Below are 286,703 nucleotides of genomic sequence, written 5' to 3' on the forward strand. Positions count from 1 at the left end.
CATGTATTTAGTACACAAGTTTGTGAGGTTCAGTTTATCTGGGGCTGGGCTGAGCTGAGCTGAGCTGATCTCAGCTGGACTCACTCAAGTGTCTGGGGTCAACTGTTGGCTGGCCAGGCAATTCTGTTGATTTTGGCTCAGCTGATTCCTATGTCTGAGGCTCAACTGGCTGTTGGCTGAACTAGGATGGCCTCAGCTGGGATAACTTAGGGAGACTTGGCCTAGTTCCACATGTTTTTCATCATCCAGCAGGCTAGCCTAGACATGTTCTCATGGCAATGGCAGAGAGAAACAGTGAGAGCAAGCCAGTCACACAAGTGCTTTGCAAGCCTTGGCTTGGGTAGTGTTTACTAACATCCCATTGACCATAGTAAGTCAAAAGGGTAAGCCCAGTGAGAATGAGGAAGTCCAACAAGATGAGATCCTCCAGGGAAGAATTAAGATCGTTAATGTAACAAATCTACCACACTATGTTCAGAGGTTTTTCCTTACAGGGTGGTAGATAGCCCCAACATCACACCACAGAGCTGGGTCACTGAAGACACTGCCACTGCTGCTAATGAGCATTTGACTCCATAGTTACACTGAGAGGCCCAGCACCAGATCCTGAATGTTGCTGCTGCCCCAGCTATTCTCCCAAACTGGGGGTTGCTGCCATGCTGGCATTGCCCATCAGTGGAATGGATTCTGTGCTACTTCTGCTTCTTTGCATCACAAACTCCTCCTGATTCAAAGTCTAGAGTGGGTGCATTTTATTAGCAGAGCCTACAACATGTGCCATGACTTAGAGCACAGGAAGGTTGGGAAAATAAGTAGCTGGCGTTTTCAGCTATAATACTAGGAGGTGGGCTCTGCTTCCCACAGAGTTTCATAGAGTGGGAAATTCTCCATATGTGGGAAAGGGATTTATATCATGGGCAGCAAAAATACCAAAACAGAACAATAATGACAATAAGGAAGAGAAGGAGCATAAGGAGGAGGAGGAGGATATCGACTAGCCTCTCATTTTCTTTTCTTTACTTTTTTTTCTTTTTTTTCTTTTTTTTTTTATGAGACAGAGTTTTGCTCTTGTTGCCCCGGCTGGAGTGCAGTGGCATGATCTTGGCTCACCGCAACCTCCGCCTCCCGGGTTCAAGCGACTCTCCTGCCTCAGCCTCCCGAGTGGCTGTAATCACAGGCATGCACCACCAAGCCCGGCTAATTTTGTTATTTTTTTTAAGTAGAGAAGGGGTTTCTCCATGTTGGTCAGGCTGGTCTCGAACTCCTGACCTCAGGTGATCCACCCGCCTCGGCCTCCCAAAGTGCTGGGATTACAGGTGTGAGCCACTGCGCCCGGCCAACAGGCTCTCATTTTCTTGACAGCTAAGCTTCTTGAAAGCGTATTATTAGCTCACTTTTCTCTTCTACTTCTCCTCTAATTCTCTCCTGTAGTAATTAGCTCTTGCCACAATAATGATGCAAAATTCAGTGGCTTAAAACCACAAGCATCTCTTTTTCTTATTCAAGCTTCAGGCTGAAGGTTGCCTGGAGTGGGTTCCAGGCTTCGGTCTGGATTTTTGACTGCTCCCACATGTCTGTTATCTTCCTTGGGCCAGTAGCTCCCCAGGGCATGCTTGTCTCATACTGCAGGCATGGGAGTGGAAACACGTAATACTTCTTGAGGCAAACTGTTACTTTTGCTCACATTCCTTCGGCCAGAAGTCTTGCAGGGAAATATACTCCATCTACTCTTATGCACTGCAAGAGGGAGTGAAACTGAGAACAATAATCTAGTCTACTTCTACTTTTCATCTGGCTTCTGACACTGCTGTGCCATTAGGGTCAACCCACAAGTGCCAAATGAATAGACATTTCTCAGGCTGGGCGTGGTGGTTCACGTCTGTAACCCCGGCACTTTGGGAGGCTGAGGTGGGAGGATCACTTGAGATCAGGAGTTTGAGACTAGCCTGGGCAACATAGTGAGACCCTATCTCCACAAAATAATTTTAAAAATTAGCCAATGTGGTGGCACATGCTGTGATCCCAGCTATTCAGGAGGTTCAGGTGGAAGGATCGCTTGATCATGGGAGGTCGAGGCTGCAGTGAGCCATGATTGTGCCACTGCGCTCTAGCCTGGGCAACAGAGCAAGACTCTGTCTCAAAAAAAAAAAATTATCAGAAGATGGGGAGACAGCCAGGTGCCGGGTCATGCAGTACCTATCAGGCATGGTTAGGAGTTTGGATTTCATTCTAAGTGTAGCAGAAGCCATTTAATAGTTAACTATGTGACTAGAGTGGTCCTTCTACAATGCAGATCTCTTCATGTCATGTCCCTGCTTAAACTGGCAACGAATGTCCCATTGCCTAGAGGAAAAGGTAACATAAGACTTACATGGCCTTAGAAGTCTACTATGATAGACCCCTGCTGCAGTGTCTTTTGTCCCTGCACACCATTCCTTGTACTCTTTGGTCTTACCATGTAGAGTTACTTATGGTTAATTTTAGTTTGGATTCTCCAAGAAGCTGACCCTGAGACAAGGATTTGAGTGCAAGTAGTTTATTTGGAGGTGACAGAAACATGAGTGGGGAAAGAGGTAGAAGTGATATAGGGGAAGGAAGGCAGTCAATAAAGGGCGAAGTTTGTTTGTGTTTTTTTTCTTTTTGAGATGGAGTCTCGCTCTGTCGCCAGGCTGGAGTGCAGTGGCGCGATCTCGGCTCACTGCAACCTCCGCCTCTCGGGTTCAAGCAATTCTACTGCCTCAGCCTCCCAAGCAGCTGGGACTACAGGCACGTGACACCACAACCAGCTGATTTTTGTATTTTTAGAAGAGGCAGGGTTTCACCATGTTGGCCAGGATGGTCTCAATCTCCTGACCTCAGGTGATCCACCCACTTTGGCCTCCCAAAGTGCTGGGATTACAGGTGTGAACCCGGCAAGAGCAAACTATTAAGCCAACTACCACAATGGACAACAGGAGCTTAATTCTGTAAAGAAACTCTGAGAAACACACACCTCAGAATTATCCCCTCTAAGTGTTGAAGGAACTTGGGTGTTTATCTACAAACTCCTGAGAGTCAGTCACTAGTTGAGGGCTGCTCCCAGGAGTTAACTCTTAGACATTTTCAGTATGTCATGAGCGTGAACAGCATGGTTTTCTATAGTTCTTGGGAGCTGGGGGAAGAGCCTTCAGGCAAAGAGATGCACTTAGCACACGAAGAGGATGAGGGATGTGGGTGAGGTACTGACAGCATCTCCTACAGTTTCTCATACGTAATTTCTCCTTGTAGACATCCATAGTTCCATGTATGTTTCATCCTTCTGCCTAGGATGCTTTTCCCTCCCTCTCTACCTAGTAAAATCACACTCATCTTTCAAGGCCTTCCTTAGCTTTCCAATCAGAGAGGATCATGCTCCACTCTGTGTTTTCTTAGGACATATTATAGTATACACCTCCATTTTTATCACTTGTCATGCTGCTTTACTTACTAACCAGACTCCTCTACTAGATTATACACTTGTTGAGGACAGGAGCTGTATGTTTATAGTTCTTAATATAGTTTAGTGCCAGGAATATAGTAGATGCTCAATAAAAGTTAGTTAGAAGAACTGATTTCTATCTACAGTGTGTGGCAATGATTTGGTGCAGTGCTGCATTGAATTGAGGTCAACCTAAGGTAAAATCATAATTTTTCCCCCATTCTCACCTTCACAGCATTCCCCTCCCTTCACTCACCCAATGCTTTGCTCGTCTTTCTCTCTGGCCTAATATCAAAATCTGCTTCTAGATACTTCTCTTACATTAAAGGAGCACAAGAAATAGGAAACTTGGGTTGCTATTCATCTGCCGCTGGCTAGCCCTAGGGTCCTTGGGCAAGCCTCTTCCTCTCTTTGAGCTTCATCCGTAAAATGATTTTCAATGTTCCTGCCAATTACTAGGCTCAAGCCTGTAATCCCAGCACTTTGGGAGGCCGAGGCGGGCGGATCACAAGGTCAGGAGATCGAGACCACAGTGAAACCCCGTCTCTACTAAAAATACAAAAAATTAGCCGGGCGAGGTGGCGGGCGCCTGTAGTCCCAGCTACTCAGGAGGCTGAGGCAGGAGAATGGCGGGAACCCGGGAGGCGGAGCTTGCAGTGAGCCGAGATCGCGCCACTGCACTCCAGCCTGGGCAACAGCGTGAGACTCCGTCTCAAAAAAAAAAAAAAAAAAAAAAAGAATATCTCTATAAGGATGGTGTACAAGGAACTGGTAACAGTGGTTGCCTCTGGGGAGCAGAAATAGGTGGCAATGGGCAAAAAGTTGTGAGGGAGATCAAGTTTTTCTTTATATCCGGCGTGAGCTTCCTAGGACTTCTCTGCAACAAACACAACAAACATAGTGGCATAAAACAATAGAAATTTGTTATCTTAAGGTTCTGGAGGCTGGAAGTCCCAAATCAAGTAAACTTATGCTTCAAAGGCTCTAGCAGAGAATCCTTTCCTGCCCCTTCTGGATTCTGGTGGCTTCATGTATTCCTTGGCTTGTGGCTGCATCATGCCAATCTGCTTCTGCCGTCACACTGCCTCCTTCTCTTCTGTCTGTATCTTCTCTCATAAAAGAACACTTGTCATTGGATTTGAGACCTAGCCAAGCAGTCCAAGATGATCTCATCTCAAAATCTTTAACTTAATATCTGTTAAAGACCCTTTTTCTGAATAACATAACATCCACAGTTTCCAGGGATTTTAATGTAGACATACCTTTTTTGTGGCCACAATTAAGCATATCCATTTTTAGATTTTGAATTTGTGCCATGTAGAAATTTATGATAGGCCGGGCGCGGTGGCTCAAGCCTGTAATCCCAGCACTTTGGGAGGCCGAGACGGGCGGATCACGAGGTCAGGAGATCGAGACCATCCTGGCTAACACCGTGAAACCCTGTCTCTACTAAAAATACAAAAAACTAGCCGGGCGAGGTGGCAGGCGCCTGTAGTCCCAGCTACTCCGGAGGCTGAGGCAGGAGAATGGCGTAAACCCGGGAGGCGGAGCTTGCAGTGAGCTGAGATCCGGCCACTGCACTCCAGCCCAGGCTACAGAGCAAGACTCCGTCTCAAAAAAAGAAATTTATGATAATAGAAAGGAAGAAAGGAATTTCTTCTTCTTCTTCTTCTTCTTCTTCTTCTTCTTCTTCTTCTTCTTCTTCTTCTTCTTCTTCTTCTTTCTTCTTCTTCTTCTTCTTCCTATTCTTCTTCTTCTCCTGTTTTTTTTTTTTTTTTTTCTTTTTTGGAGACAGAGTCTCACTCTGTCCCCTAGGTTGGAGTGCAGTGGTGCTATCTTGGCTCACTACAACCTCCACTTCCCAGGTTCAAGCAATTCTCCTGCCTTAGCCTCCCAAGTAGCTGGGACTACAGATACGTGCCACCATGCCCAGCTAATTTTTTTGTATTTCAGTGAGGACAGGGTTTCACCATGTTGGCCAGGATGGTCTCGAACTCCTGACCTCAAGTGATCCACCCGCCTCAGCCTCCCAAAGTGTTGGGATTACAGGCATGAGCCACCACACCCAGTGGAAGGAAGATTTCTATGTGACGGTACAGAGACTAAGATTTCTACTTTTCTGCTTCCTGTTCAACTACATTTTGTCCTTCCCTCAGGATCTGACTTTGAACTACCTTTTCCCTCCAAATTTTATTTACTGTTGAAACCATGTTACAGGAAATAAAAATGGAACTCTCATCCCATGTGGTTGGAAGTGTAAAGTAGAATGACCACTTTGAAAAACAGTTGGGTTGTATTTTGCAAAGGTGAACTTATGCATACACTCCAGACCACCAATTCCACTTCCATGTCAACATCCTAGAGAAATCTTTCTAGTTGTTCACTTATCCAGAAGACACATATAAGAAAGTTTGTAGCAGCAGAGTTCATAGTGGCACAGAATGTGAAACAACCAAATGTCCATCAGTAGCAGCATAGATAAAATGATATTATAAAATGGTCTACTACAACAGTGAAAATGAGTGGACTATAGCTGCACTCATCAACATAGGTAAATATCAAAATCATACTATTGTCTAAAAGAAGCAGGCAACAGAAGAATAGATATATACAATATTAATAGTATGTTACTTAAGGTTACAAACATAGGTAGAAAATATGAAAACAAGGGAATTATTAATATAAAATTCTGCAGAGTGGTTACATCTGAAAGAGAGAGAAAAGAGGAATGCCCATAGGAAGGGACCCCTAAGAGGCTTCTAAGGTATCGGTGATATCCTGTTGTATAGCATGGGGAGTGGGTACATGAATGCAAATGTTATTAATCAAACTGTGCACATCAGTTTTATAAATTCTTTTGTGTGTATGATATATTTAACATCCCATGAAAAAATTCTACTACCGGTGAGGACGTGGAGCAATGGAAACTCACACTCATTGCTGTGAGGATAAGCTGGAAAAGCCATTTTGGAGAACATTTGGCACCATCTAGTAAAGTGGAAGTAGTACATGTTCTGTGATCCAGCAATGCCTTTCCTAGATATTCCTAGTACTGTACCTTAAAGCACTGCTTTTCAAACATGCTGATCACAACCTCTTATTGAGAAGTACATTTTACATCAAACCAAGTATCTCTCGCTCTCAGGCGTGCGTGCACACACACACACGTATGTATGTGTAAGCGTAAAAAAGCTGGGAAAAAATTTTGCAAAACAATGCCCATATTACATGCAACACATTCTGATCTTTTCTATTTCTGTCTATTCTATTTCATTTTATTTATTTATTTTTTTTGAGACGGAGTCTTGCTCTGTCGCCCAAGCTGGAGTGCAGTGGCGCAACCTCGGCTCACTGCAAGCTCCGCCTCCTGGGTCCACGCCATTCTCCTGCCTCAGCCTCCCGAGTAGCTGGGACTACAGGCGCCCGCCACTGCGCCCAGCTAATTTTTTCTATTTTTAGTAGAAACGGGGTTTCACCATGGTCTCGATCTCCTGACCTTGCGATCCGCCCGCCTCGGCCTCCCAAAGTGCTGGGACTACAGGCGTGAGCCACCGCGCCCGGCCTATTCTATTTCATTAAAGGTCCTAACCTTTAAGTTCACTTTAACTCACTAGTAGTTGATGCCATGGAATGTTTGTGTCCCCTCAAAATTGGATTTAGATGCATATGTTGAAACTAATCACCAATATGATGGCATTAGGTGGTGGGGTATTTGGGAGGTGATGAAGGTAGATTACTGCCCTTTTAAGAGGGGCTCCAAAGAGCTGCCTGGCCCTTTCTACCATGTGGGGACACAGCCAGCAGGTGTTACCTATGAACCAGGAAATGGGCCCTCACCAGACACCAAATCTGCTGGCATCTTGATCTTGTATTTCCTAGCCTCCAGAACTGTGAGAAATAAATTTCTGCTGTTTACAAGCTACCCAATCTATGATATTTTGTTTTTTATTTTTTCATGTCAGACAGCTAATGTGCTGACATCTTAACAAGGTTTGAGGGAGGCACATCTCACACACGGGCATGAACACCCACTCATCTTGCTTATGAACTGCAAAAAGACTGATCTGTGATATTTTGTTATAGCAGCCTGAATGGACTAAGACAGTTGAGAAACCATAATTTGAAAAAAACTGCACTAGAGAAAAATTTCCATGAGATAATGTATAAAAGTGTTGAATGAGCAATGCTCAAAATAAAAATAACTGGAAATGAGAATTGAGGAATATTCACATAATGGAATGATATATTGCAGTTAAGATGAGTAAACTAGAGCTCAACGTATTAACAGAATGTTGAGTGAAAAAGCCAGTTGCTGAAGCATATGTACAGTATGATGTTATTTATAAAGTTTCAAAACATGAAAAACATGTTGTTTATGGATACACACATATGTAATAAAACTCTAAAACACGCATGGGAATGCTGAACTTGTAACTCAGGATCGTGGTTTCCACTGGAGAGAAGGAGGGGAATGAGATCAGAGAGGAACAAAATGGAACTTTAATTATATTTTGAGATTTTTTTGTTTATTAATCTTTTTCTTATTTGTTCTTTATTATTTATTGCAGGAGATGGCAAATTACCAATGATGGGCCAAATCTGGTAAGCTATTTTTATATGATCTAGGAGATAAAAACGGATTTTACATTTTTTAATTGTTGAAAAACTTGAAAGAAGAAGAATATTTCATGACATGTAACAAAGTGCAAATTTCTATGTGGATAAAATAAGTTTTATTAGAACACAGCTCCGAGAGCTGATTTATTGTCTATGGTTGCTTTCACACGACAATGGCAGAGATGAATAGCTGCACCAGAGACCATATAGCTGGCAAAGTCTAAAAATATCTACAATTCAGCCCTTGCTATAAGAAGTTTCTCAACCCCTGGTTGACATATATACATACATGTATACATACATAACATACAGATACCTGTATGCACATATATATGCATACACACAGATATGTCAACATGTATATGTAGTGAGGGGCGTGAGGGGTGTGTGTGTGTGTGTGTGTGTATATATATATGTGTATTTTTTGATACGGTCTCACTCATGCTGAAGTGCAATGGCACGATCTCGGCTCACTGCAACCCCCGCCTCCTGGGCTCAAGTGATCCTCCCCCTCAGCCTCTGAGTAGCTGGGACCACAGGTGTGTGCCACTACATTTCTCTAATTTTTTGTATTTTTGATAGAGACGGGGTTTGTCATGTTGCCCAGGCTGGTCTCGAACTCCTGAGCTCAAGTGATCCACCTGCCTCAGCCTCCCAAAGTGCTGGGACTGCAGGTGTGAGCCACTGTACCCAGGCGATGTATATTTTATAATATTAAAATATGGTGGCCGGCCGCGGTGACTCACGCCTGTAATCCCAGCACTTTGAGAGGCCGAGGCGGGCGGATCACTAGGTCAGGAGGCCGAGACCATCCTGGCTAACACGGTGAAACCCCGTCTCTACCAAAAATACAAAAAAAATTAACCAGGCGCGGTGGCGGGCGCCTGTAGTCCCAGCTACAGGGAGGCTGAGGCAGGAGAATGGCGCGAACCCGGGAGGCGGAGCTTGCAGTGAGCCAAGATCGCACCACTGCACTCCAGCCTGGGCAACAGAGCTCCATCTCAAAAACATCTCATCTCTAAATAAATAAATAAATAAATGAATGAAATGGTAACATTAAAGAAAAGTTCCAGAAGTACCAAGATGTATAATTCTACCCTCTACCAAAATTTGCTTATTTTTTCCACGTTTTCTTCTAATCTTTGACAAAACCCATATATTCTTACTGAAAGCATGCAAAGATATTTTATATTCTACCTTTTCCCTGCCGTACATCATTTCATACACCTTTTTGATGTGCTATGTAGCATTCAAATTCGCCCTCTTTAATGGTACGACATGGTTCAAGTTTATAAACTGCACACCATAATTTACGTAACTGCCTTTTCATGTTTAAATCTTCATATTCTTTTCATTTTTCCCTGTTTATTACTGATTGCAAGGCAAAGAATATCTCTGTACACAGAGATTTTCTCCTTTCTTCTTGCCAGGTACGGTAACTTCTTTTCTTTCTTTTTTTTTTTTTTTTAAGACGGAGTTTCTCTCTGTCGCCCAGGCTGGAGTGCAGTGGCGCAATCTCGGCTCACTGCAAGCTCCGCCTCCCGGGTTTACGCCATTCTCCTGCCTCAGCCTCCCGAGTAGCTAGGACTACAGGCGCCCGCCACCACGCCTGGCTAATTTGTTTGTATTTTTAGTAGAGAAGGGGTTTCACTGTGTTAGCCAGGATGGTCTCGATCTCCTGACCTCGTGATTCGCCTGTCTCGGCCTTCCAAAGTGCTGGCATTACAGGCGTGAGCCACCGCGCCCGGCCAACTTCTTTTCTTAGAATAAATTCTTAGGAATGAAATACCTAGTTTTCCCTTCACCCCCAAATTCTGAAAACTCTCTCTTCCTCTCTTTATTCCTATAACCTCTTGCTTTTTCAGTCTTTTTGCTTATCCCCTTGCCTTCTCTAATATAACTGATCTCTGCATTGGCTCTTACAGTGGTCGTTAAGATACTGTACAGCTCTCTTCCTGTTAAATCCCAGCTTGACCTCACTATCTCTTAGGTGGCCCAACATTGCACAGTGCATTGTGAGGGCTGCTTCTTGCTCTCATTTCTTAACCCTTCCCCTCATCACAGTGTCTACTTCCTTCATTCCACTTCACTCCTTTGCTAAGGTTAAAGTCTGCCAGTGATCTCTCTGTAAGTCCAAAGGTTTTTTTCTCTATTTTTATCTTCCCATTGGAGCTCCTGTCCTGAAGTGACTTTCCTCCTATAGTCACTTTCTTCAGGCCTTTCTCCTTCCTTTTCTGTCCCTACTCAAGGATTATCTCTCATAAAACTTTCTCTAAGGGTTGGGATATGCCTACCTCTTTTGAGTCCACAGTCAACCCAAGCATATCTCATCCCTTAACTATAGTTTGCCCCATTTTAAGTTGTTTAACCCTCTTTTGAATGAAGATGAATTTGAAGGGGGAAAAGTAAAAAGTTGCAGGTAAACAATATTGAGAAGCCTCTACTTATAGTTTCAGAATAAACTCTTGAGATAAATTCAACAATCACAGGCCATACTATATTAGTAACAGAAGAGCTACAAAGTGAGGTCCATAGATCAGCAGCATCAGTGTCACCTGGGAGCTTGTTAGAAATTCTGAGTTGTGGCCGGGCGCGGTGGCTCAAGCCTGTAATCCCAGCACTTTGGGAGGCCGAGACAGGCGGATCACTAGGTCAGGAGATCGAGACCATCCTGGCTAACATGGTGAAACCCCGTCTCTACTAAAAAATACAAAAAACTAGCCGGGAGTGGTGGCGGGTGCGTGCAGTCCCAGCTACTCGGGAGGCTGAGGCAGGAGAATGGTGTAAACCTGGGAGGCGGAGCTTGCAGTGAGCTGAGATCAGGCCACTGCACTCCAGCCTGGGTGACAGAGCCAGACTCCGTCTCAAAAAAAAAAAAAAAAAAAAAAAAAAGAAATTCTGAGTTGTAGGTTTCACCTCAGACCTGCTGAATCAGAATCTAGGTTTTTAATATAATCCTCAGTGATTCACATGTGCAATATAGTATAGGAAGCACTGGTCTAGTGGACCAGTGAATGTCTGCCAAGAAGGATCTCCATCAGAAGGCCTCTAAGGACCTCTCGGGAACTTCAAACCAATGGTTTACACCTCTTGCTGGACAAGAGTGGCTGTCATAGCTATCAGCCCTTTGATGACAGCTACCAACTGATCTCCTGACTAGGTGGGTGGCTCCCTCCCTCATCATTCCAGGTACAGGCACATTCCTTTAAAGCTGCAAAAGAGTTTGAAGAATACAATCTTTCTCAGAGAAGACTGTTCCTCAACCAAGAGTGTAGGCAAGGATGTAGAATCATTGGTGAAGTGGACATATCCTACTAGGGGTTAGGAAACACTGTTTCTATCATCTTTCCTAACAAAAAAATATGTGAACAACATAGAATTCAAAGACAAGAAATATTTATATTCTTCCTTCTTTCACTCAGTAAACGTTTACTAAGCACTCGCTATGTGCCAAACACTATTCTAGGTGCTGGGGATACAGCAGGAAACAAAACAAAGTCCCAGTCTTAGTGGGGTTCACATTCTAGGGCAGCAGTCCCCAAGCTTTTTGGCATCCGGGACCAGTTTCATGGAAGCCAACTTTTCCACGAAAATTTTGCGGGAGGGGGGTTTCAGGATGAAACGTTTCCACTTCAAATCACAAGGCATTAGATTCTCATAAGGAATGTGCAACCTAGATCCCTTGTATGAACAGTTCACAATAGGGTTCACACTCCTATGAGAACCTGATGCTGCTGCTGATCTGACAGGAGGCGGAGCTCTGGCGGTAATGATTGCATGCCACCCGCCGCTCACCTCCTGCTATGTGGCCTGGTTCCTAACAGGACACAGACAGGGGGCCTCTATTCTAGCGCATAGAGATGGACACCAAACAAGTACATAATATGGCCTGTAGTGATAGCGCTTCAAAGAAAAACAGAGCCAGGCACAGTGGCCCATGCCTGTAATCCCAGCATTTTGGGAGACTGAAGAGGAAGGATCATTTGAACCCAGGAGTTTGGGACCAGCCTGGGCAATATAGGGAGACTGTCTCTACAAATAATAAAAAGATTAGCTGGGTGTGGTAGCATGCACTGTGGTCCCAGCTACTTGGGAGGCTGACATAGGAGGACTGCTTGAGCTCAGGAGGTCAAGGCTTCAGTGAGCTGTGGTCATGCCACTGCACTCCTGGGCAACAGAGTGAGACCTTGTGTCAAAAAACTAAAGAAAGAAAGAAAAAGAAAAATAGAGCAGTGTAGCCAGTATTTAAGATGGGTGGTTAGGGAGGGTCTCTACAAGGTAAAGACAGTTGGGTATATACCTGCATGAAATGAGGAAGCAAGGCATTTAGGGGAAGAGAAGTCCAAGCAGAGGAAATGGCTAATGCAAAGGCCTTGAAGTAGGAACATGTTTAGAGTGTTCAAGGAACAGCAATAAGACCAATGGGCATGGTTGGAGCAGATTAAGCAAGACAGAAAGTGTAATGAGATGAGGCTGGAGAGGTGAGTGGAGCCAAGTCATGTAGGGTCTTTAAGGAGCTTGGATTTTATGCCAAGTACAGTGGGGGCCATTGCAAGGTTTTGAGCAGAGGAGTGACATGATATGGTCTACATTTTAACAGAGTGTCTCTGGGCTGGGTGTGATGACTCCCACCTGTAATACTAGCACTCTGGGAGGCCAAAGCTGATGGATTGCTTGAGTTCAGGGGTACGAGACCAGCCTGGGCAACATGGTGAAACCTCAATCTTTACAAAAATACAAAAAATTTGCTGGCCATGGTGGTATGTGCCTGTAGTCCCAGTTACTCAGGAGGCTGATGTGGGAGGATTGGTTGAGCCTGGGAGGTGGAGGTTGTAGTGTGCTGAGATCATGTCACTGGACTCCAGCTTGCGTGACAGGGCAAGACCTGGTCTCAAAAAAAAAAAGGTCTCTCTGGCTGCTATATGGGTAATGTACTGTAACGGGGTAAGAGTGGAAGCAGGGAGCTGAATAGCAGGCTGCTGTAAGCGGGTGTGTGGTTGGTGAAGATTAGGGTGACCAACTGGTAGTGGTGAAAAAGGTTCCAACGATCTCAATTTCCCTACCAAATACTATTTAAAAAGTCATCACCAGGTAACTGGTGTGAATTTTTAAAAACTCTTGGAGGGGAAACTGATATAGAAAACAAAGTGTAGTGATAATAGGGCTTCTCTGGGTTGAGCACTGTTAACAACATCCCCTGGGAATCAGTGTTATTTAACATTTCATAAAATATTAAGAAAAAGGAGTGTTTTGAGATATTTCTAGGTACACAAATTATACTTTGCTTTCTACATAGTAAAATGTCAAATCAATAGGGAACAGTTTCTGGAACATCTCTAAAACCATGTGTGTAAGCTGGAAAGTGGCAGGTATCTTGTCACATGGATGAGTGTATGGCAGCTCACATAGGGGAAGACAATCCAGAGGATACCTTTAAGACAGTGAACTCTGAACTGCTGGTTGCCACCCAAGTAAGGAATCTAGAAGTTGTTTTAGATTACTCCTTCAAGACATCAACTCTTCTAAAGCTCAAACAGCCAGCAAAAGTTCTGGCTGTTCAGAATAAAGACAAAACATCAACCTTAACAAAGCCTCGGTACATCCCTCTTTGGGCTTAGTGTGCAGTGCTGGTCACTGCATCCTAAGAAAAAGAAGTGCCAGAGAATGGCAGGTAAAATGATTAAAAGAATACAGGGACTTTTTCTTTCTTTTTTTCCTGGGTTAAATGCCCATGAAGAAAATAAGATGAAAGTGTATAAAAGCATGAAAGATTCAGAAGAAGTAAAAATAGCCCTCGTCATCCAATCCTATAATTCTAAAATTAGGGGACAAAAGAAGCTTGAAAATGGGAGTAATGTAGAAACCGTCGTTGGAGGACATACCCGTCGGGGGTCGGGTCTTTATGTATTCTCCAATATGTGGAAGTACATGTGGTAGCTGTAAATGGAGGGTGGGGGGGGAGTGGGGGACACGCAGCCCACCTCAACAGTCCTTCGATGGGACAAAAACCACTCTGGACTGGTGCCCGCTTTCCCTCTCTCCCCAAATCACCACGGAATACAACCACAGAAACTCAAAAACAGCAAAAAACACCGACAAGACATTCAAAGGATTCAAAATGCTAATATTAAATCTCATTGTCTGGGAAAATTAGATTGAAAATAAATTCAAGGGTGCAAGATTTATAACAGATTAACAAGGGAAATTAAGGATGTTGGTGGGGCCGGGAGGAGATACATCCTTAACTTTGTGATTCACACGATGGAGCTATACTGTGTCCTTCAAAGAAATCGTATTTGGTAATCTGAGTTGGACAGCTATGATAAACCATTTCCTATACACCGTTAGCATAGTCAGAAAGTGAGAGTTATGGATTGACATAGGGATTAGATCATTTGAATTTTTCACCCACAGCACAAGTCCTTCAATCGTTTTCAATAAACAGAGGGAGAGGGAGACTCTGATGAACCGTTGCTCACGTGTTGAGCAGTTAGCAATCCCGGGCTATCGGGTCCCTGCTGACCTTCAGAAAAACGAATGGACATCTAAACGGAACGAGGAAGGGAGGGTAATAACCAGAGTGTCATTGAGTTGAGAGATGTTAAAAATGGGCCACAACAAACACATGGGCCTTTACTTTTAGGTCAAATATTCCTATATATAAATACATAGTATGCTCTCTCTTGCCAAAAAATATTAGACTCAGGAACTTCATTCCTCACGAAGAAGATAATCCCCTCTCTTCCTTCCCATAGATCCCTTACTTTACCTGCTTCTTCCCTCTTGCGGGTTAGGAACTTTGAGCCCCGCCTCTCTGCTCGTCCAAGCTCCGCCTTCCCCGTCCACCTGTGTGCCCAGACCCTGACGTTACCCGTTGGCTTCAGCGGCCTGCAGGATTCCGGCTCCCGATTGGTCGGCCCATCCAAGGCTTGCGCAGCCCACCAATGGCAGCGGTGCTGGGTGGAGGGGTGCCCACATCCAAGATGGCGTCCCCAGGAGCTGGGAGCGGGTGACCGGCGGCGGGGAAGCGGCCTGGGTTGGCCCTCAGATTGCGGGGTCTGGGGGCATCTCGCCAGGCAACCCCTTGGCCCGCCTACAAGGCCTTCCCCCTGCCAGAGCAATGGCCGCTGACAACAGCAAGCAGTTTTGGAAGAGGAGCGCTAAGCTGCCGGGGAGGTGAGCCCAGGACGCTGACAGGGAGAGGGGATTGGACCAAACCCTTCCAGATCCTAGATCCCTAAATCCCGCGGCCCTGGGGCGCCACCGAGGCCGGAAGACTGGTTTGGGGCAGCTGTCAGGCAGAGGAGCGAACAGCGAGCTTTGGGGACGGCTGGATGTGGGTGTAGACCGGGGTCTGGGGGCGGAGGTTTCTGGAGGGGTGACCTCAGCGAGAAGGTGGCCGAAGATTGGGCGTAAAGGGGAGTGGAGTTGGGTGAGTAGTCAGTGTCGGCCCTGGTCTCGGGGGTTCCTCCCCAGAGCTGCTTCCCACTCTAATTAGGACTCCCTCTCAGGGGTCTCCACCACGCACAGGTGGTTGGTCGCTCGAGGATGGCTTGCTCCCCCAGCTCGGCACTTACCCGAAGGGTTCTTGTGGGAGTTTGGGGTCGCCTGCCGAGAGGGTTAGGCAGGAAAAGTGAGGACAATTCTCAACTCCGACCTTACTTTATCTTGAGTTGGCCTTTCCCACTGGGAATTATTACAAGGCGACCACAGAATCAGGTTATTCCTTTGGCATTTTCTAAGGATTTGTCCAACCCCAAGTGACTTCTTCCTCCCCTGTATTGTAATGCACTTCTTGTGCAAATGCACTAAATTCTTTCATTCTTCAGTTGTTTAGCTGGAGAGCAGACCTCCTAAGACTACTCCCACCCTCTTTGTGGTGTATGTTGAGACTTTTGGCAAATTATCCATTCATCAGTCTACTGTTGGTTTACTGTTTCAGTTTATTTTGGGCAAAGTCCTGAGAAGTATAAGGAAGAGTGTGTATTTCAGTCGTGAATCTAAGATTTCTGCCAGCCACAGTCTACTTGGTGATGAAATTCATGTTTGGTTGTGCCCCACGTGCTACCTTTTCTAATGGATTCAGGTTTTTTCTTTCTGGGATGATCTTTTGAACTCGTGACTTTTTTTTTTTTTTTTTAAGCAAGAGGGAGATGAGGGTCAATAGTGGCTGAGTTAGAGCCTTACTTCCCCCCCCCCCCCCCCCCCCCCAATGAAATAGAAATAAGGTCTGACTATGTTTGGGCTGGTCTGTAACTCCTCGCCTCAAGTGATCCTCTTGCCTTGGCCTCCCAAAGTGTTGGGATTGTGGGCGTTAGCCACCATGCCCCACCAAGAGTCTTGTTTTATTAAGGATCCTAGTAGACATATGGAAAATAGGTGGAAATCAGCTTTTAGTAATACTTATTAAATAATAGAAAGATAACTTCAGATTAAAGTGCTGCGGACTTGCGGTGTTGATATAACTGTTAAAGATGTTCTGTGTTTTTAGGTAAGCACCACTTCCTGCCAACTGATTCCTTTTCCTTCCTGGTTTAGTGAGCTCTCTAGTTGTGCTAACTGCTATTCTCCGGGGTTTTCCATAGTGAGATCATTAAATTTTGACATCCTAAGATTATAATCAGAATCAATAGGAAGACAGTTGTATCAGGAAGCAGTGCAAGAGATGTGGGACATGGCATGGGCTTCTGTGCCTTCTGACTGGTGGTTGCTATTAACAATCTTTTTTTCCTGTATTTCCTGTATTTGACTCTAAGAACAGTCAACTTTTTTAAAGCACTACTTTTCTGAGATAGGAAGAGAAGTCTTTTCAGTTTCTTCAAGCTTCTGGATTCCCTTTTCATTTCAAAGAATATAGAGAAATAGAGAACTTTTGAGTTCAGAAAGACTTGGGTTACTATTTGGGCTCTCCTGTGTGTGTGACCAAGACAAATAATCTATCTAGGCCTCAGTTTCCTTATCTATGAAATGAGAAATAAAAATACCTTCCTCAGAGTTACTGTGGGGACTAAGTGAAATACCCTATTTGTAAAGAACCTAGGACAGTGTTTATTTAGCACATTATAGTTGCTCAGAAGACAGTAGTTATTAATATTACTGTCATTATTAGAGCAAGTAAACATTTAAAAGAATGTTACTCAGATCCTTACCCCAGCTCATTGTCTTCCTTGTTTGTTTTAAGGTATTCAAATATTGTCACAATTCATAATAATTTTTAGTACCTTACTTGGTAAAGAGAAATATTTTTCAGCTGTGTGCTTTTAGCAGTAAAGCCCACAAGCCTCTGGTCGTGGGAGAAAACTAAGGTTCTTTTAGATAGAAAGGTACTTTGATTTAAAGAAAATATTAGAGCATTTTCTCAAGAATAGAACTTTTGCATCTGTACTCTTTCGGTCTTAGGGAAGAAAAACTTTCTCCTGGGTGGGGAAATGACACAAATGACTGTACTAGACGCATGGCAACTTGGAAATGAAACTGCTTTACTCTTCATTGCAAATTGAAAGGTGAAAAATCAAAGCGATGACAAGATTCTTTCTGTCTGATCATGATCCAACAACCTTAGTGACAACAAATAAAAATTTTATTACATAAAATAACAAGTTACAAATGAATGAAACATTCTTTTTAAAAATAACAGCTTTATTGAGATATTAATATACCATGAAATTCATTCTTTTAAAGTGTACATTTCAGTGGTATTTAGTATATTCATTTATAGTACAGATGGTTTTGTGCAACTATCGCCACTAATTTCAAAACATTTTCATCATCCCGAAAAGAAACTACATACCTGTTTACAGTCACTCCCCATCCACCCCACTCCAGACCCTGGTAACTACTAATGTACTTTCTGTTTCTGTGGATTTACCTCTTTTGGACATTTTATATATATGGAGTAATATGATATGAGGCCTTTTGTGAGTGGCTTCTTTTATTAAGCACAGTGATTTCAGGCTTGTCCACGCTGTAGTATGTATCAGTACTTCATTTTATTTTATAGCTGAATAGTGTTCTATGGTGTAGATATATCACATTTTGTTCATTCATCGGTTGATGGACATTTGAATTGTTTTCACTTTTGGGCTATTGTGAATAATGCTTTTATGAACATTTATGCACAGGTTTTTGTTTGGATATATATTTTCTATTCTTCTGCTGATAAGTAGGAGTGGAATTGCTGGGTCATGTGGTAACTTGGTGGAACTAAACATCTTTTTAAGTTCTCTGAGTTATTCACATGAGCCCTGTGTACTTAGCACATCAAATGGTCATTGTGTTGATGCCTAGAAGATAAGAGGCAATCTGTACCATTGTTGTTAAGAATGCAGGCTTTGGCGGGTGTGGTGGTCTGTAATCCCAGAATTTTGGAAGGCTGAGGAGGGTAGATCACTTGAGGCCAGTTCAAGACCAGCCTGGCCAACGTGGTGAAACTCCCATCTCTACTGAAAATACAAGTTAGCTGGGCATGGTGGTGTGCCCCTGTAGTCCCAGCTACTCAGGAGACTGATGCCCAAGAATCTCTTGAACCTGGGAGGCGGAGGTTGCAGTGAACTGAGATTGCCTCACTACGCTCCAGCCCTGGGCAACAGAGCGAGGGTCCGTCTCAAAAAAAAAAAAAAAAAAAAAAAAATGCAGGCTCTGAAATCCGACTGCCTAGGTTCAAATCCCAGCTCTACTTTCTAGCTATGTGATCTTATGGGATTTAATTAACTTCTCAGTGCATCGGTCTCCTCATCTCTAAAATAGGGACAGAGTATCTGCCCCATGGGGCTGTTATGAGGATTAAATGAGATAATACATAATAATTGGTTAGGAGGTACACAATAATATTAGCTATTACAATAATGATAGTTACAATGATAGTAGCTATCATTTTTGTTTTCTCTCCTTGCTTTAGTTTTTGAAACTGAAATTGAAAAGCTTTGATCTGGCTGAGTGTGGTGGCTCATACCTATAATCCCAGCACTTTGGGAGGCTGAGACGGGCAAATCATTTGAGGTCAGGAGTTCGAGACCAGCCTGGCCAACATGGTGAAACTCTGTGTCTACTAAAAACACGCAAAAAAATTAGCTGAGCGTGGTGGCGCAAACCTGTGGGGGGAAAAAAAGCTTTGATCGGGGTGTGTGTGTGTGTGTGTGTGTGTGTGTGTGTGTGTCTAGAACCTGGGCACAGGAGAAAAAAAAAATCACTTTATTTATTTTTTTTTGAGACAGGGTCTCCATCTGTTGCCCTGGCTGGAGTGCAGTGGCATGGTCTTGGCTCACTGCAGCCTCTGCCTCCCAGGTTTAGACAATTCTCCTGCCTCAGCCTTCTAAGTAGCTGGGATGACAGGCACATGCCACCATGCCCAGCTAATTTTTGTATTTTTACTAGAGAAGGGGGTTTTGCCATGTTGGCCACGCTGGTCTTAAACTCTTGACCTGAAGTGATCCGCCCCCTACTCAGCCTCCCAAAGTTCTGAGATTACAGGTGTGAGCCACCGTGCCCAGCTCTGGCTAATTTTTGTATTTTTCGTAGAGCCAGGTTTTGCCATGTTGCCCAGGCTGGTCATGAACTCCTGGGCTCAAGCAATCTGCCCACGTCATCCTCCCAAAGTGTTGGGATTACAGGCGTGAGCCTCTGCGTCTGGCCAAAATCCAAATTACCCGAGTCTTCTAGGCCCTTCATTGTTGGAAGGAGAGGCCAAGTTAAGGACTTGAACCCAATCCTAAAGTAATAATGAATCTGACAGGAGACTTAGTGTAAAAGTCATAGCCTGTCTGGGCAGGTACATTACAACCTGTTCTTGGCTTAGAGATGTTTTACTGGTAGAGTGAGTGACTAGAAGATACCAAATTATCATTGAAACAGCATAGATCGGCCGGGCGCGGTGGCTCAAGCCTGTAATCCCAGCACTTTGGGAGGCCGAGGCGGGCGGATCACAAGGTCAGGAGATCGAGACCACAGTGAAACCCCGTCTCTACTAAAAATACAAAAAATTAGCCGGGCGTGGTGGCGGGCGCCTGTAGTCCTAGCTACTCAGGAGGCTGAGGCAGGAGAATGGCGTGAACCCAGGAGGCGGAGCTTGCAGTGAGCCGAGATCGCGCCCCTGCACTCCAGCCTGGGCAACAGCGTGAGACTCCGTCTCAAAAAAAAAAAAAAAAAAAAAAAAAAAAAAGAAACAGCATAGATCACCTGTTCTGGAAGACTAATGTGGATTGAGTATGTGAACCTAGATCAGTTGCCAACACATTTGGCATTTAAATTTGATAGGTCTTTTTCCCATATTTGTGCTAGCTGTTTTATCAGTGCTAAACAGACACCTGTTGATTTTTCCTACCAAGATGTTTGCACTGTTCCAACTAGTCAAAACAGCTATGTCAGTACATTGTATGGTGTTGGTTTTATTAAAGAGAGTGACGGAGGTTAATCAGAACTTTTGTTCCATTTTGTCTGTGTGGCAGCATATTCCATGGCATTCTTTTCTCTGTGTATGTGGTGTGTTTTCTTCAAGATGCAGTGTGTTAACCTCTGGTTTTTAGGTCTAGCATAAGCAGAGGCCTAGGTTTTGTAGAGATCTAATCTTCACTTACTAAATATTGTTAAGTGCCTGCTGATATGTGTCATGCTCTGCCAGGTGGCAAGGGGGCTACAGAAAAAGATATGGCACCACTAAAAAATCTGCTTGGCATCATGGCTGGAGAAGAGGCTGTGTATGATTGACTTTCTGGTTTTTCCACTAAACATATGTTACATTTGTAATCAGACAAACTTAAATGTGGAATTGGGTGAAAACACATTGTTGAATGCAAAGAGCAAGATGTCGAATGATATGTACAATGTGCTGTGTTTTATGTGAAGTTTAAAAACATAAAAAATACTGTGTATTGTTTATGGATGTATGAATATCTGTAGAGGTATAAAAACAGATGGGAGGAGTTCCCTCCAATTTCAGAGTAATTGTTATCTCTTGGGAAGTGAAGGAACAGGACTAGGGACTGCATCTGGGGCTTCAGTAGTCTAACACTTTGTTTTTTCTTTTCTTTTCTTTTCTTTTTTTTTTTGAGACAGAGTCTCACTCTGTTGCCAGGCTGGAGTGCAGTGGCCTGATCTCCGCTCACTGCAACTTCCGCCTCCCAGGTTCAAGCGATTCTCGTGCCTTGGCCTCCCAAGTAGCTGGAACTACAGGTGCACGCCACCATGCCCAGCTAATTTTTTTTGTATTTTTAGTAGAGATGGGGTTTCACCATTTTGGCCAGGATGGTCTGGATCTCCTGACCTTGTGATCCACCTGCCTCGGCCTCCCAAAGTGCTGGGATTACAGGCGTGAGCTACTATGACCGGCCTAACACTTTTTTTCTTAAATGAAATGTGACAAATGTTAACATTTATAAATCAGAGTGATGGGTTCATGGATGTTTATTATGTCATTTTCTGTACTTTTCTTTGTGTTTGAAAATGTCAATTAAATGCTTTTTCACTTAGTTAATGTTTTGTATTTTTTTAACTTGTGTTGGAGAAATCAGCCAGTTAGCCATGGAATTAAGTAAAATTTAAAGTAACATGATTTAGAGCCAAAATAAGTCATATTTACAGTGTGATATTATTTATATAAAGTTTAAAAAACATGCAAAATCATACATTATTTAGGGATACATACACAGAAAATGAAAATATAAAAATGAGTGTGAAAAATGCCAGATCCAATAGAGCAACTTCCTAGGAAGGGAGGAAGGGGTATGCAAGGGTGTTTTTTGTTGTTGTTGTTTGTTTGTTTGAGACGGGGTTTCACTCTTGTTGCCCCGGCTGGAATGCAATGGCACTATCTCGGCTCACCGCAACCTCTGCCTCTCACGTTCAAGCGATTCTCTTGCCTCAGCCTCCCGTGTAACTGGGATTACAGGCATGTACCACCACGCCCAGCTAATTTTGTGTTTTTAGTAGAGACAGGGTTTGTCCATGTTGGTCAGGCTGGTCTCAAATTACCGACCTCAGGTGATTCCCCCACCTCGGCTTCCCAAAGTGCTAGGATTACAGGTGTGAACCACCGTGCCCGGCTGGGATTTTGACTGTATAATGTCTTATTGCTTAGGCTGAATGTTGAGTGCTTATCTGATTGTGTCTTTTTTGTTTTTTTCTTTTTTTTCTTTTTTTTTTTTGAGACAGTCTCACTGTGTCGCCCAGGCTGGAGTGCAGTGGCATGATCTCGGCTCATTGCAACCTCTGCCTCCCAGAGTCAGGCAATTCTTGTGCCTCAGTGTCCTGAGTAGCTGGGATTACAGGTGTGTGCCACCAAGCCCAGCTAATTTTTCTATTTTTAGTAGAGACGGGGTTTCGCTATGTTAGCCAGGCCAGTCTCGAACTGCTGAACTCAAGTGATCTGCCTGCCTCGGCCTCCCAAAGTATAGGGATTACAGGTGTGAGCCACCACGCCCAGCCCTGATTGTGTCTTATATTATGACCTAAATCTAGTTTGTTTTAAAAAAGTAATATCAGCCCTGATTTATGTATGTTAGGGAACTAGAGAAGACATGAGTTAGTAGATGCTGGGGGTAGGGATATGGAAAGTTTCATGAGGGGTGTAGAATTTGAAGAGAATGTTGCAGGATGGATACAGTTTTGAAAAGAGATGTAGAAAATAGAAAAGCATTCCAAGTAGGGAAAAGAGCCTTATTTAATAATGGGTTTAATAAGTTTGGAAGGTGGAGTGGAGATCAGCCTTTCTTAGAGCTGAGTTTGGGTTTGGAAGGAGTAGGGATGATACAGACAGTGATAGGTGAATTATAAATGTCAGGAAATTGAGCACCTTGATCATTGGGCTCTTCTGGTCTATCTCCATTTAGTCTCTGTGATCATCTTGGTTTCTCTTTTCTAACTTCTTGCCTGTCTTTTTTAAGCTGCAGTAAACTGATTTATTACACAAAGTGTTCCAGGTTTAGATACATAATGGTTTAGTTCAAGAATATGTTAACAAATTCAATTTGGGCTCTGATGCCTTTGCTGATAAAGTCCATCATTTATCTTAGCCTTTCTGGCTATGCCAGCACCTTGGGCTGACAGCTTTAAAAAAATAGTCTACTGTGATTGTAAGATTCCTTTCCTAGATGGTAACTGATGGCTTCTGGCCCTTCAGCCTACACAAATTAGGTTTGCTTTTTTTCTACCTGGGTTACTCGCAGATGGTAAAACTCCTTTAAGGAGAGGATCTAAGGACCCTCTCTTATTTTTCTACCCAGTCACCTTACCTAACCAGCCTGTTGAGATCTTCATGCAGTTTATCCTCTGATTTTATATTTTACTGTGAGGAGGGCTTGTGGACTTGAATAATTCAGGTATACTCTTAGGTTATTTGCAGCTGTTAATGTGCATATCAGTAGCCCTTTGGGATTTTTTTTTGCAGTAGGTGGGGGTGTCCGTGTCTAATACCCCCTTCCTCTCTCAGCAGAACTTTCCCTTTACTCTTTGATTCCTCTTTTTTTCTCTCTGCCTAGGAAACCCTTTAAACACATCAATTAGTATTGTTTTCAGAGTTTGTATTTCTGTAGTAATATAGGTAATAGTTCGCTTACACGTATTAATCTTCCAGAGAGGTTTAGGGAGTAAAGATTCTTATAGCTAAACAGGTAGGGACTGTATTCATAAATTAAAGATTATATATAAGATTTCCTCTGAAATCTTAATAGAAATTAATGTGAAAGTGATTGAATTGGCTATATTTTTATTTAAAAGCATCCTTTAGGATCACCTCTGTTATGTGAAACAAGTATTTGGTAAGTTTGTTTCAATTTCTAAATGTTGGGTATGGATTAAATTATAAAAATGGGAGGCAGGAAGAAAATCAACGTTTCTTGGGCACTGAGTGTGTGCTGGGTAGTGTTCTAACGTTCGCAAATCTACGTCACTTCTTGCTTAACATTAAATGAGCATTACCACCCACCAGGAATTATGCTGAAGGGCTTTTGACATATCATCCCACTTGAACCTTCTAACCTTCTCAAGATTGCTTATTTCTTATAAAGGTGATACTTGTACATGATACTACATCAGAAAGGGTTTGCAGTGAAAACTGAGTCTCTTTGGTGTCCCATCATCTTCCAGTCATCTGGTTCCTATTCCAAACTGCTGCTACCAGTGTCTTTTGTATTTTTTCAGATACTCTGTGAATACATAGACCTAATCATACATAAAATGCGTATACCTATTTTAAAGATTTTTACAAAAATGGTGTCATACATATAGTTCTGCATCTTTTTTCAGTTAATGTCTGAGTTTATTTCATGTCAGTGAATATAGAACTGCCTCATTCTTTTTTTTTTTTTTTGGGGACGGAGTCTTGCTCTGTCACCCACGCTGGAGTGCAGTGGCACGATCTCTGCTCACCGCAACCTCCGCCACCCGGGCTCAAGCGATTCTCCTGCCTCAGCCTCCTGAGTAGTTGGGATTACAGGCGCCTGCCACCATGCCCGGCTAATTTTTATATTTTTTAGTAGAGATGGGGTTTCGCCATGTTGGCCAGGCTGGTCTTGAACTCCTGACCTTAGGTGATCTGCCCTCCTTGGCCTCCCAAAGTGCTGGGATTACAGGCGCAAGCCACTGCACCTGGCCAGAACTGCCCCATTCTTTTTAAAAGATGTACTGTAATTTATTTAACTACTTTCCTGTTGGTAATTATCCTTTCTCTTTTAATAGGTAAGTTAGCTCCTTTATATTTATTGGAATAACTGATATATTTATTTAGTTTTAGTTCAATTTTTAATATTTTCTTCATCTTTTTTGTTTGTTTGTTTGTTTGTTTGTTTTTGAGACAGAGTCTCGCTCTGTCGCCCAGGCTGGAGTGCAGTGGAGCGATCTTGGCTCACTGCAAGCTCCACCTCCCGGGTTCATGCCATTCTCCTGCCTCAGCCTCCGGAGTAACTGGGACTGCAGGCACCTGCCACCATGCCCGGCTAATTTTTATTTTTTTTTTTGTATTTTTAGTAGAGACAGGGTTTCACCGTGTTAGCCAGGATGGTCTCGATCTCCTGACCTCGTGATCCACCTGCCTCGGCCACCCAAAGTGCTGGGATTACAGGTGTGAGCCACCGTGCCTTGCCTTTTTTTTTTTTTTGAGATAAGGACTTACTCTGTTGCCCAGGCTATAGTACAGTGACATGATAGGTCACTGTAGTCTCAAACTCCTGGGCTCAAGTAATCCTCCCACCTCAGCTTCCCAAGTAGCTAGAACTACAAGCATGCACCACCACAGTTGGCTAATTTTTAAATTTTTTGTAGGTACAAGGTCTTGCTGTGTTGCTCAGGCTCGTCAAACTTCTAGCCTCAAGCGGTTCTCCCACCTCAGCGTCCCAAAGTGCTGGGATTACAGATGTGAGCTACCATGCTTGACCTTTTAAAAATATTTTCTTCTTAAAAAAATCTTTCACTATGTGGACTATGCTTGCTTTTGAGGGGAGGGCATATATATATATATGCCCTCCCCTCATATATATATATATATATATATATATATTTCTGATAATTTGGAAGATTTATCTTTTTATTCTAGTGATTATGTTTGTAAGTGTAACTTTATACGATATTTCTTCAGACAGTACCCGTTGACTCCCTACCATGAGCAATGATGAAATTAGTAAGTATATTCCTCACCCCTCTCTTTCCACCTCCTTCTAGTTGATTATATTATTTTTCTTGGTTTTATTTTCTGTCGTAAAACATACATATTCGTCTATTCACATTTGCAAATCTACATTAGGATTTAATGTTAAGCAGGTAGTGACATAGATTTGCACATTGAGCTATCTGCTTTAAATATCTTCTGAGCCCTGTCGGTAAAAGATGAAGAAGTCAATGGACTTCATTTGTCCATTTTTTCCTCCTTTTAACATTTGTCAATTATATTACTTTTACATTCTCTTTGCCTCAAATGTAAGACCTAGTTGTAAGGTTGGATTCATTCAGGGCTCTCCACCAATCCTTTTGCCATGGTTTCCCTATATCATGATTAAAGTTTGTTCTCTCACAGCTTCTTCAGGCAGGAGTTAAGGAACACATTTTCCCTGAGTTCTTATATGTTGAAAGTAGTTTTTTTTGTTGTTTTGTTTTGTTTTTGTTTTACATTTATACTTAAACAATAGTTTGGCTTGATATATAGTTATTCTCAAGTCATTTATTCTCATTTTCTTTCTTCTCTTCCTTCCCTTTCCCTTTCCTTTCCAACAGGGTCCAGGCTGGAGTGCAGTGGTGTGCTCACTGCAGTCTGGACACTCCTGGGGTCAAGCGATCCCCCTGTCTCAGCCTCCCGAGTAGCTGAGACTACAGACATGCACCACCATGCCCAGCTAATTTTTTATTTTCTTGTAGAAACAGGGTCTCACTTTGTTGCCCAGGCTGGTTTTGAACTCCTGGGCTCAAGCAGTCTTTTTGCCCCAGCCTCCCAAAGTGCTGGGATTATAGGTGTGGGCCACCCCATCCAGCTCATTTTCTTTTAATTGTGATATGTTACAGAAAAGTACATGAAGCACAAATGTGTGGTATGATGGCTTAATGAATAATCACAAAGTGAACACCCCCAGAAACTTCTGTGTCTATTTGCTCTCTCCTCCTTTCTTTCCCCCAGAGGGAACTATGTCATTTACTGCTTTCTTTTTTTTTTTTTTTTTTTTTTTTTTTTTTTTTTTTTTCAGTAGAGACCGGGTTTCACTGTGTTAGCCAGGATGGTCTCGATCTCCTGACCTCGTGATCCACCTGCCTCAGTCTCCCAAGGTGCTGGGATTACAGGCGTGAGCTACCGCGCCCGGCCCCTTTCTTTCTTTATAATATTACTCTGCATGCATCCCTAAACAGTAGAAACTACTTTTGTCAGTTTTTGAAGTCTATATAAGTAGAATCATACAGTATTTATTCTCTTATACTTCATTTGTTCAACATGACATTTGTAAGATCCATCCACATTGTTACTCGAAGCCCTACTTCACATACATTATCATTGCTGTATAATGTTGTACTGTATAAATGTGTTTCAATTGATTTCTCTTGTTATTACTGATGGACATTTGGGTTATTTCTAGTTTGGGGCTAAGAGGAGCCATGGTGGTTTGAATAGTCTTATATATGTCTCCTAATACATATAGGTGTGTATTTAGCTTAAGGTACCTATTTGGGAGTGAAAATACTGGGTCTTAGGGTATGCATATTTCATTCTTCCTAGATATGGCCAAACTGTTTTTTGAAGTGGTTATGTCACTTTATACCCCTCCTGCAGTGTGTGAGTTCCTTAGGTCACCCTTCACTGTCTTTTAGCCCGATGAGCCTTTCAAGTAGGCAGTATTCCCATTTTAGATGGCAAAGCAGGTTCAAAGGAGTCAAAAAGCTTACTGAAGTTCATAGTGGTACTGAGTGCCAGCACTGGCATTTGAATTCTGCTCTCTCCAGCTCTAAAGCCCGTTACCTTTCCATCTTGCCTTCTTTACACATAGGTGTGTAAGGCACTGAAACTTTACCAGGGAAAATGAACATTATCAAATATATTTTTTAAAGGGAAGATTGCTCTCTTTGGGGGATGACTTGAGTACAGTTATTAGAGATAACCTATTTCTCAAAGTCCCATCCAATTTTGTGATGCAGATGGTACTCAGCCAACGTATTTAGTTTCCCAGCTAAACTAACAGTTTATTTCTTCTTTTTCTTTTTTCTGCTTTTAGCATCCAGCCTGTATATGGAGCACAGCATCCTCCTCTTGACCCTCGGCTCACCAAAAAGTAAGTCAAGACATTTTCCTTTTATCTATCTACTTCTGTCACCCCTATGCGCTCCCCTATTTTGTTGAAATGACAGTTTCCACTTTGACCTTTTTTAGCTTCTCTTCTGCCCTATTTTGTACCGGGAGATGAGCAATCTTCTTACTTCCAAATGGTCCGTTGCTAAATGGGAAATTAACATCCATTAGAGATTTTGTGTTTTCCTATATTGGGAACTGGTATATTTAGGGTTTGGTATCCGATTCTTTGGTCAAAAGAGAATGGTCAAAACGTCTTTATTGATTAAATGCTGTCCCTGAAACCAGAAGATTGATGACCTCCAGATCTTTTAGCAGGAGATCTGGTTTCCGAGGCTCACTGCTTCTGAATATAGGTAGGTCTGCCACCTTTTCCTCACTTTTACTATGAGAACTAGGGCAACAGAGTATAACTTTAGGCTGACATTCTTTAGTTCCTCTTTCCCTTTGACACACTCAAAGAGACCTAGGCATATGTACAGAAGAGTTAAAAGCTATTTAGGGCTGGGCATGGTGGCTCATGTCTGTAATCCCAGCACTTTGGGAGGCCGAGGCAAGTGGATCACTTGAGGTCAGAAGTTCAAGACTAGCCTGGCCAACACGGTGAAACCCTGTCTCTGCTAAAAATACAAAAATTAGCTGGGTGTGGTGGCAGGCACCTGTAATCCCAGCTACTTGGGAGGCTGAAGCATGAGAATCACTTGAACCCCGGAGGCAGAGGTTGCAGTGAGCTGAGATCATGCCATTGCACTCTAGCCTGGGCGACAAAGTGAGATGCCATCTCAAAAAAATAAAAATAAATAAATAAAAGCTATTTAGGAGGCTATATCTCTAGAACTCTAATAAATTATTTTCAAATGCAACAGAGACTTTAGTTAAATCCAAGATGTGTGGCTATGTATCCATACCCCCAGTTATCCCTTTATCCCATCTGTCTCTCATGGACCATCACTGAGCCACAGTGAACTTAAATGAGGGGGTAGGTCTCCTTGTGAGATTTTCTAAGAACTTTGGCCTCTATTTGGGGGCATGCTTAATTTTAGAGACTAGTTTCTGGGAAAGTTGTTGTTTGTAATGAAAGCTGAATGGTTTGGGAGATACAGACGTAGGTTCCCACTTTCCTGGGGCCCATGTCTTAATAGGGAAGTCAAGATAATGTACAATTATGGTTCCAACTATATGACATTCTGGAAAAGGCAAAACAGGGAGACAGTGAGAAGATCAGTTGCCAAGGGGTGGGGTTGAGGGGAGATATGAATAAGTGGAGCACTGAGGATTTTTAGGGCAGTGCAGCTACTCTGTATGATAGTATAAAAACGGCGGATACTGCCAGGCGCAGTGGCTCATCCCTGTAATCCCAGCATTTTGGGAGGCTGAGGTGGGCGGATCACCTGAGGTCAGGAGTTTGAAACCAGCCTGGCCAACATGGTGAAACCCCATCTCTAATAAAAATACAAAAATTAGCCGGGCTTTGTGGCGGGCGCCTGTAATTTCAGCTACCCCAGAGGCTGAGGCAGGAGAATTGCTTGACCCTGGGAGCCGAGGGTTGCAGTGGGCTGAAATCAAGCCACTGCATTCCACCCTGGGCGACAGAGCAAGACTCTGTCTCAAAAAACAAAGCAAAACAAAACAAAAAACAGTGGATACATGTCATTATGCATTTGTTCAAACCCACAGAATGTACAACACCAAGAGTGAACCCTAATTCAAACTACTGACTTCTAGTGATTACAACGTATCTGTGTAGGTTCATCAGTTGTAACAAATGTACCACTGTGGTGGCGGATGTTCATAATAGAGAGGCTGTGCCTATGTGGGAGAAGGGAGTATATAGGAAATCTCTGTACCTGCCTCTGGATTTTGCTGTGAACCTAAAACTGTTCTAAATATATAAATAAAGTGGTTTTTAAAATAAGAAAAGAAAAAAAGGATTATATACATTAAAGTATTTTGAATACCTAGAAGAATGCTATATCAAATATGCATTATCAGTATTTAAAAATTTTAAAAATAACCTAGCTGAGTATGTGGTGCACTTTCTATAATTCTTCCAACTTGTTTTTTTTTGCGATTTGGTGTATGTATAAGGCACAGTCTTCTGAATTACTGAGGAAGCATGACTGCTGTTCTTGTCTGCAAGGTGCACGCTTTTTTTTTTCAAATCAGAAACCACTATTGTATAGATTTCTTGAGAGCAGGGACTTTGTTTTGTTCATTACTGTACTCATAGCCTCTAGACCAGCATGTGGCACAGAGTAGGCACTGAGTACATATTTATTGAATGAAGGAATGAAACTATCTCATTTACTTAAACAGCAGGCTTTTCTTTAATGTTCCTTGGTTTGCACCTTTCGTTATGTCTTCTTTTTTTTTCTTTTGAGATAGGGTCACTCTATTGGCTGGAATGCAGTGGTGTCATCTTGGCTCACTGCAGTCTCCGCCTCCTGGGCTCAAGCAGTCCTCCCATCTCAGCCTCCCTAGTAGCTGGGACTACAGGTGTGCACCACCACAACTGGCTAATTTTTGTATTTTTTGTAGAGACACAGTTTCGCTATGTTGCCCAGGCTGATCTCGAACCCCTGAACTGAAGTAATCCACCTGCCTCGGCCTCCCAAAGTGCTGGGATTACAGGCATGAGCCACTGTGCCCGGCCTTTTTTTTTTTTTTCCCACAGAGTCTTGCTCTGTTGCCCAGGCTAGAGTGCACTGGCACGATCAGGGCTCACTGCAGCCTTGACCTCCGGGGCTCAAGCCATCCTCCTGCCTCAGCTCCCACATGCCTCACCCCCAACCCCACCCACAGTAACTGGGACTACAGGCGTGGGCCACCATGCCTGGCTAATTTTTGTATTTTTAGTGTAGATGGGGTTTCACCATGTTGCCCATGATGGTCTCAAACTCCTGGACTCAAGTGATCAGCCTGCTTTGGCCTCCCAGCGTGCTGGGATTACAGGGGTGAGCCACCGTATCTGGCTGTTAGCTCTTAAGGGGAGCATGTTTTCTGTGATATCTGTGTGATCGTCACATTAAATAGAATGAATTCTACTATTCTTTGGTTTTATCAAGAATTGACTTTCTGGTCTGTTGGCCAGTGAGGCAGGCACTACTGGTTACCTACCTGATAGTCTTCCCTGTGCCTGCTTCTTTCATGCTCAAGAACCATAATTTTGTTCAGATATTGAGTAAGCAACAATGCACTTAGGGGAGGTATTAAGATTGGTTTAAGCCTTCCATGATAATTCTTTAGTAATCCCAGTGACTGGCATAGAGTGGTCTCATCTCATTGGTTCTGGCCAAAGAAAGTCTCCTGGGGGAGGGTTCTTGGAAAGATTTTCTTTTTTGGTCAGAATGGGAGACAGTTCTGTGAAGAAACCCTCTTTTGGCTGCCACTCACATTTCATGCTTTTGAACGTGGTAGTGTGAGTGTGATTCTGAAAGCTATAGCAGCCAACTTGTAACACTGAGGCAAAAAAAAAAAAAAAAAAACAACGAAAATAGCAAAGACAACAGCCTAGACCTACATTGTGGTCTTACGATTTAAGGATCATAGTTGAGTATTATGTTACATGTAACCACAACCATTCTGGTCACAGTCAGGAGTTATTGATTGTTAATAGATCTGTTCTAGCACAACCTTTGACAAACACGTGGCTAACCTATAAATCCGTTCATCCATTCATATATAAGGCATTGAGTGTACTGTCCATTTTATGTTTTGATCAAGATCACCATACCTTGTCTGCACCTGTTATCAACTGAGCTTTTCCTAATTTTGTATTTAGGACAGATCTTCAGGAATATTTCCATATCTCAAACTGCCAAGGCAAACTTTATATACTATTATTTTCTCACCTATTAATGATATAAAATCGTGAATATTTTCACTGATCCCTCAGCAGAGTTTCAGTCATGTTTTCAATAGGAGTAATTACTTAGCTTTACAGTTTGGGAGGAATTTAATTGTCACTGGATTAATTGGTTCCCTTTTTCATGTATGTGGTGGTTTGATACTGATATTTTACAACATGGGACCACGTCTACCTCTGCACCAGACCATTTTACAATTTCAGATTGTTGCCATAAAACATTTATCGCCTCTACTTTAGTACCTTTGTTAGGACATTTTTATGACTTTCTCTGCTACATGATTATCGTTCCACTTCAGCCCATCATTAATTACTTTGTGGTTAATACACATCACAGCAGAAGCCTTTACATTGGGTCTTCAATCATCGAAACTGCACAAGCACAGGAAGTCATTCCCTGTCCATGTATATTGACTTTAATTTGCCAAATGATTACTATTAGTGATACTATTGCCTGCAATAATTTTTATAGCTCAGATAAAACTAGTCTCATTGCTGAGCAGCTCCATTGGCCACTTGATGGTATAACAAGCTTCTGAGTTTATTGTTTTCTGAATTGATGCTTAAGTATGCTAGGTCCTAATTCCGAGTTATAAAACTAGTTCATATGAAGCCACACTAGTTACTAAGATACCTGAATTTATTTGATTGTTACTAAATTTCTCCACTTACTTCATATCACTTGCCAGTGTCAAACATTTTTCTAGAAAATTCTGTTAAGTAGAACATCTGTGTCAGTAAGACAGTGTAGTATGATCAAATGACAGAATGCTTGATCTTTTATACTCCTAACCAGTGTAACCTGTGGCCACTCTTTTTCAACATACCCTTAGGTGTTTGTGTTACTAAGGTACTCATCACCAAGTACTTTACCAAGTCAAATGTGCCATTTATTAGGTTTTTGAAATTTTTAGTATTCCCTACACTTCTTGAATCCCTTTTTCTTTGCCACTTACCATCTCCATGACCTTGGGCAAATTACTGAAACTTTCTGAGCCTTAGTTTCTTCATTCATAAAGTAGATAGTAAGACTTACCTCACAGATTTGTGAGGATTGCGTGAAGTATCTGCAAAGGTGCTTTCTAAACTGTGATTTGCCGTACAGTTGTAAGGAGGTATGGTGAAGGTGTTCATCAGAGGCCAGTTTGATTGTGACTTTGATAGAGTTGTGTTTCAATAATCTTGGTTAAGGTGGGGCATGGTGGCTCATGCCTGTAATCCCAACGCTTTGGGAGGCCAAGGTGGGCAGATCACCTGAGGACAGGAGTTCGAGACCAGCCTGGTCAACATGGTGAAACCCCGTCTCTACTAAAAATACAAAAATTAGCCGGGCTTAGTGTCATGCGCCTGTAGTCCCTAGTCAGCTACTGGGGATTCTGAGGCAAGAGAATTACTTGAACCCGGGAGGCGGAGGTTGCAGTGAGCCAAGATTGCGCCACTGCACTCCAACCTGGGCAACAGAGCGAGAATCCATCTCAATCATAATAATTATAATAAATAATCTTGGTTAGACTTCAAGCCACACTGTGGCATTCTTTTACCTTGAGTTAAGTATAAACTACTTTGAACTGTGTTTAAATGGAATGTATAAACCAAAGGCATCCCTAGCTGGAGTTACCTGGATTAACTTTTTGCTGCAACTACTGGGGTCAACAGAAAGGGGCAACATTTCTCGTACAAGGAGCCCATGCCTAGATGTGGCTTCTTTCCTGTCTACTCAGAATAGGCTGTGTGTGTCAGACCTAAGTCTTTTCCTACAAGGTGAGATTTTTTTTTTTTCCTACGGGGTGTGAGAGTCGGGCTTATTGGCTGTGTATAGTTGGGGAGAATTACAGCTGTGGTGGTGTGTGGCTCAGTTTACTTGGCGACTTCTCTTCCTAGGCTACAGATCCTTCTAGGCCCTGGCCTTCTTCTTTTTAGCTGCTTTTTTCTAGGTAGAGTAAGTAGTTAGCAGCACACGCTGGCTCAGGAGTCAGGTAGACCTGGATTTGAGCCCAGACCTCACTGCCTGCTCAATACCCACCTCATAGGATTGTTAATGGGCATTAGATGAGACAATGGGTATATATAAAATTTAGCATAGGGTCTGGTAGCCAGTGAGTAGCCAATATTTATGTGTGAATTTATGTATCTCCTCTGGAGAGAGTATAACTAGTAAACATGGAAAAGCTTCAGAGCCTTAAATTTACCCATTATTGTTTATTGTTCCTGGTCTGTGGATTCTCTGCCTTCTGTCAGTGGTAAACCAAAGTACCTTTCACTTCTTGCTTTGCTGTTTCGTTCTTTTTTTTTTTCTTTTTTTTGGAGATGGAGTCTTGCTCTGTCACCCAGACTGGAGTGCAGTGGCGCAATTATGACTCACTGTAACCTCTGCCTCCTGGGTTCAAGCGATTCTCCTGCCTCAGCCTCCTGAGTAGCTGGGATTACAGGTGTGCACCACTGCACCTGGCTGATTTTTGTATTTTTAGTGGAGACGAGGTTTCACCATGTTGATCAGGTTGGTCTCGAACTCCTGACCTCAGGTGATCTGCCTGCCTCGGCCCCCCAAAGTTCTGGGATTACAGGTATGAGCCACTGTGCCCGGCCTTCTCTTTCATTCTTGTGGGTGGTTCTCACCAACCTTGTTTTGTCCTCAGACTCTTCCCCTTTTCTAGGTGAAACCAACCCCTTCCTCCAGGAAAGCTTCTTTCCTCAGGGTAGAGCTGCCTTTTAAATTAGTTGGTTGAATTTTGGGTTTTGTGGGCTGGTGTCCTTAAAATCATTTCTGGCAACCTCAGAATGGTCTGCCTTGAGTCTCATGTCTTTATGTCACGGGGAATGACAGTCTTTTCTCCCTTCTTTCTTCTTCATTGTGTTGGAAAGTGTCCTCCCAGTTTCTATTGGCAAGTCTTCATTTGAATAAATTCCAATTCTTAATCTACTTCAAATATATTGAATCATCATCTGCTTCAAAAATGTAATGAAAACCGGCCGGGCGCGGTGGCTCATACTTGTGATCCCAGCAATTTGGGAGGCTAAGGTGAGAGGATCACTTGAGGCCAGGAGTTTGAGATTAGCGAGAGCAACATAATGAGACCCTTATTTCTTCAAAAAAAAAAAAAAAATCTAAGCATGGTGGTGTGCGCCTGTAGTCCAGCTACTCAGGAGGCTGAGGTGGAAGGATTGCTTGAGCACAGGAGTTCAAGACTGCAGTGAGCCAAGATTTCTCTACTGCACTCCATCACTCCACCCTGGGTGACAGAGCAAGGCCCTGACTCTTAAAAGAAAAGAACCGTATAAATACCCAGTGAAAAACCAAACAGTCTTATTAAAGCCAGATCTTGTTGCTAGAAAATATATTGATTCTGAGGCTGCTCTCACTTTGGCACCTACTTAGAAAATGGTCTAAAGACAGAGTAGCACCAAACTTCAACTTTCTTCTCAAGGCTAGTGGAAGACCAAAAAGTGGAACAACTTTTTTATTTTGGGACTTAAGGTTTAATGCTACATATGTGGACTACCTAAAATTATCTCGTTTTCTGCCAGTAGTTTATGTGCTACTCTAAGTGATAGCAGATCAACTCTCAAATCTCAGTGGATTAGCATAGTAAAGGTCTATTTCCTGCTCATGCTACATGTCTAAAATGGGGGTGGGTAAGGGCAGAGGGCAGGCTCCTTGACATAGTTACTGCTGCTTCACATAGTCACTCAGTTACCTAGGCTGAGGGAGTCTCTACCATCTTGCCAGTCATCATGATAGAAGAGAAGCTATAGGTCAGGCATGGTTGCTCACACCTGTAATCTCAACAATTTGGGAGGCCGAGGTGGGAGGATCACTTGAGCCCAGGAGTTCAAGACCAGCCTGGGCAACATAGTGAAACCTTGTGTCTACAGAAAATAATAATAAAATTAGCCAGGCATGGTGGTGCACACCTGTAGTCCCAGCTACTCAAGAGGCTGTGGTGGGAGGATCACTTGAGCCCAGGAGGTCAAGACTGCAGTGAGCCATGATCATACCACTGCACTCCAGCCTGGGTGACAGAAACTCTGTCTCAAAAAAAAAAAAAAAAAGAGGTTATACAGAACTGACACCTATTCTCTACTTTGCCTGGAAGTAATCACCTTATTTCTCTTCTTAGTCCATTAGCCAGAACTGGTCATATGGCCTCACCTAAGTGCATGGGGGCCAGGAAGTATACAAGAGCACATGGGATGTTTGGTGACCATTGCTGTCTCTGCTACATCTGTCTCTGCGATCTCAGGCTGGTCTGGATGTATCTAGATGAAGAATGGATATGGGCAGTTTTTGTTTGAAGAAGCTAATGATTATGTATGGAGTAGTTTGTAATTTATTAACATTATAATAATAAGCAAATGCAGGTGGTCAGATGTGTCAGGCCATTCCTTGGTAATTGTGTCTCCTTTCTTGAAGTTTCATTAAAGAACGATCAAAAGTCAGCACAGTTCCTCTGAAGAATAAGAAGGCCTCCAGTTTTCATGAGTTTGCACGGAATACCAGTGATGCTTGGGACATTGGCGATGATGAGGAAGAGGACTTTTCCTCACCTTCTTTCCAAACTCTGAACTCAAAAGTTGCTTTGGCAACTGCAGCCCAAGTTCTAGAAAACCACAGCAAGCTGAGGGTAAAACCAGAACGGTCCCAGTCAACGACATCGGATGTTCCTGCCAACTACAAGGTCATAAAGTCCAGCAGTGATGCCCAGCTGTCCAGAAACTCTAGTAAGTCCTTCCTGCTCCCTTCATAGCCTCAGGCTTTTCAGCAGCGTGCATTTTAAATAAAAGCGATTTGTGGTGGCTGCCCAGTCTGGTGACCTGGGGCTTCACTTTCTAACACCTAGGTGTTGTTTGCCATTCTCCTCTTCTCTTCTTCCTTTCCCTGTGGTGGAGTCCAAAACTTCTGGTTTGATTGCTTCACATTGCTTTAGGCCTGGTCAGGTTTAGAAATATTAACTAATTTAAAGCTGTTAGTGGCTGAATTTCACAATTGTTTGGCCACTGTGGTTTGACTTTCTCAGCCCTGGGGAACAGCTACTAGCATAAAATTGTCTCTTCCTGTTCCTGAGGGAGGGAGCAAATGTGCCTAAAGGCCCCAGGTCTCGGCTTCCTGACCATCAGGCAGGTCCCATCAGGTTGGGTGGGATGGAAGTAGAGGCCTCTCTGTTTCTTTTCGGGAAACTGGCCAGAGTAACGGTTGATGCGATGGTGGTTTTATTAGACCTTTGGGGACTCTCAGTGTATTCCTTTAAATATTCATGGTTGTGTTTAATGTTGCCCTAATGGGTTTTATGAAAGTGTGTTGGGAACTGGAGAGGGAAGCTTTGTCATTGCAGTGAGAGTTAAAGCGGTGAGCGGGTAAAGGATGAAAAGGAAGTAGAAGAACATCAGAGCCCTGGCTCATGTTCTGAGGGAACTTTTTTCATGGCTGTAAGGTCTTTGCAATCATTCCACAGTTATTTTCCATCACTGATTTGGGCTCTAGCGTGAACCTTCAGTGCCATGCACAGATAGGCATTCAGTGTTACTGACCAGGTGGCCACAGCTGCAGGCTGTGGAAGGTGTGTACACACGGTGATGGAGGGTCTCCAGAGATTCCCAGTGTGAGGAAGGCCCCTACTGTGATCCATAATGAGCTGCCCTGTGCAGCCAGGACCTCCCCAGCCCAGCCCAGAGCATTCTCCCTGAGGAGGTTTTCTCCTGCGGGCATCTGTCTGTAAATAGGTAATAGCGGAGATTTACAGCTGTCTCAGCTCTGCAGTGTGTCTGCATTTTCTAGTCCTCTCGTTACACTAGGCGTCCCAGCCAACTGCCTCGTGGAAGTTGTTTTTGTAAGCCTTCTAGTAGTACTGGTTGGTTGATATTCACTGTTTAATTTTTTTTTTTTTTTTTTTTTTTTTTTTTTTTTTTTTTTTGAGACGGAGTCTCGCTCTGTAGCCCAGGCTGGAGTGCAGTGGCCGGATCTCAGCTCACTGCAAGCTCCGCCTCCCGGGTTCACGCCATTCTCCGGCCTCAGCCTCCCGAGTAGCTGGGACTACAGGCGCCCGCCACCTCGCCCGGCTAGTTTTTTGTATTTCTTAGTAGAGACGGGGTTTCACCGTGTTATCCAGGATGGTCTCGATCTCCTGACCTCGTGATCCGCCCGTCTCGGCCTCCCAAAGTGCTGGGATTACAGGCTTGAGCCACCGCGCCCAGCCTCACTGTTTAATTTTTGTTATGACTACTACTTTTTAAGGCCCAGCCGTGTAAAGAGTATGAGGCAGTCATGTAAGCACAACTAGAATTAAAAACTGAGTTTTGCTTGTGATAATACAAGAGTTTCAGAGTCAGGCTTACCTAAGGTGGTTTTTCACCTCTCACTTGCAAATAATTTAACCTCCCTGAGCTGCAGTTTCTTGTCTGTAAAATAGTTATACATTCCTACCATGTGTTCTAAGGATCAAATGAGAGGTCATATGTAAAAGTGACCTATATGCCTTATACATAGGAAACACTCAATATATGTGAGTCCTGTAGTGCTTATTCACCCTACCCACCATCCAGTCTAGAAATGTCGAGAACAAGACAGAGTTCAGTTTGAGTCTTTGTTTGTTATTTCAGTCATATCCTGGCAGAATTAAGAACTGGTTCATTTTGGTGGGAAATGTAGGCGCACAAAGGAACCGCAGCCACCAAAGGCAGGATTGCCTTAGGCCAGAGCTTCTCACCAGGGCACACTGATGGGCCAAGAACCAGGTACAGGATGTGTGGAGATATTGATCCTCTTAGTCCATGGAGCAGCCGGGGGTTCCGGGGCTTGTGGAGAGCAACCACCTCCATTTATTGCAGCCTTGTGCTTTGTGGTGTCATCTGCCTTGTCATCATTCCGTATGTGCTCTGGGATGTGGAATGGGAAGGAAAACTCTGCCTTAGACTAAACTAAACTCACTGTTTGGCATCAAGAAAAGTTCCAAGTTGGGGTAGAAAGAAAACATTTGATTTTCCTTTAGAGTCACCAAAAAAGTTCTCAAAAGTTGCTGCAGCTTCTGGAGTCTCTGTTAGCACCTAAGGTGCCTTGGTGTGTTTGATATAAATGCAGCCCTTTCTCTGGGCAGTGAATGGAGCGTGGCTGGGTTCTGGTCCCTCGCTGCCCCTCAGCTGGGCACCTCAGGCAGTGCACACAGGCAGCCACGGCCTTGGGGAGGAGACACGATGCTGAACGATTAGGTTTAAGGCTTCTCAGAATCCATGCTCCTCACACAGCCCATTCTGTTTCTTTTTCAAATGATCTCAGGTGATACATGCCTGAGGAACCCACTCCACAAACAGCAGTCACTCCCTCTCCGGCCCATCATCCCCCTCGTTGCCCGGATCTCGGATCAGAACGCCTCTGGGGCCCCCCCAATGACTGTCCGGGAGAAAACCCGCCTAGAAAAATTCCGTCAGCTTCTCTCCAGCCACAACACTGACTTAGGTGAGTCCCTGTGAGCCCAGGCAAGGTAGGAGCTTTTGGTGACTGGAATTCTCAGAGACCTGGAAGCTACTGCTCTTTATTCTTCCTTCTTTTACTTTTCTAGCTTCTCCTGACCTGGTGCCCATTGCAGTGACATGCAGGTATTAAGTCAGACATATGTTACTAGAGATTATGGACCAAATTAGGTGGGACTGGTTTCTGTGACCTGTAGACCCTAGTGCAACTATTCTGACTTTGATCTCCTCTATCTCATGGTGACTCTTGCTGAAATCTACACCCACTGGTCTTTCTCTTCCCCTCTAACTTTCATCTCTGAGCTGACAGGACTGCTACTGCAAGGCCATGTCCTTGGCACTTGGCTGCTCAGGGCTGTTTTGGGCTTTTCCCTGTGCTTATGGGTAGCAAGTGGTGGTGGTGGTCTTACATGAATGGAAGGAGACATCAGGCAGTGCTGGTTGCGGTTTGCTTTAGAGCATTTGTGGAGAGTTCACCTAACAAGGCTGTTTTCTGTTTACAGATGAACTGAGGAAGTGTAGCTGGCCAGGGGTTCCCAGGGAGGTTCGACCTGTAACCTGGAGACTCCTGTCGGTGAGTTCTACCTACTGTGTAGAGAAGTGTGAGCCTCACACAGCCCTTCTTGCCTGATGAGGTTAGTCTGGACACATTGGTCTTAACTCCATAGACTTCTCTAGTCCTACTGGATATGACAGAACTATGGGACTGTAGTCCTATTTCTGTGCATAAAGAAACACATTCTTGAGAGTTTATTCACACACATGTAGAGGTACACAGACTTGTACCAATAGTCATGGTCTCACGTTATTAACAGCGAGGAAGAAGAATAGAGTGAGTGAGATAGGGTGACCCCAGCACTTGCTTTGAGCAAGCTCAAACATTCCCTGTGCTTTACTCCTGTTTCAGTTGGAGTAACCAAAAGTTGAAACCCACTTTGATCTGTAAAGAGTTGATAAATGGGCCTCCCTTGGAAGCCTTACTAGTCCTGCTTTCACCAAGTACAGAGCACTGTGCCAGCCGCTACGATAGGAACACTTGCGTTTCCTGAGCCTGTAAAATTCATTCATTCATCTAGTGAGGATTGATTGAGGGTCTGCTGTTTGCCAGGCATAGTGCCAGATGCTCTGAGCAGATACAAAAATGAATAAACCACAGTCCCTGCTCTCCAGGCACTCACTGTGGAATGCATTACATAAATGTTTTCAAGAAGAAGGGTCTGTCTCCTGACTGCTCGCCCCACCTCTACTCTTGCAACCATGTAATCATTGCCTCTGCCACTTCTAATCAGTTTGAATGCTATTCAGAGTAGATTTGGTGAGAACGGAAGGGGAACAGAAAATATGAGAATGAAAGTGGGATCTAGACCAAGGATAAGAATGAAAGTTGGCCTGGAGCTTTGGCTAGGCTGGGGGCTGCTGCCAGAAGTTCTGTCTGAGTGTTGTAGCTGTTATGTCACGGATTCCATTCAGCTGCTTCCTAAGCTGGTAATTCTGAAAGTTACACTGGAAAAGAATGTAACTGGCACCAACTTACTTGGCACACTGCTGAGATGTGCTGTAGAGGTTGCTATATCCCTGCATTTCTCAGAAGTATGGCCCTGGACACACGCAGCCCTCCAAGGCCATGACTTGGGTCCAGCTCCCTCCCACTGACCTACATTCACTCCTGTACTGTGCCAGCTCTGGGAGCTGAGGAGTGCTCACCAGTGGCTCAAGCTTCAGCACAGTACAGGGCCAAGGGAGTAAATAATCCTGGGAAAGCTGGCCTTGCTTCATCTGCTCACATGTGGATCTCATTCAATGAGAAGAGGGCAAAAAATGGGTGGCCAGAACCAAGAAGGGATTTACCCTTGGCAGTTTTCCTTCTTGATAGTTTCCAAACCACTGCATAGATTAAAATAAAAATTAAGGATTTATCCAACCATTGTCTTTCCCTATCTGACCAGCAGTCTTGTCTATAGGGCTATCTCCCAGCAAACACTGAGAGGAGAAAGTTGACCCTGCAGCGGAAGCGGGAGGAATATTTTGGCTTCATTGAACAGTATTATGACTCTCGAAATGAGGAACATCACCAGGATACCTACAGACAGGTATAGTCATCACCTGCTGCCTCTTTGCTTACCAGTCATACACTTTAGGTGTGTCTCATGGTAGTGCTCTCAGGGTACAGGCTTTCCAAGTCCTCAGGCTGTGGTATGTTGGTTAGGAGTTAAATTTATCCTCAAAACTGTTTCCCCTCTTTTCGTTCAGCAGCTCTGATTTTAGCCATTTTAAATAGACAGACTTTTTTGGCACTAGTCAGTGCGGTGCTTCTCAAACTTTAATGTACATACAAATCACCTAGGATTTGGTACGATCTCACCTAGAGATTATGAGAAAATGCAGATTCTGATTTAGCGGGTCTCGGGTAAAACCTGAAGTTCTAATGTGCTTCCTTGCAATGCTGCTGCTGCTGGTCCACCAACCACGCTATGAGTAGTAAGAGTTATCGAGTATGGAGAGGAAAGACAAGCTCACTTAGCAGTGGTCCAGTCCCTCTGGACTATGACATCAGTATGTCTTCCTGGCAGCTGCAGTGCTGTTTCGACCTCTGTGACTGTCTGTAGGAGCTGTAGCTATCAGTAGTCTTGTCAGGGAGTCTTCCGTCTGCCCATAATGGTCCTCATGGTCTGCAGAAAGGTCTGCTCCCAACATCACACATGGAGGGAGAAGAGTAGGCCAGGGGTTGCAGAAAGTGAAAGGTGGGCAGCTATCTACAACAAGCCTCAAGAACTGAAGTAGCCTCTGCTGCTGCTGCTGACACATTCTTTTGCATAGCTAGACTGGGCATTGGGAAATCCCCGAATTGAAATGGACATAGTGACGTCTTAGGTAACAGAAGTAAGAACTTTCAGCTTCAGTTACTGAAGGCCAACTGCTTTTGGTCCTTCCCCACTTTTTTTTTCTTGAGATGGAGTCTTGCTCTGTGGTCCGGGCTGGAGTGCAGTGGCGTGATCTTGGCTTACTGCAGCCTCCGCCTCCTGGGTTCAAGTGATTCTCCTGCCTCTCAGCTTCCCGAGTAGCTAGGATTATAGGCATGCGCCACCAGGCCCGGCTAATATTTTGTTTATTTTTTTTGAGACGGAGTCTTGTTTTGTCACCTAGGCTGGAGTGCAGTGGTGCAATCTCGGCTCACACCAGTCTCTGTCACCCAGGTTCCACCAATTTTCCTGCCTCAGCCTCCTGGGTAGCTGGGATTACAGGCGCACACCACCATACCCAGCTAATTTTTGTAATTTTAGTAGAGACAGGGTTTTGCCATGTTGGCCAGGCTGGTCTCGAACTGCTGACCTCAGGTGATCCACCCACCTCAGCCTCCCAAAGTGCTGGGATTACAGGTGTGAGCCACCGCACCCAGCCCTAATTTGTGTATTTTTAGTGCAGATGGGGTTTCATCATGTTGGCCAGGCTGGTCTCAAACTCCTGACCTCAAGTGATCCACCCGCCTCGGCCTCCCAAAGTGCTGGGATTACAGACGTGAGCCATTGCCCCTGGCCCTCCCCCACTTCTTACACGTCATGACTTCATAAACAAGTTCGTCTCTGGTTCCCTATTTTAGGACATTTATGCAGCTTTCTGAGCTCTTCTAGTTCTTAGGAACTGTCGATGAGTAAGATTCTGAAAGAGGGGTACCTACTTGGATCATACCTGCTACATACATGCCAGCCCAGAGTGAAACAGACTTCAGAGCAATAAGAAAAAACCCTCAGGCTGTGAAGCCTATTGCCATTTGACTTAAGTGGTTTCTTTTGGGCGGTTTCCTAATAAACTACTGTTATCATGGAAACATGTTCCATATGGGCAGGTAGGTATAACTAGATTTTTTTTCTGTGTCAGTCACTTCTTTCTGAAGATAAACTGTGTTTTCTTACTACTTTGATTCCCATTTCTTTAAAAAAAAAAAAAAAAAACTTGTCAAAAGAACAAACTGGACCGAGCACGGTGGCTCACACGTGTAATCCCAGCACTTTGGGAGGCCGAGGCGAGTGGGTCATCTGAGGTCAGGAGTTCGAGACCAGCTACGCCAACATGGTGAAACCCCGTCTCTACTAAAAATACAAAAATTAGCCAGGCATAGGGACAGATACCTGTAATCCCAGCTACTTGGGAGGCTGAGACAGGAGAATCGCTTGAACCCTGGAAGCGGAGGTTGCGGTGAGCCGAGATAGTGCCAATTACACTCTAGCCTGGGGGACAAGAGTGAGACTTCGTCTCAACAACAAAAAAAAGAACAAACTGGCATTTGTGTTTTTGGACATGCCTTCTCTTTTTCAGATTCACATTGACATTCCAAGGACGAATCCTCTCATTCCGTTGTTCCAGCAACCACTTGTACAGGAGGTGAGGGAACTACTTAATGTTCTTTGGCGCTTCTCCCTGCATAGTTCTGTGGCACCTGTTTGCAGGTTTGCGGCTAATCATAATAGTACCTTATGTTCATATATGCAGCTTTGGTTCCTTTAGAGCACGGTTTCATGCATTCTCATTTCATCTTCATAACAAATCTGTGAGCGGAATAACACTTTGAAAGGCTAAGGAACTTGCTCAGAATTTCGAGTCTACCTGGTGGCAGAATGAAGAACCCACATCTTAGAATTCCTATTCCTGTATTTGCTCTACTTTATCAAGCTGGAAGTAGTGATTTTTTAAATTGTGGTAAAATATACATAATATAAAATTTGCTATGTTAACCATTTTTTAGTGTACAGCTCGGTGGCATTAAGTACAATCACATTGTTGTATGACCATCACCATCCACTTCCAGAACATTTTTCATCTTCCCAAACTGAAACTCTGTACCCTTTAAATATTAACTCCCTTCCCCAGCAGCCTCCATTCTATTTGTATCTAAGAATTTGACTACTTCAGGTAGCTCAAATAAGTGGAATCATAAAACATTTGTCCTTTTGTGACTGGCTTATTTCACTTAGCATAATATCTTCAAGATTCATGCCTGTTGTTGCATGTGTGAATTTCCTTCCTTTTTTAAGGCTGAATAATATTCCGTTGTGCATATGTAACACATACTGTTGAGCTCTTCATCTGTCAGTGGACACATGGGTTGCTTTCACATTTTGGCTATTGTGAGTAATGCTACTGCTAGTATGGGTATGTGACTATCTGTTTGAGTCTCTGTTTTAAATTCTTTTGGGTATATATTTAGAAGTGGGATTAGTAGTTATGTTTTGAGACCTAACAAGTTAATGAAGTACATGGAAGGTGTCAGTGGGACTATTATGTTTTGACTCAAGCAGTAATTGTAAACTTCTTAAGATTAGGGATTTCCTTTGCAACTTTACAGTAGCCAGGACACTAAGTGTTAGTGCTCTTTTAACAGAACTTGCCATTCTCATAATAGAGAGGGATGGTGGTTAAAATGCTGAAAATAATTTCTATTTGACTTTGGGTTGTATTTATAATTTTGTTTAAATATAGATGTCTCCACTGGTGGGGTCCCTCATGTCTTACCCATAGCATAAATAAGATTTTGAAGGTAACACCATTATTTTAACTATAAGATTCAGCTCATAGGAAGCTAAAAACCCATTCACGATCCCTTTATCCTCCCATACAGTTTTCCATGGTCAGCACTGCTTATTCCTCATTTTAACTTGGAGATGTTCAGAGACTTTTCTTTTACCTGTGCATGCTTACTCTAAATTTGGAGATGGGGAAAGTAGTCAGTTTAAAAGGCTTCTCAGCCAGGCATGGTGACTCACTCCTATAATCCCAGCACTTTGGGAGGCCAAGGCCAGAGGGATTGCTTGAGCCCACGAGTTTGAGACCAGCCTGAGCCCAGGAGTTTGAGACCAGTCTGGGTAACATAGCGAGACTCTGTCTCAAAAAAGTTACAGAATTAGCCAGGCATGGTGGTATGTGCCTGTGCTACTGTGCCTGTGCTATTTGGGAGGTTGAGGAGGGAGGATCTCTTGAGCCCAGGTGGTCAAAGCTGCAATAAGCCATGATCGTGCCATTGCACTCTAGCCTGAGTGACAGAGCAAGATCCTATCTCAAAAAAAAAAAAAAAAAAAAGGTTGGGGGCTGGTGGCTTCTCTTAGTAGTGCATCCTGAATACAATATGGGAACTCAAACTTTATTCTTTCCAATTTTTCCTGAATTACCATTTCATCTAGCAGGCTACAGTCATCTTTTTAATTTTTTTTTATTTTAACTTTTTAAGAGACAGGGTCTCACTCTATCACCCAGGTTAGAGTGCAATGGTGTGATCATAGCTCACTGCAGCCTCTACCTCCTGGGCTCAAGCAGTCCTCCTGCCTCAGCCTCCTAAGTAGCTGGGGCTACAATCATGCACCACCACACCTGGCTAATTTTTTTCTCATAATTTTTTGTAAAGATGGGGTCTTGCTTTGTTGCCCAGGATTGGTCTTGAACCCCTGGCCTCAAGCACTCTTACTGCTTTTCCTCTCAAAATGCTGGAATTACAAGGCGTGAGCCACCATCCAGTCTAGTAAAAATGCCAACCAAGAAGTAAAGAACTAAGTAACACTGAATACGGAAAGGCTTGCTTTGAAAACCTGAAAGATACCTGAGAATTGACTATAGTATGTAAAAATTACCCACACTAGTAGAAGAGACATAGGAAAACCTCCAGGGGTTCTCCTATCCACTCCTCTCTATAAGGCAGGATTATCCCAGACTTTTTCTACAGTGAGCATCCCATGGTCTCCCCTGATTACCAGGCTTGGTGCTCTTCAGTTTCCATCTCTTTGACCACTTCACTTTGACCGTGTGAGTGTGTTTGTGTTGTCCCACCCTTACTAGAGAGGATGATTGCAGGTCTCCTGATTCTGAACAGCTAGCTTCCATGTACTTGGCCATTGTTACAGCCAGGCACCAAGGATATGAGTATTTACAAGGAGCTGATCCTATGGAGTAGAAGCCCTTCTAAGTCCTTTGGAAAGACCAACCTGGAGGAGCTTTTTAACAGAGGCATCTAGACAGACCCAGGTCACAAGAAATACAAAGAAAGAGAGTGAGCCAGGGAATTCTTGAGACTTTCCTGAAAATGATGGTTCTAGCTTTGGCTGTGTTTTCAAGATAGAGGGGTCATTTAGCAACAGAGAGGAAATAGAGTATAAGAATGCTCCCATTAGAGTGTTGGGCTGAATGCAATTGAGGTTGCTGTGCCTTTTCCTCAACCGCACAAAGCAAATGGGTAGGTCTAGTGAAGGCAGAGAGGCCAGCTCCCTTCGAGGGAGGGCTTTCTTCTCACTGCCTGTGAAGGCAGCAGTGTTGACAGTGAAGGAAACCGTTTCTCAGCTCTGTTTGCCAGCTGTAGACACAACTATCTATGACAGAGGGGCTGGGGAGCATCCTTTATATGTCTCTAGATTCTCTATGTCCCTCCTACACTAGATAACCATCTCCAAAAACCATATAACGATTTCCTGTTTATTGGTCTCCCTGGGAGGTTTTTCTCCCTTGCACCTGCTTGAGAGGGCCTCTTCATTCTGATGCTGAGGTGATTGGCTGAGATTCTCCTGAGTCCACGTGCTTTCTAATCTCCTACCCTATCATCTGCATGTATTCACCATCACCTCTGTCATCTCTCTGGTGTGGTTCACAGAGACATGAGGCAGCCCAGTCAAAACCAGTCTCAAGAATGTGTCAGACTCAGGAGTTGTGGTCAACAGAATGAAACCAGGCAATGGGTATCATCAGGTTGAGAGAAGGTGGGGAGAAACTCAGAGGGCCTAATGAAAGCAAGGAGAGTATAGTTGAGTGGTACAGGGCATGATTCTGTAAAGGGACCATAGAGATCTTTCCTTTGTCCCCAGCCTAGGCCTCTGGCTTCTTGTGGCTAATACGCTAAACCCCAGGGTCTTTCCCATGGGGGCCCTGGCTGGTTTCTCTGTTCTCAAATACCCAGCTGTAGGAGTCCATAGGATTTTGTTTAACTTCCTATCCTTAGCAGATGTCTGAGTTGTATCCTGATATGTGAAGTGACTTCCTGCAATGTGCAGTCTGTCGCTTGGTCCTAGTCAGGCTGGGTTAGAATTAAATCTAGACCTCCTTTCTTCTCAGCAGGGAGAGTGGAGGGTAGTAGAGAAGGTATTTCCTCTCTAAATCCTATAATGACAAAAAAAAATTTAGAAAAAAGCATCAGAACTAGGATGTTCTGATATCTTGCTCTTGGAAATAGAAAACAGTATCTACAGATGAGAATGTGGTGGCCTGAATTAACAGCATTCATCCCAAATGTTTTCTAAGTCATTTGGGTTGCAATTCTTTCCTTTTCCCAATTTCGTATTATGGTGACCAGATAATGAAAAAATGAATAAAGAGCAAGAAGTATCTACCCCTACTTGAAAACAATTAGTGTATTAGAAACTTTTTGCATTTATATACTTCTTTATCCCACAGTATTTTAAAATTTTCCTAAACATTCTACACCAACCCAGAGGTAAATAGTGAAGTAGGTAAACGGAGGGAGGGAGTGTGTCCCCATGATTTAACACTCGTGTCTTTCTTTCTCATTTTCCTAGATCTTTGAAAGAATTCTATTTATTTGGGCCATCCGCCACCCTGCCAGTGGGTATGTCCAGGGAATTAATGACCTGGTCACTCCATTCTTTGTCGTCTTCCTCTCAGAATATGTGGGTAAGAAGCATTAGTACCAAGTTGAACAAGCTATTGCTCTTTCTTATCTGCCGTCTGTCTGTTTGTTTTTCCCAAGAGTCCAGCCAGTGGGTATGTCTTGCTAGAAAATAGATAGTGCCTTTGGAATACACAGCTAAAACTACTTTTAACAGCGATTGCTGCCTGGAATTTATCTCTTAAGATGGTCACAGATCTCACCTAAAAAGATCTGCTTTGTCACAAGAATGACCACATTGATATGTTTTGTAGTTTTATGGTTTATTTGAGATTATTTTAGGATTATTTTGAACTTGTTTCCGACTCAGGCTCTCATCCATGTAAACTGGAATTTTAGATTGGACATCAGGCCTGCACACTCCAGTTCACTTGCTATATCTTAGGAGCAGGATGTGGACATGCAGAGGACAAAAGGTTGTGGCACCAGAACCCAGCACATACAGGAAGTGATGGAATGGGCCAAGGAGAACTCCAAGACCTTGATTTCTCCCCACTCCTTCTTCACCTCTCACCCCACTGGGTTCTTGTCACTTTAGAAAGATATTTGATTTCATGGCAGCAGTTAGGTTTTCTTGTAGTCCCAGCCTCTGCCGGCCAGCCTAAGTTAAGCAGAGTCTTAAAGGAGTTGAGGATCCTATGTCTCTGTTTTGGTTTCCTTAATCACTTCTGCTGAGAGAGTCACAGGAAAACCCATCTGCCACGGCCTGATGCTTTGTTTCCTTAGGTAAGGAGAACCTCATGTAGGAATAAGAACATCGAAAGGGATCTTAGAAAGCCATTCACGTAATCCCTCATTTCACTGAGAAGTTTTGAGATTCTCTGTCTCCTTATTAGAGGCAGAGCTAGGACTAAAATCATTTTCTTTAGACTCTGAGGGTGGTGGATGATTGTGGTTTTTGGAGGAAGCCATTTGGAGGGGTTATGGGGTTGGGTGATGAGAAATGGGTGAGAGTGGAGCCCTTTGGAGAGGACAGCATAAGAAATGTCTCACTTGGTCTATCTTATCCAGGTTTTCCAATGGGGCTCAAAGGGATGATGAGGTCTTTCATGAGGCAATCTTGGAAAACTAAGGCAACTGACTAAGAAGGCTTTTTCTAGAGGACTTTTTACATCTTCCCCCCACCCCCCCGCCTTAATAGACCAACTTTTGGAAGCAGCATAATTCTACTGTGTTGTATAATTTTATCAAGAGAGCAGTTTAGCTGATCTGTTGGGATTTTTTAGTTGCTTCTTGCAGTAATAATTTTCTAAAATAGTATTGAAGAATGAGCCTAGGATGGTATTAACCCATTCATTAATTTACATTTGAAGTCTAAATGCTGTCATGAAATCTTGCTAACAGTGTTGTGCCAGTTAAAAATAATCCTCAGCAGCTGTAGTTCTGATTAGATATTTAATTATCTTGTTAGCTTTGTTTTTTGTATTTATATTTTGTTCCAAGCCTGTCTTCACTTTCTTTAGGTGCCCATCCCATTACTACCTCAACCCCATCAAGCAGTGTGCCTTTCTGTGATAGATATGACTGCTTTCTAATCTTGGTACAGGCATATCTTGTTTTATTGAGCTTTGTAGATATTGCATTTTTATAAATTGAAGATTTGTGGCAACCCTGCATTGAGCAAGTCTATCAGTGCCACTTTTCAAAAGCATGTGTTCACTTTGTGTCTCTGTGTCACATTCTGGTAATTCTCACAGTATTTTTAACTTTTCATTATTATTATATCTGTCATGGTCATCTGTGATCAGCGAACTTTGATGTTATTGTTGTAATTATTTCAGGGTGCCATGAACTGCCTCCATATAAGACAGTGAACTTAATTTATAAATGTTGTGTGTGTTCTGATTGCTCCACCAGCTGATCCTTCCTCATCTCCCTCTCCTTGGGCCTACCTATTCCCTGAGACACAACAATATTCAAATTAGGTCAATTAATAACTCTGCAATGGCTTGTAAATGTTCAAGGGAAAGGAAGTTACATGTCTCTCGCTTTAAATCAAAAGCTATAAGTGATTAAGCTTAATGAAGAAGGCAGGTCAAAAGCTGAGCCAGGCTGAAAGCTATGCCTCTTGTGCCAGTATGCCAAACTGTGAGCAAAGGAAAAGTTCTTGAAGGAATTAAAAGTGCTACTCCAGTGAACACACAAATAATATGAGAGCAAAATAGCCTTATTGCTGATATGGAGAAAGTTTTAGTGTTCTGGATAGAAGATCAAACCAGCCACAACATTCCCTAAATCCTGAGCTTAACCCAGAGCAAGGCCTTAACTTTTTTCACTTCCATAGAGGCTAAGAGAGGTGAGGAAGCTGCAGAAGAAAAGTTTGAAGCTAGCAAAGTTGGTTTTCATGAAGTTTAAGGAAAGAAGCCATCTCCATAACAAAAAGTGCAGGGTGAAGCAACAAGTGCTGATGGAGAAGCTGCAGCAAATTATCTGGAAGATCTAGCTAAGATCATTGATGAAGGCGGTACACTAAACAGCAGATTTTCAGTATAGACAAAACAGCCTTCTATTGGAAAAAGATGCCATCCAGGACTTTCTTTTTTAAATTTAATTATTTTTTTAAGAGACAGTAGCATGATCATAGCACACTGTAACGTTATACTCTGACTAAAGCCATCCTCCTGCCCCCTGAGTAGCTAGAACTGCAGATGCACACCCACCACACCTGGCTAACTTTATAAAAACAATTTTTGTAGAGAGGGGGTCTTAGTATGTTGCCCAGGCTGGTCTTGAATTCCTGGTTCAAGTGATCCTCCCGTCTTGGCCTCCTGAGTAGTTGGGATTACAAGTATATAGTAACCACTATGACCAGCCTGCTATCTAGGACTTTCATAGCTAGAGAGGAGTAGTCAGAGTCTGGCTTCGAAGGACAGACTGGCTCTCTTGTTAGGGACTAAGGCAGCTGGTGACTTTAAGTTGAAGCCCGTGCTCACTTACCATTCCAAAAACCCTAGAGCCCTTAAGAATTATGCAAAATATACTCTGCCTGTGCTTTATAAGTGGAACAATAAAGCTTGGATGACAGCACATCTGTTTATAGCATGGTTTATTGAATATTTTAAGGCCACTGTTGAGACCTCTTGCTCACAAAAAAAGATTTCTTTCAAAATAGCACTGTCCATTGACAATGAACCTAGACACCTGAGAGCTCTGATGGAGATATACAAGGAGATTAATGTTTTCATACCTGCTAACACAATGTCTGTTCTGCAGCCTGTGGATCAAGGAGTCATTTCAACTTCTGAGTCTTATTATTTAAGAGATATATTTAGTAATTTAGTAAAGCTATAGCTGACATACTTTCTTGAGATGGAATCTACTCCTGGTGAAGATGCTATGAACATTTGAAATGACAACAAAGGATTTAGAATATTATGTAAACTCAATTAGTAAAGCAGTGGCAGGATTTGAGAAGGTTGACTCCAATTTTTTAAAAAATGTTATTTATTTATTTATTTGGAGACAGGGTCCCACTCTTTTGCCCAGGCTGGAGTGCAGTGGTGTAATCATAGCTCAAACTAATCTCAAACTCCTGGGCTCAAGTGATCCTCCTGCCTCAGCCTCCTGAGTAGCTGGGACTACAGCTGTGCACCACCACACCCAGCTAATTTTTAAATTTTTTGTAGAGATGAGGTTCTCATTGTGTTGCCCAGGCTGGTCTTGAATTCCTGACCTCAAGCAGTCCTGCCTTGACCTCCCAAAGTCCTGAGAGTATAGGAGTGAGCTACCACACCTGGCCAGATTGACTTCATTTTTTAATTTTTTTTGTTTTTTTCAGATAAATAGAAAGTCTGGTTTTATTTTCACCGTTACATTCTTGTCAAGTGCAAGGTCAGCCAGCTAAGATTTCCAGTAATGACTGAGGTAATAACTTCTGCTGGCATGTCTTCTGAGTCGCCATTTCCTCCACTGATACTCATCCAAATAATAAGAGAAACACAATTGCAGTTGAGTTTACTATTATCAATGGCACTCTCATCAAAATTCTTACAGACTGAATAAGGTTCATTAGCTGAGATTTAATTCTTGGCTCCTCTCCAAAGCCATTGATTCCCTGGTCTGTTCCCCAGCCAAAGTTCCACATGGCTGGGGAGGCCTCACAATCATAGCAGAAGACAAATGAGGAGCAGAGTCATGTCTTACATGGTGGCAGGCAAGAGACTGATTTAATTTTGAAAGAAGTTCTACTGTGGGTAAAATGCTGTCAAACAGAATCACATGCTACAGAGAAATCTTTTGTGAAAGGAAAAGTCAATCAATGTGGCCAACTTCATTACTGTCTTAAGAAATTGTCACAACCAGCCCAGCCTTTAGCAACCACCACCCTGACAGTCAGCAGCCATCAGCATTGAGGCAAGATCCTCCAGTAGCAAAAAGATTATGACTTGCTGAAGGCTCAGATGATTCAGTAAATAGCATTTTTTAATAATAAAGTATTATTTACTAATTAGCAGGGTGTGGTGGCATGTACCTGTAATCCTAGCTACTGGAGAGGCTGATGCAGGAGAATTGCTTGAACCCAGGAGGCAGAGGTTGCAGTGAGCTGAGATCGCGCCGTTGTACTCCTGCCTGAGCAACAGAGGGAGACTCCATCTCAAAAAATAATAATAAATAATAAAGTATTATTTATTTGTTGATTAATTGATTGAGACAGGGTCTTACTCTGTCACCCAGGCTGGAGTGCAGTGGCATGATCATGGCTCACTGTAGCCTCAACCTGCTGGTTCAAGTGATCCTCTCACCTCAGCATCCCGAATAATTGGGACTACAGGGGAGTGCCATCACATTTGGCCAATTTTTTGTATTTTTTGTAGAGATAAGTTTTTGCCACGTTGCCCAGGCTTGTCTTGAACCCCTGAGCTCAAGCGTCCTCCTGCCTCAGGCTCCCAAAGTGTTGGGATTACAGGCGTGAGCCACCATGCCTGATCCCAGTCTTGTTTTATCTAAACCTGTATCCATTCTCTACTCCCTCACCATTGTGAATTATTTTGAGGCAAATCTCAATATCAAACATCATATCATTTTATGCATAAATGTTTTTATATGTATCTCTGAAAGGTATATATGTATGTACACACACATACATAATTTTTGGTTTGTTTTTTGAGACAGTCTCACTCTGTCGCCCAGACTGGAGTGCAGTGGCACGATCTCAGCTCACTGCAACCTCCGTCTCCTGGGCTCAAACAATCCTCCCACTTCAGCCTCCAGAGTAGCTGAGACTACAGGCTCGCACCACCATGCCTGACTAATTTTTGTATTTTTTGTAGAGACAGGGTTTCGCCATGTTGCCCAGGCTGGTCCTGAACTCCTGGACTCAAGCCATTTGTCCGCCTCAGCCTCCCAAAGTGCTGGGATTACAGGTGTGAGCTGCTGCACCTGGCCAAAGACATTTTTTAAAACACAAAGCCACAATGAAGTTATCACATCTAAAAAGTAGTAATAGCTCCTTTATGTAATCTACTATACAGTCGTATTCATAAATCTATTTAACAGTTTGAATCAGGGTCCAAATCAGAGCTGCATATTATACTTGGCTGTCTCTCCTAATCCTTCAGCTCCCATCCATCTCTCTTTCCCTAGGAGTTTGTAGTTGTAGCCCTTGTTTTTCTGGCCAAGAAGCAACATTACCCTGGTTTTTAAAGTACTTCACTATTTGCAAAGATCTTGGACATACCTGATTTCCTTTACTAGGGCCCAATGTCTGTTTAAGGTAGACGTATCAAGCCATTTTATAAGGTGAAAAATCCAAGACTCAGGGGTCTAATGAGCTTCTCAAACTCAAACCTAGGTATTTTGGTCTTAATACCTGTGCTCTTTATATGACTTGGTGGAATCTCAACTTCAGTCCTTGTCCTTGGACTTCTAATGGCTTCACCAATTATATTCAATGCTCTAAAGCAGGCAGCACCTTTCTTATTGCTCATCTTTAAAAAAAAAAAAAATTGTAGTAGAAGTATGCTTATTTAAAAAATCAAAACAACATTCTACTATAAAGATACATGCCCGTGTATGTTTATTGCAACACTGTTCACAATAGCAAAGACTTGGAACCAACCCAAATGCCCATCAATGATAGACTGGATAAAGAAAATGTGACACATTTAGACCATGGAATACTATGCAGCCATAAAAAGAATGAGTTCATGTCCTTTGCAGGGACATGGATGAAGCTGGAAACCATCATTCTCAACAAACTAACACAGGAACAGAAAACTAAACACCGCATGTTCTCACTCATAGGTGGGAGTTGAACAATGAGAACACATGGACACAGGGAGGGGAACATAACATATCGGGGCCTGTTGGGGGTTGGGGGCCTAGGGGAGAGATAGCATTAGGGGAAATACATAATGTAGATGACAGGTTTATGGGTGCAGCAGACCACCATGGCATGTGTGTACCTGTGTAACAAACCTGCATGTCCTACACATGTATTCCAGAACTTAAAGTATAATAAAAAATATATATATATAGAAGTGTTACAACACACACGCACACACCCCCAAGATAACTACAGTTGTTAACCTATTGTTATGTGTTCTTCCAGACCGTTTCCTATGTATGGATGGAGCTGCATGCATTGTTTTTCTTTACTGGGTTCAGAAAAATGAAATCAAGCTATTCATACTTTTCTATATTTTGCTTGTGTTCATTTAAAAAATGTCATACAGCAAGCTTTCCAAGCCTGAACATACAGATCCACTTCATTATTTTCATCAATTCCATTATTTCTGTAATAAGGCTTAACCAGTTTATTTAAGTTTTCTTCTCTAGAAGGACATTTAAGTTGCCTACAGTTTTTTGTTTTTTGTTTTTTTTTTTTGAGATGGAGTCTTGCTCTCTTGCCCAGGCTGGAGTGCAGTGGCGTGATCTCGGCTCACTGCAAGCTCCGCCTCCCAGGTTCACACCATTCTCCTGCCTCAGCCTCCCGAGTAGCTGGGACTACAGGTGCCCACCACCACGCACGGCTAATTTTTTGTATTTTTTAGTAGAGACTGGATTTCACCATGTTAGCCAGGATGGTCTCGATCTCCTGACCTTGTGATCTGCCCGTCTCAGCCTCACAAAGTGCTGGGATTACAGGCGTGAGCCACTGTGCCCGGCCTAAGTTGCCTACACTTTTTAGCTGTTGTAAGTAACATTGCAGTGAATATCCTTGTACATATTTTCTTGTGCACTTGTTAAAATACGTATTTCTCTGAAAGAGTCCTAGAAGTGAAATGACTAATCCTAAAAGCATGCCAAATAGGTACTACTAAATTATAATCCAAAAATGTTTATACCAGTTTGTACTCCAGCCACGAATGTGTGGATGCACTTTTCCTCACCTCCTTAGCAAAACCTGTGTATGGATGAAGTCTAGTGTATTTTACCTGTCTAGCAGATAGATCATGGTTTGTTTCAGTTTTTGTTCCTACTTTCTGGTCAGTGATACTATGTATCTTTTCTCATCTGTATTATCATTTTCTTTTGTGGTCTGCTGCTTTAATCATTAACCTGTTTTTTCTAATGGATTATTGACATGTCTTGTTTTGTAAGAGCTTTTTGTATATTAGATAAATTCATCCTTCATCTGCTATGTGTTAAAAATATTAGGTTGAATCATATAAATTGTTAATACTCAACCATTTTTTACCCCCCAACATGGGGATTTTATATAGTCCAACCTAATATTTTCCCCAGACCATTATTTATCTCTTAACTTTGCTAATTGTGTCTCTTTATGTAGAACTTACTAATTTTTATGCAGTCAGATCTGTCCAACAAGTATTTATTGAGCTGTCACTATGTGTAGGAGATAGACAAGGAGATAGACATGGCCTGCCCTTGTGGCAACTCCTGTCTGGTAGGGAGGCTCACAAACAAGTCACCAGATAATTGCAAACTGTGATGAAGCCTCTGAAGGAAGCAGCTTCTCCTTTAGGATTTTTGGATTTGGTATCTTGCTTAGGAACTCTTTCCTTCCCCACCTCAAGATTACAAAAATACTGGCTGGGCGCGGTGGCTCACGCCTGTAATCCCAGCACTTTGGGAGGCTGAGGCAGGTGGATTACCTGAGACCAGGAGTTCGAGACCAATCTGGTCAACATGGCAAAACCCCGTCTCTACCAAAAATACACGAATTAGCTGGGCATGGTGGTGGCTGCCTGTTTTCCCAGCTACTCGGGAGGCTGAGGCAGGAAAATCGCTTGAATCCAGGAGGCAGAGGTTGCAGTGAGCCGAGATCACGCCACTGCACTCTAACCTGGGTGACAGAGTGAGACTCTGTCAAAAAAAAAAAAAAAAAAAAAAAAGATTACAAAAATACTCTCCCATGTTTTCTTCTAATATTCTGGTGGTTTTAACATTTAACTTTCTAAATTCCATTACTGATTTATTTTCTTATATGATGAGAACTGAGATTTATAGTTACTATTCCAGTTGCATAGCTAATATTTCGACACCATTTATAAATGATACACCATCTTTTCACTGATGTGAAATCTCTCTATCTCTCTTCATAATATTACATACATTTAATTACATGGTTCTGCTGCTTTGTTGGTTTAATTTCTTTTTTTTTTTTTTTTTTTTTTTTTTTTTGAGACAGAATCTCGCTTAGTCGCCCAGGCTGGAGTGCAGTGGCGCGATCTCGGCTCACTGCAAGCTCCGCCTCCCGGGTTCACGCCATTCTCCTGCCTCACCTCCCGAGTAGCTGGGACTACAGGCGCCCGCCGCCTCGCCCGGCTAATTTTTTGCATTTTTAGTAGAGACGGGGTTTCACAGTGTTAGCCAGGATGGTCTCGATCTCCTGACCTTGTGATCCGCCCGCCTCGGCCTCCCAAAGTGCTGGGATTACAGGCGTGAGCCACCGCACCCGGCCTGTTGGTTTAATTTCATTTGTCTCCATTTCTATCCAGTACCACACAGCTTAGATTTTTTGAGTTTATAAAGTTGTTAAATTATTATTATTATATATTTTATTTATTTATTTATTTTGAGATGGAGTCTTACTCTGTTGCCCAGACTAAAGTGCAATGGCGCAATCCCGGCTCACTGCAACTTTCATCTCCTGGATTCAGGCCATCCTCGCACCTCAGCCTCCCTAGTAGCTGGGACTATAGGCATGCGCCACTATGCCTGGGTAATTTTTGTGTTTTTGAGTAGAGACGGGGTTTTACCCTGTTGGCCAGGCTGGTCTGGAACTCCCGGCCTCAAGTGATCCACCCATCTCGACCTCCCAAAGCGCTGGGATTACAGGTATGAGCCACTGCACCTGGCCAATTATTTTTTATTAGTGGCTTTTTTCTTTTAATTCCGCCCCCCTGCCCACCCCAGTGCCAGTCTCTTTCATTATCCTTTCAAAAAATACTGTCTTGGTTGTTCTTCCAGATGAACTTCTTTATTTTTCAGTTTTGTTTATTTTTTATCTTTTTCTTACAGTGATAAGAGCACTTAACACGAGGTCTACCCTCTTAACAAATTTTGTTTTTTGGTTTTTTTGGGTTTTTTTTATTTTTATTTTTTATTTTTATTTTTTAAAATTTATTATTATTATACTTTAAGTTGTAGGGTACATGTGCATAACGTGCAGGTTTGTTACATATGCATACTTGTGCCATGTTGGTGTGCTGCACCCATCAACTCGTCATTTACATCAGGTATAACTCCCAATGCAATCCCTCCCCCCTCCCCATGATAGGCCCCGGTGTGTGATGTTCCCCTTCCTGAGTCCAAGTGATCTCATTGTTCAGTTCCCACCTATGAGTGAGAACATGCGGTGTTTGGTTTTCTGTTCTTGTGATAGTTTGCTAAGAATGATGGTTTCCAGCTGCATCCATGTCCCTACAAAGGACACAAACTCATCCTTTTTGATGGCTGCATAGTATTCCATGGTGTATATGTGCCACATTTTCTTAATCCAATCTGTCACTGATGGATATTTGGGTTGATTCCAAGTCTTTGCTATTGTGAATAGTGCTGCAATAAACATACGTGTGCATGTGTCTTTATAGCAGCATAATTTATAATCCTTTGGGTATATACCCAGTAATGGGATGGCTGGGTCATATGGTACATCAAGTTCTAGATCCTTGAGGAATCGCCATACTGTTTTCCATAATGGTTGAACTAGTTTACAATCCCACCAACAGTGTAAAAGTGTTCCTATTTCTCCACATCCTCTCCAGCACCTGTTGTTTCCTGACTTTTTAATGATCGCCATTCTAACTGGTGTGAGATGGTATCTCATTGTGGTTTTGATTTGCATTTCTCTGATGGCCAGTGATGATGAGCATTTTTTCATGTGTCTGTTGGCTGTATGAATGTCTTCTTTTGAGAAATGTCTGTTCATATCCTTTGCCCACTTTTTGATGGGGTTGTTTGTTTTTTTCTTGTAAATTTGTTTGAGTTCTTTGTAGGTTCTGGATATTAGCCCTTTGTCAGATGAGTAGATTGCAAAAATTTTCTCCCATTCTGTAGGTTGCCTGTTCACTCTGATGGTAGTTTCTTTTACTGTGCAGAAGCTCAAAAATCACAAGCATTCTTATACACCAGTAACAGACAAACAGAGAGCCAAATCAGGAATGAACTTCCATTCACAATTGCTTCAAAGAGAATAAAATACCTAGGAATCCAACTTACAAGGGATGTAAAGGACCTCTTCAAGGAGAACTACAAACCACTGCTCAGTGAAATAAAAGAGGACACAGACAAATGGAAGAACATACCATGCTCATGGATAGGAAGAATCAATATCGTGAAAATGGCCATACTGCCCAAGGTAATTTATAGATTCAATGCCATCCCCATCAAGCTACCAATGAGTTTCTTCACAGAATTGGAAAAAACTGCTTTAAAGTTCATATGGAACCAAAAAAGAGCCCGCATCTCCAAGGCAATCCTAAGTCAAAAGAACAAAGCTGGAGGCATCACGCTACCTGACTTCAAACTATACTACAAGGCTACAGTAACCAAAACAGCATGGTACTGGTACCAAAACAGAGATATAGACCAATGGAACAGAACAGAGTCCTCAGAAATAATACCACACATCTACAGCCATCTGATCTTTGACAAACCTGAGAGAAACAAGAAATGGGGAAAGGATTCCCTATTTAATAAATGGTGCTGGGAAAATTGGCTAGCCATAAGTAGAAAGCTGAAACTGGATCCTTTCCTTACTCCTTATACGAAAATTAATTCAAGATGGATTAGAGACTTAAATGTTAGACCTAATACCATAAAAATCCTAGAGGAAAACCTAGGTAGTACCATTCTCTTAACAAATTTTGAAGTGCACAATACAGTATCATTAGCTGTGGGCACATTATTGTACAGCAGATCTCTAGAACATACTCATCTTGCACACAGTTATCAAATTTGTACCCTCTGAACATCAACCCTCTGTTTCCCCTTCCCCCAGCCCCTGGCAGCCACCACTCTGTCTGTTTCTATGTTTGTGACTATTTTAGATACCTCATGTAAGTGGATTCGTACAGCATGTGTCCTTTTGTAAACCAACTTTTACTTTGCATAATGTCTTCCAGGTTCATCCAGTTGAGCTTGAGAATCAACTTTTATCAAATTTAGGAGTGGGGAACCTTTTATTAATACAGTTTTTATTGGAGTTGCAATAAATTTATAAGTTACCATTTTTGTGGGGTTTTTGGTAACAGCTTTATTGGGATGGACTTCATATGCCAAACAGTTTAGTCATTTAAAGGGTACAGTGAATAATTTTTAGTACATTTACAGAGTTGTATATCACCACAATCAATTTTAAAACATTTTTTATCACCCCAAAAAGAACACTCGTACTCTTTAGCCATCACCCCTAAGCCTCCCAGCCCCTGTATCCCTGGGCAACCACTAATCTTCTGTATCTAGGGATTTCCCTATTCTGGACATTTTATATAAATGGAACCACACAATATGGAGTCTTTTGTGTCTGGCTTTTATTTAGCATAATATCTTCAAAATTCATTCATGTTGTAGCGCGTGTCAGTACTTCATTCTTTTCTATGGCCGAATATTCTATTATATGGATGTACTTCATCTTATTTACCTGTCACTTGCTGGATATAAATTAAATTTCAAAGAAATACAGACTTCTCACCCTCACGCGTTTCTTGAACAGACATAGATACAACATTGTGGCCATCAAGCATCATTTTTTTGTCTGGGCAATAATGCTTCTCTTCTGTATTTCTCTCATGGTGGCATATCTGGATGAGGCAGCTGCTGTCAAAGGTTTTTTCTATGGCCCTCCTGGTGTGACTCTCCCTACTGTAGGAAGCCTCAAGTGTCTTTCTCATGGAACAGGCCAGCAGTTGCCCTCATTATCCTGGGCAGGTCTCTCCAGGCAGCCTTACCCCACTGCCCCATCTCACTGAATCATAGCATGGGGGATCTGCCCTAGTAGAGTCATGGGGTCCACACGCCACTGGGACGTTATTTGGCTTCTGTCATATCTCTTCCCCTACCTATTCTCTACCACCTCTATCACTTTTAAAAATTAGTACCTGAGCCTGCTTCATGCTTTATGCCATGTTTGTTGTAAAGTAGTTGGAAACAGTGAGTTCCAGTGATTCCCCTGTGAGTTGATAGAGAAGTTGTCTATAGCTCTAGCCTTGCCGCCAAGCAGCTTCTTTATCTGCTGAAGCCAGCTGCTCCTGTAAAAGTGGGTCCTCTGCAGATAAGCCAGCTGTGTCTGGGTCTAGTGGTGACAGTGCTGCAGGTGTGGGGGGTCACCCCTGGGGAGATAAAGTCTCTGGAATCTTATCTCTGAGACTGGTATAATTCTAAACTCTTTCCTCCAAGAGCTTTTAGGCTTAGGCAATATTAGCCTAGCTCTGAACTACTAAGGTCCAATTGACCATGTTGCTGTCATCAAAATAAACTGCTTAACAGGAACAACAGAAGTGATTCATATAAGGAAGTCATGTAGAAGAGCAGGACTCATGATGTTTCCTATTTCAAAAGAAGAGTGGTATCTGATGATATTTTTGGGTACAAAATGCAACACCAATTATCAAGTAACCTTTTCTCTTTTCCTCTGCATGAAACAGCACAATAAGATTTTCACCGTAGATTTTACCTGGAAGCATGATGGCAGTGGAACTCTCAGAAAGGAAGTCCTCCGCAGACCTCTGACTTGTGTCCAGTTCCCTGCATGACATTCCACGTGATTATGTCATAGATGATCACTTAGGATTAGCTAGGCTACACATAACAGGGAACCCAAGTAACAGTTCCTTAAGTAAGATGGAAAAGCTTATTTCTCTCACATTAAAAGTCCAGAGGTAAGTAATCTGGGGCTTATCTGCTGCTCCAAAATATCAGAGATCCAGGTTCCTCTCTCTCATTCTGCAATCTTCAGCATGTGGTTTCTTTCTCATGATCCAAGAGCTGTTTGTGCTCCAGCCATCACATCTATATTCCAACCAGTATAGAGAAGGAAAGGAAGCAAGGCATACTTGTTCTGTTTAAGAACATTTCTGAAAGCGGTGCATGACTCTGGGGCTTGATTCTCTTTTGTCTGCACTTAATCTTGTGGACACACCTAGCAGCAAGTGTGGCTGAGAAACAGTCTGTCTTAGGTGGCCAATACCCTTAGGGGTCCTGTTACCGAGGAGGAAGAAGGGAACAGTTATTTTTAGGCAATCTTTGCTATTCCTAGGCTCCTCAGACTCTGTGTTTGGCTCTTCTCCTTCCCTTACCCAGGCACCCTTTTCTCTTAGTTGGCAGCATTTCCTGTCACCTAAGTCAGAAATGCTAAGAATTCTTCATGATTCTGTTTCCTTGCTCTTTGATATCCAATCATTTACAAAGGTCTGATGATTTTACGTCCTAAATGTTTCTTGATATGCTTCTTCTTCATTCCCACTATGCATGCCCCAGGTCAGGCCTGGATTGCTGAACCAGCCAAGCATGTTTTCTCACCCCCGGTTTTATCTCCTTCACACCAATCTTCCACACCATTCAAACACAGACTCGCCCATACAACTCCTCTGACAAAAATCCTTCCATCACCTATAGGTTAAATGTCCAGGTTTTCTAACTTGGCATGCAAAGGCCCTGTGACCTGCTCTCTGCTTCACCCCTCAAACTCAGCAATCCAGAATGGACATTGTAAATGTAAAGCCTTATCCTGCACCACCTCTTTATCTCCTGAGCTAATCTTTGTGTACCCTTTAAGACTCCCCTTCCTCTTAGAAGCCTTCCCTGGGGTCCCCCGACCCCCGGCATCCAGTATTGCTATTTCTGTCACTCTGTAGATTTCTCCCATGGCACTTTTGAGACCAAAGAGTATTTTAAACATCTTCATATCCCCAGTACCTTCATTTTGGCATCCAAAATAGGCATTCCACACATGTCCAGATGAATGAGAGAATGAAAATTCCATGATAACTGCAGAATACTCAGAAATGAGTACAGCTTCACCAGGCTTGGCCACTGGAGGGCAGTGAGTTACACTTTTCTGATTCTGTGCCGAATTAGCCGAAGTTCTCTCTCCCCTAAGAGATGGAGGTGGAGCACCACCACTTAGTCAACAAGTCTTTGATGAGCACCCACACGTGCAGGGCACTGCTGTAGTCCTGGGAGGCGGCATCCTCCATCTTACATCTGACTCTTTGCACATGACATCAGCTCATGCAGTCTGTTCTTCCCTGTCTGGCTAGGCCAAAGATGAAACTGGACAAACTTTATTATTGTCTCAAGAGGATATTCCTTTTCTGCTTTTTAAAATGTGAACTTTATATTAAATTGTACATTTAGAAAAGTGCATCTATCATACATGCCCAGTTCGATGAATTTCCCCAAAATAACCAGCACCCATAGCAAGACATGGAACGTTTCTAGGACTTCAGAAGTCCCCTTGTGTTCCCTCCTAGTCCCTACCCCGTCCTCTCCTCCCCTGCCCCTGCAAGGGTAACTACTTTACTGATTTCTAACACCTAGATTAGTTTTGCCTATTTCTAAGCTTTATCTGAATTGAATCATACAGTAAGAACTTTCCACTTTAATGTTGTTGGTTTGGAGGGAATTGGTGGGGAGTGGGCTTGATGCTGAATTTTTAGCAGCCACCCTATTTGGGACTCAAGCTGCCTCCTGGCCCCATCTTCATAGATGAAGTAGTCTCCTGTGTGATAGGCAGCTGAGAAACATTGAGGGTCTTCCCAGCAGTGTGTGGAGATAGCCCAGCCAGGATGCTGAGCTGCTTTCAGTGACATTTGAGGACGGTGTGTGCGTTTGGTGGGGTGTCCAGTGCTGGATTTCCTATCATTGGAGGAGGTAAGCTCTCCAAGGGCAAGTTGTGGCTTATCATTTCTGAGACTATAAGACTTAGCCTGGTCCTCTACCCTGGCAGTGAGCTGAGCAGGGTGTGGTACGCATTTGCTCTCTGTCCCTTATCTGACCCCAGGGATAAGTGAGAAATCGTAACAGGAGAAGTTGAGGTATGAGCAGCTGACATTGGCACTGGGGGTCCTGAGCCTCCCAGAGCCTGTTCACATCCACGGCGTCTTAGTAACAGGCTGCCCATCTCTGGGAATGGTCTTTGGGCAGGTCCTGGAAGGTTAAGTATGTGCTGGACCTTGCCTTTCCTTTGCTTCCTCTTCCTTTACCCCATAGCCCGAATACTCAGAGTTTGGGCTCATATAATCTGGGATCCTATAGCCAATGTCAGGAGGCTGACTTAACCAGCAGCAACTAATGTTTGCAAATGAAAGTAAAAGTAATACAGCAACTTAAGGAAAACAGTGAAAACTTGGTGGTACGTTGGTTTTTAAAATTAATTTTAACCAGAGCATCATGATACATGTATACCTGTGCTATCTCATACTGAGCAGCCAGAGTTCATGTATTATTCCAAGTTAATAGTCACCACCCTGATTGACAGGCACAGTGTCAGAATGCTGTATGGTCAGCTAAGCAGCATCTTCAAAATAGCACATCTCCTCTGACAGTCAGAAACATGGGCCTCACGAAACAGAACTACCTCCCAGTGGGTCTCTTCTCCGTGGGAATCTCGGAATAAGTCTTTCCTCCAACCATCTCATTGGAGTGGCCATGTCTCTCAGAGACCAGCTTCCCCTGTCTTTGTCAGGTGGTTTGGCTTTCCCAGGTTTAGTGAGGGGCCTCTCCACCCTCTCTACACTTACAGGTTTGCAGTGCTGTTATTGTCTCAGCTGCTCCCATGAGGTACTTGCCTGAAAATGCCAGATGCATAACACCCAACAATATGTTTATATATAGCACTTGAACCAGTTTAAAATTATTACATAGAATAAGATGAATTCTTGATGGTTTTCTTAAAACTATTTTTTTCTGGATGAAATATTTGTTCCTGTTTTAAGGGGTTCTTTAGATGTATGGTTGAAAAGGATTTTCTATTTTTCTCAGTTTACTTTTGTTATCAGACATTTTTTTTTCTTTTTTTTTTTTTTTGAGACGGAGTCTTCTCTCTCTGTCGCCCAGGCTGGAGTGCAGTGGCGCAGTCTCGGCTCACTGCAACCTCTGCCTTCCGGGTTCAAGCAATTCTCCTGCCTCAGCCTCCTGAGAAACTGGGACTACAGGTGCCTGCCACCATGCCCAGCTAATTTTTATATTTTTGTTAGAGACGGGGTTTCACCATATTGGCCAGGCTAGTCTCGAACTCCTGATCTTGTGATCCACCCGCCTGGACCTCCCAAAGTGCTGGGATTACAGGCGTGAGTCATAGCACCCGGCCTATTATCAGAAAATGTTACACAAGGTATTCTTATGAGTCCAGTTCAACAACAACAACAACAAGGACCCGGATCAGGTAAACCAGAGGCTTTGGAAAATAGAAAGGCTATCTGCAGCTGAGACGCTGGAGCGTCTTGGTCCGGCTGGTCAGGTTGAATCATGCTGGCCCACCAGATCACATCTAGAAAATTGCCCTGAGATCACAGATGGTTCCTGGGAAATGCCTAGACCAGTGAATAGACAAGTTACTCTTGTCAGTATAGGCAAAACCAGTTCTTCCCAAAGCTGTCAGGGAATTTTTCAGGCATATATTAAGCTGATTTTTTAGGACTGGGGCTCAGAGTTCTTAGAAAACTAAACAGTTGACTGGAGCCATCACTCAAGTATATTTCATCAGCTAATAAATGGGCATGTTCTTTGTCAGGCCCAGAGTGGCCAATTTCATTTTTATGAAGAGCTTTTGGGTTTCCTCCTTTTGGATGCCTTGCCTCTTAAAATAGCCGTAAAATATCCCTTCAAATCTCGTTTCCTCCCATCTGAGTCCTGCTGCTGTATGCTCTGTCATGACAACCAAAGACGCTGCCCTCACTCGAGACTACACTGCTGGCATGGTTTCCCATTTCAGCTTCAATTATATGTTGAATTTCCTCAAGTGGACGCTTAATGATCCTTCTGAACAGATTGTTTATGCTGAATGAAGCCCTTCAGAGAGCATTTGCTCCTCCCTTTCTCCGCTGCTTTTTGCTGGTGTACTCAGCTCACAGTTTTTGACTAAATGTTTGAATTTTATCCTCCCAGCAGGCAGAAAAATAGAACTAAACCCTCCCTCCCACTCTCTGAAGTGCTAGGGAGCTATCTCACTGGCTGTGAAAACAAAGGGCTAATGGGCAAACAACAGCCCCCAATTCAGGGCCCCAAAATAGGGTTCAGTGCCTTGTCTGTTATTCCCTTTGCTCCCTAGATGGCTAAAGGTTTGGAGTGGGTACAGTTACCGAGCATGGCACCTTACCAACTTATGACCTCATGTTGTTAGTCAGGTTTTCCTCCTTAAGATGAAACGCAGAAGTAGAGAACTTTTAAAATTGACTTATTTTTAAAGTATGTTTTGGGATGGCAGGTATATCAGGATTAAGTTTGGCTATGAATAATATAGATCCAGAATATCAGTGCTGGCTGGGCATGATGGCTCACACCTGTAATGTCAGCACTTTGGGAGGCTGAGGTGGGAGGATCACTTAAGCCCAGGAGTTCAAGACCAGCCTGGGCAATAATGTAAGATCCTGTCTCTTAATTAAAAAAAAAAAAAAAAAGTGCCAGGCGCGGTGGCTCACGCCTGTAATCCTAGCACTTGGGAGGCCGAGGCAGGCAGATCACGAGGTCAGGAGATCAAGACCATCCCGGCTAACATGGTGAAACCCCATCTCTACTAAAAATACAAAAAATTAGCCGGGCATGGTGGCGGGCGCCTGTAGTCCCAGTTACTCAGGAGGCTGAGGCAGGAGAATGGCGTGAACCTGGGAGGCGGAGCTTCCAGTGAGTCGAGATCGCGCCACTGCACTATAGCCTGGGCGACAGTGCAAGACTCCATCTCAAAAAAAAAAAAAAAGTGGCTTAACTAAGATAGAAGTGTATTTGTTCCTTTGGTAACAATAATAATTATGCCAGCTAACATTTATGTAATGCTTATTTTATGCCAGGCACTGTTGTTAGCACTTTTCATATGTTAACTAACTTATTTAATCCATAAGATATCCTATGACATTGGTACCGATATTACCACTTTAACACATGAGGATTGAGACACAGAAAGTAAAGTCATTTGTGCAAAGTCACATAGCTACTGAGTGACAGAGCCAGGACTTGAGGTCTGCAGTCTGGCTCCAGAGTCTTCTCTTAGCCACGTGCTTGCTATTCTGTCTGACAAAAAAGCCACAGGTCACTAGGGCTGATGTGACAGCGATGATCCTGTTGCCCCCAGGAACTGGGGCTCTTGCTCTTTTTTTACCCTGCTATGTGCGGTTTCCAATTCTGCTTGTATTTACATTGCAATGTTCTGGAATCCTAAAATGCCCAAGTTGGAAAAGACCCTTCAATTTATTATGGAGCTCTGGATCTTCCTTTGGGAAATGTGTATGAGGAGTGGGGGTGGTTTTTGTCTCGATCCTTCCTTGTGGGTTTCACTTTTTTCCAACAACCCTATTCTCGTAAAGAGGGGGCTGCTGCCTAGGATGGATTAGAAGTCATGCTCATGAATAGGGAAAGGGCTCTCCTCCTTTGTGCATTGTTGTGAGGTTAGTCCTGGAGAAGAGTCTGCCTAAGCCTGTGACCCAGAGCAGTTCTCAAAGGAGACAGTTCCTTGGAGCATTGTTTATGGTCATAAGAGTTGGAGGCAACCTGGGTATATCCATCCCTGAGGGAATGGATAAAGTGTGATGGAAGCACACTATGCAGCAATGAACTAGAGGCATGTACAGGAACACAGACCTTAGAAATGTAACATGAAGCAGAAAGTCAAAGGAAGATCCTGAGCTGGGTTTTACAGCCCAATATAATTTAACTAAATTAATTAATTATATAATATTAAAATATAATATAAAACATAATGTAAAATATTAGATAAAACAACTTAAATGTAATATGTAAATATATATTATAAAATATATAAAATATATAATTATTTTAATATAATTTTTAATTATATTTCATATATATGAAATAGAAATATATTATATATTTATATTATTATTATATAATGTATAATATATTATATAAATAAATATAAAATATATAATATATTGTATAAATATAAAATATAATTATATTTTAATATAGCTTTGTCTATATAGATATAAGTATATCTCTATAGATATCTACAGAGATCTATAGATTGCTATAGATATATAATCTATATCTGTATATAGATATCTAGATCCATAGATCTATATATAAAAATTTACTTACATATATTTTCAAATGTGTATATATACTTCCATATATAAGAAAACAAATATGTATATATACTTACATACATTAAAAAAAAACCACTACATAGTAAATGTTTAAGTTAAGATACAATAAAAGAATAAAAGGAATAATAGGAATGCAAGAAAAATAATAAAAGGAATAATAGGAATAAAAGAAAAATGATATTTCCTGGAAGAGTTTTTTTTAATATGATTTCTCAGTTGGGCATGGTGGCTCACACCTGTAATCCTACCACTTTGGGAGGCAGAGGCAGGCAGATCACCTGAGGTCAGGAGTTTGAGACCAGCCTGGCCAACATGGTGAAACCCCATCTCTACTGAAAATACAAAATGAGCCAGGCGTAGTGGCTCATGCCTGTGATCCCAGCTACTTGGGAGGCTGAGGCAGGAGAATTGCTTGAACCTGGAAGGTAGAGGCTGCAGTGAGCTGAGATCGTGCCATTGCACTCCAGCCTGGGTGACAAGAGCAAAACTCTGTCTCAAAAATAAAAATAAAATGTGATTTCTCAAATTGATCTTTATATGCTATCCAGATTTTTAGTTTCTGCAAGTTTAGTGTTGTTTTACAAAATCTTCTTTATTCTTTTTTGGTGATAAACGGCAGATGTAGTCAATTGTGGCTCTTTTTTTTTCTAAGATACTGTGCATGTAAAATGACTATAAAAATTATGCTTATTATAGAAATTTTGAAAAGTCCAATAAAGCTTTAAGGAAATAAAATCCTTCATTCGTACCACCTGGGGAATAAATACTGTAAACCTTGCGATGTTTTGTCTTTCCTCTGTGCTTATATAAACACATAAATATTGTATGCACAGTACGAAAGTATGCCATAAATACTTTTTCCCCTCTTTTCTCCTTAATACTGTGACATGGTTTTTTATGTCATTACAAGTTCCTAATAAATTTCATTTAAGATAGCTATATTGTGCCTACTGTGTGCCAGGCACTGTATTTAGCACTTTATGTATATTAACTGCAGCTGGCCTTCAAGTTGGATTTTTTTTTTTTTTTTTTTTTTTTTTTCCAGATCATTCGTAGAGTCATGGCTTTTCTGATAAAGCACCCCACCCTTCTAAAGAGGGGTTTTTTTTTTTTTTTCCCCAGCCTCGATGTTCAGATGTTCATGTTAAAAATGGCTCTTCAAACAGGATGAGAATCCAAGAGTTGTTACATGTTATCTTGAGGAGGTTCAGTTATAGGTCTTAGTAACAATTCTTAGAAATGAAAAGGCTGGGGTCAGGCACAGTGGCTCACTCCTGTAATCCTAGCACTGTGTGAGGCTCAGGTGTGAGGATCACTTGAGTCCAGGAGTTTGAGACCAGCCTGGGAAACATGGCAAAAACTCATCTCTACAAAAAATACAAAAAATTAGCTGGGCGTGGTTGTGTGCACCTGTAGTCCCAGCTACTTGGGAGGCTGAAGTGGGAGGATCATCTGAGCCTGGGAAGTCAAGGCTGCAGTGAGCCGAGATCATGCCACTGCACTCCAGCCTGGGCGTCAGAGTGAGATCCTGTCTCAAAAAAAAGAAAGAAAAAAAAAAAGCTAGATTCTGAATACATTTTGTCTGATGCCTGCGTCTCTGTAGCGCAAGGGATTGCAGTGAACATCTGTTTCCAGAAAAGGGGTTGTAGGTCTGAGGAGAAAAGCTGTCTGGTGGAGAACTCAAGGGCTTGACTGTTTCTGTGTGCGGCCTCTGGCAGACATACGCAGAGGCCTTTCTTGTTGGGTAAACACAGCACTTCTTACTACTTCACCTCTCTGTGACAGGAAGGGGGAGTTAAACACTGGCTAGGAAGGACACATCACATAGCCTTTTCCTTCTTCGGGTTTCTGGAAGGCTGCTTATGTTTTCCTCACTTGCATCTCAGACGAGACAGATTCTCATTCCTGTTACTCAGTGGGAGGTTTCCATGAGAAGCTAACAGATAGTCCTCTCCAAAGAGGTCTCGTGGCTAGATAAACTTGGGAAATGCTGGATAAACAAAGTTAAGCAGATTTACTTAATGCAGAATTTCTGTTAACTTCTCAAACCCTTTTGTGTTCTGTGATCTTCGCTAATCTCCAAGATGGGGCTATCTAATGCATCATTTCCCAACCATATTTGTCTGTGGAACCCAACCCCCCACCCTTTTTTTGAGTGTCCTGTAGGATTGATGTTTTGCAGAACCCATCTTGAGAAATACCGTCTTGTTGGAATTAAGTCCTAGAAGCACTCACAGGCTTGACTCATCTTCCTTCACATGCATACCTTCTCCTCTGAGTGGCAAGACTGTGGGTCTGCCTTGCCAGAACTTGGGAATTCCATCTTTAAACTGTGGGGGCTTTCTGATCCTAGCTGTTCTCCCTACATATGAGTGTGAGTGTGCTAGACAGCTCACTGAGCTGAAATCAAAGACATTTTCCAGGCCATCTTCAGGGAGCTGAGTATAATTCATTGAACATGAGACCTGAAGTATCATTTTCGAAAAGTGAGTGAACAAATACCAAGGAAGAGAAAGATATGTTGAACCTGATGGGACTAGTGTGAGAAATGGCCTGTCCAGTGTTGTAATGAGATCTTCAAGAACTTCCCTGGGACACATTTGTCCACCTGACACAGAGAGTCAAGGGGCAGGCCGTCGTTTCTTAACATCAGGTTAGCCTGGTCCTCACTTGGTGCTAAAGACCCCGTTGAAGACACTCGAATCTATCTTTCTCTCTCTATTTTTAGATAAGACCTCTGGACTTTCTTCACCTTTTGTTTTACAGAAGAGGATGTGGAGAACTTTGATGTGACCAACTTGTCCCAAGACATGCTGCGAAGCATTGAGGCTGACAGCTTTTGGTGCATGAGCAAGCTGTTGGATGGAATCCAGGTGAGCTGCTTCTGCCCTTGTGGGAGCATCTAGGTCCAGGGGCTCCCAGCAGGCCTTTGGTTTCATTCTTGCTCTTCTGTATCAGGCAGGACCACCCACTATGGCTCCTCCTCCTTTTGGTCTCTCTCTGTCCTTCTTCATTAGCTTTACAGCTTTCAAACAGCAATGGTGGGTTGGGCACGGTGGCTCACGCCTATAATCCCACCACTTTGGGAGGCCAAGACTGGAGGATCGCTTGAGCTCAGGAGTTCAAGACCAGCCTAGGCAACATAGAGAGACCCCATCTCTACAAAAAATTTTAAAATTAGCCAGGCGTGGTGGCATGTGCCTGTAGTACCAGGTCCTCAGTGGGCTAAGGTGGGAGGATCGCTTGAGCCTAGGAGGTCAAAGCTGTAGTAAGCCATGATCACACCACTGCACTCCAGCCTGGGCGATAGAGTGAGACCCTATCTCAAAACAAAAACAAAAACAAAACAGTGATGGTGTCATGTCCCTTGGAGTCTGCAGAAATCTCCATGTTGCCTTGGCTTTGTCATTGAAGTAGACTGCTCCTTTCTGCCCTGCACCCCAAGCATGTTGGTTTCTTCCACACTGCAGGGCTCCATTGGGCTTTCCCCCTACACTGTTGTTCTGTAGATTTCTTTGTTTCCCAGAACACTGTCACTGGCCATTGGTACTAGCTTTGGAAAACAGCCTGAACTTTTAAACGTGTTTCAGTGAATGTCAGGTGATAGCACAAGTTAGAGTCCATGTTCATCCTGGGCTCTATGTCATTTGCAGGATAACTACACCTTTGCACAACCAGGGATCCAGAAGAAGGTGAAGGCACTGGAAGAGCTTGTCAGCCGGATTGATGGTAGGTTCAGAGGGAGAAGAGTTCTCTAGCAGTAGCACAGTTGATTCTGATATGAGCCGGTTGTACTTGTGGGTCCTCTCCTCAGCTGTCTTCCTAGCCATGACCCTTTCCAGTGCACTCAGTGCTGCTGGCAGCACCAGTATCCTTCCATATCTCAGCAGGAAGGCAAAGTGAGAACTGTGCTGTTATCTCAAGTTCTTCTTTCCCCTTGGTTTCCTATCACCAGTCTCTATCGGTTCCCCTTCAGCAGCTCTCCTCAGTACACCCCTTCCCCATTTCCCCAGCCACAGCTCTGGTCCAGCTTCCTTCTCAGAGGACTTGCCTCCTCCATACTCTTCTCTTCCAAACTATCTGTCACACAACTGCATCTTTCTGCAGCTCCGTTCTGGCCACATCCCTCTTCTGCTCTGAAGCCTCCCATGACTCTCCATTGCCTTCAGCATCCAGCCTGTCGTCCGGCCTTGTCCTTCATGTTGTGATGTAACTCAGAACTCCTGGGCTTGACATGGAGTCTTCGGGCCTGGCTGATACCCGAGCAGGACTTTACACAGCTTCCCAGGACTTGTGTGGAGTGGGGAAATTGAGATGTGGCTCTTCCTAAGGCACATGTCTTTGAGGAACAGCCTTACAGGAATTCCTCAGCTTTAGCCTAGAGTTGTAGAATGTTAGAACGAAAGGACAACTCAGGAAGCTCTGCTGTTGACTGATGAAGAAACTGAGGCCCCGGGAGAGAAGTCGGTGGGATCTCTAACACTAGTTAAGTTGTAGTAGCTCCCGCAGGACTCTGCCTGTCCTGACTGACACAAATGTTATTTGTTTATAACATTTATAAATAACAAATGTTATTCCCAGGCTTTCCTACTCATTGGATTTTCTGCTTCACCCAAGCAAAGCCTTTCTTCCCTAACCTGCTGCCCACCCCCACCCCCAGCATTGTATATATTTCTGTCTTCTTTCCCAGGTTCTCTTTTCATGAAAACCTTCCTTGAGTTGTTCCACTCACTCTGTTTTATGACTCAGCATTTCAGTCTTCTGAACCCATTTGTTTATTCACAGTTACTTCCCATATGCCGCATGTGGAATGTTTTTTTCCGCTGTGTCTTATCACTCTGGCCCAGCTGTTAGCCCTCACGGTGGGGCCCCGCGGGCAGGTCTCTGACATCCCTCAACTGGAGCCTATCCTAGCACAGGGTGTATGCTGCCCTCTTCTGGGGGATAAGCTGGCTGCCAGAGGCTGGTCATCAATCAGGTTCCAACAAGCAGATGCTGTGGTTTCTGCCACTGTCTGCCCTATCCTTATTTTTTCCGCCCTTACAAATACATGATACATAAAGGCATAGTACTTTGGAATAGTGGATTTTTAAGTGTATATATATCTTGGATGTTTCTTTGCATTGTAGAAGTAATACCTCCTCATTTAAAAAAATTTGAACAGGCTGGGGACAGTGACTCACACCTGTAATCCCAGCACTTTGGGAGGCCGAGGCAGGAGGATCACTTGAGCCCAGGAGTTCAAGACCAGCCTGGGCAACATGGTGAGACCACATCTCTACAAAAAATTTAAAAAGTAGCTGGGCATGGTGGCACACGACTATAGTCCCAGCTACTCAGGAGGCTGAGATGGAAGGATCTCTCGAGCCCAGGAGGTCGAGGCTACAGTGAGCCAAGGTCACACCACTGTACTCCAGCCAGGGTGATAAGGTAGGAATCCTTCCTCTCCTTAAATTCTTCTCCCCAGAAATAACTGTTGTTTTTTGAGATGGAGTCTTGCTCTGTCGCCCAGGCTGGAGTGCAGCGGTGCAATCTTGGCTCGTTACAGCCTGGACCTCCTGGCTCAAAGGATCTTCCCACCTCAGCCTCCTGAGTTGCTGGAACTATAGGTGTGCACCATGATGCCTGGCTAATTTTTGTATTTTTAGTAGAGACAGGCTTTTGCCACGTTGCCCAACCTGGTCTTGAGCTCCTGGGCTCAGCAATCCGCCCACCTCGGCCTCCCAAAGTGCTGGGATTACAGGCGTGAGCCATGGCACCTGGCCATTGTTAATAGTTCTTCTTTCAAGAATTGTTTGAAATATTTACCATGTGCCAGGTGCCACTGTAAGCACTTTACTTGTGTTTTCTCGTTTATCTTCCCTGAAACCCTCTGAGGTGTGAGTGATTATTCCCATTTTATAGGTTAGGAGACTGAGGACAGTAATTTAGAAAACAATCCCACTAAGCATTATTTGGAGAGCTGTCATGTAGAACCAGCAGTCAGGTTTATTTGGGCTTACCTGAGAACACCACACGAACACCAAGGGCTGGGAGTCAGGAGGCAGCTGGTTTTGTTGAATATGGTGAAGCGCTTTCTGGTGAATCACTTCATATGTCAGTGGAAGAGGCTGCCCTTGAGTGGAGTTTGTGAGCCCCTTTCGCTGGCAGTGTTCACATCCCTGCTGGCTAGCCATCTGGCGGGGATGCTGAAGAGGAGTTCCTTGCCAGTAGGAGGGTGGCCAAGGTGACCTCCATGGTTCTTTTCCATTCTGGCTCCTTCTCTGATGAGTACTAAGGTGGAGCAGCCAAGTGAACTTCACATCCTCTGCTTTGTGGCCAGAGCGGCCCCGCGAAGGAAGTGGGGCTCCTAGAACATCGCTGTGGGATGTTAAAATAGTTGTGTCTGCTGGCCTGAGTTAACCATGCAGTGTTGCCGTGAGATGATGGAATCAAACATAAAGGACAGTCAGACGCCTGTTTGCCCCTCTGTGTCTGCTTACCCATGGGAGGGGCAGTAAGAAGTGGGGGCCGCTGTTTTGGCTCCTGTGGCCCTTTCAGGGTCCAGTCCCCTAGGATGATGATCCCCAATGATGCTTCGTGTTTCAGAGCAGGTACATAATCACTTCAGGAGGTACGAGGTAGAATACCTGCAGTTTGCCTTCCGCTGGATGAACAACCTGCTTATGCGGGAGCTTCCTCTTCGCTGCACCATCCGCCTGTGGGACACATATCAGGTAGGAGGGATTCCCTGGCCTCTCTGTGCCAGGCTGTCCCTGAGGTGTCCAGCTCCCTGCCAAGTTGTGGAGTGTAGCTGCTTAGAAGTTTCCCCTTCTCCCCGTTTCTACTTCCATGTCTGCTTTAGCCTCAGGGCAGGGCCTTTGCTAAGTCTCTTCACAACTCCATCTCCCCAACCGTGAAAGAGTTTCCCTCCTCCCAGTAGGAATGGAACTGAGAGGACCAGAGCTGAATCCTTGTCAGGGCTGGGAGACCTAACTCTATTTTTTTGCTTCCCAGTCTGAACCAGAAGGGTTCTCCCACTTTCATCTCTATGTGTGTGCAGCCTTCTTGATCAAGTGGAGGAAAGAGATCTTGGATGAGGAGGACTTTCAGGTGAGTGGCCAAGAGCTTAGCGTGGGCAGGGAGTGAACATTAGAATGGGAGTTAGCCCCTCAGTGGGCGGCGCAGACAGAAGGTGCCACAGCAGGTACCTGGCTGGGAGTAGGAAGGGAGAAGGGGTGCTCTGAAGGGATCATCCCTCTTAGTTGGCAGGAAGTCACTGGAGCCCAGGGTTCTTCAGTGTGAGAAGGGTCTTTGTGCCAGAATGGCTGCAGAGTGACTGGGCAGGCCTGAGAGATCTTTCAGTCATTCATTGACAAGCATTTATTGAATGCTTGCCACATGCCAGCACTGTCAAAGACAAAGGCTATATTAGGAAGTAAAACAGAGAGGTCTCTGTTCTCATAAAGCTTACATATTCTGATAGTGGTGGGGAGACATACAGTAAACATCATAGTAAATGGTAAATTAAAAAGAATGTAAAGGTGCTAAGAAATAATATTTTTTTAAAAAGTAGAGCAGGGTAAAGGTTTTATTAGGTGATAGAGAAGAGACAGGTTGCAATTTCGAATAAAGTCTCGATAGGTTCACTGAGAAGGTGACGTCTGAGGAAAGACCTGGGGAAGGTGAAGGAGCAAGCCACCTGGACATCTGCAGGAAGAGTGTCTAGGCAGAGGAAACAGCCAGTGCAAGGGCCTCAGGCAGCAGCATGCCTGAGCCATGGAAGGAATCATGGCGGTCACTGGTGTGGCCTGGAGCAGAGTGATCCAAGCGAAGAGTCGGAAGAGGTGAGGTCAGAAGAGTCACAGGGACCCAGATCACAGAGGACTTTGTAGCCACTGTAAGAACTTTGACTTTTACTCTGAGTGGAAGAGGAGCTCTAAGAGAGCCATGAGCAGAAGAGAGTGGCACAATCTGACTTACGTTTCAATAGGGCCACGCTGGCTTCTATGTAGACTGTAGGTGTGGGCAAGAGTGGAAATAGAGACCACCCAGGATGCTACTGTAGTCCTCCAGATGAGACATGAAGGTGGTGGGACTTGGATGGTGACAGTGGAGGTGTGAGAAGTGGCCAGATTTTGGATCTATTTAGTAAATAGAGCCAACAACATTTCCTGATGAATTGGGTGTAGAGTACAACAGAAAGGGGTGAGTCTGGATGGCTTTATAGTTTATGGAGAAGGCTACAGTGGGGACAGCAAGAGTCCAGATTCGGGCATATTGGATTTGAAGTACCATTAGACGTCTAAATAGAGATGCAGACTAGGCAAATATATCTTGAGTTTGGAGTTTGAAAGAGAGATCTGGACTGGACCTATAAATTTAGGAGCCTTTGCCTAGACGCTACTTAAAGCCAACACACTGGATGAGATCCCTAAGGAAGGAAGGATGGACAGAGAAGGGGACCAGGGCCCCAGCCCTGACACACTCTTATGTGACTACATGAAGAGGTCAGGGAGCAGAGGAGGCTGAGAGGGGATGACCAGCGAGAGTACAGCCTCCAGGAATCCCTGGGGTGGGGGTGCTTCAGAGTCCCTATGTAGAAAACTCAAGAAGGGCCTGTGTTAGGTGGTGGGTGGGCTAGGAGCTGTTCCAGGGTCAGGGAAATAAGGATTTAGGAGAGAGATTGTCAGGCTCTCCAAAGAGAATCATTGGGGTTAGGGGTGGGGAGTGTATTACTTTTATGCTTTGCACGTTTCTGAACTGAGAGTTTTTTTGGTTGGTTTGTTTTTAATAGGTATATACTTATTTTAAAAGCATGGGGGAAAGCCAGAGAAAGTTGAATGCTTTTATAAGTTCTAACTATAACGTAGATGTTCTGAAGATCAGCAGTGTCTCATGTGATCCCTGAGCATTACCACTCTGTGATTGGTGTTAGGCGGCAAAAGAACAGAAGACTGTTTAGTAGATAGATGGAAAGACAGGACCCAGCTTGCCCAAGTAAGGGCTGTGGAAGAAAAAGGAGAGCGGATGCGTTGATTTCTGTGAGTAGATGCTAGCCATGGTGCCAAGGCTTCAGGCTACTGATTAAGAACCATGGCTTCTGCCAGTGAGCAGCATGTGTGGCATTCTAGGATAAATGAGGACAAGGGGCTGGAATGGCTGTATGCCGGGATGAGCTATCCATTTTGATAATGTGGTTGAGGTGGAGCCGGATAATAAGAGCATGAAGTTTAATTTAGTTATCATGAGCGAGGCTCAGAGCTTTGCCATATGTGATAAAAGTGCTTCCCAGATCAGCTCAGGGAGGTGCAGATGATTCCTGGAACGGCTTTTAGCAGTTCACAATATCGGCAGAACAGAGGACAATACTCTGTGACTTTACAGCTATGTTAATCCTGGAGATGTTCTTTACTGGGTAGCATTTTCAATTATCTGGTAGGTCTGCGGTCTTTTGGCAATACCCAGCAGAACAGCATTGGGACTATTGTCTGCTGCGCTATTAACACCTCGATTAATCCTGTTCGTGGAGTAGTCTCAAGTCTTTCTTTCAGACAAAATAGAATGGGCGATTAAACTGGATAAGGTGAAAAGTTCCTCCCACCTCCATAGTTCTAAAATTCTATGAATGATAAAAGAAGAAAATGTGCCTGGGTGTTAGGCTAGACAGGCAGTGCCCTTTAGGAGACAGAATCATGGCAGAGGTGTGAGGAACAAGGGCACAGAGCATTGTGTAAGGTTGAACTGTTGGGTGTGACTTTCGCAGAGAAATTAGGCATGTGTATCCTAACTGCTGAAGGGCTGCTTGTGGTGAAATCACTGTGAAGGAAGCTCTGTAGATGAATACAGGTATTGTAAAAAACCAAACATGCCCAGCCTGGAAGAGAAGTTTTAGGGCTAAAAGCCACCTTAAGTGACTCAAAGAAAAACCAGGTGAAGTGGTTACAGAAATAAAAGTGGTAGTTGCAGCAGTTTTAGCAAACCAGCAAACTGGTTACACTTAAAGAACAGGGAAAAAGAGCCAGATATAAGGGAAGCCAGTAAGGGGTCCAGAGAGGAACAGATAGCTTCCTGTCAAGGTTGGGGACTGTACACAATAGTACAGTGGTTAAACCATGGTCTTTGGAGCCAGACTGCCTGGGGTCAGATCCCAGCTCTCCCACTTTCCTAAACATGCAGCTGTAAGTAAGTAACTTGTTTCTCTGTGCCTCCATTTTCTTATCTATAAATGGGGCAATAGGACCTACCTCCTTGGGCTATGATGAGATTAAAGTAACAAATACATGTGAGGCAGTTAGAATAGTGTACTTGATACATAGTCCTCAAAACAGTGCGCTTATTATCATTGATATTAATACTACCTTTAGTGTATTCATGAGTCCTGGAAGCAATGAGGCAAGCTTTAAAAACCCACTTTTCTAATTAAGTGGTTTTTAACATAATGAGTAAACCACACAAGGTTCATACTGGGGGAAACTGCTGACCTGGATGAGGAAACTGGGATGAGGCATCAGAAAACACAGGGGCAAAGGGCTGGGTCCCAGCTGCGGCAGAACCCCCCAGCAGCAAGGGTGCGTGCTTCTCCCTGGCCCAGCAGTTGTCTGGGGCCACTGCCTGGCAGAGGGACCAAAAACTGACAAAGGAGATCACACTGAGAAGTTTCCTTCCTGAGACCGCTGGACAAAGAAGCCTGAGGCACATTTGCACACAGGACTCTGGGAGCAGAATGGCTGGATCCTCCGGGGCCCATGGGTGGCTTGAAATGAGAGCTGTCAGCAGAGCTGGGTCAAAGCCTCTCGTGGTAGGAGGGGACTCTCGACAATTCCTGCCCTCAGCCTGGGCTAGTGTAATAGAATCGTAGTAATAATGTTAGGTTGAATCATATGCAATTGTTTTTGTAGATCAGAATGATTGAATATTGGCAGTTTTGTGAGGCTCAATCTAATAGCAGCTAAATCTTAGCGCTTTATTATTATTATTATTTTTTTCTTTTTTTGAGATGGAGTCTCGCTCTGTCGCCCAGGCTGGAGTGCAGTGGTGTGATCTCGGCTCACTGCAAGCTCCGCCTCCCAGGTTTACGCCATATTCTCCTGCCTCAGCCTCCCGAGGAGCTGGGACTACAGGCGCCCGCCACCTCACCCGGCTATTTTTTTGTATTTTTTAGTAGAGACGGGGTTTCACCGGGTTAGCCAGAATGGTCTTGATCTCCTGACCTCATGATCCCTTTGGGTTCCCAGCACTTTGGGGAGACCTCGGCCTCCCAAAGTGCTGGGATTACAGGCCTGAGCCACCACGCCCAGCCTTTTTTTTTTTTTTAAAGTAACTAGGCTGAGGTCACCCGAGTGAGTGGTAGAGGCCTGGAATCCACTCTCTGAACCACTATGCTTTGCTGCCTGTCAGTCCCAGGCCTGCCAGGTGCTTCCTGGAGCTCTTGAGCTAAACTCACATGGTGGCTGTTCCCAGGCAAGGATCTGCTTATGTTTCCACCTCAAGATTTCTTCTTCCCCATGTATCCCCCTACATTGGAGATTGCTAGCAGGCTTTCTCCTCACAAAGAAACATTTAGCAACAACAACAAAAACCTATTGTTTTAAAACTGAAAAAGAATTCCTCCCAGGGTCTTCCTTGTGACCTCCTCCTATTCTGGCTCCTGGGTTTTTCTCCTTCCACTGCCAGAAAGATCCGTGATCTCCTGCTGCCGTTTCATGCTCTCCCTCCAAGTGGCCTGAAATCACCTCGCACGCATCCCTGGGGGAAGCAGAGGCTCTAATGCTCCAGGGCGGACTGCAGCAGGGAGTCCACAGGGCTGGTGCAGGTTATGGGTGAAGAGCAGCTCTGGGCCTATCTGTGGAGCCGTAGAGCCCTGCCTGGGCCCTGGTGGAGCTCTCAGGCTTCAGTTAGATCAGTGGCTGGGGAGGCCGTGTTGACTGGGGAGGAGCAAGAGTCTCTGAGACACAGGAAGTGTTCTCTGTTTTCATCTGGGTGGTGGTTAATTGGGTGTGTACTTAGGTAAAAAGTCATCAACCTGCACGCTTAAGATTTATGTCATGAGTCCACCCTCAAAAGGTTGGAAGGAAAGTAAATGGTGGAGACAATGTAAGAGTGCTCAAATCTACCTACCAAATAGACAAATAGATGTTTTCTACCCATTTTGATGCGGGTCGTTTTTACATAATCACAATTCATTACCACAGTGTACAGTTACGTAAGTTATGTACTACTACGGAAGTGAATGGAGCTTCTGTTACCCAGCGGGGAGCCTGACTGTATCTGCCCAGAGGACAGGGCCATCTGGGCCAGCAATAGGAGGCCTGTCAGGGCCTCCTGTTTCCACTCTGATCCTAGAAAAAGGAAGTAAGAGGCCAGGCATGGTGGCTTATGCCTGTAATCCCAGCACTTTGGGAGGCCACGGCAGACAGATCACCTGAGGTCAGGAGTTCAAGACCAGCCTGGCCAACATGGTGAAACTCCATCTCTACTAAAAATACGAAATTAGCCAGGCATGATGGCACACACCTGTAATCCCAGCTACTTGGGAGGCTGAGGCAGGAGAATCGCTTTAACCTGGGAGGCGGAGATTGCAGTGAGCCAAGATCGCGCCAGTGCACTCCAGCCAGGGCAGCAAAGTGAGACTCTGTCTCAAAAAAAGAAAAAGAAAAAGGAAGTAAGCAAAGGGAACTTTTGAGGGAATACGGCTGGAGCCTGTGAGTGCTGAGAGGCCTGCTATCCCCACAGGTGTTTGTAATAAAAACATGTTTTTATTCCCAACAGCCATTGGCAGAATATGCCATCAAGGCAGGTTGCAGATGTCAGACTTGGGGAAGACTTCCCAAAGCAGATGAATGTCAGACCTCAGGACAGGAACTGGTTGAGTGAGTTCGTGATGAGGAAAGGCATGACAAGCCCCCTGTGGTCACTGCAGCACACATAATTACAACCCAAAACCAAGGGGTTACAACAGGGAGCAGGGGAACACCTCCAAAAGTCAAAAATTCACTGCACGTGTAGACGAGCATAAGCTGTGCCCAGTTGTGGGCACTTAGATGAGCAGCAGGCAGAAAATCTGTACAGTATTAAGCAACCCATAGGAGGCCTGAAAACCGACTCTAGGATAATAGTTCTATGAAGAGTGTCTGCCTGAGTCAGAGGGGACAGGTGCCTGAGCAAATACCTGGTCACTCTATTCTAAAAAGTCATCTCGGGAAAGCAGCAGCAGCAAAGCCCAGAACATGGAAGCCCAGGAATATGTCGGCCAGCGCCAGCAAGGCCTCAGAGGGCTCAGGACGGAATCTGAGGAGCACCATGCAGGGCACTCTAAGGACTAATAATCAACATTTCTTTAAATACATAAAAAGAGGCCAGGTGCAGTGGCTCATGCCTGTAATCCCAGCACTTTGGGAGACTGAGGCAGGAGGATCACTTGAGCCTAGGAGTTCAAGACCACCCTGGGCAACATAGGGAGACCCAGTCTCCAAAAAAATATTTAAAAATTAGTCAGGCATGGTGGCACACACCTGTAGTCCCAGCTACTTAGGAAGGTTGGGTGGGAGGATCATCTGAGCCAGGGAGGTCAAGGGTGCAATGAGCCATCAGTGGACAACAGAGTGAATCTCAAGTGAGTGAGTGACTGAGTGAGTGAGTGAGTGAAATGACAAGGGAGTCAGCTGGAAGAAACCATTGGAGAGATTCCCACTCTGAAGGTTTCTTTTGTAGGAGACAGGTCAGGGTTATTAAATAGTGCTAAGCCGGTAGGATGTTCCAGACCTCAATAATAAACTAAATGTAAATAAATCCCTTGAACCAGATGGCATCCACCCACCACTTCTGCAAGAACTCAAGGGTGCGATTGTGGAACATTGCCCAAATGGGGGCCCTGTCTTTACAGACATTTGGTGAATTGCCAGTTTGAATCCTGCACACAAGGGTTCGGAGGGAACCCTGGGAACTGAAGATCTTCTGCCCAAAACAAGCTGGTGTGAGAAAGGGCACAATTCCTAGACATATGAACAAAAACAAGCCATTGAGGGAAACTACACAGCTTTCTTTGAGAGGAAACTTTGTCAAATGCCTAGATTCAGGAAGATCCAATGAATAAAAGTTTGACTCTCAACAAGCTTGTATGGCAGGGACGTGTTTTTGAAAAGTTGTCTTGGGACCAGAGGAAATGTTTTGCCTCCTCACTGATTCTCAAAATAGAAGAGGTTTGTTTTAAAGTATTTGACTAGAAAGGTATTTTTACATGCTTGAATACACTTTACATTTGCAAAGAATGTTCCAGTACTGCAAAGTGATTCTATATACAGTATCTTATTTAGTAGCACATATTTAATGTTCTTTTGTTACTCATCATTATACATCCTGTCTTTGGTTGTGCCAGCCCTTATTGCAGAGTAAAATTAGTCAACTCTTAGTCACCAGCTGGGTCACACTGGTGGCTGGGAAAGACCAAGAAGAGGCAGAGGAAGAAGTGGCACTGATAATAAAAATCCATTCAAGAATTTAGCTGTAACACATCTGCAGCCGGTTCACACCTCTCAGCTGTAAGACAAACTGGATACTTTGTAAGGACTGTGGCCTATTATGCACCAAAATCCCTTACTAAGATTGTCTGGGTGAGCTGCCTGCTGGGTCCAGTGATACATTAGTAAACAAAGAAGTTGAAATAGAAGGCTAACATATGCTTTGGATTGCTTGGCAGTGTGACACCAATATGGCATCAAGCCTTACTATGAGTCCAAGGACTTAATGACTAAATAAAAGTAAAAATGAACAACAACAAAAAAAGTGAATGCTTCTAGATTTCCTTCAAACAGCCTCTTTTATGACTTCTCTTCTTTTTGTTCCTTCTACTTTATGCCTTACTTCTCATGCCAGGGCAGGCAGTATATAGTCTAGTGATAGTGAGCACATGCCCAGATTGTCTGGACTCAAATGCCTGGCCAGCACTACCCTGTGACCCCAGGCAAGTTCCTTAACCCTGTGCCTCAATTTCCTCATCTGTAAAATGGAGGTAATAATATGTATCTCATAGAGAGATACATATGAGATTAATCCTATGAGATTAATCTCATAGGATTAAACAAACTAGTACAAAGTACATGTGAAACATTTAGAGCCCATCTGTTATTAGTAATAAGTGCTCAATAAATGCCATTATACTGATTATCTTTGGTGTTCTTCCTCTTCCTCCTCAATTATTCTCCCACCTTTATTGGACAGTCTTTAGTGGAATTTTCCTATACTTTTCCTATACCTTTCCCTTTTCAGAGTCTCTGCTTATTACCCACTATCCCTTTACCTTTGGCCTCTTATCTAATTGTTTTTTTTCCACCGGTCACATATGACTCAAAGTCCTTCTCTGCCATATTGCCTTTTCCTGTGTAGATTTTCAGCAGATAACTATGCTTGGCCCTTTTCTGCCATTTCCAGCTGTTTTCTACAAAAGGTGTTTGCTCCCTTTCTATTAATTGGGAATCTCTTTCTGATGCTTGCCCTACAAGCTTTCTTCTCCTGCTGACTGTAGTATCTCATCTGAGTGCATGTCATACTTAAGTGCTTCCATTAACTGGCGTTGTAACAAATCTTCAGTTGTTCCCTGCCCTGGTAGTGTCTCTTCTCTGCCCCTAGATAAAAGCTCCTGATTTGTGATTAGCACTTTCATCCCCCAGCCATAATTATTGTTTATACTTTTTTTTTTTTGAGACGGAGCCTCGCTGTGTCGCCTAGGCTGGAGTGCAGTGGCGCAATCTTGGCTTATTGCCACCTCCGCCTCCCAGGTTCAAGCAGTTCTCCCGGGTTCAAGCAATTCTTCTGCCTCAGCTTCCCATGTAGCTGGGACTACAGGTGCACGCCATGACACCCGGCTGATTTTTTGTATTTTAGTAGAGATGGGGTTTCACCATGTTGCCCGGGCTGGTCGTGAACTCCTAAGCTCAGGCAATCGGCCTCCCAAAGTGAGTTTCTACTTTTTAATCCATTGGGCAGGATTTCCCATTGTTGCAGCATGAGGACAGCAGGTGGTAGACTAGGGTAGGGGCTAGAGGTGGGGATGTTGCAGTTTTAGGTATAGCCACCAGGTGGTAGAGTGGTTCCTTACGGCTAAGCGTCACTTCCCTTGGGGGAAGTGGGGACGTTCACTTGTCCAGGGGTGGAATTATTTGGAAGCTTTTGAGAGGTTTCTGTTAAGACTGGAAGAATTGGAAATTATAGGTAGATCTCATCTCAACAAAGAGTATTCTCGGCCGGGCACGGTGGCTCATGCCTGTAATCCCAGCACTTTGGGAGGCTGAGGCGGGCAGATCACGAGGTCAGGAGATCGAGACCATCCTGACCAACACGGTGAAACTCCGTCTTCACTAAAAATGCAAAAATTAGTGAGATGCGGTGGTGCGTACCTGTAATCTCAGCTACTCGGGAGGCTGAGGCAGGAGAATCGCTTGAACCTGGGAGTTGGAGGTTGCAGTGAGCCAAGATTGCCTCTGCACTCCAGCATGGCAACAGAGCGAGACTCCGCCTCAGAGAAAAAAAAAAAGTATTCTCTTCTAGAGAGCTATGTCCTTTGTTGGCTGTTCTTGTTTGTTATCAGTTATGCAAGTGTATGTAACCATCATAGAAAAATTTAGAAAATTCCTGTAAGAAATCTTAGGCTGGTCACAGTGGCTCACGCCTGTAATCCTAGCACTTTAGGAGGCCGAGGCGGGCAGATCAAGAGGTCAGGAGATTGAGACCATTCTGGCTAACACGGTGAAACCCCGTCTCTACTAAAAATTAAAAAAAAATTAGCCGGGCGTGGTGGCTTGTGCCTGTAGTCCCAGCTACTCAGGAGGCTGAGGCAGTAGAATTGCTTGAATCTGGGAGGCGGAGGTGGTGGTGAGCCAAGATCATGCCACTGCACTCCAGCCTGGGCCACAGAGCGAGACTACATCTCAAAAAATAAGAAAAAGAAATCTTACCACACAGAGGTGAATATCACAAATCTTTTAAAAATTTTTGATTAATATGCATTTTATTTTATGTATTAATATTTAAAACCATTATTCTGAGGAGATGGATGGGGTTCACCAGACAGCCCAAGAGTCTAAGGTACAGAAAAGATTGAGACCATTACAAAGAGAGTCTGCCTAACTTAGGCTAGAAGTTGCCTGCCTGAGGAGAATGTTAGCAAAAAGAGGCAATGCCTTTTCCAGTTGTTGTGGGATAGGGGCACGTTGCAGGAAGGAGGTAGGAAGCAGGAGAGATGAGTCAAAGGGACCACAGGCCAGGGAATTCATGGTGGCATGGGGGTGGGGGTATGTATTATAGTCCAAGGTCAACATTTTAAAAAATAAGTTGAGATAGAAATGATGGTTCTCTTTCAAAGAAAACAAACAAAAAAAGCTTTGAGGCAGACAGGACTGAGGCCAGGATAGAACCAAGAGAGAATGACTCCTGTGAGAGGGAGTATTCCAAAGATGTTCTGATCAGCTGAAGGCAGAGTTTTTAAAAGCAGAGCATCTGCTGGGTTGAGTGAATATCAGTAACTGGTTGAATAACTGGTCTGGTTGAGTGAATTTCTGTAACCATGTGACTGGAGGGGTTTGCCTGGAGGGTTGGAGAAAGCAGATGCCAGCAACCATGGAGGGGAGAGTGGGGACCTTGGGATGTGCAGTCTTCTGGTGGTTCACTACCATCGTGACTTATGGCTTTGAGTACTGTTCTCTGGCTTGGAGACCAAAGGGAAGACATTAGCATTAGCAAAGTTTGCTGTTTTTAATGAGAGTATTTAGTGCTGGTAGAGATCTAGGGAAATGGGCATTTTTCTGGAATGTATTTTCTGGTTGAATGTTAAAGACCTTTAAAATGTTTGTGGCAGGCCAGGCGCAGTGGCTCATGCCTGTAATCCCAGCACTTTGGGAGGCCAAGGTGGGTGGATCACCTGAGGTCAGGAGTTTGAGACCAGCCTGGCCAACATGGTGAAACCCCATCTCTACTAAAAATAGAAAAATTAACCAGGTGTGGTAGCACACACCTGTAATCCCAGTTACTCGGGAGGCTGAGGCAGGAGAATCGCTTGAACCTGTGAGGGAGAGGTTACAGTGAACTGAGATCGTGCCACTGCGTTCCAGCCTGGGCAACAGAGCAACACTCTGACTATAAATAAATAAATAAATAAATAAATAAAGTTTATGCCCTTTGAAATAGTAATTTCATTTCTAGGAATTTGGCTTAGGGAAATAATCCAAGATAAGACTTTGTGCATAAAGATGTTCATTATAATTTTTTATAGTGAAAAACCAGAAATAATTAAATGCTCAAAACAGGAGGATGTAAATTATGGTACATCTTACCTCATGGAAAATTCTTTGGTTATAGAAAATATCTACGAGGAATTTTTAATATTAGAGGAAATGCTTATGGTAAATGCTGAATAAATTCAAAATTATATAGAGAAACTATTTCAAGCATGTAAAATGTGTAGGAAAAGGACTGGAAGGAAATATGCCAAAATGTCTTAAAATGACTTCCTCTTGATTGTGAAGTTATCGGTAATTTATTTTCTGTTTTTTTTACTTTTCAGTAAACAAAATTTCCACAGAGTAGCTTTGCCCAGGCTGGAGTGCAATGGTGCGATCTCGGCTCACTGCAACCTCTGCCTCCCAGATTGAAGCAATTCTCCTGCCTCAGCCTCCCAAGTAGCTGGGATTACAGGTGGCCACCACAATGCCTGGCTAATTTTTGTATTTTTAGTAGAGATGGGGTTTCACCATGTTGGCCAGCCTGGTCTCAAACTCCTGACCTCAAGTGATGGGCCCACTTTGGCCTCCCAAAGTGCTGGAATTGCAGGCATGAGCCACTGCGCCCAGCCCAGAGTAGTTATTACTCAAAAGAAAGTTATTTTATAACACAATAATATACAAAGATTTTATTCTATAAGATGCATAAGTATAATGAGAGAAAAGTGAAAGGCTTCCATCCCAAAGGGTAACACTGTGAACAGTTTCCCACTTCTCTAAAATGTTTATATGTACATGTACCTATACAAATATATTGTTATGTTTTTTTCTTTTACCTAAGTGGGATCATACTGTAAATATTTTTCTGCAACTGCCTTTTTTATCCTTTCCAAAATGTCTTCTATATCTTCCCATATTGATACATGTAGACCGGCTTCACTTGTTTCAAGTGCTGCCTTGCATCTCATGATGTGGATAATCCATGGTTTATCTCACCATTCCTACACTGGCAGACGCTTTTCTAGTATCCTTTTTCACTATTTGAAGCAATGATGCAGTGAATACCTTTGTACACACAATAGTGTGACTATTTCCCTAGGATAGAGAGTTAGAAGGAGAGTTGCTGGATAAAAGACCGAGTGCATTTCTTATTTTGATAGATATGGTATGTATTTAAGATGATATAAACTTGTCTACTGTAACCACGACCTCAAAATAACAGTGACTTAAAACAAGATGGTTGTTTATTTCCCTTCAACTAACAGTCTAAGTGTAAGCAGTCCAGGGCTAACATTATGGTTTTGGAGTGTTAGGGACTCTGATTTATTTTGTCTTATTACTCTGCCATCTTCAACATGTGCTTTAATTTTATGGTCTAAGATGATCACTTCTACTCCTCCATTCATATCCATTTTTTAGGAAGGAGAGAAGTTTAGAGCAAAACCTGGAAGTTACACCTATCATTTTTGTTCATATCCAGAATTGGCCAGAACCTAATTGTGTTGGCCACACATAGCAGTGATGTGCCTTGGGCAGCTTTATGCCCAGCTACACTTCTAGAACTAAAGGAGAAAATCTCGTAAAGGATGCACAAGACCTTTCCACTGAGCACTGCAGGACGCTGCTGGAGTATTCAGTCAGCTAGGAGCAGGGTTTGTAAGTCATCACAGTGTGAGTGGCCACTGGCATTAGTGCGTTAGCTATTCACATGGATAGTCTGTTTTCCCATTTGGCTGTTCGCCTTCTTTCTTACTGATTTGTAGGCATTCCTTATAGATTTCATATATTAACCTTTTATTTTCTATAAATGTTATAAATATTTTGTCCGTTTCTTTTTTGTTTGTTTGTTTGAGATGGAGTCTCGCTCTGTCCCCAGGCTGGAGTGCAGTGGTGCTATCTGGGCTCACTGCAACCTCCGCCTCCCGGGTTCAAGCGATTTTCCTGCCTTGGCTTCCCGAATGGCTGAGACTAAAGGCATGTGCCACCTTGCCCGGCTAATTTTTTGTATGTTTAGTAGAGACGGGGTCTCACTGTGTTAGCCAGGCTGGTCTCGATCTCCTGACCTTGCGATCCGCCCGCCTCGGCTTCCCAAAGTGTGGGATTCCAGGTGTGAGCCACCGCGCCCGGGCTATATTTTAACTTTGTCAAAGGATCACTTGAACCCAGGAGTTCGAGGCTGCAGTGAGCTATGATTGCACCACTGCACTCCAGCTTGGGTGACAGAGCAAGAACCTGTCTCAAAAAAAAAAGTCATAATTATTGTTACAACTATTTAAAGAAATATGCATGTGAAAAAAAGACCGAAAATGAATACTTTAAGATTAAGAGAGGTATATTTGGATGTGATTATTTTTCTCTCTTAAAAATCTTTATTGTTGTCATTCCCTATTTATGTTTTTATGTTTTTAAAGAGGCAGATGTTAGCGGACTAGAGAATCAGCAGAGGCTTGCAAGGCTTCCTGAGGTGAACTAGGACTGAAAGCTGTGTGCTGTTGGGAGGAAGGAGGCTGGACTTTTTGGGATGTGTGAGCCAGGAGGAAGGGGCCCCATTCTAGGCCTTGGTCTCTAAGAATGGGGTTGCTGGTCCGCTGGTCTATAGTCTGGTATGATAAAAAAGCCCTTTCTTGCATTCCAGGGTCTCCTCATGCTGCTGCAGAACCTACCTACAATACACTGGGGCAACGAAGAGATTGGGCTGCTTCTCGCCGAGGCATACAGACTCAAGTACATGTTTGCCGATGCCCCAAATCACTACCGCCGATAGGTGCTGTCTCCTCCGGGGACCCAGACTGCCCTCATCTCTGATGGCAGTCTGATCACTGTGGCCACTGTGCGAGCCGTGGACCCCGGCCAGGAACCACTCCTGTTGTACAAAGCTCACACCCGCCGCCCAGGTCTTAACTTTCTGGCGTCCACCACTCCATGTCTCTGGATGTGTCACTTGGACCACTGTCAGTATTCCATGCCACGTGGATGGGCCCAGTTCTGGGAGAGGACAGAAAAGGTGGTACAGGGTTGTCTGCCCCTTTAAAAGAAACTGGACAAAGAAGGGGAAGGCTCAGGGTCTCAACTCACATTGTCCCTACAGGGACAGGCCCCAACTGAAAACTGTTGCTTTTTTTTGTGAACATAGTTTGATTTGATCACAGGTCAAAAACGCCTTATATTTTCAGAAGACTCCCGGCTCCTCTTCCCTCTCCCTGGTTTCCTAGCCCTTCCCCGTCTGCCCTAGTCTGAGCCAGTGAGGGGTAGCTTTTTAAAACCATTATTCTAGATGGAGGAGACACTGATGCTTGTAACTCTGGGAAGAGGCCTACACCCAAGAGCTAGGAATTTTATTTTTCCTTTTCTCACCAGGTGTCTGCATGTGTGTGTGGGTGTGAATGTGTATACACACCCATCAGCATTTAGTCACATGTCTGAATTTCTGTGTCCAGATGAGCCCCATCAGACTAGTTGGGAAGGGCCCCAGTGACCAAGTGTATAAGCATCCCTTGAAGAGGGATCAGGGCAGGGGAGGCAGAAGGGGCTGTTTACCTCTCCAAACTCCTTTTCCATGATGACCCACTCCAAGATATTATGTGTAAATTGTGTTATTATGTATATGGGTAAAGATGTACAAATATATGTCCTCTTTGTAGCAGATATGATTTTATATTTATAATGTGCATCAACATGTGGAAGCAATCTAGGTCACTAGCACAGAGGAAGTTGCCAGGAAGGTGGCTTCAGCGCCTCCAGGTTGGTCCTGGGTGTCCTGCTGTGAGGGGTAGAACGGGAGGCTGCTGGAGTGAGTGGCTGAGCGGGTGGAGCCATCCCAAGCATCAGTGTCTCAGAGTCCTCCTTGCCCCTTTCTTCACCCTGCCCTCCAACCCCCAGACTTTCCTGGAGCATCTTCGCTTTGCTCCTAGCAGCCTCCCCAAGAAGGGACTGCAGAGGCGGGCAAGCCCTCTCTATGTGTTTTTATTCCCACCTTCCCCGGAATCTGGGGAGGGCTTTTGTTTTCACATTTTCAAGTTCAGCGTTGTATTCAGGACAGAAGCTGTGACTGAAGACTGTGCCAAGGAAAGGGGCTTCCTGTGTGTCCCTCGGGTTTGGGGCTCTTCTCAGAGAGCAGCACTCCTTGTCCCTTACTGTCACCTTCACTCCCCACACAGCTCATGAGATGTGTGACCCCTTGTTTGAGTTTTGGTATTTGGTAGTGGAGGGTGGGGGGATGGGGGCCAGCAGCTGTCATCCTCCTGGGAAGCCGAGCAGCATCCCTGGTGGGTAACACCCTTGAGTCTCTTTGCCAGTGAGGCCCACCACACCAGTGTGAGTTAGGTTTCTCATCTGGAGCTGTTTCTCAGGCATTCTTCCCGACCCTCTTCCTTTTCCCCTTCGGTGTGCCTCAGTGGTCCCCTCAACCGGACTAATTAAAGAAAGACACTTGTGTTCCCAAGTGGTGGTTTTATTTTTTTAGTTTTTATGTTTGTATGGGAAATTGTGGATAAAGTGAAAAGAATTGTAAATAAATGGTGTATTTCCTCCTCCATCTGCTGGTTTTTCTCCTGTGTGTTCATGGAACCTAAAGAGTCTCCTCTTCCTGAGTTTTTCTTGCTGATACTAGTAGGTGTGCGGTCAGGCCTTCTGTGAGGTGAGCAGGGGATCAGCAGAGGATCAAAAAGCATTCTTAGAGGACAGCCAGCAAACACTTACCCAGCATCCATCTGTGAAAGGTACTGTGGAAACTACACAAATGAGTAACTTGGTAAATGAAACTACTAAAAGGAGTTAACTTACCAACCACTTTGATAAGCACTTTACATGGATTATTTGATTCATCCAAAAGGAGTATGTTATCTGATGGAGGGTAGAAAACAGACTAGAATTTCTGTGCTGGATGAAAAGCTGGAGATATCTAGTTTAACCCCCTCATTCACAGAGGAAAATCCAAGCCAAGGCCAAGGAAGACAGCATCAGAGTCATCAGAGTAAGAACCAGAGGACCGGTGTCCTGGCTTGCCTGTTCAGTGCGTTTCCACCAAAGCAGAAAGAACTAAGACGGCCGCCATGTAAGGTTGTCTTTAAGTCTCATTTTGGTCGTCAGCTGTTGATTTTTTTCTTGGTAACCTTACTGTGAAATATCTCAAGAAAGGTAGCTGATTACGTTTCATCTACAAAGGACAGGTTGGAATGGTTTCCCCACCCAGAATTCCTTCCTAGGATTTATTTGAGAGTATTTCTTGGTTTCAGTCATTAGGAACCATATAAAAATTAAATTCAGCTATGTGTAACAAAAAACAAAAATAGGGTGGGCACGGTGGCTCATGCCTGTAATCCCAGCACTTTGGGAGGCCGAGGCAGGTAGATCACAAGGTCAGGAGTTTGAGACCAGCCTAGCCAAGATAGTGAAACCCCGTCTCTACTAAAAATACAAAAAAAATTAGCCAGGCGTGGTGGTGGGCATCTGTAATCCCAGCTACTCAGGAGGATGAGGCAGGAGAATTGCTTGAACCCGGGAAGGTGGAGGTTGCAGTGAGCCGAGATCACACCACTGCACTCCAGCCTGACTGGGCAACAAGAGCGAGACACCGTCTATAGATAAATAAATAAATAAATAAACAGTGACTTGTACAGGATGAGAATTTACTTCTCCCTCACATAAATGTCCAAAAGTAGGCAATCCAGGGCTAGTAAGATGACTGTTTCACAAAGTGCTTAGGAACCTGGACTCCCTCCCTGTGTCTTCATGGTCAGGATGGTAGCCAGCACTCCAACTATTTTTACACCAACTTTCCAAGCCACAGGATGAATTAAAGAGGCGACAAAGAAGAAAAAGGAAATGTGCCAGCAGTGTTGTAAGGAAGGTTCCAGGAAGGTGCCCCATCATACCTCCTCCTACAACTCACAGCAGAACTTAGTCCGTGGTAGGTTGCACCTAGTTGCAGGAGAGGTTGGGAGGATGAGTCCATTGCAGGCAACCATATGCCTGGCTAAAAGGATTCTGGTACTATGGAGGAAGGGGAACACAGACGTTAGGATTCAGGAACAGTCTCTACAATAAGAACTTATAAAAATAAGTTGACAATAGAGACAGACTTTCCCATAAGCATACAGAAAGGGAATGTGTGTTCAAAATCTAAGTCACTCTTCACAATTAACTTTGGAATTGAACCTTTGTCATAAAACACAAATACTTTCTACTTGATATTATTTGAACTGAAGCTATTAATTGTTCCTGAGGCTAAAAATAACCTGAACTAGTCTTCATTCAAACATCTGCTTTTCATTTATGCAGGAAGTCAAGCATTTTCTGAGACAGGTTTGTTTGATCATGACTAGAAAATTGATGAAATCTTCCGAACCAATCCTGGCATACTCTAACCTACAGTTTATCCAATAGTTCTACAATTCAAATCTCTACAAGATTCTACTTAAAACAGGCCCTGCCTCTGTTTGTATTGATCTGCAAAGGGATAGTGGCACAGATACCTCAAACAGTGACTTTATTTGCTTCTAGAGGCAAGAGCCTCTTGTTGACAGCATTTGGCTTGCCTTGAACTGGACTTTGCATTTCAAAACAGTTATGTAAAGCTTTGAGGATTGGAGGCAAAAACTAAGCGCCTGTAACCGAGCCTTTCATACCTCTCTCAGGACGTCCAACACTCATTTCCTCGTTGGAGACAGTTTTGGAAGCTGCCATAGATGCCAAGGTGATGATTTTAGATTCTTGATGAAAAGGATGAGCTTCCCACAGAATCAGCCTAAAGTGCAGTACCACAAGACCAGGGTCTTCTGAGCCTGTGCCAGCTTGCCAGGATAGGTGCCACATGCCCACAACTATGGCCAACCAAGGCATCTCCCAAGGAAAGGCATCCACTTGCTTTGGCAAAGGCTGAATTAGAATTCTTGGAAGCAAGGAGAATCCCTGTTCAGTTTGGTTCTGCAGGTGGTGTGGCTTCTGCAGGGTGAGTGTGACAGTCCCTGCCTGAAGTGAGAGCCATTGTGGGGAATCTGGGAGCCAGACCCTGGGCTACTTTTGCTTGTATGGATACTAAGCTTGTCTCAATAGTGACCCCACTAAACCTGCCCCACCCAACCCAGCTATCTGAAAGGAAAGCCCAAACCTCTTCAAACCACTGGTCTCCAAACTTAATTTCCTTCCTTTACTTTTAACCTATCTGTGTGTTTATGTCCAATGTGGATTTCTTATTTTATTTTTTATTTTTTTGAGATGGAGTCTTGCTTTGCTGCCCAGGCTGGAGTGCAGTGGGTCAATCTCAGCTCACTGCAACCTCTGCCCCCTGAGTTCAAGCGATTCTCCTCCCTCAGCGTCCTGAGTAGTTAGGACTACAGGTGCCCGCCACCACACTCTGCTAATTTTTGTATTTTTAATAGAGATGGGGTTTCACCATGTTAACCAGGCTGGTCTCCAACTCCTGACCTCAGGTGATCCACCCGCCTCAGCCTCTTAAAGTGCTAGGATTACAGGCATGAGCCACTGTGCCCAGCCTCAATGTGGATTTCTTAAAGACAATGTAGTTGGGTCTTGTTCTCCAGTCCAGTCTGACAAGCTCTTGTTTTTAATTGGTGTATTTAAACCATTTGCAATTAATATTATTAATATGGTTGGATTTAGTCTACCATTTTATTTCTTTTTCTGTTTGTTCCCTTTCTTCCCCCCACCCTTTCCTGTCACCTTTTGAATTATTTGAATAACATATTTGTTGGCTTTTGACTATATATGTATTTTTAAGAGATTGCTCTGAAGATTACAGTATACATACCTAAAGTTGTTCACAGTCTGTTTACAGTTTATATTTTATCTCTTCAATTAAAATTCAGAAGTATTACAACAATTTAGGTCCTTAATCTCTCCTTCCTTTAGAATTGTTACATGAATTACATATACATCCATTGAAAACCTTACCAGATACTATTATCATTTTGTTCTCAACAGTCATACATATTTGAAGGAACTGAAGAGGACACTTTACCTGTCATGTTTTTCCTTCAGTCCTTAAGTTCCAGGTTTCTTTCTGGTATAGTTGTTTGCCTTCAGCCTAAATAACTTTCTTTAGCACTTAGAACAGATCTGCCAACAGTTCTCTTAGTTGTCTTTCATCTGAGAATGCCTTTATTTTGCCTTCATCCTGAATCTATTTTCTCTTGATATGGAATTTTTTTTTTTTTTTTAAACTTTCTGGCACTTTACCCACGTTGTTCCATCATCATTTTTTCCATGGCTTCTGATAAGAAATCTGCAGTCATGCCTGTAATCGCAGCACTTTCGGAGGCCGAGGTGGGGGGATCACAAGGTCAGGAGTTCAAGACCAGCCTGGCCAATATGGTGAAACCTGTCTCTACCAAAAATTAGCCGGGCATGGTGGTCCACGCCTGTAATCCCAGCTACTCAGGAGACTGAGGCAGCAGAATCACTTGAACCCAAGAAGTGGAGGTTGCAGTGAGCTGAGATTGCACCACTGCACTCCAGCCTGGGTGACAGAGTGAGACTCCGTCTCAAAAAAAAAAAAAAGAAATCCACAGTCATTGAATAATTTTCTGTGTTTAATTCATTATTTTCCTCTGACTTCTTTTTAAAACAAATAACTGGTAAAATGTACATATCAGAAAACTTGCCATCTTAATCATTTATAAGTGTACAGTAGTGTTAGGCACATTCACATTGTGTGCAGTCAATCTCCAAAATTCTCACCTTGCAAAATTGACACTCTATACTCATTAAACAACAGCTCCCATTCTCTTCTGCCCCCAGCCCCTGGCAACCACCATTCTACTTTCTGTCTTTTTGAATTTGAATTTTCTAGGTACCTCATAGAAGTGGAAGCATATAGTATTTGTCTTTTTGTGACTGGCTTCTTTCACTAAGCACAATGTCCTCAAGGTTCATCCACGTTTTAGCATGCGTCAGAATTTCCCTCCTTTTCTAAGGTTAAATTTTGATTGTGTGTATATACCACATTTTGTTTATCCATTCATCTGTTGACGGGCACTTGTGTTGCTTCCATCTTTTGACTTGTGAATAATGCTGCTATGAACATGGGTGTGCAAACATCTTTTCAAGACCCAGCTTTCAATTATTTGGGTATATACTCAGAAGTGGGATTGCTGATAATTCTATTTTTTAATTTTCTCAGGAACTTCTGTATTGTTTCTCAGACTGCTTTTGAGATTTTTTTTTTTTTAAGTTTCTGGAGTTTGATTATGTGTCTGAGTATAAGTTGTTTGTGTTTGTTTTCTGGTGTTTGTTCATTTTTTGCATTCATCCTGTTTGGGGTTCACTAATTTTCTTGAATCTGTAATTTTATATCTTTCATCAAATTTGAGCATATTTCTTCAAGTAGTTCCTTTTCTGCACCAATCTTTTATTCCTCCCCTGGGACTCCAGTGATATGAACATTAGACCCTGAGACTGTTCATTATTTTTGCAATCTTTTTTTCTTTCTGTTCTTCAGAATAGATAATTCCTCTTCATTTATCTTCAAGTTCATTAACTTCCTCTTCTGTGGTCTTCATTCTGCTATTAAGCCCACCTAGTTAATTTTTATTTCAGATACTGTGTTTTTTGGTTCTAAAATTCCCATTTGGTTCTTTTTATAGTTTCTATTTTTCTGCTGAAAGCTTCTGTCTTTCCCTTTATTACAAGTGTGTTTACCATTATTTCATCCAGCATACTTATAATAGATGTTTTAAGTCTTTATCTGATAATTCTAACCTCTTGGTCATATTGGTGCTGGCATCTTTTTTTTTTTTTTTTTTTTTTTTGCTTTTTTTATTATTATACTTTAAGTTCTAGGGTACATGTGCACAACGTGCAGGTTTGTTACATAGGTATACATGTGTCATGTTGGTTTGCTGCACCCATTAACTCATCATTTACATTAGGTATTTATCCTAATGCTATCCCTCTCCCACTCCCCACCCAACGACAGGCCCTGGGGTATGATGTTCCCCACCCTGTGTCCAAGTGTTCTCATTCTCATTGTTCAGTTCCCACCTATGAGTGAGAACATGTGGTGGTTGGTTTTCTGTCCTTGTGATAGTTTGCTCAGAATGATGGTTTCTAGCTGCATCCATGTCCCTGCAAAGGACATGAACTCATCCTTTTTTATGGCTGCATAGTATTCCATGGTATATTAATCCAGTCTATCATTGATGGACATTTGGGTTGGTTCCAAGTCTTTGCTATTGTGAATAGTGCCGCAGTAAACATATGTGTGCATGTGTTTTTATAGTAGCATGATTTATAATCCTTTGGATATATACCCAGTAATGGGATGGCCGGGTCAAATGGTATTTCTAGTTCTAGATCCTTGAGGAATCGCCACACTATCTTCCACAATGGTTGAACTAGTTTACAGTCCCACCAACAGTATAAAAGCATTCCTATTTCTCCACATCCTCTCTGGTGCTGGCATCTTTTGATCATCTTTTCCCATAAAAATTGGTAACATTTTCTAGAGCTTTGTGGAGCAATTTTGGATTGCATCCTGGATATTTTGAATAGTATTAATATGTTGTGAGACTCTGAATCTTGTTAAAATTCTTCTACAGCAAGAGTCAGCAAACTATGACCTGCAGGCCAAATCCAGCCTTCCCCCTGTTTTTATACGTAAAGTTGTACTGGAACACAGCCTGGCTGCTTCATTTACATACTGTGCTGCTTTGGCACTACAATAGCAGGGTTGAGTGGTTGTGATGGAAGACTATATGGCACAAAGCTTAAAATATTTATTATCTGGCCTTTTGTGGAAAAAGTTTGCTCACCTCAGCTTTAGGAAGTGTAGGGCCGGGCGCGGTGGCTCACGCCTGTAATCCCAGCACTTTGGGAGGCCAAGGCAGGCGGATCATGAGGTCAGGAGATCAAGATCATCCTGGCCAACACAGTGAAACCCCGTCTCTACTAAAAATACAAAAAATTAACTGGGTGTGGTGGTGGGCACCTGTAGTCCCAGCTACTCGGGAGGCTGAGGCAGGAGAATGGCGTGGACCCGGGAGGCAGAGGTTTCAGTGAGCTGAGATTGTGCCACTGCACTCCAGCCTGGGGGACAGAGTGAAGACTCCATCTAAAAAAAAAAAAAAGTGTTGACTTTGTTTTTGTTTTGTTTGTTTTCATAGGCAATCAATCTAATGAGGTTCAAACTGCAAATTCTGTCTCATCATCTTGGGGACAGATCTAGGAGAGAGAAAATGAAATAGTTTTAATGGGGATTTCACTCTATACTCTCTGGCTCACAGGAACCCTTCTCCTAAGTCTTCTGGTCAGAGAGATGGGGTTTCTCTCAGAGTTTCTGCTGTCTCTGCTACCGTGCAGCTCCCCAACTGGACCTATTCTCATCTCAAAGCTGTGATAGAAAAGAAGAAAATTGGGGGAAACTCACCCCATACAGACAGTTTCCTCAAGCTTTGATTCCTTTCTGTAATTTGGCTGCTTGTTTACTTTTCAGAGTCCTTAGTTGCATTTTGTCCAGAATTTTTAGTTGTGATCAGTGGCAGAGACTGCAGTGCCTTACTCCATTTTGTCTGGTACTGGAAACCTCCCAACTTCTTTGTGACCACGACCTATAGTGAAAAAACACATTTTACATTGAGACTCAGTACACACACACACACACACACACACACACACACACACACACACAGAGACATCAGTGTTTCACAAACAATGCTGTGTGTGATGGCCTCTTACTTATTCTATTGTATTCCTTTTCAGTTTTGTTATTGTTTCTTAATGGTGCTAAGAGACCAGTGTGATGGCTCATGTGGGAGGATCGCTTGAGGCCAGGAGTTTGAGACCAGCCTGGGCAACATAGTGAGACCTCATCTATACAAAAGCCAAAATTAGCCCAGCACGGTGGCACGCATCTGTAGTCCTAGCTACCTGAGATGCTGCTGAGGCAAGAGGATCATTGCTTGAGCCCAGAGGTTTGAGGTTACAGTGAGCTATGATCCTGCCATTGCACTCCAGCCTTGGTGAGAGAGTGAGACCTTGTCAATAAATAAATAGTGCTAAGACTCATTACTCGGCGTTAATCTAAGTTTGAAAAACAGAGCTCTAAACACTGTCACTGAAACAGGAGAGGCAAGGCTTCTACTAGCTGAAATACGCACATTTAAACAAGTCCTGAATAATATATACCACAACTGATGATACAATAAACTTGCGAGTCAAAAAATGTGATGAGAATTGCATAATAACCTTTAATTGTAGAACTCCAGGTTCTCCATGTGAGAAACACCTGACTCTCTGCTCCCCTTCCTCAACCCTTGACAAAGGTGAACGGAGTTAGGGATCTTTGTAATCTTTTGTAGTCCAAAAATAGCCAACTCAAAGTGATATGACGCAACTGTAAGTCATCCAAAATCTAAATTTTATATTAGGTGCCTGATACACATGTTACTTGCAAAATAAACAGCCTGAAGCCAACTCAGAGGAAAACAAAGTGATCATTATTGATGCCTGATTCTCGCTGCCTTCTGCTGCTGCTGCCCCCTTTAGCTCCCCTCCCTTCTTTCCTTCCTCCCCTCTTCCTGAATAAAATCAGCTGGGTAATGAATTTTTTTTTTCTTTCCGAGATGGAGTTTCTCTCTGTCACCCAGGCTGGAGTGCAGTGGCGCGATCTCGGCTCACTGCAACCTCTGCCTCCCGAATTCAAGCAATTCTCCTGTCTCAGCCTCCAGAGTAGCTGGGATTACAGGCGACCACCACTGCGCCCGGCTAATTTTGTATTTTTAGTAGAGACGGGATTTCGCCATGTTGGCCAGGCTGGTTTTGAACTCCTGACCTCAGGTGATCTGCTCACCTCTGCCTCTCAAAGTGCTGGGATTACAGGCATGAGCCACCAGCCTGGCTGGTAATAAATATTCTATCTGGATACTGATCCTTGGCAAGTTAAAGGACGTAGATGCTTAAACAGTCAGGGCCCCCACCGAAAAGGTGGTTACTAATTGTAAGTACCTCCAAAATATCTACCTTAATTACTGATTAAAGACACCTCCAGGCTGGGCGCAGTGGCTCACGCCTGTAATCCCAGCACTTGGGGAGGTCGAAGCGGGTGGATTATGAGGTCAGGAGATCAAGACCATCCTGGCTAACATGGTGAAACACTGTCTCTACTAAAAATACAAAAATTAGCCGGGTGTGGTGGTGGGTGCCTGTAATCCCAGCTACTCGGGAGGCTGAGGCAGGAGAACTGCTTGAACCTGGGAGGCAGAGCTTGCTGTGAGCCGAGATCACGCCACTGCACTCCAGCCTGGGCGACAGAGCGAGACTCCATCTCAAAAAAAAAAAAAAGACACCTCCAGAATATCGTAAATTTGATTACCTGTTACAAGTGCTTCTGAAATATAATAAACTTGATCGAAGGTATCAGAAATATCTTACAGCTCTATACTTGAAACCCTATGTTTACATAAAATAGCACTGAACACACAAGCCGACCAAAGCAAGTGGTTACTTTTCCCCTTCTCGTCGTCTTCTGGTTTTCTAAAACATTTCTTTTTCCAAGATGAAAGACATCTTTTCCTGATTCCTTCAGTGTGGAGTCTTACATTTTGGGGATGGGTGGAGACGAGAAGGTGGTAGAATAAACGAGTGAGAGAAAAGGTAGAATGAATAAGAATGTGGTGCCCTAAGTCCCACCTCCCTACTTCTCCCTACCACACACTCAGGCTGCATCATCCCATCTGGGATTTCATCTCCCCCAGTCACCCTGAATTCCTCCAAGTCTATGGTACCAATCTGAGCACTCACTGCCCACCCCACCCCCAAGATGGCTACATGCAGCAATATATTGAAAAGTTGGCCTGTGGTCTCAAGATAGAAAGTATTCGGAGAAACACAGGACTTTCCTTGAGATGCTACATCAAGACCCTTTTCTTCTCCACTCAATCTTTTGAAAACATAATGAAAAATTCCATCTCGCCTTTATTGAAACACACAGGGAAACCACACCTCAGCTGGCAGAGCTATGCCCCCAAAGTGGACCGACCCTTGCTCACAGCAGGAACTATGTGTTTTAGACATTTTAAAAACCCATCTTGCTGGCCGGGCGTGGTGGCTCAAGCCTGTAATCCCAGCACTTTGGGAGGCCGAGACGGGTGGATCACGAGGTCAGGAGATCGAGACCATCCTGGCTAACACCGTGAAACCCCGTCTCTACTAAAAATACAAAAAACTAGCTGGGCGAGGTGGCGGGCGCCTGTAGTCCCAGCTACTCCGGAGGCTGAGGCAGGATAATGGCCTAAACCCGGGAGGCGGAGCTTGCAGTGAGCTGAGATCCGGCCACTGCACTCTAGCCCGGGCTACAGAGCAAGACTCCGTCTCAAAAAAAAAAAAAAAAAAAAAAAAAAAAAAAAAACCATCTTGCTTGGACATGGGTTGTTTTTAAAAAGTATAATATTGATTGAAGAGATTTCTACTTTATAACATCAACAATTTAAAGAGGAGGAAGCTTTTATTTTTATGTGTCTTGGATGAGAGAGTGTAGGAAAGGCATGGGGAGATAGTGTTTGTATCTGCAGAAGCCAACGCTCCCTTCTTCCACAATGGTAGCTGACCATTATTGGTACTTACTCTGTATCTTACAAGAATTGACCCACAAAACAATCCTATAAGTTAGGTGCTATACTTAGCATCACCTTCATCTTACAAATGGGGAAACTGAGGCTTGGAATGGTCAAGAAGCTTGCCCAAGGTCTCATGTAGCAACTAGCTGAGCTAGGATTTGAACAGTGGGGCTCCAGAGTCCATGGGCATAACTACTATGCTACAGTAACCTCTAGTTTACCACTGAATTAAAAGCTGGTCTTACACAAAAGCCATGGAGTGAGCAAAAATTCCATCCTTTTACTTCTATTCCAGAGAGATAAAAACAAAGGAAATGGGAGAGATAATGTTATTATCATCATTTTAATTTGTTAACTTGAGTTCTAAAGTCTGGCAGAATTCATGCTCCTCTTCCCACAATTTAGAGTTGTTTCTGGGAAGGACTAATCAACCAGGGCCTGAATTTCCCAGCCTCCCTCAGATCTAGGTGGGGTCATGGACCAGTTCTCTCCAGTAAAATGTGAGCCAAAGGAGTGTATGTCACTTTGGGGACAAGACAATGAAGAAGCAAGTGTACCTTCTCCATTCTCTCTTCCCCTGTTTTGCCTTCTCGATGCAGAGGACTCCAAGCCCTAGGGAACAGAGAAGCTACAGAAAGAAAGTAGTCTGAGTACTTGAATGACTTAATGGAAGGCTGTCCACTGTCTAGGGACACTGAACAAATACGTGAGTAAGAAATAACCTTCTGTTGTGTTAAACCACTGAAACTTGGGGTTTATATGTTACCGCAGCTAGCATTACCTTAATATATAAAGCACACAACCAATGACTGTCAAAGAGCCCCCAGCATGTCCCTGCGCCCTTTCTGTTCTAGTTCCTTACTGCTGCATAACCACATCAAAACTAAGTGTCTTAACCCAACCATCGTATTATGCTCACCGACTCTGTGGGTCAGGAATTCAGGTGGGGTACAACAGAGCTTGGATCTCCTCCACAATGTCTGGAGCCTCAGCTGGAAGACACAGAGGACTGGGGATGATTCAGGGTCAGGCTGATGTTATCCAGGGGAACCTCCATTCCCATGACTGGCCATTGATGCTGGATGTCAATTGGGACCTCAGTTGGGGTTGTCAGGCAGGACATCTACATATGGCCTCTTCATGTGATCTCTCCACTTCCTTATGTAGACTAGTTTCCAGCAGTGAACATCCCAAAAAGACCAGGTGGAAGCTATATCACCTTTTATGACATAGCATTACTTCTGCTGGAGTCCCATGCCCATCTAGATTCAAGGGGAGGAAATATAAACTCCACCTTGCAATGTGAGGAATGTCAGTGTCACATAGTAAGAGCAAGAGGGATGGGAGATCTTGTAATCATCTTTTTTTTCTTTTTTTTTTTTTGAGACGGAGTCTCGCTCTGCCGCCCAGGCTGGAGTGCAGTGGCCCGATCTCAGCTCACTGCAAGCTCCGCCTCCCGGGTTTATGCCATTCTCCTGCCTCAGCCTCCTGTGTAGCTGGGACTACAGGCGCCCGCCACCTCGCCCGGCTAGTTTTTTTGTATTTTTTTTAGTAGAGACAGGGTTTCACCGTGTTAGCCAGGATGGTCTCGATCTCCTGACCTCGTGATCCGCCCGTCTCGGCCTCCCAAAGTGCTGGGATTACAGGCTTGAGCCACCGCGCCCGGCTGTAATCATCTTTTAAAAGAGTGACCTGCCACACTTCCTTTTCATAATTCTTTTATTTTTTCCTTCCTTCCTTCCTTCTTTCCTTCTTTCCTTCCTTCCTTTTCTTCTTCTTCCTCTTCCTCTTCCTTCTCCTCTTCTTCTTCTTCCTCCTCTTCTCTTCTCTTCTTTCTCTTCTCTTTTTCTTTTTTTGAGACAGGGTTTTGGGGTTTCACTGTGTTACCAAGGCTGGAGTGCAGTGGCACAATCATGCAGTCTTGACCTTCCAGGCTCAGGCGATCCTCCCACCTCAGTCTCCCAAGTAGCTGGGACCACAGGTGCACAGTATTTTTTTTTTTTTTTTTTTTTTTTTTTTTTTTTTTTTGTAGAGCTAGAATCTTCCTATGTTGCCCAGGCTGTTCTTGAGCTCCTAGGCTCAAGTGATCTTCTCACCATGGCCTCCCAAAGTGCTGGGATTATAGGTGTGAGCCACTGTGCCCAGCTTTTCCATACTTTTCTCATCCCTTTCCCTTTCTTCTTCTTGCCCTGTACTTTCTCTCCTTCTTGTCATGTTCCTTCCCCACTCCCCAAGCCTGTCCACAGTCAGCTCTAACATTCCTCAGTTCTGTTTAATTGACATTAACTGAGCATATATAATGTGACAGTTCTCAGTTTCACGTAGATAACCCCCTACTTACTTTTCCACATCCTGCTGTCTTTTCCCACTTCAGTTTTCCCTCTTGAGGTGGGTATGAGACAGGGTTTCTCAGCCTCAGCATTGTTGACATTTTGTATGGGATAACTCTTGTTGTGGGGACTATCTTGTGATTTGTAGGATGTTCAGCAGCATCCCTGGCCTCTAGTCATTAAATGCCAGTGGCACCTCTCCTCACATCATGACAACCAAAAATGTCCCCAGACATTGCAAAATCACCCCCAGTTAAGAGCCACTGTTAAAAGGGAATATATAGGGGAGGTAGAGTTGATAAAATCCCCAAATCTTAGAAGTCAGTGGTCTCGACGAGATCGGGCACGTTCAGGGTGGTATGGCCATAGACAGAAGTCAGTGGTCTTCAAACTGTTTTGGTCATGCACCCTTAGTAACAAAACAGTGTCTGAGACTACAACCCAATATGTGCATGTTTCTTTGTTCATATAAAGTCTATACATATCTTCTATGTTCTTTTTTGTAATTATAAAATAATCACAAAAGTAGGCATTTTTAAAAGGATTAGATAAAAACCTAATTAGAGGCCAGGTGTGGTAACTTACCCCTGTAATCCCAGCACTTTGGGAGGCCAAGGTAGGATTACTTTAACCTGGGAGTTCAGTACCAGCTTGGGCAACACAGTGAGACTCCACCAAAAAAAAAAAAAAAAAAAAAAACAAGGAAGAAAGGAAGAAGAAGAAAAAAAACAAAACAAACAAACAAACAAACAAAACTGTCCAGCACTGTGGCTCATGCCTGTAATCCTAGCACTTTGGGAGGCCAAGGCAGGCAGATCACTTGAGGTTAGGAGTTCAAGACCAGCCTGACCAACATAGTGAAACCCCGTCTCTACTAAAAATACAAAAATTAGCCAGAAATTGCTTGAACCTGGGAGGCGGAGGTTGCAGTGAGCTGAGATCATGCCACTGCACTCAGGCCTAGGCAACAGAGGGAGACTCTGTCTCAAAAAAAAAAAAAAAAAGACAAAAAAAAAAAACTAATTAGATATCCTGATATAATCATCTTGGTCACTCCCTGTGGATGGCCATTTCTAGTGCTAGACCATAATGAATGCAACCGCTAGGGCTAGACAGATCTAGCCTTACAGCACTGGTTTCTGTTTCCTGCACTGCCATTTACTAGTTGAGTTACATTTATTCATTCAATAAAATGTCAGGAATGCAATGGAAAACAAGAACCTTCAAGAAACTCTTAGTTTTCTCATAGGCAAAATGAGGATAACTTGCAGGATGGTAGTGAGGATTAATAAGACGATATACGATAAGCATATAATAGGCACTCAAAAGTGGTACCTGTGAATTCATGGCAGGGCTATTTGTGACAGCAAAAGACCGGAAAGAGCCCTACTGCATATCAACAAAGGACTGGTTGAATAAACAATGTTATATCTATGAAGCAGGATGGGTACTCAAGGAAGTAACCATGTCCTCAGGATGCAACAACCATGGTGACCGTGGTGACTGTACAGTCAACACCATAACCCCAGCATTCACATTGTAGTCAAGCTCATTCAAGCAAAGTTGTCTCTAGTAGAGAATTTCCCCCATAGAGAGCATGCATATTTTGATTTTACCTGTCCTCAGACTGACCCTTTGCTCATCATAATAGTAAAAACCACACCCTTGGGTAGAGATGTAAGGTGCTAATGACACATGTGGGGAATGAATAGGCAGGCACAGCTACTGCGCATGTGCACCCAGAGGACCGCCCAGAGCGTGCTTCCTAGTAACACCTCTTCCCAATCCTTTAAGAAGGATGTAAGTCTCCCGTAAAGGGAGTCTCCCTAGTGCCAGTCTTGGCTGCCCCACCCTGAATCCTCTCTCAGGGTGGACTGCCTCTTCTGCACTTAACTTTCAAAATATTCTTTTTCCTTTGCAATAAATTGTTCTATGTTGCGTCTCCTGCTGTGTGTGTCTTGTTTAAATTCTTTTAAACTAAGAAGACAAGAACTAAGGTCTCACAACAGCCATCAACATCTACACAATAGAGCAATATACAGCTGTCAAGAGGAAGGAGGGACTGGGCATGGTGGTTCACACCAACACTTTGGGAGGCTAAGGGATTTTTTTTTTTTTAATTATTATTAAATTTAAAAAAGAGAGGCTGGGCGTGGTGGCTGACGCTTGAAATCCTAGCACTTTGGGAGCCCGAGGCAGGTGGATCATGAAGTCAGGAGTTTGAGACCAGCCTGGCCAACATAGTGAAACCCCGTCTCTACTAAAAACACTAAATTTAGCCAGACATGGTGGCGCGTGCCTGTAATCCCAGCTACTCAGGAGGCTGAGGCAGGAGAATTGCTTGAACCTGGGAGGCGGAGGTTGCAGTGAGCTGAGATCATGCCACTGCACTCCAGCCTGGTGACACAGCGAGACTCCATCTCAAAAAAAAAAAAAGGAGAGAGAGAGAAAAGAGGAATATATGTATATATTGTTATGGAGTAATCTCCAGGATACTTAGTTAAAACAAGTGAGGTGAGGTACAGTGGGTGGGAGTGGGACTGAATGGGTGAAGCCCGAAGGATTATTTTTTGGGCGATAAACTATTTTCTCTGATGCTGTAATGGTGGACACATGACATATGCATCTATAAAAACCCATAGAACTTTGCAGTAAGAGTGAACCTTAACGTATATATTAATTTTAATGTGTACATTAGTCAATCATTATTAATGTAAAATGTATACAAATTCTAAGCAATCATTTAGCAGATCAGAGGATCCCACATAGAACAGACTATGACAAAAAAACCTGGCCGGGCATGGTGGCTCACGCCTGTAATCCCAGCATTTTGGGAGGCTGAGGCAGGCGGATCACGGGGTCAGGAGATCGAGACCATCCTGGCTAACATGGTGAAACCCCATCTCTACTAAAAATAAAAAAAATTAGCCGGGCATGGTGGTGGGCACCTGTAGTCCCAGCTACTCGGGAGGCTGAAGCAGGAGAATGGTGTGAACCCGGGAGGCAGAGCTTGCAATGAGCTGAGATTGGGCCACTGCACTTCAGCCTGGGCAACAGAGCAAGACTCCATCTCGGGAAAAAAAAAAATCTAATCTAACTGTGTTACAAATGTATGAAACAACCTCTCTGAAGGGGTTTGAGGGAAAAGGGTGCTGACCTCAGCCACTTTGGAAATGAGTGGAGTCTGTAAGACCGAAGTCAAAAGACCTGCATACACGTACTGTACTATAGGTGATAAAGTAGTCTCCACAAGTGTATGGCTTAACAATTCTGAAATCACTATACATGTATACTGGAAATGGAAGATTAAGTCACGGGATGGCAGATGGTGGGATTCTGGGTTCTCACTTTTGAAGTAGAAGGTTACAGATGAACAAGGGGAGATAACTAGGATGATTCTGGGAATGGATGAGAGTGGTAAGATATCAGAATGAACTCATGCCTAGCTTACAGATACACACACACATACAACACAAATGTGTATATATGCATAAACATTTATAAATATGTGTATATAGAAGGTTAGTATTCACCCATATGTTTATTTGCTCTGTCAGCTAAGAAGGCCTAGAAATGATGACATCCCACTAGCAATGACTGCACCTAGTGCCGAGAGTTTCTTGGTTTCTAATACCATTTTCCAAAAAAGGAACCAGAGATCCTTGGAGAAATAGCTGATTTTAGGTCTAGGGCATCTTGTGACAGAAAGTAAGGAAGTACTTAGCAAAACACAGCAATGGGAGTATGTCAAAAGGACACTATAGCCACCCAAAAGAGCTCTCAATGGCCGAAGTAGGAACAATCTGAGAAACAAAGCAGTATGAGATTATAACCCAAAGTATAAAATAAATATCCATGGGTTCACACTGACATATTTTTCATTTTATTTATTTGTTTTTGAGACAGGTCTCGCTCTGTCACCCAGGCTGGGGTGCAGTGGCTCACTGCAGCCTTGACTTCTTGGGCTCAAGCAATCCTCCTGCCTCAGCCTCCCAAGTACCTGGGACCACAGGTGCATGCCACCATCACCCAGCTAAATTTTTAATTTATTATTTGTAGATAGAGGGTCCGGCTGTGTTGCCCAGGCCCATCTTGAACTCCTGGGCTCAAGTGATCCATTCATCTTGGCCTCCCAAAGTGCTGTGCTGGAACTATAGACATAAGCCACCGTACCCGGCCTGACACAAATAAGTGATTGAATAAATAACAGGGGAGGAGAGGCAAAGTCCCATGCAAAATTCCAGACAGTTTCTGTAGAGACCCTGCAGTCAAGGAAGTGCAGCAGAATTCCTCACTCCTTAAATTTAGCCTAGGAATAGTGACTTCATCCCAAAGAGTACAGTGTGGAAAGAGAGAGAAAAAAAAGAGTAAGTTTAGGCTGGGTGTGGTGGCTCACGCCTGTAATCCCAGCACTTTGGGAGGCTGAGGAGGGTGGATCATCTGAGGTCAAGAGTTCAAGACCAACCTGGCCAACATGGTGAAACCCCATATCTACTAAAAATACAAAATTAGCCGGGCATGGTAGTGTGTGCCTGTAATCCCAGCTACTTGGGAGGTTGAGGCAGAAGAATCACTTGAACCCAGGAGGCAGAGATTGCAGTGAGTCGAGATCGCGCCATTGCACTCCACCTGGACAACAAGAGTGAAATTCCGTCTCAAAAAAAAAAAAAAAAAAAAAGCCGGGTGCTGTGGCTCACGCCTGTAATCCCACCACTTTGGGAGGCCGAGACAGGCGGATCACGAGGTCAGGAGATCGAGACCATCCTGGCTAACATGGTGAAACCCCGTCTCTACTAAAAATACAAAAAAAAAAATTAGCCAGGCGTAGTGGCAGGCGCCTGTAGTCCCAGCTACTCGGGAGGCTGAGGCAGGAAAATAGTGTGAACCCAGGAGGCAGAGCTTGCAGTGAGCCGAGATCACGCCACTGCACTCTAGCCTGGGCCGCTGAGTGAGACTCTGTCTCAAAAAAAAAAAAAAAAGTAAGTTTACAATGGAGAAACCTGACAAAAACTACCTAGATTTCCAAAGCCTGATTTCCTAACCATGGTTGCAATCCCAACGTGGAAAGTTTTACCTGTGTGGCACTGTCAGATCAAGAAATAAGAAACGCCAGGTGAACAAGATGAACACCAACAGGGATAGTTCATTCAAGTTGATAACATGTACCCTTGATATGATTCCATGAGAATGACACTTTACCTCTGTGGTCTTCCTTCCCCAAATCCATAACCTGAGTCTAATGAGAAAAACATCAGACAAATCCCAATTGAGGGACATTCTACAAAATATCTGTCTGGTACTCCTCAAATTGTTGAGGTCGTCAAAAACAAGGAAAGTCTGAGAATCTATCACAGCCAAGAGAAGCCTAAGGAGACACACAGACTAAATGTCAGGGCGGCTTCTAGGTGTGCTTGCTGTTCCTGGGATAGAATGCTAAGGTGGGGTGGGGGCACCAACAGATACCTATGCACAGCTTAGGGAAGCATCTCCATGAGTGCAGCTATGACTCTCACCAATGTTCCTGGCCCTCTGTGATGTCAGGGCCTGCATTTCTTGATCTGACTGCGCAACACAGATAAAACGTTCCAGGTTGGGATTGCACCCATGGTTAGGAAACTAGACTTTTGAAACAGACTTGAATTGACATCCTACTCTGCCATTTCATTTGTTACTTTGGGAGGATTACCAAAACCTCTCTGTGCCTCTTTTCTCATCATCTCTAACGTAGGGATTATAATTGTAACCACTAATAACTGGCTAATTTTTCTTTTTTCTTTTTGTTTGTAAAGCACAAATAAAGTATGTAGGGTGCTTGGCCTAGTACCTGGCACTTAGCACTCAGTAAATGTTAGCCATTTACTATTGTACACTGTGTAATTCATTTAGTGTATATAAATTTTCTTTTCTTGTTGTTTTCTTTTGTTTGTGTATTTGTTTTTGAGACAGAGTCTTGCTCAGTCGCCCAGGCTAGAGTGCAGTGGTGTGATCTCAGATCACTGCAACTTCTGCCTCCCAGGCTCAAGGGATCCTCCCACCTCAGCCTCCCCAGTAGCTGGGATAACAGGTGCTCACCACCATGCCCGGATCATTTTTGTATTTTTACTAGAGACGGGGTTTTACCACGTTGGCCAGGCTGGTCTGGAACTCCTGACCTCAGGTGATCCACCTGCCTCGGCCTCTCGAAGTGCTAGGATTACAGGCGTGAGCCACCATGCCTGGCTGTGTTGTTGTTGTTGTCGTTGTTGTTGTTGTTGTTTTTGATGGAGTTTCACTCTTGTTGCCCAGGCTGGAGTGCAATGGCAAGATCTCAGCTCACCGCAACCTCCGCCTCCTGGATTCAAGCGAGTCTCCTGGCTCAGCCTCCCAAGTAGCTGGGATTACAGGCATGTGCCACCATGCTGGGCTAACTTTGTATTTTTAGTAGAGACGGGGTTTCTCCATGTTGGTCAGGCTGGTCTTGAACTTCCAACCTCAGGTGATCTGCCCACCTCGGCCTCTCAAAGTGCTGGGATTACAGGCATGAGCCACCATGCCCAGACCTGGCTGTTTTTTTGACAGAATTTTATTTAGGAAAATTGTTTTCCTTCATTCCCCTGGTGCAAAAGAAAAACAAAAAGAAAGAGGAAGAAAGAAGGAAGGAAGGAAGGAAAAGAGAAAGAAAAGAAAGAGAAAGAAAGAAAAAGAGAAAGAAAGAAAGAGAAAGCAAGAAAGAAAAAGAGAAAGAAAGAAGAAAGAAAGAATGAATGAAAGAAAAGAAAGAGAAAGAAAGAAAGAAAAAAAAAAAGAAAAAAGAGAAAAAGAAATTGTTAACTAGGTGTTGGAAAACTGAAAAGACAAAAGGGGCTCAACCATAGGAGGTACTCACTACAGGCAGCAGCTATCACACTGTATGGAAAATCCAAATGAGAGGCTGAATTTAAAAACAGTTTTTTAGTTGGCCGGGCTTGGTGGCTCATGCTTGTAATCTCAGCACTTTGGAAGGCAGAGGCGGTTGGATCGCTTGAATCCAGAAGACATGGCAAAACCCGATATCTACCAAAAAATACCAAAATTAGCTGGGCTTGGTGGCGCATGCCTGTAATCCCAGCTACTCTGGAGGCTGAGGCAGGAGAATCGCTTGAACACGGAGGCAGAGGTTGCAGTGAGCCGAGATCGCGCCACTGCACTCCAGCCTGGGTGACAAGGCGAGACCCAGTCTCTAATCAATAATAATAATAATAAAATTAACAGTTTTATTGAGTATAATTTACATGCCATAAAATTCACCCACTGAAAGTGTACACTTCCTTCACTTCACCTTACAGGGTCTCACTCTGTTGCTCAGGCTGCGATGCAGTGGCGCCATATTAGCTCACTGCAACCTCTGCCTCCCGGGGTCAGGAGATCCTCCCACCTCAGCCTCCCGAGTAGCGGGACTACAGGTGTGCACCACCACACCCAGCTAATTTTTCTTTTTTTTCTTTTTTCCTTTCTTTCTCTCCCTCCCTTCCTCCTTTTTTTTTTTTTTTTTTTTTTTTTTTTTTTTTGTAGAGACGGTGTCTCCCCTTGTGGCCAGGTTGGTCACAACTCCTGAACTCAAGCTATCTGCCCGCCTCGACCTCCCAAAATGCTAGGATTACAGGCGTGAGCCACTGCGTCCAGCCACACTTCCATGACTTTTTAATAAACTTACACAGTTGTGCAATTGTCACCACAATCCACTTTTAGAACATTTCTACTTTCCTCCAATTTTTTCAAGCCCACCTGCATTCAATCCCCGCTCCCACACCTCGCCCCAGGTAACTGTGCTCTGTGTCTTTGTAGATTTGCCTAGTGTAATCTATTTTTTACTTCGGTAATATAAGGAGGTTGTGCAAAATAGAGACTATTTAGGAACAGACTAGGCAGACTTAAATCTGATGGAAAGGCCGGGCGCGGTGGCTCAAGCCTGTAATCCCAGCACTTTGGGAGGCCGAGACGGGCGGATCACGAGGTCAGGAGATCGAGACCATCCTGGCTAACACAGTGAAACCCCGTCTCTACTAAAAATACAAAAACTTAGCCGGGCGAGGTGGCAGGCGCCTGTAGTCCCAGCTACTCGGGAGGCTGAGGCAGGAGACTGGCGTAAACCCAGGAGGCGGAGCTTGCAGTGAGCTGAGATCCGGCCACTGCACTCCAGCCTGGGTGACAGAGCGAGACTCTGTCTCAAAAAAAAAAAAAAAAAAAAAATCTGATGGAAAGTTTAAAGTTGTTTAAAAGTGGGCTATAGTTTTACATGATTTTTTTAAAAAGAGGAAAGGTGAGGAGAGGTTCCACTTTGGGGCGACTAGGACTGAGGTGATGGTTCTGGAGGGGGCGAGCGAAGTTGTGAGGGGAGGAGAGCCCTCGCGTCACGCCCGCCCCGCCCAGGGCCGGATTGGCTCCTGACTCACCCTCTTTGCCCCAGGGCGGCCGCCGTCTCTTGCGCAGGCGCAGTGCTCCTGCTTCCTGGCCGAGGGCGGGCGAGCGGAGCCTGCATTCGCAGCGATCGCGAGCGTGTGGTGATTGCTTCTGTCTGTTGTTTAGATATGGAAGCTGAGAGGATGCACAGAGGTAGCCTGAGCCTGGGTCGGGGTCTCGCTCGGTGCTGACCGCCCCCGGGGTCGAGTAGGCGATGGGGGAGCCCGGCTTCTTCGTCACAGGAGACCGCGCCCGTGGCCGGAGCTGGTGCCTGCGGCGGGTGGGGATGAGCGCCGGGTGGCTGCTGCTGGAAGATGGGCGCGAGGTACGGGGGAAGGGGTCCTGTGGGGCGGAGGGCAGGGGCTGGAGGGAGCGGGGCTCGGGGAGGGAGGAAGGTGTCTTGCTGCGCTGAATGAATGGCAGAGAGGAGGCGGGCACCAGGAAGAGGAGCGAAGTGTCTGTGGGGGGTGGATTCCTGGGGAGAGAAGGGAGAAAGCGGTTCTGGCGCGAGCGACTGAAGGGTCTGCGGTGGGAGGTGTTTGGGGGAGAAATAGGGGCCGAATGAGAGAAAGAAAAGAGAGTTCGGCTCTGGGGAGCCATGGGGGGGCCACAAGGGTTGGGGTGAGGACGGAGGCCCTGGCCCGCGGCCTGTGGGGCGAGAAGCTGGCCCCGTCCAGAGAGGCCTGGGCCAGCGGGTAGCGGGGCCGGGAAGGAGAGGGACGCGCAGAGAATGTGAGGAGACGCGGGGGTGTCGAGGAGGGGAGGGCGGGGGCTGGCCAGATCCCGTTTAGGGCGCACGGAGCCCCGCGGTGCCCAGGTCGGGGAACGGTGGCGGGGGCCGCGAGCCGCAGGGAAGCCGAGGCGGGGCCCGGCGCGTGAACTTTCTCGAGTTTGTTTTGAAAACGATTCAAGTTTTGGGCTTTGTCCCTTAAAACAAACTTTCACGTAGAAATGTCTTCCTCCTTCCCAACTCTGAGGAACATGGGCGACTTGGGCTGGGCCACATTTCTCCCGTGAGGCTCGGTACGGCCGAGTGGCACTCCCTGAGGTGGGTCGGGCAGGGATTCAGAGTTCTCTCCAGAGGCTGCCTCTCGTCTTTACTAATGCAGTTGCAAATGAAAACATTTTTAAGGGGAAAGATGCACCAGCGTGGTGCATCTTGAAAGGGCGAGGGAGGGGAGGAGGGAGTTAGATTGCAATCAGGTTGAGAAGGAGAACTGGGTCAGGGACAAGCTTGTCATGACTGGGAACCACCTGGGTTTTGGAAATAATCTGTATGAAAAGTTCTCTTTGCAGTAAAAGTGGATGGTTGGTCATGATGTTGTAAATTCAGTAAGTCTTTTAAGTCTTAATGTATGTTCGGGTAGATTTTTCCTATAAGCCGTACCGCCTCAATTCAGTCTGCCAGGTATTTACTGAGTATTTTACATTGTTTGGTGTACAGTGAGGACAAATAAAATGTCTGCGCTCGAAGAGTTTAAGGCTTGAGTGGGGAGAGGGGATTTATACAATGAAGCAGTCTAAGAACATCCATATGGGCTGTATGATCAAGTGTCAAGATGTGGATTATTTAATTCCATCCCAGAGCAGTAGTTCTTCAAGTCAGAGGAGGAATTCATGTCCAGGCTCAAATTTTGCTCGATTAGGAGGTGTTATAAAGGGTTACTTGTGTGCTGTGATTTGAGGAACACCAGGAAAACATCTCTGTATTCTATCCAAAATTCTATCCATTTTCTGGATAGAATACCTCTTCTATCCAGGTATTAGTGCCTAAAAGTCCACATGAAGCATTCAGGCTTTTAGCTTGAGCACAGATCTTTCCCTGCCTGGCCCTTTCCAACAGCAGATGTTTGTGAGAAGTTTAGCAAATTAAAACACGAACACCTGAATGATAACCTGAATACTACACACAAAAATAAATTATTTTCATGCATAACTATTAGTTAATTTCACATACATTACTTAGTGTGATCCCTGCATACACACAACTTTCTAAGGTAACTTAGTGGGCAAGTGTTATTCCTTTAGATTCAATTGTTGTGGATTAATTTATGACTCTTCTGAATAGCTTGGTACTGCAGTCTTGGGCAGGTGGGATGGGGAGGAAGAATTAAAGCACCTGTAGGAAGGGCAAGAAGACTCCAAAGCACTCTTAGACATATTCTGAACCATTTGATAGTTCTTTGTGGGGCCACTTCTATGGGGACGGACTCGTGCAAACCGAGTGAATGGCAAAGACACAGTGGTAAGACTGTGGCTGGCTTCAGGGACCTGTGTGTAGGAGAAGCCTGCCAGGCTTGGCTGCCTGCAAGGTCAAGTCGTAGCATAGCCTGAAAAGAAGTCTGAATCAGAGGCAAGAGAAGAAGTTGTACTTATTGTAATGTCCCCACATCATAGCACAAGCTGTTTTGCACAAGATTTTAAGAGGTATGCTAATAACATTATAACAGCAAAGGTAGATCAGCGCCCTGCCTTTCCAGTTCTTAGTCTCAGATGTTGTGGATAAAATAATAAAACAGAGTTCCTTTCATTTCATTAATGGGAATACTGTAGTAAATTGTCTAAATAAGTGGCTTTAAGCTTGTTAAAGCAATGCATAGAGTTTGGTGGAAAAACAAGTAGAGATTTATTGCAAATTAGCTAGTTCTCAGGTACTATAAAGTATCTAGGCCTTTGGGGAAAACAACAGAACCTTCTCTTCCCTTTTCTTCTCTTGTATTTAGTTTTCATTAAATTTTCTGCCCCAAGGGAAAAAAGGGAAAGGATGGTTATATTTACTGGTTTGGGGGCTTTTGTTGTGGGGTGTTTTGTTTTGTTTTGAGACAGAGTACTCCCTCTGTCACCCAGGCTGGAGTGCAGTGGTGTGATCACACCTCCACCTCCCCGCTTCAAGCCGTTCTTCTGCCTCAGCCTCCGAAGTAGCTGGGATTACGGATGTGCACCACTATGCCCATTTAATTTTTGTATTTTCAGTAGAGACGGGGTTTCGCCATGTTGGCCAGGCTGGTCTCGAACTCCTGGCCTCATGTGATCCGCCCGCCTGGGCTTCCCAAAGTGCTGGGATTACAGGTGTGAGCCACTGTACCTGGCCATATTTACTTGTTATTTGAGAAACAGTAGGAATTGTGCCCAGGAGGGAAGAGATAGTCTTGTGAAGGTGGGCAAGGACAAGATGATCTTTTAGATCAATAATATGTGTAAGCTGAAATGCTTGCAAAACTATTGTAAATGAAAACAACCCCTCACATATGGGTCGGCAGTCAGTTCCCATGGGAAATTTAGTGTTCCATTGAGTGGTCCTGGGATTTCCAGTTAACCTCACTGCACTCTTTAACTATAGTATAGGAGAAATATCAGTAGTACCAAGGTAAATTCTAAGACCAGGAAGTGCAGGGAAGGATATAAAAGAATGATTCCTTTTTCTGGATTCAGAGTCTGTTGGAGGCAGTTTCAGAAAAAGGCACTCTTCCACTTTTTTGGTACTGTTTTCCCCAGGCTACTCACAATGGCAGTCTGGCTGTCTCCCCTCCAGTATTAGCATGTAATATGAGATGCTTCCTCTCTTAGAGATAAAGCTACCTAAATAGAAATTTTACTGAATATGGATGACAGATAAATCCCTAACCATTCCAATTTTAACAGATATGTGTATTCAGAGGAACTTCTTTTTTTTTTTTTTTTTTGAGACGGAGTCTTGCTCTGTAGCCCAGGCTGGAGTGCAGTGGCCGGATCTCAGCTCACTGCAAGCTCCGCCTCCCGGGTTCACGCCATTCTCCGGCCTCAGCCTCCCGAGTAGCTGGGACTACAGGCGCCCGCCACCTCGCCCGGCTAGTTTTTTGTATTTCTTAGTAGAGACGGGGTTTCACCGTGTTATCCAGGATGGTCTCGATCTCCTGACCTCGTGATCCGCCCGTCTCGGCCTCCCAAAGTGCTGGGATTACAGGCTTGAGCCACCGCGCCCAGCCTCAGAGGAACTTCTATAATTAATATAATTCTGGCAGAGTGTGAAAGAACTGAAAAACTTTGTGCTCAGTATTGGTGGAGTGGTCACCACAACGTTTTAAAGAGGAACAAGGGAGACCGTATGAGTTCCAACTGCTGCTCCACATTTTCCAATGGTAATACAGTCTCTAACTTCTGACATAAAAACACCCACCCTTAAATCTTGAGGACTCATATGCAAGACCTCGTTATTTTTTCATTCATTCTCAAATACTTAACTGAACACTATGCCGGCTATAGAGACACAGTGATAAACAAGACAGATAAAGTCCCTGCTTATCTAATTTGTATTCTGTTAAGGGCACGGAGGGGAAAAGTAAAATAAGCAAGATAATTTCGGTTTGTGATAAGAGCATCCTAATAACTGAAGAAATACGATGGGAAGCAGACAACCAACTTTAGACAGTGGTGATCAGAGTAGGTTTATGAGTAGCTGATACATGAAAGATAAGGAGCCCTTGCAAGATCTGAGAGAATAGTGTTCTTAGCAGAGGGGCTAAGTGAAAAGACCCTCAGGTAGGCTGGCACTTCAGGCAGAGGGGCTTAAGGAACAACAACAAAAATGTTTGAGGGACTGGAGCAGCTAGTGTTGACACCGTGATATGAGTTAAGACTAAAGAGTAGAGGGGCTCAGGACTTTCAGGGTCTTATAGGCCATGGAAGGAAGTTTGAATGATTGGACAGTTTCAAGGAAAGAAGGAAAATGATCTGATTTAAAATGTTTACATTTCTATTCCAGTTACTATATAAAGTTTATGGGGGCTAGAGTGGGAACAGAAACAGTAGGATGCCAGGTGTTTTGGACTAAGGTTGTGGCTGTAGAGATAGAAATGAACAGACTTAGGACATATTTGAATTATAGCCCATAAAATTTACCAGTGATTTCAGTGTGGGGATGAGGGACAGAGATGAATCAAAGATGACTTCTGGGTTATGGGTTGAATAGTTGGTTGGATGGTATTGTCAATACTGAGATGAGAGTTTGTGGGGAGGAATAGATTAGGTCAGTGAGTCGTGGTGGTCTTTGAGGGACTGAGGAGGACACGCATGATTCTGAAAGATTTTCAGACGAAGAGAAGAGGGCAGTTTTTAGCTAACGTTGGTTTAAAGTTCCCAGTTAAGGTTGTGGTATGGGTCATTAAAGAGGTCATTTGTGCACTAAAAAGAATAAACAGGGCCGGGCGCGGTGGCTCACGCCTGTAATCCCAGCACTTTGGGAGGCCGAGGTGGGCGGATCACAAAGTCAGGAGATCGAGACCATGGTGAAACCCCGTCTCTACTAAAAATAGAAAAAATTAGCCGGGCGCAGGGGCGGGCGCCTGTGTAGTCCCAGCTACTCGGGAGGCTGAGGCAGGAGAATGGCGTGAACCCGGGAGGCGGAGCTTGCAGTGAGCCGAGATTGCGCCACTGCACTCCAGCCTGGGCGACAGAGCGAGACTCCGTCTCAAAAAAAAAAAAAAAAAAAAAAGAATAAACAGGGAGCCGGGTGCGGTGGCTCACACCTGTAATCCCAGCACTTTGGGAGGCTGAGGCAGGCGGATCACTTGAGGTCAGGAGTTGGAGACATGCCTGACCAACATGGTGAAATCCCATCTCTACTAAAAATACAAAAATTAGCCAGGCGTGGTGGTACATGCCTGTAATGTCAGCTACGTGGGAGTCTGAGGCAGGAGAATCGCTTGAATCCGGGAGGCGGAGGTTACAGTGAGCCAAGATCGCACCACTGCACTCCAGCCTGGGTGACAGAGCAAGACTCCGTCTCAAAAAAAAAAAAAAAAAAAAAAGAAGAATAAGCAGGGAATTCTGTGATCTGGATCTCAGAAGAATTTCATTTCCTTCCTTCACAGGGTTGTTATGAACTAGACTGGTCCAACAGGAAAGTATGATAGATGTGAATTGGTGCTTCTTTTCAACCTTTTCCAGAAGCTCTCAAGCTGTTCTTGTGGATAAGACAGAGAATATGTACTCCAATGCAAAGACTTTTGGTTAAATTACAACTGGCCAAAGGTATATCCAGGCTGTGTGGATTAGTGTTTACTAGGCTTTCCTGAAAACTTTGTCTTTGACTGCATCCCATTCTGTGTCTTGAAAGAAGGTATAGAAGGCATCATATCATATAAATTTGGTGGAAGGGATATTAAGTATGTCTCATCTGATGGCAGATTAAAAATTCAGAAAGGTCTTGACAAGTTGGTTTGATAGGCTGAACTAGCAAGATGAAATTTAGTAGGAATCAATCTAAGGTCCTGCGCTTGAATCCAAGGTTTTCCATCCAATCAAGTATAGAACGGAAGAGACATGACTTAGCATAGCAGTTCTTGGAGGAGGGGGAGACCAAGAAATTTAATCATTCCTAAGTTTGAGGATACACTAGCAGTGTACTAGATCTGCTGTGAAAGCTAATGCAATTTATATGCTCCAGTGATAATTTCTAGAACTGGGAAAGTAACACTTGTGTTTGACTGTGTAATAGAAATTAAGTTTATTTTTCTTAATATGCCTTCCAAGAATAAAGATAAACCAGCAGTCCTTTCACAGACTCATTAGAATGGCAAAGAGACTCAAGCCCATCCCCTGGGAGTTAAGTTGCAGTAACTGGGAATACAGAGCCAGGAAAAGAAAACTCAGGGTTCACTTTATAGCTGTGACATTGAAAGGGGATTGGAGATTTCCTGATGGTGCCAGGGCAAAGCCAGTGCCAATGGATGGAATTTACAGGGAGAAAGATGCCAAGTCAGAGACATTTTAAAAATTGGGGCCGGGCGCGGTGGCTCAAGCCTGTAATCCCAGCACTTTGGGAGGCCGAGGCGGGCGGATCACAAGGTCAGGAGATCGAGACCACAGTGAAACCCCGTCTCTACTAAAAATACAAAAAAATTAGCCAGGCACGGTGGCGGGCGCCTGTAGTCCCAGCTACTCAGGAGGCTGAGGCAGGAGAATGGCGGGAACCCGGGAGGCGGAGCTTGCAGTGAGCCGAGATCACGCCACTGCACTCCAGCCTGGGCAACAGCGTGAGACTCCGTCTCAAAAAAAAAAAAAAAAAAAATTGGAGGGCCTGCCTTACATAAAGTTACTGGCAGTATTTATGAGTTGATGGGATGTGTAGAAAGAATTCCTCCATCTCATGGTCACTGAACCAGATGACCTTTCAAGATCTTGCCAACCCTGAGATACATGGATAACTCTTTTTCAGCTTTCTCTTCTTGTCACAACTGTTTGCCTTTTTCTATTTGGTGGTTCTCATGGCAGCTGAAGGGGAGATAGCTGATGCACTGCTTTGGTTCCACAGGTGTCTGGTTTCATAAGTCAGGACCTGCATATGCTGCTGGTTGACGAGATTTGTAAAGGACCTCCCTTTTCAGCACAATGACTGATTGTATTTCTTACATTGTTGTTGTCTTCCCAGGTGACTGTAGGACGAGGATTTGGTGTCACATACCAATTGGTATCAAAAATCTGCCCCCTGATGATTTCTCGAAACCACTGTGTTTTGAAGCAGAATCCTGAGGGCCAGTGGACAATTATGGACAACAAGGTACAGGAATTCACAGAATCCTAATGACTTTTATTTGTTTTTAAATTACTTTTTTTTTTTTTGCATAGGTAATTCATGGTATAAAATTCAAAAGTATAACTTCTTCTTTCCTAGCCATCCAGTTGCCTTTTCCAGAGGCGCAGCCACTTCCATATGCTGCCAGAGATTAGATTATGCTAAAACAATTTCTCTTGATTTGGGTTGAAGTTTGTTACCTTGAAGAGAATACCTGAATTGGGGTAGTAGGTCCTATTCCAGAAACTAGACTAAGTTACTGGGCAAATCAGCCTGTTTGAGGTGAAGCTCCCAGAGACCCTGGGAATCTGCAGAATCCGCTGACGCTTCTGGAGTACACTTATGGCTCAGTGAACAGGGGGAGGAGGGAGAAACTGATCTGACTGCACTTAGCTCCTTGCCTTCCTCATTCCTTTCAATCTGAGCAACCTCCCCTGGCTTTTAAAACATGTTTTAAATGTTGGTGTTCTGAAGATTTCCTTTGAATAATGGGTTTTCCTCCTTTAGACACATTTGAAAACCACTAGTTTAGTGGTAAATGTGTTGAGGGAGGTGCAATAGTATATAAAGCCCAGCAATTAGAAAGTACCTCATGTGCTGGGCGTGGTGGTGCATGCCTGTAGTCCCGGTTACTGGGGAAGCCGAGGCAAGAGGATTGTTTGAGCCCATGAGTTCTGGGTTATAGTGTGCTACGCCGTTCTGGTGTCTGCATTAAGTTCGGCATCAATGTGGTGTCCTCCTGGGAGCAGGGGACCACCTGTTTGTCTAAGGAAGGTGAACTGACCCAGGTTGGAAGGAGGGCAGGTCAAAACTGCTGTGCTGATCAACAATGGGATTGCACCTGGGAGTAGCCACTGCACTCCAGTGTGTTTGACATGGTGAAGCCCTGTCTCTATCAAAAAGAAAAGAAAGGCCAGGTGCGGTGGCTCAAGCCTGTAATCCCAGCACTTTGGGAGGCCGAGACGGGCGGATCACGAGGTCAGAAGATCGAGACTATCCTGGCTAACACGGTGAAACCCCATCTCTACTAAAAAAAAATGCAAAAAACTAGCCGGGCGAGGTGGCGGGCGCCTGTAGTCCCAGCTACTTGGGAGGCTGAGGCAGGAGAATGGCGTAAACCCGGGAGGCGGAGCTTGCAGTGAGCTGAGATCCGGCCACTGCACTCCAGCCTGGGCGACAGAGCGAGACTCTATCTAAAAAAAAAAAAAAGAAAAGAAAATACCTAAAGTGCAGATATACAAGCACCCAGGATATATGATGAAAATACAGACTATGAGGTGAGAGAAATTCTAACATAAACAGTTCATGTTTAGGAAGTATAACATGTCTTTAAGTACCATTTCATATTGCTTCACTGCCCCAGTTAGGATTTTAACAGTACCATTAGAAGGGAGGATATCCCACAGGTCTGCCCAGCAGCCTCATTTTGCATGCATAAAACTGCTAGATTTAAGCTGTTGTAAAGTATCTTCCTGCTCTAGAATTAAGTTGAGTTGGCACTGTATTGAAGGAGACAATACACAAATGCTAAGTAAATAGGTTCAGCACTTTCAGCAGTGCACTATGAGCAGGGTAAAAATTGGCACTGGCATTATCTACTTTAACCCCTTATGTAGACAGATGAATCTGAGGCCCAGAGAGATAAACTGCCTTGCCCAAGGCCTTCTCTATAATGAGCCAGGACTTAAGTTTCTCTGCTATGCCCTGTGCAAATACCAGTAAAGTACGTAAGCAATTTGCTATACTGGCTTTATGAAATCAAACAATTAATTATGCATATTTAAAATATAGCTGCAAGGTTTTAAAGCCTCTGTCATAGTGTATATCAAAACAGCTTAGGAAAAGATGTTTTCCTCATCAGCGTAGGCTGTATGAGAGTTGGGATTACAGTATTATAGAGGTGAGTTTTCTGCTGCTGCTTTTCTTAATTATGTGCAGTGTAGATGTGATCCACTTATGGGATTCGCAGATTTTCATAGGTTGGGAAGCCAACAGCTGATCAACTTTAGTGTTATTTAAATGTCAACCACAGGGATACAGAGGCAGCCTGTGCAAGATCAGATCATGACTGTGCTCCGGGCTCGCTCTCCAATGTTTGCTTTGTACCCTTCCTTCTAGGGTTGCTGTTATCATGTGATTCTTCTGAGGTCTCAGTCAGGCAATAGAAAGGAAAGATAGGTTTCTTAACAACCTGTTTAAACTTTTTAGCTGTGATTGTGAGATAACTGATTTTTAAGAGAAGCTAGGACTGGGGTGTTTTGATGGAACAATTCTTACAAGTAAATCCCCCCTCCCCTCTGCACTTTTCTTTTGATTACAGTTGCCCCCTTTCTGGCTTCCTCCTGGCATGATGCCATGGCAGCCCTCTTCTGCTGATAAGGGACCTGAATTTCAGCTGTAGGATATTATTGCTGTGGTTGTGTTTGAAGTCATTTGCCAAGTCTCTTTCAAGAGATAGGTGTTTCTAATAAGTTAAAACTCAGAGCTGCATTCTCTTATCTGCTGGAATGGCCAGAAAGTGAGAGCTTAAGTATGGATACAAAAATTGCAAGAAATGTTATTTTGGTTTAAAATTGGCTTAAAATATAGGAAAAAAACCCTTGGAGGACAGCTAACTCTGCACACAGTATGAGGATGGTTCTAGTTGTGTAGGTTTTGGTCAGTTCATAAGCTCTTCAGATGGCCATCTTTGTATTGGTATCCAGCTCTTTCAGAAAATTGGTTGTTTTAAAGTCACAGTATGGCCGGGCGCGGTGGCTCAAGCCTGTAATCCCAGCACTTTGGGAGGCCGAGGTGGGCGGATCACAAGGTCAGGAGATCGAGACCACAGTGAAACCCCGTCTCTACTAAAAATACAAAAAATTAGCCGGGCGCGGTGGCGGGCGCCTGTAGTCCCAGCTACTCAGGAGGCTGAGGTAGGAGAATGGCGTGAACCCAGGAGGCGGAGCTTGCAGTGAGCCGAGATCGCGCCACTGCACTCCAGCCTGGGCAACAGCGTGAGACTCCGTCTCAAAAAAATAAAAAAATAAAAAAATAAAGTCACAGTATGAAATGCCTTAGAGGTTCGGTCACGTCTTACTTGAGCCTTTCCCATTCTTACCCTCCTCTCCTGTTGCTTTTCACCTGCTGCCTGGTGGTTCCTACTATTGTTCTTCTGCAGAATCTGGCCTTTGAAGTCTCTGGTGAGTGTACTCTTACGTGAACAATCTTTGCTGCTTGGGACAGTCCAGCTTCTGGTCCTCAGCAACTAGAGCAGTGGTTATCAACTCCATTTCCAGTTTTTGCTCTCACCTGGGGTACTTTTTAAAAATACTGATGATCGTTCAATAAAAACGTTCATTCGTCAGAAGACACCATTAAGAGAGTAAAAGGCACACTCAGAGGAAGATGTTTGCTACATATTATAGTCAATGAAGGGCTTATCCTGAGTTATATGCAGAACTCCAATAAGAAAAAGACAGATATGCCCTATTTAAAAATGAGCAAGAGACAAGCGCTTCACAAAAGGTTGTATCCAATGAAAAGTTGTTCAACCTCATTAATAATTTGGGGAATTTAAATTAAAACCATAATGGAATACCTCTACACATTCACCAGAGTGGCTAAAATTGAAGACCAGTGATGCCAGGTATTGGTAAGGATATGGAATGATAGAATGCTCTTACCCTTCTGTTGGGAGTGTAAATTGGTACAGCTACTTTGGGAAATTATTTGGCATTATTCATTAAAGTTGAGCATACATATAGCTTTTGACACAGTATTTTCACTCCCAGGGAAACAGCCCAAATGTCCATCAACAGTAGAATGGATAAATTGTGGAATAATCTTATATTGAAACACTATACTATAGTGTATATGAATGAACTACTATATCTAATAACATGGATAAATCTCACATAATATTGAGTGAAAGAAGACAGACACAAAAGAACACATATTATATGATGCCATTTATACAATGTATAAAACCAGGCAAAATTAACATGTGCTATTAAATCTAGATAGTAGTCACCTTATTGCCAGGGTGGCTACTGACTAGGAGGCACACAGGGTTTCTGGGATGCTGATAATGTGGGGTTTGTTTTGTTTTTGACCTCGTGGTAGTTACGCTATGATGTTCATTTTGTGACTGTTCATCTAGTTGGTACATTTACGGTTCGTGCACTTTTATGTTTGCATGTTCTACTTTAGTAAAGAGTTTAAAAAATATATTGAGGATACATAATACAATTGCTGAAATAAGACTTGATATCAAGTGCTGGCAAGCATGCAGAATAACTGGAACTCCTCAACGTTCAAGTGTGAATATAAAATGGTACCTCCACTTTGAAAAACTGGTGGTTTCTAAGAGTCAAATATATACTTGTCCAATGATCCTATTTCTAGGTATTTACCCAAGATTAATGAAAGCTTATGTTCTCACAGAAACTTGTATGTGAATGTTTCTAGTGGCTTTCTTTTTTTAACTTATTTTTTTGAGATGGAGTTTCGCTCTTTTCGCTCAGGCTGGAGTGCAATGGCGCGATCTCGGCTCCCCAAAACCTCCACCTCCTGGGTTCAAGCGATTCTCCTGCCTCAGCCTCCCGAGTAGCTGGATTACAGGTGTGCAGCACCACGCCCAGCTAATTTTTGTATTTTTAGTAGAGTTGGGGTTTCGCCATGTTGACCAGGCTGGTCTTGAACTCCTGACCTTAGGTGATCCACCCGCCTCAGCTTCCCAAAGTGCTAGGATTACAGGCGTGAGCCACCACGCCCTGCCTGTAGTGGCTTTATTAATATTCATCAAAAACTGGAAAAAAACAACTAGGGAATGGATAAACTGTGCTCCACCCATACTACCTTCAATATTACTCAGCAATAAAATATAACTGCTGATAATGCTGCAGGGTAGATGAATCTCAGAGGCATTACACTAAGTGAAAGAAGCAAGACTCGAAAGTGTAGATAATAAGATTCCATTTGTATTACATTCTGGGAAAGGGAAGAGAACAGATAAGTAGTTGCCTGGGAATGTGGGAAAGGTTGACTACCAAGGGGCACTGTATCTTGATATAGTTACACAACTGTATGTGTTGGTATATAAATGTAACTTTTAAAATACTGATACTTAGTTCCTATCTCAGACCAGTTAACTCACTCTGAGGGTGAAACCCAGGCACTGCTCTTTGTTTTAAACCTTCCCGGGTGGTTTTACTGTATAGCCAGGGTTGAGAACCACTGAGCTACATAAATTATCTAAAGCACTCCAAGAAAACATTGCCTTTTGGTTTTGAGTTTCCACTTTCCTCAATAAACTGTTTAAAAGCAGCTGGGCAGAGATTGAGCATCTAGTGAAGTAATTCCTGTCTAAGCGGATGTGCATTATTCCACCTTTTTCCCACTGGTGGCTAAGAGACATCAGGCAGACCCGGGTATCGTTTTCTGCTGCTAGCATTGTTCAAGTGGGTAGTTATGAAAACCAACATCAAGAAAGCCTTGAACAGAGCATGATTATTTAAACCATTGTATTTGAGATCATCTCTAGCAGTACTTGATTGTTCTTGTACAGCCATGGGATGTTTGTCCTTTTCTAGTCTCCTTACATGAACAGAGCTGACTCAGGGCTTTGGTTTAAATTATACCACTAGATGTCACCAAGAAGTGATGAATGGGTAAATATACAAGGATTCAAGGACAAAACGTGATGGAAGAATTTTGAGTTTACTTTCCAGCTTTTAAAAGGGCTCTGAAGGCAATGGGTTAATGTAGAAGATCTAATGGAGGGCTGCAACATATTGTGAAAATTTGCCCCAGCTTCTGAGGGATTCTTATTCTCTTTAGCTGTGGGCTGCCTCTGTAATCTTATTTATTTATTTTACCTTATCTTAGCTTTGGAGACTTTCCTTAAATTTCTGTACTTTGGCATTAGGTGGCCTTCTGTGTCTTATTACTTTTTCTGATACCTTTTTCCTGCATATAATCTAAAATTGACTGTCCTGCTCTAAAATTGTTCTCAGTAGATTGTTCTGGCTCCATCCCTCTCATTTGTTATTTCTCATATGTTGTTTCAAAATTCAGTAAAACTTATCACTCCCCAGTTTCTCAGGCTGTATAGAAAGGGTGTGAGGAGGTTTCCTAGATGAACCAGGTTAGACCCGATGCCCAGTGGGTTAAGACTAATCTTTCTGTATGTATCTATGCCAGTCTTTTCTTTCTGTGTAAACCAAGTAATAGAAGATAAAACTGGAAACAAGAGCCTAATGCCAAACCAGAGCTGAGCTCTGATCTCTACTTGCCCTTTACCCTCTGTGCCTTGTGGTCAAGCCCCCTGTCCCTCATATTTGTGTTGACTGGGGATTTTTTCTAGCTGAAAGTAGGTAGCTATAGTTGCCAGTGTAAACATAAATCTTGGTCCCAATTCAGAAGTGAGCATCATCTCTGGCCTATCCCCTGAACTTAAGTCCTTGATATGGGTTAAAATGCTCGCCAGTATATTTCAACTCTGAATCTTGCCTTTGTTTCAAGTCTATTTTAGGACCTGTCATCTCCATTTAGCATCCCTTAGCTCTCCCAGCTGCACATGATATTCCTTTGCATTTATAGGCTATGCCATTTAATCCCACATTTACTTATTTGTGCCCTTGTGTTGTCTTTTCCACAGTCAGCTGCTGAAAGTTTTCATGTCTTTTCACTCAATATATTTACCTTGCATGACATTGAGCATAGAATTGAAATGATTGTTGATGAATCAGTTGAACCAAGGCATAGTAATAGTAGTGAACACTTATGTAACACGATGCCCAGGCACTGTCTAAATAATTGCCATATGTTTTCTCATTAAATCCGCACAGACACCATAAGGGGAGACTTATTTTCCTCCATTTTATTGATGCAGTAACTGGACCATAAAGAGGTCAAGAAACCCGGCCAAAATCACCCAGCTGCTAAGTGATAGAGCCACATTACAAACCCAGGCAGTCTCACTCCAGGATCTGTGCTCTTAACCTCGATACTATGACTTCTTTAAAACCATAAAAGTTTATTTTATTTTATTTATTTTGGAGACAGAGTCTCGCTCTGTCACCCAGACTGGAGTGCAGTGACACAATCTCGGCTCACAGCAACCTCCGCCTCCTGGGTTCTAGCAATTCTAATGCCTTGGCCTCCCAAGTAGCTAGGATTACAGGCACCCACCACCACACCTGGCTAATTTTTGTATTTTTAGTAGAGAGGGGGTTTCACTGTGTTGGCCAGGGTGGTCTTGAACTCCTGGCCTCAAGTAATCCACACACCTCGGCCTCTCAAAGTGCTGAGATTACAGATGTAAGCCACCACTCCCAGACAGTAAATATTTATTAAGCATTTATTCTATGTGAGTCATTGTGCTAAGTGATTCACATGCATTATCTTATTCATTCCTCACGGAAACAGTATGAGGTAGGTACTGTACTATCCCTATTCTGCAGACAAAACAGGCATGGAGAGGTTAAGTGAATTGTTAAATGCCATGCGGACTATGAACCCGCATCTGAGTCCAGAGCTCCAGCTCTTAACCATTATCCTGTATTGCCCATATATCCCTGTTGGTATTAATTGGCTCAGATCCTATCTGCCATTTGACCCCAGTACCGGATTTAGTACTCTCTTTTTTTTTTTATTTATGTGTGCGTGCTTGTTTACCAGTGTGTTAAGCAACCACATCCAGAGATAGCATTTGAACCTACTTCATGGACCTCATCCTTAACTACTGCTTTCTTCACTAATAATATTTTTTCTAGTTTTGGGACGTTGCTCCAGTTTAGGTCAATAGGAGCTAGCCAATTTCAGTTTCCTTTAATGCTATTCCATGTGTTTGAGTAAATTATCCACCAATAATAAGGTGATTCCTGCCTGTTAATATGGCAGTTCTCTGTGGACGCATGAATGTGAAATATAGGTAAAAAGCCAAAGCACTGCTTAACGAATGCTGTTTCTAGGGATGGTAGTTTATGAACCTTTCTTTTCTATTTGTTATCAAGAGTTTTCCTTCTGAAAAGGCAGAAGGTTTTTTTTTTTTTTTTTTTTTTTTGAGACGGAGTCTCGCTCTGTCACCCAGGCTGGAGTGCAGTGGCGCGATCTCGGCTCACTGCAAGCTCCGCCTCCCGGGTTCACGCCATTCTCCTGCCTCAGCCTCCCGAGTAGCTGGGACTACAGGCGCCCACAACGGCGCCCGGCTAATTTTTTGTATTTTTAGTAGAGACGGGGTTTCACCGTGGTCTCGATCTCCTGACCTTGTGATCCGCCCGCCTCGGCCTCCCAAAGTGCTGGGATTACAGGCGTGAGCCACCGCGCCCGGCCAAGGCAGAAGGTTTTACAGCAGCAGGAGAGAGATTCCATTAAGAAGACGAAAATCACGAAGCTTATTTCTTCTGTCTTTCACTTTCCCCAGAGTCTAAATGGTGTTTGGCTGAACAGAGCACGTCTGGAACCTTTAAGGGTCTATTCCATTCATCAGGGAGACTACATCCAACTTGGAGTGCCTCTGGAAAATAAGGAGAATGCAGAGTATGAATATGAAGTTACTGAAGAAGACTGGGAGACAATATATCCTTGTCTTTCCCCAAAGAATGACCAGATGATAGAAAAAAATAAGGAATTGAGAACTAAAAGGAAATTCAGTTTGGATCAATTAGGAGGTCCTGGAGCTGAAGGCCCCTCAAATTTGAAATCCAAAATAAATAAAGTGTCTTGTGAATCTAGTCAGTCAGTGAAATCACAGGGGAAAGGTGAAGTGGCCAGTACACCCTCTGAAAATTTGGATCCTAAGTTGACTGCCCTTGAGCCAAGTAAGAAGACCACAGGGGCTCCCATTTACCCTGGCTTCCCCATAGTCACAGAGGTTCATCATGAGCAGAAAGCCTCAAACTCTTCAGCATCTCAGAGAAGCTTACAGATGTTTAAGGTGACCATGTCCAGGATTCTGAGGCTGAAAATACAGATGCAAGAAAAACATGAAGCCGTTATGAATGTGAAAAAGCAGACCCAAAAGGGGAACTCAAAGAAAATTGTGCGAATGGAGCAGGAACTGCAGGACTTACAGTCCCAGCTGTGTGCAGAGCAGGCGCAGCAGCAGGCAAGAGTGGAGCAACTAGAGAAGACTTTCCAGGAAGAGGAACAGCATCTTCAGGTACCACACAGAAGGGAAGGGCAAGAGTGGTCTTCAGGAGTGGGGCGGGCACTTCATGAGCCTCTGGCCAGAGTTCTCAGTTTCTGGGCCAGGTACCAAATTCTGAGCACCAAAGACAAGAAATGGAATGGGAACAGTAAACTTTTGAGATCAGGGAAGGGAACTGAGTAGAGGGTTAAGGCTTCAGCATGCTGATGAGATCAAGAGCCAGAGATGGGGTGCCAAGATAGGGTAAAGTGACCAGCAGAGCCAGCCAGGACATAACTCATCTCAGGATGCAAAGCTGAGGCAACTCAGAACCAACATGAATTCAGGGGGAAGTTAGGTGAAGGTCAAGATGCCGCAAAACCACAGTATAGTCCAATTAAATCATTAGTTGTCTTCAAGACTTACGTATCTTTGCTCTGTGGCCAAGGCCAAATCACTTAGTCCCAGGGCAGGTACAGGTCAGCTGGTTCCTCTGCCCTTGTACCTGACAGTTTGTTAGCTATAAAGGTTAGTTAACTCTGTAGCTAACCCAGGAGGTGAGAGGCTAAAAAGGCAGAAAATGTTTTTGTTTCTGTTTTGAGCAGCCAGCATGTGATGGGACAGATGCACCATGACTGCATTGTTGGGTTGAATGATAAACCACCTTCCACAGTGCTTATAGTAGGAAGGTAAAATAATGACTATCTTAGTTTTGTAAAGGTAAGACCAAACGTGTTTCCATCCCTGAGTCATTTGCTTCAATGACAAACTCTTGCACAAAGCTTTAGGCTAGAGCAAATCCTGTCCTTGCTCAAAATGTCATTTCCTATCTGGCAGGAACCACACATTTTACTCCCAACCAGTTGCTCAGATAATATTGAATGTCAAGAATTCCCTATTGTTGACTTAGAACTCACACAGACCAGTCACAACTAAAGTGAATAAACTTTTTTGTTTGGGTTGGTCAGGGTAAGGAACAACCAGAGGTAGTGTTGGCTTATTTCTGAGCAATTTATAAATTTCATTCTAATCTCTGCCATCCCCTTGAACTGGTAGTATTAGCAAAAGCCATGGATTAAATAGGTCTTTTGAGAGTATATACTGCTTCCTTACATGTACCTTTTTGCTTCCCTTATCCAGCCTAGACTAGTTCTTGAAATTAGTAGAGGGTGGTTTATGTCTACGTGTTTAGTATATCACACCTTCACTAGGACAGAACTCTCTGTAAAGGCTAATATGTTCACGAACAAGTTACTGGTGATTAATATTTGTGGCTGCTCTGGACATGCCTCAAGGTATAGCTGCAAAATCTTTTTTTTGAACCAAAATGTTAAAGGCAAAAGGATCAGTTTGGATAATTTCTCTGGGTATGAGTAGGTCGTGTACATATTGCTCATAGTAAAGTGTATCTAGTCCCTTGTTTATCAGCTGCATCTCCCTCTGCCCACCAAGCCCTAGGGATTTATCCTACCCCTCCCCCCCCACTATTTGTTTAGAGGCTCATTAAACCCTTGCTGCTTCACACCTTTTTTTTTTTTTTTTTTTTAAAGTACTCAAATTCCCTGGTACTAGGGAATTCTGGCAGTTATAAAGATGCTTAACAAATGGTTTTTACCATTAAGGAATTTATCTTGTTGAAGAGGCAAGATGTATCATACACATGATATAATCAGAGAATAGTTTTCAATCAATATAGTAAATTAGAGAACAATTTTCAGTTGGCATATTAGATGGGTAGGTAATTCTTAAGGACAGAAGGGCCCAGAAGTTCTTTTGGAAGGTGCTGGATAAAATAGGTTAATGATAACCTGGAAAGCTTCCACATTGGAGGGGGCCGATGAGGAAATACAAGCTCAGGCAAGGAGAGAGGAAGAGCAGTATATAAACTGAAGTGGTCAAGACTCAGAATGAGAGACAAGGTGGCCAGAGTAGAGGGAAAAGAAGCATGCTAGATATCGTGAGTGCCAGCATTGGGTATTACATCTGAGTTTATAGTTATTTGGGGGCTCAGAAGTTCTCAGTTTACATCCTTTTGGGTATCATGGCGTTAGTCCGTGAAGGAGGCTTGGACTGTTAGGCCATAGTATTTCCAGAACAATCCAATTGGTGTCTTAAAGCTTACAGTCCTGAAGTGTGCAGTATTTGAGCAGATAACTCTGCTCAAATTCTTTACTGCCAACAGCTTGAAGTAAAACAGGAGATTTTCCACCTGCTCCCTCACCCCTGTTGTTTCCAGATGCTCACACTAGCTGGTCTGCTCTGCTTGTTGCTGGATTGTGTTCCTTTTTTCTTTTCCCTGCAGAGAAACCTTCCATTTTGTTTTGGCTTTGCAGGGTTTGGAGATAGCACAAGGAGAAGAGGACCTAAAGCAACAGCTGGCCCAGGCTCTGCAGGAGGTAACTTTGCCATAGTACTAAGATTATAGTGGGCTGTGGAGTGGGGAGCAACCAGGCATCACATGACCATTGACTGCCTCTGCTGCTTAGTGCATACCTCTGGTATCTCCAGTCTGTAAACAGAGCAGGTTGCAGCTGCTCACACCATCAGATCAGAGATTTGGAGCCTTACAAACATGCCAGACCTCAGCATGAAAACTTAGATTTTCATCTGATCTGAAGTTGCTCTGGTGAAGATGGAATGGAGCATTAGCAGTTAAGAGGCTCTCTGGGGAAGTGGCTCCACTTCCAGAAAGGTGAGGGCAGCAGAGGGAAAATGTGAGATATGACTTGGCCACCAGGCCCGTGAAGGCCTCTGTTACCACAATGTCCCTGAGCTGTAGCCAACCAGAAACAATTCAAGAATGTTCCAGTTAAGCATTTTAGGCCAGGTTGAGAATGTGCAGTTTAACAATCAACAAAACATATCAATTTATTGAAAAAGTAAAGCTCAACAGGACTAAAATTCTCCTAAAAGATTACCTGTAATTTATTTAATTTAACCTAACTACTCTTATTTGATTATTTTTTGTGTGTGCTCCTTTGCATCTTTAAAACCTACTTTGTCTTCTACCTTTTATGTATTATGATTAGTAATTCCATTTAGTCAGGATGGTTCAGATCTCATTGGAGAGAGTGAGCAAATCGCATAGGAATTTGTTCAGGGGAATTTATCCTTTTATCGTAAACCTACTTCCCAACCTTACAGTGCTAACAGTCATATTGTATTGTAAGCACGACAGGGTGCCTACCTTGATCTCCTTGAGGGTTTCACAAACAGCGTTGGAAAGAATTAGATGAAAATTAATTCAATCTTTTTAGAATTTTATTTTTTGAGCTTGTTTATTTTCTAGGGTGGGAGAGTAGGCATGTTTCCCATTTGGAGCATTATTAAGTTAATATTCAGACATTGTTTTGAAATGGAAAAAGAATGTGGTTATGCTAGTTGGAAATCCCTGAGGGATCACTGAGTACCCTGTACCCTCTCCTGAGACAGGAAAGCACACTATCATTTTGCGTGGGATACTTGGCCATACATTTATTAGCTTAAAATGTGATACTTTTCGACCAGGCGCGGTGGCTCAAGCCTGTAATCCTAGCACTTTGGGAGGCCAAGGCGGGTGGATCACCAGAGGTAGGGAGTTCAAGACCAGCCTGACCAACATGGAGAAACCCTGTCTCTACTAAAAATACAAAATTGGCTGGGCGCGGTGGCTCAAGCCTGTAATCCCAGCACTTTGGGAGGCCGAGACGGGCGGATCACGAGGTCAGGAGATCGAGACCATCCTGGCTAACACAGTGAAACCCCGTCTCTACTAAAAAATACAAAAAACTAGCTGGGCGAGGTGGCGGGCGCCTGTAGTCCCAGGTACTCGGGAGGCTGAGGCAGGAGAATGGCGTGAACCCAGGAGGCGGAGCTTGCAGTGAGCTGAGATCCGGCCACTGCACTCCAGCCTAGGCAAGAGAGCCAGACTCCGCCTCAAAAAAAAAAAAAAAAAACAAAAAAAACAAAATTAGCCGGGCGTGGTGATGCATGTCTGTAATCCCAGCTACTCAGGAGGCTAAGGCAGGAGAATCGCTTGAACCCAGGAGGTGGAGGTTGTAGTGAGCCGAGATGGTGCCATTGCACTCCAGCCTGGGCAACAAGACTCCATCTCAAAAAAAAAAAAAAAAGTGATATTTTTAGGTCATGGTTCTATACCATCATACCTGGGGGACATGCCACTCATGCAGTGGCGGTTTTTTGTTCCACCATGCTGATCCTTTTGAAAGCTGTTCTTTATAGTTTATTAAAAAACTGCTTTTATAATGGTGTTTTATAACTGATTTTCTATTTAAATCACATAATACCTTCCTCTCCAGTCTCCAAAAAACGACCACATCTTTTTAAACCCAGTGATTCATAAGTTCTCAGGGAATTTGACTATAGTTAGAAATGGGTCCAGACCTTCTTCACTGCCCTAAGCAGTCTGCCAGTCTTTGCTTTGAGTGGAAAAGAAAATAAAAAGATGCATTTATATACAGCTCAAAAAACTTCTCTGACTGCTTTTCATACCTATTATTTTATTTTCTTAACACTGAGGTAGGAGGGAGCACCTATTTTCCCATTTCCTTTTATTTTTATTTTTATTTTGAGACAGTGTCTTGTTCTGTCACCCAGGCTGGAGTGCAGCAGTGCAATCTCAGCTCACTACAGTCTCCACCTCCTGGGCTCAAGTGATCCTCCCACTGCAGCCTCCTGAGTAACTGGAACCATAGGCACGTGCCAGCATTCCCGACAAATTTTTTGTGTTTTTGGTAGAGATGGGGTTTCACAATGTTGCCCAGGCTGGTCTCAAACTCCTGAGCTCAAGTGATCCACTCAGCATAGCCTCCCAAAGTGCTGGGATTACAGGTATTATGAGCCACCACGCCCGGCCGTATTTTCCCATTTTATAGATGAGAAGGTTAAAATGCACATCTCGAATTAGTGAGTCAAGTTGAAGACCCAGGCCTTCTGATATAACTGCTTTTTTTTTTTTTGTCATGAGATCACACATTTTAAAATTTGGTTCTTGAATAATATCTTTTCAAAAATACTTACCTTTACTCCAGCTTCTTTTTTAAAAGAATTTGAGGTGAGATTCTAAAGTATAAGCTATACTTAAGCATGGGAGTGCTCATAAATTATGTTTCATGTATGTGGAACCTCTTGACATTCAGCATAGGCATTTAGCCACAGTGAATGAGCTGTTAGTTCCTGGGTGTGCCTTCTTCCAGAAGACACTGGCAGGGTTCAGGCAGCATTATCTTATGAGCATGTAGTGTGTGATTTGTAGAATAAATAGGTTAAAGATCTTTTTTATTTCAATAAAAATGACTATTTAATTCTGCTGATTCCCATTTCCTCCTGATTATTTCATAAAAGCAGCTTCCAGTTCTGAATAGCTTGTAATTACTTACTAGTTCTTAAATACTGTTCCCAGAATCACTTGGGTGGCTTAAAAAAAAAAAAAAAGCACATTTCTGGGCTCCAAGCCAAACCTATAGAAGCAGACTCTGGGACGCATGAAAGCTCTTCAGTTGACATGGATGTCCACCAATGATGGGTTAGTTTTAGAGGCCCCAGTACATTCGGTGGCCTCCTTCCCTAACTGCCCTCTCCCCTGAAAAAAGCAGCAGGTGGGTAACATAGCCCAATGGAATAAAGGTATTATTTTGAAATTGCCATTTTATCGATCCCTGAACCAAAGTCACTAACTAGAGGAAGAGAACAGGCATGTTTGTGGCTAAAAGGAAGGATGCATTGTAGTTCATCCTGAGTATGTATCTGCTATGTTTTTGCAGCATTGGGCTCTAATGGAAGAGCTAAATCGCAGCAAGAAGGACTTTGAAGCAATCATTCAAGCCAAGAACAAAGAATTAGAGCAGACCAAGGTACTGGAAAGAAGATGGAAGTTTAGAATTTGGTTAGTGCATGCAACTCAGCATTTTCAACAGTGTAAGGGTTGCTATGGAGAATGAAGAGAGAAATCATGGCTGCTCCTTGCCTCTGGGGAAATAATCTATAAGATTATAGAGGTCTATAGAAGATTCTGCCTGTCAGACAACATCTATTTCCTTCCCTTGTTCAGAAGCAAAATGCTAGGAATAAGGCACTTGCATCCTGCATTCTAGTCCTTTGTCTATGGTGGGTACTCCTTCAGGGTGTGTCACTGATACAGACTGAGGAATATTGTAGTCAAGAAATAGTTCCTCCTGAACTATGTAATTTGAATTACATAAAGTGAAGTGAATTACTTAATGCAATTCCTTCCTATGTCAAATCAGGAGAACTCTTGAATTAGGGGTTATAAACTTAAATGCCCACCAGGGCCAGACTGGTAATCTAAGTGAGTGAAGTGGCCTGAATGTGAGAACACAGTAGGGAGCTGTGTGGGCTATGGTTCATTGGATGGGGTATTTGCCCACACCCCCATCCCAGGAGGCAACTCTTCTCTGCTCAGCCAATTGTTGCCGTCCAGAAGTGCAGGCCCAGTGTTGTCAGATCTTCTGATTTTTCCACAGCAGATGAAAGTCCAAATGTTTAAGTGAAATATCCCAAATTTTAAATATTGGCAACAACTTCAGCTTTTTGTGTGTGTTTTCTTTAATGTGAAGGCCAAATTAAACAAGTCTGCAGGGTGGATCCAGTCCACAGGCCACCAATTTGCAACCTCTGACCTGACATTAATACCTGAGTCTGACTGCATCTCTCATCCCACCCCCTCCATGTACAGACCTAGAGCTGAAGGAGGGACTTTAGTTGGTTTGATTTCCTGTTTAAATCACATAATACCTTCCTCTTCAACCTCCAAGAAACTACCACATCTTTTTAAACCCAGTGATTCATAAGTTCTCAGGGAATTTGACTATAGTTAAGGGGGTCCAGACTTTCTTCACTGCCCTGAGCAGTCTGCCAGTCTGCTTTGAGTGGAAAAGAAAACAAAAAGATGAAAAATGAGCCGGCCACTCAAATATACCTCAAATGGCCTATCCTGTCCCCCTCAGGGGCTCTTAATGCTTTCTGTTTTGGGGGTGAAGTGCTAAAATAAATGTCTGCTTCAAGAGAGCATACCTAGGATCCTCCTTAAAAAGCGTGTTCACCCGCAGTCTGACCTCTTGGGGAAAGCCGGGGAGATGGTACTGCAGGCCTCTGCAGGCGTGGGAAGTGGCAGGTATCATAGAGCATGGAGCCTGAAGGTAATTCAAGAGGCCTTTCTCCAGCCTTCTGCCTCCAGAGGTGTGCCTTACTTTATAGAAAAGGCAGCTGCAAAGAACACTTTAACTTTATAACTAATTCAAGTTTCCTGCCTCTCTGGACTATTCATGCCTCTTTTCTTGTCCAGTGAGTTTTTCATTATTTGGGATGATCTTATGTAACGTCTGAACTACGGCTTGCTATAAACTACTTAATGTCCCATCTGGTCTTGGGTGGTTGGTGTGGTTAGTATACCACCTGCATTTTTCTCATTTGACTAATTTTGGGGAAGGAGACAGAAACTGCAATGCAAATACTGAAAAAGTGGTGTTTTAGTCCATTCAGGCTACTACAAAAAAGACCCATAAACTGCATAGCTTACAAACAACAGAAATTTATTTCTCACAGTACTGGAGGTTGGGAAATCCAAGATCAAGATACTGGCATATTTGGTGTCTGGTGAGGGCTATCTTCTGTTTCATAGATAGAGTCTTGCTGTGTCCCTACATGGTAGAAGGGGCACACGAGCTCTCCTTGGGCCCCTTTTATAAAGGCCACTAACCCGATTTATGAGCATGGAGCCCTCATGACCTAGTCACCTCCCAAAGGCCCCACCTCTTAATACCATCACATTTGAAAATAAGTGTCAACATGGGAATTTGGGAGGAAGCACAAACATTCACACCATAGCAAGTAGGGAGAGGAAAGAAAGAAGGTTAGTGCTCTGCATTAGAAAACAATTATTAACAATAACCCTTAGGGAAAGTGTTCTTAATGTTGCTATACCAGAATGAATCATTCATTAAGACTGAATCCTCTTCTAAATAATTAACCCTGCTCCCTGTCCCCTTTTGCGTTTTTGTTGGTTATCTGAATGACAGGTAGGATTGTGTGTCTTGCAGGAAGAGAAGGAGAAGGTACAAGCACAGAAGGAAGAAGTTCTCAGCCACATGAATGATGTGCTAGAGAATGAGCTCCAATGTATTATTTGTTCAGAATACTTCATTGAGGTAATGAAGTTGCTCACCCCTTCTTTTTTTTTTTTTTTTTTTTTTTTTTTTTGAGAGAGTCTTACTCTGTCACCCAGGCTGGAGTGCAGTGCTGCGATCTTGGCTCACTGCAACCCCCACTTCCCGGGCTCAAGCAGTTCTTGTGCCTCAGCCTCCTGAGTAGCTGGGATTACAGGCACATGCCACCACGCCTGGCTAAATTTTAGTATTTTTAGTAGACATGGGGTTTTGCCATGTTGGCCAGGCTGGTCTCGAATTCCTGACCTCAGGTGATCTGCCCACCTCGGCCTCCCAAAGTGCTGGGATTACAGGTGTGAGTCACCACACCTGGCTGACCCCTTCTTATTCTCCCAACCCTGAATGGAGCCTGGGCTGTACAGGCTGCTTCTACTATAGGGGAACATTCTGAAGAGATTTTCTTCCAGGAACTTATAACTATTTGATTTCAAAGTGACCCCTAGAGATGACCATTTCTCATTTGTTTTTATAATCTTCTTTCCCTTCACTGTCCTTTTTTGGCATTTCATCTGTTCTTAAATGTTTATTTGGTATGATTAACATTTTTAGCTGCAGTGAAGCCTTTATCTCTTTGTTGTTGAGGGGAAAACAGGGCCAAATTAGATTTTTGAAGTATCAGAATAAAGCTGCTCAGTAAAAGCTATTCTTTCTTTACTCTGAATGGGCCCAATGCTGAGAATATGCTTATAGTGCAGCCTTTTAAACGAGGGGGTAAACGCCATTAAAATGTGGTCACTTTGGGAATTCAGGGCCCAAGTTGAGTATATTTCAGGGACTCTGAGGCTCCTTATGGAAACTTGAAACCTCTAACATTTGTTAGCCTATCATATTTTTGCACTGGCTTATTTATTTATTTAACAAATTCTGCCATTTATGACCAGTTCACCTTAGACCACAAGTGTTAAACTCAAGTTACTAAATGACAGTGCTTTTCAGACTCCTTTAAAAAGAAGGCCAGGCGCAGTGGCTCACACCTGTAATCCCAGCATTTTGGGAGGCCGAGTGCAGGAGGATCACTTGAGGTAAGGAGTTCGAGACCAGACTGGCCAACATGGTGAAACCCCATCTCTACTAAAAATACAAAAATCCCAGGGGTGGTGGTGTGTGCATGTAGTCCCAGCTAGTTGGGAGGCTGAGGCAGGAGAATCACTTCAATTTGGGAGGCGGAGCCTACAGTGAGCCGAGATCACACCATTGTACTCCAGTCTGGGCAACAGAGCAAGGCAGAAGAAAAAGAAGGCTGAGGCAGGAGAATGGCATGAACCTGGGAGGTGGAGCTTGCAGTGAGCCGAGATCGCGCCTCTGCACTCCAGCCTGGGCGACAGAGCGAGACTCCGTCTCAAAAAAGAAAAAAAAAAAGAAAAAAAAAATGTAGGCCAGTTGCAATGGCTCATGCCTATAATCCGAGCACTTTGGGAGGCCAAGGTGGGCGGATCACCTGAGGTCAAGAGTTCAAGATCAGCCTGGTCAACATGGCAAAACCCCATCTCTATTAATAATAGAAAAATTAGCTGGGCATGGTGATGTGTACCTGTAATCCCAGCTACTCAGGAGGCTGAGGCAGGAGAATTGCTTGAACCCAGGGGGCGGAGGTTGCAGTGAAGTGATATCATACCACTGCACTCCAGCCTGGGTGACAGAGTGAGACTCCGTCTCAAAAAAAAAAAAAAAAGGGAAAGCACATATATGCACAGCTTTCTTTACTCAGGTGATCTTTAGGGAGGTTGGGTCTGTTAGCCTCTTGAAAAATCTCTCCTAGGCAGACCTTTTTCTTTTGCTGTGGGTCCACTTAGACTTCAGATCGTAACTTCCCCCATAATTTCTAGTCATCTGATTCTCTACTTTGGAGAAGCTCTGTGTTGTTTTGACAAGGCTTATGGACTCTAGAAGAGGAAGACAAGAAACGGGTTGAAATAAATGATGAGTTAGCCAACCTGGAGCATCCGCAGAGACATATAAGATGTAAACAACTTGACCTGTGTTTTGTTTACAGAATACCTTCTTATCTACTTTACTGGTTACCTCTTAAAATCAGTCTCAGAAATATGTTTTATTTAATTTATTTGTTTATTTTTGAGACAGAGTCTCGCTGTGTCACCCAGGCTGGGTTGCAGTGGTGTGATCTTGGCTCACTGCAACCTCCACCTCCTGGATTCAAGTGATCCTGCCTCAGCCTCCCGAGCAGCTGGGACTACAGGCACCCACCACCATGCCCGGCTAATTTTTTTATATTTTTTGTAGAGATGGGATTTCATCATGTTGGCCAGGCTGGTCTCGAACTCTGACCTCAGGTGATCTGCCCACCTCAGCCTCCCAAAGTGCTGGGATACAGTAAGCCTCAGATGTTTCATTTTTATCACATAGGTTTTCAGTACTGTTTATGAAAGCTTGTCTTATGTAATAAACACAATGTTTCCTAGCTTCTGTGCTCAACTTGGCATTTAAAAAATACGTAATATCAGTGTTATTTTGCACTGTTATCCTAAGAGCAGGAATGAGCACTTTTGAGCATAAGATACAAGAGCCTTGTATCTTAGGAGATGTACATAAACAAAAGTAACAAAGAGAAAGGTTTGTATTCTCCAGAGTGAAAAGGGCTCTGGCAGAAATTGACCAGAGGGATTACTCAGAGGAGCCCCACAAATACAGGCTTCCTTTTGCTTTCTCTCTTCATTGGCACATTTACTTAGATATTCAGGCATTGTCAATAAACCCATTATATTTTTACTTTTTAGTTTCTTTTTTTTTGCCCAGCATTTTTAGTTGCCTTCTCTATTATTTTACTTTTTCAGTTTTAGAGATGATATCATATAATTCTCTATACTTAAAATTTAGTATGTGTTCTCTTTCATATGTTAATTAGCAAGACATAAATTTGTTTTTCTTTTTGAAAAATTTGTTTTACAAAAGCGTCAGATTGGCAGAAACTAATAATATTTATTGTTTGTTTTTGTTTGTTTGTTAGTTTTTTCCAGGCAGTGTCTCACTCTGTCGCCCACGCTAGAGTGCAATGACGCCGTCATGGCTCACTGCAGTTTCTAGCTCCCGGGCTGAAGTGATCCTCCCACCCCAGCCTCCTGAGTAGCTGGGGCTACAGACTGTGCCACCATGCCCGGCTATTTTTTTTTTTTTTTGGTAGAGATGGGATTTCACCATGTCTCAGGCTGGTCTTGAATTCCTGGCTCAAGCAGTCCACCTTCTTCAGCTCCCCAAGTGCTAGGATTACAGGTGTAAGCATTCACACACTTATTAGTCCTACTCATATCCAGTAACATTTTGTTTGCAAGGTAGCCAACCCACACTGGGAGCGTGGTCTGAGTTGGTGGACTGAAACAGACAAATCCCTTAACTTTGAGAAAATAAAAGAATTGTCTAACATAAAGCTTAAAATTTCCCAACCCTAAGAACGATTTTTTTTTTTTTTTTAAAAAGACAGAGTCTCCCTCTGTCACTCAGGCCAGACTGCAGTGGCGTGATTTTTGTCTCACTGCAACCTCCACCTCCTGGGTTCAAGAAATTCTCGTGCCTCAGCCACCCGAGTAGCTGGGATTAGAGGTGTGTACCACCATGACTGGCTAATTTTCATATTTTTAGTAGAGACGAGGTTTTACCATGTTGTCCAGGCTGGTCTCGAACTCCTGACCTCAGGTGACCCACCCACCTCGGCCTTGCAGAGTGCCAGGATTATAGGCATGAGCCATCACGCCTGGCCCAACCCCAAGAATGATTCTGATACTCTTTGTAAGCCCTCAAGATGGGATTGTGGTTGATTTTCCATTTGGCCTTTGAAATTCACTCCTGACCTAACTTTGAGATCAGAAGCATCCTGAGAAAGTAAGCATGAAAGTTCTGATATGTGTGTTCACATTCCTGTTGTAGGCTGTCACCTTGAACTGTGCCCACAGTTTCTGCTCCTACTGTATCAATGAATGGATGAAGCGGAAGATAGAATGCCCCATTTGTCGGAAGGACATTGAGTCCAAAACGTACTCTTTGGTTCTGGACAATTGCATTAATAAGATGGTAAATAATCTGAGCTCAGAAGTGAAAGAACGACGAATTGTTCTCATTAGGGAACGAAAAGGTGAGTGGGTGTGAGAATCCCTACCCCTCAAGAAAGGACTTATTTACTTCCAAACTTCAACAAATTTTTTTGGAAAGAGTTAGATAAACAATTCTTGAACTAGGGAAGAGGTGGAATAAATGGGGAGGAGTAAAAGGAGTTAAAGAGAGTCTGTGAGAGGAAGAGTTGAGATAGAATTAACCTCAACTGTTATTTGAGCAGCAGGGAAGTGGGAGGCTAAGCATGTGTGCCTTGGTTGTGGGGGTAAAATAAAGATGTGATTTTAAAAAACACACACAGTCAGACGTTTTGCTGTACCAATCACTAGATGGTGCTGTTGTCAAGACACTTCCGTTGCTGTCCAGGTGTTGAAAAAACCTTGAGTATACAGTGAGTTATAAATAGGATAGTAGGGCCAGGAATCTGATGCTGACTTGCAAGCAGCTGTGGTTTGAAACTGGCCCTCGGTTGGTCAGCCAGAATGGAGGCCGCAGGCTTGTCACAGAGGCGGAGCAGGACATGTGTCTGTGCCTGTTATGCCCAAGGAATACATTCTGACCTGTGGGAGGGCAGAGCGGCCTTTGAAAGTTGGCTCTTTGGAACTGAAGTTTTACCACTTTACTAACAGCTGTATGCTACTGGGTTTTGTGCCTAAATGTAAGCCCCCACAGAATTTCACCTCCAAGAGCTACTTGATTCTGGCAGAATCCCATTGTTCTTCCTTTTCACCTCCCATCACTCCATAAGCATTTATAGGAATACTACACTAGGCCTCAAGAGAAAAAGATAAATAAGACATTATCTCATCCCTTACAGCATGAACAGTCTGGCTGAGGAGATAGAAAGGCAAATAGATAGTGTGATGAGTTCCTTATCGGGGTGCTATGAAACTTCAAAGGAGGGGACACATCTGATTTGGCCTGGGGAGGTGCAGGTATGGGAGAAAGCTTCATCAAGGAAATGACATTTGAATGAGCCTTAAAGGTTCCCTAGGCAGTTAGCTTTCTAAGCGGAGACAGTAGCACAAGCAAAACACAGAGGCATGAGAAGCAGTGACCTGCCCTGCCCCAGTTCCCAGTGTGGCCCATACGAGACATAATATTCACATGATGCCAAGGCTTAGAAAGTATCTATGGAGGCTTTGCGAATGTTTTTTCTTCCCTCTTTCCCTTTTTGAGAGGAGCAGTGATCTGGGAACCCGGATCTGGCCAAGATCAGGTTGTGGCCTTTGAACTGAAGTCTGCTGAATCGGGGGATGGGGTTGGAGGCAGACCTAGGGACATCCATGGGCTTTCTTCGCCCAGTCTACCACCTGAGTTCCTTCTCTGCAATCTAAGCATGGTAAATGGCTTCACAAAACATCAGGGAAAGAAAAGGCTGGGCACGGTGGCTCACACCTCTAATCCCAGCACTTTGGGCGGCCAAGGTGGGTGAATCATGAGGTCAGGAGTTCGAGACCAGCCTGGTCAACATGGTGGAAGCCCATCTCCACTAAAAATACAAAAAGTAGCTGGGTGTGGTGGCACACACCAGTAGTCGAAGCTATGTGGGAGGCTGAGGCAAGAGAATCGTTTGAACCTGGGAGGCAGAGGTTGCAGTGAGCCGAGGTTGCACCACTGCACTCCAGCCTGGATGACAGAGCAAGATTCTATCTCAAAAAAAAAAAAAAAAGGAAAGAAGGGCCTTGGGCCCTGTGTCCTAAGTTTACGTCTGACTCCTATTACACAGAGTTAATTCTGCAGAGTAATAACAGATACCGTTTTTCTCTCCAAAGGCTAAAGAGGGTGTCTCTCACTTTTTTGGTAACACTAGGGGGCTACACAGTAAAATGAGTCAGCTTCCCTGTTAAATGCATTGGCTGGGAGCAGTTCTGGCACCCATCTTGGTTTCTGTAGTTATCACACCGAATGCAGCTTTGAAGTTTTCTCTAGAGACAGACAGGTTTTCTGAGACTTGATTTGGGGAAAGACATGCCAGAGCTATCAACAGCTTCACTGGGTTTAGAGAAAATTCTCGGTTTAAATACCAACCTTCCTTCCATATTCCAGGGCCAATTGAAAGCTGGTTTAATCCCTGTTGCATGGGAATTTTTAAAAAGGACCAAATTTAGGATCTGGGAACTAGGATTGGCAAGCTTATAATTGTCAGAGTCCTAACACTGCAGGCCCTGGAGCAGGAATTGCTCTTCTCAATTCAGAGGAGACCTGCCTGCCTGTGGCAGCAGGGGGTTGCCCATGCAGACATGCCTGTATTCTGATTTCACCAAGAGCAGCCTCACTTCTAGGCCTCCTGGGCTGGTTATTGAAGTTTCATATGTCAGTGGGAGGAGTAGAGTCTCATGACTGATTAGCCATTGATCTCTTGTGTGAGACCAGAGGAGAGGAAGAGGATGGGAATGTTAGGATGCTGGATCCTGAGTTGGAGGTGGATGCTCTGGAGCTAGGACAGATAACAGACTGTCCTGTATCATGAGTCACTGTGGCTCTCTGGGATATTGACATGAGACTTTTTCTGAATGGAAAAGTTTTTTTGAAATCCCCTATAGATGATCTCCCTCTGGAGCTGGTGAGGTGAGAGAGCAGTCTTATGTCAGCTGCTCCCCTCCCGTTTCTTTCGTTCTCATTCAATGTTAGTTGGTTGACGAGAGTGTTAAAACTCTTATGTTTTGCTTTTCCTAGCAGTTTCTTTGGGTTGTACTCAGAAAATAACAAGCGATGTAGAAATAAAATCTCCTTGGTCCTTTAGAACAGTGATTTTCAACCAAGGGGCTTTTTCAAACTACATTCCTTAGCTGCCTTGCTACTTTTTTTTTTTTTTTTTTTGAGATGGAGTCTTGCCTTGTTGCCCAGGCTGAAAGGCTGAAGTTTAATGGCACGATTTTGGCTTACTGCAACCTTCCCCTTCCGGGTTTAAGTGATTCTCCTCCCTCAGCCTCCTGGGTAGCTGGGATTACAGGTGCACACCACCATAGTCAGCTAATTTTTGCATTTTTGGTAGAGACGGGGTTTTACTATGTTGGTCAGGCTGGTCTCCAACTCCTGACCTCAGGTGATGTGCCTTGCTCATCCTCTCAAAGTGCTAGGATTACAGGCGTGAGCCACTGCGCCTGGCCCCTGGCTACTATAATAGTGAATTGCGGCTACTAGTGAGAGTGTGCCATGGCCTTCACATGTGCTGAGGTGGGGAGAGTCGTTTGTGAACTATTGTGTAAATCTGTGACACAAAGTCCCCTCCAGAGGTTGGGGGTGTCTGTATCTCTTGAAAGCTTCCTGTAGGCTAAGTAGGGGGTGGTCCCAACATAGGACAGGAGAAACTGGCAAAACCCAGGCTCTGAAGAGTATCTGTCAGCCCACCTGTAAGGCTTTCCCTGATATTGCCCATCCTCCTTTGCTGAAAGACAGCCTTTTAAAGGGATTTTTGAGGGAGTGGCAGCAGTAATCCTCTCTCTTCCAGAGAGAGTACTTGTTAGCAGGTAGTTGTAACCTACTCAGTTCTGTCCCTGGAGAATCAGGGTCATTTGCATGAAGTCAGCATTTCTGCCTGCCTTGTATAAGACAGTGTTTGTCTAAGAGAAAATGGATCGTGGCAAGGTCAGGATGAGGCAGAAGTGTCCACATGCTTGTACTCAAATAGTATATAACACTGTATTCTTAAGATTTTTTTTTTTTTTTTTAAGATGGAGTTTCGCTCTTATTGCCCAGGCTGGAGTGCAATGGCGCGATCTCAGCTCACCACAACCTCCGGCTTCCGGGTTCAAACGGTTCTTCTGCCTTAGCCTCTCAAGTAGCTGGGATTACAAACATGCGCCACCACGCCTGGCTAATTTTGTATTTTTAGTAGAGATAGGGCTTCTCCATGTTAGTCAGGCTGGTCTCGAACTCCTGACCTCAGGTGATCCGCCCACCTCTGCCTCTCAAAGTGCTGGGATTACAGGCGTGAGCCACCACGTCTGGCTCTTAAGATTTTTTTACTTTAAACAATGTATGCAGGCTGGGCACTGTGGCTCACGGCTGTAATCCCAGCACTTTGGGAGGCTGAGGGGAGCCAGATCACAAGGTCAGGAGTTTGAGACCAGCCTGACTAATATGGTGAACCCCATCTCTACTAAAAATACAAAAATTAGCTGGGCGTGGTGGTCCACACCTGTAATCCCAGCTACTCAGGAGGCTGAGTCAGGAGAATTGCTTGAACCTGGGAGGCGGAGGTTGCAGTGAGCCAAAATCACGCTACTGCACTCCAGCCTGGGCAACAGAGCGAGACTTCGTCTCAAAAAAAAAAAAAAAAAAAAAAAAAAAAAGAAAAAGTATGCTTTGCAAAATTGTAATGGGATGGAACATTATCAGACTTGTTACTAGAAGCTTTTTAATTTCTCTCTCACCACTTCCCTATTCATCCCCCCTTTTTTTTCCTTCTCTTCTTCTTTTGTGTCCTGGTATCCTTCCTTGTCATCAAGGTGTGGTTTTTCCTCTGTTGAATTTCTTTCCTTTGTCATCCTTTTTTTTTTTTTTTTTTTTTGAGGCGGAGTTTCGCTCTGTCTCCCAGGCTGGAGTACAGTGGCCGGATCTCAGCTCACTGCAAGCTCCGCCTCCCGGGTTTACGCCATTCTCCTGCCTCAGCCTCCCGAGTTGCTGGGACTACAGGCGCCCGCCACCTCACCCGGCTAGTTTTTTTTGTATTTTTTAGTAGAGACGGGGTTTCACCATGTTAGCCAGGATGGTCTCGATCTCCTGACCTCGTGATCCGCCCGTCTCGGCCTCCCAAAGTGCTGGGATTACAGGCTTGAGCCACCGCGCCCGGCCTGTCATCCTTTTGTTTTGTTTTGTTTTTCTTGAAAAAGGCTGGCGTGCAGTGGCGTGATCACAGCTCACTGTAGCCTTGGCCTTCGGGCTCAGGTAATCCTCTTACCTCAGCCTCCCAAGTAGCTGGGACCACAGGTGTGTGCCACCACACCCAGCTAATTTTTTGTATTTTTTGTAGAGATAGGGTTTCACCATGTTGCCCAGGCTGATCTCGAACTCCTGAGCTTGAGCAATCCACCTGCCTCAGCCTCCCAAAGTGCCAGGATTACAGGTGTGAGCCACTGCGCCTGGTCTAATTTTTTTTTCCCCCTATCACTCTTATTGACACCTCAGAATACACAGTTTGAAATGACAAGGGCATCATAGGAACTATTCACCTAATGAAACTTAGTAGAGGTCTGCTGTGGGATTAATTGGACCTTATGGAGTAGCAACCTAGGAAGTCCTAGAACCTTGACTTCCTTATTGTCTCTGTAATGCTTGTGATTTCCAAATGGTCCTTCCATCTGGAGGTCAGAAGGCTGTTCTCTGACTTCGTGCTCTGTGGTAGAGTGTCTTCTCCCTTTCACCAAAAGCTACTACCGTCTTGCAGGCACCCAGAAAAGTTTTCACAGTTTAGGAGAGTGGCCTTCCTAGATGCTATTAATCATCTTTCAGTGCACCCTAAATGTATGGAAGATTGAGTTTGACGGAACCATGCATGCCCTGGTTGAGAGATCCAGGGCTGACTTTGACTGCTGGGCTATGACAGCTTTAAATACACCCTGAAGAGTCCAGTGCAGGAGAGTCAGTGACTCCAGTGAGCCCTGCACCATGTTGTACTGAAAGTGAAAATCAGTGCTTGCTGGCCATGGTGGGATCCCATTGCTGCTGGAGGCTGCAGCCCAGCTGTCAGCCCACCAGCCTAGGGCTGGGAAAAGGGCCTGGAGATGGAACATGAGCAGTTCTGGCCATCTCTGGTGTTTAGCAGGAGACACTTCAGATTGTTCATTGCTATTTCCCACAGTAAAATTTTCTCCTGCCCTTTTTTGATTTTTAGTGATAATACAGTTATTTTTGGCCCTCTAAAAAATGGATCCTCCTTCCCTCCTAACATGTAATTTTATGATTTTTCATACCTACTTCCAGGAATGTCTATTGTAGGAGACTACCTGTGCAAATATAGAGTAGCATCATTAACCAAAGCAACTTTTCTTTGAGTTTCTTGGTTAACCCTAGATGAACACTGAGTATTTTTAGAGCAAGCTCAAATAAGTTGATATTCTATGAACTAATCATAGAGAGTGTCTGATTATACCTCATCAGCTGGATATATATTCTGTCCAACTGCCTACTGCTATGGTTCTTGATATAACCAGACATGCTCCTTTTCCTGGCTAGGGCTTCTACTTCAATTACTTTCTGTACCCTGGAGAGTTTGGACTGCTTTTACCCTTGTCTTGTTAAACTTGAACCAGAACCAACCCCAAAGAAAATCTCTTCCTTGCTTCCTTTCTTCTGGGTCTTTCCTTTTTTTTCCTGTCGCCCAGGCTGAGTGCAGTGGCATGATCTCAGCTTACTTACTGCAAACCTCCACCTCCTGGGCTCAAGCATCCTCCTACCTCAGCCTCCCTAGTAGCTGGGACTACAGGTGTGCACCACCATGCCTGGCTAATTTTTTGTATTTTCTGTAGAGATGGGGTTTCACTATGTCGCCTGGGCTGGTCTCGAACTCCTGTGCTCATTGAATCAGCCCTCAGCTTCCCACAGTGCTGGGGTTATAGGCATGAGCCACCATGCCCAGTCATGGGTCTTTCCTTTTTCTTAGCTCCTACTAAATGCTAAGTGCTTGGGGATAAAAGCAAAGAGGGCATGTGCAACCTCTCCCCTCATGGAACTTTTGCTCTAAGTGCAGGCCCTAGGCTCCTTATAGTAAAATCCTACAATATGAGAAATAAAGGGTGCTGAGTCAAGGAAAGTCTTCCCTGAGTCAGTGAAGGACATGGAGTGTATCTTTTAGGTGGAAGGACAAGAAGCAAAAGCAAGGGGTTTTTAGGGGCTGAGAGAAGTACAGAGTGCTGGAGAGAATATTGAGCATTCAGCCTGGAAAAGTAGGCAGGACTGGGTCATGAAGGGTGTTACAGACATGTTGCAGAGTTAGTCTAGGGGCAGGGGGAAACTATCAGAAGTGGAGATCTGACTGTTGATGTTTGTGTTTTTCTGGATAGGTTAGTCTGGCTGTAGTGAAGAGACAGAAACAAGAATAAAGGCAGTAATCATGGCCAGCGATGATGGTGGCTAGGCTAGAGAAGTAGCAGCAGGGATGGCCAGAGTGGATAGATTCAAGAGGTAGTTAAGGAGGTAGAATCCATAGGTCTCGGCCGGGCGCGGTGGCTCAAGCCTGTAATCCCAGCACTTTGGGAGGCCAAGATGGGCAGATCACGAGGTCAGGAGATCGAGACCATCCTGGCTAACACAGTGAAACCCTTTCTCTACTAAAAAATACAAAAAACTAGCCGGGCGAGGTGACGGGCGCCTGTAGTCCCAGCTACTTGGGAGGCTAAGGCAGGAGAATGGCGTGAACCCGGGAGGCGGAGCTTGCAGTGAGCTGAGATCCGGCCACTGCACTCCAGCCTACGCGACAGAGCGAGACTCCGTCTCAAAAAAAAAAAAAAAAAAAAAAAAGAATTCACAGGTCTGTGGGACTGATGTGCTGTGGGGAGTACAGGGGAGCTCAGATCATGTCCAGGTTTCTTTCTATTAGGGGCACCTGAGTTGATGATGATGCATTTACTAAAATAGGAACAGTTGGGGCAGACAAATTTAGTTCTCAACTGAAAAGTTTAAGGCACCTGAGGACATCAGTGGAGCTGTTCAGTGGGTATATGAATGTGTGGATCTGGAGCCTGAAGGACAGGCCAAGTTGAGTTCCTAGGTTTGGGGTTCATGAGCCATGGAAGTGGATGAACCACTGTTACCCTCTCTGTGGTATTAAGAGCCAAAAGGCAAGTTCTTAGCCATGAGAAACACCAACATTAGGGGATGAGTAGTAGAAGAGGGGCCTACAGGACAGTCTGATGAATGGTCAAAAAGAGAGAGATGGAAAAATAGGTATGTGGGGCAGGCAACAAATGACACTAGAGCTGGTACACGGCTGTCCTCACAGCTACTTGGGAGACGGAGGTGAGAGGATCACTTGATGCCAGGAGTTCAAGACCAGCCTGGGCAACACAGTGAGACCCCCCATCTCAAAAAAAAAAAAAATTAGGCATGGTGGCACATGCCTGTGGTCCTGCCTACTCAGGAGGCTGAGGCTGGAGCATCCCTTGAACCCAGGAGTTTAAGTCTCCAGTAAGCTGCGACTGTGCCATTGTACTCCAGCCTGGGCAAAAGAGCCAGACCCCATCTCTTTAAAAAAAAAAAAAAAAGACATTACATGGTGTCCTTTGAGCCTTCCTGGCCACACTGTTGTCTATGGTAGACCCCCGTCATTACATTCTAGACATTGCCCTATTATTTCTTTGAAAGCATTTACCAGATTGAAATAATATTTGTTAATGTACTCTTGCCTCTAGATTTCTAAACTCCTTGAGGGCAGGAATTTTATCTTACTCCTTGTAGTATTCTCAGGGCATTGAAGAGTGTTTGGCACATGGTAGCTCTTCAGTAAATACGTGTTTATGAAGAGTTATAAAGTGAGAAGTCCATATATGAAATGCTGCCGAGACATTAAACAAGATAAGGATGAAAAATTGCCCATTGAGTGTGCAGGCATGTGGGATATCAGTGACTTTATCTAGTATAAGTCGTGGGGGATGGTGGAGTCAGAAGTCAGTTTACAGTGATTGGGGAGTGAGTATGAGATGAGGGAGTACAGAAAGAATAGACAACTTCTTCACAACATTTGGCTGTGACTAAGATGGTGAGGACCACCACCAAAAGAAGGCTGTATTTGGAGGACGAAGTAGGGTGAAATGGAGTTTTTGTTGTTTTTTAAAGACGTGATTCAAGCATGTTCAATTGCTGATTGAAAGGAGCCTGTAGAGAAGGGCATGCCGGAAAACCAAGATAGCGGATAGGGTATGATTCTTTGGAAGGCAGGGGAAGACAGGGAGTGCAGAGCTCAGAAAGGAATTAGTCTTTAAGAGTAGAAGGGTACATTCTTTGTTTTACAGAAGGAAGAGTTTCATGTGGGAGCTGGGGCAAGGAAGTTTGCTTGGGGGCGTCGAGATAATTTCTTTCTTGTGGCTTCTGTATTCTTCTGTGAGCTAATAGTTGAGACCATTAGCTAAGAGGGAGGGAACCCCTCTTGGTTCTCTCTCTCCAAGGCTGAAGGCATGCCCAGCCCCAAGGCCCACCACCTCAAAGGCTACCCAGAAGTGGGAGACAAATAACTTCTGTAGTCCTTTCAATCCCCTACCAAAGCATTCCAGAATTCAGTCCCAGAGAAAGGGGAAAATTTGCTCGGTGACTTTATTGTGCCTTTGGCATAGGCCAGGATCCCCACCTTTCTGGGATCAAGGAAGCAGAAGCTATTGGAAAAGCCTGGAGGCTAGTAAGTAAATAGCCTTTCTTGTCCCCTTCCTCTTTGGACACAGGAAGAACTCCCGCCTCTCCCTGTCTATTCCTGTATATAATTCATTCCCTCCTTTAACATCCTTTAGCAGATTTATTGAGGGCCAGGTTTGTGCTAGGTACTGTTCTAGATGCTGAGGATGTAAAAAGTGAAAATCTAAGTTAGATGTGATTCATGCTATGGAGAAAAATCAAGCAAGAAGGGGAGAAGAGGTGATGGTGAAAGCCTTGGCAATGCTTAATAGGGTAATCAAGGAAGGCACTTCTGAGCAGGAACTATTGAGGGAAGCTCTGAAGGAGGCGGCCATGCTGCCATGTAGGGAAAGAGGGAATGGTAAGGGGGAGCAAAGAGGCCAGTGCTGGGGAGTGGAGTGAGTGCTGGGGAGTGGGTAGGAGATGAGGAGAGGAAGCTTGGGCAAGATGCAGATTGTGTAGGGCCTTGTAGGCCTTTGAAAGGACTTAGACTTTAACTGTTACTATGAGAGGAATGAGGAACAGGCTTTGAGCGAGAGTAACATGATCTGACTTCTGTTTTCTCAGTTTGCTATGGCTGCTGTGTGAGGAAGAGACAGAGTGGCAAGGCTGGAAGCAGGGAGTCCAGGGAAGGGAAATGCCAGCTCCTCATTTATTTATTTCTCTTCTTTTTCTCCAAAGCAAAGAGATTGTTCTGAAGACCATGCTCTAAGGGCCTTTGAAAGACTGCCAGGCAATGGGAGCCTGAGATGGTCTGGAGCATTCTCTCTAGCCGTGACTCCGCTGCTCTGAAGGTCAACTGAGAAGTCTTGTGGGACAGAGACTGAGTTAGGAAGCCCTCAGTCACTTGCCTTCCACGGTGGCCAGCCCTGCTGCCATCATTGGCTGAAGCACCACCAGGATTCCCGGCACTCAACTGCTTTAGGGTACTTCATAGACTCTGCCTCACTACATGTCGAATGAGTTATTTGAGTTCTCTTTTGTTTTTTTAGTTTGTTGTTGTTGTTACTGTTTTGATACCTCAGAAACACCTCCGTTGACAATTGTTTTGGATAGGTTGGGTGTACCCCGTGGCTGCCTCTGAAGGCGGTGTCTATTTTGAGAGGATGGCTTACCTCTTCTTTGTGAAAATACTATCTCATTTCCTGGAAATAAAATGTAAAACCTGTCAGTTGCTCAGCTGGGCTTTGGTGTATTTACCTTCCTTCCCTTCCTGCTCCCAGACAGTCTCACAAGTAAACACTGGCAGCTCGTAGATTACAACCAAGAAAGTGACTATATCAGATGATAGACTTCAAGTGAATGTCAGCCTAAGAGGCCAAGCCGCAGATCATGGCCACACCAGACGAGCTCTGTTAACCCCCTGATTGTCGTGTTTCCTTTTTATTACAGAGGTGGGTCACTGTTTACCTTGTTTCAGGGGTGGGAAGAACTCCTTTCCTTCAGCTGGCATTTGAATGTTTCCAAATCTATTTTATCCTGCGTCATAAACACACAGGCAATGATTTTATGACAACTTGATGTGCTTTTTTCTTTATTTTTCTTTTAAACTAAAAGTCTCTCTTTGCTCTACCTCTCCTTTATTTTTTATTTTTATTTTTATTTTTGAGACAAGATCTGACTCTGTTGCCCAAGCTGGAATACAGTGGTGTAATCTCAGCTCACTGCAACCTCCACCTCCCAGACTCAAACCATCCTCCCACCTCAACCTTCCGTGTAACTGGGACTACAGGCATATGCCATCACACCCAGCTAATTTTTGTATTTTTTGTAGAGAAGGGGTTTCACCATGTTGGCCAGGCTGGTCTCAAACTCCTGACATCAAATGATCTGTCTGCCTCAGCCTCTCAAAGTGCTGGGATTACAGGCGTGAGCCACTATGCCTGGCCAACCTCCCCTTTTTAAACAGAAAGGAAACTAGTTTTGATGTTTAGGAGATAGAAGGTTAGGGATAACCTATGGCTTCCTTGGTTTCCTGTGATGAGAATGAGAAAAAAATAATGAGAAATTAAAGAATGGTTATTTGAAACTAGGAGCCCTCTACTCGGGTTGTGAAACTCTGCATTACATAATTTAATGATTTGTTTCCCTCTGCCTTCTTACTGCCTATCTAGAGAACCATTCCTTTTTCCACTTTTTTTTTTTTTTTTTTTTTTTTTGTAGAGATGGAATCTTGCTATGTTGACCATGCTGGTCTCAAACTCCTGACCTCAAGCAACCCTCCTGCCTCAGCCTCCCAAGATGCTGGGATTATGTGCAGGAGCTACCATGCTCAGCCAAGAACTGTTCTTTTGTAGTTCTTTATACTCCATGTATTTTCTTTTTTGTTTTTTTGAGATGAAGTCTCGCTTTGTTTCCCAGGCTGGAGTGCAGTGGTGTGATCTTGGCTCACTGCAACCTCTGCCTCCCAGGATCAAGTGATTACATTGAAATACTCAGCCTCCTGAGTAGCTGGGATTACAGGCAAGTGCCACCAAACACAGCTAATTTTTGTATTTTTAGTAGAGATGGGGTTTCACCATGTTGGCCAGACTGGTCTCAAACTCCTGACCTCAAGTGATCCACCTGCCTCGGCCTCTAAAATGCTGGGATTACAGCTGTGAGCCACCACTCCCAGCCTATACCCCATGTATTTTCATAAAAGGTTGGAAACTATTGACTTGCCAACTTTTTAAGGATGGCAGGGATTTTTTCTTTGTTGAATATACTGTGAATTTGAGGATTCTGGAGTCCTTAGTCTTCATTTCCATTCTTCTGCCCATGATTACTGATCGAAATACTGGTAGAATCATGGAGGAAATCAAGTTAAACATGGAAAAATTGCTTTAAAAGTACTTACTATAACCACATCATAACAATTCTGGAAAAATAGAGAACAAAAGGAAAAGATTGTTACCACCTTGATTTAATAACTTCTTGTTTCCCATACATGTGTTTTGTTTATAGATTGCATGGGTATATGTCAATTTTTGTATGTTCTGTCTTTAGTTTACATGTTGTAATTCGTTTTTAGGAGAGTACAGACGTACACTTTTTGAGTAGACAATATGTTCACATAGTTTGAAATAAAAGGTACAAAATGGCATAGAATGAAATGCCTCTCACCCTTTCCCCACAGCGACTACTTCCCACTCAGAGGCAACAGGTATTACAGTTCCTTGTGTATTCTTCCAGAGATCTTCCCTGTCCACACAAGCAAATACACATGTGGTCTTTTTCCTTGTTTTGCACAAATGGTAAACTGTACACTATTCTGTACCTTGCTATTTTCAGATATATGTTGTCAACAGTTCCATGTCAGTAGTTTCCTTTCTTTGTTACAGCTGCCTGTTATTTCATTGTGTATTTGCACTATCATTTACTTTTCCGGCTTATTTTTGATAGAAATCTAGGTTGGTTCAAACCTTTTTACTCTTAAAACAATGCTGCAGTTAACACCCTTGTACATACATCTTTAGAGAAAAGATATTTTAAAAAGAAAATATCTTTTTAAAAATTATTTTATTATGTTTTAATAGAGACTATGTTGCCTAGGCTGGTCTTGAAATTCTGGGCTAAAGCAATCCTACCACCTTGGCCTCCTAAAGTGCTGAGATTACAGGCATGAGCCATTGCACAAAGAATCATCTTGACTTGAGCCTGAAGACTATGTACAGACTGACCTCACAGACTGGCCACCGTTCCATCCCACAGCTGCTGGACATAGAGTGATTTGCAGCCCCTCCTTTCAGAATACCACATCCCTCAAATGTTCCACAATATCTAGGAAAGTGAGCTCTTAAAGATAGACTAAAAGAATAATAAATCAATACAACAACATTAAAAGCCAGACTAGCAGAATTTGAATCTTGGCCCTGCTGTTAGTAACTGTGTGGGCCTCGGGCAAGTTACACAACCTCCTTGTATCTTCGTTTTGGTTTCTTCATCTCTAAATAATTTTATCTGTCATTATTGCACTGATCACAAACAAAGACCTGAATGTACTATGTTTAAAAGACAAACCAAAAATTAACACAAACTTGAATTATTTGTCTCAGCTACAGAATGTTCTTTCCTTGGAGAGATACCTGATACTAAACATCATCTGCATTTTGCTTGCCTAGAAAATACATGGTAACTTTTCTGCCTTGCAGCATCAAACTATAGTATAGCTGAGCCCCAGTGCTGTGCAGTCTGGCTCTAATTAAAGGCACATTCTTTACAGCAGTACTCTGGGGAACTGGAAAAGGGGGTTTGTTTCATTATCTGGTTTTATTAAGCAGATGAATGCGGCCAGCTATGTGAAGCACTTTGCAGTGAATGGCAGGTGTCCCATATCTGGTTGTGTTAACCTAGAAAGGGCTCACTCTACCTCTAGGCATGCTTCATCCCAACAATCAGACTGTGCCAAAGCAGGGGACTTTGTGCTTTGTGGATTGGATAGCTGGATACCCATCATCTTTTTCTCTGATTGGAAGCTGCTGTTGTATAGAAAGACCTGGATTTCCCCCTTATCTCCAGTTCTCTCACTACTTTTTCCTCCTCTGTGAGTGACCATCCAGGCAGTCACCATAACTGCTGGAGGGTCTGGGATTGGTAGCTCTCTCCAACTGCCTGCTTGCTCTTTACAGCCTTTCTCCGTGGCTGCAATCTCTCCACCTCATCGTATCTAAGGATAACCCAGAAACGTGGGCTGCTCTAGGTATGTTTATCTCGACATTCAACCCCCTAGGCTTCTGATGAATCCAATGATTAGCTAAATTTGACATAGAAATTAAGAGAAAGAATGTCTACTTTGTATTGTGGTCCTAATCTAAGATGAGGAGAATCCTGGAATCTGTCTCTTGCTCTAAGACGCAGACTTGTTCATAAATGTGGGGTCTGATTGGAACAGGATCTGCCATTGGTCACAATAGGCCAAGGGCTTGTTCTGAACCCTACTTAGCCTCATTCAGAGAAAAAAACTTCCTGCCTGGTCAGCTTTTTCAGCTTCTCCCACAAATGGGAGTTGAGGCGTGGCAGTGTGGGGTTCCTGGGAAGACGATGGGGCCTTGTATTAAGGAGAAATAATGAACTATTTTCTTGATTCTTCCATTTAGAGAAGTATATGAATCCTGGGAAAGGGCTGAGCCTGCGATAGGTATTCAATAAATACTCCAATGCCATCATTCCTTTGTCTACAGCATCCCCAAACAATGTACCAGTGATGGGCTGCCTGAGCTCATTTAGTCGCCAAGCAGTATCTCCTGCCTGCTGCTGCTGTACTGCGTTCCAGATGCCCACCTCATTCAGTTTCCAGAGCCACTATCTCTGCCGTCCACTTTCCTTCAGGCTCTGTGAATACTTCAACCTGCTGTGATTTGGGGCTATTTATACTCTGCATGTATCCAATAAATTCAATTCATTAATAGTTATCAAATGCCCATTTTCTTACTCTAGGTACTGCTGTAGGTGTTTGGTATGGCAATGAACAAAACAACCATTGTGAGCTGATGTTCTAGTAAGGTGTCAAAAGCGTTTCAAAGGTTTATCAGATGCTGTGAGGGGTTTACGCACTGCTACCTACTGAGCTAGCAATAGTGGGTGTTTCCTCACATTCCTCAACCTCCACGCAGGAAAGCCAGCAGGCTACGCTGGCCCACCCTGAGATCCAGAGCTGGCATTTCACATCTCTAGGACCTGGGTAGCCCCAAACGTTTGCAGTCTGCTGCTTTTACCACCACCCACCGGCCCTCAGGATGTAGGGACCAGCTCCTTAGAGATCAAGCTCTCCTGGGCCTCTACCCAGCTCTACCCAGGGGCCTTCAAGGGTATATCCGTGGCAGGTTTCAGGGCAAGTTTGGCCTCTTAGCATGGAGAATAGGCCCTGAAGCACCACACACCACTGTCCTGTATAGGCAGGCACCCAGAAGAGCTCTGTGGAAGCCTCAGATACTTCAGCCAAGGTAAGCACAGCTGAATGTTTCTGATGCGAATATTGACACCAAACTTAACCTAGTGGTGGATAGGGCTGGACAAGTTTTCAGGACCATGAGCCTTTGTGAGTTTCAGCCTGGCTGTGAGAGTGCTCTCCTAATCTCAATTCCTCCCCGTCTTCCCTGGGCCTCTCCCAGTGCCGCCCTGGCTCTGCAGCTAATGGTGTGCATCTGTTCCCAACTCTACATTCAGTGACGTCATGTTGGTAGTTTGAAATCAGCCATGGTGGGAGGAGTCACACCATGGAAATTGGCAAATGCTGTAAGTTGGAGCTTTCCCCACCCCTGGATAGGCGGTTAAACATTCACCAGAGCATTGCTGGCGTCTCCCCACATGGTTGACTCCTGAAGCCTGCTCACCCCAGGTCTTCGTGTTCTTGTGAGAAAGCCACCATTCAGTCTAAGAATGCTTCTCCTTCCTGGTGCTCTGGAATTGCCCAGCATGGTAGCAGTGTCACTACAGAGGCAGGAGAACAGCTCTTCCCAAAACTTGAGGCCACATTTTGGCACCTTTGGTATCACCAACACCTTTAGAATTCTCCGTTTCTCAAGCAAGTTGCCGCTGACCATCAGTACCATAACCACTGGAACCCAGAACTTACCCCAGAGGCCAGGGAGAAAGTAGATGTCATGGCGCCCCCTGTAAATAGCCCCCATTTCCTTCCTCATAGCTGTCAATGTAGATAAGATAGACACTTGGTGGAAGGAGTGGAGGCAAGGGATGTCATTGCCACCAGCGTAGCCTCAGTCCTCAGCACAGCCAGTCAATCAGTGTGCTCCATTGTACTTCCTCAAGCCTGCCTTCTACAAGCTTTTTCATTTTATTTATTTATTTTTTTGAGACAGAGTCTCGCTCTGTCACCCAGGCTGGAGTGCAGTGGCGCCATCTCAGCTCACTGCAACCTTTGCCTCCTGGGTTCAAGCAATTCTTCTGCCTCAGCCTCCTGAGTAGCTGGGACTACAGGCACATGCCACCACACCTGGCTGATTTTTGTATTTTTAGTAGAGATGAGGTCTCACAATATTGGCCAGGCTGGTCTTGAACTCCTGACCTCATGATCCGCCTGCCTCAGCCTCCCAAAGTGATGAGATTACAGGCGTGAGCCACCGTGCCCGGCCTCAAGCTTTTTTACTTTAAGAGACAAGAGTCTCACTCTGACCCAGGCTGGAGTATAGTGGCACTATCATGGCTTATTGCAGCCTCGAACTCCTGGGCTCACGCAATCCTCCTGTCTCAGCTTCCTGAACAGCTAGGACAAAAGGCATGTGCCACCACACCCAGCTAATTTTTAAAATTTTTTGTAGAGACAAGATCTCACTATGTTGCCCAAGCTGGTCTTGAACTCCGGGCCTCAAGTGAGCCTCCCACCTCAGCGTCCCAAGTAGCTAGGACTACATGCACATGCCAACATGTCCAGCTAATTTTTAAAATATTTTGTGGAGACAGAATCTTGCTATGCTGCCCAGGCTGGTCTTGAACTCCTGACCTCAAGCAGTCCTCCCACTTTGAGCTCCCATAGTGCTGGGATTACAGGCATGAACTACCACCTCCAACCTCCTACAAGAATTCTTTTAACAAAGAAAAAAGGCATTGTGGCTGGGGCACTGGGCATTTCTCCAGGGCTGGAGACAGTGCTGAATGATGTGAACTACATTTCACCCTGAGCCATGTGAGTCTGGATATTAGCCCTTCCTCCCCTGGGATACATGGTTTCTACCCAGGAGGTTCCCGCCACGCAAGGCAGCTCTGACTTCTTCCAGCAAAGGCACAGGGTGTCATGGGTAGCGTCTTTCCTGATTTTTGGGAAAATCCCTCCCAAGCATGCTATGACCTGGGAGCTGGCAGCTGCCCTTGACTCAAAGATCATAGTATGGGGCTTGAGGGTTAACCTGGAGAGCAGGCCAGTTTCCCAGTGAATGCCTCTGGTCATGTAATTTGTTTCTAAGTGTGCAGTCCTCACAGAGCAGCTGTGGCTACCCTCCTCCCATTTGGAAAATCTCCTTACCCTTCTGCCACAGGTCAGGTCCTGAAATTCAAGGGACGAAAGGAGTCTCCCCTACCTTCTCTTCCCATACCTGAATATGAAGGGTAGGACTACTCACTCTCTTTTCTTCTTTTCTTTTTTTTTGAGATGGAGTCTCACTCTGTTGCCCAGGCTGGAGTGCAGTGGCACGATCTCAGCTCACTACAAGCTCCGCCTCCTGGGTTCATGTCATTCTCCTGCCTCAGCCTCTCGAGTAGCTGGGACTGCAGGCGCCCGCCACCACGCCCGGCTAATTTTTTGTATTTTTAGTAGGGACGGGGTTTCACCGTGTTAGCCAGGATGGTCTCGTTCTCCTGACCTCGTGATCCGCCCGTCTAGACCCCCCAAAGTGCTGGGATTACAGGCGTGAGCCACCGCGCCCGGCCAGACTACTCACTTTTCCCTGCTCTTCTGGAGTTGCCCAGTCCCTTCGAAGGAGAACTTAGCTCCTGAACCCCTGGGGAAGAAGTGTTCACATTCATTCGTTGCACAAATAGTTACCAAATACCTAACGTGCCAGACACTGTGTTAGCTACTAGGGTTACAACCCTGAAAAAAGACAGGCACAATATGTGACCTTCTGGAGCTTGTCCTGTGGAGAACACACAGAGTAACAAGTGTTTGTAGGCATAGTCTTGGAGCCAAGAAAGCACTGAGAGGGGACAACTAACCCAGACTGAGGCACATGGAAGGCTTCCGGGAGCATGTGGCATCTTAGTGAAGACTTGAAGGATGACTAGGAGTCAGCAGAGTAAGGGTGGGGAGAGGATAGGGCTGGGGAGCAGGCAAGGAAGTGGGAGGGTGTGGAGGTGAGAGACAGCCTGGCCCCTTGAAGTGAAAGGCATTCTGTGTGACTGGATTGCAGACTTTGAGGAGATAAATAATCATGTTAGCTAGTAGCAGCACAATAACTTTGGTTGAGCATTGTTACCAGCACTTTAGATGAGGAACTCTTTTTTTTTTTTTTTTTTTAAGTAGAGACAGGGTCTCACATCTTATAGGTGAGAAATGAAGGCAATGAGAGATCAAGATTTATGATTGATTGAATGTGGGGGTGCGGGAGAGCCTGGAAGGAAAGATGACCATGGGTTTCTGCCTTGGACAACAATCTCAGTAATAGTGTTCACTGAAGTAACTCAGGGAGAGGAACATGTCTGGGGAAGACACTGGAGATGGTGAGCAAGCATGAGTTCTGTTTTGGGATGTCAAAAAGAAAATTTCACCCAGCACAGTGGCCCATGCCTATAATCCCAGCACTTTGGGAGGTTGAGGCAGGCAGATCACTTACAGTCAGGAGTTCGAGACCAGCCTGGCCAACATGGTGAAGCCCCATCTCTACTAAAAATACAAAAAATTAGCCAGGCATGGTGGCACATGCCCGTAGTGCCAGCTACTTGGGAGGCTGAGGCAGGAGAATCGCTTGAACCCAGGAGGTGGAGGTTGCAGTGAGCCGAGATTGTGCTACTGCACTCCAGCCTGGGTGACAGAACGAGACTCCATCTCAAAAAAAAAGAAAATTTCGTGGAATGTCTACAGAGTCCCTATGTATGCTGACTTGTATGCTCCCCTCTGCTATTCGCACAAATTTAGATTTTTCCTCATAGTCTTCTGGACATCAACTTTCATAGCCATGGCTGGAAATGATTAAAACTGTCCTAGATTGTGTAGATTTGAGAATTTACTCTTTCACAACGCCCAAAAGAAAATCGTCACATGTTGTTAAGTGTGCCATATGCTATTACACCCACACCCATTCCAGCATCCACGTAATTGGTTGTCAAGATAAGTATCCACTAACTGGGAGAGCATAAGTGCTGGGGCAGGAGAGCTGTTACTTCAAGACCTTCCTCTCACAGTTGTGGGAAAATTCACATGTGAAATGTACTCAAGTAACCCTTGTGGTTGACACTGACAAAAAGAAATGCCCCAATAAGTGAACGTATGAAATCACTGCCCATATCAGGACATAAAGCAGCTGCTGCCCTTGGGCAGAGGAGAAGGTGTCAATCATAAGGATTCTGTGGCTTCTCAAAAGAGTTGAGAGTGCAGAGGTGAGAGCTGGCCTGGTCATACAAATGTATAGATGGTCATTGCGGTCCTGAGAGAGGGTGAAATCCCTAGGGAGAGTGGGCAAGGGAAAAACTACCCAAGACAGAACATTGAGGATAACAGATATTCAAGGGAGCAGCTTGCAGAAACCGATAAAGGGTAGGAGGCAAGAGGTAGGAGATAAAAATGGTGATATAGCTAAGAGGGCAAATGTGATAATTAACTTTCTATGTAGACATGATTGGGCCATGGAGTGTCCAGGCATTTGGTCAAACATTATTCTAGGTATGTGAGGGTATTTCTGGATAGGACTAATATTTGAATCTATACCGAATAAAGCAGATTGCCCTCCCTAATGTGGATGGGCCCCATCCACAGCTGAAAGCCTGAGCAGAACAAATGGCTGGCCCTCTGGAAAGTGAGACAGAATTGCTTCCTGCCGGACTGCCTTGAGCTGGGACATCGGTTTTTTTTCCTGCCTTTTGACTTGAACTGAAACATCAGTTCTGTCTGGGTCTCAAGCCTCAGGTCTTTGGACTAGATCTACATACACCGTCAGTTCTCCTGGTCTCTAGTTTGCTGACTGAAGATCTTCGGATTTGTCAGCCTCCATAATTGTGTGAGCTCATTCCATATAATGGATCTTCCTTCCTCCCTCCCTCCCTCCTTCCCTCATTATCCCTTCCTTCCTTCCTTCCTTCCTTCCTTCTTTCCTTCCTCCCCTTCTTTCCTTCCTCCCTTTCCTTCCTTCCTTCCTTCTTTCCTTCCTCCCCTTCTTTCCTTCCTCCCTTTCCTTCCTTCCTCCCCTTCCTTCCTTCCTCCCCTTCCTTCCTCCTGTTCCTTCCTTCCTCCCTTTCCTTCCTCCCTTCCTCCCCTTCCTTCCTTCCTCCCCTTCCTTCTTTCCTCCCTTTCCTTCCTTCCCTCCTCCCCTTCCTTCCTTCCTCCCTTTCCTTCCTTCCTTCCTCCCTTTCCTTCCTTCCTTCCTCCCTTTCCTTCCTTCCTTCCTTCCTCCCTTTCCTTCCTTCCTCCCCTTCCTTCCTTCCTCCCTTTCCTTCCTTCCTTCCTCCCTTTCCTTCCTTCCTTCCTTCCTCTCCTTCATTCCTTCCTCCCTCTCTTTCCTTCCTTCCTTCCTTCCTCCCTTTCCTTCCTTCCTCCCCTTCCTTCCTTCCTCCCTTTCCTTCCTTCCTTCCTTCCTCCCCTTCCTTCCTTCCTCCCCTTCCTCCCCTTCCTTCCTTCCTTCCTTCTTTCCTTCCTTCCTTCCTTCCTTCCTTCCTTCCTTCCTTCCTTCCTTCCTTCTTTCCTTCCTTCCTTCCTTCCTTCCTTCCTTCCTTCCTGCCTGCCTGCCTGCCTGCCTGCCTGCCTTCCTTCCTTGTTTCTCCTGTTGGTTCTGTTTTTCTGGAGAACCCTGACCAGTATAGCAAAGCAGTGTTTCCAGAAGTAGAGAATGGTCGAATGGGTCAAAGGTTGCTGTTTGGTCAAGTAAGATAAGATCTTAAAAACATAGCAACAGGTTTAGAAACCAGGGGGCTGTTGGAAGAGCAGTTTTAGTGGCGTAGTAGAGGCAAAACAACCATTTTCCCTGCATTAGGGAATGAGTGAAAAATAAGCACTTACTATATTTCAGGAGGAGAAGAGAAAAAATAGAATAGAGATGGAGAGAAAAGTCTGAAAATATGGAAGAGGGAAGTTGAGGAATTTTCTTACTGATGGTTTCTATTTATGCTGTGCTGTTGAAAAGGGATCTTCTGACAAGTGTGAAGGGAGAGAGGTGTTTGGATGGAAGGTTGGAAGAAGGAGGAGACGGTCTAAAATAGCTACTGCTGAGAACAGGGGAGTGCTCACTAGGGAAACAGAAGGCTTGCTGGGCTGTGTGGGGGCGTGGTGATGAGGGGGCCATGGGTGTCTATGACACCAGTAGGCACTTTTGTGTGGTTTTTCCCCGGCAGACCCTACATCTGGAGAAAAGGCAGCTGGATGGACCCAGGGTTGGGATTTTGGTAATGGGGTACTATGGAGATGAATAGAGGTTAATGAAGTGATGGAACTTGGATTCAGGGCTGGTTAAGGTGGAAAATGAAAACAGGAGGGAGTTGATAAGTAGAAAGTACTTATCCAGGTCGAGGTCCAGGGTCTGGGGAAGCTTCCTGCAGGGTCAAAGAACAGTGTAAACACACACACACACACACACACACACACACACACAGAGTCGTATTTTGGTATCTGTGGGGGATTGCTGGTTTCAGGACTCCCCATGGGTTCCAGAATCCACAGATGCTCAAGTCCGTGATATAAAGTGACATACTGTTTGTATATGACCTATGCACATCCTCCTATACACTTTAAATAATCTCTAGAGTACTTATAATACCTAAACAAGGCCTACACATCACTTCGTTTGTGTGGATTCAACATCGTACTTGGCACATGGCATATTCAAGTTTTACTTTTTGGAACTTTGTAGAATTTTTTTCCTGAATATTTTTGTTCCTCACTCAGTTGCATCTGTGGATGCAGAACCCATGGATATGGAGGACCAACTGTGTGTGTGTGTGTGTGTGTGTGTGTGTGTGTGTGTGTGTGTGTGTGGACACATACATATATATGTATATACATCAATATACTGCTCTTGTGGCTATCTTTGTCTTATAGATATTAAAAATAAGAATAAGTATTAAACAAAATGTCCATAGGAACTCTTCATTTTCAATAATGTATTCTTCTTGTATCTCTTAATTTCCCACTCTCTTTTCTCTTTAATTTTCAGCTGCAACAGCAGGAACAAATTATGCATTTGTTGTGGAATTAGGAGGACCAGAGAGAGACCTTGGAGTGTATACAGGAGGATATCTTTATTATTGAGTGAGATCAGACCCAGCAGACTTAACGTCCAAAGACTGGGCGCAGAACAAAGACAGCACTTGACTTTTATACACACTTCACAAAAGGGAGTGGGCAAGCTTACAGTGGCGTAAAAGAAGGATACAGGGGCAGGACAAAGACAGTTAATTAAATTGTAACAGGTTCATAACTGAGGATTGCACGTGACCATTGCTATGCAACCCAGATGTCTGTTATCTAGGTTTTGCGCTAAAGAGCCTCGCACTGATTTATCTCATAACCTTCACTATGGTGCCCAGGCAGCTGTAGTTCAGGCCTGCTCCGGCTTCTCATGACCTTCATTGTACTTATTAGATAAAACAGGATACTTGAAGTTACTAGTTACAGAGAACAAGAATCTATAAACTCATACCACAAAACAAAAGAAAATTTGTTTTTCTTCTCCCTATGTTGAGGGAGTGCTGGGAGAGTTCCAGAGCACATCAGATAATATTATTAAGACTTTTCCTCGGTCTGGCCTGTGCTTGTTGCTGCCTCTGGGTCAGGTCAGCCTAATACAGGAAAGCTTATTTCTCTTTCTTTTTAATTTTATTTTTCTTTAACTTCCCGCCTCACATTGTCACGAAATGTTGCGAAAATCTTCTTTGATTTCTGCCCTTTTCCTGCAACTATCTCACCTATATTTGTCCTTTTTGGCCCCCAGCACAGCACCTAAACTAATTTCTCTTGTATAAATTTAAGGGGCACAAGTGCAATTTTGTTATACAATGCATTGCCTAGTGGTGAAGTCTTGACTTTTAGTATCCATCACCCAAATAATGTACCTTGTACTCATTAGGTAATTTCTCATCACCATCCCCCTTCTGCTCCCTACCCTTCCAAGTCTTAAATGCCTGTCCCTTCACACTCTATGTCCACGTACACATACTATTCAGCTTCCACTTATAAGTGAGAACATGCAATATTTGACTTTCTGCTTCTGAGTTGTTTCACTTAAGATAAGGGCCTCCAGTTCCATCCATGTTGCTACAAAAGACATGATTTGATATTTTTTATGACTAAGTAGTATTCCATTGTGTGTATATACCACATTTTCCTGATCCAATCATCCACTGTTGGACACTCAGATTGATTCCATAACTTTGCTGTTGTAAATAGTGCTGTGATAAACATATGAGTGCAGGATTGTTGTTGTTGTTGTTGTTGTTGTTGTTGTTGTTGTTTTTGAGATGGAGTCTCGCTCTGTCGCCCAGGCTGGAGTGCAGTGGCCGGATCTCAGCTCACTGCAAGCTCCGCCTCCCGGGTTCACGCCATTCTCCTGCCTCAGCCTCCCTAGTAGCTGGGACTACAGGTGCCCGCCAACTCACCTGGCTAGTTTTTTTTTTTTTTTTGTATTGTTTAGTAGAGACGGGGTTTCACCGTGTTAGCCAGGATGGTCTCGATCTCCTGACCTCGTGATCCACCCGTCTCGGCCTCCCAAAGTGCTGGGATTACAGGCTTGAGCCACTGCGCCCGGCCTGTTGTTGTTGTTGTTGTTGTTGTTGTTTTTTTGAGACAGAGTCTTGCTCTGTCGCCCAGGCTGGGGTGCAGTGGCCGGATCTCAGCTCACTGCAAGCTCCGCCTCCCGGGTTTAGACCATTCTCCTGCCTCAGCCTCCCGAGTAGCTGGGACTACAGGCGCCCGCCACCTCGCCCGGCTAGTTTTTTGTATTTTTTAGTAGAGACGGGGTTTCACCGTGTTAGCCAGGATGGTCTCGATCTCCTGACCTCGTGATCCGCCCGTCTCGGCCTCCCAAAGTGCTGGGATTACAGGCTTGAGCCACCGCGCCCGGCCTGTTGTTGTTTTTTAAGATGGAGTCTTGTTCTGTCACCCAGGCTGGAGTGCAGTGGTGCGATCTCGGCTCACTGCATCCTCCGCCTCCCAGGTTCAAGTGATTCTCATGCCTCAACCTCCCAAGCAGCTGGGATTACAGGTGCAAGCCACCATGCCTGGCTAATTTTTTTGTATTTTCAGTAGAGACGAGGTTTCACCGTGTCGGCCAAGCTGGTCTCGCACACCTGATCTCAGATGATCTGCCCACCTAGGCTTCCCAAAGTGCTGGGATTACAGGCGTGAGCCACTGCGCCTAGCCAAGGTGATCAAAGTTAACTTCACTAGTAATGGTGCAAACTGACATCATGTCCTTCCTGATGGAAGGGACACTATCATTTCAATGTATTATTGCCAAAAGTGCATGACTCCAACTTAATCATGAGGAAACTCAGACAAATACAATTGAGAGACTTTCCTTTTATTGTTGTTGTTGTTGTTGTGACAGGGTCTTGCTCTGTCACCCAGGGTGGAGTGTAGTGGCGCCATCAAGGCTCACTGCAGCCTCTGCCTCCCAGGCTCAAGCGATCCTTCTGCCTCATCCCAAGTACCTGGGATTACAGGCACATGCCACCATGCCTGGGTAATTTTTTATTTTCTTTTGTGGAGATGGAGTCTTGCCATGTTGCCTAGGCTGGTCTCAGACTCCTGGGCTCAAGCAATCTTCCCACCTCAGCCTCTCAGTGTTGGGATTACAGGCATGAACCACTGCACCTGGTGGAGACTTTTGACTAGATAACTTTTTTAAAATGTCAAAATTATGAAAGACAAAGATAAATTTAGGGACTGTTCCAGATTAAAGGGGACTAAAGAGGCATTACATATAATTTGATATATAATCCTGAAACGGTCCTTGGGAAAAAAAAAATCTTATTTACGGCTGGGCACAGTGGCTCACACCTGTAATCCCAGCTCTTTGGGAGGCTGAGGCGGGTGGATCACTTGAGGTCGGGAGTTCCAGACCAGCCTGGCCAACATGGTGAAACCCCATCTATACTAAAAATACAAACTTAGCCAGGCGTGGTGGCTTGCTCCTGTAATCCTAGCTACTCGGGAGGCTGAAGCAGGAGAATCATTTGAACCTGGGAGGCAGAGGTTGCAGTGAGCTGAGTCATGCCACTGCACTCCAGCCTGGGCAACAAGAGCCAAACTCTGTCTCAAAAAAAAAAAATTTCTTGTTTACTACAAAGGACACTATGGGACGACTGGTGAAATATGAATATAGACTCAAGTGTCATATCAGTGTTAACCTCCTGATTTTTATAATTATACTGTAGTTAAGTAACAGACTATCCTTGTTTCTATGACATGAACGCTGAAGCATTTAGGGATAATGAGGCATTATGCCTGTAATTTACTTTCAATGGTTCACAAAAACAATATTTACTTATATAAAGAGATAAGTATGTGTGTATATAAAATAATAATACAGAAAACCATGTATACATAAAGAGATGTATATGAGAGAACACGAGAGTAAATGTGGTAAAATGTTAGCAACTGGAGAATCTAAGTCAAGGGTATATGGAAATTCCTTGTATTATTCTTGCAAATTTTCTGTAAGTCTGGAATTATTTCAAAATAAAAAAGTTAAAACAAGTAAATTGGATCAAAATTTTTATTTTAGTTTGCCTGCCTGCCCACCCTCTCTTTTTCTCTTCTCTTCTCTTCTCGTCTTCTCTTCTGGTCTTTTCTCTTTCTCTCTTTCTCTTTTCTTTCTGTTTCTCTTTCTCTTTCTGTTCTCTTTCTCTTTCTGTTTCTCTTTCTCTTTCTCTTTCTCTTTCTCTTTTCTTTTCTTTCACAGAGTCTAACTCTGTTGCCCAGGCTGGAGTGCAGTGGTGTGATCTTGGCTCACTGCAACCTCTGTCTCCTAGGTTCAAGTGATCCTTTGGCCTCAGCCTCCCTAGTAGTTGGGACCACAAGCACATGCCACCAAGCCTGGCTAATTTTTTTTTATTTTTTTGAGACAGAGTCTCACTCTGTTGTCCAGTCTGGAGTGCAGTGGCACAATCTTGGCTTACTGCAACCACCACTTTCCGCGTTCAAGCGATTATCCTCCCCGAGCCTCTCAAGTAGCTGAGATGACAGGCATACGCCACCATGCCCGGCTAATTTTTGTATTTTTAGTAGAGATGGGGTTTCACTATGTTGACGAGGCTGGTCTTGAACTCCTGACCTCAGGTGATCCACCCGCCTTGGCCTCCCAAAGTGCTAGGATTACAGGCATGAGCCACTGCGCCTGGCCCCCGGCTAATTTTTTGAAATTTTGATAGAGACGGGGCTTCACCATGTTGCCCAGGCTGGTCTCAAACTCCTGAGTTCAAGCAATCCGCCCTCCTTGGCCTCCCAAAATGCCAGGATTACAGGCGTGAGCCAGCACGCCTGGCCTACTTTGCATATTTTTTACAAACCCAATTTAAAATGAAATGTCGCAGAAAATGACAAATGATGAAAATCATATGTTATATTTTTTAACTTCTATTATTGAACGTTATGGGACACAAAGGGCAGAGTGGTGTGTGTGTCTATAACAATTAATGTGAATTGAAGTATGACATCAGAAAAATGGAAAGAGTGTATCGCATCTGCCCAGCTGGAAAGGGCATCTAAGTAAGACATGTGTCCTGGCAGACATCTGTCAATGTAGCCAGCTCCCTCTTTTTGTTTCTGTATGCAGTATGCATGCTGATCCCATCAAAGAGAATTCTTGTTTTGTGAGTCCTTTTGGAAACTACAAAACCTGTTCATTTTGGAAATGGTGAAAGGATCTTTTGCCAAATAAAACTTTGGAACGAAGACTTTCATGCTCTGCACAGATGGAGCTCCTGCAATGCCTGATATTGCATCTAGTTTTCCTACTTTAATGAGAAAGCAAACTCTTCACATAGACATCATCTTTTTTTGTTGTTGTTACAGAGACATGTACTGACAAGAAAGATTCCTTCAACAATCCTGAAAAATAAGGTGTGTCAACAGCCATAAACGTCATTGACTTTATCAGAGGCAGGTCTCTGAGTCAAACACGTTAAAAATTTTCCATTAAGAGGTGAGAGCAAAATATGAATTGCTTCTCTCCACACAGAAGTTTGTTGCCCGTATGAGAATATGCCTTGAAGCACTTTTTCAAACTAAGGACTGAAGTTTTACTTTAACTGAAATAAAACAGGAGCAAAAGAAAAGAAAACCCACTCTTGGGACATTATGAGAAAAGGAATTTTATCAATGTGTTGGCTTACTTGGCAGATACTTTAAACCATATGAATGAGCTGAACCTTCAGTTCAATGTTATGAAATCAACGTTATAGATGCTACTGAAAAAATTAAAAATATTATTGGCTAAGTGGCCAATAAGAAAGAAGCTGGAGGATATGCTGTTCTAAGATGGAGTTGTAACACACAATTCTCTGTTGTCTTCTTTGAAAAGAGAAATCTGTAAATTTCTTGAGCACTTCAGAAATCTTCCAAAGGCTATTTCTATCTTGATGGCTTCTAAGTTGACCCAGAGACATGCAATCTATTTATTTCTTACACAAACTGAATCAAAGATGTTAAGATGTTGACCTAACTGAAGATGAATTAATTTAATACCTTAGGATAAAAAATACAGTTGAAGTTTAACTCAAAAATCCTTGAAAAATTATTGAATTCCTTAATAAAGGATTATTTTTGCCTTGATTTTTAACAAGGTCCAGAAACTTTCATCCTGTTTGCAACAATAGTTTTTGAATCCACAAATGGGGATTTTGCAACACTTATGACCATTGAAGATTGATTTAATGTGTAACAAAACATTCATTGTCAAACATCATCTTACAATTTAAATTTTCTTATTTAAGCTAAGTAACAGCCTTCTCACATACATACTGATATGGTTTGGCTCTGTGTCCCTATTCAAATTTCACTTTGAATCATATAATGATCCCCATAATCCCCTTATGTCAAGGGCCAGACCAGGTGGAAGTGATTGAATCACGGGAGCAGTTTCCTCCATGCTGTTCTCGTGATAAATGAACGAGTCTCGTGAGATCTGATGGTTTTCTAAGCATCTGGTGTTTCCCTTGCTTGTACTCACTCTGTTTTGTCACCCTGTGAAGAAGGTGCCTGCTTCTCCTTTGCCTTCTGCCATGATTGTAAGTTCCCTGAGGCCTCCACAGCAACGTGGAACTGAGTTGATTAAAGCTCTTTCCTTTATAAATTTTACCATACATACATACATACACACATACATATGTTAAGTGTTTTTATTGAGTTAAATTTTACATACTGTGAAGTCACAGTTTTTGTTTGTTTGTTTGTTTTGTTTGTTTGTTTTGAGATGGAGTTTCACTTTGTCACCCTGGCTGGAGTACAGTGGCATGATCTTGGCTCACTGCAACCTCCGCCTCCCGGGTTCAAGCGATTCTTCTGCTTCAGCCTCCTGAGTAACTGGGACTACAGGCATGTGCCACCACACTGGGCTAATTTTTGTATTTTTAGTAGAGAGGAGGTTTCACCATATTGACCAGGCTGGTCTCGAACTTCTGACCTCGTGATCCACCTGCCTCAGCTTCCCAAAGTGCTGGGGTTACAGGTGTGAGCCACTGCGCCCAAATTCACAGATCTTAAGTGAACAGTTCCATAAGTGTTGGCAATGTATGTACCTGTGTAACCACCACATCAATCAAAAGTATAAAATATTTCCAGCAGCCCACCAAGTTCCCTCATACTTCTTTTCAGTTAATTCCTCTGTCCCAGAGCCAACTACTGCTCAAATATCACCACAGATTTGTTCTGACTCTTCTTGAACTTCATATAAATAAAATCATAGCATATATACTCTTCTGTGCATGGTGTTTTTGCATAGTGTTTTATTTTTGAGGTGATTATGAATAAAACTGCTGTGAATATTCATGTGCAAGCCTTTTTGTGTGTTTTCATTCTATTGTAAATACCTAGAGGTGAAATTGCTGGGTCATAGAGTAGGTGTATATTTAACTTCAGGAGAAACTGCCACACTGATTTCCAAAATAGTTGTGCCATTTTACACTCCCACAGTAATGTGTGAGAATTATGGTTGCTCCATACCCTGTCAGCATTTGGTTTTGTCTGTATGTTTAATTTTAGCTATTCAAGTGAGTGGGAAGTGGTATTTCATTGTGGTGGTTTTAATTTGCATTTTCTTGATAACTAATAGAATACAATTAAATTGGCTTTTTTGTAAACAGTTCTATAAGTTTTAATACATATGTAGAACTGTGTAACCACCACCACAATCAAGATATAAAACAGTTTCATCACCCTAAAAAATCCCTCATAGATTCCCCTTTGTTTTGTGGTCAAACTCCCCCCCTCCACATCTCTAACCCCTAGCAACCACTGACGTATTCTTTGTCCTGTAGTTTTGCTTTCTCCAGAGGGTCATGTAGATGGGATCATACGGTATATAACAATTGGAGCCTGGCTTCTTCCAGTCAGCATTTTCAACTCTTTCACGTCATTGCTTATGTCAACAGTTTGTTCGTTTTTATTGCTTGCATAGTATTCAATTGTATAGTTATATACAGTTTATTTATTATCCTGTTGAACAACATTTGGTTTCCAGATTTTGACAATTATGAAAAGAGCTGCTAAAAACTTGTTTGTGGTTGTTCTGTGAGCATAAGCTTCATTTATCTATGAGCATAAGATTCTAGCTATTAAACAATTCAGTGGAACTGCTGGGTCATTTCGTAAGCCTGTGTTTAAGTTTTATTATAAAAAACTGCCAAACTGTTAGCCAGACTGCCAGCACCATTCTGTATTCCTATGTAATGTATAAGACTTCTATTTGTGACAGGGAGCAGTGGCTCACGCCTGTAATCCCAGAACTTTGGGAGGCCGAGGTTGCAGTGAGCTGAGATCGTGCCACTGCCCTCCAGACTCCAGCCTGGGCAACAGAGCGAGACTGCATCTCAAAAAAAAAAAAAGAGTAACCTGGAACAGTGGCCTCCAGTTTCATCCATGTTACTGCAAATGAGAGGCTTTCATTCTTTTTACAGCTGAATAATATTCTATTCCTTTGCTCTTTTGTCAAAAAGCAATTAGTTTGATTAGAAATGTACTCATTTTTGGTAAAAAGTTTTTAAAAAAGCAATTGGTTTGTATTTTTGTGTCTCAGGGTGGGAAAAGCAACTGGCAGTATTTTTGTGGCCAATTTCTGAACTCTGTTCTCTGTCCTACTGATTGTGTTTCTATTACTCTATAGCACTACACTGCCTTGATTACTGTAGCTTTATAGCAAGTCTTAAAATTGGGTAGTATGAATCCTCCAACTTTATTCTTCTTTTTCAAAACTGTTGCTGGCTATCCACGTTCCTTTGCCCTTCCACATAAATTTTAAAATCCGTGTATCTATTTCTACAAAAATTCCAGCTGGAATTTTTACTAGAGTTGTACTAAATCAATAGATCACTTAGAGATAATTAACATCTTAACTATATTGAGTCTTTTAATCCATGAATGTTTTATATCTCTCTCTATAGGTCTTCCTTGATTTAGTTCATTGGTATTTTATATTGTTTAGCAGACATATCCTGCACAAGTTCTGTTAGAATATTTCATTTTCTTTAAGCTATAATAAATCATTTAAAATTTTGTTTAATTTCCAATTGTTAATTGCAAGCATATAGAAACATATATATTATATAAGTATATTTAAAATATATAAATATATAAATATATATAACATATAATATACATATACATTATTTTATTTTTTGAGATGTAGTCTTGCTATGTCACCCAGGCTGGAGTGCAGTGGGGCCATCTTGGCTCACTGTAATCTCTGACTCCTGGGTTCAAGCGATTCTCCTTTCTCACCCGTCTGAGTAGCTGGGGTTACAGGTGTGCGTCACCATGCCCGGCAAATTTTTGTATTTTTAGTAGAGATAGGCTTTCACCATGTTGGCCAGGCTGGTCTCAAGCTCCTGACCTCAGGTGAGCCGCCAGCCTCGGTCTCCCAAAGTGCTGGGATTACAGGCGTGAGCCACCGCGCCCAGCCGCGTATAGAAATATTTATCTTTATCTATTGACTTTGGATTCTGCAAACTTTGAAAACTCACTCATTAATTCTAGGAGATTTTTTGGTAGATTCTTTGTCATTTTTCTGTGAATTCATCATGTAATGTGTTGAACAGGGCACTTCTCTTTTTTCCTTGCCAATTGTATATCCTTTTCCCCTGCCTTTGTTTCACTGTCTAGGACATCCATGAGGATTTGAATAGGATGTTAGCTCTATATACATATATGCACTCCAATATGAATATATACATACACCTTTCAGTATCAGGTTATAAAAGTTCCCTTTTATTACTAATTTTTAATAATTAGTGGATGTTGAATTTTGTCAAGTGCTTTTTCTGCAGCAATTAATATGAAGTTTTGATACTTAAGTATGTTAATATGATAGATTATATGGATTGATCTTTGAATATTTAACCAGTCTTGCAAGTGGGCCATGGTGTATAATTATTTTTATGTATTGCTGGGTTTGATTTGTTAGCATTTTGTTTAGGATATTTGTTTTTTATTCATGAAGGATATTGGTCTGTGATTTTCTTTCACTCTACTGTCTTTATCTGCTTTTTGTATCAAGGTGATGCTGAGCCTCATAAGAGATGTTGGAAAATGTTTCTTTCTTTCTTTCTTTTTATTTTTGAGGCGAAGTCTCACTCTGTTGCCCAGGCTAGAGTGCAGTGGTGCGCTCTCTTGGCTCAGTGCAACCTCCACCTCCCGGGTTCAAGGTTCAAGCAATTCTCCTGCCTCAGCCTCCCCAAATAGCTGGGACTACAGGCACGTGCCACCATGCCTGGCTAATTTTTGTATTTTTAGCAGAGACGGGGTTACACTATGTTGGCCAGGCTGTCCTCGAACTCGTGACCTCGTGATTTGCCTACCTCAGCCTCCCAAAGTGCTGTAATTATAGGCGTGAGCCTATAATTGTGAGCCATGCCTGGCCACAGTGTTCCTTCTTAATTTATTTTCTGGAAGAGATTGTGTAGAATTGGTATTATTTCTTCTTTATGTGTTTGGTGGACTCTACCAGCAAAGCTATCTGGACCTCAGTTTTTGAAGATAGTATTAAAAATTATGAATTCGGCCGGGCGCGGTGGCTCAAGCCTGTAATCCCAGCACTTTGGGAGGCCGAGACGGGCGGATCACGAGGTCAGGAGATCGAGACCATCCTGGCTAACACGGTGAAACCCCGTCTCTACTAAAAAATACAAAAAACTAGCCGGGCGAGGTGGCGGGCGCCTGTAGTCCCAGCTACTCGGGAGGCTGAGGCAAGAGAATGGTCTAAACCCGGGAGGCGGAGCTTGCAGTGAGCTGAGATCCGGCCACTGCACCCCAGCCTGGGCGACAGAGCAAGACTCTGTCTCAAAAAAAAAAAAAAAAAAAAAAAAAATTATGAATTCAATTTCTTTAATAGATATAGGATTGTTCAAGTTATCTATTTCTTCTCGGATGAGTTTTAGTAGTTTGCAGTTTTTAAGAAGTTGGCCCTTATCAATGGGTCCACTTATGTGTGTAAAAACGTTCACAGTATTCCTCATTAATTTTCTTTTTTTTACTTTGAGTTTTGCTTTTGTTGCCCAGGCTGGAGTGCAGTGGCACGATCTCAGCTCACCGCAACCTCCGCCTCCTGGGTTCAAGCGATTTTCCTGCCTCAGCCTCCCGAGTAGCTGGGATTACTGGCATGCACCACCACACCCAGCTAATTCTGTATTTTTAGTACAATGGGGTTTCTCCATGTTAGTCAGGCTGGTCTTGAACTCCCGACCTCAGGTGATCTGCCCGCCTTGGCCTCCCAAAGTTCTGGGATTACAGGCATGAGCCACCACACCCGGCCAAACTTGCTAATGACTGTAATGTCTGTAGAGATATTCCCCTCTTTCACTCCTGATACGGGCAATATGTATCCTCTTTTATTCTCCTCTGTCAGTCTGACAAGAAGTTTATTAATCTTATTAATCTTTTCAAATAACCAAATTTTTGGTTTATTTTTCCCTCATTTTACCGTTTTGAATTTTATTAATTTATCTTTATCTTTTTGTTATTTCCTTCCTCTCCTTGCTTTGGGTTTGTTAGCTCTTATTTTTCTAATTTCTAAAGGTAGACACTTTGATTGTTGAATTGGGACCTTTCTTCTTTTCTTAATTAATTTTTTTCTTTTTTTGAGATGGAATCTTGCTCTGTCGCCCAGGCTGGAGGGCAGTGGCACGATCTCGGCTCACTGCAACCTCCACCTCCCAGATTCAATCAGTTCTCCTGCCTCAGTCTCCCCATTAGCTGGGGAGCTGATGGGGAGATTACCCACCCAGCTAATTTTTGTATTTTTAATAGAGATGGAATTTCACCATGCTGGCCAGGCTGGTCTCAAACTCCTGATCTCAGGTGATCCACCTGCCTCAGCTTCCCAAAGTGCTGGAATTACAGGCATGAGCCACCATGCCTGGCTCTTCTTTTCTTTAATACAATTAAATACTATAAAATTTCCCTCTAAGCATTATTTAGCTGCATCCTGCAAATTTTGATATGTTGTTTTTTTATTTTCATTTTTTTCTTTTTCTTTTTTTTTTTTTTTTTGAGACGGAGTCTCGCTCTGTTGCCCAGGCTGGAGTGCAGTGGCCGGATCTCAGCTCACTGCAAGCTCCGCCTCCTGGGTCTACGCCATTCTCCTGCCTCAGCCTCCCGAGTAGCTGGGACTACAGGCGCCTGCCACCTCGCCTGGCTATTTTTTTGTATTTTTTTAGTAGAGACGGGGTTTCACCATGTTAGCCGGGCTGGTCTCGATCTCCTGACCTCGTGATCCGCCCGTCTTGGCCTCCCAAAGTGCTGGGATTACAGGCTTGAGCCACCACGCCCGGCCTTCATTTTTTTCAAAACACTTTCTTCTTTTTTTAAGAAGGAGTCTCACTTTGTTGCCCAGGTGGGAATAATGACATGATCGCAGCTCACTGCAACCTCCGCCTCCCAGGTTCAAGTGATTCTCATGCCTCAGCCTCCCAAGTAGCTGGGACTACAGGCATGTGTCACCATGCCCAGCTAATTTTTGTATTTTTATTAGAGACAGGGTTTCTTCATGTTGGCCAGGCTGGTCTCAAACTCCTGACCTCAGGTGATCCGCCCACCTCAGCCTCCCAAAGTGCTGGAATTACAGGTGTGAGCCACCGCACCCAGACCAAAACATTTTCTAATTTTCTGATTTTTCTTGAGATATCTTTATGACCTATGAAGTATTTTGAATAACTATTTAAGTTAACTATGAAATTAAATCACTTAATTTCCAAGTATTTGAAGATTTTTTCATTATCTTTGTGTCATTAATTTCTCCTTTAATGCCATTATAGTCAGATAACTTACTTTGTATGATTTCAGTTCTTGTAAATCTATTCACATTTGTTTTATGAATCAGGATATGGTCTATCTCGGTACACACACATACTTGAAAAGAATGTGTATTCTGTGGCTGTTATTGGATGGATTGTTCTATAAATCTCAATTAGATCCAGCTGGTTGATGATTTTGTTCAGTTTTTATAAATCCTTGCTGATTTATCTCTAATATTCCACTGAGTACTGAGAGATGAATATTGAACTCTCCAACAATATTTGTGGAGTTGTTTGTTTGGGTGAGGGAGAAGGGACCAAAATGGAGGAAGGTGAACAAGATGGCACAGTCCCGATTGCTTCCGGGTTCTTCATCACCAACTTTCCCGCACCTGGGAAAGTGCAGGACAACTGAGCATGCGCCAGGTGACCTCAATCCAAAGAGATCAAAACTTACCCGGCCACGCCTATGGAGACGCCCCTATCCCGCCCACTGCCCTCCCCCTTCCAGTACCAATGCATAAAAGTCCGTCGCTGGCAGGACCCGGCCTGACTTCTTCGGCCCCTCCTACTTGTGGACCAGAGAACCTCACCTAGAGCGCCAGCGTGACTTCCCTGGCCCCATACCTGAGGACCGGACAACCTGGCCCGAGAGTGTGTGCATATTTGCAATAAAAGGCTGCCGCTTTCTTATGTACTTTGGCCTCATGTTTAACTATTTAGCTCTCCCAAATTAAATTAAATTAAATTAAGACATTGTTAATTTTTCCTTTCATTTCTATCGGTCTTTGCTTCATTAATTTTATTTATTTATTTATTTATTTATTTAGAGACAATGTCCTGCTCTGTTGCCCAGACTGGAGTGCAGTGGCACAATCTTGGCTCACTGCATCCTTGACTTCCCAGGCTCAAGTGATCTTCCCATCTCAGCCTCCCAAGTAGCTGGGAATACGGACACATGCCACCACATCCAGCTTTTGTAGAGACGGGTATGGGGAAAAGAAAGAAAGATCAGCCTGTTACTGTGTCTATATAGAAAGAAGTAGACATAAGAGACTCCATTTTGTTCTGTATTTGAGATGCTGTTAATCTGTGACCCTACCCCCAACCTTGTCCTTGCAAGAGACATGTGCTATGGTGACTCAAGGTTTAAAAGATTTTGAGCTGTGCAGGGTGTGCTTTTTAAACAAGTGCCTGAAGGCAGCTTGCTGGTTAAAGTCATCACCATTCTCTTAATCTCAAGTACCTAGGGATACGCACATTGCCAAAGGTCACAGGGACCTCTGCCTAGGAAAGCTAGATATTGTATTGTCCAAGGTTTCTCCCCCATGTGATGGTCTGAAATATGGCCTCGTGGGAAGGGAAAGACCTGATCGTCCCCTAGCCTGTCACCCGTGAAGGGTCTGTGCTGAGGAGGACTAGTACAAGAGAAAAGAAGGCCTCTTGGCGGTTGTTGGCAGTTGAGATAGAGAAAAGCATCTGTGTCCTGTCCATCCCTGGGCAATGGAACATCTCGGTATAAAACCCCATTGTATGTTCTGTTTACTGAGAAAGGAGAAAAACGCCTTAGGGTGAAAGGCGGGACTTGCTAGCGCAATGCTGCTCTTTATGCACTGAAAAGGTTTATGGAAATGTTTACATATGCATATCAAGGCACAGCACTTTTCCTTAAACTTATTCATGTCACAGAGATCTTTTTTTTTTTTTTTTTGAGACGGAGTCTCGTTCTGTCGCCCAGGCTAGAGTGCAGTGGCCAGATCTCAGCTCACTGCAAGCTCCACCTCCTGGGTTCACGCCATTCTCCTGCCTCAGCCTCCCGAGTAGCTGGGACTACAGGCACCTGCCACCTCAACGGGGTTTCACCGTGTTAGCCAGGATGGTCTCGATTTCCTGACCTCATGATCCGCCCATCTCAGCCTCCCAAAGTGCTGGGATTACAGGCTTGAGCCACCCCACCCGGCCGTCACAGAGATCTTTATTCATATGTCTTACTGCTGACTTTCTCCCTACAATGATCCTATTATCCTGCCACTTCCTTTTCTTTAAGATGGTAAAGATAATTATCAATAAATACTGAGGGAACTCAGAGACTGGTGCCGGTGTGTGTCCTTGGTATGCTGAGCGCCGGTCCCCTGGGCCCACTTTTTCTTTCTCTATATTTTGTCTCTGTGTCTCATTTCTTTTCTCAAGTCTCTCGTTCCACCTAACGAGAAACACCTACAGGTGTGGAGGGGCAGGCCACCCCTTCAGACAGGGTTTCACCATATTGCTCAGGCTGGTCTTGAACTCCTGAGCTCAAGCGATCCGCCTGCCTCGGCCTCACAAAGTTCTGGGATTATAGGTGTGAGCCACCACACCCAGACTGCTTCATTTATTTTGAAGCTCTATTGTTATGTGCATACATATTTAGGATTGTTATGCCTTCTTGATTTTACTTTTATCATTATACAATGCCTCTCTTTAATGTCTGGTAATTTTTCTCACTCTGAAGTCTACTTTGATTAATATTATTATAACCATGTCAGCTTTCTTTTTTTTTTCTTTTTTGAAGCCGAGTCTTGCTCTGTCACCCAGACTAGGGTGCAGTGGCACGGTCTTGGCTCACTGCAACCTCTGCCTCCCAGGTTCAAGTGATTTTCCTGCCTCAGCCTCTCGAGTAGCTGGGATAACAGGCAGCTGCCACCACGCCTGGCTAATTTTTGTATTTTTAGTAGAGATGGGGGTTTCACCATGTTAGCCAGGCTGGTCTTGAACTCCTGACCTTAGGTGATCCGCCTGCCTCAACCTCCCAAAGTGCTGGGATTATAGGTTTGAGTCACCAAGACCAGCCTAGCTTTCTTTTGGTCAGTGTTTGCATGTTGTATTATTTGATATCCTTCTAACTTTTATCTACCTATACCCATATATATAATATATAATATAAATAAATATTATATATGTATGTGTATATGTGTGTGTGTGTGCACGCGTGTGTGTGTGTGTGTATATATATATATATAGTTTGTTTGTTTGTTTTTTGAGATAGAGTCTCTCTCTGTCTCCTAGGCTGGAGTGCAGTGGCATGATCATGGCTCGCTGCAATCTCTGTCTTCAGGGTTCAAGTGATTCTCATGCCTCAGCCTCCCAGATAGCTGGGACTACAGGCACATATCACCATGCTTGGCTAATTTTTTGTATTTTTAGTAGAGATGGGTTTTCGCCATTTTGCCCAGGCTGTTCTCAAACTCAGCTCAATCTGCCTGCCTTGGCCTCCCAAAGTGGTAGGATTACAGGGGTGAGCCACCAGACCCAGCTTATACCCTTATATTTAAAGTGAGTTTCTTGTACACAGCATGAAATTGGCTCTTGATTTTTAAAAAGTCCTTCTATAATATATCTTTTAATTGTTTTTTTTTAAAGATTATTGACGTGTAATGCAGCTATTGATATGTTTGGACTTAGGTCTACCATTTTACTATTTGTTTTCTGTTTTTTTTGTACGTCTGTTTTCCCTTTCTTGCCTTCTTTTGGATTATTTGAAAATTTTAAATACTCAATTTTAATTGCTGTAGTGAATTTTGACTATTTTTGTTATTCATTTTATTTATTTTTAAAAGAAGAAAAAAATCCAACTTCTCAAGTTGCTTCTCACTTGATTTTCTGCTTAGGAGGAAAGGGTGAAAATGGAAGAGAATATGAAACAGAGAACTCTGAGTATAATTTCTTTCCAGTTCCTATTCCCAAAATAGATTTGAGGCAGCCAGTTGACAACATACAATGGTTTGATGGACAATTTTTTGACTTTGCAATGGGTTTATTGGGGTATTAAATGCATTTTTGACTTATGATAATTAAACTTATGATGGGTTTATTGGGGTCTAACCCCATATTGAGTTGAGGAACATCTGTTTGTTTGTGTGTGTGTGTGTGTATGTATTCAGTATACTGTCTGGTATTCTTTCATTTTAGCATGAAGGACTCTTTTCTATATTTTTTGTAAGGCAGGTCTGCTAACAGCAAATTCTCTTTTTTGTTTTTGTTTATCTGGAAATGTCTTCATTTATCTGTCACTTTTTTCTGGTTTTTGTTTTTGAGATGGAGTTTCACTCTTGTTGTCCAGGCTGGAGTGCAATGGCATGATCTCAGCTCATTGCAACCTCTGCCTTCCAGGTTCAAGCGATTCTCCTGCCTTAGCCTCCTAAGTAGCTGGGACTACAGGCATGAGCCACCACACCTGGCTAATTTTTGTATTTTTAGTAGAGATGGAGTTTCACCATGTTATCCAGGCTGGTCTTGAGCTCCTGATCTCATGATCCGCCCACCTTGGCCTCCCAAAATGCTGGGATTACAGGCATGAGCCACGGCGCCTGGCCTCTCTGTCACATTTGCAAGATAATTTTGCTGGGTATAGAATTCTTGGCTGAACCTGGGCATAGTGGCATATGTCTGTAATCCCAGCTACTTGGGAGGCTCAGGTGGGAGGATCACTTGAACCCAGGAGATGAAGGCCAGCCTGAGTAACACAGTGAGACACCATCTCTTTAAAAATAGGTAGCTGTGGCCGGGCGCAGTGGCTCACACCTGTAATCCCAGCACTTTGGGATGCTGAGGCAGGAGGATCATGAGGTCAAGAGATCTAGACCATCCTTGCCAACATGGTGAAACCCCATCTCTACTAAAAATACAAACATTAGCTGGGCATGGTGGCAGGCGCCTGTAGTCCCAGCTACTTGGGAGGCTGCGGAAGGAGAATCACTTGAACCCAAGAGGTGGAGGTTGCAGTGAGCCGAGATCACACTACTGCACTTCAGCCTGACAACAGTGAGACGTCATCTCAAAAAAAAAAAAAAAAAAAAAAAAAACTAATTCTTTGAAAATATTAATAAGCTAGACAAATTTAGTGAGAGTGATTTAAAAAATTCTTGGTTGAGTGTCTTTTTCTTTCAACATTTTGAATATGCCTTCTGGCATCCATGGTTTCTAATGAGAAATCAGCTGTTAATCTTATTGAGGATCCCTTATATGTAATGAGTTGCTTCTTTTGCTGCTTTCAAGATTCTCTCATTGTTTTTTGCCACTTTGACAATGTAGTGTGTATCTCTGAGTTTATCCTACTTGGAGGTCATTGAACTTCTTGGTTGTGCAGATTAATGCTTCTCAGTAAATTTGGGAAGTTTTTGGCCATTATTTCTTCAAATATTATTTCTGCTCCTCTATCCTCTATGTCTGAAGCTCCCATTATGTGTTTGTTGGTACACTTGCTGGTATCCCATAGGTGTCTGAGACTTTGTTCATTTTTCTTCATTACTATTGTTTTTTTCTGTGCCTTAGCCTGGATAATCTCATTTGACTTCAAGTTTTATGATCCTTTCTTTTGACAATTCACCTCTGCTGTTGAGTGCTGTCTTAGTTAGTCAGGGCTGTCCTAACAAAATACCATAGACAGGGTGGCTTAAACAAAATAAATGTATTTTCTCACAGTTCTGCAGCCAGCATGATCAGGTTCTGGTGGGAGTTTTCTTCCTGGCTTACAGACGGTTACCTTCTCTCTGTGTGCTATGGTCTTTCTTCATTATGTACACATGGAGGAAGAAGGGGATGGAGGAATGGGAAGGGGAGAGAGAGATAGTGAGTGATCTTCCTCTTCTCATAAGTAGATCAATTCTATCAAATTAGGAGCCCATCCTTAGGACCTCATTTAACTTTAAATACTTCCTAAAACCCCATATCCAAATACGGTCATGATATAGGTTAGGGCTTCAACATAAAAATTTTTGGAGAAGACAATTTAGTCTTATTTGGTTCTTTCTTAAAAAGTAATTTTTGGCCAGGCATGGTGGCTCACACCTATAATCCCAGCACTTTGGGAGGCCGAGGAGGGTGGATCACAAGGTCAGGAGATCGAGACCATCCTGGCTAACACGGTGAAACCCCGTCTCTACTAAAAAATACAAAAAATTAGCCAGGTGTGGTCGCGGGCACCTGTAGTCCCAGCTACTTGGGAGGCTGAGGCAGGAGAATGGCGTGAACCCAGGAGGTGGAGCTTGCAGTGAGCCAAGATTGTGCCACTGCACTCTATCCTGGGCAACAGAGCGACACTCCATCTCAAAAAAAAAAGTAATTTTTATCTCTTTATTTTCTCTATTTAGTGGGACATTGTCCTCATTCTTTCTTTTAATTCTTTAGACATAGTTTCCTTTAATTCTTTTAACATATTATAATAGCTGACTTAAAGTCTTTGTCTAATATGTTCAATGTCTGTGCTTCTTCAGGTACACTTTCTATTAACTGCTCTTCCCCGTCTATGGGTCATACTTTACCACTTCTTTGTGTGTCTCTTAAGTTTTTGTTGAAAGCCCAACATTTAAAATAACGTGGTACCTGTGGAAATCAGATCACCCAGGTTTGTTTTGTTGCTGTTTTTCGTTTGTTTGTTTTTTTTAAATCACTTTCCTGGACTAATTCTGTAGTCTATGTACTTTTTCATGCTTGTCTACTGAATCTCTACTTGGTAAGCTTAGTGGTTGCCTAACGACTGGACAGATTTCCATAAATTCCATGAACCAATAAATCTCCCAGCCTTTTTGAAGGTCTCTCTGTGTGTGTTGGTATATGGCTTCAATGCTCTGGCAGGTGGTATACAACTGTGTCTTAACCTTCACTTTATGCTTTTATTGTATAGAGCCTCAAAGTCAAAGGTGAGAGATTAGGGCCTTCTCAGATCTCTCCTGGGCATTTGTGTAGCCCTGCACATGCATGCAGCCTTCTAGCTCTCTTGGAATATTCAGAGCTTTTCTGAGCCTTCTATGGGCATCTCATTCCCCAGGTTTTTCTTTTGAATATTTTTGTTAGCACCAATTGGTAATGCTGCCTCAGGCAACTGCACTGTTAAACAATTGCTGCTAATTATTTTTGACAATGCTCTGCAGACAGGACTGTTTGCACAGAGTGAGCCCTGAGTTAGGTAAAATAAGACAAGCTCTAAGAATAGAGCTTCTCAGAGAGTTTCCAGACAGGTGCAATACTGAGAATTTCTCTGGGAGTGGGGCTTTTGGGAAGTTAAAACCCATTTTTGTCCTCTCTAGTGGTGGCTTCATTGCTGGTTTTTACAGTTATCATAGTTGCAAGGCTGTTGTTTTTGAAGGTGAGCATGGAAAAAGGGTTGGAACTCTAACAAATTGAAATACCACAAAGCTCTGTATTACTGAGATTAAGCCATTATTGTTGAATAAACACTCTTCGAATTTTGCAAGCCTTTGATATTTTCCAGAGTTCTGAAAAAGTTGATTTTGGTCTGGGTGCAGTGGCTCGTGCCTGTAATCCCAGCACTATGGGAGGCCGAGGTGGGCGGATCACCTGAGGTCGGGAGTTCGAGACCAGCCTGACCAACATGGAGAAACCCCATCTCTACTAAAAATACAAAATTAACTGGGGTGTAGTGGTGCATGCCTGTAATCCTGGCTACTCAGGAGGCTGAGGCAGGAGAATCGCTTGAACCCAGGAGGCGGAGGTTGCGGTGAGCCGAGATTTTGCCATTGCACTCTAGCCTGGGCAACAAGAGCAAAACTCCATCTCAAAAAAAAAAAAAATGTTGATTTTGACAGTTTTTTTTTTTCCCACAGATATTATTGCTTGAGGCTAGATTTTTTTTCCATTTTTTTTTATTGCTGTAAAATACACATAACATGGCCAGATATGGTGGCTCATGCCTGTGATCCCAGCACTTTGAGAGGCCAAGGCAGGACTATTTCTTGAGCCTATTAAGTTAAGGCTGCAGTGAGCCATGATTGTGTCACTGCACTCCAGCCTGGGCAACAGAGTGAGTTGCCAGTTTTCTTTTTGTGATTGGTCTATTTCACTTGGCATAATGTCCTCAAGGTTCCTCCATGTTATAGCATATTGCAGAATTTCCTTCCTTTTTATGGCTGAATGAATTCTATTGTATGTATTTTTATATTACATTTTGCTTATCCATTTATCTGCCAATAGATAAATGTGTCTTAAAAAAACAAAATAAAACAAAGCAAAACAAAAATCACATAACATGAAACTGTCCTCTTAACCATTTTTAAGTGTACAGTTCAATGTTATGAAATACATTCATAATGTTGGGTGGACATCACCACCATCCATCTCTGCAACTCTTTTCTTTTTTCTTTCTTTATTTTATTTTTTTATTATTATTTTTTGAGACAGAGTCGCCCAGCCTGGAGTGCAATGGTGGGATCTCGGCTCACTGCAACCTTGACCTCTCGAGTTCAAGCGATTCTCCTCCCTTAGCCTCCGGAGTAGCTGGGACTACAGGCACACACAACCACGCCCAGCTAATTTTTGTATTTTCAGTAGAGATGAGATTTCACCATGTTGGCCAGGCTGGTCTGGAACTCCTGACCTAAGGCAATCTGCCCGCCGCCTCAGCCTCCCAACGTGCTGGGATTACAGGCATGAGCCACTGTGCCCGGCCTTTTTTTTTTTTTTTTTTTTGAGACAGGTTCTCACTCTGTTGCCAAGCTGGAGGGTAGTGATGTGATCATAGCTCACTGCAGTCTTGGCCTCCTAGGTTCAAGTGATTCTCCCACTTTAGCCTCCTGCGTGACTAGGAATACAGGTGTGCATTACCAAATCACTGATTTTTTATTTTTTGTAGAGATGAGGTCTCCTACGCTGTGTTTAACTCCTGGCCTCAAGCAATCCTCCCACCTTGACCTCCCAAAGTGCTGGGATTACAGGTGTGAGCCATCACGCCCAGCCATTCACAACTCTTTTCATCTTGTAAAACTGAAACTCTACACCCATTGAACACTAACTCCCCATTTCTCCTCCCTGCAGCCTCTGGCAATCACCATTATGCTTTCTGTCTCTATGATTTTGACTATTCCAAGTATCTTATGTAAGTGGAATCATATAGTACTTATCTTTTTGTGATTGGTCTATTTCACTTGGCATAATGTCCTCAAGGTTCCTCCATGTTATAGCATATTGCAGAATTTCCTTCCTTTTTATGGCTGAATGAATTCTATTGTATGTATTTTTATATCACATTTTGCTTATCCATTTATCTGCCAATAGATAATTTAGTTGCTTCCACATTTTAGCTATTGTGAATAATGCTGCTTTGAACATGGATGTACAAATATCTCTTCAAGACCCTACTTTCAATTCTTTTGGGTATATACCCTGAAGTGAAATTGCTGGATCATACGGCAATTCTATTTTTTTTTTTTTTTTTTTTTTTTGAGACGGAGTCTCGCTCTGTCGCCCAGGCTGGAGTGCAGTGGCGCGATCTCGGCTCACTGCAAGCTCCGCCTCCCGGGTTCACGCCATTCTCCTGCCTCAGCCTCCCGAGTAGCTGGGACTACAGGCGCCCACAACCGCGCCGGGCTAATTTTTTTGTATTTTTAGTAGAGACGGGGTTTCACCGTGGTCTCGATCTCCTGACCTTGTGATCCGCCCGCCTCGGCCTCCCAAAGTGCTGGGATTACAGGCGTGAGCCACCGCGCCCGGCCCGGCAATTCTATGTTTAAGTATTTGAGAAATTGCCATACTGTTTTCCACAGCAGCTGTACCATTTTACATTACCACCAGCCATAAATGAGGGTTCCAATTTCTCCACATCTTTGCTAACACTTTTTCTTTTTTTCTAATAGTAGTCATCCTTTTGGGTGTGAGGTGGTATCTCATTGTAGTTTTGATTTGAATTTCTTTAACCATGCTGAACATCTTTTCATGTGCTTATTGGCTATCTGTATATCCACTTTGGAGAAATGTCTATTCAGGTCTTTTGCCCATTTGTTAATCAGGTCTTCTGTCTTTCTGTTGTTGAGTTTTAAGAGTATCTATATGTTCTGGCTATTAAACCCATGTCAGATTTATAATTTGAAATTTTTTCCTATTCTATGGGTTTTCTTTTCTTTTCTTTCTTTCTTTTCTTTTTTTTGAGACTGAGTCTCTCTCTGTCGCCCAGGCTGGAGTGCAGTGGCCTGGCAGGATCTCAGCTCACTGCAACCTCTGCCTCCTGGGTTCACGCCCTTCTCCTGCCTCAGCCTCCCAAGTAGCTGGGACTACAATCGCCCGCCACCAAGCTCGGCTAATTTTTGTATTTTTAGTAGAGACGGGGTTTCACCATGTTAGCCAGGATGGTCTCGATCTCCTGACCTCGTGATTCGCCCGCCTCGGCCTTCCAAAGTGCTGGGATTACAGGCGTGAGCCATCGCGCCCCGGCGTAAATTTATTCATTTCATCTGGGTTATGCAATTCCTTGGCATACAATTGTTCATAATATTCTCTTATAATCCTTATTTTTCTTTTTTCTTTCTTTCTTTTTTTTTTTTTTGAGACGGAGTCTCGCTCTGTCGCCCAGGCTGGAGTGCAGTGGTCGGATCTCAGCTCACTGCAAGCTCTGCCTCCCGGGTTTACGCCATTCTCTTGCCTCAGCCTCCCGAGTAGCTGGGACTATAGGCGCCCGCCACCTCGCCCAGCTAGGTTTTTATGTATTTTTAGTAGAGACGGGGTTTCACCGTGTTCGCCAGGATGGTCTCGATCTCCTGACCTTGTGATCCGCCCGTCTCGGCCTCCCAAAGTGCTGGGATTACAGGCTTGAGCCACCGCGCCCGGCCTAATCCTTATTTTTCTAGACTTGGTAGTAATGTCTGCATTTTCATTTCTGATTTTAATAATTTTAGTTTTTTTCTTCATTCATCTAGCTTAAGGTTTATAAATTTTGTCAATTTTTTTTTTTTTTTGGAGACGGATTCTTGCTCTGTCGTCCAGGCTAGAGTGCAGTGGTGCGATGTCGGCTCATTGCAACCTCCGCCTCCCAGATTCAAGTGATTCTTCTGCCTCAGCCTCCCAGATAGCTGAAACTACAGGCACATGCCACCAAGCCTGGCTAATTTTTTGTATTTTAGTAGAGATGGGGTTTCACCGTGTTGCCCAGGCTGTTCTCAAACTCCTGAGCTCAGGCAATCCACCCACCTCAGCCTCCCAAAGTGCTAGGATTTGTCAATCTTTTCAAAGAACTAACTTTTGACTTCATTGATTTTCTCTATAGTTTTTCTTTTTCTTTTCTCCTTCTTTCTTTCTTTTTTTTTTTCTTTTGAGACAGAGTTTTGCTCTGTTACCCAGGTGAGAGTGCAGTGGCACGATTCTGGCTCACTGCAACCTTTGTCTCCTGGGTTCAAGTGTTTCTCTTGCTTCAGCCTCCCAAGTAGCTGGGATTACAGGCTCGCACCAACTCGCTCGGCAATTTTTCTCTATTGTTTTTCTGGTCTGTATTTTCCTTATCTCCCTTATCTCGGCTCTAATCTCATTGTTTACTCCCTTAGGCCAGCTTTGGGTTTAGTTTGTTCTTTTTCCCTTAGCTTCTTTCTCTCTCTCTCTTTTTTTTCTTTTTCTTTTTCTTTTCTTTCTTTTTTTTTTTTTTTTAAGAGACCGAATTTCACGTTCCCCCAAGCTGGAGTGCAATGGCGGGACCTCGGCTCACTGTAACCTCCGCCTCCCAGTTTCAAGCAATTCTCCTGCCTCAGCCTCCTGAGTAGCTGGAATTACAGGCACATGCCACCACACCCAGCTGATTTTTGTATTTTATTAAAGATGGGGTTTCACCATGTTGGCCAGGCTGGTCGCAAACTCCTGACCTCAGGTCGCAATCCGCCTGCCTTGGCTTCCCAAAGTTCTAGGATTACAGGTGTGAGCCACCGTGCTCGGCCTGTAGTTTCTTGAGCTGTAAAGTTAGGTTGCTGGTTTTAGATCTTTTTCATTGTTTTAATATAAGCCTTTATAGCTATAAATTTCTCCCTTAGCGCTGCTTTTGCTGCATCTCATAAGTTTTGGTGTATTGTGTTTTTTATTTTCATTTATTTCTAAGTATTTTCTAATTTCATTTATGTTTTATTCTTCGTCCATTAGTTGTTTAAGAGTCTGTTGTTTCCGCGAAACCCCGTCTCTACTAAAAAATACAAAAAACTAGCCGGGCGAGGTGGCGGGCGCCTGTAGTCCCAGCTACTCGGGAGGCTGAGGCAGGAGAATGGCGTAAACCTGGGAGGCGGAGCTTGCAGTGAGCTGAGATCCGGCCACTGCACTCCAGCCCGGGCTACAGAGCGAGACTCTGTCTCAAAAAAAAAAAAAAAAAAAAAAAAAAAAAAAAAAAGTCTGTTGTTTAATATTCTCAAATTTGTGAAATTTCCAGTTTTACTTCTGTTACTGATTTCTGACTCCATCCCACTGTGACTGGAAAAGATACTTTGTGTGATCCCTATCTTTTAAAATCTATTGGTACTTAATTTGTGGCCTAACACATGGTCTATCCTGGAGAATGTTTCATGTGCATTTGAGAAGAATGTGCATTATGTCATTGTTGAGTACAGTGTTCTGAACATGTCTATTTGACCTGATTGGTTTATTATACTGTTTAATTCCTGCATTTTCTTACCTTTCATCTGGTTGTTACATCCATCATTGCAAGTGGGGGTATTGAGACCTCCAACTATAGTTGTAGAACTGCCTATTTCTCCCTTCAATTCTGTCCGTTTTTGCATCATATATATGTATATATATGTATATATATTTTTTTGAGATGGAGTCTTGCTCTGTCACCCAGGCTGGAGTGCAGTGGTGCAATCTTGGTTCATTTGCAACCTCTGCCTTCTGGGTTCAATGCGTTCAAGTGATTCTCCTGCCTCAGCCTCCTGAGTAGCTGGGACTACAGGCGCATGCCACCACACCCAGCTATTGTATTTTTAGTGGAGATGGGGTTTCACCATGTTGGCCAGTCTGGTCTTGAACTCCTGACCTCAGGTGATCCGCCCACCTCGGCCTCCCAAAGTGCTGGGATTATAGGCGTGAGCCACTGTGCTTGGCCTGCATCATGTATTTTGATGACCTGTCATTAGGCATGTAAATGTTTACTATTCTTTTATCTTCTTGCTGTATTGAACCTTCAATATGTAATATCATTCTTTGTCTCTTATAACCCTTTTTGATTTAAAATCTATTTTGTCTGATATTAGTCTAGCCACTCTACTCTTTTTTGGTTATTATTTGCATGGAATATCTTTTTCCATCTTTTCACTTTCAAGCTATTTGTGTTTTTGGATCTAAAATGGGTGGCTTGTAGACAGCATATAAAGGATCATGTTGTTTTTTTTTTTTTCATTCTGCCAATCTTCACCTTTTTATTGAGAAATTTAATTTCTTTACACTTAAAGTAATTATTGATAAGGAGGGACTTACTTCTGTCGTTTTGTTATATGTTTTCATTTTTATTCAATTGAATTCAATTAATTTTTTTTTTGAGACAGAGTCTTGCTCTGTCACGCAGGCTGGAATGCAGTGGCATGCTCTGGGCTCACTGCAACTTCCACCTCCTGGGTTCAAGCAATCCTCCCACCTCAGCCTCCTGAGTAGCTGGGACCACAGACACATGCCACCATGCCTGGCTAATTTTTATATTTTTAGTAGAGACAGAGTTTCACCATGTTGGCCAAGCTGGTCTCAAAGTCCTGATCTTAAGTGACCCACTCACTTCAGCCTCCCAAAATGTCGGGATTACAGGCATGAGCCACCATGCCCAGCCCATTATATGTTTTTATATGCCTTATAGCTTTTTTGTCCCTCATTCTTGCATTACTGTCCTTTTTTATGCTTTATGGATTTTGGGGTAGTAAAATGTTTAAATTCCTTTCTCATTTCTTTCTGTGTATATTCTCTAGCTATTTTCTTTATGGTTACCATTAGGATTACATTTAACATGATAATCATGTGTTAGTACTGTAATTTGAATTTACACCAGCGTAACTTCAATAACATACAAAAACTGCTTCATTACATACAACACTGAATTCACCTCTTTTCATTGTAGATGTCACAAAATTACGTATCTTTATACGTTGTGTGTCCCTAAACATAGACTAACGAAACGGCCTCGTAGTCTGGGGTAAATACCTGGGTAGGGTTCGTCGTCTCACGCTGAGAAGATTAACAACACTGTCACACACTCATGGAGTGGGTTAAGGAGTGGAAAGTTTAATAGGCAGAAGAAAGGAGAAAGGAGAGCAGGTCTGTCTTTTGTGAGAGAGGTGTCCAAAAGGTAAAAGGTGGCCTGCGGCAGACTACAGCAGATTTTATAGGCACGCTTGAGGAGGCGGTGTCTGATTTACATAGGGCTCACAGATTGGTTCAACTAGTGTGACATTTACATAGCACATGGGGAAGGCTGGTTGCCCCACCCTAATCTTATTATGTAAATGGACTTTCCACTGGGACAGTGCCATCTTGTCTGTTCCTTACTGTACACTGTTCTTACATTGCTGGCAAAGAGAAAAGAAGATGGACCCACCATTTTGATCATGCCTAGTCACAGGTAGCCTTTTTTTAATTGGCACAACTGCCAGCATTCACCCGTGCAAGCTTCTAGCCTGGTTGTCTATGTCTGCAGCTCAATTTTACAGGCTACTCTTTGTTAGAAAAGAAAATGATTTGGGGGCTGCTTTTAATTAAAAGGAAAACCTTACTGAGGACTCCCTTACCCTCAGTATCTGCCTAAGTACCTTTTTCTTCCTGTATCACTAACATTTTAAAAATGCCTTAGTCTCCTAAATTATACAGAAAACAAAATATAGAGTTGCAAACCAAAGTTAAAATAATACTCGGTTTTAGGCTAATAACTGTTTTTTAATGTATTCATCTCTCACATCATATAAAAAATAAAAAGTGGATTACAAACCTTTGTTGCAATAATGCTAGCTTTTATAATCATCCATGTATTTACCTGTATTGTTATCTTTATTTTTTTCATATGGCTTCAAGTTATTGTCTGGTGTCCTTTCATTTCACCCTGTAGGACTTCCTTGAGCATTTCTTGAAGGACAGATTCAGTGGTAACAAAAACTCTCTCAGCTTTTGTTTATCTAGGAATGTCTTAATTTTTCCCTCACTTTTTTTTTTTTTTTTTTTTTGAGATGGAGTTTTGCTCTTGTCGCCCAGGCTGGAGTGCAGTGGTGCAATCTCAGCTCACTGCAACCTCTGCCTCCCAGGTTCAAGCAATTCTCCTGCCTCAGCTTCCAGAGTAGCTGGGATTACAGGCAACAACTACCCAGCTAAGTTTTGTATTTTTAGTAGAGATGGGGTTTCACCATGTTGGCCAGGCTGGTCTCGAACTCCTGACTTCATGATCTGCCCGCCTTGGCCTCCCAAAGTGCTGGGAAATTTTTCCCTCACTTTTGAGGGACAGTTTTTCTGGATATAGAATTCTTGATTTTTTTTTTTTTTTTTTTTAGCAAGTTTTGCTCTGTCACCCAGGCTGGAGTGCAGTGGTACGATCTCAGCCCACTGTAACCTCCACCTCCCGAGTTCAAGCAATTCTTGTGCCTCAGCCTCCTGAGTAGCTGGGATTATAGGCGTGTGCCACGACACCTGGCTAATTTTTTTGTATTTTTAGTAGAGATGGGGTTGTACCATGTTGGCCAGGCTGTTCTTGAACTCCTGACTTCATGATCTGCCTTGGGTTCCCAAAGTGCTGGGATTACAGGTGTGAGCCACCACGTTTTAGCAATATATTCTTGAATATATTGGCCCACTGCTTTCTGGCCTCCAGAGTTTTTGATGAAAACTCTGCTGTTAATTTATTGGTGATCATTTGTATGTGAAGAGTTGCTTCTTTCTTGCTGCTTTCAAGATTCTCTCTTTGTCTTTCTAAACTTGATTGTAATGTGTCTCAATATGCGTATCTTTGAGTTTATTTTATTTGGAGTTTGTTAAGCTTCTTGAATATATTCATCAAATTTGAATCTTTATATTCATCAATTTTGGGAAGTCTTCAGTCATTATTTCTTCAAATATTCTCTCTGCCCCTCTGACACTCCACAATGCATATATGTTGGTCTGCTCCATGGTGTCCCAGAGGCCCCTTAGACTCTGTTTGTTTTGTTGTCTTTTTTATTTTTGTTCCTTAGACTCAATAATTAACATTGTCCTATCTTCAGGTTCACTACTTCTTTCTTTTTTTTTTCTTTTTTCTTTTTTTCGAGACGGAGTCTCGCTCCTTCGCCCAGGCTGGAGTGCAGTGTGGCACGATCTCAGCTCACCGCAACCTCCGCCTCCTGGGTTCAAGCAATTTTCCTGTCTCAGACTCCCAACTAGCTGGGAATACAGGCACCTGCCACCATACCCAGATAATTTTTTGTATTTTTAGTAGAACGGGAGTTTCACCTTGTTGGTCAGGTTGGTCTCGAACTCCTGACCTCAGGTGATCCACCTGCCTCGGCCTCCTAAAGTGCTGGGATTACAGGCATGAGCCACCACGCCCGGCCCACTACTTCTTTCTTCTACCTGCTCAAATCTGACTTTGAATCCTTCTAGTGAGTATATTTTATTTTGATTATTGTACTTTTCAGCTCCAGAAATTTTTCTTGTTTCTTTTTAGGGTTTTCATTTCTTTGTTGATATTTCCAATTTGCTTATACATTGTTTTCTTGACTTTCTCCACATCTTCCTTTAGTTCTTTGAACATCTTAAGACTTTTTTTTTAAAGTCTTTGTCTAGTAGATCTGCCATCAGGTCTTTCACAGGGACATTTTCTGTTGATTTATTTTTTCTTTTGAATGTGACACACTTTTTTGTTTTCTTTGTATGCCTTGTGAATTTTTGTTGAAAATTGGACATATGCATCTAATAAGATGGTAACTCCAGAAAGCCAGTTCCTCACCTTCCCCAGGACTTGCTGTTTTTTTGTATTTGTTTTTATTTTTCAATTTTTATTTTTTGATTAGTGCAGGTTGTCTCTGTGCCAAGGATGAGCCTGAGGTATAGAGTTAAGGTCTTCTCAGGTTTTTTTTTTTTTTCCTGAGATGCAGTCTCATTCTGTTACCCAGGCTGGAGTGCAGTAGCACAGTCTTGGCTCACTGCAACCTCTGTCTCCCAGGTTCAAGCAATCCTCCCACCTCAGCCTTCCAAGTAGCTGGGATTACAAGTGCACACCACCACACCTGGCCAATTTTCCTCAGATCTTTTTGGAAACTTTCCCTGGGCAGGCTCAGTCACTTTCTAATTTGCTCCATATATGTAGTCATTTTTTAATGTCCTAGTCTTTAATGTCTGGCTCCCAAAAGGAGAAAAAGCAAAAATGAAAGGGGGAAATAGAAGTCACCAGCCCTTTACATCTCCAGAAGTCACTTCAGCCAGAGGGCAAGAGGCTTGCAACAAATAGGGGAAGTTGCAACAACAATGGCTTTCCCTGCTTTGTTTATACCTCTGTGATAGGAAGCAGCAATGAGAGATCAGGGCATGGATCCCCCATAATCAGAGGACAAAGTCCTCTTTGCCTACCCTGGCTCCCACAAGCTGTTTGTAAGCTGTGCCAGGAACATGTGCACAGCTGTCTGCCATATGACTGAGTGGTGGTGGATGAGCGGCTGCTGCTGTGCTAAGAGCTGAAATGAACCAAAATTAACCACAATTTACCATCCTTGCCTTCCTCTGGATGTTGCAAGCCCTTATTAGACTCCGGAGTCCCATAATAGTTACATCAGACAGATTCCGCCAGCACAATTTTTGTCTAGGTGAGAAACCGTATTCCCGGTGCTTCCTACTCTGCCATCTTCCCAGAATCCTCTCCTCCCAATTTTGACAATTTTGCTGGTATTCTCTTTGTTTTTATGGAAGATTATATTTCAGAGGTCCTTACTTCGCCTTTCCAAAAAGGGCAACTCCAGAATAACTTTCACAGTGTATTTAGAATTAGTATTTTACCACTTTCAGTGGAATGTAGAAACCTTACTGCTTTATAGATCCCTTCATCCTCCCCCGTTTATGTGGTAGTTATCATACCTGTTACATTTACACACATTGGCAACTTTATCAGACAATGTTATATGTTTTGCTTTTTTTTTTTTTTGAGACGGAGTCTTGCTCTGTCGCCCAGGCTGGATGGAATGCAGGGGCATGATCTCGGCTTACTGTAAGCTCCACCTTCTGGGTTCACCCCATTCTCTTGCCTCAGCCTCCCAAGTAGTTGGGACTACAGGCGCTCGCCACCACGCCCAGCTAATTTTTTGTATTTTTAGTAGAGACAGGGTTTCACCGTGTTAACCAGGATGGTCTTGATCTCCTGACCTTGTGATCCGCCCACCTTGGCCCCCCACCCACCTAATCCCCCAAGTGCTGGGATTACAGGTGTGAGCCACCGTGCCCAGCCATGTTTTGCTTTTAATCATCAGGTATATTTGTGAGAACTTAAAAGGAGAAAAATAGCCTATTATAGATCTACCTAGCTATTTATCATTTTTATTGCTTTTCCTTCATTCCTGACATTTCTAGTTTTACTCTGTTATCATTTGTTTTCAGCCTGAATAACTTCCTTTAGGCTTTATTTTACAAAGTGTGGCTGGTGATGAATTCTCTTAGTTTTTCTTCCTCTGAGAATCACTTTAGTTTGCTTTCATTCTTGAAGGATATTTTTACTGGATATAGAATTCCAGGTTGACTGTTCTTTTCTTTCTGGACTTGAAATTTTTTGTGTCACTACTTTTTTGGCCTCCGTGCTTTCTGACGTAAGATCTATAGTCATTCTAATTGTTTTTCCCCTAAGTGGGATACATAGTTTTGTCAACTTAAATAACAGAGAGAGAGAGAGAGAGAGAGAGAGAGAGAGAGAGAGAGAAACTCTCTAAAAAAGAAGCTGATGTTTATTCAGCAATAAGCATTGCAACGGGAATGCAGATGCCACAGTAAATAATGTGTGTATTCAGACAGGTAAGGAAAGACCAAAAATTTTTGAGGAGAAATGAGGAGGATCACATAAATGTTTCGAGACAATGATCCTTCACTACAAGGATCCTTAATAGCAAGGGTGGTGTCACTGCAAGTTTGGACAGGCAGTTGCTAGGAGATGTCCTTGCAGAAGTATGTTGTTGTTGTTGTTGTTGTTAGGTTGTGATGACTTTTGTGGAAGATTGTGATTTTTGCAGAGTCTTTTGTGATAGTTCTTGTTTTCAGACATTTATGCATGAGAACCCTCCCTTCGTGGGCTTCCCTGGCTCTGTTTGTCAGAGTTTTGTTTTTCTGTTTTGTTTTGTTTTTTTGAGATGGAGTCCCACTCCGTCACCCAGACTGGAGTGCAGTGGTGTGATCTCAGCTTACTCCAACCTCCACCTCTCAGATTCAAGTGATTCTCCTGCCTCAGCCTCCTGAGTAGCTGGGATTACAGATGTGTGCCACTGCACCTGGCTAATTTTTTGTATTTTTAGTAGAGATGGGGTTTCACCATGTTGGCCAGGCATGTCTTGAGCTCCTAACCTCAGGTAATCCACCTGCCTCAGCCTCCCAAAGTGCTGGGATTACAGGCATGAGCCACCGCGCCTGGCCTGTCAGAGTTTTAAACATTAGTGACTCCATTTTGATTCTGACAACTTTCTCTGACTGTTTTTAAGATATTTTATTTGGCTTTAGTTTCCAGCAGTTTGGTTATGATGCATTTGGGAGTGGATTTCTTTGGGCATTTACTGTTTGGGAAATTCTGAGCTTTTTGAGTCTGAAAATTTATGCCTTTTGCCATTGTTTGGAAGTGTTTAACCATTATTTCCTTTTTTTTTTTTTTTTTTGAGACAGAGTTTCACTCTTGTTGCCCAATCTGGAGTGCAATGGTGCGATCTCGGCTCACTGCAACCTCCGCCTCCTGGGTTCAAGTGATTCTCCTGCTTCAGCTTCCCGAGTAGCTGGGATTACAGGTGCACGCCCCCCATGCCTGGCTAATTTTTCATATTTTTAGTAGAGACAGGGTTTCACCATGTTGGTCAGGCTGGTCTTGAACTCAGGTGATCCGCCCACCTTGGCCTCCCAAAGTGCTGGGATTACAGGCGTGAGTCACTGCGCCCAGCCCCATTATTTCTTCAAATATTTTTTAGTGCCAAATTTTTTTCCACCTCCTTTTCTTTGTAGCACTCTGATGACATAAGTATTGGATCATTTGGTATTGTTCCCTGGGTCCCTGAGGGTGTATTCACTTTTTTGTTTTCAATTTGTTTTTCACATTTGATACTTTTCATTGATCTGTCTTCAAGTTAGTGACTCCCCCCACCCCCAGCATCATCATTCTGCTATTGAACCCATCTAGTGAAATTTTTGTTTTTGTTACTGTACTTTTTTTTTTTTTTTTTTTTTTTTTTTTTTTTTTTTTTTGAGACGGAGTCTCGCTGTGTCACCCAGGCTGGAGTGCAGTGGCCCGATCTCGGCTCACTGCAAGCTCCGCCTCCCGGGTTTACGCCATTCTCCTGCCTCAGCCTCCGAGTAGCTGGGACTACAGGCGCCCGCCACCACGCCCGGCTAGTTTTTTGTATTTTTAGTAGAGACGGGGTTTCACCATGTTAGCCAGGATGGTCTCGATCTCCTGACTTCGTGATCCACCCGCCTCGGCCTCCCAAAGTACTGGGATTACAGGCTTGAGCCACCGCGCCCGGCCTTGTACTTTTTTTTTTTTTTTTTTTTTTTGAGACGGAGTCTCACGCTGTTGCCCAGGCTGGAGTGCAGTGGCGCGATCTCGGCTCACTGCAAGCTCCGCCTCCCGGGTTCCTGCCATTCTCCTGCCTCAGCCTCCTGAGTAGCTGGGACTACAGGCGCCCGCCACCGCGCCCGGCTAATTTTTTATATTTTTAGTAGAGACGGGGTTTCACTGTGGTCTCGATCTCCTGACCTTGTGATCCGCCCGCCTCGGCCTCCCAAAGTGCTGGGATTACAGGCTTGAGCCACCGCGCCCGGCCCAAGCCTTGTACTTTTTAATTCTAAAATTTCCATTTGGTTCTTTCTGCAGAGACTCACTATCTTCTATTCATTTTTTAAGAGACTTCACTCCTGTGTTTTAGGTTATGGTTATAATAGCTATTCTTTAAATTATGGTGAAAAACACAACATAAAATTTACCATCTTAACCATTTTTAAGTGTTGTTGAAAGAAAAACTTTACATAAAGTTTAGCAGAGCTTATTTGAGAAAAGAAACAATTCATTAGTTGAGAAGCATCCCAAACCAGTAAAAGTTCCGACAGCTTTACCTACCAATGGAGGCACACAGTATTCATAGACAGAAAAAGGAGTGACATACAAAAATAACCTGATCGTTACAGTTTGGCATTTGCCTTATTTGGATATATTTTGGCAGTTTGCATCCCCATGACTGACTGAAAGTTTACCTGCTATGATTAGCCCAGACTCAGCTACTTGTTACAAGAATATACTCTCAGGAGGCCAAGGCAGGCGGATCACGAGGTCAGGAGTTCGAGACCAGCCTGGTCAATATGGTGAAACCCCCGTCTCTACTAAAAATACATAAATTAGCTGGGCATGGTGGCATGTGCCTGTAGTCCCAGCTACTCAGGAGGCTGAGGCAGGAGAATCACTTGAACCTGGGAGGTGGAGGTTGCAGTGAGCTGAGATTGTGCCACTGCACTCTGTCCTGGACCACAGATCAAGACTCTGCCTCAAAAAAAAAAAAAAAAAAAAAAAATATACTCTCAAGTTAGGTTACAGTTTGTTTACATATTGTTAGATTACATTATGTACGGAGGCACATGTAAGCCAAATGTAATTTAAGAGTGTAGTTCAGCAGTGTTAACTATATTCACATTGTTGTGCAAAATATGTGCATTTTAGGTTGCCTTTTAGTACAAGCTGGGAGAAAACGAAGGGAAGAAAAATTGAGAAACTCGCTCTTGATTTGACAGTTCTTTGACTTCTGGTTTCCTTTCTCCATATTCTGGCCATTTACTTTATGCTTTACCATTTACTTTTCAGAATCCTCAGATGGTTGTTCCATGCATTCTAAGGTTTTAAATTACATTCAGTGGGAGAAACAGAATGAAATGTGCTGTTTCCATTTTGACAGGAATTGGAAATTTCTGTTTTTCTTTTTATTCTTGGGTATTTTATATATATACATATGCACATATATATGTACATATATATATATTAGAGATAAGTCGTTTGTCAGATTTATGTATTGTGAATGTTTTCCTCTCATTCCATGGTTTGATTATTTAATGTCTTAATGGTGTCTTTTGTTGAGTAGAAGCCTTTTATTTTGATGAACTCTATTTTATCATTATTCTTCTTTCTGATTAATGTTCCCTGGGTCCCATATAAAAAAAATCTTTGTCTATCCGAAGTCTGCAAAAATATTTTCCTACGTTTTCTGTTATAAGCTTTATCATTTTAGATTTTATGTTTAGGGCTATGATCTATCTTAACTTAATTTGCATTTAGCATAAAGTAAGAATCAAAGTGGGCCTGGAGCGGTGGCTCACGCCTGTAATCCCAGCACTTTGGGAGGCTGAGGCGGGCAGATCATGAGGTCAGGAGATCGAGACCATCTTGGCTAACACGGTGAAACCCCGTCTCTACTAAAAATACAAAAAATTAGCCAGGCGTGGTGGTGGGCGCCTGTAGTCCCAGCTACTCGGGAGGCTGAGGCAGGAGAATGGCGTGAACCCGGGAGGCAGAGATTGCAGTAAGCCGAGATTGCGCCACTGCACTCCAGCCTGGGCGACAGAGCAAGACTCTGTCTCAAAAAAAAAAAAAAAAAATCAAAGTTCATGTTTCTCTATATATTTATCTGGTTTTTCCAGCACTATTTATTTGGTATACTCATATATATTAAAAAATAAAATTTAAGTTTAACTTGACTATATTTTGAATGCATTCTCTCATTATTTAATGCTTTACATAAAAATTAAATCATTAAATTTGCTAAATATGTTAACTTTTTCAATATAACTCATTTCCTATACCTTATTTTATACCCCTCAAATTATTCTGAGAACAGGTCCATAAGCTCCACAAGATTACCAAAAGTGTTCATGTCACAGAGCATGTTAAGAAGCCTTGGTGAGGTGGAAAGAAGGACACTAAGCTTTAGAACATAGAGAACTAGGTAAATACCTGTTTGCTGCTTCCTAGCTCTGTAACCTTGAACATATCACTTAACCTTCATTCATATTCCACACTTCCACAGATTCAGTAAACATCTATTGAGCACTGACCACCAGCCTCTGTTAAGTCTTGTGAATTTAATACAGACAATCTTTCCTGCACAGAGTTTACAGCTGAGTTGGGGAGGCAGATGAGTCCGCAGGCCATTACACAACACTGTGGTAAGTGCTTTGATAGTGGAGGGACAGAATGCTTCAGGAGCTCACAGGTGGGGCTCCCAACCTAGACTTGTGACATCAGGAAATATTTCGAGATAAGGACACTAAAGTGAGTCCTGAGGGATAAATGGACATTAGCCCAGCAAAGAGGAGAAGCATGATCCAGGCAGCGGGCTGAACTCTTGAGAGACATGGCATGTTTTGTTTCGTTCTGTTCTGTTTTTGAGATGGAGTCTCGCCCTGTCGCCCAGGCTGGAGTGCAGTGGTGCAATCTCTGCTCACTGCAACCTCCGCTTCCCAGGTTCAACTGAGACTATACGCGCGCACCACCACACCCAGCTACTTTTTTTGTATCTTCAGTAGAGACGGGGTTTCATCATGTTGGCCAGGCTGGTCTCGAACTCCTGACCTCAGGTGATTCGTCCGCCTCAGCCTCCCAACGTGCTGGGATTACAGGCGTGAGCCACCGCGCCTGGCCGAGACATGGCATGTTTGATAAACTCAGGAGTCAGCATGGGGAGAACTAAGGGATAGTAGTACAAGGCATACCTGAAGAAGGCGTCATGCTGGAGGGTCTCGGAGGCCATTTTAAAGACATTAGCTTTATTCTAAGAGCAATAGGACATCATTGATGGATTTTAATCACTGATGGGTTGTGACAGGATCAGGTTTAATTAATTAATTTTAAATTCCCTTCTTTTCATAGGTGTTGAAAATTTTAAAAATCACTTTAGTTTTGTGAAGAACACATTAGAGGGATCACAACTGGAGAGTCACGGGGGTTTGGAGATTACTGGAGAAATTCTGCTGAGTCGGAGTGAGTGCATGAATTGTGGCAATGGGGATGGGAGTGAATGGATGGATTTGAAAGACAATTAGGAGATAAACTCAATTAAGTGTATGAGAAGCTTTGGTGTATGAAGAAGAGGGAGACTCCTCAGATTTCTAGCTGGATCAACAGGATGGATGGCAGCGCCCTTCACCAGGAAAAAAGTGAGCTGATGGGAGAACATAAGGTGAAATTTGAATTCATGGGGTTTGAGGTGACTGAGTGAGGATGTCCAACAGACGTTTGGCCATAATGGCCTGAAAATCAGAAGAGAGGTTTGGGATGGAGAGCCATCTGTGTCCATATGGTAAGATGCTATGGGCGGCACTCCTTCTTTCCTCCCGTCCTTCGTTCAAAATCTGTTGAGATGTCCCATAGGCTGGATGTTGGGGATACAGCAGGGAATAAGAACCCTGGGTTCTTGCCCTCAACCAGGTTACCATCTGCCTCTCGGAACTTGTTCTTAGTCTGTAAAATGAAGGTAATGATAAGATTAAGTAAGACGAGGTCGTGTGAGGGCACCTAGCACTTACAATTTTTGTATTGGTTTCTCTTCCTCAGAGCCCGAGGAGGAGCTACTCACTTACTTTTGCTTTCGCAGCCTTTTCCCGGCGACTTTTCCGCGCAGGCGCCCCTGGACCTCCCAGGTTAAGGGGTGGAGCGGGCCAGAACCCCAGCGGCCTTTCCCGGGGCCAGGACCCGGCCGGGGGAGGAGCGGGGCGCGGCGCTGTCCGTGACGTCATCAGGCTGCGCTGCCCGCAGTACTGGACCCGAGCGCGACGGCGCGGCTGGCGGACCTGGGCTGGCTTGTAGGGAAACGAAACTGAGGGAGGAGGCGGCGGCTCTGGCAGCGGCGGCGACAGTGTCGGCCTGACCACCCCCCTCCGCTCCCCGGCAGCTCGCTCTTTCCCCTCAGCGTGAGTGCCGACGCGCGGCCCGGGGGGAGCGAGCGGGCGGGCGCGCGGGCGCGCGGGCTCAGCATCCTTCTCCCCTCCACCGCCGCCTGGGCCCCCCACCCGCGGTCGTGTCTCTCCTCGCCTTCTGGCCCCTTATGTCTTCCCTCCTCCTCCCACCCCCAACGCCGGCTCCCTGGAGCCCGAGCTGCCGCTGACACACGTCTCTGCGCACACATTCACACGCTCACGTTATCTTCAAATGAAGGGACTGGCCGGGGGACATGGGAGCTTCTCTCTCTCTGTGTGATTAGGGGTGGCAGTGCCAAACCGAGGCCCAGGGAGAGAAGACTGCAGAGGGGATTTGAACCCCTTCTGTGCGGAAGCAGCAGGTAGAACCAGGCCACTTGCCTTCCGCTTAGAAGTTCCCTGCCAGAGCATTCTTCTGGCTTGTGTGGGTCACTTGAGCTTGGCACTGGTTAGCTGTGTGGCCTTCCCCTCTGCGGCTGCAGTCTTTTCCAGTGGAAGATGATAGGGTTTGATGAGATGATTTGGAAGGCCCAAATCTAAGGTGATGTGGTTTGGGGAGGAGCATCCGCCTCTTCTGCCTTTCGCACAACTATGCAACACAATCCGCTTTGAGTCTGCTGTACTTCCAGTCTCCCCCCCCCCGAGTTACTTAAGAATTAAAAGCTTTTGGTGCTTGCAATGGCTAGAAGCAAGTTCTGTGATGAGCCTTCCTTTAGCTCACCCTGGGGGCCTTTTGGGCGTATTTAAGACTACTGGCTTAAAGTGAAATGTGGCTTAGCTTGGTCTCGCTTTCTGTTTGCTCAGTGTCTCCGGTTCTTCCCTGGGACAGCCCCTGCCTGTGTCTAGTAAGAGGCTGCTTTCTCAGGAAGGTGGAGATTGTGCATTGGATTGATTGGCTCTTCCTTGAGTTGGAGAGAACTGAAACATGTAATCCAGGGTTTTATGAGGTTGGGGGGATCAGTGACATTTTTGTGTTTCAATAGTTTCTTGCTGCACCTCGCCTTCCCTATGGATTGTTTCCCAGCTGGTTGCCCACCCTGTATTGAGTCCTCTTTTCTGAGTTCTCTACAGCCAATCAGTGGTGTGTAAGCCACACTGTATTCACTACTCTTGCTTGCTGTTTAACTTGATCATTCCTTAAGATTTCAGGGTTTCATAATCACTTCATTCCATCTCTTTTTTCTTGTGCTTATCTCTCATATACCTAACCATGAGGATGGATGATTGATGGTGGCATGGTGCCTGTTTCCTTTCTTTTTTTTTTGAGACAGAGTCTTGCTCTGTCGCCCAGGCAGGAGTGCAGTGGTGTGATCTCGGCTTGCTGCAACCTCCGCCTCAGCAATTCAAGCCATTCTCCTGAGTAGCTGGGACTACAGGCATGTGCGACCACCTGGCTAATTTTTGTGTTTTTTTGGTAGAGATGGGATTTCACCATGTTGGCCAGGCTGGTCTTGAACTCCTTACCTCAGGTGATCAGCCCACCTCTTTCTCCCAAAGTGCTGGGATTATAGGCGTGAGCCACCACTCTCAACCGGTTTCCATCCTTTTTTGTGGAGGCGGATTTCTGTCCTTAAAATTGTTGTTTTTGTAACTCAGTTCTATGAGATAACTACCTCCAGTCCCAATAACTTTCCCACTCTTGTGTTTCCTCAGTCTTAAGCCATTCACTGCTTCCATTCCTTACTCTGCTTAAAAACTTTCCCAATTCTTTCATGTTTTCAAACGTTATGAAGTAAACCAAAACGAGTATTTTTATGATATGTAATTTCTTAATTGTTCTGGTAAAATAATGCTGATGAAACAGTCATTCTGGGATGGTCCCTTCACCTTGGAAATATTGGTTAATATTTATTAGGTTTTATAGTTCATTTTCAGTGTACATTGTCATGCATGGCCAATATTGCATCAAAAGTATAGAATAACTACAAGTACCAAGCCTTTTCCCCCAGTGGCTTGTGGAGTTGATCCATGACTTTCTGTTATGTGACACCAGTGGCCCAGGGCTGTCTCAGTCTGTGAGCACCACATTTTCCAGTAAAACAGCTATTATTGAAAACCAGCACCTGGCTAGCATCCTTCCTAGACCTCATTCTGAGGAAGAGGCTATTCAAGTGCTGGCACTGGAAGATGTGTAGAGTTGCCAAATCTCATCCCATTGATGATTTACACTTTGGAATCCCTGCTCTGATCCCAGTGGCTCTGACCCAAGGGCAGCTGACTTTCTGGATTTATGGTTACAGTTAACGATGAAGAGGAGAACTGACCCAGAATGCACTGCCCCCATCAAGAAACAGAAAAAAAGAGTTGCAGAGCTTGCCCTGAGCCTCAGCTCCACTTCTGACGATGAACCTCCCTCCTCTGTCAGTCATGGAGCAAAAGGTACGTGTGCTTGTGTGGTCTGAGGCCACTGGCCATCTTGTTGTTTGAACACACGGTGTCTGGTTGGAGCAGACTATAGTCCTCTGCCCCTTGGTCCCTTGAGGAAAATTAGGAATACTCTACAGAGAGATGTTGGCTATGGACTCTTTTCCCTTCTGCCATTCTCCTACTAAGAGTGAGGAAACTTGTTTTAAATAAGAAATGGTAATTTTTCCAGAAGTTGCTTTCTGTTGGTTGTCCTTCAGTAGGTGGCACTCTTGGTGCCTTAAACCAGTGAGAAGTAGTGGTGAGCATTGAGTGCTCTGTCCCTGAATAGCTGTTAATGATCCTGGGGCTCTTTTGTAAGGGAGGGCCTCTTGCTGCAGCCATCAAGCGAATTTTCACTTTTTTGCATGCATGCTGTTTTCTCAATTCCTTCAGCAGTCGTGGTCAGAAACATCCAACTGTACTGGAGCATTGCTGTGTTCACTGTTTGCATTAAGCGTGGAAGGATTTCACTAATCTGGTTGAAACTAGCATTTTGCTTTGCCTGTCTTTTAGGGTTATTTACAGTTTCCATAGATGCTTTCTGAAAAATGGTAAAATTTCTGGGAGCTTGCCTCAAATACCTCAAGATAAATTTGCGTGTACCTTGACTTGCCCCCTGTATTAGTTTCCTAGGGTTGCTGTAACAAATTACTACAAACTGGGTGACCTAAAACAACAGACATTTATTCTCTCACAGTTCTGGAGGCTAATAGTCCAAAATCAAAGTGTTGGTGGGGCCACGTTCCCTCACAGGCTCTTGGGAAGACCTTCCTTACCGCTTATAGCTTCTGCTGGCTGCTGGCATTCCTTGGTGTTCCTTGGCTTGTGGTAGCATAACTCCAATCTCTGCCTCTACCTTTCCTCTGTGTGTGTCTATATCCAAATTTCCCTCTTCTTATAAGGACATCAGTCATTGGATAGGGCCCACTGTAATCTAATATTACATTTGATGTAATCTGGAAAGGTCCTATTTCCAAATTAGATCACATTTACAGGCTTTGGATACCATATTCAACCCAGCACACCAGCAGGCTTGCATATTGGATCCTCTGTTGGATCACTGGGAAACTGGAATGAAATTCCGTAACAGATTGGTGACTGAAAGGGTGTGAAGCACCCTTCGAAGGTAGTAGGAAATACAGTTTATTCACAAGTGATAAGCTTATTGAAGGGCAGTTACTCATCAGCTGCTACTGAGAAGCTGGTCCAGAGAGAAGAAGCTTGACAGGTGGTACAGTGAATGGAGCATTGGTGTGGCTGTAGTCCAGGCTGGATAAGAGACTTACTTACAACTTTGTGTGTGGAGGTATTCACACCTTTAAAGCAAGCTTGTCCAACCTGCGGCCCGTGGGCTGATGTGGCCCCAGATGGCTTTGAATGGGACCCAACACAAATTTGTAAACTTTCTTAAAACATTATGATATTTTGGGGGGATTTTATTTATTTATTTATTTATTTATTTATTTTTAAGCTCATCAGCTGCTGTTAGTGTGTTTTATGTGTGGCCCAAGACAATTCTTCTTCCAGTGTGGCCCAGGGAAGCCAAAAGATTGGACACCTCTGCTTTAAAGTCACAGTAGATTCCAGGGTAGGTAGGAATTGAAGTTTCTGAGTAGGAAGAAAAGGACTTATTGGACGCGATAGTTCTGGAGATTCTTGAGGAAAGGGAATTTTACCTCTCACCTGGAATTTGAGCAACTTGGTGAAGATAGAATCTCCTTGGATAGGGGTATTGGGAGAAATGACCTGTAAGGGAAAAAGAGAGAGCATGTCTGGGGAACAAATGATATCTGGTTCTAAGTGGATCTTGGGAGACATTTGCTCTCAAATAACATCTCTTTGAAGTAAGGAAAGGACAACTCCCAGGTAAAAGAAGGTAAGTGTATAAGGGTAAGGATCCTTCAAGGAAACCATTCTGATTTAAATTTCAAACTTTTGTGACTGAATTGAGATTACTCTTCCTCCTTCTCTGGAAGTGGTACTATATGACTTAGTCAGGATTGACTATTGCTGTTGTGTGTGTAGAATGGAAATCCAGGCTGGGCATGATGGCTCATGCCTGTAATTCTGATACTTTCGGGGATTGAGGTGGGTGGATTGCTTGAGCCCAGGAGTTTGAGACCAGCCTGGGGAACATGGTGAAAACCCATCTCTACAAAAAATGCAGATATTAGCTGGGCATGGTGGCATGTGCCTGTAGAGCCAGCTACTCGGGAGGCTGAGGTGGAAGGGATCACTTGAACCCAAGAGGTAGAGGTTGCACTGAGCCAAGATTGTACCACTACACTCCAGCCTGGGCATCAGAGCAAGATCCTGTTTCAAAAAGAAAAAAAAAAAAGGAAATCCAGGGGTGTCCAGTTCCTTGTATGTGCCACTTGGTCCTTTCATTTGCAGAAAATAAGATGGGAGGCAGAGGCAAACCAACATTTATAGATTTCCCTAGGTTAATTTATTTTAGGAAGGGGCAGCTCTGCATTGACACAGAAACTGAGAGCAGTATCTTTATCAGCAGGACTGCTCCCTGTGCCTTTTTTCCCACCATGCCTAGCCTGGAGCAAAAGCTCAGTAAATAGTTATTGAATAGAACTGATAAAAGGCAACAATAGTATCTTTTCCAAGAAGCTTAACTTGCATCACAGTTTTCATTTTGCCAGTCTCCTTCAGTCTGCAGAAGATCATTTCATTAAGTACTTAGCATTTATATCATCTATATTCTGTATCAAATTCTCTTAGGTGTCCCCTGGGCAGTATACCCTGGTGATTTGCTGTCTACATATCCCCTGAAATGTATATGCAGCTTTCATATTCAAATCATTCTATTAAAGCAGGGGTGTTTCCATTTACTGCAGCCACTTCTACCTGAACATAATGTTCAAGTAGATGATTGAAAAATGCTCTTTAGGGAGGACAATTAGAAAAACAAAATAGTAGTTACTATTTCTGTCTATGTCTGCTAAATCAATGTGATGACTCATTATTAGATCTATTTAGTTTAATCAGTGTGTTTATTTTACATTATTCACATGGCAGCTACATTGCCAGGTCAAAGACTGACATCTGGCCAGAGTAAAGAGGAAAAGGGATGTTGTTGTCAGGGCCACTGTTGCGTCATGTGATCTTTTGAGTATTTTCAAAGGAGTTTGAAGGCATTTTCAAGTGTAAATACATTCTTGCAAATTTGTTGTCAAATAACTTTTTGAAGTAAGGAGAGGCAGATGAGGTCATTTTGTTCTTTTTGGTGGTTTTTCACAGGGAAACTATGGTCTAGACCCTAAGAAAATTCCTTCTCTCCTTAGCTGTGCATCTGGTGTGGGCTCCTGGCCCTGCTGCAGTGAGTTGCTTTGGAAGTTGACGGGCTCCTTCACCAGTATCACATTAAAGGCGCTTTCCTCTCCATGAGGTTTAATTCTTTCCTAAATAGGCTATTTGCCCTGAAACACCATCGCTTTCCTGTCAGCCCAGATTCATGACCTTAATCAAAAGCTTCCTTTATCGGTATCTGTTTAAATTGCTTTAACAAGTTACCATTTGTCTGGCATGAAGGAGAAATTGAGTCTTTAAGCAGGAATGAGTTTATTTCACAACAGTTGTTAAGCAGCATGTGATGTTTATTAAAATTCATAATTTATTTTTCTGTATCTGTGTGCTACTCACCTTAGCCGTTAGTGGTTGGAGCTGCCCCTCTTTGTTGTCACTGTCATTTTTTAAACATAGTATATGTATTCTTTTTCTGTTTTTAGAGACAGGGTTTCACTATGTTGCCCACACTGGCCATGAACTCTTGAGCTCAGGTGGTCTTCCTACCTCAGCCTCCCAAGTAGCTGGGACTACAGGCACACACCACTGTGCCCAGCTTGTCACTGCCATTTTAAATTTTGACATGTTTGTCCCATTGCTGTATTGCCATGTGAAAAATTTTGCCAACAGCCAGGAGACCTCTGTTCCCTCCGTAAAGTTGAATCTTTCTTCCTTGTAATGACTTAATAGTGATTTCTATCAGGTGGAGAAGAAATCTTAAAACCCTAAATACTGTTTTGGGCTCTCTGGTAGGTTTTAGGGGGGGAGTTCCCCGGGAGGTAAATGGGAATGCCGTCCAGCTTTGGCAAATTCTTAATGAAACTAATGAGTTTAATAGACTGACCTTATTACTCCTATTAATTTATGACCTCATTGCAAAATTATCTGCTCGTTGTTTGCTAAATTCTTTATCAGTCTTGAGAAGCTAAGTCTCCTCTTTAGTTCCTGCTGCAGCCGTGACAGTTGTCTCCCTTTCATGTGAAAAGAGTAGCCTCAAAGGCCCCTGAGTAAGAATGAGTAGTGGCTGTGGCAGTCTGTGGACATCAGGAATAATCTAGGGATCTTTGGCCTAAAACATGTCAAGATAAGACGTGGCCTCCTATACCACGTGAATAAAATAAAAAAATAAGACTTATTTGCTTATCTAGCACACTTCTTGATCTCACAAGGAATTGCCTAGTAGGGTGATATTTTACTCACATTAACCTCACTCTTAGAACCTGGAAAGGACAGTGTACATTAGGTAACACCTTGGGAGGAAGAGTAGGAGGGAAAAATCTTTGTGCCAAAGTCTGGTACTGGAATTTTACACCAGAGTCACCACTGATTTGCTTCGTGAGCCTTCCACTCAAATTTGGTTCTCGCTGTCATTTTTGCCCAGAGATATGCTGAAGACAGAAGGAAACAAAAGATCTCCCTTTGAGATCTTAGGGTGGCAGGAACCCTGCGTGCCCAGGAATGTTATTTGCACTATTTCCGTGCTCATAGTTGGGGCATCAGGCAAGTCTAACAGCCTGGCAACTCTCTAGAGCTGGAGCAAGGCCACACTCTCCTTTGAGGAGGATACCAGGTTTTCAGACTTTTTCATAGGTAGACCTATGAATGTCCAGATTGCTGGTGAAAGGAATAGCAACTGATTTAGCATTGTAGCTTGTGATTAGTCAGGGCCCTGGATCCCTGGGTTGCCCAAAAGGAACTTTAGGGCCGTGCTTAGGGAGCTGCCCACATTCCTGGTACCACCTGTTTCTGTATTAAGCAGTACAGGTTGAAGGCATGAAAGCAATTGGTGAAGAGAATCTACACCTTTGGAAGTGCAGTTCTTTAGCATGTGGGCACTCTGTTGCAGAGTGCATCTCTCTCCTCTGCGTGGGAGAATAGACGAGAGGCCCTAGAACAGTCTTGAGCCATTTAGAAGGCCTTTCCCCTCAGATTTGCTGCTCTTGGAAGATTTCTCTGGAAAGGAACCAACCTATTCCCAAGGCTTGGAATGGTAATGTATTTATTTATAGCTTTCTTTTACCCTAAATTTTTTTCTTTTTTTTTTTTTGAGACAGAGTTTAGCTCTTGTTGCTCAGACTGGAGTGCAATGGCTCGGTCTCTGCTTACCACAATCTCCACCTCCTGTGTTCAAGTGAATCTCCTACCTCAGCCTCCCGAGTAGCTGGGATTACAGGCATGTGCCACCATGCCTGGCTAATTTTATATTTTAAGTAGAGATGGGGTTTCTCCGTTTTGGTCAGGCTGGTCTTGAACTCCTGACCTCAGGTTACCCGCCCTCCTCGACCTCCCAAAGTGTTGGGATTACAGGCGTGAGCCACCGTGCCTGGCCCCTAATTTTCAAACTAATACATTCTTGTGTCTCACAAATGCAGCAAATGCAGGAAAATGCAAAACAAAAGAAATATGAGTTCACCTCTCGGTTTCCATGGTTACTCATTCTTAATGGTCTGGGTTTTCTGAGTGGCACACTCTGGCACTCTGTGGCGTTTGCCAGATTGGTTCATGTAAGCAAGTCAACTCGATTAAGAGAATTAGACAGCCACCTTAAAGGGAAGGGCAGAATTTTGTGCCTCTCTTACAGGGACATTCTCAACCAAAATTTCTCCTTGCTAACTTATTAGGAGCCAGAATTTTGGTTTTAAGTTTATTATTTCACACATGTTCACCTGTCTTTTCTTTCTTTTGTAAAATGTTATATCCTTGAAAATGCATGTTTATCTTACCTATTAGATTTTTAAGCTCTCTGAGGATTGTTACTTTTGCACAGTACCCCATTATATGTAGCACGATCTTTTATAGAATAGGTGCTGAACCAGTATAGTAGTCTGATCTTTTAAACAGTATCAGTGTTCTGAACTATGACAGATGTCCTAATTCCCTACTGGTAGAGAAGCTAAATCATAACCCCAGGAGGGCTCCATTCTCTGTTAAGATATAGAGATCCCATTCTCATCCTTAAACTTTTGAGACCTGAACAGCTTGCACTATTTGTAAGAGAAAATGTCTTAAGGAGTCATATACTCTGTAGGTCCTTAGGAAAGTGACACTTGGCTGACGCATCTTTACATTTACTATGGTAATAATTTAATTAATTTCTATTAAATGGAAAACCTCAGTCCAGGTGTTGGGTACAGACTGTGACACAGTTCCTGCCCTCCAGGAGTGACCCTGTCCAGTGGGGACAGCAGGTGGCAAACAATAACTGGCTCTAACGCAATGTGATGAGTGCTGTGCCAGTGGCACTGGTACTACTGGATGGAGCACAGTGGAGGGGATAATCATTAGGCCTAGAGTGCTGGGAAAAGCTTTGTTCTTCTTGAATGTCAACCCTTAACAGGTTTTGGTTCTGGTAGGGAAATGGATGGATCAGTGAAGATTGGCTTCAGAATTATAATGTATTCTTCAAGTTAGAAATACCTGAATAGTGACCATCTTGGGTCCATTAAAAAATGTTTTACACACTGCCTTCTGTGACTTTCCCTCACTACTTCTTACAAGTAGCCAAGTTTTGAATCAACACCCTTTCTGAGTGGTGTCCCTTTTTCAAAGGAATTATGCCACATTGCTAAGTTGGTATTTTCATGTTTATTTTAAATTTTAATAGATAATATGTTCACATGGTTTGTAAGTCAAAAAATATAAAAAGACAGCCAGTGTAAACTTTCGTGGTATAAAAATGTAAGTCACTTTCGCTTTCACTAGTTCCAAGTAATTGTTTGGGTATTCTGTCTCCAAGTACTAAACCCTGAATGTGTGAATAATCACTTTTATTGGTCTTCTTGTATATCGTTCCTTCCAAAAGTTCTTTTTGCAATTATAAGAAATAAAAATGTTAGCCTTATAATGGAATTGTTGAAAATGGAATCAGGCATCAATGTTTGGATACTGATGTTCAAATAATAACCACCAGCAGCAGAAATAACAATCATATCTTCAGTAAATACACTTTATATTTGACAATGTACTTCTTTTTTTTTTTTTTTTTTTTTGAGATGGAGTCTCACTGTTTTTGCCCAGACTGGAGTACAGTGGCACAATTTCGGCTCACTGCAACCTCTGCCTCTTGGGTTCAAGCAATTCTCCTGCCTCAGCCTCCCAAGTAGCTTGGATTATAGGCACGCACTACCACACCCGGCTAATTTTTGTATTTTCAGTAGAGATAGGGTTTCACCATGTTAACCAGGCTGATCTTGAACTCTTGACCTCATGTGATCCACCCACCTCAGCCTCCTGGAGTGCTGGGATTATGCGTGAGCCACCATGCCTAGCCAACAACGTATTTTCAAATACATTATTTCATTTAATCTTTAAACAATCCTGTGAAGCAGGTATTACCATCCCAGTTTTGTAGTGGAGGAAATTGAAAGGGTAGGGAATGAAAACTGTTATTTTTGAGCCCCCATTTTGTCAAGTCCATTAGGAACTTTCAGTAGTGACTTGCCCAAGATTACCTGGCTAGTAAGAGGTAGAGAATAGATTTGACCTTAGGTCATTTAATGAACTTTATATGTGCGTTGTGTATACTGAACAGTAGTTGAATAAATGAAACTTGGACTTCTGGAGGCTATTTTGTGCCATAAACCTACCTAAACATTTTCCTTTTTCTTTTTCAGCATCTACTACAAGCCTTAGTGGGTCTGATAGTGAGACCGAGGGGAAACAACACAGCTCTGACTCTTTCGATGATGCATTCAAAGCAGACTCCCTTGTGGAGGGAACTTCTTCTCGCTATTCCATGTATAATAGCGTCTCCCAGAAGCTTATGGTATGTCAGCACTTGGGTTGGGTTTCTCAAGCCCCACCAGCAGAGTGAAAGAAGGGCAGTTTGTATTGGTATGAAAAGAAGAAAAATTTGGCCATAGGTTTTTCCTTTGCTTATCAGCTACTGAAATTTGGCAGAATGTGACCCACTTCTTGATAGAAGTATCTATCATGTTTGTATCATCTATGGGCAGCGACTGCTTAGGCCTGTTTCTGCTGTCCTGTCTGGACTGGATCACCTTTTCATATCCATAGTAATGAATTCTTATTATTAGCATGTGAATATACTTCCCTAAACATGGATATTTGTCAGTGGATAAAGAAGCTTCATGCTGTGAATTTTTGCTCTAGTGAGTGGTGTCAAAAGAAATGACTAAAATCCTGTTCACTCCCAGATGCCTAAAATAAATGGGAGTATTCCATTTATTCTTTTTCTGAAAGAAGGCCCAATTATTTTTCCCAACTTTCATACCTAATTGATATATCACAAGGAGAATGTGACTAGGAAGACCTGCTCATATTCCTTAGTGTATGTGCAAATGTTAGAGAAATCCAAGTTTACCTTCTGTCTAGCTTTAGAAATATTATAATTGGGCCAGGCGCAGTGGCTCACATCTATAATCCCAGCACTTTTGGAGGCTGAGGCAGACGGATCAACTTGAGGTCAGGAGTTCGAGACCAGCCTGGCCAACAGGTGAAACCCCGTCTCTACTAAAAATACAGAAAAATTAGCCAGGCATGGTGGCAGGTGCCTGTAATCCCAGCGCCTCAGGAGGCTGAGTCAGGAGAATCGCTTGAACCCGAGAGGTGGAGGTTGCAGTGAGCTGAGATCGCGCCACTGCAGTCCAGCCTGATTAACAAAGTGAGACTCCGTCTCAAAAAAAGAAAGAAAGAAAGAAATATTATAGTTGACTCCTCCATTTTCTCTTGGATTCATTTAAGAATGAGAATTGTCACTGCTAAAGCCATAGGTCAGGATTCTAGTTTGCAGGGCACAAGATTTGGGGAAGTTAAAGATGGAAAGGCTTGTGACTCAGTTAGCTTGTTTGACCTGAGAGAAATATTTGTGGCTACCATAGGAATTCCATTCAGCTCTTTAGCTGGTAATGCCGCTTTCAGAGGGAATACAGACCCTCCAGGGAAATTTAGATCTTCTTAGGATTGGAGTTTTTTTTATTAGGCAGGAGTCTGTGGGGTTTGGGATTCAAGTCTCTAATCTTTGGGTATATACCTGGGCCCAGTAACTCTAAAGTTTAGTAAGAACTTACAGATAGTTGTGGCATTTAAAAAACTGTTTCTGTCCCAGGGTATTATAGCACTTCCCATACCTCACTTTTATATGAGGCAAGTTTTTAATCTCTTGCAAAGCCAGTTATCCTTGCCTAGTAAGGCGGTTTGACTGGATAAGGGTAAGGTACAAGTTACTTGAAGCGGTTCCATTTTAAATTATGTTCTCTTTATCACCTCTACTCTAGATCTATTTCTCACTTAATCAGACAAATTAACAGATGTCCAATAAGATTCATTAACTACTCTGGGTGCTTTTAATTACGGCTATGAGGTCCCATCTCATTTATCCAGTTTCTGGTTGCCATAGACTTTAACCTCCAAAACAGCCAGCCACTGGGCCCACAGTTATACTGTAGTTATTTATTTATGCTTCTTTTCTTCATTAGGCTAAGACAAACTTTAGACCTTACTCGTCTTTATTTCTTAGGATTTAGCACACTGTCTGGCATGTGATGGGGTTAAATAAATGTCTGTTGGGGCTGGGCACGGTGGCTCACTCCGGTAGTCCCAGCACTGTGGGAGGCCGAGGCGGGCGGTTCGCGAGGTCAGCAGATCGAGACCATCCTGGCTAACACAGTGAAACCCCGTCTCTACTGAAAATACAAAAAAACTAGTCGGGCGTGGTTGCGGGCGCCTGTAGTCCCAACTACTCAGGAGGTTGAGGCAGGAGGATGGCATGAACCCAGGAGGTGGAGCTTGCAGTGAGCCGAGATCGCGCCACTGCATTCTAGCCTGGGGGACAGAGTGAGACTCCGTCTCAAAAAAAAAAAAAAAAAATGTCTGTTGGACTTAATTAATTGTGCTCCATTACTTTTTCAGGCCAAGATGGGCTTCAGGGAAGGTGAAGGATTGGGTAAATACAGCCAGGGTCGGAAGGACATCGTTGAGGCTTCCAGTCAGAAAGGTCGAAGAGGCTTGGGTCTGACACTCCGGGGCTTTGACCAGGAGCTGAACGTGGACTGGCGAGATGAGCCAGAGGTAAGTGTTAAAGGGAGGAGGAGATGGAAAAACCACTGGTGTTTTTGGATGCATGACTTTAAGAAGCCATATAAACAAGCTAGAAATCTCCAGAGGCAGTACGAGCAAAGTGGAATTAGTTTTTTACATGGAAAGTACTGGGGATATCCAGAATGGAAAACAGAAGGCTGGGGGAGATATGGTGGGATGTGGATTTCCTGTTGCATCATAGGACTGTCTAAGACCAATGGGTAGAAGATGCTTGAAAAGCAGAGTTTGGCTCCATAAAAACTTTAATAAATAGTTACAGCTCTCCACTAGTGGACTAGGATACCTTGTGAGGCAGTGTGTTCTCTCTGCTGAAAGTGTTCAAGCAGGCCGAGGCAGCACCCACTCTCTCACTGTGTGAGTGACTGGAGTAGGTGCCTTCTAAGAAGATCCTTGTACCTCCACAGGTTTATGCCATCCAGGTTCCAAATGGGTGCTTTTTTAATGCCACATTGCTTTTCTACTGTGGGTGTAGTCTGCTTACTTGGGTACCAGTTTGTTTTCACCCTGAGGATCCAAAGAAACTCTCATTATCCCTTTTCATGGCACAGATAATGTGAGATTTTATTTTATTCATTTATTTATGTCCTGTCTTACTCCACAAAGGATCTGTAGTGGGTACAGTAAAAACACCTAAAAATAACATTGAGATATTACCATTATAGAGTTGAAACTAGAGAAAATGGAACTCAAACATCTAGCTTTCTGCATAGTTGCTGTAGTTCAGCTTCAAATGTGGCTCTGAACTCTGGAAAATTGATATTTTATTTGTCTCCCTAATGTTCCAGTTCAGGAAAGAAGTCACGTGAATCTGCACGTGATAAAAGCCTAATAAGTCTTCTGAGTAAGATTCTGACGAGTGAGGAGCTCTTGGGTTCTGGGGCCAGTCTCGCTGTTGCCTTGTAGTTGTGGGCATTGAGACCAGTAGACTGGCAATGCGGAATAGGGTAGATACCTGCTGCTGGTTGCTGATTGTGGGCTTTCATCTCAGAATTACCTGGTGGTTTCTATGTCTTCATTCGTGTTAAAACAAGAATCCACATCCTTTCAGTGGGGCAGATGTTGAACTAACATTGCTAAACTCAAAATCTGAAATCACCTTATAGGCTGGGCGTGGTGGCTTACGCCTGTAATCCCAGCACTTTGGGAGGCCGAGGCGGGTGGATCACCTGAGGTCAGGAGTTCAAGACCAGCCTGACCAACATGATGAAACCCTGTCTCTGCTAAAAATACAAAAACTAGCTGGGTGTGGTGACTCACACCTGTAATCCCACCTACTCGGGAGGCTAAAGCAGGAGAACCATTTGAACCTGGGAAGCAGAGGTTGCAGTGAGCAGAGGTTGCGCCACTGCACTCTAGCCTTCCAGCCTGGGTAACAGAGCGAGATTTTGTCTCCAAAAAAAAAAAAAAAAAAAAAAGCCCCAAAGTAAGTAAAAGTTTGTAAGTAAAAGTAAAAGTTAGGTCAAGTGGGGCTGAGTATGGTGGCTCACGCCTGTAATCCCAGCACTTTGGGAGGCCGAGGCGGGCGGATCTCAAGGTCAGGAGATCGAGACCATCCTGGGTAACACAGTGAAACCCCGTCTCTACTAAAAATACAAAAAATTAGCTGGGCATGGTGGCAGGCACCTGTAGTCCCAGCTACTCCGGAGGCTGAGGCAGGAGAATGGCGTGAACCCAGGAGGCGGAGCTTGCAGTGAGCCAAGATTGTGCCACTGCACTACAGCCTGGGCGACAGAGCGAGATTCCGTCTGGAAAAAAAAAAAAAAAAAGAGAGATAAGTGTCAGTTGGCAGCCACTTCTTTACAGCAGGTGAGTCTGGGTGTCCAGGGGTGGATATCCAATCCTGGAGTTACCACAGGATACGTGCTTAGTGGCTACTGCAGCCTAGGAATGTAGAGGACAGGGTATGACCCTCTGGACAAAGTCCACTCTGTAGGTAGTTATAATAGTCAGACTTCCATTGGGACATTGATTGAGTCTGCTTTTTCTTTCCAAGTTTATATGAGCTTCTTGTTCTCTAGAGTTTATAATTTATAACCAACTCTGTCACCTTTATGCTTAAATGTGATAGATTTGACCAGGAGAAGAAGCCATGATTCACTGCCAGATTCATGGACAAAAGGCTTCAGTAATTTTTCTTTTCAACTTTTTCTCTGTTGATGCTGGTTGGCTTGCCCTCAAGACCTTGCTTTGTGATACCATTTTATGCCTTTCAGAGCATGTAATATTACTTTTAATCACATTGCTTCAATTTGCAATGGTGAATCTCTTCTCCACACTTGCTTGGGAGCCAATATGTGAAGCTGCCATGCAGGTTAGCCATCTGTTTAGGTTTTATATTTCATGTTTCTCTATCCTGGTGGCACTTAGCGCTGCCTGCGCAGTAGAATCATCTGGGGACTTCTGAAAACTTATCCCCAGGCCTCACCTCAGACCAGCAGAATCTTATACTCTGGACGTGGGTCTCAGGCATCAGTACTTTTTTTTAGTTTTTATTTTATTTGAGACAAGGTCTTGGACTGTTGCCCAGGCTGGAATGCAGTGGCATAAGCACAGTTAACTGCAACTTCGAAATCCTGGGCCCGGGATATCCTCCCACCTCAGCCTTCTGAGTATCTGCAACTACAGGCCTGTGCCACCATGCCTGGCTAATTTTTTGGACTTTTTTTGGTAGAGACAGGGTCTTGCTGTGTTGCCCAGACTGGTCTTAAACTCCTGGCCTCAAGCAGTCCTACCTTGGCCTCCCAAAGCATTGGAATTACAGGCATGAGCTACTGTGCCCAGCCCCAGGCATCAGTACTATTTATTTTATTTTATTTTATTTATTTTATTTTATTATTTTATTTTGTTTTATTATGTTATGTTATGTTACGTTATGTTATGTTATGTTATGTTATTTTCAAGATGGAGTCTCGTTCTGTCATCCAGGCTGGAGTGCAGTGGTGCGATCTCGGCTCACTGCAACCTCCACCTTCTGGATTCAAGGGATTCTCCCACCTCAGCCTCCCAAGTAGCTGGGATTACAGATGTGCATCAGCACGCCCGGCTGATTTTTGTATTTTTAGTAGACACACGGTTTCACTGTGTTGGCCAGGCTCGTCTTGAACTCCTGACCTCAAGTGATCTGCCCACCTCAGCCTCCCAAAGTGCTGGGATTACAGGCATGAGCCACCATACCCAGCTGCATCAGCACTCTTTAGAAGCACTGCAGATGATCCTAATGCACAGTTTTGGCCTGATAGGAAAGTAATTGAAAAATTAAGAGGAAGCAGCCATTAGAGATGTCAGTTTTTGTTCTGTCTTAGAATGAATGGGCTAGGAATCCTATTTACCAGTTTCTGGATTGTTTTGTGAATAACACTTTGAAAGGAATCAGGAGATGAGACTCATTGTCATTAAGTCTGATATACTTATCTTGTCATAGACCTACATCATACGTGATAACTGCCTGTTTACTTCTCTGTGTCTTCACTGCTCTGATTGCAAACCCCTTTTGCCAAGTACCATGTCCTATTTAACTCTGCATTCTGAGTGCTTAACACATAGTAGGTATTCATTAAATAATGATGGAACAAATGAAAGAAACCTTAGGTTTGAGAAGTTTCTAAGGATTCTAAGCAGAATTGGAGCTGGCCTTTAGAAGTTAAACTTTAGAATTGTGGCTCTCACTTCTCATGTCTGACCACTGCATTTGGCTTCAGCAACCTGCACCCTTTTCGGTCTGTCTCAGTCCCTTTTGATTGTTTTGGGTAAGTCTTGATGAGTTGGGGTTTAGGTTTGAGGGTCTGTCATACTTGTCTTACTAGCCTCTCTTTTGTTTGTAGCCCAGTGCCTGTGAGCAGGTGTCATGGTTTCCAGAATGTACCACTGAAATTCCTGACACTCAGGAAATGAGCGATTGGATGGTCGTGGGAAAGGTAGGCTTTCAGGAAAATGTACCCTGACTTCTTGGCACCCTCTTGACTTCAGTTGCTCGAGTCTGGTATGTACATATACTTGCAGTTTAAGAAAAATGTGAATCTGACCATTCACGTTGGTAGGAATAAAGCTGTGTCAGGAGGGAGTGTCATGAGCTTTACAAGTATGCCCCTTGGAGATATGGCAGGGCTTTTTCTTTTCTCCGAGTCATTTAAATTATAAGGCAGACAAAATGTATAATCTCTGTCTTCTTCATGGATGCCTTTTGAAGTGGCTTATCATACATATCTGTGTATATTCTGATCACTGCTAGATGAAAGGACATTGTCCTCAGAAAGTAATGATGGAATTGTTACAGAGGGAATTTGTTTAATCTTCTTCTGGAAAATTGTGAGAATAAAGTAGATGGCCACCAAATCAATAGGTCTAGAGGGCAGTTCTCAAAGTATATGTGCTCCCGGGGATCTCTAAGACCCTTTCAGGGAGTTCACAAGGGCAAAACTGTTTTCATAATGATATTGAAAAGTTATTTGCACTTTTCATCCTCATTCTCTTGCAAGTGTCCAGTGGAATTTTCCAGAGGCTATGATGTGATATTATAACAGATTGAATGAAAAAGCAGAGAGGAAGCTCTGTCCTTCTATTAAGCCAGATGCTGAAGAAATTTGCAAAAATGGAAAACAGTACCACTGTCCTCACTAATTTTTTTCTTTTTTGAAATATGATTATTTTTCTGAAAATATATTTCTGTAAAGTATTTATGTTAACATTAGTCTTTTAAACTGAATTTAAAAATATTTTTAAAATCTCAGTTTTAATTTCAAATATAATTATTTGAATTCTAGATAATAGATTATCTATCTATTATCTATCCCGCATAAACAAAAATTCTTTAGGATCCTCAATAATTTTTAAGAGTGTAAAACCTGAGACCAAAGAGATTTTCACTGGTTTAGAAGTGGCTTCACTCATGTGGGGGTTGCACTTGATATCCCCGTGAGACCCCTTAACGTCCCTGTTTTCTGAAATGCTACCAGGTCAGTGCCTAGTATCATGCATTTGTACTCATCACAGAGTGAGAGGCTTCCTGGTGGAAGGGCAAGCTTTTGTCATTTGAGGCATTCCCCATCCTTCTGCCTCAGTGCTCCTGAGTTAGACAGCTTGAATATCTCCTTCCTGTTTGATGTTCCCAGCCTCAGCATTCATGAGTCTTGTGTCCATATAGTGCTCTACTCAGAGCTCCCGGGGTGGGGGTGAGGGGGTGCTTCATCTCACAGCCATCTGGAGAATAGCCAGAGGGGTTTAGGATTTTCTCTTTCCCACCCTTCAGGGATTGATGTTTCTTCGCAGAGAACCAAGTCCCTTCTTGCTTTACTTACTTAGAACCCTAATTTCTTCCTTCATCCCTGACAGTTGCAGTCATATGTGGTCATTACTTACTGCTTTTTTCTCCCTGTAGAGAAAGATGATTATTGAAGATGAAACAGAGTTTTGTGGGGAAGAGCTGCTTCATAGTGTGTTGCAGTGTAAGGTAAGGTCTTGTGGCTAGAACCAGATATGAAAACCTTGTGGGAGGTGATTTGCTGGACTTTTCCATTTATCCTTTGAGTTGGTTGTGGGAAGGCTAAAGTTAAGATTTTTACTAGAGATCAGATGCATAGCTTGGTTCATATCTGCAAATTGTCCTTTTCTCGGGTGACCATTCTGCCCTGTGGGTGTTGTGCTGTCCCTGTGGTCAGCAGCCAAGAATGGATCCGCCTAACCTCAGTGGGTCTGTTCATTGTAATCCTGAGAGGGCCTGGTATAGCAAAAGGTTTGGAGTCTTTCTTCAGCATCAGATAGACCGGGATTCAAATCCAAGATCTGCAACTTTCTGCTGTGTGAACTTGGCCCAGTTGCTTTACCTTCTCTGAGTTTGAGTTTCCTCATCTATAAAATGAGGAGAAAATACTCATTTCTTGGGGTTGTTGTGAGAACTAAATGAAATAGTGGGTGTGAAGTACCTGGGTAAATGTTAGCCTCCCCTTGATACTTTTTGGCCTAATTGAGAATCACATTGTCTGTGGGCAGAATGAGTCAGGGAAACTGAGGAGGAAATGGGTTGGTGAAGAAGTCAGGCCTCAGACTAGCCTCACAGATTTTACTTTTTGGCAGGCATAGGGTTGGGAATGTCCATAAGGTGACTGGAACTCAGGTAATGTGAGGATTTTTTTATCTAGAGAGGAAATTGGTCAGGGGAGTTTGAGAGAAGGGATCGCTACTGTGTGGTAGATGCCATCAGAAAACGCTGGTCTTGTTTGTTTGTTTCTCCTCTCTCTAAGTGAGCTCTAGTCAGGTAAGCCTTCATACCAGAACTTTGATCCCTTGGAGAGTAGCTGCTGGTATGGAATGGAGAAACAGATTTACTATGAAGATTAGCAATTCCCAGAGGTGGCTCTGTGTGTAGCAGCGGGTGCTGTTTTTTAACCATTTGCCATGTGCCAGGCACCTGCTTACATTGTTTTTGTTTTTGTTTGTTGTTGTTTTTTTTACCAATTTACCGGCAAGGTAGTTGAGCAAGTGATTAAGCAACCTGTCTAGGGTCACACAGTGAGACATTTCAGAGCTGAGATGCCACAGGAACCTTGTTCCTTGGAGGGCTGTGAGTTGGGCACTGCAGGCTCTTAAGATCCCTTTCCTGTCCTGGAGCTCACCTTGAGGTTCTGATTCTCTGGGCAGAGCGTGTTTGATGTCCTGGATGGGGAAGAGATGCGGCGAGCTCGGACTCGGGCCAATCCCTACGAGATGATCCGAGGAGTCTTCTTTCTAAACAGGTTTGCTGACATTTCCCTCCCCTCCCCTGATGCTCCCTGCTCTACCTTTTCAGTTGAGCCTAGTACATCTAGTACTTTTCTGTCTTGCTTTATTGCAGGGCAGCAATGAAGATGGCTAACATGGATTTTGTGTTTGATCGCATGTTCACAAATCCGCGGGACTCTTATGGGGTGAGAACAAGATTCTGCTTTTGAATTCATGGTGCTAAGTGGGTTTAAGCTTCAGTGGCTCAGCCATTGCCATTTGTTCAATGCTAGGAGAGTATTCTGACTGTGTGATGGAGATATTTTGCTTTGAGCTCCTCAGATAGGGTCCCACAGTGCTTCTGTGGTCCCAGGAGTGAAGCAGTTGTCTCCAGGGCTTCAGTCCTGGAATCCAAGCCCCTAACCCTACAGAAGGTAGAGTGAAAGGGTGAATATCGTTTTTATATAGCAAGCTATTTTCCAGATTGAAACTTGGTGACATCACCTGATCTGGGTGCTGTTTCTGGTATGAGAGGGGGGTACTGGGAAATATGGTTTGAGTGTTGGATGAAATGTGGGCATTTCAGTGGGCCTTTTCACTGATCTATTTAAAATCAGTGTAGTATCTGAAAATCTAGCCTGTGTTGTTGGAATGTGGTGAGGAGGGACATAGCATTTATGAAGCAGGAGGGATTACTTAAGTTTACACCTTCTTTGGGCCTCAGCTGCCTCATTCTGAAATGAGCTGTACTAACCTGCCAGAGGGCTGGGGTAGAACCAAAAGGCTCTTAAGAGTTGTCCCAGCACTGAGACTGTAATTTTAGACTGAGCCACTTTCCTTCTCTGCCTCTCTGAACAAGCTTTGCGTGGGATCGTAATTATAAGGCTTTAGCCCTTTTCAAGAAGTGGTAAAGCAAAATGATTTTCTACTCTGCTGCATCTCATTTCTCTGAACGTAGACTCTCCATAGTGATAGAGAAAGAAAAAAAAGGAAATTTCATTCTAGAATACTCTTCAGGGTTTCAAAGCATTTTTACCTGGTCCTAGAAAGTTACTTTTCTTTGACCGTGACAGGGCCAGGAGCCAGCTATCCTCAAACCTGTTTCTGCTTCACTCACCCTCATTCCACTAGACCCCTGATTATCCACTGGCTAAAGAAACTTATTTTCCAAGTTCTTTAATGTTTCAGCTCCACCTACCTAACTGCTTCCTCCTTGCTGGCAAAACTGGCATGTAGCCCCTCCAGCCATTACTCATTTTTCGCTCCCAGGTCTCCCTCCTCTTTCCCCAGTACCAGCAGGCAGCACAAAAGGGCTCTTGGAATTAGCATCTTGAGAAAATTAGGTTGATATAATGTTGATTTAATTTTCTGAGCTCCAAATGATTTCCTTTAAACCCCTGCCTGGCAGAGGAGCTCTGTCAAGCTGATGGGAAGTCACAGTGTCTTTTTTGGCTTTTGAATATAAATGCCTCTAGCAGCTGGTATCTGGTTATTGCGTTTTGCTGTCATGAAAATGAAGTAGGCATCAGGATCGTACCATTCAGGTCGAGGGTAGAGACGTTAGTTACATAGGAAAAGGCAGCCGTGTTTGTAATGCTTCAGGCAGCTTCTTGACCTGAATTGATTGTTAGTGGCCACGGAGAATTGCCCTTTCAGAAATGTTTCTCTACGTTCCACTATAAAAAAAGTGATTTCTCATGAGCCCCTAGTGTTTTATTCTCTCTTTTCATTTCCGTTTTCCCCTGAAGACCAGAGATACAGCCAAGCCCAACAGGCTTGGTGTGGTTTTCAGGCAAGCAGAGACACTAGAACAGTCCCCAGCAGAAGAGGGAGTGGCTGAAGGCCCAGGCACACACCCACATTTGGTAGGGTCGTAGTGGCTCTTGGATCAGGCAAATTATAGACTAAGAGCAGGAGAATTTGAAGCTTGGAATGTGGAGAGGTTAGGAGGTGATAACAAGTGATAGAGCAGACTCTGAAATTTTTTTTTTTTTTTTTTTTTGAGACGGAGTTTTGCTGTTGTTACCCAGGCTGGAGTGCAATGGCGCGATCTCGGCTCACTGCAACCTCTGCCTCCTGGGCTCAAGGGATTCTCCTGCCTCAGCCTCCCAAGTAGCTGGGATTACAGGCATGCGCCAGCACATCTGGCTAATTTTGTATTTTTAGTGGAGACGGGGTTTCTCCATGTTGGTCAGGCTGGCCTTAAACTCCCAACCTCAGGTGATCCACCTGCCTTGGCCTCCCAAAGTGTTGGGATTACAGGCGTGAACTCCCACGCCCAGCCAACTGTGAAGTTTTTAAGTAGGTCTGTGGTGCTGCAGGTTATCGTAAAGGAGAAAGGGGGTGAGGGGCAGAAAATAAAGAAGCTGTAAGCAAGAACTGGAAGAGACAAAGGAAGGAGGGAAATTTAGATCCTTGGAGTATATGGAAGCATATTATAAACTGTTACATTATATCAGGGGTTCATGTGCCTGGGGATGTTGTTGAGACAAGAATACATTATGTGTGAAGCACTGCAGAAGACAACTGAATGTAGACATCATTTGTCTAATTTCCATTGAGTGTACTCGCAGTGCTGCTGTACTCACCACTGGAAAGAGAAAAACATGGAAAGGGACAAGAGTTTTGACTCTGAGGAAGTTGATCTGATTGAGTACAATATCATCTTGCATTGATTTGTTTAATACTTCACAGTTTGTAAAGCTTTTCAATATAGGATACTTTATTTAGTCCTACGACAGCCTGGAGAAATACCTGCATCAGTCCCAATTTATAACTGAGCAAGCTCAAGCTTAATGACTTATATTGTGTGCTTGTCCTTGACTGCACAGGCAGTAAGTAGCAGGGCTGAGAACCCCAGCTGTCCTTCCTGTGAAAAGACTTCCTGGCCATGACCTATAACGACCATACGTCTTGAAATCACAGAACGAGGTCATATTCATGCCCCCTTTTCAGGGGTGAGGTGCTCGCATTGATCATTCTGCATCCATCTCCCAGTCTTCCTTTGGACCAGTGGTTCACTCAGAGGGCACGGCCGGTGGCAAAGAACCTTGTTTTCCCTCTTTGCAGTATGTGTAGGGCTTAAACTTGTGACCCCTGCCTCATTACCACCAGGCTGACTCGAAGATGCTACATAATGTTCTTGGTAAATACCATTAGGTCTTTTTTGTGTGCAAATGAATATAATCCAAAAAGATGAATAATTGATGGCTCAGGAACCAAGAATGCTGGGGTGGCTTAGTAGGGAAGTGGGGAAAGAATGATTAAGACCCAGCATGCCTGGAGTGGGCTTATAACAGGATGATGACATTTATTTTTAGCTAAAGTCACTTTCTCCAGAGACTTTTTCACTATTTTGATAAAGCTAGATAGCTATCATCAGAAGAAAGGCCCCTCTCACCAAGAAGTGATTGGGTTGTAAACGTTAGTATGTCTGTTTCTTTCTTGGGACTGTTTCCCCTAAAGCTTTCTGATCGTTATCTAGCAGCTGCAGAACTTCAGACCAGTACTCAGCCATGCCGAACCTGTAGAGAGGGAAGACTGAGGTCCCTGAGCCTCTTCTGGCTGAGTGTTCATCATGGTCTGAGGCCAACTCTAGTCTTTTGCAGTTACCCACTTGTATAACTCAACCTTTTGTTGTCACCAGTGCAAATGGTTCATCCTCTCTGCTGTAGAGGGTGGGTAGAATTTCACTGTCTAGGGCTCAGGTGTGGGTAAGAGCATACCTAGCATTTGCGTAAAAGAGAAGTATAAATATACAATATGGGCCAGTACTGGGTTCAGCATAAATGTGAGGTTAAGAGATAAAGCTAGGCTGGGCATGGTGACTTACACTTGTAATTCCAACACTGTGGGAGGCTGAAGTGGGAGGATTGCTTGAGTCCAGGAGTTTGAGGCCAGCCTGGGCAATATACCAAGATCCTGTCTCTAAAAAAAAAAAAAAAAAAAAAAAAAAAAAAAAAATGTGCTGAATGTGTGATGTGTGCCTGTGGTTCCGGCTATTCAGGAGGCTGAAGAAAGAGGATTGCCTGAGCTCAGGAGTTCAAGGTTTCAGTGAGCTATTATTGCACCACTGCACTCCAGCATGGGCTGAGTGAGACCGCATTGCCACAGAAAAAAAAAACAAAAAAAAAAACCAAAAAAAAATGCTGGGGAGAGAGAGCGAAAGCTACTCAAGGGGCCACAAATGTAATTATGCCAAAATTCAAGTGATGATTAGTCAGTCCTGAGTTTGCTGGGTGCTCTGACGGTTGCCTGGAAGCTGCTGTTGGTGCACACCAGTATTTCCTTCCCTCTCTGTCTTGTCAGCTTCTGACTGTGCCCTGCCCCAACCCCACACCCAGCACTGGGCAGGAGAAGAAGAAAGGGAGTGCAAAAAAGGAGAAAGATCAAATGCAATGTGGTGTCTTGGATTGGATCCCAAACAGAAAAAGAACATTAGTGAAATCTAAATGAAGTCTGGAGTTTAGTTAATAGTAAGGTACCAATGTTCTTAGTTTTGCCAAACATACCATGGTGTAAGGTGTTAACAAAACTAGAGACTGGCTGAGGGGTACGGGAACTCTGTACTATCTTGGCACCTTTTCTGTAAATCTAAAATAATTCCAAAATAAAAAGTTATTTGGGATTTTTTAAAAGGTGGTTGGGAGAGCCAAGGAGGAAGGGGAGAAGGGAAGACAGAGGCTATGATGGGAAAAGGGAGGTTCCTGTGGCTGGGAGAGGGTGATGTTAGAGCCCCCCAGGCTTTGGTTGGACAGGAAGACGTGAGTCTAGTGGTTAGGCCAACTGGACCCTAATTTAGTTTTGTTGCAGACTGGCTGTGAACAGATTACTTTGTGACTTTGTATCTTGGTGCCTCTTTTTCCTTATCTGTAATGTGGGGCATATTTCTGTTCAGTAGGACTCTTGAAAGGCAGTCTATGGTGAGGAAAACACTCTGAGAAATAAAAAATGTACAGTCAGATACCCATAAAGATTTTTTTTGTTGTTGTTGTTGAGACAGGGTCTCGCTCTATTGCCCAGGCTCAAGTGCAGTGGCACGATCTCAGCTCACTGCAACCTGTGCCTCCCGGGTTCAAGCAATTCTCGTGCCTCAACCTCCTGAGTAGCTGGGTTTACAGGTATGCGCCACCACGCCTGGCTAATGTTTTGTATTTTTAGTAGAGACAGGGTTTTACCATGTTGGCCAGGCTGGTCTCAAACCCCTGACCTCAGACTATCCGCCTCTCTGGCCTCCCAAAGTGCTGGGATTACAGGCGTGAGCCACCATGCCCGGCTCCATGAAGATGTTTTTATGAGGAGTCTGAGCTAGGCCTGGTGATGTGATAGGTGTTGTGGGTATTTTGAGAGTGGGTGAGGCAACACTAAAGGGTGTTGATCACCAGAAGATACATTTCCTGGGTGCTGTGGCCCTGGTGGGAGCTCTGGATTGTACTTGTTGAAAGGCTTATTTTACTCTCCCTGCATTCTCCTTCCTGTTCCCTATTGAGCTGTCTTGTTTTCCTTCCTCTCCCGTCCTCCATTTCCCTTTGCAGAAGCCACTGGTGAAGGACCGGGAAGCTGAGCTTCTGTACTTTGCCGACGTCTGTGCAGGCCCAGGTGGCTTCTCAGAGTATGTGCTGTGGAGGAAGAAGTGGCATGCAAAGGGCTTTGGAATGACTTTGAAGGGCCCTAATGACTTCAAGCTGGAGGACTTCTACTCTGCTTCCAGTGAACTCTTCGAACCCTACTATGGTAGGGACACTGAGGAGGGTACTAGGAGATATGAGGGACAGCCCCTGTAGGGGGACTTCAGGTCAGAAGCAGTTGTTATCCACATAACATGTTTTCTTTCCTGTCTCTTACCCTGGGCTTCACAGATCTTGTCAGAATCTTGGTTTCCTCTGGACTATACCTTTTTACCCTGGGCCTGTAGAATACAGGTCAAACACTCCCTCAGCAGATTCTCATCAAGGCTCTATTAATTCCTCCTTTCAGGAGCGCTCTGCTTTTGTGGTGGCAGGAGATAATGAAGCTGCCTGATCTCTGGCTGAGAACTGGCAGGGTTATTAACAACTACAAACCCATGCCCATCTCTAGTCCTCTGTGCCAGGTGTGGAATGCACTGGGTTGCAGACAGCTTGGCAACCCACAGCAGTCCCTCTGCTCTATGTTGATTGTAATTTGGCAGCAAATCCTAAGTCCTTTCTAAACAGTCCTTATTAAAAAATTGATGCCTAGATGTTGGTGCCCTAACCACAATTTGGGTCTTGAAGAGAAAGTTCCAAGAGTTGATGACTTTTGGTTGGTCAACCCGTTTGGGACTGTGTTTCATTATAGCAGGGTACTATTCTTCCTCCTGGTCCATCACTGTAAGGGAGCCTTGCAGGATGGGCCCTAGTTCTCGAGACACCGGATGCCTGTGTTATCTGTCCCAGAGCACTCGTGTCCCAGCTCCTGACATGTATAGGGCAGATGAACTCACTACGACTCTTGTATTCTGACAGGTGAGGGTGGGATTGATGGAGATGGAGATATCACCCGCCCAGAGAACATCTCTGCTTTTCGGAATTTTGTCCTGGATAACACAGATCGCAAGGGTGTCCACTTTCTGATGGCTGATGGGGTAGGTTACCTTTTTTCCATAGACTGATGCATTAAGGATTTGTTATTTTAGAGGTTTGAGAATTGTTTGTTTTGTCTGGTTCTTTAGCTGCCCCCAAAGGTGATATTTCACAATTCAGATTGTAGGGGATGCATTTTCATTCTTTCTGTACATTTTTTAAATGATAATTTTGTAGAGACTGATGTTGTGGATACCTTTGCCTGGAGTAGGGTGATCTTGGTGTTGCTCCTGGTGGAGGCTGTCTATACATGGTCACCTGTAAGCCTCTCATAGGCTGACAGATGGCCACCTCACCAAAGACGGCAGCACGGGAATCCATGGGAGGCTCTTATCAGGGCTGGGCTAAAGTGAAAGTTCAAGAGGCCTTGTCTACGGGCAGCTGCTTGAGGCACAGAAGGAAGCCCATTGCAGCTTTGTTCAGCAGAAGCTCTCACCCACTAATCTGACAATGCAGGCATTCCTTTCTGGAGTGAGCCACCACTTACTCTAGAGGAAGGACAGACAATGTGGCAGCTGCTCCAGGGTCATATAGCTAGAGTTGAGAAAAGCCTCTGGGGCTCTTTGGGTGGCCTCTCAAGCAGTAGCTGTGTGGCTACTGAAGGAAGGTGGGCAGGATGTCAGCGTGATACCCAAAGATGCCCAGGCTCACTGAAGCACTGTGCACAGCAGGGAACAACAGATGACAGGCTTGGGGCTGGCTGTGAGGAGGGTGCTGCTCTGGCTGAGCAGATGTGGGAGTCTGATAGCGCTTATGAGGCAGCTGTTGCAGTGCGGCAGCTATAGAGTTGCGAACTCGAGGGCTTTCTGCTTCAGCACTTCAGCAGTGTAGAGGGGTGACCCAGGCTTTTTTTTTTTTTTTTTTTAAATTGACTCCATAATCAGACATGTATTTTGAGAAGCATCTTTAAGTCTGGAAGACGCTGCTAAACATTTTTTATCCTGAGTCCTTTAGCTATCACTTTTGTAGAACTGAGTCAGAGAGACCTGGCCTGGTTGGGGCCTGTTTAATAGAGGTCAGTGTCCTTTTTATTTTTTTATTTTATTGTGAAAAACACAAATTTGGTCATCTTAATCATTTTAAAGTGTTAACAGCAGTGTTAAGTCTATTCACACTGTTGTAAAACAGATTTTCAGAAGTTTTCATTTTGCAAAACAGAAACTATACCCATTTAACAACACTCTGCCACCCGATGTCCTCTGGCCTCCTTTACTTTTATGTAAGCCTTACTCTCTGTCTCCTGCTGGGATCTCACAAGGAGGGAGACCACTCTAGAAATAGCATCACACATTCTTTCGGTAAATACCCTGGCCAGAGAGTCTGCCAGCTGGAGAGAAGAGGCACTGTGGTCTTAGGACAGAAAAGGGGGTATTGTAAGTAAAACCTGAGTCAACAGAGAAAGATTACTGTGACTAGGAAGGTTAACTTTTCTCCTGTCACCAGAGTGGGAAGCCGAAGCAGAGTTTTCTCACTGCACTCACTCCCTGGTCTTGTTAGGACTCACCAGAGCATTCTGTTTCTTATGTTGTGGTGGACCTCTGACTAGCCAATATTTTGCCTCTGTTCTGCCTTACTCTTCCCTGGATTCCCATGAGTTAAAACACTTTCTAGACCATCTCCTTGGAAAAGTAGGCTTGGTTCCATCCCCTGGGAATGATAGAACAGGAAAGTGGAGCTGGTCCAGTGGTAGGTCTGAGTCCTGTGCTTACTCCATCTAACAAGCCCAGTGACCTTCTAAAATAACTCAACACTGAGCTGCTGCTTCATCAGTCAGATGGTGATCAATGAAAACACTTCAAGAACTCTTGATGAAGATGAGGTAGTGATGTTATTCTCAGTCCTTCTCCTTTCTCTTTCTAACCCCATTCCTTATGCTCTCATTTCAGGGTTTCTCGGTGGAGGGGCAGGAGAACCTGCAGGAGATCCTCAGCAAGCAGCTGCTTCTGTGTCAGTTCCTCATGGCGCTGTCCATTGTCCGGACAGGTGACACTTCCTCAGCTGTCTCCTCACCCCAGGACCCACTAGAGGCCCTATTGGACAAGAGCATGTATAAGGGGTTGGAGGGGAAGTTAAAAAAATCTGCTTGTGTTAGCTGACAGGTAGCTAAATGAGTAATTTAGGGAGAAAGAACCCTCAAAGTCCCCTTCAAAACTGGTTCTCCCCCTTAAATTGTCTCTTTTAACAGACCCAGGTGCTGGTTCCTTGACTTTGTCATATTTACTCCCAAGACTACTTCACCCATCTCTTGGAATAGACCCATTGGCTGCTTTTGGTGTTTTCTCTCTAATCTAGGAGGCCACTTCATCTGTAAAACCTTTGACCTGTTCACACCGTTTAGTGTGGGGCTTGTCTACCTGCTCTACTGCTGCTTTGAACGAGTTTGTCTCTTCAAGCCTATTACCAGCCGTCCTGCCAACTCAGAGAGGTGAAGCCTTTCTCTCTATATTAGCCAGATTAGTTGGCTAAATGTCAGAACAGCAAATCATGGTGCATCTCTCTGGCATGACCTCTTAAGCTACATTTAAAACCTTGACTTTAAAGAAGTGATGAGAGCCAACAGGATTCAGGATTCCTGGATCTTTTGGTCTTGTGATGTGCCAGTTCAGCTTCTGCCTCCTTCTCCCAAGCCTTATTCTCCATGCTTATGTGAGGGACTCTCAGCTTGGTCCAGGAGAAGGTGACCAATAGTAGGGACACTTCGGGGGGCATGGGCTGGGAAGGGGCAAGGAGCTGCTATCCAAAGGCACTACTGGGGTCCCAGTGTGACACTGCCCACACACAAGGTGAGAGAAAACGCAACTAATCAGAATTGCCGGGTGGCTTGTTACAAACACATATTTCTGGGCCTTCTCCTGGGAGAGTTTGATTCATTAGGTCTGTAATTTGACAGACTCCCCAGGTGATTGTGACACAGCCCGTCTGTCACAGGGAAGTTAGGAACTACTGCCATACAGAGTAGAAATAGAGCTTAACAGGGAAGGATTTGAGGGGAACTTTAGTGCGCAAAGGGTCTGTGTTGTTCTTTGTGCATAGGCCTAAGGTTGAATAGGGAAGTTGTTAAGCTTTGTGATTCCACAAGGGGTTGGGGGAAAGGAATGTATGGGGAGGAAGCCCTTGCTCGGTGGAGTGACAGAGTATCTCCTGCCAGGTATGTGGTGTGCAAGGGCCTGAAGGTGGGCATAGATGACGTTCGGGATTACCTCTTCGCAGTGAATATTAAACTCAATCAGCTGCGGAACACTGATTCCGACGTCAACTTGGTGGTCCCCCTGGAGGTGATCAAGGGAGACCATGAATTTACTGACTACATGATACGGTCCAATGAGAGGTAAGCCAACGGGCTGGTTTTTGCTGGCACCACTGAGGTCCTAAGGAAGACCAGAGAGTGAAAGACTGAATGGTTGGCTCTTGGTATCACTTTGTCAACCCCGACAAATTGGCAACTGAGTATGGTCTGCTGGTTCCAGGGCCGCCTGGGACTTTGGTTAGTTACCCTCAGGGACCCCCATCCTGCTGCCAGGCCCTATCCCAAAGGTGGCAGGTAGGTGCCTGGCTAGTATAGGCCTGCCCACAGGAGCCTGTGTATAGCTGACAGAGAGCAGCCTGTGTCCCTGGAGGCAGGAGTAATTTCCCTTTAATTGCTGCTGTTTGTAGAAGGCCATCATGCTTGTTGCCTGGAGAAGTCCCTGTTTGGAGGCAGGAGATGGATGGAAAGCATGTGTATAACATGCTTTGGAAGTGCCCAAACTTTTGCCAGCTCATGAGTTTCCCAACTGGTGATCCAAATGCTGTTTTCTTTATCTTCTTTGTTTTCCCCACTCCGTTAGTGGTAATAATTTCAAGTTGTGACATTTGGCTTAGTTTTCTCAGTGGGCAGGCCTTAGAAAAAAGTGCTTGGAGATAGGTTGGGGGGTTGTATAGTAGCAGTGAATCAACAGAAAGTGCTCTCTTAGGGGGACAAACAGGTGTTGGAAAGGCCTTAGTTAAGGGTCCAACCTTAAGTCCCCCAGAGAAGTTTGAAGATATAGGTGGCCCTGGAGAATCACAGAAGGGGAAGAAGTCTTTGTCCTATTCTCTCCTATTTTTCCAGTATTGCCTTGTGTTTTAACTTTCCACAGTACTACCATATAAGCTCCCTCATTTTGATAGCAATGGTAGGCACCAAAGTGGAGCAGACAGTAAACTTCAGCATGTTATAGATGAGGAAACAAACAGTCCCCGGGATCCGCCTGGCTAGGGCTTTATAACACTTCTGGGTTATGAAACATGTCTTTTGGCTGAACAAGTGTGCATAGAAGCATGGCAGAACTGGACTTCTTTTCAGTGGTTCCAATAGCACAGAGTATTTAAGCAACTCTATAACCAACCACTTTTCTTTTTCTAAAAAAGTGGAGGTATAATTCTGTAAGTGAAATGCAAATCTTAAGTGTATACTTTAATCAGTTTTGACAAATGCATATAGCCTTGTAGCCTACCATCCCTATTACGATAAAAAACGTGACTGGGCGTAGTGACTCACGCCTGTAATCCCAGCACTTTGGGAGGCCGAGGCAGGCAGATCACAAGGTCAGGAGATCGAGACCATCCTGGCTAACACAGTGAAACCCTGTCTCTACTACAAATACAAAAAATTAGCCGGGCGTGGTGGCAGGTGCCTGTAGTCCCAGCTACTTGGGAGGCTGAGGCAGGAGAATGGCGTGAACCCAGGAGGCAGAGCTTGCAGTGAGCTGAGATTGCGCCACTGCACTCCAGCCTGGGCAACAGAGCAAGACTCATCTCAAAAAAAAAAAAAAAAAAAAGATAAAAACCGTTTCCATCACCTAAGGAAATTTCCTTGTGCCCCTCCTCAGGCAACCCCAAGGTAACCCCTCTTCTGATTTTTATCACCACAGGTTAGTTTTGCTTGTTCTAGAACTTTGTATTTTGTGTCTGGGATTTTTTCCTCATCATGTTTTTGAGATTCATTCATATTGTGTTAGTTGGTTTGGTTTTCTTGCTGACTAGTATTCCATTCCATTGTGTGGGGATTCTTTTGTCAATGGCCACTTGACAGTTTGGGGCTGTTACGAATAAAGCTGATAAAAACAATTCTTATACAAAGCTTGGGTGGACAAATGTTGTAATTTCCCTTGGGTAAATACCTGAGTGGGAAATTCTGGATCATAGAGGAGATGTATGTTTATTTTAAAATACCACATAGTTTTCTAAAACACTGTGCGTGTGTATCATATATATATATATACACACACACACACAATAAAACAATGTATATGTATATAGTATACATATAATATGTATATTATGGCTGGGCGCCGTGGCTCATGCCTGTAATCCCAGCACTTTGGGAGGCCGAGGCGGGTGGATCACCTGAGGTCGGGAGTTCGAGACTAGCCTGGCCAACATGGTGAAACCCTATCTCTACTAAAAATATAAAATTAGCTGGGCGTGGTGGCACATGCCTGTAATCCCAGCTACTGAGGAGGCTGAGGCAGGAGAATCGCTTGAACCTGGGAGGTGGAGGTTGCAGTGAACTGAGATCACGCCATTGTACTCCAGCCTGGGCAATGAGCGAGACTCCGTCACAAAAAAAAAATGTATATTATATATAAAAACAATAAAACAATTTATATACATTGTTTTATTCTCCTTCCGACAAAGTATGAAGTTCTGATTACATCTTTGTCAGCACTTGGTATTATCAGTCTTTTATTTTAACCATTTGGTGGGGTGTAGTGTTACATCATTGTGGTTTCAATATGTATTTCTGTGACAACTGATTATATTGAACCCCTTTGTGTGTGCTTATTGGCTACTTGTATATCTTCTTTTATGAAGTGTTTCTTCAAGTCTTTTGAACATTTAAAAAAATTGATTTGCCTTTTTATTAAGTTGCAGGAATTATTTTACATTCTGGATACAAGTCCTGTGAGTAGCTGGGATTACAGGCACCTGCCACCATGCCCAGCTAATTTTTGTGTTTTTAGTAGAGACAGGTTACAACATGTTGGCCAGGCTGGTCTTGAACTGACCTCAGGTGATCCGCCCACCTAGGCCTCCCAGAGTGCTGGGATTTCAGGCATGAGCCACCATGTCTGGCTGACCTTTGGCTGTTTTTAATTGTTTTTGTTTGTTTGTTTGTTGTTGTTGAATTGTAGGAGTTCTTTATATATTCTGGATATTAATCACTTGTCAGATATGTGATTTGAAAATATCTGGGATTCTGTAGGGTTTTTTTTTTTCCACTGCATTGATTGTGTCCTCTGATGCACTTAAGTTTAAAATTTTGATGTAATCCAGTTTACCTATTTTTTTCTTTTATTCCTTGTGCTTTTGGTGTTATATGCAGGAAATCATTGTTAAATTCAGTGTCATTAATCTTTCCTCTATGTTTTTATTTTATTTTATTTTATTTTTTTTTATTTTTTTTTTTTGAGACAGAGTCTGGCTCTGCCGCCCAGGCTGGAGTGCAGTGGCCGGATCTCAGCTTACTGCAAGCTCCGCCTCCCGGGTTCACGCCATTCTCCTGCCTCAGCCTCCCGAGTAGTTGGGACTACAGGCGCCCGCCACCGCGCCCGGCTAGTTTTTTGTATTTTTTTAGCAGAGACGGGGTTTCACCGTGTTAGCCAGGATGGTCTCGATCTCCTGACCTCGTGATCCGCCCATCTCGGCCTCCCAAAGTGCTGGGATTACAGGCTTGAGCCACCGCGCCCGGCCTCCTCTATGTTTTTAAAGAGCTTTACAGTTTCTTTTTTTTTTTTGAGATGGAGTCTTGCTCAGTTGCCAGGCTGGAATACAGTGGTGCAATCTCAGCTCACTGCAACTTCTGCCTCCCAGGTTCAAGCAATTCTCCGGTCTCAACCTCCTGAGTAGCTGGGATTACAGGTGCATGCCACCACGCTCAGCTAATTTTTGTATTTTTAGTAGAGACAGAGTTTTACCATGTTGGCCAGGATGGTCTCCATCTCTTGACCTCGTGATCCTCCCGCCTCGGCCTCCCAAAGTGCTGGAATTACAGGCATGAGCCACTGCGCCTGGCCAAGTTTTACAGTTTTATCTGTTACATTTAGATCTTTGATTCATTTTAAGTTAATTTTTGTATATAGTATTAGGTGAGGGTCGTTTTGCATGTGAATATCTAGTTTTCCCAGTACCATTAGTTGAAAACACTGCCCTTTCCCCATTGATTGGTCTTGGCATCTATCATTTGATCATATATATAAGAGTTTATTTCTGGGCTATCTCTTCCATTGGTTTATGTGTCTGTCTTTATGCCAGTAGTAGACAGTTTTTATTACTGTAGCTTTGTAGGAAGTTTTAATATCAGGAAGTGTGAGTTCTCTAACTTTGCTCATCATTTTCAAGATTATTTTGGCTATTTGGTGTCCCTTGAGATTCCTTATAAATTTTAGGATGGGCTTTTCTATTTCTGCACATATATATGTGTATATATATAATTTTTTTAATGTTATGAATTTCCCTTTAAGGATCCTTTAGGGCCAGGCACGGTGACTCACACCTGTAATCCCAGCACTTTGGGAGGCCAAGGCAGTTGATTACTTATGCTCAGGAGTTTGAAACTAGCCTGGGCAACATAGTGAAGCCCTATCTCTACAAAACGTATAAAAATTAGCTGGGCATGGTGGCTTATACCTGTGGTACCAGCTACTCAGGAGGCTGAGGCAAGAGGATTGCTTGAGCCCAGAAGGTGGAGGTTGCAGTGAGCCAAGATTGCACCACTGCCCTCCAGCCCGGATGACAGAATGAGACCCTGTCTCAAAAAAAAAAAAAAGGATGCTTTAGCGGAATCTCTTACATTTTGATATGTGTCTTTTAATTATCCTATGGCTCATATATTTTAAATTTTTTCCTTATGATTTGTTCTTTGATTCATAGATTATGTGTATGTCGTATTTAATATTCAGATAATTCAGGATTTTTAAGATATCTATTAGATTTAGTCACACCATTCTCAGAGAATGTATTCTGTATGATTTTGATCCTTTGAAACTTAATGAGGCTTATTTTATGGCCCATCATATGCTCTATCTTGGTGTTGCTTGGTATAATGTTCTATAAATGTTAATTTGGTCAAGTTAGTTCATAGTGTTTTTCAGATCTTCTAAATCTTCACTGATATTTTGAGTACTTATTCTGTCAGTTGCTAAGAGGGTTGTTAAAGTCTTTAACTATGATTATTGAGCTGTCTGTGTCTCCCGTTAGTTTTGTCAGTTCTTCAGTTATTTGGGATCTTTGTTATTAGGCACATGCACGTTTAAGACAGTTTTGTTTTCTTGATGAATTGACCTTTTATCGTTATGAAATACCCTATTTATTTCCAGTGATACTCCTTGTCTTGAAAGTCTGCTTTATCTGACATTAATATAGCCACTTAAGCTTTCTTTAGCTTAGTGTTTGTATGGTCTTTTTTTGTCCTTCTACCTTTGTCTTTATGATTAAATGTGTTTCTTATAGACAACATGTGGGTAAGTCTTACCTTTTTGTCCAGTCTGACCTGGATAAAAGTCTCAGCATTTTAATTGGGGTGATTGGTACATTTACATTGAGTGTAATTATTGATGTTTGGCTCTAAATCCCCTATCTTGGTTGATTTCTGTTTATCCTGTCTGTTCTTTGTTCTTCTCTTCCTTTCTTCCCTCCGTTTTTGGCGGGACTAATTCAGTATTTTTTAATAACTAATTCAGTATTTTTTAAATACTTCAGTATTTTTTAGTATTCCTTTTATCTCCTTGAGGTTTTTTAGATGACTTTATTTTGTTATGTTTTAGTTGTTGCTCTAGAGATTACAATATGTACCTTTTATTAATCAGTCTGCCTTCCAAAACTATTTTGTTGCTTTATGAACAGTGTAAGAACCTTACAACACAATACATGCTATTCTTTTGTCTTTGTGTTTTTGTTTTTATATAAACCCTAGTTTATATAGTTACTATTTTTACTTTAAACTGCTTATAGTCTTTTAAAGATGCACACGCATGCACATATATATCTAATTTTTTTTACAAAAGGTCTTTAGTATTTACTGACATACTTACCCTTTCTGGTATTCTTCATTCCTTCCTGTAGAACCAGATTTCCATTTGGAATCATTTCGCTTCAGCCTAAAGAATTTCTTTTAGCCTGTCTTTGTAGTACAAGTCTGCTGGAGACTAATTCCCTGCTTTTGTCTATTTAAAAATATATTTAGGCCAGGTGTGGTGGCTCATGCCTGTAATCCCAGGCCTTTGGGAGGCTTAGGCAGGTGGATCACCTGAGGTCAGGAGTTCGAGACCAGCCTGACCAACATGGTGAAACCTCGTCTCTACAAAAGTGCAAAAATTAGCCCGGCATAATGGCGGGTACCTGTAATCCCAGCTACTCGGGAGGCTGAGGCAGAAGAAGCACTTGAACCTGGGAGGCAAAGGTTGCATTGAGCTGGGATTGTGCCATTGCACTCTAGCCTAGGTGAGAGAGCGAGACTTTATCATAAATAAATAAATAAATAAATAAATAAATAAATAAATAAAATGTATTTAGACCAGGCATGGTGGCTCACGCCTGTAATCCCAGCACTTTGGGAGGCCGAGGCAGGTGGATCACTTCAGGCCAGGAGCTTGAGACTGGCCTGGCCAACATGGTGAAACTGTCTGGCAAGAGAATTGCTTGAACCCAGGAGGTGGAGGTTGCAGTGAGCCAAGATCGTGCCACTGCACTCCAGCCTGGGTGATAGAGTGAGACTGTGTCTCAAAAAAAAAAAAAAAAAAAAAAAATATATATATATATATATATATATATATGTATGTATGTATGTATGTATATTTCCCTTTCATTTTTGAAGGATATTTTCTTGGGTATGGAATTTGAGGTTGATGTTTTTTCTCTTAGCACTTTAAAGATATGATTCCATGGTTCTCTGCCTCCCTTGTTTCTGATGAAAAGTCAGCCATTATTCCTGTTGTTTTCCTGTATGTCATGTGTCTTTTTCCCTTCCGGCTGCTTTTAATATTTTATCTGTTATTTTTAGTATATCAACCTTGATACAATTATATGTGGTTTTCTTTGTATTTATTCTGCTTGGGGTTCACTGACCTTGGATCCCTGGATTGATTTCATTCAACACTTCAGGAAATTTCTTGGCCATTAGTTTGTCAATATGTTGTTTTATTCTTTTTTTTTTTCGAGTCTCGCTCTGTTGCCCAGGCTGGAGTGCAGTGGTGCAGTCTCGGCTCACTGCAGCCTCCTCCTCTGGGGTTCAAGTGATTCACCTGTTTCAGCCTCCCGAGTAGTTGGGATTACAGGCGCCCACCACCATGCCTGGCTAGTTTTTGTGTTTTTAGTAGAGACAGAATTTCGCCATGTTGGTCAGGCTGGTCTGAAACTCCTGACTTCAGATGATCCGCCAGCCTTAGCCTCCCAGAGTGCTGGGATTACAGGCGTGAGCCACCACACCCGGCCTAATGTATTGTTTTATTCTTTCCTCTGCTTCTGGAACTCCAATTATGTTTATGTTAAGCAGTTTGCTATTGTCCCCAATACCTAGATGATCCTTTTTTTTTTTTTTCACTTTTTTTCCTCTTTTATGTTTCAGTTTGGGTTTCTGTTGACATGTCTATCCTCAAGTTCACTGGTTCTTTCCTCTACTATGTTCAGTCTGCCAATCCCAGCAAAATAATTACTCATCTCGAACATATTTTCATTTCTAGAATTTCTATTTACCTTTAAAAATACAGTTTCTATATCTTTGCTGAAAATCTTCACCTTTTTATATATGTCATTCACCCTTTCCAATAGATCTTTTAACATGTTTATCACAGTTATCTTAAAGGCCCCATCTGAGAATTCCAACATTTGGGCCATCTCTGGGTCTTACTCTGTTGGCCTGTTTTCCCTCTTGTCAATGGGTAGCATTTTCTTGCTTCATCATATGCCTCATAATTTTTTATTAAATGCCAGACATTGTATGTAAAGAACAGTGAAGACTAAAGTAGAAAGGGTGGCTGTTACTATACATGGGTCAAGTAAGCTTAGTCTATAGTTGAACCGAGCCTGGGCTTTGAGTGAGCTCACCTCTACTCTCAGATGATTTAAGGGTGGGATTAGAAGCTTCCTTTTAGTAGGACTTGGGATCTAAGAACTGAGTGACTCGGTTTTCCTGTTCTACCCTCATCCTTCAGTAAGCCCCACATAACTGCACTGTGGGGTAGGGGTGTGGGTTTCTTTCTCAACTCTCCAGCTCCTTCACCAAACGTAGATGGCCACTGCTCCAGTTTAACCCCTCTGTCCTGATGTCAGTTACCTGTCTTTTTTGGTAATCCTGAGATCAAACAATTTTTTTTTTCTTCTAGCCACTGTGGTCTGCAGATCAAAGCTCTGGCGAAAATCCATGCCTTTGTTCAAGACACGTGAGTGTTGCCCACTTTTCAGAAACCACCTGTTTCAAGGGAAGATCTTGCTTTGCTCCTCCCCCCAAGCTGGTTGTTTTTCTCATTTCAACAAACATTTTAAAACACCTACTGTTATCTCATACTCTGCTATGGTCTCTGAAGGATGCCAGAGAAGCATATGACATGAACCTTGTCCCCAAATACTTTACACTGTCTTTGGGCAGATAAGAGTAACCCAGGAAAAGGATACAGGAAAGTTTATTAACAGTGCATCAGAGGGTGTACAGAGGCATAGCACAAATAGAATACATAATGTTCAGGGGACACAGAGTAAAGAGTGATCAAGAGAGGAGAGGTAGGACTGATCAGAGAAACCTCTGGTAGGGGGTGAACATAAGCTAATTCAGCCTTGTGGGGCATGGTGACATCCGCTGGGACAGGTTTAGTATGGCCTGTGTCAGCAGAAGAGGAGCTAGAACATGTTGACGGGTGATTGAAAAGGGGTGTCAGAGAGGACCCTGGCATCCAGGTGGTCTGGAGGGCACTTTCTCCTTTCCTACTGTGATGAGAAGGGCAGGTAATCCCATTTCATGTATGTTTGAGCTCCTGTCTTCAAAAGGAGAGCCTTGCATGTGTTGTAATCACGCTGGGCCAGTGGCAGCATAGTGTCTGTGTGTACACTCACATGTTCATTCATTCAGGCCTCCTCTCTGTGGGATGTGAGGGGTGCACAGGGGGCACTTCTGTGCCTCTTAGAGATTTTAATCACTAACTGGCTTCATATTCCCAGGACACTGAGTGAGCCTCGACAGGCAGAGATCCGGAAGGAGTGCCTCCGACTCTGGGGGGTGAGTGTCTCCCCCAGCCCATTGCTGCTTCGGGGCAGGGAAGCCGTAGAGAAGAATGGGGTTAACTCCCAATCCTGTCACCTTAGGGTCTCTCCGCATCCAAAAATACATGCTACCCTCACAGCATCCCAGAGGTTGACATCTCAGCATTGCTGGTAGTTAACTCCTTGGCCCTTTCACTGCAGGTTTGACCCTGCGGCTGGGTCAGAAAGGACTAAGGGGTGGGGTGTGGGGAGGTGGACTGGCATCAGTTTTGCAACTGGTGGCCCCATGTAGCAGCACTGACCACAGAGAGCCCCAGAGAAAGGGCAGTAGCCTTTGGGGTGCATTGCCACAGGGTCTGAAAGGGAGCAGTGAGTCCACCTCCATCCCTGTCAGCCTAGCCTCCTTTGTTGTGTGCCATTCCTCCTCCCCAGTCTGACCCTATCCTCCACCTGAGTACACTCATACACGGCCTCGGTCAAACAGGCATTTGAAAGTCAAGGCTCTTTGCTGTCTTATTTCAGATCCCAGACCAGGCTCGTGTGGCTCCTTCTTCCTCTGACCCCAAGTCAAAGTTCTTTGAGCTAATCCAGGTAAGACTGGTATCTGTGGTGGAAATAAAAAGTTAGAGATCTGTCTCTAGATGTGGATAGTATCACTGAGGCCCCAAATGCATGGCCTCCAGAGGGTTTGTGCAGATGCCCCTCATGGATTCTAAGGGGCAGAGCTAAGGCTGCCACAGTGGGGAACCTTTGGTATAGGGTGTTGAATTCCCCAAGAGCAGAGTCAGGCCAATGGAAGATTCTCATCTTCAGTGCCTGTGCTCAGCATTCCTGCTACCCAAAGGGTGGTTCTGGCTGTGTCACCCTGGCAAGTTCAGGGTCCTGTGGGATTTGCCTACAAAAGAGACATAGAGTGTAGGATGATCTTAGACAAGGGAGCTGGGCATAGGGTGAAGGGAGCTGCCAGGGAAGCCCACAGCAGGGTTGGCCTAACCCCAGCTTCTTAGTCTTATTTCTGGTGACCTGGTCCTCAGAGTTCTTTTGCCCTGTTTCTTCCTACCACTCAACCTCCAGCTTTTACTTGGGCCTCATTTAAATCTGGCCCAGATCATGGGCAATTGTGCTGGTTTTGTGGGGGTCAGGGAGTAGAGACCGAGGTTCAAGATGCCCTCAAAAGAATAGTATGTGTACAATTTTTTAAATGGGATCACTAAACTGTTCTCAAACCAACTGCTGGAGAATCCTTGCTTTTAGTTTTATTGAAGGGGCAGCTTTTATATTCTGGTGACATTTTCTTTTTTTTTTTTTTTTTTTTTGAGACGGAGTCTCGCTCTGCCGCCCAGGCTGGAGTGCAGTGGCCGGATCTCAGCTCACTGCAAGCTCCGCCTCCCGGGTTCACGCCATTCTCCTGCCTCAGCCTCCCGAGTAGTTGGGACTACAGGCGCCCACCACCGCACCCGGCTAGTTTTTTGTATTTTTTAGTAGAGACGGGGTTTCACCGTGTTAGCCAGGATGGTCTCGATCTCCTGACCTCGTGATCCGCCCGTCTCAGCCTCCCAAAGTGCTGGGATTACAGGCTTGAGCCACTGCGCCCGGCCGACATTTTCTTATAGGTCTGGTAAATTGATCTGTACCTGGGGACTCAGTATTCTTTACTTTTCCAGCCTCTCCTAATAGGTCCTACAGGAACATTCCAAGCAGATGGAAATAGATCCCATTTAGTGCACAGTTAGGTAGAGAAGGGGGTGCAGGGGAGCATATTTCAGAGAGCCAATGCTTCCTGTCCCTTGCCTTGTCGAGCCTGCCCCCAGCCCATATAGGCACCCATACTGTCCCTTCCCCCAACCTGACAGTGTTTTCTCTGACTCGTGGCTACAGGGCACTGAGATTGACATCTTCAGCTACAAGCCCACACTGCTCACCTCTAAAACCCTGGAGAAGATCCGCCCTGTGTTTGACTACCGCTGCATGGTGTCTGGCAGTGAGCAGAAGTTCCTCATCGGCCTGGGGGTAAGTCTGCAGCTGGCTTCCTGCCCCGCTTGGGATGGTGGATTTGCCCTTTGTGGGAATCTGGACTGCTGCCTGCCACACTTGGTACATGTTCTCTTGGCACTAAGTAGCTGTTGCTTTTACTCTAGTGAAGGTATTTCTTTTTTTTTTTTTTTTTTTTTTTTTTTTTGAGACGGAGTCTCGCTCTGTCACCCAGGCTGGAGTGCAGTGGCCGGATCTCAGCTCACTGCAAGCTCCGCCTCCCGGGTTCACGCCATTCTCCTGCCTCAGCCTCCCGAGTAGCTGGGACTACAGGCGCCCGCCACCTCGCCCGGCTAAGTTTTTGTATTTTTAGTAGAGACGGGGTTTCACTGTGTTAGCCAGGATGGTCTCGATCTCCTGACCTCGTGATCCGCCTGTCTCGGCCTCCCAAAGTGCTGGGATTACAGGCTTGAGCCACCGCGCCCGGCCGAAGGTATTTCTTGAAACTTTATTTCCTTTCTTCCTCTGAGTTTGCCAAGTGTCATTCATTCATTCTTTCATTTGTTTCTTCAACTCTGTGCACTGCTAAAGGGAACACTGCCGCTTTTCTTGTGATACAGAGCTTCCCAGGCTAGCAGCGTGGTCAGCAGGCTAATCTGGCTTGAGTCCATGCAGCCATTCCTTTGCAACACCACCACCACCCCATGCCATCCCCCATCTTGCAAAGATACTCCCTGTCCCTACCCTGGGCCCCCTGGAGTCTAAAATGAGGTGAGGGAGAGCCTTGGCAAGCTCTTTATCTTACTTAACTGTTGGCAAGCTCTTTATCTTACTTAACTGGGTAAAGTCATTGCTTTTTCCTTCAACTCTTGACATGTGTTTCTATTTTTTTTTTTTTTTTTTTGAGACGGAGTCTTGCTCTGTAGCCCGGGCTGGAGTGCAGTGGCCGGATCTCAGCTCACTGCAAGCTCCACCTCCCGGGTTTACGCCATTCTCCTGCCTCAGCCTCCGGAGTAGCTGGGACTACAGGCGCCCGCCACCTCGCCCGGCTAGTTTTTTGTATTTTTAGTAGAGACGGGCTTTCACGGTGTTAGCCAGGATGGTCTCGATCTCCTGACCTCGTGATCCGCCCGTCTCGGCCTCCCAAAGTGCTGGGATTACAGGCTTGAGCCACCGCGCCCGGCCTTACTTGTGTTTCTATATAATTTGATCCTGTCTTCCTCAGTTACTTCTTTTGTGTCCTCTCACACTTTGTCTTTTTCTCATTTTACTTACTCTCTCCTTCTCTGCTCTCTGGACTCTTCACCAAACCCACCTTAGACATACACGAAATTGGATCTTTTTTGAGGGCCACTAATTATGGACTTAGGTCTTTTGAGTGGTGCCCTGCGCCTGTTCCAAGGCTGAGCCAGATCTCTGCTTCTCTTCTGCAGAGGCACTGGAGAACACTACTATCATTATCACTAAAGTATAATGGATTTAATTTCTCATAGACATTTTCTTCTGACATTTCCCAGTCCCATCAGTTTATAGCTGCCAACTAAAAGCTCTTTTGAGAAGTAAGCCTTTTATCCTTCGATGTCCATGCCTTCCTTACCTGACTGTTTCTCTCTGCCTATAGAAATCCCAGATCTACACGTGGGATGGCCGCCAGTCAGACCGCTGGATCAAGCTAGACCTGAAGACAGAGCTGCCCCGGGACACTCTGCTATCTGTGGAAATTGTGCATGAGCTGAAAGGGGAGGTCAGAGATGGTTCTGCTCAAGTGTTGGCCCTGCAGCTAGGGGACTAGGGAGCTGCTGAACCTGGCCTTTTGCCCTGAGTTAACTTGGTTACATTGTGTGGTGGCTGACAGGGCTGAAGGCTGGGCTAAGGGTTTATAATGACTCTTCTCCCGGAGCAGTTGCTCTAAGCCACAGTGGTTCAGGTAAGGAGGAGTGCAGTCTCTGTGCATCAGAGGAGACCTCGATTGTCTCTGTGCATTGAGGGCCCTACTGAGTCTACGGGGTATTTTTTAGCAGCTGATTTAGTTTTTGACCAGAGATCCCTTGGGAAAGAAGAGACTTGTTATTTCTCAGGAGCCATGAGTATGAAATCTATATGGTAACATTCAGCACAGTCAGTAGGAACAGTTGGCAAGGGGTGTAAGCCAGATCCTGGCTGGAGTGCCATGGCAGCAACCTCACTGGGTTTGAGGTTCAAGGGGCCTCATCACCCAATGCCTTGGATCTTACCCTGCTCAGAAGCCCAGGCCAGTCGTTCTGAGAAGCAGCTGGGAGGGAGACAAGAGAAATATCCCGCATTTAGAGCCCTATCTTACCCCTGGCTATAGGCGGAATGGAGCCAGCATGCCATGGTGGGGGTTAGTGGAGCCTAAAGGCTGACGCCTGGCAGATTGGGCAGTGTACTTACTTATCCTTCTAGGGGAAGGCCCAGCGGAAGATCAGTGCCATCCACATCCTCGATGTCCTTGTGCTGAATGGCACCGATGTTCGGGAGCAGCACTTTAACCAGCGGTCTGACCTGGGCCCCAGGGTAGGGAGGGTGGGGGTAGGCCAGGGCAGCTTGGGAGGACAGCAGCCTCCTGAGGTGTGGCCCCTCACCCAGGCCTTCTCTGCTTGTCCACATCCTGAGTTTCCCTCTCCCACCCACTGGGTGGTCCCAAAGTCAGGGTGAGAATTGGTCCCAAAGTCAGGGTGAGAATTGGTGTTGCCACTTCAGAGTTGGCTAGGGCTTGGGCCCTGGTTATCAGAGATACCAGCACACTCCATTTTGCCACAGCTGCTCAGGTTGAGGTATTTAAGGTTGAGCAAGAGGGTGACCTTGTGGGAAGATGGGTACTCCTTGGAAGAAATATCCTGTGCTTGAGTGGTCCCATTTAAGTTGCTTCATCTGAGTGGGTGCACTGTGGTGTCCATGCTTTGGGGTGACAGGGCAGACACATACAATAAAGATGATACTTGAAGTTCTAGTGGAGGTGACTGAGCACAGCTGAAGGCATACTTCAGGAAAACCAACCGACATAGTGAAATTAGAGGTCAGAATCCACAGGGGTGGGGCATGAATAAAGACGTCGGTGGAGAAGGGCAGGGCGGGCATCCTGGGGGACATGGGTGCTGCCTCTTGGAGCAGTCTTGCCACAGATTCAGAAAGTTCTCTGACTGGAGCTGTGAAAATGCCCTGGGGGTAGGGGTGCTGGTGGAGGCATCCTTGGCTTGCCTCTGAGAGAGACTGTTTGGATTGTAGAATTCAGCTTGCCGAGAAATTTGTGAAAGCCGTTTCCAAGCCCAGTCGGCCTGACATGAATCCCATCAGGTGAGCGTGTGGTCCCTCCCCTCCATGCTTCTTTCTGGCTAGTACCTGCTGCTCCTGTCCAGTGAGGGATGGGAGGGCTGAGTGGAGGGCACTAGGCAAGTTGGTGTTAGAGACAAGACCATTCTTGCTGAGAAGTTTGTTTGAGGGCGCTAGGTAGGTGACTTGCCCCAGAGCATCTCCCCATCCTGCCTGGCAGTGGGTGAACTTCATTCCGAGAGGTTAAGGCATCCTTGTTGTTAAGATGCACATGCTTCTGAAAGTGCCAGCCCACCTCATGAATCACCCGTTCCCACTTGAGCATTGTTAGCACGTCACCTGGCCTTTTTATTTTTTTTTCAGGTAAGAAATGGGTGCTGAGGGAATGGGAATTTTGAACATGAACAAGAGAAGAATGGTTTGAGGGAATGGGACCCCCAGTGCTGAGGGAGAAGGCCAGGGTTGTTGTAATGTTAGATAGTAGATAGTGGGAAAGTTCCAGGACCCTGAGAGGGAAAGGAGGAAGAGAACAGTCAGGAGGAGACAGATGGAGGACACACTTTTCCAGGGTAGGCTGAGGTCTGAGATTATTGCCAAAGGGTACTGCTTAGCCCTGCTCTTGCGGGCTTCATGTGGCTGGAGACTGAGGTATCTAGTTTACACTTTATCCACATTATTTTTGTTCTTTTTAACATAAATTTACTTAGTTAAAATTAAATTCAGTATTGAGAATGCACTTTATAGGTGGCATGTGAAAGTCTCAAAGGAGTTTCTGTCTGCACTTTAAAATGTCCTGTCTGCTAGGTCCTGAAAGACAGCTCCCAGGGGGAACCTTGCCTTCATTGCTTGTGGTTTGATTGCTGGATTTCTGGGAACCTTCCCCACTAGCAGTTCCAAAGACATGTTCGGGGCCCCCAAGAGCTGAGCGTGGGCGTCAAACAGGAGCCCTGCATCCTTGTTAGGGTTTCCCCACCCGCTGTGGATAATAGGACTATTAGGACTGTTTAGCAGTAACTTGTTACGGAAGGCCTAAAATCCATGTGGACAGACCTGGGCAAGAGCCTGCTCCTTGGTTTTCTCCCTCTGGTGATGGTGAGGATGACTTGGGGGTGAGAATGTGACAGAGACATCTTTGTCTGCCAGACTTGTCTTCCTCTTTCTCCCTCCTGTCTTCCGGTATCCGTAGTTTCACTCCCGAGTTGCCCTGACACAGGCCTGAGGAGCTGCTTGGCAGCTCTGAAACCCAGGGCTTGTCTGTGTAGAACAGCCACAGGGCAGGCTCAGTGTCCTTGCTGCCAGTGGGCTGGGTGGTTTCAGGGAGGGCCTGGGGCAGAAGCCAAGGTCAGGTGCAGTCTCCTGCCTCCCAGCTGCCTCCTGGACGAGAATGTCCCCCAGGAGGCCTTTGTCTCTGTCCCTCTACCCGCAGGGTGAAGGAGGTGTACAGACTGGAAGAGATGGAGAAGATTTTTGTCAGGTGAGTGACTTGACCGGTGAAGCTCAGATTCAAGAGGAGGTGGGGGTGCGGCCGTGTCCTGGAGTCATCCTCCGTTTCGTAGAGATGGGTCAGGGGTGGGGTGGTGAGCTGGCTCCAGTGGTCCCCTCACCTCACCTGCCTCTCTGCAGCACTGCTGCAGTCAAGAGCCCCCCGGCTGAGAGCTGCTTCAGCATCCTATCAGGAGGGAGCCGGGTGGGCTGTGTCAGGCAGAAATACGGGCTCATTGATGCTGTCACAGTTACGATGGGCCCTGCGAGGGGCAGAGCAGCAAGCTGCTGGAAATACCATAAATCCCAGCTCCCGGTGCTGAGAGAAATTGAGCCTGGAGGGGTAGAAAGGGCATAAATGCATCCTCATATTCTTAGTGGTGTGCGGGTGCTCACAGATCTCAGTCTCCTGGGTGTGCTTATGTGGAGGTTACATTAACGCTTTAGTGGCCACAGTATTGCCACGGGCACCCATGGTATCAGATCTCACCCTTACTGGTGTTACCCTGAAATCCTCCAAGCAGCAGTGACACAGCAGGGTCATTTGTTACTCCCCTGCCTCCACTGCCTGAGTAGGAATTCAGGACCTGAATTCTAAACTCAGCATGGCCACCCACTCACTCGGCTCTGTGCCTCAGTTTCGTCTTAAGTCAAACCAGGATCAGATACTACAGTTGGGGTGATTTTATTAGTCAGAGACTAATTTTATCAGCCAGGACCTTTTCTCTCTCTCATGTACATACCTTCTTGGGGAAGTCAGGTTGGAGATGAAGATCATCAAGGGCTCCAGTGGCACCCCAAAGCTCAGCTACACAGGGCGTGATGACCGGCACTTTGTACCCATGGGCCTCTACATCGTCAGGACAGTGAATGGTGGGTGAGGAGGGACTGTTCCCGCCATCCCCTCCCCTCTCCCTTCTCCCCACCAGGTGATGGGCCCAGACCCTACCTGAGCCAGAGCGAAGGGCTCCCAGCTAAGGTGGGTAGCAGCTAGGCTGGCATTTCTCTGAGGTGTATGTTAGGGGACAGTGTTCCCTGAGCCTCTTCTGTTCTTCCATGGGCCCTGGGAGTTGGTTAGGGAATAGGGAGAGGAGCTCAACTTGTACACAGCACGTGTTGTTCTCACGGCAGGAAAAGGGCCTTCTCAGTAGACAGCGCAGATCCAGAAAGTCAAGCTTGGCTTCTTCCATTTTGCATCCCCCTTTCTTCACAGCCCTCTGGCTAACAGAGTCCTATATCTGTCAGAGTCCTAGAGATGTTACCCTGATGGCAGGTTGGCAAGACTGGGGTGGGGTCGTTGATAAGTCATTGCTTAGTCATTCTCCTGGAGCCCCTTTGGGCTGGTGATGAAGGCTGCTGCCTCACGGGCTGTTCCCTGCTTGCTTTTGCGGGGAGGCAGGAATAAGACCACCAGGAGTGGAGGAAGGCACGCACCTGTCCTCCACAAGTGCTTTGTGTCCCCTTCTGGGCTTCATCCCCTCTTCCTCCCGTCAGAGCCCTGGACTATGGGATTCAGCAAAAGCTTCAAGAAGAAGTTCTTCTACAACAAGAAAACCAAGGACTCTACTTTTGACCTCCCCGCAGACTCCATTGCCCCATTTCAGTAAGTAGCTCTCCTCCAAGCCTGCCCTCCTTAGCAGCCTCAAGTACTCCTGCAGGATGTCAGCCAGCTGTCCTGGGGCACACCCTGGTTCCTGAGACTGTTGCCCATGTAGGGGTTCCCCTGAGCACAGGCCTGAGAACACCTTTGTGGGGATGGCAGCCCCCTGCAGGTGTGGCTGGGCCTGGGTAGAGCTGGTGAGGAAAGCATGATGCCTGGACCTGCTGTGATGGTTACAGGCCTGGCTGTGAAGGCCCATCTGGGCAGCGTATCCACCCCATGGAGCAGCCATGTTTCGGTGACATTCCAACACTGGCCTGATGGTGGGAACATGCTGAGGGCCCACAGCCTTGCCCCTTGGCACTCAGGGTCCCAGCTGTCCCTCTTTAGGACCCAGTGTCCATTAGACTGTTGGTCACAGGCTTCCCCAGCAGCCCTAATGTGCCTGTAATTAGCCACTGACATTTTCTGTCACCACACTACTAATACTGTTCTGTTAGAGAAGCACAGACAGATAAGCCAGGAATATCAGTCATTGTAGGAATCCAGTTGGATGCAGTTAGCAGCAACAGCTGTTTGTTGGGAAAAGTTGGTTCTGGGAGGCAGGGCAGAGCTAGGGCCTACCGGGTACCTTTTGCCTGCCAGGGGGAAGACCCTCAACTAAAGTCATTGACAGATCCCTGCGCCCGACACCCTTAAGAACACTTGACTCTGTGCCATCTGGGTGCAGTCCCCTAACCTCTTTCCCCTCCCTCTCCTCCCAGCATCTGCTACTATGGCCGGCTCTTCTGGGAGTGGGGGGATGGCATTCGTGTGCATGACTCCCAGAAGCCCCAGGACCAGGACAAGCTGTCCAAGGAGGATGTCCTCTCCTTCATCCAGATGCACAGGGCCTAAGAGCCTCAGGATGCGCCACCCCTGCAGAATGCCCTGTCATTCCTGAGACGGGGCCACCTGGGGCCCATAGTGCTGGCTTCTTCCCCCTCTTGAAAAGGGACTGGGGAGCACTGCACCTGGCATGAGGAGTGGGTGGCCTCCTCCCCATCCCCCTGAAGAGCTCAGGCAGGGCCCTGCAGAGAACACTCCCACGTTCCTTCTGGGACACCTGCCTGGGAACTTTCCCCTGCCAGGACTCAGCCTGAAGGAAGCTGCTCCTGAGGCAGGTATGAGGTCAGTGCCTAGGGCACGTGGGGCCGATGGAGGACATGTCAGAGTGGCAGAGCTGTGGGCTCTGCTGTTCTCTCCTGCATCCTGTAGACTCACTTTTCTGAGTTCCACGCACTGCCCTGAGGGTAGCCATACCCTTGCTTTGCCCAACTTTTTATTGGGCCATCCCTGAGTGGGTGGAGACTTGCTGTCGTGAGCTGGCCAGGAGAACCTGCTATAAAAAATCACGGTTTTGTTTCTTTGAACTTACTGTTTGGATGCCAAGTTGGAGACGATTTTCTTGTCTCCTACCCTCATTCATCCTGGCCTTCCCTGAAGTTCTTCCTAGCTCAGAGGTCTGACAGTCCAGCAGGGTGGGAAGGAGGGAGTGTGGGCCATCCGTCCCTGATACCACATTGAGATCCTGGGAGCCCTCTCTTTCGTACTGAGTATGGAGTTGTAGAGCCATCCTAGGTCCCATCCCCTCTTGGTCCAAACATTGGGCAGCACTAGATGGCAGGAAGCAGCCTTGAAGACCCGTCTTTCTCTCCCCCACAGCAGCAGTGGCCCCACCAGTAACCAAGGGTACCTCCAGGGGTTTGGGTAGCGCTGCCCTCTGGCAGTCATGCACCACTGTCTGCCATAGCTGCTCTAGGGTCTTGACAGAATTCTGAGCTGGAAGTGCAGCTCCCTTGCTACCTTTTCCCTTCCTTTTTCTTCCCTAATAGGAGGTACAATCTGCTTTTGTTTGTCATTACGTGGTCACTCCCATTTCCTTTATCTTGTCCGACAACGCAGAGAGGAGGGGGAGCTGGGCCGTAGCTTGGGGTGGGGGAGGGCACCTGTGGTTGTTTTTAATGGGAAGTACCTCTCAGAGATGTTCATGCAGGCTCCCTAGGGCCCCATCCCAGTGCCAGGCTGGTTTCCATGGAGATAGGGCACTGAGGCTCCCATGAGGTTGGAATCGACTTCACCATGGGGGTCCTTCAGCCAGCATCCAGCTCCCCACCCCCAGGCTGGCAGCAGCACAGCTGAGATGCTGTATTTCCACCCAATTCTGGGTATATCAGTGTGTCTTGCAGAATCTTGGATCATTAAAGATAAACATATTTTTAATGCCTGTGTGGCTCTGTGTTGGGGCTGCTGCTGTTTGTCCTCAGTGCTTTGTGGTCTGAGACTGGCTTGGATGAAACAGCTTGGGTCAGAAGTGAAGGGGAGGCAGCGCTACTCAAAGCAGAGGAGAGAAAAGAGGGTTTGTTTAATCGGAGCCTGTCCAAGCTCTTGGGCCCCTGCAGGGCTCCCAGGGCTGCTGCTTGCTGCTCAAGAGGGGGCCCAAAGAAGAGTTGGGGGAAATTATGCAGCTCCTGTTAGAAGCAGGGACTGCAGATGAATGAACCCACAGCCCCGGGAGGGCAGAGAGGCACCTTCCCCCCTTACATAAATCACACATCTCACTCCATGGTGGCACTGTGACAATCCAAGATCAGTGTGTGTGACTAAAATAACAGAGGTGTCAGACCAATTAGTGTCACTAGACTTGGGGGAAAGAGGGAGGGAGAGATGGTTTCACTGACCCTAGCCTGCCTTCCCTCCAAGGAGAGCTGGTTCTGCCTGCAGGGGGCTGTGCCTGGGGGCGGGGGATGCAGATGCTGCAGGCACCTCCCTCTCTGTTCCCAGCTGATTTATCTACCAGTTAGTCATCGCCCTGGTGCTGATTCCTCCCAAAGTCCTCCTTCACTTTGCTGGACTTCCTCACTTTAGCCCCAAGAGTCCTTCGTGGATGACCTTAGCTCCCTGGGCAACTCCGTCCCTTGTTTTTCCTACTTAATTGGTTTCATCTCAGCCATCCACGCCCTTCCTCTGTTCTGCCTTGCTGCAGCCTCCTACCTGCTTCCCTCCTTATTCCTAAGCTAGGAGTTAGAGTTGGGGGGTGGAAGGGTAAGGGGGATGTCTGAGTTTGCTGCTCCTGCCACAGCTCCTCCTCTGATCAGCCCCACCCCTCCTTCTCACTACAAACCCTACCTGATTTACTAGCCACTGTCACCGTAAGTCTGTCTGGTCATTACCATGACTCTTGCTGCCCGCTCGCAGCCTCTCCAGCCTTGCCTGCCTGTCGAAGATGGATTAACTTCGCACTCCCCCAGGATTGCCACATGACCACTTCAAGTCCCCAAGCCGCCCTTCACTGCACAGACTGCACTTTTTCTGCCATAATTACAAGCAATGGCACTGACTGGATGGCATGACAGTGTGTGGTGGGGGGATGGACAGGTGGCACAATGTCTGCTGCTCAGCCCCAGCAGTGCCCGAGCCCTGGAAGTAACTCCCACTATTTGGCTTGGGAAGTGCTTCCCACTGTCTCCTTACTTCCCACTCGAGCTAGGGGCCTTCTCCTCTATTCTGAATTGTAAGCCAGAGCTTTCCCTTGAACATCTCTTCTTCCTTGATTTCTGAGTGCCGCCCCTGCTGCTGCCCCTTCCTGCCCCCGGCCCCCACCCTCCGCTAGTCAGACCATGACATGTACTCAGCAGATGGGAATAGCTTTGTGTTCTTTATTGCTTCTCCCTTGGGCTAAGGGAGGAGCCAGCACCATGTCCCTCTGGAGACCTGGAACCCCCCAGCAGGCCAGGGAGGCAAGGCCTGGGCCGCCAGGAAGCCATGCTTGAACACTAGGTTGGGAGGGGAACACCCCAGCACCTTGGTCCTATTGAGGCTTGAAGTGCCTGCTTGGTCCTGATCAAGGGGCCAAGTGGAAGCCTGTGCTGGTTGTGGGGAAGTGCCAGGCTCACATAGTCCAGTAGGCATAGACGAGGGTCAGGAGGATGAAGATGGCCACAGAGAGCAGCATGTTCTTCCGGTTCTCTTGCCGAAGAAACTTCAGTTCCTTCTCTGGGAGGAAAGACGGTGATAGGGATGGGACAGGCAGTTTAGGCCCACCTGTTGTTCTGCTCTGCCTCTCCAATGAGTGGGTACACACTGCTGAGGGCAGAGATGCACCCAGCCACCTCCTTACCCATAAAAATGACCCTGCCCTTCTTAATCTGCCCAAATCCTGACACCCTTTTGGCTATAGACCCAGCCTAATAAAGTCCCAGTGCCCAGTGCTGCTCAACTATTGCTTCTTAAATGTGGTTGAGGTCGAGGATGAGGTGGGTGAGGAGTCACCAAAAATGCCACACCTGAAAGCCCGGCTAGGAGGTGGTGTGACATCGCCAGGTGAGTCTGCTAGCCTGTCATGGGGTTGGCTGTGTGGTGCTCAGCCTTCCAGGTATCTCCTCCACCTCAGAAACTGAGGGCGCCTGGGGCCTCCTTGGGCCCGACAGTGGAGGAGGTGCCAGGTGGGCCGCGTGTTTCCTGAGTCCCTGCCCTCTGCCGGGTGCCTGGTGCAGCAGAATCTAGGGATGCTAAGATGCAGTTTGTGTCCGTGAGGCAGCTGGTCTTGACTCTAGAGGAAATCAGTCCTGCTGCTCTATGGCCACACTTGTATCTAAGTATCCCCTCCAGGTGACACACAAGTAGAGGGTACTCTGTGAGGGCTAAATTGAGTGGTGGTGTGGTTTTGTGTGAAAACCGCTAAACTTGAAGGGAAACGGATGTCCCATCCCTGTCTGTGCTGGGCAGCGGAAGGAGACACCTGCAGAGCTATTCTGGGCAGGCCAGACTGAGTCCAGGGCCCAGGCTGCCCCGGCCCAGACATGCTGAACTCCAGGCAGGGCCAGTAGGTGTGTACTGTGCCTACGGCATTCTTCAGACCAGCGCTTCTGGGGGGCTCCCTGCCATTAGCGCCTTCCTGGGGCTGATTCTTGGCCAGGCCTGGTCCCCCAGGGGAGAACAGAACAGACAAGTCTGAGGAGCACCTGTAGACCGTGGTCCTCCCCAGCCTTCAGCAGGGAGCCCATCAGCCTGCCAGCCGCCCTCTAGTGCCCCGCCGGGCCTGGCCTCTACCTGCCTCTGCCCCCAGCGCCCAGAAGGTGGCGGCATCGCTCCACCCACAGGAGCCCTTGCCGTACCCAAGTGGGAAGTTCGGCTTCCTTTACCCCTCACTTCCACTGCACGGTTTTCCTGGGAGGGTGTGGTGGGGTGGGCTGGGCTGGGGGGAGAGCAGACTTCCGATGTCTGGGTGAATGAGTGTCTTCTAGACCTGGCCACGGCCACATCCCTTCATCCCAAAGAGCAGACAGACCCACAGGCCGTCTCATCCTCCCTTAGAACAAAGCAACAAACCCGCTCTCCCACAGGCTGCTGGGCCTAGCAGGGGTGTCTGCAGCCTCTGGGGGCGGGCTCCCTCCCAAAGAACCCCCTTGCTCCCTGCTGCCTTGTCAGGCCCCTTGGGCTTCTGACCCTTCCTGGCTCTGGGGACTGGAGGCTGGGGCTGGTAACTGAAAGGAACTTTCTTACCGTAGTTGGAGGCTTTGCTCATTAGGCTGTTTTTCTCCTTCTCCAGGGACCTCCTGTGAGGGGGAAGGAGTTTCATGGCCCAAATCCTTTTCCTCTTCCCCACTTGAGGGGCAGCTGGCATGCCAGGTTGGCAGGGCTTGGGTCTTGTTCGGGGGAGGAGGGTACATTGAAGCTAAGATGTCAGGGATCTAAACCCTCTGCCTCAGGTCTACTTTGGGGGACCCAGGATAGATACAAGGGGTGGGGGCCTGATGGGGAAGGGTGGGGTAGCTGGGCAGGAGCATTACCTGGCCTCTGGGCTCAGCTCCTGGCTGTGGAGCCTGGAGTTCACGGCCTCCAGGTCTTTCCGACACTGGGACAGCTTCTCCTCTAGTCCATCGATCTGAAACAAAGGCCACAGAGAGGTGGGCTGCTGAGGCTTCTAGCTCTCAAAACACTGGGACCGGGAAGCAGGGCCTCTGGGAGTCTTCTTGGACAGGGGTTGCCTCCATTCGTTTTGGCAGGGCAGGGCACCCAGGCCTATCTTCCCTGGAGTATCTTTGTTTTGTTGTCCTCTGCCTCCACGTGGTTCAGCTCTGAGCTGCATAGGACAGTGGCCTGAGCCACGCTGGAAATAGCAGTGGGTGTTGCCCAGGGTCTCACAGCTGGCCCAGCCCTCTGGGCCAAGCACAGGTTGGGGGCGGAGAGAAGCAGCCCCTTGATCTGTTGTCTCCCCAGCATGATGCCCCAGTTGGGCCCACAACAGGAGCAACCAGAACCCTGAACACGGCACACACCTTCCCCACAGGTGTATCCTAGAGTGGCGGAGACGCTGTGAAGAAACTCTGGCTTCCAGACACTCCACACATGTGGGGCCAGGTGATTAGACATCTAGGGGCAACGCAAAGGTGTTTTTCTCATTGACATATTTCATCTTAATAACTTAGTAGTTCAAGTTGTAAAAATAAACATTTTTCTGTGAGAATCAAGAAAAATCACTGAGAAAAATCCTCAAAAACACCTTTCTTCCTTTCTGACTTGGTTCCTAAGCAACAACATTACCTACCATCAAGGTAGCAAAATAGTTAAGGTATCTGTTTTTTCCATTTGTTTGATTAGAGTTTCAGAGAAGTGTTCTTGGGGAAATACTTGAGTTGTGGAGAAATGTTTAATAACATACTGGACTGGGTTGTCCAAACCTGGGTCCTGGCACCATGCATTTGGCATTGAAAGTCCATCTTCCTGTGTCTGACTCAGTCTCCAGGTGTTTAGCTGACCATCTCTCTGGCTGGCGCAAGCCTGGGTGTCAGTGGGTAGAAGGGTTCGGGGGGCTCTGTGACCCTCCCAGCAGCTGACTGAATAGTGCCTTGGAGCCCCATAATGCTCCATTTCCCATCTCTGACTTCACTCATTCTCGTCACTTCCCTAGGAGACATGGCAAATAAGACCTCTATTTCATGAATGGAAGAATGGGGGTCCCCCAAATGGAATGACTTTCTGAGGAGTCAGGGTGGGACACTCCTCTCCTTATCAGTCTCAGCCAGTTCTCTGCCCCATTTGCTTCTGGAGTTAGCCCCTGCAGGGTTAGTAATAAATGACTGCAGGTAAGATCCCTGCCTCCCAGGATGGCTGGTCAGAGGGTGGCAGGCATTCTGGGGCTGGGTGTCAGGGGAGTCACATTCCAAGTCTCTGGACCTTCTGCCTCTCTCTCTGGAGAACACCCATCTCAGCCACTTCCATGTCAGCCACTTTTCCTTCTTCCTGAGGAAGGCCTGGCAATGACACACCATCCACCCCTGCCCTGCAGCCCCACCACCGCCACCCCCAGCCCCATAAGCAGGGCCCTGTGAGAGGGAGCAACCGCAGAGCCTTGAGTTAATTGCCTGGTTAATTGTGTCATTTATCTGCTAATGGGCACCCAAAAGGAGGGCAGTCCTGGGAAACAGACCCAGCCAGGAGATGGGGCTGTCCCTGGGGAGGCCAAAGGCCTACCTGGAACCTGCGCAGCAGGGAAATGAACACTGGGAAGCCAGGCTCAGGGAAGAGTGGCAGCCCCATGCCAGTGCCTCAGGCCACCATGCGGCCTCCCCTTTACAGCAGCACCCCCAGCACACAGCCCAGCCCCACAGTACCCTGAGACTCAGTTTCCTATGGTGTAGAAACCACAATCAGGGAACCAGATTCCACTCGAGCACAAATAAAGCTTTTTTTTTTTTTTTTTTTTTTTTTTTTTGAGACGGAGTCTCGCTTTGTCGCCCAGGCTGGAGTGCAGTGGCGCTATCTGGGCTCACTGCAAGCTCCGCCTCCCGGGTTTACGCCATTCTCCTGCCTCAGCCTCCCAAGTAGCTGGGACTACAGGCGCCCGCCACCTCGCCCGGCTAATTTTTTTGTATTTTTAGTAGAGACGGGGTTTCATTGTGTTAGCCAGGATGGTCTCGATCTCCTGACCTCGTGATCCGCCCGTCTCGGCCTCCCAAAGTGCTGGGATTACAGGCTTGAGCCACCGCGCCCGGCCGAGCACAAATAAAGCTTAATTCTTGATGCCCTACCTCCTCCACCAGGCTTCCCTGCTGCCCTTGGCTGTGGCAGGGGAGGGGGTGCATTCCACCCTCCTCCTCCTGGCAAATTAACCAGTCCTTCCTTCATGAGGCTGAGTGTATTCTTTGTTGCCCTCCTGTTTGTGTCCAAACCCTATCTTCCCAAACTCTAGGGGTCTCTAGATGGTGCCAACTGGCAGCCCGTAGGTCAGGTCTAGCCCACAGATTGGCCCATTCCATTTATATATGTGACCTGCCTGGTCCTGGCAGAGGCCTGAGTCTAAAGCTTCTGTCCTAGAAGGAACAGTGACCATCTGTCTCCTCTTTGTGCCCACCACAAGGCCTAGCCTGCTGCAGTCTTTGTATTTTTAGCCACAATGAGTGGAGTTGAGCTTGGGTGGAACTGAGGGGCTAGGACAGACGGTTTAGGTCTCATGTAGCAAGAGTCTGAAACCCTCCCTCCTCATGTCCACAGAAGCTAGAAAAAGCTAGGAGAAGGAGAAACAACTAGACATGCACATAAATTATGCGCTTTGCAGATTGCCTAGTGCAAGTCTTAGTCCTAGGTGAGATTTCTCCTTACAGCCTTTGAGCCAGGCCTTGGTTTGCATGTCATTCTGGGGAGGGAGCAGGTTGGGGACTTCCATCCCTCATCACCTCTGGAAGGCTACCAAGTGCCCAAACAAGTGGTAATTGCCCCCAGAGCAAGGCCAGGAACTCATGCTAAGCAAAATCTTAAAATTGAGGTTGGCAAACCACAAGTGGCCAAGCCAATCTGCTATCATGCTCTGGGCAGAGCCTGCAGAGCTGGCAGTCGGGGGCCTTTATCTGAACAAGCCCAATTTATCTGCAGTTCCACTGAATATTCCACTTTCATTTGCCACTTTTTAATGAGGCTTAAACGGTCGAACACAAATCAAGGTTTTAGGGACTCAAGTTCTAACCTCCCTCTATGAATATTTATGTCCTGCTGACAGCTCTCTCTGATTCCCTTCTAAATAGCAAGTTCCCCTTCTTTATAACCCAGCTGCTTGATGTGGGCTGAGTGAGGGGAGGCTAAAACTGTCAAGAGGCTCTTCAGAGGCCACAAACCCATCCTCAGAAGGTGACCCTGCTGGGTCCCCAGCACTGGGCCTGGTTCGGGAAGCTGACAATCAAACACCCTGCAGCATTTGCTGAAGCAGGAGCCAGCTGTCAACATGGGTGGAGAGACTCCGGGGGACCTGGCTGCAGAGGCAGGGAGGGAAGGTAAGTCCAGATGCCTCTTTTAGTTGTGGCTGGGGTCAGGAGTGGTGGCTACAGAGCAGAGCTGACACAGCAGGATGGGCCTGAAAGGTGGGAGAGGACCCAGAAAGGGGGTCTTAAAGGAAGTCCTGACTTGGATTTTCAGCCAACTCTCAACTGCATGCACATGGATTATGTACTTTGCAGACGACCTGAGGCAAATATGCAGTCTTTGGTTAGCTCTCTCCCTGCCACCACCAGGCTGAAGGCAACAGAGGACAAGACAGCCAGGACCAGGAGAGAAGACATGGGGATTAGGACCAGATAAGGAGACAAATGTTGAGAAGATTCTAGAAGTGCCAGAACTGGGCAAGCAGTTGGGAGTTCAAGTGCCCAGAAGCCTGGAATGGTGGTTCCGGGTGAGCGAGTGGTAAGGAGCATGGGCTATGATCAGTGCCCTTGGCTCTGTCACACTTACGGTACGAACGGGCGAGTCCCTTAATTCCGTGCTCAGTTGACTCGTGTAAAACAAAGATAACCATGTTTCGTATTTCAAAGAGTTATGTGAGGATGACATGGAGCCATACAGGTAAGATGCCCAGAACATGCTTTACACGGTCAGAGTTCAGTAAGTGTTTGCCATCTTTATTACCAGAGAGTGGTTTGCACTGGATCTTTGGAGAAAAAAAGAAAACCTAATTAGTCCATGGCAAGAGTAAGAGAAGGTGATAGAAGCAGAGGTGTGGCTGGGCACAGTGGCTCATGCCTGTAATCCCAGCACTTTGGGAAGCCAAGGTGGGCGGATCATGAGGTCAGATCGAGACCATCCTGGCCAGCATGGTGAAACTCTGTCTCTACTAAAAATACAAAAATTAGCCAGGCATGGTGGTGCATGCCTGTAGTCCCAGCAACTCAGGAGGCTGAGGCAGAAGAATTGCTTGAACCCAGGAGGTGGAGGCTTGCAGTGAGCTAAGATCACACCACTGCACTCCAGCCTGGGTGACAGAGCAAGACTCTGTCTCAAAACAAAACAAAACAAAAACAGCAGCAGGGGTATGAGGTGGAGAGGAATCTCCATGGGTTGCTGACTGGCAGCGCAGGGAGGAGGGCCCCTCTAGCTTGGATGTGGCCATTCCCAGTCCATGAAAGGGTTCAGCAGGGAGGGCCCCCAGGGTAGATGTCAGAACAGCAACAGGCCACAAGCCATCTCGCTTCACTTGCTCTAAACATGGCATGGTGGGAACCTTGCGATCCTGCCCGGAGAAAAAGCTAGGGTGGGCCTCTGGAGCCAGGGCCAGGTTGCAGACATGGCGCCTGGTAGAATCCTAGCGTGAGAGGCCTGGAGCCATGTCCAAGGTGGAACAGCCTCGGGGCAGTCTGGGCATCAGTGGGCATCTGAGAAAATGTGGAACAGCAGGTGAGGCCCAGCAGCCAGAGCCAGGGCTTACTCATACCATGGTTCTAGGCAGCCTGAAGAGGCCCCATGGAAGGGATCCAACCAAGCTCAATAGGAAGGGAAAGTTATATTCTGAAGGCCATGGGGGATCCCAGGACTCCTGCCCGACAGGCTGCATAGTAGGGCCACCTGGCAGGAAGAGGCATGGCTGGCTCAGGTGCCAGGACTTGCTTGGAGCTATCAGGGGGCAGCATTTCTGGCTGTGACTGTGACCAGCAAAGTGGAGACAGCCAAGACAGAGACCTAGACGGCACTCAGGCACAGTGTGGGGGCAGAGAGCAGGTGCCCCCTGCTGTACAATAACATTAAGAAGCACCCATGCATTATATTTATACTCAGAAAACCAAGGTCAATTTTTACACAGGGGAAAAGAGCACTGTGTCCCAGTCACTGAGATGAGTCAGCAGGGGGCGCAGGGCTGCGATCTGCAGGGGCTCAGGGGACCCCAGGAGGTAAGAGAGGCGGTGGTATGAACCCACTGTAAGCCAGCACACTGTGCTTCCTGGCATCTGGCCCAGTCTGAGCCCTTGGAGGCGCTGTGTGAAGCCCTGTGCAAGTGGTCCAGGGGGCCAAGGAACAGGTTGACGAATGTGAAGGGTGTCCTGGGAGAAAGTCTGTTCTTCACCCAGAGACCAGCAGTGGCTAAAAACTGCCTGGGGTGATGGCTGGGCGGGGGGCGGGGGGGGGGGTCTGCCTAGGCAGGGGAGACACAAAGCACGAAGGAAGAGGGGAGGAGGAAGGAAAAAGAGGCATATGAGGCAGGAAATGGAGAAGGAGCCTCCCTCAGGTAGAAAGGTGGGAAACACCCCAGGGGAAGCCTTGGGGACTGGGACCCAGCAAGTCTCTTCTTTAAACAGAAAAGCCCCGTAGTGATGCTGCCTAAGTCAGTATGAGAACTGCTGCTTCTCAGTATCAGAGCCTGGGGCAGGGAATTGAGGCCTGCTGGGTGGAGGAGTGAGCTCAGCGAGGAGACCCATGAGACCAAAGGCCCTCCACAGAGGGGGTGCTCTGTGCAGAAGAATGAGAAGATCTAAAGTCAGCCCGGCAGTCAAGGCCGCAGAGGCTATGTTGTAGGCCTGAGGGGTGCTGGGGACAAGGCCCTAGCCAAGTAGGGCCGTCAGTCCTGCTGGCAAGTGCCAAGAGCAGAAATGGCTTCTTCATGCCCAGCAGCAGGGGGAGGGACTCTTCCTGCAAGCACCCGGGTCTGGAGTTCAGCAGCCCCCAGGCAGAAAAGCAAACTCCCCTCTGCTGCCTGACTTGGGGAATATCACCTTATTCTGGGAGCTTTAAGGAAGTCTCCCTGGGGTCCTATATGCCGTAAAACTACTGTGTTAAGAGAAACTGTAAAATTCGTCTGAAATCCCCGTGAGGCATCTTTTCAGGAGTGTAGGCCCTCTCAGAATCAGAGCCCCACAGAGGCCTCACTGGGGGCAGGGAACTTCCTGCCAGCTCATGCACAGGTAACCGCCCAGCATCTGGCCAGGTCAGCTAAGGGGTGCCAGCTCCAGGGCTGGCTGCTGTTGGGGGCCTCATATGCAGCTTTTCTTCTGCCAACAAGCATGAGACAGTTGGAGCCACAGGCTACCGTTCACTCCATTCTCCTACTGAATGGTGCTCCCACAGAGCATCTAGACGGCCGGGGAGGTGGCTCTCTGCCCACTCCCTAATGAGCCACTGTCTAGGGCCAGACCTTTTTCTGGGAAAGGGCAGAAGGCACCCCCAGGGCCTGGCGCTGGGCCACACAGGCCACTCTGCTTTCTGGTTTAGGAAGTTGTTTGCTGTCTCTCCGGCCTTACTCTTATGAGCTTCTGGCCAGCGAGTGACAGGTTTGCCATAGGGTCAGGCAGTGGCATGGGGCATACCTTGCACCTGGCTGGCCAGGTCCTTACTGGGCACTGAGACCTTCCAACAAAGAGCGTGGTGCCAGGGTAGCTGAGCCAACCTCAAGTCACGGAGTCTCCAGTGTCTGCGTGACAGCATGAGTGTAAGCAGCCTCTGGAAACCAAAAGTCCAGACAAAATGGAACCACAACAGTGACAGCAGCAGCAACACTTCTGTAGTCTGTGCTGTGTGCCAGGCACTGACCTACACGCTTTACACTGATTAACTCACGTAATGCTTGCAAGAACCCTGTGAGGTGGGCGGTATTAGCATCCACATTTGACAGATGGAGGGAACTCAGACATGGGTAACTGTCCAGGGTCACACAGGCATTAAGTCTGGGAGCTGGGCAGCCAGGTCTGTGCCCTTAACCACCATGCCACATGGAGAAGGCAGCACTCACCAGCTCTGAGGGACCCCTAGCTCCTGGACACAACCTCCACACCTTACCCCCCCGGAGCTGGGCAGATTGTGGGCAGCTTCCTGTGTCTGCAACCACTGTGCAAGGGCCCATCTGCATCTTACAGAGGTGCAAGCTCCCGTGCAGAGGTCTTCAGCACCTTGCCCAACGTCGTGTAACTGGGAAGGGGCAGAATTGAAGCCTGAATCTGGGTTTTTCTGCTTCAGAGCTTATGCTCTTTCCACCACTTCAAGCTCTTTCTCCAAAATCCCTCATGAAACCATTCATGACAAAGAAGGGTTCTGCAGAACAGTCATTCCACATCCCAGCTGAAGCCCATCTAAGCTCACTGATCTGGCTTCAGCAGATTCTCTGCTCGGAATAATCTTGTACGAGGCTGTGCTCAGTTTCTGTCTACATAACAGATACTCTCTGTGAGGGAAAGCCCTGATTGAAATGTGTTTGCTGAGACAGAGGAGACAGGAGCCCAGCGTCTGCCCTTACACTGAGCCAACTCAGTAAGCTTCACAAACATCCCAGGCATCCTGCCGCAGATCACCTAGACTGTCAGAGCACCCTCCAAGATTCACTCAAAACAGATCCAGTTTGGAGAAGGAAAAAGGTGGGCTACTCGGGCCTGAGAAACCCTTCTCTCCCCAGCAGTACTGAAGCCTTCCCTTTCACTTGCTAATTCACAGCCAGGAGAGTGGTGTCAGCTGTTTCATCTCCAGCCCCAGCAGCCTGGGAACTGGATTTTTGAAAATCCACTCATTTTCACACGTCAGGAGACCCCAGGACATTTATTATAATGGGTAAAGCAGCCAAGTGCCTGCCCAGATGGTCTCTGGCAAGAGTGCAGGGGCTTTCCATCTGGGGCCTTCAGGCTCCACAGCAAGTCACAGGGGGGTCTTGGGCCTCAATTTTCCAGGTGACCAGCCTCAAACCCCAAAGGGCCCATTATCCCCACATCGTTTAAGGGATGTTTTTCTGTGGAGGCAGCTCACAGAGCTCTGTGGGGGCAGAAAACAAACCTCCGCCCATGGCTCCCCACATCAACAGGCCCCGTGAGGATTTCTCTCGCAGAGTGTGCAGCTGAAGACGGCTGACCTTCCCAGTTTTTAATCAATGAACAATTTTCAGGAAGAGCAGGGAGAGCCTAGGGGCTTGTCACTTGCCTGGACACGCACCCCCATGCCAGGTCGGAAAGGCGAGGGAGCCGCTGCAGCCCACGCGAGTCCCGACGCCTTCTCATGCGGAGACGGAGGCCGAGCCAGCCCTACAAGTAACGCCCGAGTCAGTCCGCGCCCGAAGACCCCTGCTGTCCCTGGGCTGGAGGGTGGTGTGGGGTTTGTTTTCTCTTCTTTCCCCCCGATATCTATTTTTTGATAAATTAGCAAAAGCTTCTTCATCGCTGAAAGGCTCAAAGCACTTTTCAAGAACTGGCATCCACCCCGAGCCTTATGAATTCATTAATTAAGATGCTGGCAGACAGCCACTCCACACACGCCGCCATCCAGCCGCGCTAGGTAATGAGGTTTTAGTCTCCTGACCCCCGTCAAGTGGCGCAGAGCCAGACGCAGGCTGCCGCGAGAAATCACCTGCCCAATGGCGACCTGTCGCTCCCGCCTGGCAGCAGGTGAGGCTCATTTAATGGTCAGCGGCCCCTGAACAGTCCTCTGCGTGCTGCAAGCCTTTCTCCCAGCCCCTGACTTGGGGCTCTGGGCTCCCAGCAAGGTGGCGTCTAACCACCTGCTCTACTGTGGCCTCCTCACCTCTGACCACCCAGTCACTCGGCTGGGCCCAGACGTCAGGGTGGAAGGTTCAATGCTTCCTCCTGCCACTCGAGCCACTTCAGCAAATATTTATTGACAGTCCACTCACCTGCTCCTAGCCCTTGTCTCAGGAAACTGGGAGGTTCCCCTGAGCCCTGTATACAGCCTGCTCCAGAGCAGTGCTCCACACTTGGTGCTTCTGCCCGCCCTGCCCCACCGAGGCTACTGCAGTGGCTGGCACCATATAAATAACCACAAGTGTCAAGCCTTCCGGTGCTCTTCCTGGCCTAGGCCATTCTCTCCCCTCAGCCTACCACTTCTCCCACATGGTCAGTGATCCTGCCCTATTTTTTTTTTTTTTTTTTTTTTTTTTGAGACGGAGTTTCGCTCTTGTTGCCCAGGCTAGAGTGCAATGGCGTGATCTCGGCTCACTGCAACCTCCATCTCCCAGGTTCAAGCGATTCGCCTGCCTCAGCCTCCCGAGTAGCCGGGATTACAGGCATGTGCCCCCATGCCCGGCTAATTTTGTATTTTTAGTAGAGACAGGGTTTCTCTGTGTTGGTCAGGTTGGTCTCAAACTCCCGACCTTAGGTGATCTGCCCGCCTCGGCCTCCCAAAGTGCTGGGATTACAGGCGTGAGCCACTGCGCCGGGCCGATCCTGCCCTCTTTCTGGTAAGGATTCCAGTGAATTTTCAATGACTCGCATTAGCTTTTATTCCTTACAGCAGATACTGTCAACTGGCCAACACAACACCAACTCCCCACCCCAGCTCCTTTGCCCACCTCTACTCCAGAAGGTGGAAAACCTCAGCAGATGCTCTCCCAGCCTCACTGCAGCTAGGCTTACTCATGACGCAGTTCTGGTCAATGAGACGTTCCAGAAGTCAGCTAGGAGATTCCTGGGGAAGCTTATGCTTTGTTGATAAAAGGGACAGTGTTGTTCCTTCCTCCTCCTTCCTGACTTAAAGTTGAATATCATGACTGGAGCTGTGGCTGCTATCTTGTGACCACGAGGAAACAGCTAAGATAATGCAGAAATATCAACCCTGACATAGGTGAGCTTTGGAACCAATGCCAGTAGCCACCTTTCTACAAATTTCTTTTTTTTTTTTTTTTTTTTGAGATGGGGTCTCTGTCGCCCAGGCTGGAGTGCAGTGGCACGATCTCAGCTCACTGCAAGCTCCACCTCCTGGGTTCAAGCAATTCTCCTGCCTCAGCCTCCTGAATAGCTGGGATTACAGGTGTGTACCACCACTCCCAGCTAATTTTTGTATTTTTAGTAGAGATGGTGTTTCACCATTTTGGTCAGGTTGGTCTCAGACTCCTGACCTCAAATGATCCACCCACCTTGGCCTCCCAAAGTTCTGGGATTACAGGCGTGAGCCGATGTGCCTGGCCCCTACAAATTTCTGTAGGGGGAAAAGTCTACTCCCATTTGCTTAAATCATTGAGGTCAGTTTTCTTTAACTTGTAGCCAAAAGCTTTCCAAATTGATAGACTTTCTGTACTAGGGGTCAGATCCAACCAAGTTATCTGCTTTAAGATATTGGCTAAGACACCACACATCTGTTAACTCAAGACCAAACATCTAAAGACACCAGTTTGAACAGCCCAGCTACAAAAGAAAAGTGCTATGACCAAGGAACAGCTCATTACTATCAGAGACCTGAAAACACAAACAGGTTTCACATCAGTCAAAATTCTCCTATCAGTTTAGACTGGAATTCAACATTTCCTTCCTCCCACACAACATTAAAATCAGTACTGGGTGGGTGATTTCTCATTTGAACTCTAATTTTTTCTTATTAAGAATAAATTATCAGAAGCTAAAACACAGTTTTTTCCAACTCTGAGATCTCATATGGTGGCAAATGAATTGGATAAAAGGAACCACTCTGAGGGGGAGGCTACAGGGTGCCCTGGTCATCCTAAGAGGTGACTGCTAATACAGCTGGCCTGAGCCAGCCCCACGGGTGAGTGCTGCCTGCTTGGTAATTGCTTCATTACAAGTGGAGACTGTTTGCAGGTGCTGAGATCACTCACTTGTGGGGGTTTTATTGCACTTGTCAGATTAACAAACATTTTTGATTAAATCACCACTTCATTGGCTCTGAGCACAAGACTTTTAATAAGAGGACAATATCTACTGCTACTGAGCATCAGTGCACATTCAATACTTAGACCCGCTGGGGGCAACTGAGAAGCAAGGTGGGGAGACAGCCAGCCAGATGTCAGGCTTTTGCCAAGGCACACGGTTACAGATGTCAAATCTTCTAATATCCAAGCAAAAAGTAAACTTAGGGACCAAGATAGCAAATGTAAATATCTACAGTGGTATGGAGAGGGTAAAACAATGGAATCTGCCCCAGTATAAGGCACTTGGAGAATACATGCTCCACCAAGTTTAAAAACTTAAAAATCCAGCTGGGTGTGGTGGCTCACGCCTGTAATCCCAGCACTTTGGGAGGCTAAGGCAGGCGGATCACTTGAGGTCATGAATTTGAGACCAGCCTGGCCAATACGGTGAAACTCCATCTCTACTAAAAATACAAAACTTAGCTGGGCGTGGTGATGCACGCCTGTAGTCTCAGCTTCTCGGGAGGCTAAGGCACGAGAATTGCTTGAACCCGGGAGGCGGAGGCTGCAGTGAGCTGAGATCACGCCACTGCACTCCAGCCTGGGTGACAGAACGAGACCCTGTCTCAAAAAAATAAATAAAAATAAAAACTTAAAAATCTGTGTCAGCCAAACAGAAGACATCTGTGATCTGTATTTGGTCCATAGTCAAGGAGTTTGTAACCCCTGGTGAAATTCAAGTCCTTCATGTTATAGACAAGAATGAGTTCGACTTAGCCATGGTGGAAGGATGCAAAAGAAATACAAAGGCTGGAGCTACCGTGTATTGATTACCAATCCCGTGCCAGGCACGTGCTGGGCACTTAACACAATGTCTCATTTAATCTTCACAACCACACTGTGAGGTGAGGTGCCATCTGCAGTGAGATTACAGGCTGTCTGTGAAAACACACTGGTCTCTTCTTCCATAGTAAGCAAACAGTAGCTGGCTATGTGGCCTCTTGACTGGTGAACGCGTTTCCCTGGTCCCCATGCACTCAGGTGGGGTCTTAGTTCTTTCCAATGGAAAGTGGGCAGTTTGGGCCCATGACGGTGGGTGTGCTTCCTCCATTCTCCTCTTTCTCTGCCAGTGGACACATCAGTGGGGTACGCCCTGGTTCTACTGATAAGGTGGCAAGATCCTGAGAGATGGTGGAGCCACAGAGGAAGGGAATCTGGCAGAACCACCACAGACCGGTACTCTAGACCAGGAGTTGGCAACTAAGCCCTGTGGCCAAATGGTCTAATGCCTGTTCTTGCAGATAAAGCTTTAGTGGAACACTGACACACCCACTCATTTACATATTGCTTCATTTACATACTCCTTAGCCTGAATACAGTTGGTTCTTGTTATTCCTAGTAGCTATGTCCTATAAAGTTGCCTCCAATATTGAATTAGCAAATACCGAACCAGGCTGGGTTCCTGCAAGCCTACGGACACATTTTTGCCATCTTGTTTTATGTGTGATTCTGTTTAAAGTGATCTTATTCAATATATAGTTGATTCATTAACACTGGACTCACAACCAACATGAGTTATATCATGCCTGAACAGTTGATCTAAGAAACCTGTTTTCTTTCTTTTTTTTTTTTTTTTTTTTTTTTTGATACGGAGTCTGGCTCGGTTGCCCAGGCTGGAGTGTAGTGGCCGGATCTCGGCTCACTGCAAGCTCCGCCTCCCGGGTTCACGCCATTTTCCTGCCTCAGCCTCCCGAGTAGCTGGGACTACAGGCGCCCGCCACCTCGCCCGGCTAGTTTTTTTTTGTATTTTTTTAGTAGAGACGGGGTTTCACCATGTTAGCCAGGTTGGTCTCGATCTCCTGACCTTATGATCCGCCCATCTTGGCCTCCCAAAGTGCTGGGATTACAGGCTTGAGCCACCGCGCCCGGCCAAGAAACCTGTTTTCTTCTGCCACACATCACAGCCTTCTTGGACTTAGGAACACCACCAGACAGCACTTCAGCCCTATGCTTGGGGCGGGGGGTCGGGGGTCGGGGGGTGGGCAGGGCACTTTAAACCACGAAATCGGGCAGTGGCTCACACCTGTAATCCCAGCACTTTGGGAGGCTGAGGTGGGCGCATCACCTAAGGTCAGGAGTTCGAGACCAGCATGGCCGACATGGCAAGACCTCGTCTTTACCAAAACTACAAAAATTAACCGGATTTGGTGGTGGGCTAATCCCAGCTACTAGGGAGGCTGCAGCAGGGGAAGGGGGGAACACCTGAACAGGAGGTGGAGGTTGCAGTGAGCCAAGAGTGCACCGCTACACTCTAGCCTGGGCGAGAGCGAGATTCCGTCTCAAAAGCAAAACACAGCAAAATCACCAATAAAAAACATGAGAATGAAAAAAAACAAAAAACAAAAAACAGGGCACTAAATAGAACACAATAAGGACCCTTGTTTACAGCAGGACAGCTGAAACAAGGCAGGGCATCACCTGTTTGACTTTAGCTGAGAACATGGACCTCGAGCAACTCAAATTTTTTCCCACTGCTCTGCATTTGCCACAAAAGCACTGAGAGTACTGATTTTGGGGTTACAAATGCATTTTAGCTATGAGGGAAATTCACAAATGTGGAATCCATGAATAATGAGGATCAACTGTAGTTGCAACTGAGACCATTTGGCTCTTTAGAAGAGACCATGTCTCTTCTAAAATAGTTACTGACCCTGTGCAGACATCTGCTGCCCCTTGCTCTAGCCTGTTAGAAAAAAACTCACTTTCTTGTTCTTGAAACCACTGAGTTTTGGAGTTTCTCTGTTACTGCAGCTTATTGTACCCTAATACAGGTTATAAAGTCTATGTTCTTCCCGCCACGCAGTGCCATCTCATTTCACCATTCATAAACCATCCTCTTCACATTTCCATCAACCTTTTTCCTACCAAGTATAGGCCAGTATTTCTCAAGGGGTGCTACTAAAACTACCTGCATCACCACGGGGTGTGCGTGGCTTGTAAAAAAAAAAAAAATGCTGATTCTGGCCGGGTATGGTGGCTCATGCCTATAATCCCAGCACTTTGGGAGGCTAAGGCGGGCAGATCACTTGAGGTCAGGTGTTCAAGACCAGCCTGGCCAACATGGTGAAACCCCGTCTCTACAAAAATACAAAAATTAGCCAGGCATGGTGGCACGTGCCTGTAATCCCAGCTACTTAGGAAGCTGAGGCACAAGAATCGCTTGAACCCAGAAGGCAGAGGTTACAGTGAGCCAAGATCATGCCACTGCACTCCAGCCTGGGCAAGAGAGCGAGACTCTGTCTTTAAAAAAAAAAAAAAAGCAGATTCCTTATTAAGAATGCACATCAAAGTCCTACTGAATTACTCAGGGTGTGGGAAGAGTTCAGCTCTCCATTTTTAACAAGCTCTGTGACTCTATGCATGCTAAAGTTTGAGAATCACTGAACTCACTAGTAAGCCTGAAGAAGACTATGACCCAGTACCTCTCCTGCAACCTCCAGGAGGATGCCCTAAGGGAAGGGAAACGGGAAGCAAGATGAATTTCCAGGAAGACCACCTGTGCTGATTCCCAGGCTCCAGCACTTCTACCATCTCAGCCTGGGTTCCACCTGAAACCTCAATTTCCTCATCTGTACAAACCTCACAGGCCTGCAGTGAGGATTAACTGATAATGCAATGAAAGTAGCACACGGTGGTTGCTCAATATGCATGTTTTCTTTCCCTTCAATATGCAGCAAATTATTTTTAAGCCATTCCGTCACATCACCAATTCCAGAATTTGTCAGACAGGCCTCTGAGCCCAAGCTAAGCCATCATATCCCCTGTGACAGGCATGTATAAATCCAGATGGCCTGAAACAACTGAAGATCCACAGAAGAAGTGAAAATAGCCTTAACTGATAACTTTCCACCATTGTGATTTATTTCTGCCCCAACCTAACTGATCAATGTACTTTGTAATCTTCCCCACCCTTAAGAAGGTTCTTTGTAATTCTCCCCACCTTCGAGAATGTACTTTGTGAGATCCACCCCCTGCCCCCAAAACATTGCTCTTAACTCCACCGCCTATCCCAGAACCTATAGGAACTAATGATAATCCTCCACACTTTGCTGACTTTTTTCGGACTCAGCCCGCCTGCACCCAGGTGAAATAAACAGCCATGTTGCTCACACAAAGCCTGTTTGGTGGTCTCTTCATACGGACGCATGAGACCGAATTATCTTTACATATTCCCAAAGTAATTCTGAAGATACAAGCTTCCACACTCTGGAGGAAAAATTTCCCCTTTTAGAGGATATTTAAACCATTAGTAATATACACCAGAATGGGCTCCCTCATCTTTGCGTCCTAGTCCTTTGGGAGTTCCCCTCATCTACAGGTCCCTATTTCTCTGGGGTCTCCCTCACCTTTGTACCCATCCCTTTTGTTCTGTGTCCCTCGCTTTCAGTTCCCTCACTTCTATGCCAGGCCGTCTTTGGGGCTCCCCTTCACTTCCATGTCTCTTCCTCTCTGGAGATGCCCTCTAGTCTGGTTCGCCCATCGGGTACCCTCTCCTGCTAACTTGCCTCCGGGAACCCCGTGGGCCTTCTCACCCCTCCCGTCCCTCTCCCCAAGCCTCGTCGCCCTCTCTTCCTCCGCTTGCCTCCTCCTCCCACCTACAGCCCAGCCCAGCCCATCCCTTATCCCGCGGCCAGGAGAAGGCAACTAACGAGGTGGCCCAACCCCCACTTTTCCCCTCACCTCTAGAGCGACGCCCAGATTCTCCCGCTTCTTTTTAGTCATGTTAGTTGCCCGGATCCCCAAGTCATCACTGGACGCGCCCACCAAGTCGCTATGCGCATGCTCAAGTCTTCATGCTTCTCCCTCATTGGCCACCAAGGCAGCGGGAGGTGGGGCTGCTGGCGTCGCCATCTTGTTGAGGGGCGCGGCCGGCTTGGTGCGGACATGTTTATGAGGGGCAACCTCTAGCTTGAGGTCTCAGCCTAGGTGGGTGGAGGAAGGAAAAGTCGGTACAGGGAGGCACAATGGACAGTCCGGGAGTGGACCTGCCCTTTTCTTCCCCAGTTTTAAGTCACTTTGCATCACTTAGATCCTTTTTTAACCCCATGTTCTCTTTCAGTGTGTTTTGTGTTTCAGCAAAAACCCTGTCCCTGTTTAGGCCACGCCCCTGATTCAAATTCTGTCCATCCTTCAAGGCCGGTGCAGGAGCCCTGAGCTCCTCCGCCAGTGGAATCTGATAATGACCTTCTGTTGTTATTTTTCCTTTGTGTCTTGACTTCTTTTCTTTTTGTTTTGTTTTATTGTAAGAACAGCCTACAAACATCACAGAATACATATAACTGAGAAGCAGCATCCTTTATTCTACCAACCTTATCAGTTACTCTTTGCTTCTGTTTATTCCTCCCAGGCTTGGCCTCACACACAGTATTTTATATTGTTGTAATCCTACTATACTGTACACCATAGACCTACGGCCTTTGAAATGTTTTGACTGTGACCCCATGATAAAAAGTATACTTTATACCATGGCCCAATTATCCATGAAACCAAAACCAAAGTTTCACAGTAAGTACCTTTACCACCTGTGATGCACTCTGTTATTTTCTATTCTTGCCTATTTAATTAAAAAAACAAGGCCGGGCATGGTGGCTCAGGCCTGTAATCCTGTGTCCAGAGTTGGTTCCTTCTTGTGGGTTCTTGGTCTTGCTGACTTCACAGTGAGTGTTACAGTTCTTAAAGGTAGCACGGACCCAAAGAGTGAGCAGCAGCAAGATTTATTGTGAAGAGCCAAAGAACAAAACTCCCACGATCATGGAAGGGGACCTGAGTGGGTTGCCACTGCTGACTGGGAGGTGGCCAGCTTTTATTCCCTTATTTGTCCCCACTTACAGAGTGCTAATTGGTCCATTGTGCAGAGTGCTGATTGGTCCATTTTACAGAGTGTTGATTGGTGTGTTTACAATCCTTTAGACACAGAGTGCTGATTGATGTATTTTTACAGAGTGCTGATTGATGCATTTACAATCCTTTAGCTAGACACGGAGTGCTGATTGGTGTGTTTACAATCCTTCAGTTAGACACAGAGCACTGATTGGTGCGTTTTTACAGAGTGCTGGTTGGTGCATTTACAATCCCTTAGCTAGACACAGAGTGCTGATTGGTGTATTATAATCCTTTAGCTAGACATAGCACTGATTGGTGCATTTTTACAGAGTGCTGATTGGTGCATTTACAAGCCTTTAGCTAGACATAGAGTGCTGATTGGTGCATTTTTACAGAGTGCTGATTGGTGCATTTACAATCCTTTAGCTAGACACAGAATGCTGATTGGTGCGTTTACAATCCTCTAGCTAGACAGAAAAGTTCTCCAAGTTCCCACTTGACCCAGGAAGTCCAGCTGGCTTCACCTCTCAATCCAAGCACTTTGGGTCAGGAGTTTGAGAGCAGTGGCAATGTGGCAAAAGCCCATCTCTACTAAAAATACAAAAATTAGCTGGGTGTGGTGGTGGGCACCTGCAATTCCAACTACTCGGGAGGCTGAGGCAGGAGAATCACTTGAAACTTGAAGGCGGAGGTTGCAGTAAGCCGAGATCATGCCACCGCACTCCAGCCTGGGCAAAAGAGAGAAACTCCATCTCAAAAAATAAAAATAAAAACAAGCTGGTGGCAGGAAACCTCTTAGGTTTATTTCATGACCCCTTAATGGAGGGTGAATTGCAATTTGAAAACCACTGCCAAGGATGTTTTCCTGTGTCTTTGAAATTATCATTTGCGGTGGCCTCATGTGCCACCAAGTGAGTCTCTCCCATTGTTGCATTGGACATCATTTTATTAATGGTAACTCCAAATATTGTGAAAGCAAACATTTTTGTGCACACAGCTCTGTCCTCTGGATTCTTTCTTTAAGATAAATTCACAGAAGTAGAATTACTAGGTCAAAGAGTATGAGACCAGAATCAAAGCTCCTTATTTCCTGACCAGTTATCTCTGTTGGTGCCTGTGTTTGTGTGTGTGAATAATAACCCCAACTCCGTGTTTGGGGGAAAAAAATATTTTCAGATCTGTGTTCTCTTCTTGATAGAGACATTGAGTGATGGAGCTGGAAGGGGCCTGAGATACCATCTCGCCTGGCTGCCTGACTGAGGCCCACAGAGAGAGAGAGTAGTAAATTCTATCTGAACAGGAAGCAGGCTGTTGAGCAGTTGCTTAGTGCAGTTCTCAGCTTAACACCCAGCACAGGAAAAACTGATTCAAGAACATTGTCCATCAACTGTCAATCAACATTTATTGTCAGAACTCTCTTCACAGCATTGGTTCCAATCCCAGAAAAACCAGACTCTGTGCTTCCCAATTATCACAGGCACCGGCCCAGGGGAGGTGAGAAGAGGAAGAAAAACACTGTGTTCTTTGAGAAGTGGCTCCTTCTGCATTTGTTTGGCACCAGGAAAAAGCCACAGAGATCTGGGTGCGCCTCATGTCGGTCCCTTGTCCATGAAATGATGGGCAATCTGTTGTCTGTCTTTCTGAAGAGCCTCATGTTTTCCCAACCAAACCTTGTCCCACAGGTCTGATAATGGGAAGAAATGCTTGAAGTGGGGTTGGAATGACAGTCTATGTGGGTTGTAGTGAAAGGGGAAGCTTTTAGAGGGAGATCAACCTGGATGTCAGTCCCAGCTCTGCCTCTTAGCAGCCTGTGATGTGAGGCAAGATACTTCAGCCCCCTAAGCCTCAGCTTCCACATCTATAAACAAGCACATCATACCAAACTCATAGGGTGTTTGCGAGAAGTACGAAGTGCCGGGTGCTGTGGCTTGTGAGTGCCCAGGAGAGTCTCAGCAGGACTGATGAGGCTGCTGCCAGCTTGTCATTATAGAGTTTTGCTTACCAATTGTTGCCATGGGTATTTTTTGTTATTATTTTGTTTTCAGTTTCTATCAACTTTGACACTATTGTATCTGTTATTATAAATTTGGGGCAAATACTTGGGTGGTTTCCTGCTATCAAGGGTGCATAGTTCACTGCAAAAGGCAGCCTCTAGCAAACACAAGCATCTCTCTGTAAACAGGAGATGCCCTCTCCACCTGTCTACGTGTCCTTCCTGCTGAGACCATCAATTACGGGTTTCCTCTGTCCCAGACATCGCAAACAATAGTGACCTGTGTGGTGTCAGGGAGGATGCAAGTGCTCCAGGTACCCCACTGAGGTCCTTTCATCCCCCTGGCACATACAGAGACCCAGTTTAGATTCCCATGGAGGCTGTTTGCTGAGCCTTAGAGCAGCTTGACTTGCCTCCGTGTTGGAAATTCTGCCCATGAGCAGACAGATTACTGTGGGCCAGCTGTCTGTCTGTCTGTCTGTCTTTATTACCCCAGGGAGCTGTGGTTCTGAACCTCCTATTTGGGGGTTTTAGAACTAAGTGTTTCAGGGAAGTAGAACACTGCCTTGACAGACAGGAGAACTGGAGTCGTTCCTGGCTAGCCCAAGTTCTCACTGCATGACCTTGGGCAGGTCAAGCCTCCTCTTTGGCTCTCAATTTTGTCTGCTCAATGGGTACAGCGGGGAGAATGAGACAGTCACCCTAGGCTCCTGTTTTTCATGACCTTGTTATTTGTAAGGTATGCAGACATAAAGCTTCCTCGTTAGCTGTAAGGGAGACAAATAAAGTAAGAACTAACGATTACCTCAAGATCTCTTTAATCTAGTTAGAGCGACAGACTGACAACATGAAATAGTGCATGCCAGACATCATATAATTAAATGCCAGCTGTCTGGTACTCGCTATTGTTGCATTTGGAGTGCAGAGAAAAGAGAATGGGATGGGTATTTGGGGGTGGCTTTGTGGAGGTTATGGGTCCAGGAGGACAGACGAGATTGCGTCAGGCAAAGATGCAGGAGAGGGCATCCCAGGGGGGAACCCACAGGGCTTCCTGTGCCAAGAAGGGGCGCCCTTTCCAACTTTGCACGAAAGCATTTTATCTCTAGCCACATCCCTGGCTTATTTGTCCTAGAGACCCTGGGAGATCATTTCCTCTATCCCGTGCCTCCTGGGCTTGCCTGAGCTGTGGGGCCCAGTGTTGGGTCCTCATCACTGCCCGAAGGGAACCTTTTCAGAGCAAGAATGAGGGAGAGTGGCATCGCTCACTGTCAGAAGCATTTCAGGCAGGAAATGAAGAATTTTGTAGGTGGTTAAAAATACTGTGAAAGCTGATTTATGTGTGCGTTTTGTTCCAGGACAGCACATTATAGCCCAAGTTCTGAGGCAAAGGCAGCAGCGCCTTTATGGCCTGCTTGGAACAGTTTTATGTCTTAGTGAGTTTTATACATTTCGGCTAAGCCAAGATGCTAGAACTTTTTCGTCCACATACTTCACTGGGGAAAACGCACGTACCACTCCTTGCACCCAACCTCATGTTACCCTGCAAAAAGAAAGAAAAGGAAGGAAGGAAGGAAGGAAGGAAGGAAGGAAGGAAGGAAGGAAGGGGAAAAGAATGTGCTTGCTATTTAGTTGGTATCCAGTTTTCAGTTAACATAAATCAAATGGTAGACAGTGAATCCACATGAAACAGAGTTAGACATCCAGTGACATGAAAACCAAAGGATCTCTGTATATTGTTGAATATGCAGACCACTCCACCCTGCAGCATCTTTTTTTTTTTTTTTTTTTGTCTCACTCTGTCACCCAGGCTGGAGTGCATTGGTGCAATCTCGGCTCACTGCAACCTCCGCCTCCTGGGTTCAAGTGATTCTCCTGCTTCAGTCTCTCAAGTAGCTGGTATCACAGGCACCCGCCACCATGCCTGGCTAATTTTTGTATTTTTAGTAGAGACGGGGTTTCACCATTGTGGCCAGGCTGGTCTTGAACTCCAGACCTCAGGTGATCCGCCTGCCTCAGTCTCCCAAAGTGCTGGGATTACAGGCATGAGCCACCGCGCCCGGCCCTCCCTGCAGCATCCTCCTGATGAGAAGAAATTTCTACCAGACATTGGTGCTGAGCTAAGCTCTGTGGCCTTTCCTGGCATGCTGATATTCTCTTATCCTGTGACTAGGCTATTTTTTGTAGCTGATCATGTTTCCCACTTTGTTCATGAGGAAGCTCAGAACCAAACTTGTTCAGGGACTTTGAGCATAAGTTTCCAGGTACAAGAATTTTCCCTGGCTTTATTTGATTTTTCTACCCATGTTTTCCCTCTGCTCTATCCCCTTACTATTTTTATCCCACTATATTGTGTGCATTTTGGTAAGCTATCTCAAATCCTTTTTTGAAACACAAAGGAGCATAAATAAATCAATAAATAGATCCTGTGTTTGTAAATACGGCACTTTGTTCGTTCTACAGCAGTGTTTGCATCCATTAACTCTGTAGGTCCTCACATACCTCTGCGAGGAAAGTAAGGCAGGCTCCATTGCCCCAAATTTCCAGACATGAAAGTTGAGGTACATCCGTGAATGAACTAGTTTGCGGAAGAGGATACTCACCCACTCTTTCTATATAAAAGACTATATAAGCCTCTCTGAAGAAAACAAGAATATGAAACTAACAGCCTATTAGGTGACTTCTTAGTAGATATAGATTGAGGAAGGAGAAAACCAGGGTTGCTGTTGCCACTTGGAAAGGATACAAATTGGGGTGACCCAGGCTTCAGAGTATCCCCCAGATTTCACATCGGTGTGGCCATCTCCCCCCGCACCCCATCTTCTTATAACAGACCCACTCCCACTATTCACGTGGGTGGCATATGATCTAAGCTGGGCAGCCAATCATGGAACCACATGTCCCTAGCCATAGTGATTGGTTCAGAAGGGAGGACTCATGATCTGAGCTGGGCCAATAAGAATCCTTCCCTGAGATTTGTTTCACCTGTAGCCGGGAAAGGAAATCCCACCTTAGGTTTGGTTGCAGAGCAGCTGACATGTGATGCTGGAACTGCTGGCAGCAGTGTTCTCTTCCGGAGAAGAAGCTCATGGAGTATGAAAGGGCAGGCAGCCAGCACAGGGCAGCTGCAGTGAGAGACAATGAGGAAGATTGCCCTGGGGGTGCTTGTTTGAAACTTGAATTCCAGGTGCCCTAGCTCACTTTTACCCCTCAGAGAGTGGAGGCCAACACATTCCCTTTTTTGAGTGAGCTAATTTGAGCTGAGTTACTTCATTTACAGCCCACATTTTTTGATGCATGTAGTTTTTAGACTGAAGGAATAAACCCAGAAGTTTGCTTCTCTGGTGTCCAAGTTTTGTTTTCCCAGCTCCGTGGGTCTCAACGTTCAGCTTATCTGAGAGGTCTTAGGCCCTGGGAAGTAATCATAATGTTGTATCTGTCTACAACTGGACCACAAACAAAGGTACTAGAGCCTAGTGGTTCATAGCACGGCATCTGACCGTTGTTCATCAACTGTGTGACCTTGGGCAAGTTATTTAACCTCTGAGCCTCAGTTTCTTCATCTGTGAAACAGAGATCATAGTAGCAGCTACCTCATAAGGCTCTTGTGAGGATTATACATAATAATCCTTTTCAGCACATGATGCTATGCCTGGCATCTAGTTAGCACACAACAAATATAGTTCAATTATTATGGATAATTTTATACACAATATCCCTCAAACAGTTCTATGAATAAGGCAGAACAAAGATTCCCATATCTGTCTGGGCAGCGAAGACTGTGATGCTCAGAGGGCTGTGACCCACTAGGTCACATAATAAGTGGAAGAGTCTGGATTCTGGACACCGGAATCAAATCCGGAGTCCCCCCACTTTGGACTATGCTTCTCAAATAGCATTGTGTTGGCAACTGTCAGGTGGCCAATTTAATAGCTTATAAAGGGCACTGTCCCTCCAGGGACAGTGTTTATTAGAGAAGCCAAATTCTGGCCAGAATGCTGCTTGGTGGGGACAGAGGATTGGCCCTGGAAAGATGCCCAGAGAAAAGACTGCTTAAGCTGAAGTCCCCAGGCACCCCAGCCAGTTTCAGCACACCCTCCTTCTCCCCTGCTTCTCCCTCACTGCAAGCTCCTTGTACCCACACACTTTACTTATGAAAATTCTAAAAGACAGATGGTCAGAACCAGAAGCCAATATTGAGATCATTGTAGTCCATTCAACATTTATTAAACAGGCATATTAGATGTAATGATGAACCAGACACAGATCAAATCTCTTATTTACAGATGAGAACCGTGAGTCTGGGAAGGAAGATATCTTCCCTAAGGTCTACTGATAGTAACTGCATTAGGCACCTTCTACAGAATATCTGCCTAGCTCACAATAGGCCCCCTTTCCTGAGGTTTGTGTGATCCCACCTACCCAGTCACAGCTGATTGGATCAGAGGAACACACCTGACCGAAGCCGGGCCAATCAGATTTTAAATCCCGGGAATCTGACCCTAGGACGAGATGCCGATCATAGTTAGCTCAGGGAGGAAGGGGCAGAATGACAGTATGGTTATATCAATGGTCCAGTTCTTGGTTCCAACCCTTGATTGTCCTACGAGCACCACCCATTCCTTACAGCACATCTCTCCTCTTCATTTTGGGGGTTTTGAAGTTATTAAAGTTATTGATTTCTTTTCCTTACAACCAAAACAATCTAAATTAAGATTGTGGCCAAGCTTGGATTAAAACCCGCCTCCCGGCTCCAAGACTCATGTTTTTCCATCATGCTGACTGGCAGCAAAGGCGTCTACCCATGGATTTTTCAAAACTCTGCTCTTTAAATGTGACCTTGGACACACCAAACAAACTCATGCCATCCAAAGGTTGGAGGTAGGTGGTGGTGGGGGTGGGGGTAAGTGGTGGTGGGGGTGGGGGTAGGTGGTGGTGAGGGTAGGTGGTGGGGGAGTGAGGTAGGTGGTGGGTGGGGTAGGTGGTGATGGGGGTGGGGGTAGGTGGTGGTGGGGGTGGGGGGTAGGTGGTGTGGGGGTGGGGGTAGGTGGTGATGGGGGGTGGGGGTAGGTGGTGGTGGTGGTGGGGGGGTAAGTGGTGGTGGGGGTAGGTGGTGGGGGAGTGAGGTAGGTGGTGGGTGGGGTAGGTGGGGGTGGGGGTGGGGGTAGGTGGTGGTGGGGTGGGGGTAGGTGGTGGTGGGGTGTGGGGTAGGTGGGGTGGGGGTGGGGGTAGGTGGTAGTGGGGGTAGGTGGGGGGGGAGTGAGGTAGGTGGTGGGTGGGGGGGTAGGTGGTGATGGGGGTAGGTGGTGGGGGAGTGAGGGTAGGTGGTGGGTGGTGTAGGTGGTGATGGGGGATGGGGGTAGGTGGTGGTGGTGGTGGGAGTTGGTGGTGGTGGGGGTGGGGGCAGGTGGTGGTGGGGGTTGGGGTAGCTGGTGGTGGGGCGTGGGGGTAGGTGGGGGTGGGGGTGGTGGTAGGTGGTGGTGGGGGTAGGTGGTGGGGGGTGAGGTAGGTGGTGGGTGGTGTAGGTGGTGATGGGGGGTAGGGGTAGGTGGTGGTGGGGGTGGGGGAGTAGTAGGTGGTGGTGGGAGTAGGTGGTGGTGGGGGTAGGTGGTGGGGGAGTGAGGTAGGTGGTGGGTGGGGTAGGTGGTGGTGGGGGTTGGGGTAGTTGGTGGTGGGGCGTGGGGGTAGGTGGGGGGGGGTGGGGGTGAGAGTAGGTGGGGGTGGGGGTAGGTGGTGGGGGAGTGAGGTAGGTGGTGGGTGGTGTAGGTGGTGATGGGGGGTGGGGGTAGGTGGTGATGGGGGGTGGGGGGTAGGTGGTGGTGGGGGTGGGAGTAGGTGGTGGTGGGAGTAGGTGGTGGTGGGGGGGTAGGTGGTGGGGGAGTGAGGGTAGGTCGTGGGTGGTGTAGGTGGTGATGGGGGATGGGGGTAGGTGGTGGTGGTGGTGGGAGTAGGTGGTGGTGGGGGTAGGTGGTGGGGGAGTGAGGTAGGTGGGGGGTGGGGGTAGGTGGTGGTGGTGGTGGGAGTAGGTGGTGGTGGGGGTAGGTGGGGGGGGAGTGAGGTAGGTGGTGGGTGGGGGTAGGTGGTGGTGGGGGTTGGGGTAGTTGGTGGTGGGGTGTGGGGGTAGGTGGTGGGGGGGTGGGGGTAGTTCTGGCAGGTGTCCAGTTGTTTGATCTCTAAAGCAATTACCTTGGGGTGAGGGAGTCACAGTGGCTACAGTGAGGCCTTCACCAGCTGTGCACCCAGGGCAAGTTACTTTTCTCAGTTTCCTCCTCTGATATTTATCTCGTACATGTAAAGTGCTTAGAGCAGTATGCAGCAATGCAAGCTATTTGTTATGCGACTAACCTGCTTTTTAAAGATGGCATTTGCCCACAAAACCTTCCTAGACCCTTAGGGTTTAGCTTTCACTCACATCTCTCTAGCTACTGCAATTCCTCTGAGATCCAGCCTGGAATGATTACATTTTTAGCATAAAAACAAGTCACATTCAAAGCCCAAGTGTGATAACCACAAGAAAAGCAATCAGTCTCTGTCCTTTGACACACCTTGATATGAGGGCTGTACCTCTGATGAGGTAGTTGTCTCAATTATACATTGCCTAGGACAGGAGCTGACCAGCTTGATTGAGGTGTCTCATGAAACTTTCATTCAACAATTATTTGCTAAGTGCCTGGGTTGGGGGACAGGGTCTGTCTATATGGTGACAGATTAATAGATAAATACAATACCAGGACTGTGAAAGAGGTAAGTGTAAGGAGCTATGGATGCAATGAGTATATGGACCCAGTTCAGATGGGGGCATTAGGGAAGGAGGCCCAGAGGAAGAGAAAGATGAGTAAGAGTTAGATGGGCAATGGAATTTTACAGCCACAGATCAGCAGACACCTGACAAAACCAATGTTGACATGGATGTAGAACCAAGAAAACTCTGACATTGCTGGCAGAGTGTAAATGGGTACAAAACTCTGGAAAGCAAATCAGCATTAACTAGCAAAGTTGAAGATGCATTTGTGTACCAATTGAGGTATATGAGTGTGAATTTTGTTGCAACAGCAAAAAATAAAAAATGTAAATGTCCATTGTATTCATTAGCTACTGCTGCAGTAAAGCTGTGTAACAAACAATCCTAAGAATATCATTGGCTTATAAGGACAAACATTTATTTCTTGCACACAGGAGTGCAGGTGAGCTGGGGTGAACTCACGTTCACACTGGCTACAAGTAGCTCTCATCTGGGGACTCAGGCTGAAAAGACAACAGCTTACTGGGAACATGCTCTTCTATGGCAAATGACAGGACCTCAAGAGGCCAAACTAAACCACAAAAGCACATTAAAAACCTCCATTTGCGGCCGGGCGCATTGGCTCACGCCTGTAATCCCAGCACTTTGGGAAGCTGAAGCAGGCAGATCACGAGGTCAGGAGTTCAAGACCAGCCTGGCCAATACAGTGAAACCCCATCTCTGCTAAAAATACAAAAATTAGCCAGGTGTGGTGGCATACCTCTGTGGTCCCAGCTGCTGAGGAGTCTGAGGCAGGAGAATCGCGTGAATCCAGGAGGCAGAGGTTGCAGTGAGCCGAGACCACACCATTGCACTCCAGCCTGGGTGACAGAATGAGACTCCGTCTCAAAACAACAAGAACAACAACAAAAAACCTCCTTTTGTATCACATTCTTTAGCATTTGCTTGGTTAAGTTCCATTAGGCCAAAGCCCGAGTCAACGGGATGGGGATATATTCTCCATCTACTCTGTACATCTACTCTATACAGTCCTAGAGTAAAGAATTGGGAGTGATAATTCAACCAGACCATGAATAGAAGAATGGATCAATAAACTGTGGTACAGTCATACAATGAAGTATTATACAGCAATGAAAACAAATGGCCTCGATCAGTAAACTATGGCCCATGGACCAAATCCAGCTTGCTGCCTATTTTTGTAAACAGGGTTGTATTGGAACATGGCCACGTTCATTCATTTACATATTGTCTGTATCTGCTTTCACACTATAATGACAGAGTTGAGCAGCTGCAACAGACTGTTGGGCCCACAAAGCTTAAAATATGAACAATCTGTCCCTTTCCAGAAAACTTTACCGAGCTCTGTTCTAGATCTACGCATATCAACATGGATAAATCTCACAAACATAATGTTACATGAAAGGACAAGTTGCAGAGGAATGTAAACCAGAGGCTCCCATTCACTTAAAGTTTGAAAATATTCAAAATATTCAAAACAGGGCTACATACTGCTGGTCTTAGTCCCTTTGTGCTGCGATAACAGAGTACCACAGACTGGGGAATTTAAGAAAAGAAATTTATTGGCTTGCAGTTCTGGAGGCTGGGAAATCCAATATGAAGATGCCAGCAGATTTGGTGATTCTGATTTCAAGATGGGGCCTTGAATGCTGTGACCTCCAGAGGGGAGGAAGGCTTAGTCTTTGCATGGTGAAAAGTGGAAGGGCAAATGACAGCCAGAGGGGGCTGAATGTGTCCTTTTATAATGGCATGAACCCACACACGAAGGTGGAGCCCCCATGGCCCAATCACCCCTTAAAGATCCCACCTCCTAATATTGTTACAATGGTAATTAGTTTTTCAACGTGAGTTTTGGAGGGGACAAATCTTCAAACCACAGCACGTCTAACTTTCAAACCTGTGCTGTACTAATGGTAAATATAAAAAGCAAGATAGTGACAGCCCCAGTCACTGGAGAGACAGATGTGCTTAGGACAGGTGCCCAGGGGGCCTCTATTGCATGGGTAATGTTTTCTTCCTTAAGCTGGGTGGAGGTGGTAGTGCATGGGGATTAATTTTATTGTTATTTATACCTTTTATGTAGGTCCTAAATATTTACAATATTAATAGAAAAAAAAGTTAGAAGAGGTAGGAGAGCACAGAGGTGGGGGAAGGGTGTTCCAGGCCCAGGCTCCAGGTTGCAAGGGTGGAGGCATGAGAAAGACGAGGCATGGCGTGCACGGGGAGGAGGGAATGGAGAGAGGAGACTGGGAGGACAGCTGGGTCTTTGGGCCATTCCCAGAAGTCTGATTCTATACCAAGGCCAAGGCAAGCCCCCGGGCAGCTCTGAGCTTTTGTGCCACTGTGATCAGATTTGTGTTTGAGAACAGTCAGCCTGGTTGCAATAGGGAGGGTGGTGGGGGGCAGGGCTGCAACACGACCCCAGAGGGAACACCTCCTCAGCATTTGTCCCTGAGGTGCCTCACTCTCTTACCCTACTCCTGGCCCTGGCATGCCTTCTCTCCTGAAGCCTGCATGGCTCCCTCCGTCCCCTCCTTCCAGTCTTCACTCAAAAGTTGCCTTCTCCACGAGGCCCTCCCTGGCTACTGTCTTTAAGTTGAACCCCCTCTGAATTTCCCTTATTCCCCTTGCTTTTTCTCCATAGCATTTCCTGTATATTTTGCTTATTTGTTTTGCTTATTGTCTTCCTCTACTAGAATGTAGCTCCATCTCCTCACTGATGGATCCCCAGGGCCTAGCGTAGTGGAGGATAATAGGAAATGTTCACTAAATATTTGCTGAATGAATGAATTTATAGGAACTCCAGGACTGACAGGAAGCTGTCACTTTCTCGTGCTGATTTCAGCCGCCTGGAGGATGAAAGCAGCTGTTTGGCCTGATTCAGGGATGGGGCTTGGCTCAGAGGAGGTGAAAGAAAGTCAGCAGGACGGGCGAGGGCTTTGAGAAGCTCCTCTGGGGTGAGGTCTCCACATCTTTGGTTATCAGGACACAAGGTGTGGTGTGGAAGAGCACGGACCCCAGGACCTGTATCCAGCCCTTCCGGGCCAGCTCTCGCTGGTGGAGAGAGGGCTGCCCCCTGCCCGCTTCCCTCCTCGGTGATGTTTCTGCTCCCAGCACCTGCCTTTACCTGGGCGACTCCTGTCATGGAATTCTGACCTCTCCAAGTCCTGCTTAGCTAAACTCCCTGCCTCCTCCGACCAATTTCCCCCTTTTTGGGATTCCTATACACTGAAACCTGTACTGTTCCACTCAGCCCAATGAGGAATGCAGCCTCGTAGATTTCTCACATTGTTTTTTGCGTGTGTTTTGTCTGCAGCCCCACTTGCGGCCTGCCAGAGCAGACCCCCATCTCCTGTGCGCCAAGAAGCCCACAGGGCGAGGGCCCCCACTGGTGCTCGGTAAACCCTCGTGGGGAGAAGGAAAGGTGCTGTCATTTCCATCAGACATGTGTAGCCACTAGCGTTTCTTTTGGGCTTCCCATCAAGTGGCACTTGCCTACCCCCCAACCCCCGCATTTCTTCTGATGGGAAACACACACTGTCACCTGTGCTGTCGCATTCCACCCTCCAAGAACCCCAGCAAGTGGGTGCTTTATTGCCGCTTTCCAGATGAGTGCACTGCCACCCTGAGAAAGGCAGGAGCCTGCCTAGAGCAGCACAGTCCGTCAGAGGCACAGTGGGTCAGAGCCGGCTCTGAGTTCCTTGGGGCTGAGGGAGAGAGAGCTCCCTCGTCCCCTTCTCTGCCAGCTGCATCTTCCCAGCTAGTTCAGAGCCTTCAACACCAGAAGACTGCGCTCTAGAGGGGAAGTCAGAGCCTGAGCTGAGCTGTGTATATGGCAGTGAACAAAGGCTCGGGGGCTCTTCCTAAATGTCTGGCTGGAGGCACCAGTGTTTGTATCAGTGGCCTCCTGTCTCCTTGCCTCCTGTCTTTGAGCTGAGTAAGGAATCAGAGAGCTCTCCTTCCACCTCCTGCCTGCATCCCCTCCACGAGGGCACCTGCTCAGGCCTGGCTTTAGCCAGATCACTGCACGGCTGCTTGAGACGGCTCTGCCTATGGGGAAAGTTCAGGCTTCTTCATCTGATATTCCAAGCACGCCTTGATCTGCCCAAGCTCACTCCTCCAGCCTCCGCCCGCCCGCCTTTCCTCACCGCTCAGTCCCTCTGCTCTCACTCCTGTAGGAAAGTTGTGTGGAGGTGGGATATGGTTATCCATGAGCACCTGAGGGGTAAGGAGCAGCCCTGTGGGTAGGGGCCAGGCCTCTGTGAAAGAGAGGTCATTTGCAGTGCATCCAGGAAACCTTCTCTTTGTCCCTTCTGACGCATACTCCCCTTTCCACACCCGGCTTCCCCTCCTTCTTGGCCTGGAATGCTGACTTCTCTGCATCCAAGGGCTCCCTTGCCCTCTGGCTTGCAGCTGGGTTTGGAGGAAGGGAGGAGAGTGAGGACAGGGAATTTATTACTCCAGGTCCCTCCCGCAAGGTCACCACAGGGTGGCCGTGTCCCTTTGACCCCGTTTGCAGCTGCTATTAGGCAGCTATTCTCAGAGGGGGCTCCCCCCTCTTGCTAGCCCTAGGGTTCTGAGGCTCCCCATGTTGGTTTCCCTAAACCCTGCCTCCATCTTTGTAGAGGCCCTTTATTCAAGTCTCCTCACGTTGCGCAGGGTGAGGCTGTGATCACGGTGCTACCAGCACCCTGCACGAATCTAATGCTGGCCCCTTGAGGGAGAGCCGAATCCCCAGACAGGAAACAGGGACTGAGACAGCAGGCTCTGTAGGTAGGAGGGCACAGCCGCCACTTCCTGGGCATCCTTCTCCTGGAATGGAGGCACCCCTTGGCGAGGCACAGGCAGGAGCTCAGTAAACTCCACTGACTATCTTAGTGCTTGCTGCTTCCAACATGGAGCTGAGTGCAAATGCCGAAGGTGGCTCCTTCCACTCCTCCTCTGGGAAGGGGAAGCCGCCCTGAACCACCAATGGAGACCATCCAGAGCACTAACAGTCATCTCCAAACACTTGGCTCACACACCCCAGTGGGCAGAATATTTTTGAGGATGTGCCGCTTATCAGGTCAGGGTCCCAGCAGGAGACAGATGCCACTTTTCAATTAGGGTAATATGAGCAGATTTCTTCACAGAGGACTCTTTGTAAAGGTGCGAGTGCAGGGACGCCTGGAGGGACAGTGCAGTAAGCAGGGGCTGGCTGCGCCGCAGGGCTGTGACCGCCACACCACAAGGGGAGGGGGTGCTGAGCCAAATTTGGAAGGAGACAATCAACTTGTAAGCAGCTTCCAGGAAAGAGTTGCCTGCGGTGCCCTGCGGGGATGGAGCGGTGGAATCAATTCCCCAACTGCACTTTGCCAGTGTCCTCTGATCTCCCCGAGCCTCCCCTTAGCCAAATCCTACCTGACACCTGAGGGCAGGGAGCCCGGGTGATGGAGACCATGCAGGGCAGCCTCAGAGCAGGGAGGTGGAGGAGGTGAGGAACCCAGGGGTAAGCAGGAGATACTCAGCGTGTATCCCTAGCAAATGTACACTTGTTTATTAGTAAATTCTAAATGTGCAATTGTGCTAATATGTGCATTATAAAGTATACAGAAAAAGGGGAGTTAAAAAGCATGTGGTAAAACAGATAGAAGTGGAAGTTCTATTCCATTTCCTCTGCCCCCAATAGATTCTTTCACGCCCCGTGGGGGTGTGTTTTTCCTGCTTTGAGGAACACCGAGTTCAAAGGCCAGTGCCCTGAAGGAACACTCTGGGGTGACGGGAACATTAAATTGATCTTCATGGTGGTTGTATGAGTGCATACACATGTGCCTGTGTCACGCTGCACACCGATCTGGGTCAGCGGGTTCCCTGTTCTTCCATTGTTCATCCAGGAGGTGGGGCTGCCTGTAGCTCCAGGGCTACCTCCCTCTCTGTCTTTTCTTCTCACTCCTCTTAGCCCATCCGTACAAGGCTGACGTGGTCCAGCCCAGAATGCCTGCCTCCCTGGGGAGGTCCAGCCACCTTATTCGCTGAGAGTAATCATGAGTCACATGTATATAGCTCTTTCTATGTGCTGGGAGTAGCTCTAAGAACTGAATATGCATTCACTCATTTAATCCCCGCAACAGCCCTGTGAACACTGGTACTGTCTTTACTTTCATTTTACAAACAAGGACACTGAAGCACAGAGAGGTCAAGTGACTCACCCAAAGCCACACAGCTTGTAGAGTAGAGGACTTGCTCCAGGGCTTGCGCTCCAATCCATGTTGTGCAGCTTCTCATCTTCCTCAGGGCCAGAAAGAAAGTTACACTCGGGGCCTGTTCCCTTGAAGCCGATCTCTTTTTTCTCTGTCATTTTTCCTAAATTCCAGTTCTTTTCCTCTCACGTGGCAATTGGTGTGGGATGGAGTCCAGGCCAGGGCTATCTTGGCAGCACTGTGGTAATGAATGAGCAGCGCCCTAGGGCAGGCAGCCTGGGAGGCAGAGTCAGGGCCTGGGGCTTCGCCTTTCTCCCGGTCAGCCTGGAGGTGGGAGAGGTTTCTGTTTGCCCAGACAAGCCCCAGCAGGCTGGCTTCCTTCTCGCCCTCCCTCCCCACCACCTGCAATGAGTTGCTGCTGCCCCAGCCTGTGAGATGCTCCACGGCCTTCCAGGCCCAGTGAACCCACACCCCGCCTTGTGAATCTGAGAGCCCAGATTCCCTCACTGCGACTCCGGGAAGGCAGGAACCATATCTGTCTTCCTCACTGTCACCACCCGACACCTTCCTCAAAGGTGCTTTGGGACACAGCAGGTACCAATAACTGCTAGACTCTGCAAAGGAATGTTAGAATGTTCTCAAAGGTCTTGACAATGTTCTGTGGGCCTGGTGGGTCACCAGGGTTTTCCAGCAGGTGAGTTTCATGGCCAGAATTCTCCAAGTGTCCTGAGGTGTTTGGGGCTGGCTGGTATCGTCCCTTTTTTTTTTTTTTTGGAGATACAGTCTCACTCTGTTGCCCAGGCTAGAGTGCCATGGCACGATCTCAGCTCACTGCAACCTCTGCCTCCCAGTTTCAAGCCATTCTCCTGCCTCAGCCTCCCCAGTAGCTGGGACTATGGTGCACACCAAAAAGCCCGGCTAATTTTTGTATTTTTAGTAGAGATGAGGTTTTGCCACATTGACCAGACTGGTCTCAAACTCCTGGGCTCAAGTGATCCGCCTGCCTTGGCCTCCCACAATGTTGGGATTACAGGCGTGAGCCACCGTGCCTGGCAGCATCCTCCCTTCTTTCTGAAGTGTTTACTGAGAGCTCTGGTAGCCTGATGAGCCCCTCCCCATGGGCTGCAAAAGAGAGGGTGGACCCCGCTCATCAGCAGCACGAGGTGTGGGAAGCAGCAGGATGATGCTTGCGAGGCCTGCTTCCCCAGCTGCTGGGCACCCCCACCCGGTGGGGGAGAGCCTGCGGGGCATGGGCCTCGCAATAGCCTCGCGTCAGAAGGCCCTGAGCAGACTGATCTCTGTTGCCTCACAAGGCAGGTCACTTCCCTCCTGAGCTTCCAAGCCTTTACCGGAGCTGTTTTCTTGTCCCTTAAGTCTGTCGGTATTGAAGTCTGGGCAGCCTGACAGCCCTGGCAGGCAGCCCAGAGGCCAGCGCCCCAGGCAGACACTCTGCCTTATTTAGGCAGCTTCGCGGCCGCTGTGATTGGGTGGCATTTGTGAGCACAAAAGAGAAGACTCGGGCATTCGGAAGGCCCTTTCAGCAAAGGGCGCCACAGGCCTGCTGGCTGGAAATTCTCCTGAGCTCGGCTGGAGTCTGTTTGCAGGCGCGCAGGCATTTCTGTTTGCTTCTTGACCCTGGCCTCCTGGGCACTGCAGGGGGCAGGCCTCTGCATGTGGGGACAGGAGGGGGTTGGCACAGAGGTTTCTGCCACGGCCTCTCTGCCTGGAGGACCTGGCCTTGTGGTCTTCCCCAGGCCCATGTGCCCTGCTTGCCTGCTCTCTCACCAACAGGGTGATGAGATGGCATCCACAGGGATCAGTCCTGTACCGCCTGGCCTCCCTCTCCCTGCCTCTGCAGCCCTCTGAGAAGTGAACAGAAGCTGCTGCGGTGTGGCCGGGAGTCAGCTAGGAAGGGCCAATCGGCTTAATTGGTGCCCCACGTGACTGGGGCTCCTCGGCCACATCATCTGTGGTACCTAGATCAAAGGTCCTGCCAGGGGTGCACCAAGTCCTCCTCTTGGCAGGAAGCAACAGACTAGAGCAAGTGAGGGAGAGTAGAAGCTGGTGGGGAGTTTTCCCAGACAACAGCCTGTCCCGTACTGCTCCCTGCCGGCCCCAAATCAGGAGTCCCCCCCACCTCACGCCCCACCGTGTTTCTAGTCCTGAGAGCGATGGGCTGGGGAATGGAGGCTCTGAAAATTCCACCCAGGTATGGTGCCCGGTTCCGGCATGCCCTGTGGCCGTCTGTTGTTGATTTTAAATCTGTTCGCCCAGGAATCCCAGTTCAGCTCAGCAGACAGCAGTATTTGCTTATTAATTTGTTTATTGATTTACTGGGCTGTACTTGGGGCTTCTCCCGGGAAGGACTCCAGACGCGCGTGTGCCGCTCCGCATGCAGCCATCCGTCAGACTCAAGTTTGGGCTTAAGATGCCACAAGGCTTGGAGTGGGCAGGCCTGGAGCCAGCGCAAAGCTCCCGGAGGATGGACTGGACCACGGGGCACTGGAGGACTGAGGACAGTCGGGGAGCTGGGAGGCCTCCTGCAGCAGCTGCCGGACGCAGGCATGCTGTACTCTGTGGGAGCGGGGCCCCTGGAGCTGTGCAGCTGGGCACTCCTGGTTTGGGCCTCTCCTTACAGGGCAAGGGGAACACATGTCTTCTCAGAAAGGCCCTTCTCTGTCTCAGATCGTATTTAAGGGGCCTCCTTCCAGAGGCAGGGCATGGAGGAGAAAGCCAGTACAAGGTCTTGGGTGCCCAGAGGCTCAGATTCCTGTCTTCGGATGGTTTTCCAACGTGCCAGGATTAAGTAAGGCGAGGGGTGTTTCTAGCAACGATTCTCTCAGCTCTTGCATAATAAACTACATTTTTTTAAAAAAAAACCTCTGAGGACACGTCTGTGGCTTTGTCGCCTTTTTGAGGCATATGCTGACTACAGATTGTGGCAGCAGGATGGAGGGGAGGGGAGGAGAAGCGGGAGGAGGCCACGGTGTCTGAACAGAATTCTGTCACGGATGTAGAAAGAGCCTTCCTGAGGACTTGTAAGAGCGAGGTGGCTGTGATTGTGGACTTGGCATCAGGCAGACCTGGGGTGAATCCTGGCTCCCTCATTTATGAGCTGGGCAACTTTAGGCAAGTTATTCACCCTCTCCGTGCTTCATCTCATCCATAAAGTCAGAGTCAGCTTGTCAGCCTCACAGGACTGATGTGAGGGTTATAAACGAGACAATGTC

At 45.0% G+C, this 286,703-nt stretch overlaps 5 protein-coding genes, 1 long non-coding RNA gene and 1 other non-coding gene across 27 annotated transcripts in view; 4 read left to right on the plus strand and 3 right to left on the minus strand.

The window, feature by feature from the left end:
- Positions 1–7,413: 7,413 nt before the first annotated feature.
- On the minus strand, positions 7,414–7,517 carry LOC126954089 (small nucleolar RNA U13). Its single transcript, XR_007725535.1, has one exon. It is a non-coding gene; the product is annotated as a small nucleolar RNA U13 (small nucleolar RNA).
- A 7,640-nt stretch (positions 7,518–15,157) lies between these two features.
- TBC1D22B (TBC1 domain family member 22B) lies at positions 15,158–90,216 on the plus strand. 2 transcript variants are annotated; one of them, XM_050787674.1, is made up of 13 exons: positions 15,158–15,250; positions 27,751–27,807; positions 36,101–36,408; positions 38,957–39,136; positions 39,654–39,724; positions 41,112–41,240; positions 43,465–43,530; positions 47,697–47,811; positions 70,258–70,364; positions 71,145–71,220; positions 74,080–74,207; positions 74,488–74,583; positions 88,318–90,216. In XM_050787674.1, the coding sequence occupies exons 1-13, from the start codon at positions 15,195–15,197 to the stop codon at positions 88,444–88,446; spliced, it is 1,518 nt and encodes a 505-aa protein (XP_050643631.1). In that variant the 5' UTR covers positions 15,158–15,194; the 3' UTR covers positions 88,447–90,216. The 2 variants fall into 2 exon arrangements, with proteins under 2 accessions (XP_050643631.1, XP_050643632.1); XM_050787675.1 differs by lacking the exons at positions 74,080–74,207; positions 74,488–74,583.
- A 6,074-nt stretch (positions 90,217–96,290) lies between these two features.
- LOC126952844 (uncharacterized) lies at positions 96,291–111,106 on the minus strand. The gene is made up of 3 exons (XR_007725043.1): positions 110,994–111,106; positions 97,066–97,246; positions 96,291–96,750 (listed from the first exon to the last, which is right to left on the minus strand). It is a non-coding gene; the product is annotated as an uncharacterized LOC126952844 (long non-coding RNA).
- Positions 111,006–150,404, plus strand: RNF8 (ring finger protein 8). Of its 4 annotated transcripts, none has more exons than XM_050787681.1 (8): positions 111,006–111,325; positions 118,409–118,537; positions 126,960–127,697; positions 129,998–130,060; positions 133,427–133,516; positions 135,722–135,829; positions 139,727–139,931; positions 149,918–150,404. In XM_050787681.1, the coding sequence occupies exons 1-8, from the start codon at positions 111,215–111,217 to the stop codon at positions 149,932–149,934; spliced, it is 1,461 nt and encodes a 486-aa protein (XP_050643638.1). In that variant the 5' UTR covers positions 111,006–111,214; the 3' UTR covers positions 149,935–150,404. The 4 variants fall into 4 exon arrangements, with proteins under 4 accessions (XP_050643638.1, XP_050643642.1, XP_050643639.1 ...); XM_050787683.1 differs by lacking the exon at positions 111,006–111,325 and adding an exon at positions 116,968–117,009; XM_050787685.1 differs by lacking the exon at positions 139,727–139,931 and having other exon boundaries at positions 111,015–111,325.
- Positions 150,405–198,928: 48,524 nt separating this feature from the next.
- On the plus strand, positions 198,929–248,053 carry CMTR1 (cap methyltransferase 1). Its single transcript, XM_050787595.1, has 24 exons — positions 198,929–199,171; positions 201,418–201,556; positions 209,494–209,645; positions 211,751–211,909; positions 215,761–215,853; positions 217,314–217,385; positions 218,573–218,667; positions 218,766–218,838; positions 224,167–224,365; positions 225,118–225,236; positions 227,121–227,217; positions 227,527–227,659; positions 228,383–228,562; positions 236,577–236,633; positions 237,406–237,463; positions 237,970–238,038; positions 239,326–239,457; positions 241,040–241,162; positions 241,843–241,934; positions 242,665–242,733; positions 244,136–244,183; positions 244,952–245,064; positions 245,686–245,794; positions 246,556–248,053. Exons 2-24 carry the CDS (start codon positions 201,424–201,426, stop codon positions 246,686–246,688), a joined length of 2,508 nt encoding a protein of 835 aa, XP_050643552.1. The 5' UTR covers positions 198,929–199,171; positions 201,418–201,423; the 3' UTR covers positions 246,689–248,053.
- A 1,423-nt stretch (positions 248,054–249,476) lies between these two features.
- Positions 249,477–286,703, minus strand: part of CCDC167 (coiled-coil domain containing 167) — a 699,343-nt gene continuing 662,116 nt past the window's right edge. For 6 of the 17 annotated variants that reach the window (XM_050787894.1, XM_050787893.1, XM_050787892.1 and 3 more), the window contains exons 2-5: positions 267,402–267,470; positions 251,623–251,717; positions 251,336–251,388; positions 249,477–249,826 (exon numbers count right to left, since the gene is read on the minus strand). In XM_050787894.1, coding sequence (XP_050643851.1) covers positions 249,723–249,826; positions 251,336–251,388; positions 251,623–251,717; positions 267,402–267,443 — 294 coding nt within the window. In that variant the 5' untranslated portion in view covers positions 267,444–267,470 and the 3' untranslated portion in view covers positions 249,477–249,722. Of the gene's footprint in view, positions 249,827–251,335; positions 251,389–251,622; positions 251,718–267,401; positions 267,480–273,340; positions 273,346–286,703 lie in introns of those variants that run through there. The other 11 variants (XM_050787900.1, XM_050787899.1, XM_050787902.1 and 8 more) reach the window with 5 other exon arrangements.
- Positions 286,038–286,703, plus strand: part of LOC126953372 (uncharacterized) — an 18,208-nt gene continuing 17,542 nt past the window's right edge. The window contains 2 exon segments of the mRNA XM_050788843.1: positions 286,038–286,091; positions 286,409–286,602. Coding sequence (XP_050644800.1) covers positions 286,038–286,091; positions 286,409–286,602 — 248 coding nt within the window.

Source organism: Macaca thibetana, chromosome 4, assembly GCF_024542745.1.
Source record: "Macaca thibetana thibetana isolate TM-01 chromosome 4, ASM2454274v1, whole genome shotgun sequence".
Lineage (NCBI taxonomy): Eukaryota > Metazoa > Chordata > Mammalia > Primates > Cercopithecidae > Macaca > Macaca thibetana.

Excerpts from the sequence above, each read along its gene's own strand:
- TBC1D22B (XM_050787674.1), top strand. The coding sequence starts at position 15,195 with ATGGCCGCTGACAACAGCAAGCAGTTTTGGAAGAGGAGCGCTAAGCTG. Across the intron at positions 36,409-38,956 it reads CCAGCTGTCCAGAAACTCTA|GTGATACATGCCTGAGGAAC; the intron begins GTAAGTCCTTCC and ends AAATGATCTCAG. Across the intron at positions 74,584-88,317 it reads TGGATGAGGAGGACTTTCAG|GGTCTCCTCATGCTGCTGCA; the intron begins GTGAGTGGCCAA and ends CTTGCATTCCAG.
- RNF8 (XM_050787681.1), top strand. The coding sequence starts at position 111,215 with ATGGGGGAGCCCGGCTTCTTCGTCACAGGAGACCGCGCCCGTGGCCGG. Across the intron at positions 118,538-126,959 it reads GGACAATTATGGACAACAAG|AGTCTAAATGGTGTTTGGCT; the intron begins GTACAGGAATTC and ends CACTTTCCCCAG. Across the intron at positions 130,061-133,426 it reads TGGCCCAGGCTCTGCAGGAG|CATTGGGCTCTAATGGAAGA; the intron begins GTAACTTTGCCA and ends ATGTTTTTGCAG.
- CMTR1 (XM_050787595.1), top strand. The coding sequence starts at position 201,424 with ATGAAGAGGAGAACTGACCCAGAATGCACTGCCCCCATCAAGAAACAG. Across the intron at positions 227,660-228,382 it reads CGTCCTGCCAACTCAGAGAG|GTATGTGGTGTGCAAGGGCC; the intron begins GTGAAGCCTTTC and ends ATCTCCTGCCAG. Across the intron at positions 245,795-246,555 it reads GACTCCATTGCCCCATTTCA|CATCTGCTACTATGGCCGGC; the intron begins GTAAGTAGCTCT and ends CTCTCCTCCCAG.